Raw genomic sequence first — 288,358 nt, forward strand, 5'->3', positions numbered from 1 at the left:
GGTACTCAATTGGTTAACTATTTAACTAACTATTTAGCAGTCATTTACAGTGCCCTCAGAAAGTATTCATACCCCTTAACTTATTCCACATTTTGTTGTGTTACAGCCGGAATTAAAAATTGATTACATCTTTTTTTTTTAAATCTCACCAATCTAAACACAATACCCCATAATGACAAAGTAAAAACATGTTCCGGGCTCCGGGCAGCCGAGCGGAAATGGAGGAAAACTCGCCTCCCTGCGGACCTGGCATCCTTTCACTCCCTCCTCTCTACATTTTCCTCTTCTGTCTCTGCTGCTAAAGCCACTTTCTACCACTCTAAATTCCAAGCATCTGCCTCTAACCCTAGGAAGCTCTTTGCCACCTTCTCCTCCCTCCTGAATCCTCCTCCCCCTCCCCCCCCCTCCTCCCTCTCTGCAGACGACTTCGTCAACCATTTTGAAAAGAAGGTCGACGACATCCGATCCTCGTTTGCTAAGTCAAACGACACCGCTGGTTCTGCTCACACTGCCCAACCCTGTGCTTTGACCTCTTTCTCCCCTCTCTCTCCAGATGAAATCTCGCGTCTTGTGACGGCCGGCCGCCCAACAACCTGCCCGCTTGACCCTATCCCCTCCTCTCTTCTCCAGACCATTTCCGGAGACCTTCTACCTTACCTCACCTCGCTCATCAACTCATCCTTGACCGCTGGCTACGTCCCTTCCGTCTTCAAGAGAGCGAGAGTTGCACCCCTTCTGAAAAAACCTACACTCGATCCCTCCGATGTCAACAACTACAGACCAGTATCCCTTCTTTCTTTTCTCTCCAAAACTCTTGAACGTGCCGTCCTTGGCCAGCTCTCCTGCTATCTCTCTCAGAATGACCTTCTTGATCCAAATCAGTCAGGTTTCAAGACTAGTCACTCAACTGAGACTGCTCTTCTCTGTATCACGGAGGCGCTCCGCACTGCTAAAGCTAACTCTCTCTCCTCTGCTCTCATCCTTCTAGACCTATCGGCTGCCTTCGATACTGTGAACCATCAGATCCTCCTCAACACCCTCTCCGAGTTGGGCATCTCCGGCGCGGCCCACGCTTGGATTGCGTCCTACCTGACAGGTCGCTCCTACCAGGTGGCGTGGCGAGAATCTGTCTCCTCACCACGCGCTCTCACCACTGGTGTCCCCCAGGGCTCTGTTCTAGGCCCTCTCCTATTCTCGCTATACACCAAGTCACTTGGCTCTGTCATAACCTCACATGGTCTCTCCTATCATTGCTATGCAGACGACACACAATTAATCTTCTCCTTTCCCCCTTCTGATGACCAGGTGGCGAATCGCATCTCTGCATGTCTGGCAGACATATCAGTGTGGATGACGGATCACCACCTCAAGCTGAACCTCGGCAAGACGGAGCTGCTCTTCCTCCCGGGGAAGGACTGTCCGTTCCATGATCTCGCCATCACGGTTGACAACTCCATTGTGTCCTCCTCCCAGAGCGCTAAGAACCTTGGCGTGATCCTGGACAACACCCTGTCGTTCTCCACCAACATCAAGGCGGTGGCCCGTTCCTGTAGGTTCATGCTCTACAACATCCGCAGAGTACGACCCTGCCTCACACAGGAAGCGGCGCAGGTCCTAATCCAGGCACTTGTCATCTCCCGTCTGGATTACTGCAACTCGCTGTTGGCTGGGCTCCCTGCCTGTGCCATTAAACCCCTACAACTCATCCAGAACGCCGCAGCCCGTCTGGTGTTCAACCTTCCCAAGTTCTCTCACGTCACCCCGCTCCTCCGCTCTCTCCACTGGCTTCCAGTTGAAGCTCGCATCCGCTACAAGACCATGGTGCTTGCCTACGGAGCTGTGGGGGAACGGCACCTCAGTACCTTCAGGCTCTGATCAGGCCCTACACCCAAACAAGGACACTGCGTTCATCCACCTCTGGCCTGCTCGCCTCCCTACCACTGAGGAAGTACAGTTCCCGCTCAGCCCAGTCAAAACTGTTCGCTGCTCTGGCACCCCAATGGTGGAACAAACTCCCTCACGATGCCAGGACAGCGGAGTCAATCACCACCTTCCGGAGACACCTGAAACCCCACCTCTTCAAGGAATACCTAGGATAAAGCAATCCTTCTGCCCCCCCCCCCCCCCCCCCCCCCCCCCCCTTAAAAGATCTAGATGCACTATTGTAAAGTGGCTGTTCCACTGGATGTCATAAGGTGAATGCACCAATTTGTAAGTCGCTCTGGATAAGAGCGTCTGCTAAATGACTTAAATGTAATGTAAATGTATGTTTTTAGAAATTTTTGCCAACTTATTGAAAATGAAATATAGAAATATCTTATTTACATAAGTATTCATACCCCTGAGTAAATACTTTGAAGAAGCACCTTTGGCAGCGATTAAAGCTGTGTCTTTCTGGGTAAGATAATTGTATGTGTGGAGTACAGAGATGAGGCAGTCATTAAAAAAATCATGTTAAAAACTATTATTGCACACAGAATGAATGCATGCAAATTATGTAACTTGTCAAGCAAATTTTTACTCCTGAACTTGTTTAGGCTTGCCATAACAAAGAGGTTGAATACTTATTGACTCAAGACATTTCAGCTTTTCGTTTTTTATTAATTGGTAAAAATGTTGAAAAAAACCACTTATTCCAATTTGACATTATGGGGTATTGTGTGTAGGCCAGTGACAAAAAAAAATCTTAATTTAATCGATTTTAGATTCAGGCTGTAACATAACAAAATGTGGAAAAAGTCAAGGGGTGTGAATACTTTCTGAAGGCACTGTAGCTTGGGGGTTGAAGCTGTTCAGGTTCCTGTTAGTTCCGGACTTGCCGTGCGGTAGCTGAGAGAACAGTCCATGACTTGGGTGGCTGGAGTCTTTGACAATTTTTAGGGCCTTCCTCTGACACCGCCTGGGTATAGAGGTCCTGGATGGCAGGGAGCTCGGGCCCCAGTGATGGATGTAGAAATCTACGAATGCACTTTGTTCCATGGTCATTTTTGTGGTAGGCGTAGGCGATTTGTTTGTAGGTGGGAAAAGACTACCGGAGCATTCATTGATTAATGAACCTCAACTAAACTTTATAAGAAATACTCAGACACATTTTTAAACTTTCCAAACATAAATTTGTTGTAAATCATTGAAATCCGAATTGTTTGTTGTCGCCATTCATCTCACCTGTCCGAGCGAGTTGGTAGGAGCCAGGGACTCCAGATTTGAGAGATTCCAAGGACAGTATCAGAGATGTTCCTCGTTGGATTTTTTGGGGGGCCAAATAGGCCACTTCTTTTTTGCAGGGAAAAAGATACCATTAGATGTCCCGATAGTTCAGGCTACTGCCATCGTCCCACTGTAATTGGACACATACGTTAAGTCAAGTTTAAACGTTATTTACAGTAGGCTACCTGAGCCTACTGTAAATAATATAGCAATGAGGAGTTAGTGAGGTAACGTTGGTCAATTCTGAGTTCAACTTGGGATAACTGGTACCACCTAAGTGGCTCACCTTTTAGCCAGGTACTGAAAATTTATATGGCAATGAATCCTTCAGATCTAAACTGAAGGCGCCTGCCTACTAGGCTCGGTTTGCTCCTAGTAGAACTCGGCTAGGTGAAGCGAACGTCTGTGCCTCGCATACTCTCCTAAAAGACTGCTTGAAAAAGGAGAAAAAAACATCAATATTACTGTTTGTTCTTCTTGAGAAGCTGTAGCAACAACATAGCCAGTATACACTTCCTCAAAATAGTCAGAATGAATCTAAGATAAATCTAGAAATCTTTAATTCGTTTAGATGTTTTTGCCGAGGAGGTCTTAGTCTCGCAATTTTACATCTAACTAAGATGTTTGGTACAGTATTTCTCAAGTGAAAACATTTGCGTGAAAACTAGTAATCTCTAGTTGAATGACAACAGACTGCTTTCAACCAGTTAGCAAGTTGGAAGTTTCCGAGTTCCAACTAGCACGTGAACGCGACAATAGTTCCCACACTTACTAGGAGCAGTACTGTTGACCAATCACCAACGAAGGGGCGTAGACTTCGGCTACCAAACTTCACATTGCCACAAGAAAGAATTATGTGTGCAGGAACAGCTGGAAAAACACCAAAACAAACAAAAACATCAGAAAAATGTGTCATAAAATAAGCTAACCGTTTCCACTGGGAAGCATGTGACATGCTAAACTACGGGCTAATTAACACATTCAAATGCTAGTCAGAACTAGGAGATTCAAATTTCCGACATGCTGATTCATTGAACGTGGCACGTGTATAACTACAACAAGTTATCAAGAGTTTCCTAGTTCCAACTAACACCTGAATGTGGCATAACTACACTGAACAAAAATATAAACGCAACATGTAAAGTGTTGGTCCCATGTTTCATGAGCTGAAATAAAAGATCCCAGAAATGTTCCATATGCACTAAAAGCTTCTCTCAAATGTTGTGCACAAATTAGTCTACATCCCTCTTAGTGAGCATTTCTCCTTTGGCAAGATAATCCATCCACCTGACAGGTGTGGCATATCAAGAAGCTGATTGTCCCCCTTGTGCTGGGGACAATAAAAGGCAACTCTAAAATGTGAAGTTGTGTTTCACACAACACAATGCCACAGGTGTCTAAAGTGTTGAGGGAGCGTGCAATTGGCATGCTGATTGCAGGAATGTCCACCAAAGTTGTTGACAGAGAATTGAATGTTATTTTCTCTACCATATCCAACATCATTTTAGAGAATTTGGCAGTACTTCCAAACGACCTCACAACTGCAGACCATGTGTATGGCGTTGTGTGGATGAGCGGATTTCGGATGTCAACGTTGTTAACAGAATGCCCCATGGTGGTGGGGTTATGGTATGGACAGGCACAAGTTCCGGACAACGAACACAATTGCGTTTCATCGATGGCAATTTGAATCCACAGAAGTACCGTGTCGAGATCCTGAGGCTCATTGTCGTCCCATTGATCCACCGCCACCACCTCATGCTTCAGCATTATAATGCACGTCCCCATCTCGCAAGGATCTGTACGCAATTCCTGGAAGCTGAAAATGGCCCAGTTCTTCCATAGCCTGCATACTCAATAGACATGTCACCCATTGAGCATGTGTACCCACAGCAACTATTAAAACCTTCCCCAACCAGAAACCGTGGATTGATGGCAGCATTCGTGCAAAACTGAAAGCCCGAACCACTGCTTTTAATCAGGGAAAGGCGACCAGAAACATGACCGAATACAAAAAGTGTAGCTATTCCCTCCGAAAGGCAATCAAACAAGCTAAGCGCCAGTATAAAGACAAAGTAGATTCAACGGCTCAGACATGAGAAGTATGTGGCAGGGTCTACAGTCAATCACGGACTACAAAAAGAAAACCAGCCCCGTCGCGGACCAGGATGTCTTGCTCCCAGACAGACTAAATAACTTTTTTGCTCACTTTGAGGACAATACAGTGCCACTGACACGGCCCGCTACCAAAACCTGCGGGCTCTCCTTCACTGCAGCCGAGGTGAGTAAAACATTTAAACGTGTTAACCCTCGCAAGGCTGCAGGCCCAGATGGCATTTCCAGCCGCGTCCTCAGAGCATGCGCAGACCAGCTGGCTGGTGTGTTTAATGACATATTCAATCAATCCTTATCCCAGTCTGCTGTTCCCACATCCTTCAAGAGGGCCACCATTGTTCCTGTTCCCAAGAAAGCTAAGGTAACTGAGCTAAACGACTACCGCCCCGTAGCACTCACTTACGTCATCATGAAGTGCTTTGAGAGAATAGTTAAGGACCATATCACCTCCACCCTACCTAACACCCTAGACCCACTCCAATCTGCTTACCTCCCCAATAGGTCCACAGACGACGCAATCGCAATCACACTGAACACTGCCCTAACCCATCTGGACAAGAGTAATACCTATGTGAGAATGCTGTTCATCGACTACAGCTCAGCATTTAACACCATAGTACCCTCTAAACTCGTCATGAAGCTCGAGACACTGGGTCTTGACCCCGCCCTGTTCAACTGGGTCCTGGACTTCCTGACGGGCCGCCCCCAGGTGGTGATCATCTCCGCTGATCCTCAACACTGGGGCCCCACAAGGGTGCGTTCTCAGCCCTCTCCTGCACTCCCTGTTCACCCATGACTGCGTGGCCATGCACACATCCAACTCAATCATCAAGTTTGCAGACGACATTACAGTGGTAGGCTTGATTACCAACAACGACGAGACAGCCTACAGGGAGGAGGTGAGGGCCCTCGGAGTGTGGTGTCAGGAAAATAACCACACAGACAGCGTGGTGAAGAAGGCGCAGGAGCGCCTCTTCAACCTCAGGAGGCTGAATGAATTCGGCTTGTCACCAAAAACACTCACAAACTTTTACGGATGCACAATCGAGAGCATCCTGTCGGGCTGTATCACCGCCTGGTACGGCAACTGCTCCGCCCACAACCGTAAGGCTCTCCAGAGGGTAGTGAGGTCTGCACAGTGCGTCACCGGGGGCAAACTACCTGCTCTCCAGGACACCTACACCACCCGATGTCATAGGAAGGCCAAAAAGATCATCAAGGACAACAACCACCCGAGCCACTGCCTGTTCCCCACGCTATCATCCAGAAGGCGAGGTCAGTACAGGTGCATCAAATCTGGGATCGAAAGACTGAAATACAGCTTCTATCTCAAGGCAATCAGGCTGTTAAACAGCCATCACTAACATTGAGTGGCTGCTGCCAACATACTCACTCAATCTCTAGCCACTTTAATAATGGAAAACTTGGATGTAATAAATGTATCACTAGTCACTTTAAACTATGCCACTTTATATAATGTTTACATACCTTACACTACTCATCTCTTATGTATATACTGTACTCTATACCATCTACTGCATCTTGCCTATGCCGTTCGGCCATCGCTCATCCATATATATTTTTATGTACATATTCTTATTCATTCCTTTACAATTGTGTGTATAAGGTAGTTGTTGTGAAATTGTTAGATTACTTGTTAGATATTACTGCATGGTCGGAACTAGAAGCACGAGCATTTCGCTACACTCGCATTAACATCTGCTAACCATGTGTATGTGACAAATACAATTTGATTTGATTTGATTTGTGGGATGCTCTGGATCAACATGTAGGACAGCGTGATCCAGTTCTAGCCAATATCCAGTAACTTCGCACAGCCATTGAAGAGGAGCGTGACAACATTCCACAGGCCACAATCAACAGCCGGATCAACTCTATGTGAAGGAGATGTGCATGGGGCAAGTGGTTTTCTGATCCACGCCCCAACCTTTTTTTAAGGTTCTGTGACCAACAGATGCTTATCTGTATTCCCAGTTATGTGAAATCTATAGATTAAAGGCCTAATGATTTTATTTCAATTGACTGATTTCATTATATGAACTGTAACTCAGTAAAAGTCTTGGAAATTGTTGCATGTTGCGTTTAGATTTTTGTTCAGTATACATTTATCCTGAATAAAGTTTCTGAGCGAGTTGAGGATCAATGTAATTAGATTCTCTCCCTCTCACATATTGCATTATTGTCCACTTAATTTGAGGAAGACAATTTAGTAAATATTTTATTAATGAAGCCAGTTTGGTCTCCTTTCACAATTAGTGGCAGTGAGTCCTCTAATCTTGTGGCTAGAATTTTAGAAAGCAATTTTCTATCCACATTCAGAAGGGAAATTGGTCTGTACGAGGAACAAGACTCTGGACATTTTCCCTTTTTGAGAATAAGTGATATGTCGGCTTCTCTCAGCATTTGAGGGAGCTGGTCATTTGAAAATGAGTGGTTAAACATATCACGCAATGGCTCAAGGATCAGGCCATGGAACTCTTTATAGAACTCACTACAAAACCCGTCTGGTCCTGGGGCCTTGGGGCCCATTTTGGGGCCCATTTTGCAGATTCTGGGGCCCATTTTGCAGATTCTTAATTGCGAACATTATCTCTTCCTCGGTAATAGGGGCATTAATTAATCGAATGTGTTTGTGTGTTAACAAAAGAGTAATGCTAAAATACCTAACACATTACACATTTAGGCAAATCAAAGTTTATTTGTGACGTGCGCCGAATACAACAGTGAAATGCTTACTTACAGGCTCTAACCAATAATGCAAAAAAGGTGTTAGGTGAACAATAGGTAAGTAAAGAAATAAAACAACAGTAAAAAGACAGGCTAAATACAGTAGCGAGGCTATAAAGTAGCGAGGCTACATACAGACACCGGTTAGTCAGGCTGATTGAAGTAGTATGTACATGTAGATATGGTTAAAGTGACTATGCATATATGATGAACAGAGAGTAGCAGTAGCGTAAAAGACGGGTTGGCGGGTGGTGGGTGGCGGGACACAATGCAGATAGCCAGGTTAGCCAATGTGCGGGAGCACCGGTTGGTCGGCCCAATTTATGTATTATGTACATGAATGTATAGTTAAAGTGACTATGCATATATGATAGGGGGGGGGGGGGGGGGGGGGGGGGGGGGGGGGGGGGGGGTTGGGGAGGGCACACAATGCAAATAGTCCAGGTAGCCATTTGATTACCTGTTCAGGAGTCTTATGGCTTGGGGGTAAAAACTGTTGAGAAGCCTATTTGTCCTAGACTTGGCACTCCGGTACCGCTTGCCATGCGGTAGTAGAAAGAACAGTCTATGACTAGGGTGGCTGGGGTCTTTGACAATTGGATGGCAGGCAGATTAGCCCCAGTGATGTCCTGGGCCGTAAGCACTACCCTCTGTAGTGCCTTGCGGTCAGAGGCCGAGCAATTGCCGTACCAGGCAGTAATGCAACCAGTCAGGATGCTCTCGATGTTGCCGTTGTAGAACCTTTTGAGGATCTCAGGACCCATGCCAAATCTTTTTAGTTTCCTGAGGGGGAATAGGTTTGGTCGTGCCCTCTTCATGACTGTCTTGGTGTGTTTGGACCATTCTAGTTTGTTGTTGATGTGGACACCAAGGAACTTGAAGCTCTCAACCTGCTCCACCACAGCACTGTCGATGATAATGGGGGCATGCTCGGTGCTCCTTTTCCTATAGTCCACAATCATCTCCTTAGTCTTGGTTACATTGAGGGATAGGTTGTTATTCTGGCACCACCCGGCCAGGTCTCTGACCTGCTCCCTATAGGCTGTCTCGTCGTTGTCGGTGATCAGTCCTACCACTGTTGTGTCGTCTGCAAACTTAATGATGGTGTTGGAGTCGTGCCTGGCCATGCAGTCGTGGGTGAACAGGGAGTACAGGAGGGGACTGAGCATGCACCCCTGTGGAGCTCCAGTGTTGAGGATTAGCGTGGCAGATGTGTTGCTACCTACCCTCACCACCTGGGGGCGGTCAATCAGGAAGTCCAGGATCCAGTTGCAGAGTGAGTTGTTTAGTCCCAGGATACTTAGCTTAGTGATGAGCTTTGAGGGTTCTATGGTGTTGAACGCTGAGCTGTAGTCAATGAATAGCATTCTCACATAAGTTTTCCTTTTTTCTGTCTGGCCCCGCAGCCTTGTGTATGTTGACCTGTTTAAAGGTCTTACTAACGTCAGCTACGGAGAGCGTGGTCACACAGTCGTCCCGAGCAGTTGATGCTCTCATGCATGCCTCAGTGTTGCTTGCCTCGAAGCAAGCATAGAAGTGATTTAGCTCATCTGGTAGGCTCGTGTCACTGGGCAGCTCGCAGCTGTGCTTCCCTTTGTAGTCTGTAATAGTTTGCAAGCCCTGCCATATAAGACGAGCGTCGGAGCCGGTGTAGTATGATTCAATCTTAGCCCTGTATTGACGCTTTGCCTGTTTGATGGTTCGTCGCAGGGCATAGCGGGATTTCATGTAAGCTTCTGGGTTAGAGTCCCGCACCTTGAAAGCGGCAGCTCTACCCTTTAGCTCAGTGCGAATGTTGCCTGTAATCCATGGCTTCTGGTTGGGTTATGTACGTACAGTCACTGTGGGGACGACGTCCTCGATGCACTTCTTGATAAAGCCAGTGACTGATGTGGTGTACTCCTCAATGTCATCGGAAGAATCCCGGAACATGTTCCAGTCTGTGATAGCAAAACAGTCCTGTAGTTTAGCATCCACTTCATCTGACCACTTTTTTATAGACCGAGTCACTGGTGCTTCCTGCTTTAATTTTTGCTTGTTAGCAGGAATCAGGAGGATACAGTTGTGGTCGGATTTAATAAGTGGAGGGTGAGGGCGAGCTTTGTACACGTCTCTGTGTGTGGATTTTTTTCCTCTCTGGTTGCACATTTAACATGTTGATAGAAATTTGGTAGAACTGATTTAAGTTTCCCTGCATTAAAGTCTGCGGGACACTAGGAGCGCCACCCCTGGGTGAGTGGTTTCCTGTTTGCTTATTTCCTTATACAGCTGACTGAGTGCGGTCTTAGTGCCAGCATCTGTCTGTGGTGGTAAATAAACAGCCACGAAAAGTATAGCTGAAAACTCTCTAGGCAAGTAGTGTGACCTGCAATTTATCACAATATACTCTACTTCAGGCGAGCAAAATCACAGACCCCCCCCCCCCCCCCCCCCCCCTACCCGTGTGCTGTTCTATCTTGCCGGCGCAGCGTATATCCCGCTAGCTGAATGTCCTGGTCGTCATTCAGCCACGATTCCGTGAAACATAGGATAATACAGTTTTTACTGTCCCGTTGGTAGGATATTCGTGATCGTACCTCGTCTAATTTATTGTCCAATGATTGCACGTTGGCGAGTAGTATTGACAGTAATGGCAGCTTTCCCAGTCGCCTTCTCCGGGTCCTGACCAGGTATCCAGCTCTTTTGTCTTCTGTACCTGCATCGCTTCCTCTTGCAAATAACGAGCGGCCCTGTGGGGTGTCAGCCGTGTGGGGTGTTTGGAGAATGTCTTGTGCGTCGTCCTTGTTGTAGAAAAAATCCTAGTCTAATCCGAGGTGAGTGATCTCTGTCCTGATATCCAGAAGCTCTTTTTTTCCGTAAGATACGGTTGCAGAAACATTATGTACAAAATAAATTACAAATAACATGAAAAAAAACACATAATAGCACAATTAGTTGGGCGCCCATAAAACTCCTGCCATTTCTTCCAGCCCCATTTTGTAGAGAATGCATTTTGCATTTTGTCATTACAAAACTTCAAGTAAAACTTTTGTATGACTTACTACAATTATATTATGAATACAATTATATTATCGGTAGGAGTGGGGGAAAAAAGGTGCTTGTGCATTGATAATGATAACCACATCAAAGCGCACCAAAGTAATCAAATAAATACAGCACTAAAAGTCTTTCACATGATAGCCTGCTGAATTTGCAAGGTAACTTTTGTTTAATTTTGATTTCGGCACAAATAAAAATGTGGCACTGCTTGTCCATGGATCAAGGGGTAGACGTAACATAGTAAACGTAAATCCGGGACACCTTAAATAGTATGGTATGTGTTCATTTGTGGATATTGTCATGACTCTCTCTCTCTTGGGTGAGGATTATAGGCGCCAGATCAGCTCGGCACAGGGCTGACAGATAACCAGACCCCCCCCCTCCTCCCACCAGAGTTTTATGACTTAACAACCGGATCGTAAATACCTGGCAGAAACCCTCCCTTCTGCTCTGTAGTATTGAGTTAAAAATCTTTTGTGTGTAGAGAGAGACTCTGGCCTAAATACTTTAACATCAAAAGATTGGCCATTAAAACAATATTTCTAACATAAATAATGTGAGAAATTGTCAGGAGGGAACAATCATGTCAGATCAGTTATTGTTTTGTGGTACCATTGAAGACATTATAACGGAAACATTGTAACTTTAAGAGCTTTCACAATGTATATGTCAGAGTTACATCTAAATGTTGTAAAAATGATATATGATTAAATATAAAACTATTTGTGAGAAGATGAACTGTGATTTTAGCCTTCTAAATTAGATAATTGTTTTCATGTAAAGTAACCACGCCCACGTTAGCACAGACATTATGCCAAAAGGTTGGAAAGCCCCTTTTTCCAGAGTGCTTATAAAAGGACTCCTAACAAAATGTACATTAGACCAGTATACGGACAGTAAGCTGGACGTCACAAATGGTTTAAAACTACTAGACCAGAAAGTGTGGAGCTGTGGCTACATGTGTAAAATGGTTAGACTCTACCAGACCAGAAAATGGTAAGCGTAAATATGTACATTGCATTTCTAAATCTGAATGAGCGGTTGTTAGGGTGTTAAATATACATATTTACGATAAACATATTATTCAACTGTATGTAAGATAGTTGAATTCCTTTGTCTCTCCTTCTTCCGCTCTTTCTTTCCCCACCCCTTTCATTGCCGTCATATCGGGTTACTCCACTAGGGACTTTCATTGTATTTTGTTAGTAATCAATGTCTAATCTATCCTGTGTGTGTGTTTTATGTAATTCTGTGTGATTATTTAGTTAGTTAGTAAATAAATAAATAAATAAGCCAATTTGTGTATCGCTGAGTCATCATGCAGACCAGGGTTCGTGCAGACTTGAAGTCAATGACGTTCATATTGAGACTGATATGAGGTAATAATAATTAATGGATGACTAATATGATAACGGTATATTCTGATATTCTTGAGTTAATTTGAGAAACGGTAGTTCATTAAACAAACTTTTCCCGTGGTGCCCCAAGATTGCTAATAAGTTAATTATTACGTGGTTAATTTAATCACGTAAACATTTAACTTCTCTAGGGTAGGGGGCAGCATTCGGAATTTTGGATGAAATGCATGCCCAAATTAAACTGTCGGCTTCTCGGGCCCAGAAGATATGATATGCATATAATTGGTAGATTTGGATAGAAAACACTCTAAAGTTTCCAACACTGTTAAAATAGTGTCTGTGAGTATAATAGAACTGATTTGGCAGGCGAAAACCTGAGAAAAATCCATTCAGGAAGTAGTTTTTTGTTTTGTTTTGTAGTTTTCTATTCAATCCCATTACAGTATCCATTGATTTAGGACTCAAATTGCAGTTTCTATGCCTTCCACTAGATGTCAACAGTCTTTAGAAATTGTTTCAGTCTTGTATTCTGAAAAATGAGTAAGTAAGCAGTCTGAACGAGTGGACCCTAAAGGGTCACGGAGCTTTTTCATGCGCACAACCGAGAGAGTGCCTTTCTTGTTTACATTTTATATTGACGACGTTATTGTCCGGTTGAAATATTATCGATTATTTAGGCTAAAAACAACCTGAGGATTGAATATAAACATCGTTTGACATGTTTCTATGAACGTTCCAGATACAATTTGGATTTTTTTTTGTCTGCCTGTTTTGATTGCGTTTGAGACTGGATTACTGAAGAAAACGTGCGAACAAAACTGAGTTTTTTGGATATAAAGAGACTTTATCGAACAAAAGGAACATTTATTGAGTAAATGAATGTCTGCGGAGTGCAACCATGTGAAGATCATCAAAGGTAAGGGATTAATTTTATCTGTATTTCTGACTTATGTAACTGTTCTACTTGGCTGGTTACTTTTTGTAATGATTTGTCTACTGGGCTATGTTCTCAAATAATCGTAAGGTATGCTTTCGCCGTAAAGCATTTTAAAATCTGACACCGTGGTTGGATTCACAAGAAGTTCATCTTTAAACCTATGTAAAATATGTTTTGTTTTCTGAATTTTTATAATGAGTATTTCTGTATTTGAATTTGGCGCCCAGCAGTTTCACTGGCTGTTGAAGAGGTGGGACGCTAACGTCTCACGTACCCAAGAGAGGTTAAACGTATTTAATTGATTTTATAAAATAATTGTCATTGCCCTAAAAGGTATTCATGTCACAACAATATCCATCATCCATTTCATATGCTATGTTACGTATTACAATTCACATGACATGTTAAGAATTGCAATTTATATAATATGTTAGTAATTGCAATTCGTACAATATGTTTTGAATTTGCAAAACATATATGTTACGAATTCCAATATATTGTGGCTAACATTAGCTAGGTGGGTAAAGCTAACGTTCACTAGGTGGCTAACGCTAGCCATAAAAATAATGCCAGTTGATTCATGATTTCGACTGGATGAGAAACGCTGCCTGCCTGTCTATCTCGTCTCGACACGTTCATTACTATGGGACAGCTGGATATCAAATGTGAATATTAAAACAATGTTGCAAATGTCAGAGAGGCGGACAGCAAGGTTTATACAAATCTTTCCGCTGTTGAAAACTAAATGTTAGTCTAAAAGAAATGTGAGATATTGTCTAGCGGTGCTTTGTATAGTGGAGATTAAGTTTATAAATTGCTTGGCTGGGCTGATGAGACAGTGGATTGCCGCAGTCAGATGGAACAGAGTAAATAGGCATTTTAATGTCATAGATTTAGCCGGTGGTAACTTGTGGAATAGACAGCGGCTGGAATGCGGTTTTATATACAACCCACCTGTTGTATAATACACTATTATATGTTCCCGGATTCAGTTTACTATGCTACGTTTAGTCTATGAGACCAGGCTGCATGGTTCAGCGTCGTATTCATTGAAGAGTTCGGCATTCAACTAAACACGTGCAACATATGCGCAGTTATAAACCTGCTAGAGTTAGCAGCAGGCAAACGAGCAATAGCTACGGTTGTAGTACAGATGAAGACTGATCTGCAATGTGAAGCTAACTAGCTTTAGAAACGCCTGAGTAGATATAACGTTAGCTTGCTTCGTAGTATACCACTCCGGTGAATGAGGGTTCAAAGACGAACAATAAGTGTTAAGGTGAGCGTGGATTTTGTGACAGTGTCGCCGCAGTAGACTACGTTACAGCTTCTAAAAGCGTGATCTCTTTATCGCACAGTAGTTCCACAATATTTTAGAGGATTATTTAATCCCCTAGGGTAAAGACAATTTTGGGTGCGCTGGTAAATTAGCTGGCTATCTACTCCGTTTTCAGAACACTCGTCTGTGTGCCAGAGCGCATAATAACTGATGAATTTAAGAATGCTCAACACCCATTGACTATTTTCAGCGTCAGTAAACATCGGCAAAATCGTAAATCAATTGTTGCCAGCAGCACAGTTAGTCACCAACGCTTTAGATAACATGAAAACAGGCTAACCAGCTCTGCTAGTAGGGCAAATAAAATAGTCAGAGGGAGGTGTTCTCTCATTTGTGTCTGGAAGTAGCTAACCAACGTTAGCCAGTTATCTTGGGTGCGTGACCTTGGCCAGAGCGTTCAGTGTGCGGTCTGAACGCGTTTTGCTTTTCCCCAACGCAGTTAAGCAAAAACCACGCCCAATAACGGGGCACTCTCCAAGTCCGGAAGTGGATACCAAGTAGCGCGAAATTTCAGTCACTGATTAACAACATTTGCCCTTGTATTTCAAGATTGAAAAATATAATAACATAATGTCGTGGACCGAGCTAGCCATTAACGTCCCTTAATGCTCAAAGACCGATTCAATGGCTGTAGCATAGCGTATTCGACTGAATAATTAGCTAATAAATATTTGAGAAATTATGAATAATAAGCAACCTTCAATTGAGGGAATTCAGCAGAATTCTGAGAAATTGACAACTCATTGAAACTCTGAAAATAAATACATGGGCAATTGTTACCAAACGTGATGATAATAATAGGCCTGCATTAAGGTAGGTAGCTAATTGTTATATTACATTTTCCATCCTTACCTTGGAAGGTCACGGTCTCTGCGCTGATCGCCTGTGAGTGAGACGTCCCTCTGAATAACGGGGTGCGATTTTGGGTTAACTGCGTTGGGGAAAAGAAAGACGACAACGCTTTGAGCCACTCTGACACTGTAGATTGAATTTAAGAACACACCCTTTGATTTCTCTGTGAGCGCTGATCTTGTAGTTGGAGTTGTGCTGTGAACAGTTGGAGTCCTACATCTTGTGCTCGAATAGCTACTTATTGAAAACCCTTCTCCTTATGTACTGTAGGGTTTTTAGCCATTAGTCTCCCACAAACTACTATTCCAACACTGTTTTAACGTTTGGAAACGTCTCATTGTTTTCGAAACATATCTTTCATGCCAGTTGACTAACTACATTTTTTCCACAGTTAGCTTACACAGGTGTTCGGAGCATGCTAGATGGCTAATTGGCACAGGTGGGGGCTGCCTCTTATCAGAGTGAAATATTTACACGCTCGCGAGCATCTACGTGGCCAGACTTGGAGAGTGGCCTGCTGGAGGTCATTTTGCAGGGCGCTGGCAGTGCACCTCCATGCACAAAGGCGGAGGTAGCGGTCGTGCTGCTGGGTTGTTGCCCTCCTACGGCCTCCTCCACGTCTCCTGATGTACTGGCCTGTCTCCTGGTAGCGCCTGCATGCTCTGGACACTACGCTGACAGACACAGCAAACCTTTTTGCCACAGTTTGCATTGATGTGCCATCCTGGATGAACTGCACTACCTGAGCCACTTGTGTGGGTTGTAGACTCCGTCTCATGCTACCACTAGAGTGAGAGCACCGCCAGCATTCAAAAGTGACCAAAACGTCAGCCAGGAAGCATAGGAACTGAGAAGTGGTCTGTGGTCACCACCTGCAGAATCACTCCTGTTTTGGGGGGTGTCTTGCTAGTTGCCTATAATTTCCACCTTTTGTCTATTCCATTTGCACAACAGCATGTGAAATTTATTGTCAATCAGTGTTGCTTCCTAAGTGGACAGTTTGATTTCACAGAAGTGTGATTGACTTGGAGTTACATTGTGTTGTTTAAGTGTTCCCTTTATTTTTTTGAGCAGTGTATAATTGGTTCAGAGTTTGTTTTGGTATTTCAACCTGCGTGTCCTGATCGCAAATGCGCGAGCGGTTTGGTCAGCATGTAAGGCTCAGCATTCCCGAACAGTCCCATTACAAGTCACAATGTTGAACAAACTTCATTTCAACTTAATTTACCTGCCGATTTTTGTTATCAACCCGACCTTCAGTAAACTGGTCTCAGTGGAGGCTGCTGAGGGAAGGTTGGCTCATAATAATGGCTGAAATGGAGTCAATGGAATGATTCCAGCCATTATTATGAGCCGTCCTTCCCTCAGCAGCCTCCACTGGCTTGTCTGTATATCAGTTTCAGTGACGAGTCGTCATTCAGGGCAGAACCCCACCTGATTTGAGCCCCACATTTTTGTCATCATCTCACCTTCAAAGTCTTAGCTAGCAGTCCTCATCGTGGATCAAGTCGACAATCTACTGGAAAATCCTTTTAATCCTTGTCATATGAAGAGAAATAATGAAGAGAAATTATAGATACAATTTATCAGTGCTCATTGGCCATTGGACATAAAGATTACACAAGTTGGAAAAATTTCAACAATAATTATGTCTGGAAGGAATCAGTGGCTAACTGCAAACATTGCAAAGCAACCGCTAACGATTCAAAGGAGTGGCTGTGTTTCCCCCCCCCCCCCCCCCCCCAGAGTTCCCACCATAAATCCAGAGAATGCCAGACTTTGATGACCGTTTGATGACAAAATTTGCCACAAAGGACCGGCTGCGCCACCTTCATAAGGTGAGTCCAAAAATTGTATGCTTGTATGCTGCTGCATAAATGATCTAATATGCAAGGGAGATATGTATATTGTAGCTTAGAAAGTAATGCTGTATGTTGTGTAGTAAGCTGTTAGTAGCCCATGTGCCTCACCCTAATAATTTGGTCTATTTTCACCAACGATGTATTGTAAACACATCGTTCGTGGCCGGTGTGTGCTTGTTTGCTAACTTGTTTTGTACAGCTTTGATAGTAGTGGTGGTGCTTGGCTTGCACGTGCAATTTTTATTTTTTTATTTTATTTTTTTTTCACCTTTATTTAACCAGGTAGGCTAGTTGAGAACAAGTTCTCATTTGCAACTGCGACCTGGCCAAGATAAAGCATAGCAGTGTGAACAGACAACAACACAGAGTTACACATGGAGTAAACAATAGACAAGTCAATAACATGGTAGAAAAAAGAGAATCTATATACAATGTGTGCAAAAGGCATGAGGTAGGCAATAAATCGAATAATTACAATTTAGCAGATTAACACTGGAGTGATAAATCATCAGATGATCATGTGCAAGAACAGATACTGGTGTGCAAAAGAGCAGAAAAGTAAATAAATAAAAGCAGTATGGGGGTGAGGTAGGTAAATTGGGTGGGTAGTTTACAGATGGACTATGTACAGCTGCAGCGATCGGTTAGCTGTTCGGATAGCAGATTTTTAAAGTTGTTGAGGGAGATAAAAGTCTCCAACTTCAGAGATTTTTGCAATTCGTTCCAGTCGCAGGCAGCAGAGAACTGGAAGGAAAGGCGTCCAAATGAGGTTTTGGCTTTAGGGATGATCAGTGAGATACACCTGCTGGAGCGCGTGCTATGGGTGGGTGTAGCCATCGTGACCAGTGAACTGAGATAAGGCGGCACTTTACCTAGCATAGCCTTGTAGATGACCTGGAGCCAGTGGGTCTGACGACGAACATGTAGCGAGGGCCAGCCGACTAGGGCATACAGGTCGCAGTGGTGGGTCGTATAAGGTGCTTTAGTAACAAAACGGATGGCACTGTGATAAACTGCATCCAGTTTGCTGAGTAGAGTATTGGAAGCTATTTTGTAGATGACATCGCCGAAGTCGAGGATCGGTAGGATAGTCAGTTTTACTAGGGTAAGTTTGGCGGCGTGAGTGAAGGAGGCTTTGTTCCGGAATAGAAAGCCGACTCTAGATTTGATTTTGGATTGGAGATGTTTGATATGAGTCTGGAAGGAGAGTTTGCAGTCTAGCCAGACACCTAGGTACTTATAGATGTCCACATATTCTAGGTCGGAACCGTCCAGGGTGGTGATGCTAGTCGGGCGTGCGTGTGCAGGCAGCGAACGGTTGAAAAGCATGCATTTGGTTTTACTAGCGTTTAAGAGCAGTTGGAGGCCACGGAAGGAGTGTTGTATGGCATTGAAGCTCGTTTGGAGGTTAGATAGCACAGTGTCCAGGGAAGGGCCGGAAGTATACAGAATGGTGTCGTCTGCGTAGAGGTGGATCAGGGAATCGCCCGCAGCAAGAGCAACATCATTGATGTATACAGAGAAAAGAGTCGGCCCGAGAATTGAACCCTGTGGTACCCCCATAGAGACTGCCAGAGGACCGGACAACATGCCCTCCGATTTGACACACTGAACTCTGTCTGCAAAGTAGTTGGTGAACCAGGCAAGGCAGTCATTAGAAAAACTGAGGCTATTGAGTCTGCCGATAAGAATATGGTGATTGACAGAGTCGAAAGCCTTGGCCAGGTCGATGAAGACGGCTGCACAGTAATGTCTTTTATCGATGGCGGTTATGATATCAGCACACAAAACATTCTATAATATAATTGTTATTTGACGTGTCAAATTAAAACCTTTTTTAACGAATCTTTTTTGACACTCAAAGACCCAAACGGCATTCAATGTGCCTCACCCTAATAATTTGGTCTATTTTCACCTCTTAATTTCACCTACTGTTCTAACTTGGTGGTGCACATGTAGCCTTTAACCTGTTTTTAGTGAAATGTGATCATCGAATATTGTAAGAGCTTTCATTTTCTGTTTATATGCCCCCTTTATTTATCCTACGGTTCTGACTTGTTGTACAGGGAGTACACTGTAAGAACGGCCCATGTTCTGAACTCTGTCGCTGTACATTTCAAAAGTGCTGAACAAATAGTTATATTGACTACGTCCGTCGTCGCTCGCTCATTAATGTCTTAATCGAAATTACAGATTGCCTCTAATCCGCTTGTCATCCCCTTATTCCACAGTTTGTACATCTCCATAGTCAGTGAAAACCACATTAGTTTAAGCAAGTCAGTCATGTCAGCTATGTTTTTTTAAAGGCAGTAAATAAGGCTGAATGAACAGTTTTGCTGCCAGATAAGGCTCCGCTGAAAGCCAGGTGTAGCAGTGGTAAGATGTTGGGTCTCTGCTGTTGGGACAGCTTTATTTAGGCCCTAACAGTTTGTGGGCAATGTTTGTCACCGTTATAGTGCAATTAATGTGTTGTTGTGTAGTGGCTTTGCTGGCATGCATCCCACTTTTTTTTTTCTCTACCAAGATTTACATGCTAAAATCGCAATGATCAGTTTGTATTTCCGGATTTTATTTTCAATATTGATGAAATTCGCATGTGACAAACACTTGCACAATATGGCAGAGCTGAACCGCAGACCAAACAGCAAACACTTTCAGGTAATTGCGAGGAAATATGCTTCGGTAGACCAGGTTTGGTTACATTTGACTATGGTTTACATATTGTGCATGACATGCAATGTGTCAAGAGAAAATACAAACGACAGAACCTACCGGCGCCGCAAAAAGTTGGGTAGGAAACACTCTCCTGCGGATACTCTATCTCTACCTTTTGCTGCCAAAAGAACCAACAGCATGTAGATCCGGTAAAGTAAGTGTAAAAATAATTTTATTCAACATTCTGGCTTGCAGAGACTATTGCGTCTTTTTTAGTCAGACTGAAAATCCATGGAGTAGCCATGGTAACAGTATGATGTTTAGATAAAGGTGGCGGCCTGTGTGTTCCATCTGTCTAAACCAGCACTGTAACATGGAGATATGGCCGTGCGGGAACACTAACCCTATAAAGGTGTGTAGTAATTTACCTTTAAAAAAATATACACTACCGTTGAATATACACTACTCATTAAAATAACAGCAAATTCATCAGAAATACAGTGTAGACCTTGTTAATGTTGTAAATGACTATTGTAGTTGGAAACGGCAGATTTTATTTTTAAATGGAATATCTACATATGCGTACAGAGGCCCATTATCAGCAAACATCACACCTGTGTTCCACTGGCACGTTGTGTTAGCTCATCCAAGTTTATAATTTTAAAAGGCCCATTCATCATTAGAAAACCCTTTTTAAAATTATGTTAGCACAGCCGAAAACTGTTGTTCTTTTTTAAATAAGCAATAAAACTGGCCTTTAGACTAGTTGAGTATCTGGAGCATCAGCATTTGTGGGTTAGAGTATAGGCTCAAAATGACCAGAAACAAAGAACTTTCTTCTGAAACTCGTCAGTCTATTTCTTGTTCTGAGAAATTAAGGCTATTTCATGTGAGAAACTGAAGATCTTGTATAACGCTGTGTACTACTTCCTTCACAGAACAGCGCAAACTGGCTCTAACCAGAATAGAAAGAGGAGTGGGAGGCCCCGGTGCACAACTGAGCAAGAGGACAAGTACATTAGTGTCTAGTTTGAGAAACAGACGCCTCAAGTCCTCAACTGGCAGCTTCATTAAATAGTACCAGCAAAACACCAGTCTCAATGTCAACAGTGAAGAGGCGACTCAGGGATGCTGGGCTTCTAGACAGAGTCCCCCTGTCCAGTGTCTGTGTTCTTTTGCCCATTGTGTTTATTGGCCAGTCTGAGATATGGGTTTTTCTTTGCAACTCTGTGACTGGATTCGGATTCGGTCTTATGTAGCAAAATTTGAAATGGTGATTTTTACATTGGATAAAAGTAGAGACTCAGAGCTACAAAATGGTATATCATACACTGCATTTGAGGAACAATGGGAAAATAATTCTTCTTTGAAAGTTGATCAACTTGTAAACTCACTTTTGAGAAAATGGCCTTTGAATGTTTTGGTATCTAGTGAAGAGCTCTTTGTCTACACCCATTCAGCATCGTTCACACCCTCTTAAGCTTAAGCCCCACCCATCTCGTTTTGCCCTCGGAGTGCACACATGGCGCTCTGGCTGACAATTTGTTTACATCTGGATAACATGAAAACAGCCTAACCAGCTCAGCTGGCAACAATTTGATTATGCTTTTTTTTGCAGACGTTAACTGACACCGGCCATATTCAACAGGTGGTGTACACACGTAACGTTAGGTAAGGAGACAGCCAGCTAACGTTCGCTAGTTAAACAACAATGAACAGTGCCAACAATGCCACAGTGCTGGGAGCTAACCAACCAGGTTCAATGTTAGCTAGCTAACATTAGGCTCCAACTAGAAAAGCAAACGACTCTGGGAAACAAATAGTAACGTCAGCTAGGGAGCCAGCAGCTAATGTCAGCTAGCTAGCTAACAGTACACTTTAGCTTGAAATTAAACAACTTTCTGTCAAAATTAGAAACGTGTAATATCTGAAAATGAAGCTAGCTAACTGACCTGTATACATCATCATGCATGATGGACGCATCTCCCTGTCAGGAATGCCATACCACGGTTGCCCTTAGTTTGAAGATATAATCCGGAGACATGGAGAAAACACCTCTATCTAGCTATTATACTCTAATTCCACCAATTTCATAACTTGATCCTCCAGAAAGTGGAGAGCAAAACTTATGCAGCTCCACTACACACTACATTTAAAAAAAATCAGTGTTCGACAGGATTAACAACACAGACTGACAAGCTCAAATAGACAGAAGCCTTCTATATGGCAGACCAATGCGAACTCCTCTCTCGGCATGTCCAGCCCACTCATTATCTCAGCCAATCATGGCTAGTTGGAAGGTTGCTGGCTTTGTCTGTGGCTTAAACAACATGGCTCGTAATTAAATAATTCTATTTGTATTTACAGATGGCATACAAGTTTGTTATTAAGCTTTGCTGCAGGAAGGACAGGTGCACTTCACAAAATAGATGGCATCATGAGGCAGGAATTTTTTTGGGGTATATTGAAACAACATCTCAAGACATCAGTCAGGAAGTTAAAGCTTGGTCGCAAATGGGTCTTCCAAATGGACAATGACCCCAAGCATACTTCCAAAGTTGTGGCAAAATGGCTTTAAGGACAACAAAGTCAAGGTATTGGAGTGGCTATAACAAAGCCCTGACCTCAATTCTATAGACAATTTGTGAGCAGAACTGAAAAAGTGTATGCGAGCAAGGAGGCCTAAAAACCTAACTCAGTTACACCAGCTCTGTCAGGAGGAATGTGCCAAAATTCACCCAACTTATTGTGGGAAGCTTGTAGAAGGCTACCCAAAACGTTTGACCCAAGTTAAACAATTTAAAGGCAATGCCACCAAATACTAATTGAGTGTATGTAAACTTCTGACTCACTGGGAATGTGATGAAAGAAATAAAAGCTGAAATAAATCATTCTCTCTACTGTTATTCTGACATTTTACATTCTTAAAATAAATTGGTGATCCTAACTGACCTAGACAGGGAATGTTTACTAGGATTAAATGTCAGGAATTGTGTCAACCTGAGTTTACATTTATTTGGCTAAGGTGTATGTAAACGTCCGACTTCAACTGTATACTAGTACTACAATCTACTGCTGTAGAAGTAGTAGGCCTACTGTGATTCTTCTACAATCTGCTATACTGTACATTTGAAATGGGCCATGACCTAAGTAAAAAGGAAGATAATTGTGATGAGTGGAGGATATTTAGTCTGAAACATATTTTTATCCTTTGGTCATTAGGACCGACCCATCAGCCATTCAGTATCCTGCTATCCCTGGAATCCAAGTTTCCTCCCTGGTCAATTTACATTTTAACACATGGGTAAGTTTATTGTTGTTTCCTGTTGAAAAATTAGCAATGAGTTATCATCACCTGTACTTGTTTAACAACTACAAGTCATCACAATGATGACTGAACTATTAGTTAATCAATTTACGCAGCATTCCTTGGCCCAGTTCCAATATTATCAACTCGGATCCATTTTCTTTCAATGCTTGTGAGTTCTTTGTTGGGCCTGAAATGTTTGTTAGTTGAATTGATTCTCTGTAAATAACTGACACATTTCATCACCCTCAAGATAAACATTTACTGTGAACTCCATATGAGTTTGTCTTATACTCAGACATCCACATATTTCTCAATTCTTACAGGTGCAAAATCTTTGCAATTACTTGGGTGGCAATTGGCATTGAATTCCCTTTGAGCTTTTGTTTCCTGTGAGAAAACATCAATCGGCATGGTGCTGTCTCTCTACTGGCGGGCCAGCCTTTCTTCTTGAATGGGTGCCAGCCAATGAGCTTCTTCCTGAGCAGGCGTCACTTCCTTTTTACCGGCTGCTGCAGTCAATCAGCTTATTCAGCACAGAGAGAATATGTGCTGTGTGCGCTCAGGGCTTTCCACACTGCTAAAAGCCTACAACCTCCCTATCTGCCTCCCACTTTATCCCAACAAACATCCCATGTCGCTGACCCTCCCATCCCCCATTCCCCCACAAGCCTCCACTCACACACCCATGCCACATGAGGCACAGCTCTGTTAGTGAGTGAGTCAGTGGAGAAAGTTACACCAGTCTCTATATGTTGGTGTGTTTGCCAGGCACTCGACTGCAACAATCGCAGCACAATCCTTTGGCCCGCGAGCCCTGCTGCGTCTGATCCCAGGCCTCTTCTCAAGGTAATATGCTTTAATGGTTGTTTTCTGCTGTCACTGAGAACCTGATATTTTCAGCCTGAGGTGAGGTTGTTGTTGTTGATGTTGGATTATTAAACTAGTAATCCGGAGACCTGTTTTGTTATGGTGGTGTGTCTATTTGTGTAATGTCTGTATTTCTATCCACCTTATTAATTAACAGTATGACTCATTAGGTAGATCACTTTGTTTTGGTAACTTTTGTTCAGTGGTGAATCACGGCTAAGTCAACATTTTTCAAGTCATTTTGCTGCTGAATCCACAAGCACTTGACTGTCCCTCCACACATTTCTAGTCAGTATTCCCATAACATGAATGAGTCAAAGACAGTGCCTGCGTTTTTAAAAGGCTATAGTGCCTTCAGAAAGTATTCACACCCCTTCATCCACATTTTGTTGTGTTACAGCCTGAGTTTATATAGATTAAATTGAGATTTTTTGTCACTTGTTTACACACAATACACCATCATTTATGGCAAACCTAAATAATAATAATTATAAAAATGTGCTTAAGTTGCATGGACTCACTCTGTGGGCAATAATGGTGTTTAACATGATTTTTGGATGACTACCTCATCTCTACCCCACACATACAATTATCTGTAAGGTACCTCAGTCGAGCAGTGAATTTCAACCACAGACCAGGTAGGTTTTTCCAATGCCTCGCAAAAAAGGACACCTATTGGTACAGTAGATGTGTTAAAAAAAAGAAAAAAAAAGCAGACATTGAATATCCCTTTTGAGCATGGTGAAGTTATTAATTACACTTTGGATGGTGTATCAATACACCCAGCCACTTCAAAGATACAGGCGTCCTTCCTAACTCAGTTGCCGGAGAGGAAGGTAACCACTCTGGGATTTCACCATGAGCCCAATGGTGACTAAAACGGTTACGAAGTTTAATGGCTGTGATTAGAGAACTGAGGATGGATCAACAACGTTGTAGTTACTCCACAATACCAACCTAATTGACTGAGTGAAAAGGAAGCCCGTACAGAATAAAAAATTATCCAAAACATGCACCCTGTTTGCAAAATGGCACTAAAGTAATACTGCTAAAAATATGGCTAAGCAATTTACTTTTTGTTCTAAATACAAAGTGTTATGTTTGGGACAAATCCAAATACAACACATTACTGAGTACTGCTCTCCATATTTTTCAAGCATAGTGGTGGCTGGATCATGTTATGGGTATGCTTGTAATCTTTAAAGGAAATGTAATCTCCATCACCACCCCAACATCAACAAATTATGTGAAAATGTCACGTCTATGTTTTTTGTAGTAAAAAAGAGCGTACGAAAGCTGTTTACAATGACATCCACCAATTAATAGACATTTTGAAAAGAATAATGGGCAAATGTTGCACAATCCAGGTGTGGAAAGCTCTTAGAGACCTACCCAGAAAGACTCACAGCAGTAATCACTGCTAAAGGTGGTTCTACAAAGTATTGACTCTGGGTTGAGTACCTACATTTGATATTTCTGTATTTCTTTTTTCATACATTTTCAAACACTTCTAAAAAACATGTTTTCACTTTCTCATTATGTGGTATTGTGTGTAGATGGGTGATAAAGAATTAATTGAATACATTTTGAATTCAGGCTTTAACACAACAATGTGGAACAAGTCAAGGGGTTTGAATACTTTCTCAAGGCACTGTAAACCTTATTACATTGATTGATTGAAATCTGCTCAAAATGGAAGTTGCTTTAGGAGCAACAGCTTTGTAAAAGCAGGACCATGTTGTGCGAACACGTGGTGTTCCAGCTCAAAGGACAGGAAACAATGCAGAGTATAAGCCATTCAGACCCACTATAATAGCCCTGCCACTGGCTGCTACTACTGGGTGGGATATAGACCTCAGGCCCCACATGGAGCTAACCCCCTATTTCTCTGACCGACAGCCTCAGCATGGAAAGCCCAGTGAGGGCTGAGCCAGCTACCCCAACCCTGGCTCCCCGACACCATACTCCTTCTCTAAGTCCCAGAGCTGAGGCCAAAGAGAAGAGGTCGGAGGAGAGCGAGGGAACAGCGGATGAGTGTGAGGCAGTGGACACAGAGGAGGACCCTATATGTCTCTCGCTGTTATCAAAGATGACCGTGTTTGTGGAGGCGCCAGCAGAGGATGCGTCAGAGAAGGCTGCGGCTGAGGAGGCTGCAGCCAAGGAGAGGGCTGAGAGAGAGGCTCAGAGGCAGCTCCTGGCCACAGAGGAGCTGGTCTACACCGAGAGGAACTACCTGAGACTCCTCCAGGTCTGCACCTGCACCATCAGGAGCAACCTGCAGAAACTACAGGTACTTCTACTGCACTGCTGCACAGGGCTAGGAGTTTCCTGACCATGTGACTTGACCGGGGGAAACTATGGACCCTAGTGGGTCTAAAGTCAACAGACAAATGTCTAAGGAATGGTTATCTTGAAGCACCACACTTTATTTCCTTTCCTGCCTCTGAAGGTATTTAAATGACCATATCATCGAATGTATTTGAATAGAAGGCTGTGCTTAAAATGGGAGTCTCGTAAAAACAGGATGAAATCACATTTTATGGGCTGGAAGGCAAGCCTGTCTATGCGTCAGCCAGTGGTAATGATGAGGAGGGCTAATGTTGGTGGACGGACGGAAAGAGGGAGGAGAGTGAGAGACAGGGAGGAGAATGGAGAGAGAAGGGATAGAAAGGCGGATAGGAGGAGGGGGTAGTGTAGTGGTGGGTGAATGATGCCCTTTGTGGAGAAGTAAAGTCGTTATGATAAATGGTGTACCTTCCTCCCCACCACAGCCTCAGCTGCCTAACCTGGACAGCATGTTCCTGTACATAGAGGAGGTGATTGATGTGTCGGGACGCCTCCTCAGCCTCCTGGACCAGAAGCAGGTCACGCCCCATGATCCTCTCTTTCTGGAGACCCTGTGTAAGCAGATTCTTAGAATTTTTTTATCAAAATCATTTACTAATGGGTGGCCGTGGGAATTGAATTCCTGGCATTGCAAGTGCCATGCTCTACCAACTGAGCCATACAGGAGCAGTACTGCAGGACCGTCACCGTGGCGGGCTACCTTCACACCTCAAACATACACTATCACACCTAGTGATTCTTACTCACAGGTACTTAGTAATATATTCACACCTGCACCACCCCACCTACTAATTCTATGGGGCTATTCAAGAATAGGCTCACGTCAACCACCTCTGTTTCACAGGACTATTGATACCAGCTGCTTCTCATTATGTGTACTACATACCTGCGTGTATTAAAAGCCTACTAGCACATTTCCCACCGTGGTGTTGCAAATCAAACACTTCATACAGTACACCTTGCAGTCAAGCCGCTTGGAGAGGTCAGCTAAATAATGGGAAAAACAAACTCCCTCTCTGTTGCGACCTTGTTTGCCCTGCTATATTTCAATGTCGAGCAAACAAGAGTGCCGGTGTGTCAGAGTTCCTTTTTTCCCATTATTTAGTTGACCTCGCTCAGCAGCTGGACTGCGAGGTGTTCAAACATTCCTCTTTTCTGCAGAGATCTAAGCTGCAAGAATGGCTAGAGAGACAAACATACACTGAGTGTAGAAAACATTTCGATCCCAGACTGATCAGGTGAATCCAGGTGAAAGCTATGATCCCTTATTGATATCACGTGTTAAATCTCTGCATTTTTGAGAAAGGGCTCGTAAGTAAGCATTTCACGGGAAAGTCTGCACCTGTTGTATTCGGAGCATGTGACAAATCACCTTAGCAACGCTCCATGGGGACGGATAAAGGACCCGCACGGGAGGCATACATGTACATTTATGTCACGTCATAAATACTTGATTCCTATTCCCTTCAGGCGACGCCTTCCTCAGTCTATCAACAGACATAGAGTCGGCTTACAAGGAGTACCTGTCCAACTACAGCAACGTCACAGCGTTAGAGAACAGCTACAAACAGAAAGAACCCCTGTGGACTGAGATGGTGAAAGTCATCAAGTCCTCAGCGTACGTTTATCTCTTTCTCTCTCTCTGCATTGCTGTTCCAACCGTACTTGCTACCATACTGCATTTCTGTTCCTATCCTGGCCCCAAATCTATGGTCGTTTTCATGCCAAACACCCAATAGGGTATACAGCACAAACCGATCTGGGACCAGGCTAACTTTGACCCTATTGTCAGATTGAAATACAATGTCCATCCTTCAGTATTGTCACAGTATATGTGTTGATACAGGCCAGAGGTGAATGGACGTACCTTTTGTCTCACTTTCTGCATTCCTGTTCGTACCATACATTGTCTCTATTGTCCAATTGAAATACAATACTGAAATTGCCCTTAATATCACACCCCATTTAAAAAATAAATAAAAAAGTTTTACGGATGTCAAAATACAGCTTTCTCACATTACAAATCTAGAAAAAGACACGTTTATACTATGTTGTGTACAGGCCAGAGGTGAATGCTACCTCTCTGAGCTTCTTCCTGGTGATGCCAGTCCAAAGGATCGCTCGCTACCCTCTTCTCCTCCAGACCATCATGAAACATACAGACCCTGGGCACCCGGCCTACTCTCTCCTGGAGCAGACTGCCCACGCCGCCGTAGCCATCAACTGCAGGATCAATGAGTACAAACGCTTCCGAGAAGTTGGTGAGGACGCATGCTAGCTATCACGTTCTTGTAATCAAATCCTATGATTGGTTTTAACTATTCAGACCAAGGATATTGATAGATTGTGGGCATTGCCTTCACTTCTTTTTTTTTCTGAACACCCATATTAGAGTTTCTTGTCTTCTCATCACAGCTGACAAATACAAGAAGACAGAAACCCTGACCATAAGAGATAAGATAAACCGTCTGAACAGCCACAGCATCGCAAAGAAGACTGCCAGACTGAGTCAGTTCATCAAGCATGAGACGGGGATTGCACCAAAGGTAAGGCACTTTCCATACCTGTTCCTGATGTTAGGTTCACTCAGCCATAAAATGCAGCTACACGCCCTTCTTCAGCGCCTTTGGGTTAATAATTAAACATAGGGAATGGAAAAAGCTGTGAGATAACATATGACATGACCAGTGTTTACTTCTTAAAAGGTCTCGCTGTATTCAAACCTTGATTCACACCTCCGGGGAGCATTTATTACAAAAAGTATGTAGAGAGTAGTTGAATACAATGACACGTACTATGCTGGTGGCATGTCACATGGTTATGAGTATTCCCTTGCGGACATTTTTAGACATATTATTCATCAAGTCACAAACTGAACCTCTGGGTCTCTTTTTAGCGATGGATGGTAGAACATTCTTATTGAAATCTCTGTAAAAAAAATGTATTGAATTTTCTGTTAATAACTTCCCTCGGTTCAATTCCAGTTGGTTGATGAGGAGTTTGATGCCTTGGAGGGCTTTTTCTATCTCCTCGAAAATGGTATCGCCGTGCTACATGAAAATGTGGAGACGTATCTCAGCCATCTGCAGGTGAGCTTTTGTAGACCTGATCCCTTTGCCCGTGGAGACCAGAGTAAGATCACCATGACAGCATTGGAATCACTTTGTTTACACCTGGCTTTCCACTCAACATACAATTAGTGCCCAATCCCTTTAGATTCACCTCTAGCTTGGCATCCTCTTCTCACTAAATAATGAGCACTGTTGGATCAGTAATCCTCCTCACCAGGTGTCAACTACAACTACTTGGCTAATGTTTCAGTGGTGAGCATTTGAAAATGTAAAGGTGTTGTAAGAAGATCTAAGGTTTCAGCCTCCTTCACATTGCCGCACCTATTTGAATGCAGACCTTCCCTACTGTCACAGCCACCGCCTGTCATAAACCATGCATTTCTGTCAACTACCTCAGTTTTCTGTTTGCGTTTTTTCCGCGTCTCAATATAGTTTGCGTGGCATCTTTTCTTCCATCGTTCTATTACAGAGATTCCTTAGCTGTCGACCGGAGGAGTTTGACCTTGAGATGGACGGTGAGAAGCCTGCTATATGCTACAAGGAAATCACAGCAGCATTGAGACAATGGATACTTCCTACATTTGTGAGTCAAGCCAAAGTACCCCTTTGTTATGCATGCTACAACAATGGGCATCAGAAAATAAGTTGGGTGGGCGGACAGACCATCTTTATTGAATTACGCCCATGGCCATGTTTCACTTTCCCACATGTCCTTCAGGCTTCAGATTGCACTGCCTGGACCTCACGCCTCTATCCATCGCCCTCCCCCCACTCTCTATTCCCTAATATTTCCCTCTTTCTCTCCCCATCCCCCACTCCATTTCCAGGAGAAGAGGATAAGGACCTTGGTCCACAAGCCCCTCTGTGCCCTTCGAGAACTGCTGGTGGGGCCTCGTAACCTGATCCGTAAGCGCCTGGACAAGCTGCTTGACTACGAGCTGATCGAAGAGAAGCCCAGTCTGAGCTACGATGAGCAGGCGGTGGCAAACACCTATAAGACCATCAACACGTTGCTCCTCAACGAGCTGCCCCAGTTTAACGGCCTGGCCCTCACCCTGCTCTGGGGCATGCTGGGGGCCTTCAGCTGCCTGCACAAGGATCTGGCTGCAGACATGGAGCAACTCTTCCAGGGCTTTGCCCAACAGGTGGGTTAGTGGGTACACCACAGTCACTGTAGAAGGGTTTAGAGGGGGAAACAAGATAGACTTTAGTATAGGGTATCTGCGGACGACCAATGCTGACCATTGCAATTGACCATTATACACTGAACAAAAATATAAACACAAAATGTGAAGTGTTGGTTTCATGAGCTGAAATGAAAGATCCCAGAAATGTTCTAGACGCACAAAAAGCGTATTTCTCTCAAATTGCGTGCACAAATTAGTTTACATCTCTGTTAGTGAGCATATTTCCTTTTCCAAGGTAATCCATCCACCTGACAGGTGTGGCATATCAAGAAGCTGATTAAACAGCATGATCATTACACAGGTGCTCCTTGTGCACTCTAAAATGTGCAGTTTTGTCACACAACATAATGCCACAGATGTCTCAAGTTGAGGGAGTGTGAAATTGGCATGCTGACTGCAGGGATGTCCACCAGAGCTGTGGTCAGAGAATTGAATGTCCATTTCTCTACCATAAGCCGCCTCCAATGTTTTAGATATTTTTGTAGTACATCCAACCGGCCTCACAACCGCAGACCACGTGTAACCATGCCAGCCCAGGACCTCCACATCCAGCTTCTTCACCTGCGGGATTGTCTGAGACCAGCCTCCCGGACAGCTGATGAAACTGTGGGTTTGCACAATTGAAGAATTTCTCCACAAACTGTCAGAAACCGTCTCAGGGAAGCTCATCTGCGTGCTCGTCGTCCTCACCAGGGTCTTAACCTGACTACACTTAGGCATCGTAACCAACTTCAGTGGGCAAATGCTCACCTTCAATGGCCACTGGCAAGTTGAAGTGTGCTCTTCACGGATGAATCCCAGTTTCAACTGTACCAGGCAGATGGCGTGTATGGCGTTGTGTGGACGAGCGGTTTGCTGATGTCAACGTTGTCAACAGAGTGCACCATGGTGGCGGTGAGGTTATGGTTTTGGAAGGGATAAGCTACAACGTTGGACAACAAACACAATTGCATTTTTCGATGGCAATTTAAATGCACAGAGATACCGTGATGAGGCCCATTGCCGTGCCATTCTAACGCCGCCATCACCTCATGTTTCAGCATTATAATGCAAGGCCCCATGTCGTACGGAACTGTATATATTTGCTGGAAGCTGAAAATGTTGCAGTTCTTCCATGGCCTGCATACTCACCAGACTTGTCACCCATTGAGCATGTTTGGTATGCTCTGGATCGACATGTACGACAGCGTGTTCCAGTTTCCGCCAATACCTAGCCACTTTGCACAGCCATTGAAGAGGAGTGGGACAATATTCCACAGGCCACAATCAACAGCCTGATCAACTCTATGCGAAGGAGATGTGTCGCTCTGCATGAGGCAAGTGGTGGTCACACCAGATATTGACTGGTTTTCTGATCCACGGCACTACTTTTTTTAAAGGTATCTGTGATGCATATCTGTATTCCCAGTCGTGGAATCCATAGATTAGGGCCCAATTTATTTAAATTGACTGATTTCCTTATATGAACTGTAACTCGGTAAAATCTTTGAAATTGTTGCATGTTGCATTTACATTTTTATTCACTGGATATTGTTAAGCATGTTGTGTTGCAGTTTTCTTGTGTCACTTTCAGTGATTGATTAGTGAGAACTATACCTAAGGCCAGAGATGCAGCTGAAGTTGAACTTGACTATCTTTCTAAACTTGTTTTGTCTGACCTCTCTTTGCAGCTCCCTCACAGTTCCCTGGAGCCTAATGCATTCTGGGAGTGGGCAGAGTGTTCGGTGCTGGAGGGTGCAAGGATGCTGGAGAGTCTGTGTCGGAATGTGGAGGACCAACTCAATGCTCCCATTGTCCAGGTCAGTCCCAACAGAAGCTGCACTATAATCTGTTGTTTGGTTGGTGGTGATGTGACCGGGGAACATGTTGCCGGGGAACATCGCCAGGGACAGTGCGTGTATACATCCACAGCCTCACAGGACTTGTCAAATAGCAGCAGGACGATTCATACTAGACCCATTCACTGTAAATGTTCTTATTATCTAAATCCATCATGTGTTTGGAATAACCTTTATTGGATCGGGATGGTTATTTAGATTAGCCTTAGAGTTGTTGAGTAATCTTTCGTGGGCAGACGGGCGACTAATCAAATTGCGCAGTATTTTAGTTCTGAGTTAACCGAGATGACCTGTTTACCTGTTGAAGGTTCTGAGGAAGGTGTGCTGCCTGAGGGGACAGTACTGTAACTAAGCCATTTGTCAAAACTAACACACTAGGACATGTCACATTCACAACTCACAAACTATATTTTCTGTTCAACATGCATAAATAGCAAACTGGAAATTCCATTATCCTTCCTCCGCAGTTAGAACAGAAAGCGCCATTCATTTTGCTTAGTCATAATAGTAATAACTTAACTCCAGCTAACGCGTGGCTCGTATCATCACCACACCACTACGCATTACTTTAAATGATGAGAATGTGAAGAAGCCAAGAGAAGAGGAGAGAGAAAGGGTCTGGTTTCATGTCTCAGACTAATCTAGACCTCTCACACAGCCCACATTAAAATCTGTGTTTTATGTCTTTCTGTCTGCAGTGTGAGCAGCCCTCAGAACAGATGGGCCCTGGCCAAAAGTAGTGCACTACATCGGAAATAGGGGTGCCATTTGCGATGGATCCTATATGATAGTAATGAGCCTCCGCCTGTCAGATCTACAGGAATACATGACAGCAGTAGTGAGGATGGGTAGCTCGTTTGTGGCTGGCGATGGCTCTCACTTACAGGCACCATTTCTACAGCACTAGAAGGCAACGGGATCACTTCATTAGCTGCTCCTAGATGAGATGGTAAAGACATAAACCTTACAAGTCACCCCGGGGGAAGCTAAGCAGGTGAACAAACACCATTGTTAATGAGTGCTCACTCTTAATACACACTGGGTGTACAAAACATAGACCAGAGGGTTGGCAAACGTCTTCCTGGAGTGCTACAGGAACTGCAGGATTTTGCTCCAACTAGTCACAACACCTGACCAGCTAATTGATCAGTTCAATGATTGCCTAAATTCCACACACCTGGTCTTCCAGGTCGGTTAAATCAAAAACATCAAGTGCCTGCGCCGCTCCAGGACCAGGGTTGCCTACCCCTGACATAGACTGACCAGGTGAAAGCGATAATCCCTAATTGATGCCACTTTTTAAATCCACTTCAATCAGTGTAGATGGAGGGAAGGAGACAGGTTAAAGAAGGATGTTTAAGCCTCGACAATTGAGACATGAATTGTGTTTGTGCCTTTCAGAAGGTGAATGGGCAAGAAAATATATTTAAGTGCCTTTGAATGGCGTATGGTAGTAGGTGCCAGGCGCACCAGTTTGAGTGAGTCAAGAACTGCAATGCTGCTGTGCTTTGCCGTTGCTTTTTACCGTGTGTATCAAGAATGGTCCCACCACCCAAAAGACATCCAGCCAACTTGACACAACTGTGGGAAGGATTGGAGACAAAATGGGCCAGCATCCCTGTGGAACACTTTCGAGGACCTTATATAGTCCATTCACCGACGAATTGAGACTGTTCTGAGGGCAAAAGGGGGTGCAACTGAATATTAGGAAGGTGTTCCTAATGTTTTGTACACTAGATATATTGTTAGTATCTTCATCAGGTGTATATAGATTGCATTCGGATTACAGTGCTATTGGATTTGTTACCACATTTCTTGATTTCTTTGTGTGTGATTATTTGTGACATTTTACTGCATTGTTAGGAGCTAGTAACGAAAGCATTTCACTGCACCCGCTATAACATCTTCTTTTTTTTTTTTTTTTTTTTTTCCCCCTTTTCTCCCCAATTTTCGTGGTATCCAATCGCTAGTAATTACTATCATGTCTCATCGCTACAACTCCCGTACGGGCTCGGGAGAGACGAAGGTCGAAAGCCATGCGTCCTCCGAAGCACAACCCAACCAAGCCGCACTGCTTCTTTAACACAGCGCGCCTCCAACCCGGAAGCCAGCCGCACCAATGTGTCGGAGGAAACACCGTGCACCTGGCCCCCTTGGTTAGCGCGCACTGCGCCCGGCCCGCCACAGGAGTCGCTGGAGCGCGATGAGACAAGGATATCCCTACCGGCCAAACCCAGACGACGCTAGCCCAATTGTGCGTCGCCCCACGGACCTCCCGGTCGCGGCCGGCTGCGACAGAGCCTGGGCGCGAACCCAGAGACTCTGGTGGCGCAGTTAGCACTGCGATGCAGTGCCCTAGACCACTGCGCCACCCGGGAGGCCCGCTATAACATCTTCTAAACTGTGTACACGACCAATACACTTTTATTTGATGCCGCTAATTAGTTAAACTACTGTATGTTGCTTAATTATGTGCCTGATTGCTGCATAACTATGTTCCTGATCGTACAGTATGGGTTCATTAGGGCATACCGTATCAAAACGTTTCAACTTTTTGCAACGGAAAGTGAAAACACAGCATTTTATTATTGGATAAATCCAGGTAGTCTCCCTGTTTCAGTCAGTTCCCTTCTGTTTGGTGCGTAATGAGCACACCCCTGTTCTGTTCATTTGTGTCCTCCCAGCCTCTCAGCCCTGGGTCTCAGAAGTGTCTGAAGGTCCTGACAGACAAGCACGGCTCAGGCAAGATCTACCAGCTGACGGGTCATGTGGTGGGGACTAGAGACCTGGACCTGAGCCTGAACAGAGGAGAGCTGGTGGCCATCATCAGTGAGATGGACACACGGGGGGACAGACGCCGCTGGCTGGTCGACGCAGGGGGTAAGATCTCCAGGATATCTCACATTTTCACTTGAGGGGATGATCTTTTAAAAAAAAAACACACTGCTTCACATTCTAAAGGAAAGTCAGTCCCTTTAGTTAGTCAATGTATTGAGTTGTGTTTCAATGTAGCAGTGAATACCAAACTAGAATTCTGGTTCAGCCACCACCAGTTAGTGGAGACATCTAATGGTTGTTTACTGTTACTGCTGACTGTGTACTCATAGTAAGTGTTTAATTCTATCTATCCAAATAGATTAGATCAGTTATTGGATAATATGTGGTTTATAATGTATCTTATTACTGTATAAAATTGATAAATGCATTTTTTATGATCATCTATTACACAATCTGTGTCCAGGTCCAAGAGGATACGTCCCCGCCTCCAAACTGGTGCGTTACCACCAGGTAACCATGGCCCCTCCCCCGTCCCCTCATCTGACAGTCACTACCATGGATTGTGCTGGAGGAGTCAGGCGACACTCCTACACCCCTGACATCAGGCGACACTCCTTCTCCCCTGATACACCCCAGCCCGTGAGGACTCTGTCGATGACCATGCCCTGCTTCCAGGTAAGTGATACTCCCTGGTAAAGTTTCCCCTAGGTACAGATCTAGGATCAGTGTCCCCCTCCCCAATCCTAATCTTAAAGGGATAGTTCACCCAAATTACAAAATGACTTATTGGTTTCCTTACCCTGTAAGCAAGCCCGTGTGGCTCAGTTGGTAGAGCATGGCGCTTGCAACGCCAGGGTTGTGGGTTCAATTCCCACGGGGGGACCAGGGTTCAATTCTCATGGGGGGACCAGGATGAATATGTATGAACTTTCCAATTTGTAAGTCGCTCTGGATAAGAGCGTCTGCTAAATGACTTAAATGTAAGCAGTCTATAGACTAGATGACAGCAATCCATGCTTTGTTTTTTTCCCCCTGGCACTGTTTCCACATGCTAACGTTTTAGCATTTGTGGCACAAATCCCATTCAAGTCATTGGACCGATATTGGCATGTTCAAAACATCTAAGTGTTTCACCGAGACGTGGCTGAATGACGATACGGACAATATAGAGCAAGCGGGATTTTCCATGCACTGGCAGAACAGAGACGCTACCTCTGGTAAGACGAGGGGTGGGGGTTTATGTATTTATTTGTCAACAGCTGGTGCGCGATGTCTAATATTAAAGAAGTCTCGAGGTATTGCTCGCCTGAGGTAGAGTACCTTATGATAAGCTGTACACCACACTATCTACCAAGAGTTCTCATCTATATGATTCGCAGCCATCTATTTACCACCACAGAACGAAGCTGGCACTAAGACTGCTCTCAACCAACTCTATAAGGCCATAAGCAAAGAAGAAAATGCTCACCCAGAAGCAGCGCTCCTAGTGGCAGGATCTTTAGCCTGTCTAGGATCAGCGTGGCGCTAGCGGCACACCCCCCCCCCCCCCACTGAAAAACCAGTGCCGCGAAATTCAAAAAAAATATTTTTTTAAAATATTTAACTTTCACACATTAAAGTCCAATACAGCTAATGAAAGACACAGATCTTGTGAATCCAGTCAACATTTCCGATTTTTAAAATGTTTTACAGGGAAGACACAATATGTAAAGATGTACATCTATTACCTAAAAACACATTAGCATAATCCACCATCTTTTATTTGTCCACCAACACCAGTAGCCATCACCAATTCGGCTAAACTAAGATATTTATAGCCCCTAACCAACAAAAAAACTCATTAGATGACAGTCTGATAACATATTTATGGTATGGGATAGGTTTTGTTAGAAAAAAGTGCATATTTCAGGTAGATGGCATAGTTTACAATTGCACCCACCATCACAAATGGACTAGAATAATTACAATGAGCAACGTGTTTACCTAACTACTAATCATCAAACATTTCGTAAAAATACACAGCATACACTAATCGAAAGACACAGATCCTGTGAATACAGACAATATTTCAGATTTTCTAAGTGTCTTACAGCGAAAACACAATAAATCGTTATATTAGCATAGCACATAGCAGCCCAGCATTGATTCTAGCCAAAGTGGGCGATAACGTCAACATCGCCAAAAATATATTAATTTTTTCACTAACCTTCTCAGAATTCTTCAGATGACACTCCTGTAACATCATATTACACAATCCATATAGAGTTTGATCGAAAATGTTTATATTTAGCCACCAAAATCATGGTTAGAATCATGGAAAAAAATCATGGAAATGTAGCTCAGCTGGTCAGAAAATGTCCTTGCGCCACTTAGACAGTGATCTACTCTTATACATAAATACTCATAAACGTGACTAAAAAATATAGGGTGGACAGGGATTGATAGACAATTTAATTCTTAATACAATTGCGTTATTACATTTTTTTATTTATCCTTACTTTTCAATACAGTTTGCGCCAAGCGAAGCTACGTCAAAAAACATGGCGTCCTAAGCCACTAAAATGTTTCGACAGAAACACGATTTATCATAATAAAAATGTCCTACCTTGAGCTGTTCTTCCATCAGTATCTTGGGCAAAGGATCCTTTCTTGGGAGAAATCGTCTTTTGGTGGAAAGCTGTCCTCTTGCCATGTGGAAATGTCAACTGCGTTCGGGATGAACTGAAAAGCGTGCCCAACTTTTCACATCGTTGCAAAAATAAATGTCCCAAAATCGCACTAAACGGATATAAATTGCTATAAAACGCCTTAAATTAACTACCTTATGATGTTTTTAACTCCTAAAACGAGTGAAAAGATGACCGGAGAAATATAACAGGTTAAACTAACGCTTGGAACAGGTGCGCGCCGGTGTCCTCTAGGCTCATGACGCAGCTCCCAAAGAATGACTAGCTTCAGGGTTTTTTCATTTGTAGGGCCTGTGAACGCGCAATCGACCCCGTTGGAATCGTCATCACGTAAAGGCATCCAGGGGAAGACGTAAGAAGTGTCCGTATAGTCATAGCAACGACAGTGCCCTTTTAAATGACTTCAGAAGAGTGGCCAACATTTCTCAAATCTGACTCCATGTCAGGGAAATTGCTGTAGAATGGGCTCTGTTCCACTTAGAGACAAAATTTCAACTCCTATAGAAACTATAGACTGTTTTCTATCCAATAATAATAATAATATGCATATTGTACGATCAAGGATTTTGTGGGAAGCCGTTTAAAAAATTAGCCAAATTAGCATAAATAGTCTAAACAGCGCCCCCATCCCCAACAGGTTAATGCAGGAAAATTTAAATCCGTGTAACCTCATTTTTACCAGCATGTCACATGTGCAACCAGAGAAAAATAAAAATCCTAGACCACCTTTACTCCACACACAGAAATGCATACAAAGCTCTCCCCCGCCCTCCATTTGCTAAATCTGACCATAATTCTATCCTCCTGATTCCTGTTTACAAGCAAAAACTAAAGCAGGAAGTACCAGTGACTCGCTCAATATGGAAGAGGTCAGATGACGTGGATGCTACACTACAGGACTGTTTCGCTAGCACAGACTGGAATATGTTCTGGGATTCATCCAATGGCATTGAGGAGTACACCACCTCAGTCATCGGCTTCATCAATAAGTGCATCGACAACGTCGTCCCCACAGTGACTGTACATACATATTCCAACCAGAAGCCATGGATTACAGGCAACATCCGCATCTAGCTAATGGCTAGAGCTGCCGCTTTCATGGAGCGGGAGACTAATATAGATGCTTATAAGAAATCCCGCTATGCCCTCAGACGAACCATCAAATAAGCAAAGCGTCAATACAGGATTAAGATTGAATACTACTACACCGGCTCTGACGCTCGTCGGATGTGGCAGGGCTTGAAAACTATTACGGACTACAAAGGGAAATCCAGACGCGAGCTGCCCAGTGACGCGAGTCTACCAGATGAGCTAAATGCCTTTTTTATGCTCGCTTCAAGGCAAGCAACACTGAAGCATAAACGAGAGCACCAGCTGTTCTGGTTGACTGAGATAACACTCTCGGTAGCCGACGTGAACAAAACCTTTAAACAGGTCAACATTCACAAAGCCGCTGGGCCAGACGGATTACCAGGATGTATACTCAAAGCATACGCAGACCAACTGTCAAGTGAACCCACCAGGTACAACCCTAAATCTGTAAACATGGGCACCCTCATAGATATTATCCTGACCAACTTGCCCTCCATATACACTTCTGCTGTTTTCAATCAGGATCTCAGCTATCACTGCCTCATTGCCTGCATCCATTATGGGTCCGCGGTCAAATGACCACCCCTCATCACTGTCAAACGTTCCCTAAAACACTTCTGCGAGCAGGCCTTTCTAATCAACCTGGCCCAGGTATCCTGGAAGGATATTGACCTCATCCCGTCAGTTGAGGATGCCTGGTTGTTCTTTAAGTAATTTCCTCACCATCTTAAATAAGCATGCCCCTTTCAAAAAATGTAGAACTAAGAACAGATATAGTCCTTGGTTCACTCCAGACCTGACTGCCCTCGACCAGCACAAAAACATCCTGTGGCGTACTGCACTAGCATCGAATAGTCCCAGGGATATGCAACTTTTCAGGGAAGTCAGGAACCAATACACACTAGCATCGAATAGTCCCAGGGATATGCAACTTTTCAGGGAAGTCAGGAAACAATACACACAGTCAGTTAGGAAAGCAAAGGATAGCTTTTTCAAACAGAAATTTGCATCCTGTAGCTATAACTCCAAAAAGTTCTGGGACACTGTAAAGTTCATGGAGATTAAGAGCACCTCCTCCCAGCTGCCCACTGAACTGAGGCTAGGAAACACTGTCACCACCGATTTTAAATCCACGATAATCGAGAATTTCAATAAGCATTTCTCTAACGGCTGGCCATGTTTTCCTCCTGGCTCCCCCAACCCAGGCCAACAGGTCCGCACCCCCAACAGCTACTTGCCCAAGCCTCCCAAGCTTCTCCTTCACCCAAATCCAGATAGCAGATGTTCTGAAAGAGCTGCAAAACCTGGAACCGTACTAATCAGCTGGGCTAGACAATCTGGACCCTCTCTTTCTAAAATTATCCGCCGCCATTGTTGCAACCCCTATTACTAGTCTGTTCAACCTCTCTTTCGTATCTTCCGAGATTCCAAAATATTGGAAAGCTGCCGCGGTCATCCCCCCTCTACAAAGGGGTGACACTCTAGACCCAAACTGTTACAGACCTATATCCATCCTGCCCTGCCTTTCTAAAGTCTTCAAAAGCCAATTTAACAAACAGATCACTGACCATTTCGAATCCCACCGTACCTTCTCCGCTGTGCAATCCGGTTTCCGAGCTGGTCACAGGTGCACCTCAGCCACCCTCAAGGTACTAAACGATATCATAACCGCCATCGCTAAAAGACAGTACTGTGCAGCCGTCTTCATCGACCTGGCCAAGGCTTTCGACTCTGTCAATCACCGTATTCTTATCGGCAGAATCAACAGCCTTGGTTTCTCAAATGATTGCCTCGCCTGGTTCACCAACTACTTCTCAGAGTTCAGTGTGTCAAATTGGAGGGCCTGTTGTCCCGACCTCTGGCAGTCTCTATTGGGGTACCACAGGGTTCAATTCTCAGGCCGACTTTTTTCTCTGTATATATCAATGATGTCGCTCTTGCTGAGGGTGATTCCTTGATTCACCTGTACGCAGACAACACCATTCTGTATACATCTGGACCTTCTTTGGACACTGTTAAAAAAAATCTAAACGAGCTTCAATGCCATACAACACTCCTTCTGTGGCCTCCAACTGCTCTTATACACTAGTAAAACTAAATGCATGCTCTTCAACCGATCGTTGCCCGCCCGACTAGCATCACTATTCTGGACGGTTCTGACTTAGAATATGTGGACGACTATAAATACCTAGGTGTATGGCTAGACTGTACACTCTCCACAAGACTCATATTAAGCATCTCCAATCCAAAATGTAAATCTAGAATCGGCTTCCTAATTTGCAACAAAGCCTCTTTCCCTCATGCTGCCAAACATACCCTCGTAATACTGACTATCCTACAGATCCTTGACTTTGGCGATGTCATTTACAAAATAGCCTCCAACACTCTACTCAGCAAATTGGATGCAGTCTATCACAGTGCCATCCGTTTTGTAACCAAAGCCCCATATACCACCCACCACTGCAACCTGTATGCTCTCGTCGCCTGGCCCTCGCTACATATTCGTCGCCATACCCAAGTCTTTGCTAGGTAAAGCTCCGCCTTATCTCAGCTCACTGGTCACCGTAACTACACCCAGCTGTAGCATGCGCTCCAGCAGGTATATCTCACTGGTCATCCCCAAAACTAACACCCACTTTGGCCGCCTTTCCTTCCAGTTCTCTGCTGCCAATGACTGGAACGAATTGTAAAAATTGCTGAAGTTGGAGACTTATATCTCCCTCACTAACTTTAAGCATCAGCTATCTGAACAGCTTACCGATGGCTGCAGCTGTAAATATCCCACCCAACTACCTACCTCATCCCCATATTGTTTTTTTGCTCTTTTGCACATCAGTATTTCTACTTGCACATCCTCATCTGCACATCTATCACTCCAGTGTCAATTGTTAAATTGTAATTACTTTGCATCTATGGCCTATTTATTGCCTTACCTCCTTACTCCATTTGCACACACTGTATATCGATTTTTCTATTGTGTTATTGACTGTACTTTTGTTTATCCTATGTGTATCTCTGTGTAATTTTGTCGCTTTGCTTTATCTTGGCCAGGTCGCAGTTGTAAATGAGAACTTGTTCTCAACTGGCCTACCTGGTTAAATAAAGGTGTTATTAAAAAATAAGTACTGTCTTCACTGACATTTTCAACCTCTCCCTGACTGAGTCCCTAACCTACATGTTTCAAGCAGACCACCATAGTCCCTGTGCCCAAGAACACTAAGGTAACCTGCCTAAATGACTACCGACCCGTAGCACTCACGTCTGTAGCTATGAAGTGCTTTGAAAGGCTGGTCATGGCTCACATCAACAGCATCCTCCCGGACACCCTTGACCCACTCCAATTCGCATACCGCCCCAACAGATCCACAGCTGATGCAATCTCAATTACACTCCACACTGCCCTTTCTCACCTGGACAAAAGGAACACCTATTTGAGAATGCTGTTCATTGACTACAGCTCGGCGTTCAACACCATAGTGCCCACAAAGCTCATCACTAAGCTAAGGACTCTGGGACTAGACCTCTCCCTCTGCAACTAGATCCTGTACTTCCTGACGGGCCACCCCCAGGTTGTAAGAGTAGGCAACAACACTTCTGCCACGCTGATCCTTAGCACTGGGGCCCCTCAGGGGTGAGTACTTAGTCCCCTCCCCAGAGAACTGGCAGTGTGGTTCCAGGACAACAACCTCTCCCTCAATGTGGGCAAGTCAAAGGAGCTGATCGTTGACTACAGGAAAAGGCGGGCCGAGCAGGCCCCCATTGACATCGATGGGGCTGTAGTGGAGCGGGTCTAGCGTTTCAAGTTCCTTGGTGTCCACATCACCAACAAACAGTCATGAAGAGGGCACGACTAAACCTTTTCCCCCCTCAGGAGACTGAAAAGATTTGGCATGGGTCCCCTGAACCTCAAAAGGTTTTACAGCTCCACCATATATAGCATCCTGACTGGTTGCAACACTGCCTGGTATGGCAACTGCTCGGCATCTGACCGTAAGGCACTACAGAGGGTAGTGTGTGCAACCCAGTACATCACTGGGGCCAAGCTTCCTGCCATCCAGGACTTATATAATAGGCGGTGTCAGAGGAAAGCCCATAAAATTGTCAGAGACTCCAGTCACCCAAGATATAGACGGTTTTCTCTGCTACCGCACGGCAAGCGGTACCAGAGCGCCAAGTCTAGGACCAAAAGGCTCCTCAACAGCTTCTACCCCCAAGCCATAAGACTGTTGAACAATTAATAAAATCGCGACCAGACAATTTACATTAACCCTCCCTTTTGTACACTGCTGCTACTCGCTGTTTATCTATCCATAGTCACTTCACCTCCACCTACATGTACAAATTACCTCAACTAACCTGTACCCCTGCACACTTACTCGGTACCGGTGCCCCCTGTATATAGCCTCGTTATTCTTATTGTGTTACTTTTTATCGTTACTTTTTATTTTAGTCTACTTGGTAAATATTTTCTTAACTCTTTTTGAACTGCACTGTTTGTTAAGGGCTTGTAAGTAAGCATTTCACGGTAAAGTCTACACTTGTATTCGGGGCACGTGACAAAGTTTTGATTTTAAGTGATTTTGTTGAGCTTCACAATCAACGTGAGATACTTTCGGATGATTTGGACATGATATGTGAACAATTTGCTGGCATGACTTGAACGGCATTTGTGGCACAAACAAATGCTAAAATTGTGTTGGCATGTGGAAACATTACAAAAGAAACGAAGCATGGATTGATGTCATACCTTGTCCAGAGACTTCTTACAGGCTAAGGAAACCAATGTAATTGTGTAATTTGGGTGAACTATCCCTTAACCATTAGTGGGGGGAAAAATGCTAATCTGAGCCAGGATTAGCGTCTAGGGGCGAGTTCACACGGGTGAGTGACAAGAGGGCCAGAGCAGCGTGAGGGGTGGGTGGTTTCTGAGTGGCAGGTTGTTAAAGCACATCTGATTTACCTGCTCTGCTTTGTGTGTCAGGGAAATGGACGATGGGTGTATGCAATTGGGGGGAACAGCATCCCATCAATCAAACCCTATCAGATGTGTGTGTGAGGGTTTTGGTGGAAAATTCCAAATTGTCTGCTTACCCTTGTCAGCAGTGTTGATACGCAGAGTGCCCTCAAACCCTCTTCTGAGTGTTTTTATTAATTGATTTGTTTTAGCTCTTCAAACATCAGTATACATTGCTGTATACATGGTTACTTGAACTCTGTGTAGCATTTATTTGTGCTGCAATTTCTGAGGCTGGTAACTCTAATGAACTTGTCCTCTGCAGCATAGGTAACTCGGGGTCTTCCTTTCCTGTGGCGATCCTCATGAGAGCCAGTTTCATCATAGCACTTGATGGTTTTTGCGACTGAACTTGAAGAAACTTTCAAAGTTCTTGAAATGATTCCGGATTGACTGACCTTCATGTCTTAAAGTAATGACGGACTGTCGTTTTTCTTTGCTTATTTGAGCTGTTCCTGCCATAATATGGACTTGGTCTTTTACCAAATAGAGCTGTCTTCTGTATACCACCCCTACCTTGTCATAACACAACTGGCTCAAATGCATTAAGAAGAAAGAAATGTCACAAGTTGTAAAAGTGAGTGATTCTCCTCATGACCTTTGGGAGGCATTTATCATACCCTTATAGCCAGCCATCATCATGTACCGCTGGAAGTATGATCACTAATCATAGGCAGGTGACAATCCCCTGGGGCTTGAATTCTTCAACTCGGGTCGTCCATTTTGAGTCTGTAATTTCTGTGCCTTTGTGAGCAGAGGAGACTGCTGGTGATTATAAGTCCACTACATTCACAGGCCTCACAGCGAAGCCCTAAACTGCACTTACATGCCCTGCTGATGGCCAACTTTCTAAAGTCATGTTGTCCAGAGAAGAGCTGTGTTTACTAATGGCGTTGGCCAGACCACCAAGCTTAAAAACAGCAATTAGCCCTAGGCTAGGCTGCTAGGACCTCAATCTCTGTTAGATCACCATACTCGATAATAAAGCCTTGTTTGCTCTGTCTGTCCACCGCGGTATCGTTGCAGGTGTTTGCAGGCTATGACTTCACGGCGAGGAGCAGTCACGAGGTCTCTCTGAGGGCGGGGGAACCAATCAGAGTCCTGGAACCCCACGACAAGAGGGGTAGCCGTGACTGGAGCCTGGTGGAGGTGCGGGAACAGAGGGGGTATGTGCCCTCCAACTACCTGGCAGCGGTGCCTACATCTATGTCACCCACCACCCCCTACCACTAGGGTTGCCCCGGGCAACCAGCCAGTCCGTGCTAGACGCCACTCGACCACCGCTGCCCACGCACCTCTGCTCAGCAGGAGAAGCGCTCTCACTGAAGCCTACATCAACAGGGGGGAGAGAAAGAGATGGGTGTGTGTGTGTGATGGATTGGATGACAGGTGTGTGTGAAGTGGCGCACCAGCCATTTGCATGTAGAGTGCTCCAAGCCCTCGACTGCAGCACCTATTAGAAGCATGTAAGTGGGAGGCCGCTTCCATCACCAGGAACCAGGGGTGAAATGCTGCGTTCTCCTACAGAGAATGACTGACTGGCAGGCAGGTAGCAATGCCTCAGCACAGTATGAGGATGAAGGAGAGCAGGCAGTCTGTGGCAAGGGAATTGGTTCTTGTGAATATTTTACCTACCTGACAAAGCTTCTCCACTGAGCGGATCTTCCTCTCTCTCTCTCTCTCTCTCTCTCTCTCTCTCTCTCTCTCTCTCTCACAACTGGCGCTGGCAGTTAAACTGATGGACATATGTACAAACCCCTGACTCTGTGAATCTGCCACTGGCATTGACAGCAATGCAATTTATGCTCAGGCAAATAGTTTTATGATTTCTAAGAAGAAATGAGGTCGGCATACTAAAACATTAATGCTAGAGTGCATGATCAAATAAGAATGAGGGGGAGAGTGGATGAGAGAAGTCCTGTTCAAATGGATGACGCGTAGCTTGTTTGATTCCAGATATCAAATGGCAGCAAACATCTGTTATTAAAGCAATTGCATCATTCGGTTGTCATGGCTTTAATAGCAAAGTACTTGTAGTGTTAGCGGCGCCTTCTCATTGGTCCAAATGTCAGAGCAGAGTGAGAAGACAAGACGTTACATGATGCTGCTGCTGCTGCTGCTGCTGTATCTGGGCTGTCTAGACGGAGGCAGAACTCTGTCTTCTCTGAGCTGGCCACAAGGTGGCGCACCTCACCAATTCTCACCTAACAGATGGCTTTTGTAGGCTTTAGCTTTATCATCTTTATTATTACCTCAGTCAGTATTGATGTTAAGCTTCTGGTGGATGTTGCACAATCGAAACATGTTCATATCTTAACAGTGTTGTCATATATAATTAATTTGACTGTCACTATCTGCGTCATAATATTATCTAATGAGAATGTGTTTGCTCAGTAAGTCTACTGTCAGGGATAATCCTATGCCGTGTTTTTTTTTTATTTATTCTATTTATTTACCCCTAGCGGGGTTTCGTGTGTTCTGATGAAATGAGCTATGGAGGATGAAATGACTCAGTATAGCCAAAAACAGTTTGAAAGGGAGCACAGCTCTGCTCTGTTGGTGCAGCAGTGTCATTGTTATGCTGATTGCTGCAGAATAGTAGTCTGTGTGGCCTGGATAATACAACATTCAAGCTGGGTATACAGCCTTCCAGATATTCACCTCCATTTTACCATGTTGGCTCAGAACAGGATTTGTATGTGGCTCTAAGATGGTGCAGTTTCTGAATTTGAGATGTATTTTAAGGAAAGGCCACGTAAATGGGTCACCGTCTTTTGAGAGCGCTATTATAACATAGCTTTCACTAAGAGAGCACCAGAATGGAGGGTAATCAAGTGTAAACGGACGTCAGGCCTTTTAGGGTTGCACTTAACGGAACCAAACAATGCTGCTGTGTGGCGCGTGTTCTCCTCCATATGACATCTAAACATATGTGTGGCTTTTTCCCCGCATTTGTGGTTGTCACCTTGATGCTAAGGACGGGTTGTCAACGGGGATTTGATGCAGTGACTCCCTGCAGCTACCGCTATCCCTAGCATGACAGAGCCCTACGCAGCTCTAAAAATACACTTTCTCTCATTCATTGGTTCTATAAATAGACTACTGTCGTTATAGCATCCCTTGTTGGACCCTTGGCCTCCCCCTGCTGGCTACTGTGGAAACAAGTTGTTTTTTCCCTTCCTTCCTCCTCTGGGTGGTAAATCCCATAACAGCGGCTGTTATACTACCTCCCTACATGGCTCCAGGGCCGCTCTTGGCTTAAAATCCATAGGGGAGTATACAGACAACAATTAGGTTGGTTGTTGTTTCTGTCTTTGAGAATTGGGCTCCTGACTATGAGGGTAATCCGGTGCTTTGCAGGCAGGGCAGAGACGAGGCGTCCATGTTTCTGTCAGCCTCAGGCTCCAGTCAGAGTGTGGATCAGCTGCTCCACTGTAACACTGTCTGCTTATCTGGCTGCAGCCTCAGATTTACGTGCTGCGCTGAAATTATTGTCCATTTTTAGGGGGTCACTGTGGCTGTCAAGGGAAAGAGCATCTGGGTGCCGGGGGGGTATTTTTCCTGAGAGTCTCTCCCTCCACCACCTCCCCTGACTTGTGAGGAAGTGTTAAAGCGCAGTGTAACGGGGGCTGATCCGTCAAAGCCGCACTGGGCTGGCCACAGAAATAGCAGCAGTGGGCTTGTCCTGGTTGTTTTAAGCCAGGGCTGTATTTGGTAACCATTTGGCACCGCCCCTGATGCCTTAGCTTGGCTTCTTTAAGACCCTGTCAGCTGGCTCTTTAAGGCCTTGTCTCTGGCAAAGCCAATTTAGTTTTAACAATGGTTCATCCCCTCTGCTGCTGGACTAGAATGGGACATTTTCCTTTGGCTTGTAGCTAATGACTGGGGGTTTAGAAGATAGTGGTGAGACTGAAGCGTGGACGGTGCAGGGTACGGCAAGGCAGGGATGCATGTGACACTCTGCAGCCATGCAGCAAAATTCTCCTGAGGCTCCCCTTGGGGAGAGAGCCACTGACATGGCCCAATCGCCATGTGTGTCAGTGAGAGCGTGTGAGTGATCCACGGCAGTCAAGCTTAACAGATCTCCTTGTCGTCAGGAGGATTGACTTGGCTGTTCCTAATTCTAGGACATCGGCTGTTTTCTGCTTTCTCCTTCATGCTTCCAGCCCTTCTTTGAATAAGACATACAGAAGACAGATGTACAGTGCATTCGGAAAGTATTCAGACCCCTTGACTTTTTCCACATTTTATTACATTACAGCCTTATTCTAAAATGGATTGCATTTTTGTGTGTAGGTTGATGAGGGGAGAAAAAAAAAACTTTTAGAATAAGGCTATGTGGAAACAAAATGTGACAAAATGTGGAACAAGTCAAGGAGTCTGAATACTTTCCCGACTGCACTGTACACTGACATAAGAGATACAATTTACATTTCCCTTCAACTGGATATCATTCCATTCATAATTTTCCCACACACTGACTTGAAACTGAATTCTATATACCCTTTCCATTTGAAGGAAGTTATGTGGCCTGCAATAGACTAGCGTCTCGAACAGGGCTACTTATGTGGCCTTCATAAAGGAATTGCTTTGATGTTCTATAACTGGATACTTTTAATTGGCCAAACATTATTTGTAACCAAAGAGTATTACAGGATTGTTTACATGTTGATCTCAACTGTGCTGTATAGGGCAGTGCCCTTTCCCTTGGTGTAAATCACATTGGCCCCTTAGTACAAAATAGACTGGACGATCCTTTGGGGCCCATTCCTTTTGGGTCCTGGGGCCCATTCAGACTGAGGGAGGCGCATGGGTGGGGGTGAGGGCAAGGGATGATTGGGGTAGAGCGAGAGGCTGCGTTCGGGCCTCTGTGAGGATTCTAACTGGAGGGGGACTGCGTTGATCATAGACTGTTCTAACCCAGAGTTCGTAGACACTCCGCTGGAACCTACAGTCTCGGGACAATCCCCCTCCCTTCTTACTTTTCCTGAAATGATGCCGTTGCTTTGTCTTTTCCTCTCATTCACTACGCTGCGAAATGTGGCATCGAGACGCTCTGTTTTTCTTTTGTTTCTGTTTGAACCCTTTGACGTACAGTCATGGGCTGGCTACTGGCTCGCAATGCGGGCAGGCGGCCGCTCAAGGGCCGTTTTTTGTTTTTCAGCAGAGAGGACAGGGCACCACCTCTCCCAGCCCAATTATGTGACGACCCTAACTGTGTTTTGAAACAGGTAACCGTGTGGTCCATACGTAAGCCCAGCCCTCTCTCTTGTAAACAGCGCTGGCCTAGAATGTCAGGGATGTCAACCGCCATCACGAGGGCGCAGGACTTAGAGCTTGCTATAGTGTAGTGGGCGTGAAACGCAGAGCCATGCGGAGAGGGAGGGAAGGGGGTGTTTATGTTTGATGTGAAAGAGGAGCTCATCCCCACTATTCGACACCGGGACAGACTATGTGCCATGCCCCCTTCTGGCAACCCGATAATGCACTTTATAACACTTACATGACAGTTAGCTTATAGGGTGTCACATATTATAACACGTGGAGTGCAAATTTCTTTCAGCTGGACTGAATTTCTAAGTTTAGGCGCTGCTGTGTCAAGCTATTGAATGTTTTATTATTTTTATTTTTTTTAAAGATGTGGTACTAATATTTTCATCTCGCTCTTAAAACTGTCAATCATTTCATGTTCCCTTGTTGCTGTATTGTACAGTATGGACTGCAGCTACCGCCAAATGAAGTGCTATGTTGCTAGTGGTGGAACTAACTGTTTAGTTTTGCAGTTGTATATGTATTGTACATATTTAGCAAATATGTTTAACATTAAACATATAATAAACCCCCCCCCCCCCCCCCCCCCTGTGAGATGTGTGATTCTGTGTCTTGCCCTGTTTTTAGTTGATTGCGTTATTCTGCCCGTGTACGGTAACATGTTTCTTGAGGTGGGAATGACGAGGAACTTGTGCATTTCTTTGTAGGGCGGGGACATACAGGGAAGATGAGACACAGGGAATGGATTTTCTTGTATGACACATTGGATTCTTCGAACATACAGCTGGAAAGCCTGAGCTCAGCCAATAGGGTGTGCTCTGAATACCAATGTGATATCTGTAGTAGTAGATATCCGATAAGTAGGGAGGGCCCTGTGTTTTGGACTATCATGTCACATGACCTAGATTTAAACCTTTTTATTTGAAGCCTTGTTCCAGAAATGAGAATTACACCAAAAATGAAAGCAAATGCCTGAGGATTGTGCAGGACCATCTGACATAAAAAGAAAAGTGGACAGTTTGATGAAAAAGCTTTTAACTATATGTTAAAAACGAGGTCATGTGACATGATTCTCCTTAACACAGGGCCCTACCAATAGACCTATAGCATGTCCACACTGTGGAAACCAGCCTCTGTATTTGGCACCTGCGATCAAGGCCACGTGAAGCTGGCTCGTGTTCTCGCTCATGCGCCAGCCCTGGGTCTGATCCCGTGTCAATAATGCAGTAGGAGACACCCCTTCGCTCACGCCTCACGTGGCAGGTGAATCTTTGACCTTCCTCTGCTCGATTCACCCCAATCCAACAGTTCCTTAAAGCTGTCATTGACGGATCTTCTCTCCGCCTCTGTGGCCGTAAAATGAATGTGGTAATATGTCTTTGGGGAGAGGGCACTGTTATGGCCATTCAATAAAGATTCTGTCATTAGTGTTCACATAGGGCGCTGCCCTCTACTCACTGTTGCACTAGCTAGCTACTTCTCCTCAATCTCATCACCGTCATGTCACAACACATGCAATGACCCTTAAATTCTCCCTTTTTAATTGGTTTGCAACCTTTAAATGCAGCTTGTGTGAATAACTGTGGCACTGTACACAATCTCTATGAAAACGTACTGCACATTAGCGTGTCTGAATAGGATTTGGAGGCGGACTTCAAAGTTAAACCATTGTAGATATGAAGTTGGTAGTGTGGCTTATTGACTAAATTCATTTTGAGGTAATGGTGATTTGTTGGGAGCTTTGGAAGAAAGTTTGGGTTGGTGGCCTCTACATTGCTTTGCAAAAATCATTCACCCCCTTGGTGTTTTTCCTATTTTGTTGCATTACAACCTGTAATTTAAATGGATTTTTATTTGGATTTCATGTAATGGACAAACACAAAATAGTCCAAATTGGTGAAGTGAAATGAAAATGTAACTGGTTTAAAAAAATTATAAAATGTAAATGTAAAACTGATAAGTGATGGTTGCATATGGATTCACCCCCTTTGCTATGAAGCCCCTAAATAAGATCTGGTGCAACCAATTACCTTCAGAAGTCACATAATTAGTTAGATTGCACACAAGTGGACTTTATTTAAGTGTCACGTGATCTGCCCCATGATCTCACTATATATACACCTGTTATGAAAGGCCCCAGAGTCCGCAACACCACTAAGCAAGGGCCACCATGAAGACAAAGGAGCTCTCCAAACAGGTCAGGAACAAAGTTGTGGAGAAGTACAGATCAGGGTTGGGTTATAAAAGAATATCTGAAACTTTGACCATCCCATGGAGCACCATTAAATCCATTATTTAAAAAATGGAAAGAATATGGCACCACAACAAACCTTGCCAAGATAGGGCCGCCCACCAAAACTCACAGACCAGACAAGGAGGGCATTAATCAGAGAGGAAACAAAGAGACCAAAGATAACCCTGAAGGAGCTGCAAAGCGCCACAGTGGAGATTGGAGTATCTGTCCATAGGACCACTTTAAGCCGTACACTCCACAGAGCTGGGCTTTACGGAAGAGTGGCCAGAAAAAAGCCATTGCTTAAAGAAAAAAATAAACAAACACGTTTGGTGTTCGCCAAAAGGCATGTGGGAGACTCCCTAAACATATGGAAGAAGGTACTCTGGTCAGATGAGACTAAAATGTAGCTTTTTGTCCATCAAGGAAAATGCTATGTCTGGCGCAAACCCAACACCTCTCATCTCCCCGAGAACATCATCCTCACCGTGAAGCATGGGGGTGGCAGCATCATGCTGTGGGGATGTTTTTCATCAGCAGAGACTGGGAAACTGGTCAGAATTGAAGGAATGATGGATGGCGCTAAATACAGGGAAATTCTTGAGGGAAACCTGTTTCAGTCCCAGATCTGAGACTGGGACGGTGGTTCACCTTTCAGCAGGACAATGACTGTAAGCATACTGTCAAAGCAACACTCGAGTGGTTTAAGGGGAAACATGTAAATGTCTTGGAATGGCCTAGTCAAAGCCCAGTCCTCAATCCAATTGAGAATCTGTGGTATAACTTAAAGATTGCTGTACAACAGCGGAACCCATCCGACTTGAAGGAGCTGGAGCAGTTGTGCCCTGAAGAATGGGCAAAAATCCCAATGGCTAGATGTGCCAAGCTTAGAGACATACCCCAAGAGACTTGCAGCTGTAATTGCTGCGAAAGGTGGCTCTACAAAGTATTGACTTTGGGTGGCGTGAATAGTTATGCACGTTCAAGTTTTCAGTTTTTTGTCTTATTTCTTGTTTGTTTCGCAATAAAAAATATTTTGCATCTTTGCATGTTATGTAATTTAAATGATACAAACCCCCCAAAAATCCATTTTAATTCCAGGTTGTAAGACAACAAAATCGGAAAAATGCCAAAGGGGATGAAAACTTTCGCAAGCCACTGTATACGGCGTCATCTTTACGAGCTTGATTTTCCCGTCTCTCCCTGCCAGCTGAAGGTTGTTATTGCTACGCTGCAGTCCGGCGTTTCAGAAACCATCACTATCTGTCTGTTGTGAAAATTCCATTCCAATCTTTGCATCTCCTCGTCCCACAGGCCTGGCCAATGAGAAGCTGCTAACACCCCATGTCTTCACGTCGCAACATAACCCTACACACACACAGGTTGTGTGGAGACCCTTTCCTCATGTATCCACCCAGCTCCAGCCCCTGCATGGATCCCTCCCTGCGATTAAATTAACAGCTCAGTCACCACACACCATCCCCCTTCCACAGAGCCCTCTGAAAGACTGCTGGTTTAGATTAATAAGCATGGCTTAATCATTGAGGAGTAATTGTGTGTGTGTGTTTAGCTAGAGTAAAGACTACAGAGCGGAATGATTTGGCTGCTTGGTGTTGGACTTCCTGCCTTGTGTTTCCCTGCTGAAAAAAACCATCATAAACCAGCCACGGCTGGTCACCTTGGTCAGTGGTCACCAGCCTTCGCTGTGTTTTTGCGGGTGACCATCCTTCGCTGTGTTTTGCTGGTGCCTTCACCGGTTGACAGAGAGCGACCCGGCTCTACATATTTGACTGGTTTGTGACCCACTGACACCGCCCCGGTTAGAGGGGAATAAAGCAGCCCAAGAGTTAACACACACAGGAACTTTATTTAAACACACTGGGGAAGATGAACATGGGGATGGTTCTGTAATGCAGAGTGCACTGAATAGAACAAAGTATGGAATGGATGATATAAATGAGCTATAACCATGTAATGGCATAGAACGTCAATAGCACAATAGGAAGGACTGTATGATAATTCACTGCCGCAATAAACAGTCGGCTATTACACTCGAGAACAAGGACTGTATCTAATAATGACCTAATAACCATGTATTACATAGTAACACCATATTAATGACTAAGATGGCAGTAGCACATTAAGAATAATGGCAAAGAGTATATGTAAATAAAGCAGGAAGTAGTAAACAGTGACTAATCAATGCAGACAATATCAGTAGTAACAGAATAACAGGAATGAGAAACTACATAGAATACTGTTTATGCATCCCATGCCCACCCATGTTCTCGGACTGGAAAAGCACAGTTTGGGCCCGGCTCATATTTATACGCTTGAGAGAGGATGCAAAGGACCCGACTGGCCAGTGCGGGGCTAGCTAGGAGCAGCTGACCAATCATGATCAGTGCATGGGAAGAGGGTGGGGTGCATGGGGACAGTCTAATTGGCTGGAGACATGAGCTGGAGGTGAGGAGTGATGAGATCTAGACTGCGCGGCTCTTTGACAGACATAAACAACAACACACACACTGGAAATTAGTCCCACAGGGCCCTGCTTTCGCTGAGTTTTTGCTGGTGACCAGCCTTCGCTGTGTTTTTTGCTGGTGACCAGCCTCCGTTGTGTTTTGGACACTGGTCACCAGCATAAAGATGTAGGATCTTAATTTGAGCCAGTTTGCTACTGTAGGAAAATAATGCTGCATCAACAGGAAATGTAAATTATTATGTGGAGTATAATTAACAGACATTTTTGTAGGGCTTGTTACATTTTTTGTAAGGGAAAAGTTCAAAGTGTAAATTACAAACTTCAGAAGCCTTTTTTAAACCTCAAATACACTAAAAGGTAAAAATGTCCTTGCAGGAAAGTTCTTGCCTGGCTACCCAGACTCCTTGCTCTTGCCAAATGCTGCGCCACGCCCAAGGACGTTAGTTTCTTATCCGCGATGAGTCCGGATCTGAGTACCTCCCCGACCCTTCACCGAACGTGAACACAATCGGGGCCATCTGATTGGTCTAAAAACCGATGGGTTGGGCCAGAACACACGTGGGTACAGCGACGGATTGTAAATTCGTCATTGGCTTTGATACTCTGGTTGGTCGGAGACGATCCAATCACTGATGACTTTGTTTTGTACAGCGCCCCTCATCACCACAAACAATTTCAATGATGGCCGTCTCAGACTAATTTATGCAGCGAACGACAGAGCAGCTGAAGAATTTAGCATGAGACATCAGGCTTGGAAAGTTCTGCAACATAGTGATCCAATTAAGATCCTACATCTGTATGCTGGTCACCAGTAAAACCAGCATTAAGTCACATTATGCTGGCTTGTAAAGTGATGTTTAATTCCTATTGGAATACAGCCAGAGTGGGGATATCCAGCATCTGGAAGTTGTATTCACCTACGATCTGCATTCAGAATGACTGCCAGGGTTGGAAAGATGATAAATGAGACTACCTAAATCATATAAACTGGAACAACCATTACAGTTAAGTCCAACAAACAGATTGAATTAGTGTAGAAACATTTATTTTATTGATCTGTGTGCACATAAGATACATTAATTGAGACATTAATCAATCATTGTAAATGCAAAACACGGATATTGAAACAAACAATAAAAAAAATATAACTGCAATAGAGCATACTGGGAAATATGATAATGATCGGCGAGGTTTTGCAGACCAGCTTGACTGCTAGACCATGCTGGACTAGCATAGACCAGCTTGGTCACCAGCATACCAGCATCACCAGCATAAACTCATCACCAGCATCACCAGTATGCCAGCATGAGATGGTCACATGCATCACCAACGTACCAGTCACCAGCATCAACATCTAGACCAGTGGTTCTTAAATATGTTATAGTCCCGTACCCCTTCAAACATTCAATCTCCATCATTGTAAGCCTGCCACACACACACTATGATACATTTTTCTAACAAATAATATTGAATTTTATTGGTCACATGCACATGGTTAGCAGATGTTATTGCAAGTGTAGCAAAATGCCTATGCTTCTAGATCCGACAGTGCAGCAGTATCTAACAGGTAATATCTAACAAATTCCACAACAAAATCTAATACACACAATCTAGTAAAGGAATGGGCTGAGAATATATAAGTATAAAATATATGGACGAGCAGTGACAGAGCAGCTGAGATGCAATAGATAGTAAAGAATAGATAGTGAAGGATACAGCGTTGGGCCAGTACCCGAAAGGTTGCTAGATTGAATCCCCGAGCTGACATGGTACAAATCTGTCGTTCTGCCCCTGAACAAGGCAGTTAACCCACTGTTCCTAGGCCATCATTGTAAATAAGAATTTGAGCTTAACTGACTTGCCTAGTTAAATAAAGGTTAAATAAAAATAAATACAGTACATACATATGACATGAGATATGTAAACATTCTTAAAGTGGCATTATTAAAGTGTCTAGTGTTCAATTTATTCAAAAGTGGCAAATTATATCAAGTCTGTAGGTAGGCAGCCGCCTCTCTGTGCTAGTGGTGGCTGTTTAACAATCTGATGGCCTTGAGATATAAGCTGTTTTTCAATCTCTCTGTCCCAGCTCTGATGCACCTGTACTGACCTCACCTTCTGGATGGAAGCGGGGTGAACAGGCAGTGGCTCAGGTGGTTATTGTCCTTGATTATCTTTTTTGCCTTCCTGTGACATCGGGTGTTGTAGGTATCCTGGAGGGCAGGTAGTTTGCCCCCCAGTGATGCGTTGTGCAGACCGCACCACCCTCTGGAGAGCCCTGTGGTTGTGGGCGGTGCAGTTGCCGTACCAGGCGGTGATACAGCCCAACAGGATGCTCTCAATCGTGCACCTGTAAAAGTTAGTGAGGGTTTTCGGTGACAAGCCACATTTTTTTTCAGCCTCCTGAGGTTGAAGAGGCGCAGTTGCGCCTTCTTCACCAAATGTCTGTATGCGTGGACCATTTCAGTTTGTCACAGAGGACCTTAAAACTTTCCACCTTCTCCACTGCTGCCCCGTCGATGTGGATAGGGGGGTGCACCCTTTGCTGTTTCCTGAAGTCCACGATCATCTCTTTTCTTTTGCTGACATTGATTGAGAGGTTATTTTCCTGACACCACACTCCGAGGGTGTAAGGGCTGTTGTCCTCCTCTTCCTCAGATGAGGAGAGGAGAGAAGGATCAGTGGACCAATACGCAGCATTAGGGAAATAAGCCATCTCTTTATTTGAAACGACGGCACACGAAAACAAAACACTTACAAAATTACAAAACAAGAAAACGACGTAGACGAAACCTGAACATGAACTTAACTAACTAAACGTAGAACTCACGGACAGGAAACAGACTACATCAAAACGAACGAACAGCCAAACAGTCCCGTATGGAACATACATCGACGACACAGGAGACAATCACCCACAAACAAACAGTGAGAACACCCTACCTAAATATGACTCTCAATTAGAGGAAAACGCAAAACACCTGCCTCTAATTAAGAGCCATACCAGGCAACCCAAAACCAACATAGAAACAGAAAACATAGACTGCCCACCCAAAACTCACGCCCTGACCATAAACACATACAAAAACAACAGAAAACAGGTCAGGAACGTTACAGAACCCCCCCCCCTCAAGGTGCGAACGCCGGGCGCACCAGCACAAAGTCCAGGGGAGGGTCTGGGTGGGCAGTTGACCACGGTGGTGGCTCAGGCTCCGGACGCTGTCCCCACACCACCATAGTCACTCCCCGCTTCTGTCTACCCCTCCCAATGACCACCCTCCAACTAAACCCCCCTAAATGAACGGCCAGCACCGGGAGAAGGGGCAGCACCGGGACAAGGGGCAGCACCGGGACAAGGGGCAGCACCGGGACAAGGGGCAGCACCGGGACAAGGGGCAGCACCGGGACAAGGGGCAGCACCGGGACAAGGGGCAGCACCGGGACAAGGGGCAGCACCGGGATAAGGGGCAGCACCGGGATAAGGACCAGCACCGGGACAAGGGGCAGCACCGGGACAAGGGGCAGCACCGGGACAAGGGGCAGCACCGGGACAAGGGGCAGCACCGGGACAAGGGGCAGCACCGGGACAAGGGGCAGCACCGGGACAAGGGGCAGGTCCCGGCTGAGCTACTCTGGCAGATCCTGACTGAACGGCTCTCGACGCTCATGGCTGGCTGACGGCTCTCGACGCTCATGGCTGGCTGACGGCTCTCGACGCTCATGGCAGGCTGACGGCTCTCGACGCTCATGGCAGGCTGACGGCTCTCGACGCTCATGGCAGGCTGACGGCTCTCGACGCTCATGGCAGGCTGACGGCTCTCGACGCTCATGGCAGGCTGACGGCTCTCGACGCTCATGGCAGGCTGACGGCTCTCGACGCTCATGGCAGGCTGACGGCTCTCGACGCTCATGGCAGGCTGACGGCTCTCGACGCTCATGGCAGGCTGACGGCTCTCGACGCTCATGGCAGGCTGACGGCTCTCGACGCTCATGGCAGGCTGACGGCTCTCGACGCTCATGGCTCTCTGACGGCTCTGGCTGCTCATGGCTCGCTGGCGGCTCTGGCAGATCCTGTCTGGTTGGCGGCTCTGGCAGATCCTGTCTGGTTGGCGGCTCTGGCAGATCCTGTCTGGCGGGCGGCTCTAGCGGCTCCTGTCTGGCGGGCGGCTCTAGCGGCTCCTGTCTGGCGGGCGGCTCTAGCGGCTCCTGTCTGGCGGGCGGCTCTAGCGGCTCCTGTCTGGCGGACGGCTCTAGCGGCTCCTGTCTGGCGGACGGCTCTGTAGGCTCATGGCAGACGGGCGGCTTTGCAGGCTCATGGCAGACGGGCGGCTTTGCAGGCTCATGGCAGACGGATGGCTCAGACGGTGCTGGGGAGACGGATGGCTCAGATGGCGCTGGGGAGACGGATGGCTCAGATGGCGCTGGGGAGACGGATGGCTCTGGCCGGATAAGGCGCACTGTAGACCTTGTGCGTGGTGCCGGAACTGGAGGCACCGGGCTAAGGATAAGCACCTTCCTACTAGTGCGGGGAGCAGGGACAGGGCACACTGTACTCTCAAAGCCCACTCTATACCTGATGCGAGGTACCGGCACTGGTGACACCGGGCTGAGGACAAGCACATCAGGATTAGTAGGGGGAGAAGATACAGTGTGTACAGGGCTCTGGAGACGCACAGGAGGCTTAGTGCGTGGTGCCGGAACTGGAGGCACCGAACTGGATACACGCACTACAGAGAGAGTGCGTGGAGGAGGAACAGGGCTCAGGAGACGCACTGTTAGCCTAGTGCGTAGTGTAGGCACTTTAGGTACTAGGCTGGGGCGGGGAGGTAGCGCCGGAAATACCGGACCGTGGAGGCGTACTGGCACTCTTGAGCATTGAGCCTGCCCAACCTTACCTGGTTCAATGCTCCCGGTCGCCCAACCAGTGCGGGGAGGTGGAATAACCCGCACCGGCCTATGTAGGCGAACCGGGGAAACCATGCGTAAGGCAGGTGCCATGTATGCCGGCCCGAGGAGACGCACTGGAGACCAGACGCGTTGAGCCGGCCTCATGACACCTGGCCCAATACCCAATCTAGCCCTGCCAGTGCGGGGAGGTGGAATAACCCGCACTGGGCTATGCACTCGTACAGGAGACACCGTGCGCTCTACTGCGTAACACGGCGCCTGCCCGTACTACCGCTCTCCACGGTATGCCTGGGAAGTGGGCGCAGGTCTCCTACCTGCCCTTGGCCCACTACCTCTTAGCCCCCCCCCAAGAAATTTTTGGGTGTTACTCACGGGCTTTTTGGGCTTCCGTGCCAGACGCGTTCCCTCATAACTCCGGTTCCTCTCTCCGGTAGCCTCTGCTCTCCTCAGTGCCTCCAGCTGTTCCCATGGGAGGCGATCCCTACCAGCCAGGATCTCCTCCCATGTGTAGCAACCTTTTCCGTCCAATATATCGTCCCAAGTCCAGGAGTCCTTGTTGCTCTGTTGAGCTTTCCCTTGCCGCTTGGTCCTAGCGTGGTGGGTGATTCTGTAAGGGCTGTTGTCCTCCTCTTCCTCAGATGAGGAGAGGAGAGAAGGATCAGTGGACCAATACGCAGCATTAGGGAAATAAGCCATCTCTTTATTTGAAACGACGGCACACGAAAACAAAACACTTACAAAATTACAAAACAAGAAAACGACGTAGACGAAACCTGAACATGAACTTAACTAACTAAACGTAGAACTCACGGACAGGAAACAGACTACATCAAAACGAACGAACAGCCAAACAGTCCTGTATGGAACATACATCGACGACACAGGAGACAATCACCCACAAACAAACAGTGAGAACACCCTACCTAAATATGACTCTCAATTAGAGGAAAACGCAAAACACCTGCCTCTAATTAAGAGCCATACCAGGCAACCCAAAACCAACATAGAAACAGAAAACATAGACTGCCCACCCAAAACTCACGCCCTGACCATAAACACATACAAAAACAACAGAAAACAGGTCAGGAACGTTACAGAGGGCCCTCACCTCCTCCCTGTAGGCTGTCTCGTCGCTGTTGGTAATCAAGCCTACCACATAAGAATGAGTGTGAGTTTTTGTTACAACCCGGCCCGTGGGAAGTGACAAAGAGCTCTTGGGCACGAATAATAATTAATAATTTAACCATCTTACATATAAAACATTATTTGTTCATCGAAAATGGTGAATAACTCACCACAGGTTAATGAGAAGGGTGTGCTTGAAAGGATGCACATAACTCTGCAATGTTGGGTTGTATTGGAGAGAGTCTCAGTCTTAAATCATTTTCCACACACAGTCTGTGCCTGTATTTAGTTTTCATGCTAGTGAGGGCCGAGAATCCACTCTCACATAGGTACGTAGTTGCAAAGGGAATCAGTGTCTTAACAGCACGATTTGCCAAGGCAGGATATTCTGAGCACATCCCAATCCAGAAGTCTGGCAGTGGCTTCTGATTAAATAAAATTTTCACAGAACCGCTTGTTGCAATTTCGATGAGGCTCTCTTGTTCAGATATTGGTGAGTGGACTGGAGGCAGGGCATGAAAGGGATAAGGAATCCAGTTGGTTGTGTCAAGCATTTCGGGAAAGTAAATGCGGAATTGCGCACACAACTCACTCAGATGCTTCGCTAAATCCCATTTGACATTGTCCGTAAGCTTGAGTTCATTTGCACACAAAAAATCATACAATGATGGAAAGACCTGTGTGTTGTCCTTGTTAATGCAGACAGAGAAGAGCTCCAACTTCTTAATCATAGCCTCTATTTTGTCCCGCACATTGGATATAGTTGCGTAGAGTCCCTGTAATCCTAGATTCAGATCATTCAGGGGAGAAAAGACATCACCCAGATATGCGAAGCAGTAATTGTTTCAAAACATCTCCTGCCATGTCACTGATGCATAGTGAAACAGTGTTGTTTGATGAAGACATTGTCTGTATAGTTTTTTGGGCCTTTTCCCCCAGCATTGTCCCAGCCATATCCGCGGCAGCAGGAAGCATTAAATCCTCCACAATAGTATGGGGCTTGCCTGTCTTAGTCCCTCGGTAGCTCACCATATAAGACGCTTCTAGCCCCTTCTTATTAATGGTATCTGTTGCTTTTATACATGTCTTTCTACTCGAAAGTCGTCTTAATCATCGCTCAAACTCCTGTGGCATATTTTTCAAATTGGCATGTTTTGTTTCTAAATGTCTGCGCAAGAGTGAAGATTTCATCGAGTTGTGAGATAGTACTTTTGCACATATAACACACTGTGGCTGAGGAAAGGCACTACTTCCAGTATAAGTGAACCCCAGATCAATGTAGTCCTCATCATATTGTGCCTTTTCGATGGTCCAACGTCCCTGTCTGTTGTTCGGTGGTTTCCCGGGTAAGGGGGCAGTAGCTCTTCGCCTGCATTAGATTCACAACAGTCAGTGTCCATTCTAGCTGGGCTAACAACAAATGTAGAATTACTGATGCTAGCATCGGATGTGCTCGTGGAAGCAGAACAACTTGTGTCGTTGATAGGTGGTAGCAGTACTACCAGTAGAGCTGGTATGTGCCTCTATTTAACCATTTATTAATTTTCGGGGCAAACGGAATGAGCAGCAGCTACCTTTGGGAAGAGACTAGTGGTATATCCAATTTGTAAGTCGCTCTGGATAAGAGCGTCTGCTAAATGACGTAAATGTAATGTAAATGTTATTGTGATTGGATGTTAATTATTTGACGAGGCTATCTGTATTTGACATTGCTGAACACTAGATGGTTTCATTTTATTTTTGGCAGTGAAACAAGGCTACTCAGGCGAGAAAAAAACTTCACCGAAATATATAGCCCCGTTGGAAAATGTAAACGGTTTTAAAATGTGAATCACAATTTTATTTGGTCGTAAACCCCGACGGCATTGCGCATACCCCAGTTTGAGAATACCTGATCTAGACCATGCTGGTCAGACCAGCTTGACCAGCACAGCTTGAAATGTTGGCAAATTTAGGCTTGTGAATCAGCCTGTGAGGAAGCCCAGAGCAGAGACTGGAGTGGATTGGAGACGGTGGGTTGATATTAACAGAGAGCAAAGCAGACGAAAGAGACCGAGGTGACTGACTGCCACAGCCCACAGCCTGCTACGCCGACGCCAATTAGGAAAACAGACGACACACAAAATGCCGTAGATAATGTTTTGAGGGCTGTGGCAGGTGAAACAGATTTTTAAATGCACTTAGTTCATCAATAGTAGAGTGCACAGATGCAATATGGTGGATTAATGCTCTTTAGCGTAGAACATGTCATAGTGTATCCATGTGATCATGTAATGCATCCCTCTGCTACATGAGTAACTGCCTGTATCTTAAAAGCCCTGTGCCTTTCCCTGTTCATGTACCTCTCTCTCTCTCTCTTTACCCCCACCCCATCTTTCGCCCTATTTCTCCATCTGTCTCCTCCTTTCGCTCCCACCTTTTCGCCCCCCCCCCTCTCTCCCTCCCTTTTTATCCCCCTATATCCAGTGTGACTGCCGAGGCAGCTGCCCCTCTCTCTGCCTCCCAGCCCCAGCCAGCCACTCAATCAAGGTTGCCTTGAAACTCAAGGTCATGTCTATAATAGCACTGACATACAAGAAATGCTACTGTGATAAAAACGACATAAGTCAGAGCAGCTAGGACAGGACGCAGAGCACTCAGGAGCCAAGGGAGGGGGGTCACACCAGAGGTCAGGAATCGTCAGGCACGCACAAGGCCCTGACTGACTTTGACTTTTTAGGATTTCCTTTCTTACAGCCACACATGTCCCAGTCACGTCCCAGCCAGCACTGCCTATTTGTGTCCCCAGTCACCCTAGCTCTAGCCCGGCTATCACTACAAGTGATACTCTGGTGAGTTGGGATGCTTGTTTATTGACTTGCTGAATGATATGTCATAAACACCTGTTTCACTTGCACCGTAATCCCTGTGCAGATGAAGGGATTTCAGGCCCTAATCCTGGTATTTAGAGGCATTTGGTGGGACAGGTTCTCTGGATGCTGCCGGCCTGTTCTCTCCCCTATCTGTACTCACACACGCACACGCACGCACGCACGCACGCACGCACGCACGCACGCACGCACACACACACACACACACACACACACACACACACACACACACACACACACACACACACACACACACACACACCGAACAGAGAGAGAGAGATCACAGAGGGTTATGTTATGAGTCCTCTTTAATATGCTTTACATGTAAACACTGCCCTCGGTGAATCATGCCGGCTGATTGGAGTAAACAATGTTGTCACTGTAAACAGTCAACACGGTGGATCATTGGCACCCAAAACAACATGGTTTGATATTCCTGATAACAACGGATGCCTTGTACATCTTTGCTATGATGCAACGGTTTTTAGAATGTCCATGACTGCAGTTTACGTATGACGTGAACCCTACAATAATGATGTTTTAACAATGAACAGTTGTGAAAGAGCATGAAAAAAATGTGTTTTAAGATGGAATTGTTTTGAAATGGTCATACTATGGATCATTTAGCTATTTGATTTAAAATTTAAGGCCCCCATTTAGTTATAAAAATATACACAAAAATGATTTGATAAAATATAGATTTTGGCCTTTACTACCATAGCCTAGAGAAACGTATTGAATAACACAAAAAATTGGGTAGGCATAAAACTACCTTCATATTTACATTTATTTTTTATAGTCCCGTGACACTTAGGGGGGTCATAGAGCAAAACGGAGAACCATCGAGTTCGTGAGAATTTCCACAGTGGGGTCACATTAGTTTGTAGTCCAAACGGTTCAGACGCTACGGACATTTTTGTGAGAAGTGCGACATCTCTCTAGCTTAAACTGACGCATTTCGATGGGGATTTTTTAAATTCTGTTTCTTATATTGACGCGCCGGTGCATCAATCGACTCTAGGCGGTTAACAAGAGCACTACTGCTCAGCATACCGCATTCAATAAATATTTGGAAATCCTGACTCTCTTTCTGACTCTCTTTCCATACCTCTCCATGATTTGGTGGAACCCAAACATTTCCTTGCTTGGCTTGTGTGTGTGTGTGTGTGTGTGTGTGTGTGTGTGTGTGTGTGTGTGTGTGTGTGTGTGTGTGTGTGTGTGTGTGTGTGTGTGTGTGTGTGTGTGTGTGTGTGCGCGCCTCACTGCAGACCAACCAAGGAGGAGGTGCAGAGTCTGAGGAGACAACACTGATGCTGTATAGTGCATCATCTGCTGTTTCACTCCCTGGCCTGATGGCCTGCTGTGAATTAAGGTTAGTGTTACTGTCACAATCTTTCATCTGGATTCCAAACAGATCTCTGCCATCTGCCGCCACTAGGGGCAGCATCAGCTTGTTCCCCCCCCCCCCCCCCCTCGCCCTCTCTTCCTGGCGAGATTATCAATAAACAATTTTGTGTCATGCAGCCCATCAGTCTCCATATGATATGGCCCCCACATCTTGACCAGACTTTACCTTTATTTTCTCAGGATTGCATCAATAGATGCCTTACTATAATGGTAACAGTACACACAGCCTACGGTGTAACCTCTGGCTGGTTCATTTTAGATAGCCTACTGTCTCATAACATTAGAGAGCGAGAACAGTTATGAAATTACAAAAACAAACAGGATTTCATGTCCCTATCCTCGTCCACTGCAAAACGATTGTGTGTGTATCAGAGTGCCATTCACGATTGCTCTGTAACTGATTGAAACATCAAACGACACTCATATCTCGCCTCTTTTATTGCTGTCATTTTCCAAAGGATGGAGAGAAACAAAAAATAAAGAGGGCAAGCTATCAACCAGATGTCCAAGTCAAGATAGTGACGCAGCAGCACAATCACAACCCAATTCTGATGGACTGAGAGCTGTGCGTAAGTAATCTCAATGACAGTTTAAAGTTGACCTGGCTGTCTTCCCTGTGGACCGACCATCCACTCTGGGCCGGGGGTTTGTGCAGATTACCCCCCCCCCCCCCCCCAGCCCCCATACACACAGATCAGGCTGGCTCTAGTCTATACTGTCAGTCAGGTAGGCTGTCCTGTCAGTCAATGAGAGTGAAGGGAAGGGAGGAGAGTACCACACACACAACAAATCCTCCATTAAGCCTGATTTGATTACATCATGATCGCCAGCAATCAAGGCCGACTAGCTGCAGGGACTTTGTCCCCCCCCCCCCCCCCCCCTCCGTTCTCTACCGTCCACCCTGTACTCCTATACTCTCGTGGACATAACAATGTGAAAGTAGCACTCTCTGAGACGCTGCAGAAATGCTACGATAAGTGTGTCCAATTACTCCGAGTGACCGTTAAGGGTTAAACCTTTTGGTGATATCCCCATCTTGAACATCGGAATGCGGTGTTCATTCATGATGTTATGTCGTGAAGTTGGTCCTCGATGAACTCTGTGGACGTCATCCATCTTGTTGAGAGAGCCACAGGCTCCGTCGGTGCTGTCGGGAGGCAGGCAGGAAGGAGGGGTGGGGCGTAGTGCTTTCAAACTAAATTTAGGCTGCTTGTCTCCTTCATAAACAGTAGCCTGTGTCTGTCTTGGGCTGTGAACTGTGAAAGCCCACTGTAGTAAGGCTTGTTCTCTCTCTCTCTCTGTCTCTCCCTGTCAGGGCTGGGCAACATAGTATGGTACTGGTCTGGGCTCATATTAGTCTGGGAATGACTAAAAACACACCAGTTATCTAAAGAAGGAGGAACCCTCCTTTAGAACAGCAAACTGTACTGTATTATATTGTACTACTAAACTGTACTGTATTACATTGTACTACTAAACTGTACTGTATTACATTGTACTGTATTACATTGCACTGTACTGTATTACATTGTACTGTACTGTATTACATTGTACTGTACTGTATTACATTGTATTGTCTATATAACCCAGCCCAAAGCAGGATTGGCCACAAATGTAAACAAATAGTAGATGGCGTCCTCCCGGCTCAAACTATGCCTAGCCTAGTGGCTGTCCCAGATTTCTACTGGATCAATCTTGAATTACACACACTGGTATAAAGGATATTCCCATCTGTGCTTCAATGCTATGGGACGTGATCAGGGTCTAATACCTTGAGCTGATGCTGACCTAAAGTAATAACGTCTAGTTCAACTGCGGTTGTGTTATTGCTGCAGTGTTGCTGGCTCCTGGTACAGTGGTGGCGAGTGAATGCTCTGAGCACTTCTGATTGAGGTGACATCTCCTCTCTAGGGTCCCCTCCCTTACTCTGTTCTGTGTGAGAGCAGAAACTGGCTCTGAGCTCTTAATCCCGGTAGATGGATGGATGGCCGGCCGCACTACGCCCCCACTCACTGCCTGCGAGGCCCATCACAGGTCCCCTCCACAGAGACATTAGCCACAACCTATTCCACAGAGACACACGGCTCCCCTACAACCTAACGCTACGCACCATGGCCCCCTCCCTCCTCACAATGAAAGGGGGGGGGAAAAAACAAGTTGCACATAAGCAAGGGACACGAAGACTTGTCTTGCTTACTCATCACACCTACACCGAGGAATGACTTGGTAGGGGTTAAAAGGTCACACCATGGCATTTACTAAACCAGAACATACTGCATGCTACAAAACAATGATCAACTAACCTCTCATACCCACCACCGTTATTATGTCTTTCAACCAGTGGTAAACACTAATCTGATAAGCAAGCATGCAGATGTTTATCCTTCCTGCCTGCCTGGCTGGCTCGTATGCCTGTATGCCTGTCCTGTCCAGTTGATGACCCGTATAATCCCACATGGACGCAGTCTATTCTGTCATGAAACCAGATAGCCTCTCATGTCTCATGCTATAAAACATTTGGCACGTTCCAGAGGGCCAGTGTGATTTATATTGCTGTAAGCCCCAACTGCACACAGCAGGCCTGACATTATCACCGCTGTAGGATTTCAGAGAAGAGACAATTTCCCTGGAAATGAGCAACCCGGAAAGATGAGAGTTCATTTTATAAGCCCGGTACTGCTTTGCGTTGACTCTCTCGCTCGCTGTGACCTGTTTTGACTCTTGCACGCCCTTCCTGCCAACGATTGTCAATGTAAGCTTTTCATTTGCTTATGGCTGCACTCTGGTGAAAAGCAAACTCTTAACATGTTCAGAGGCGTATGTAATCCTTACGACAGAATTTGTCCAAAATGATATCCTTGAGGTAAGACTGACCCCTATGGATCAAGGTCAGACAAGGAGAGCAATTTACTATTAGCCACTCAATGGTGCTTTACTAACTCTATCCCATGCTTAAGCACTGGAGTTTAGTCCTCTGGCTGAAGCTCAAGTTAGCATACAAACTGAGTTTGGGGAGCCTCGTCTCTCAAAGCTTGGAGAATTCTTAGTGCTCCTGTATTTTGACCAAAGGGCTGTTTTCTACCAGAGCTATTGATGTGACGACCCCAGTCCCCTGAGCTGGGAGCCCATCTGTTCAATAATACATCTGTTTGCTCTTATGAGGAACACCACAGTAGACTTTGGGCTGTGGGAGGTAGGTGGAAAGTTGGTGCTGGATGCATTTTTCAAAGCAGTCCTTTTTAAAAAAGGAGGAAGGCTCCTCAGCGGCCCCATTAGTCATACAGATTCGGGGCTGGAGCGGTTCTGTGACTCAGTCTGTACGGCTTAGCCCTGCCTGACGCCCACTCTAAACACTCCAAGAACTCATTGTTTTAGAAAACAGAGATATATAAAGAAAGAGTGAGGGAAAGAGGTGGGGGGGGGGCAGATAGATAGATAAAGAGAGAGTAGAGGGAGAGAGAGCAGAGAGAGAAAGAAGGTGAGCAGCCTAGGGATAGATGTGTGAGCACTCTGAGGGTAGAGGGTGGGGGGGGAGGGCTGAAGTATGAATTGCAACTAAATGCTTCAGATATCTGCCATGTCTGAGTTATTAGTAACACACACACACGCAGTTTAAGCCAGCCTGGAAATCATGGAGGGACAAAGTAAAGTCATTTGACTTGTGTGTCCGCGTGCATGCCTGTGTCTGCAGGCCATGACTGAAATAGGAGGAGAGGAGAGAGAGGCAGAGAGGGTGTTTGAGTGTGTGCATGAGCTTGTGAGCACTGTAGGTATGCACTGGATACGTCTCTTACTATGTACATGTGGATGATTGTCTGTCAGTTCCAGGCAATGCAACTATTACTGAACACAAATATAAATGTAACATACAACGATTTGAATGATTTTTACAGTTACAGTTCATATAAGGACATCAGTCAATTGGAATGAATGAATTAAGCACTTCACATGAGTGGGAAGTGGCACAGCCATGGGTTGGCCTGGGAGGACATATGCCCACCCACTGGGGAGCTAGGCCCAGCCAATCAGAATTTGTTTTTCCCCCACATTAGGGCTTTATTACAGACAGAAATACTCCGGTTGGCTGGACTCAGACGATCCCGTAGGTGAAGAAGCCGGAAGTAAAGGTCCTGGGCTGGCTTGTTTGACGTGGTCTGCGATTGTGAGGACAGTCGGACGTACTGCGAAATTCTCAAAAATAATGTTGGATGCGGCTTATGGTAGAGAAATGAACATTCAATTCTCTGGCAACAGCTCTGGTGGAATTTCCTGCCGTCAGCATGCCAATTTCACGCTCCCTCAAAACCTGATACATCTGTGGATTTGTGTTGTGTGACAAAACTGCACATTTTAGAGTGGCCTTTTATTGTCCCCAGCACAAGGTGCACCTGTGTAATGATCATGCCGTTTAATCAGCTTTTTGATATGCCACACCGTTCAGGTGGATGGATTATCTTGGCAAGGGAGAAATGCTCACAAACAGGGATGTAAACACATTTGTGTTGCACAACATTTGAGAGGAATAAGCTTTTAGTGCATATGGAACATTTCTGTGATCTTTTATTTCAGCTCATGAAACATGGGACCAACACTTTACATGTTGCGTTTATATTTTTGTTCTGTATAAATATATTCACACGCTTGTTGTTAGGACTGAAAGTGTTACATAAATGTGCAGTCTCTGTACCCTACTTTCCCCTGCTAAGTTATTACTGTAGCTAGCTTTGAAGCTTTGAACTGCCAGTATATGTACTGTCAATAAGGTGGCAAGAAGATTGCTAATGCTGTTTGATCTGAGCTGTGCACATCTGTGTCAGGATTATGGATCTGGATTGGACATTGCTGCTAGGGACCCTCACAGTGGCCCCTCGGACTGACAGGTGCACGCCCTGTACCCAATAAGACCCAAGGTCAAATGCCAGAGGTGGGCGGGGTCACAACATTTTCTGCCTGGCTGGCTGTGACTTCCTTATTGTAAGCTGATGCGGTGACATTGGCCTTTTCTCATTTGGTAGATGTTAATTCATTAGTAGGCAAACAGAAGATTGTCCTCCCATCCTTGAAAGCCATCTTTCATCAAGGAGAGTCATGTATATCCTACCTGAGTCATTCGCTGAAGGGTTTTGAAATCTGCCACACGCCCTTTTTTTTGTTTTTTTCAGAGGAAAAAAATCATCCACACCTTTAAAAACAATATGCAACTTATCTTTTTATCTATGAAATGCATTGCACAACTAACTGAACTAGTTAGCACTATCTCGGGATCCACCCATGTAAGCGTCTTTTGCCTGAGTCTCATTTTATACTACCACAGAAGTTGATCAAATGAAATTGAGAAAAGGCCATTGTGTTCTACCTAGGATTCCTGGAACTGTTCGCCTGTGCTGTCAAAACAAGGGAGGGAAGGAGGGAAAGAAGGGAGGGGGAAGGGTTGTGTCACCTGCACTGTTCCACCTTGATGGTTATGCTTCTGAATATCATTTTTAGCCCCCTACTCTATCATGCGGTATGAGCAGATGCTGCTAGTGTAACTGTGGAACTTCTAACTGCTGTTATGTGTAACAACATCACATGCTGTTCTCAGGTCTCAGGGACTCTGGCAGGGCTCAAGTTAGTTCAGCTGTCTGTGGTGTGAATCGCTCTCTCTCTTTCTCTCTTTTTACATGTGTTTCATGTGTGTGTTGTAAAAATGTGACATGCGTGCTGAGCAGGAGTTGTGAGTGTGTGTGTGTGTCTTCTTCTGGACTAATATGCTGGAGCGCACAGGGCTAATAAATCATTCAGAGCCCAAGTCTATTCTTATCTATAACCTTGCACCAACCGCTAGACTCTATAGCTGGACCCCCTTCTCTCTCTCTCGCTCTCGCTCTCGCTCTCGCTCTCGCTCTCGCTCTGTGTCTCTCTCTCTCTCTGTGTCTCTATCTGTGTCTCTCTCTCTCTCTCTCTCTCTCTCTCTCTCTGTGTCTGACTGTCCCTCTCTCTCTTTGTCTCACTCTTTCTCTTCCGACCTATCTCTCTCTCCCGCTCACTCACTCACTCACTCTCTGTCTTTCGCACTCTCTCTCTGAGTAAAGGGAGATGGTCAGGGCGATATATTCTAGAGCCAGGAATGATGCTGATTAAAAGGGGGTTGAGGTTCACCTTTAAGAGTTGTATTTCCACCATACCACAGAGTGCACTGGTACACATTCCCCTTTGTGAGTCACACACACAGCTATATCAGGTTGGGATGGATCACATGACGACAATGTGCCATGGTGTTCCCCCCCGTTTGGTTGCTGTAGGTCAGCATGTCGGTGTGTTTAAGTGCTGCCTGCCTGTGTGCAGGCAGCACTTCGCACAGACTATTTCTGTGGAGTTTAATATACTATCTACACTGAGTGTACAAAACATAAGGGAACACCTGCTCTTTCCATGACAGACTGACCAGGTGAATCCAGGTGAAAGCTATGATCCCTTATTAATGTCACTTGTTAAATCCACTTCAATCAGTGTAGATGAAGTGGAGGAGACAGGTTAAAGAATCATGTAGAAAAGAAGGATTTTTTAAGCCTTGAGACAATTGAGACATGGATTGAGTTTGTGTGCCATTCGCACCTACTACCAGAAGTGTGTCGAGAACTGCAGTTTCCTATGTGTCAAGAATGGTCCACCACCCAAAGGACATCCAGTCAACTTGACATGGGCCAGCATCCCTGTGGAACACTTTTGGCACCTTGTAGTCCACGCCCCGACGAATTGAGGCTATTCTGAGGGTAAAAGGGCGTGCCGTGCAACTCGATATTAGAAGCTGTTCCTAATGTTTTGTACACTCAGTGTACTGTGTGTCTGATGCTGCCCACTTTCCGCGTGTTAACGATTAAACTACGGACCCCCTACGGACCCTCACTTTTACTTAAGTAGGGCTTGTACATTGTGCCAATGTTGTGTTGTGCTCCTCATGTTACCGAAGAGCATGCTTTAGCTGTCACAGACACCTGCTGTGTGTATGTGTGTGTGTGTGTGTGTGTGTGTGTGTGTGTGTGTGTGTGTGTGTGTGTGTGTGTGTGTGTGTGTGTGTGTGTGTGTGTGTGTGTGTGTGTGTGTGTGTGTGTGTGTTTGTGGGGAGTCGGATCATTGAGTTCTGGGAGCAGAGAGGATGGCAAAGGTAAATAGTGGAGAGTCCTAGCACATGCCAGGCGTGCTGAGTTCCTGCTAGATAAAGGTCCGTCCACACTGCCAGGGTCATGCCCCAGGGCCCCGGGCCCTCACAGAAGTCACTGTCCTCCTAGAGTCCAGCCTGCAGAGAGGGTCAGCACACTGACCCAACACAAGCACAGCTGGCTGGCCCCAACGGGCCCCCTGGTCCCCTTGCAGCCCCCTCAGACCAGGGCCCCAGCCCTCCACACCTAGAAAGGGTTAAAAGCCTTTTGTTTTTCTCCCTACCATCCTTGTGTGTACGTTAAACAAGCAAAGCTGGACTTAACCTTCACACTGCATTATGAAAACAAGAGCCTGGTGGCGGCGGGGAGGCTGAGGTGGAGTGGTGCTCGGGGAGGCGTGGCCGACTGTTCACTCAGTGAGAAGGCAATGGTCTTGTTTTGAATTCCTCTGATCCAACTGTCAAAATATACCAGGAAGTAAGGCCTAGAGTCCTAGACAGAGGGGTGTTTGATAGAAAAAACACTGCCAGCTAGGAGGAGTTGGATAAGGCTCTGTTAGGAGCAGTGGGACAGTATTGACTGAAATTGAAGTGACGTTTCACATTCCCTGACAAATTCCCTAGTGCTAAATGTGTCAAATTCACATTCTCAGGAGGACTATCAGTGTGACCAGTGAAGCATTCCCCAGCTCCTTTCTCATTGCACAATATACCATTAACATTTTTCTACCCATGTTTTTCTACCAGTTCTCCATTTCCACAATGTTTCCTTATTCTAACCACAGGGTTGCTCCTTGGGAATATATATTGATCTCAGTGGGGAGGTTTCATGTAGAACTGGGGAAGTGGCCTTGAAATGGCTTTGCCATGTAATTAAATGGGAGCTTATCACCACCACCAGTATCCATGCTATAGTGGCCATCGATTGATTCTACTGTTAACAGTATCAAGGGGCTTGGGCAGGGGCTAGGGAGCTTCCCATATTGACTGTAAAGAGGAAACCCAAACCCCCCTGTCAACTCTGACACCAGCCCACATGGGAGGTAGTAGTAATCATGGATCTGTTTTGGGGAAGGTTAGAGAGCAAAGCAGGGAGATCCAGACAGCACCCTGCCAGAATTCACTTACTACTCAGGCATGTAAGTTCAGCAGTGTTGTGAGCATACCCCGCCTAGACGAGGAACTTGCTCCAGTTGCTGACCTGGGTGGAGACGAAACAGCGGAGGAACTTCTTTAGCTCCTGTCTGGCCCTCTCTGTTTGCACATTCGACTGTGGGTGGAATCCAGAGGAGAGATTCACCGACGCCCCCAACGGGGAACAGAAGGCTTTCCAATACCGTGCGACGAACTGGGGCCCACGATCCGAGACGATGTCCTGGGGAAGTCCGTGAGGTCGAAAGACATGGGCAATCATGAGATCAGCGGTCTCTTTCGCTGAAGGCAACTTGGGTAAGGCAATGAAATGAGCTGCCTTGGAGAACCGATCAACGACCACCAGGATAGTGGTAAGCCCTTGGGATGGAGGTAACCCTGTGATAAAGTCTATGGACATGTGGGACCAAGGCCAGCTGGGGATGGACAGAGGTTGGAGCAACCCAGCTGGTCGCTTCGTGAGGACTTGCTTTGGGCACAGGTGGAACAGGCCGCAACAAAGGATCTCACATCCTCAATCATGTTGGGCCACCAGAATTTCCGCCTCAGGAACTCCAGTGTCCGATTAACCCCTGGATACCCAGTTAATTTAGAGGAGTGTCCCAATTGTAGTTCTCGGGAACGGGCTGATCGCGGAACGGGCTTGTCGGACCGTGGTCTCAATACTCCACATCTCAGGGGCCAGAATGCCGGAGCTGGGGATGATGGGCTCGGAGTCCCTCTCCTCGTTAGAGACATCGTGTTGACCGGACAGGGCGACTGCTTTCTGATTATTGGATCCCGGGCGATAGGCTAGTGTGAAATCGAACCTGTTAAAAAACAGAGCCCACCTAGCCTGGCAAGTGTTCAACCTCTTGGCTTCTTGAATGGAGCCCAAGTTCTTATGGTCCGTCCAGATCATGAAAGGATGAGGGCCCCCCCTCCAACCAGTGTCCACCCCTCAAGGGCCCACCTGACTGCCAAGAGCTCCCAGGTTGCCTACATCATAGTTGCGTTCCGCTGGCGAGAACCGCTTGGAGAGAAAGGCACATGGGTGCAGTTTCTTGTCCTCCTTGTTTTGCTGTGACAGGACCGCCCCTGCTCTGGTGTCCGAGGTGTCCACCTCTACCACAAAGGGACGAGTAGGATCAGGATGAACGAGGATGGGTCCAGAGGTGAAATGTCCCTTGAGCTCCATGAATGCCCTATCAGCCTTAGGAGTCCAGCAAAAATGAGTCTGGGACTTGTGGGTTAGGACCGTGAGAGGCGCTGCCATCACACCAAAATTGCGTATTAAACGCCTGTAAAAACTGGCAAACCCGAGGAACCGCTGGACCTGCTTGAGTGAAGTGGGACGGGGCCAGTCGGTGACCGCTTCAACCTTTACAGGATCCATTTGGATGCCTGCGGTAGAGATAATGGGGATTTGGGATACGGGGAACTCACACTTTTCTATCTTGACATATAGTTGGTTCTGCAGGTGGCATCTCAGGACATGGCGGACGTGCTCCGGATGTGTTCCGGAAGGGCTTTGGAGAAGCCATATCCCTAAGAGTGTCATTGACCAATGCTTGAAAGACTGTCGGTGAGTTCGATAATCTGAAGGGCATGACTAAATACTCATAGTGACCACTAGGGGTGTTAAAGGGAGTTTTCCACTCATGTCCGTCCCTGATTTTCACCAGATTGTAAGTGTTGCGGAGGTCCAGTTTGGTGAAGAATTGGGCCTCTTGGGCCAACTCCAAGACGGTGGACATCAGCGGTAGGGGATGACGATTCTTGATTGTAATCTGGTTCAGCCCTCTTTTATCGATGCAAGGACACAGGCCTCCATCCTTCTTACCCACGAAGAAGAAGCCTGCACCAGCTGGGGATATAGAGGGGCGGATGAAACCTGCCTCCAGCGACTCCCGGATGTAATTGTCCATGACTGCTGCTTCAGGGGTCGAGAGGGAGTACAGACAGCCCCGGGGAGATGTGGAGCCGTGTAGGAGTTCTATGGCACAGTTGCATGGACGATGGGGGGGAAGGTAGGCGGCTTGCCTCTTTCTGAAGGCCTCCCGGAAGTTGAAGTATTCGGGAGGGAGAGCGGAGAAGTCTTGGTCTCAATGGATGCAGGAGAACACGGCGAGGCTCTTGGTTGGGGTCTTAGACATTTAGTCTGGCAGTCCTTACCCCAGTCTAGTAGGTGTCCCATGGACCAGGAGAATAGTGGGTTATGTAGCGCTAGCCAGGGATACCCTAGGATATGGGGGTTCTCGGGAGCAGTGATCAAAAGAAAACTAAGAGTCTTTGAGTGGTTCACCCCAACCTGCAGTAAAATGGGCTTGGTCTGATATTCCACCTGACCGGAGCCAAATGTCCATCCATCGAGGGCTTGAATCTGCAGAGGGATGGGACACTTCACACAGGAGATTTGTAATTCTCTGGCAAAGTCCTGATCAATTAAATGATCTGCTGCCCCGGAGTCCACGAAGGCTTTAATCTGGTGCTGACGGTTGTCCCAGTGGAGGGTTGCGGGTAGTGACAGATGGTGACTGGGTAGCCGGGAGGTAACTGCACAGCTCATCAGGGTCTCCCCTTGTCCTGGCGAGCCATAGCATTTCCCGTCAGCTCTGGGCATGTAGCACGGAGATGACCAAGACATCCGCAGTAGAGGTAGCACCCTTCGATCATGCACCTGTCACACACCTGTGGGCTCAGACGTGTGTGTCCCAGCTGCATGGGTCCTCAATGCTGTGTTCGAGGGGCTTAGGTGCTCAGGAAACCGGGATACTGGGGTGGTGTCAAAAAGGCACTGTCTCGCTTAGCAGATGTTGAACAGTCGGCTGGCCACTCCTCGTCCACTGACTGGGTGGTTGAAGACTCGTCTCAGCTCGGCAATGAAGGCTAATATGGAGCTGCAGGATGGTGGCTGCTGTTCCCACACCGCCATTGCCCACGCCAGGGCCTTGCCCGAGAGTAGAGAGAATTTAGGCGATCATGGCCCAATCGGTGTGGAAGGTGGAGGACTGTAGCTCGAACACTGCTTGAGGAACCCCTTACATCCTCCTGGGTGGCCGTCATACCGCTTGGGGGCTGGGATCTTGGTTTCCCGATGAGACTCCTCCTGGGTTGAGGTTGGACTGTGGTTGGAGTGATTCGGTAAGTGCCCAGAGAGTCTCTGATATTTGGGAGAGTTGTTCTTGCTGCCGCCCCAGCAGTGCTTCTTGGTGGGTTACAACCTTCTTGATCTGGGTCATCTCTGCTGGTTCCATGTTTTGGCAGAACCTTGCTGTGACGTGGTAAGGTTGGACCCAGGTGCAGAAAAGAGAGCAGATGGGGAATCAGTGGTTAAGGATAAACATAATACTTTACTGCGAAACAGTAGCCACAGGATCACAGTACACTTGAAAAAACAACAAACACTAACTCTCGAAAACTCACTCAGGAAACGAACACACATGGTAAACAATTCAATCTTCTGCAAAGGACAACAGAAAACACACATCTTTTAACAGGGAAATCATAATGAGTAAATTGGACACACCTGAGTGTCATTAATGTATCAAGGTGACAGGTGGAACAATGACAGACACACTTGCAATGCATTCCAGGTGACTACCTCATGAAGCTAGTTGAGAGAATGCCAAGAGTGTGCAAAGGGTGGCTACTTTGAAGAATCTCCAATATAAAATATATTTATTTGGTTACTACATGATTCCATACACAGTTAAAGTCGGAAGTTTACATACACTTAGGTTGGAGTCATTAAAACTCGTTTTTCAACCACTCCACAAATTTCTTGTTAACAAACTATAGTTTTGGCAAGTCGGTTAGGACATCTACTTTGTGCATGACACAAGTCATTTTTCCAACAATTGTTTACAGACAGATTATTTCACTTATAATTCACTGTATCACTGTATCAGGTACAAAAGTATCTATATCCACAGTAGAACAAGTCCTATGTCAACATACCCTGAAAGGCCGCTCTGCAAGGAAGAAGCCACTGCTCCAAAACCGCCATAAAAAAAGCCAGACTACGGTTTGCAACTGCACATGGGGATGAAGATCATACTTTTTGGAGAAATATCCTCTGGTCTGATGAAACAAAAATAGAACTGTTTGGTCATAATGACCATCGTTATGTTTGGAGCAAAAAGGGGGAAGCTTGCAAGCCGAAGAACACCATCCCAACCGTGAAGCACGAAGGTGGCAGCATCATGTTGTGGGGTGCTTTGCTTCAGGAGGGATTGGGGCACTTCACGAAATAGATGGCATGATGAGATAGGAAAATGATGTGGTTATATTGAAGCGACATCTCAAGACATCAGTCAGGAAGTTAATGCTTGGTCACAAATGGGTCTTCCAAATGGACATTGACCCCAAGCATACTTCCAAAGTTGTGGCAAAATGGCTTAAGGACAACAAAGTCAAGGTATTGGAGTGGCCATCATAAAGCCCTGACCTCAATCCTATAGAAAATTTGTGAGCAGAACTCAAAAAGTGCGTGCGAGCAAGGAGGCCTACAAACCTGACTCAGTTGCACCTGCTCTGTCAGTAGCTGTACTATTATTCTGACATTTCACATTCTTAAAATAAAGTGGTGATCCTAAGACAGGGAATTGTTACTAGGATTAAATGTCAGGAATTGTGAAAAACTGAATTTAAATGTATTTGGCTAAGGTGTGTGTAAACTTCCGACTTCAACTGTATGTTATTTCATAGTTTTGGACAGATTGGAGTGGCAGCAAGTCTTAACCTTAAATTGTTGAGCATTTAGCCATGTCATCTTGATCGTTTTTCCCCCTGTAGTCGCTGCCACCGAGCTGCCTGTAAGCTACAGTGTAGTAGAGCCATGCAGCATGCACCCTCTATGCTGCCGTGTTAAAATGTCAATGGTGCCTGGAGGTCACCCTTCACCCTCCTCTACCAGGCAGCTGACTCTTAGATGTGAAGCGACACCCCTGGAATGTTGGAACTAGCTGCTCATTTGGAACTAACCTTTCTCCAGCGGGGAGGGAGTTAGAGAGAGAGAGAGAGAGAGAGTATATATACACACACACACTGGGGCTAGGCTGCTGACATATGCTTTTCTCGGCTGTAGGAACCTGTAGCTGACCCCTGACCTCCTATAGCCCTGGAGGATTACTCTGTCCGTCTCTACCAAGCTTGGATTAAGGAAACTCTGCATGCTACACATTGCACTTTAAAAAGCTTAATAAAACAGTGTTCCTTATTTAGGGCATATCAGATCATTTTTAAGGTCTCCGGATTGGTACACTACATCAGTTAAATGGAGCTCATTAAGGAAATTATTATCATTTTTTTAATGAAGCTAAGCATAGTCATAAATCATCACATTTGTGTATTGGGTTAGAACAAAGACGTACAGTACATAAGGTTCAGCCTTCAATTCGATACTATTTTATAAATATGATATAAAATAGATCATATGGATATAAATCATGTACCACAGGGACAGAGCACCAGCTGGACTGTGTATTGTTTTATTAGAACCAAACAGCTGGACAGTTGAATTTATTTATATTTTTTACAATGACACCAAATGACAGATCGTCTCAGGAATGGTAACTGTTTAAGGCCCAAGGTTTTACCGGTCTTATTTCTGGACTGATTAAACTAATGCTCAGATAAGATTATTAATGCAAACATTCACAGTCACCGTTGGCCAGACGGCACACCGTTGGAGCTAGGGCAGGGCCGGAGGGGTTGGCACAGAGGTCGGGCTGGTTCATGATTTCCCACATACACACACACACACACACACACACACACACACACACACACACACACACACACACACACACACACACACACACACACACGCACACGCACACACACTGCCACCCCCAGGACCTGTGGGTTCACACACACACCCTCAGTGACACCAGCCTGGCCAGTGACCGTCCACCCACAGGGCATGCCAAGCTCTTGTTGACTCTAAGGAAGGAGAGGCTTGATAAGTTATAGCCACAAAGTTGTGAAATTAAGGTGATCTGACAGAAAACCTTGAAATTATGATATTTTCGGTGAATGCTGCTTATGCAATAGTTGGCTACACAGTGAACTATGCACTTTGCAGACTTGGTAATAAACAGTATTAATCATGTTATAACATATTAATAACCTTACACCCACGTCCCCTACATTTCTTGCAGCAATCACTTTGTACTTGCACTTCAGTCTAGCAGACACCAATCTGACTGATCGAGAAACTGATAACTGTATGTATGTATGTAATTCTATTCAGATACAATCAGATGATCACATTTCTTGGGAAAGGGTGTGTGTTTGTGTCTCTTAGGTTCTAGATAACACTTTTTTTTTTAAATATCTAGAACCTAAAAGGGTTATTCACCTGTCCGCATAGGAGAACCCTTTTTTGTTCCATATAGAACCCTTTACACAGAGGGTTCTACATGGAACACAAAAGAGTTCTACCTGGAACCAAAAAGGGTTCTAACTGGAACCAAAACTGGCTTTTCCTGTGGTGGACAACCAAAGACCCATTTGGAACCCTTTTTGTATAAGAGTGTAATGAAGTGAACTGTATCTGTATAAAAAGCTAACAGGGAATGATGACAAGGAGTTTTATGGTGGCTGGCAGGCTGCCTAAGGTGAGCAGAGGTACTGCTGTGCCAGCCTCCAGACTCTAGCCTGGTATGTATCTGATCTGTGGCAAATTGATACACATCACATGGGAGGGGAAGTGTCATGATGGCGTCATGGTAGCTCTTATCCTAGCAGGGTTTTTGTCAGGTCCCTGTCCCCGTCACACTGTCTGTATACATATTGCAGCTTAGAAATGGCCTTGGGGGCCTCCCGGGTGGCGCAGTGGTCTAGAGCACTGCATCGCAGTGCTAACTGCGCCACCAGAGTCTCTGGGTTCGCCCCCAGGCTCTGTCGCAGCCGGCCGCGACCGGGAGGTCCGTGGGGCGACGCACAATTGGGCTAGCGTCGTCCGGGTAAGGGAGGGTTTGGCCGGTAGGGATTTCCTTGTCTCATCGCGCTCCAGCGACTCCTGTGGCGGGCTGGGCGCAGTGCGTGCTAACCAAGGGGGCCAGGTGCACGGTGTTTCCTCCGACACATTGGTGCGGCTGGCTTCCGGGTTGGAGGCGCGCTGTGTTAAAGAAGCAGTGCGGCTTGGTTGGGTTGTGCTTCGGAGGACGCATGACTTTCGACCTTCGTCTCTCCCGAGCCCGTACGGGAGTTGTAGCGATGAGACAAGATAGTAATTACTAGCGATTGGATACCACGAAAATTGGGGAGAAAAGGGGGGTAAAATAAAAAAAAAGAAAAGAAAAAAAAGAAATGGCCTTGGTCTCAAAAAGGTGCGTCCCAAATGGCACCATATTGCCTATGTCGTGCCCTACATAGTGCACTATGTAGGGAATGGGGTGCCATTTGGGACACAACCACAGTCTCACATTGCACTCAGAGAGAACAGAGAGTTCAGATTATTACATGTTATTACTGTGGGCCCAGAGTTTTTCCTGAGCATGTGACCTGACTAGGAAAAACCCAGGTCCCTAATTATGACTACATATGATTGAGCAACAACTGCAGGTATTTGCTGCACATCTGGCTCGTCATTTTCACTCATTGGTACAGAGAAGGAAACAGTAGCTTTACCGAAAGCATACGAGACAATACAGAAGTATTTCAAAAAGCCCAGATGGAGGTGTGGATTGCAGACCCCCCCAGCCCACTGTGTTAGTCAGTATCAGTGAGACAGATGATGAGGAGGAGGACGGTGAAGGTATTGGGATTTGCTTTCACAAGTGGTGTGTTGCATTGCAGACACAGTGACTGCCTGAGAGTGAGTTGGATGGTGAACTGAATGCACCCCCAACCCACACAGATGAATCAGAAAGATTTCCTCTTTTCAGGCGTTGCGTGGTTCAGACTCCTTCTTTAAAAGGGCTGTACTCTTCCTGACTCAGTTGACGCCTGTGTATAAGGCCTGAGGGGAAATTCCTAGGCTGCGTCTGAAATGGCACCCTATTCCATATATAGTGCACTACTTTTGACCAGGGAACACAGGGCTCGCAGTGCACTATATAGGAAAAAGTGGGCTATTATGGACATAACTCTAGATTCTGTACATAACTGTGGAGGTATGTAGATCAAATTGTTTTGACTCCCTCCCCTCTTAGTATTCTGGTGGTGTTTCCGAAAGCTTGCAGAATTGGAGGATTTGAATTGGAGGAGGTTATTTGGGGATTTTACTGTGGTCATGTGCTCTCTAATCTTGAGGTAATTATGGAAGATTTCCCCTTTTACCACATCAGGCCACCAGGGACAGTTGGCCCTAGCCATGTGTCGATGTGGCCACACTGAAAGATTGACACCAGCCAGCATTCTCTCTCCATCACATATCCCCCTCCTCATAATAGCACCTTCGTCTTCTCTTTCGATCCTCGCTAACCCTATTCTCACACTGTTTCCCAAGCAGCAGCGTTGGTCCATGAGTAGGCCTAGTGAGTGTGTCGCTATGACAACAGACAGTGAAAGGTTGACACCGGCACTCGCTCTTCCATCAAATATCCTCCCCCTCATTTCTTCCCTTTTCTTCTTTCTCTATCCTCTCTAACCTTATTCTCCCTCTTTATTTCCACCAGCAGCCTCGGCCCATGAGGAGTGAGTGTGTCGCTCTGACAACAGGTTGATGACAGCCCCCTGTCTTCCATCACATATCCACCACTTCATCCACGATTGTGTCAAAAGCATCCGCAGCCTGACTTAGAGGAAAAAACCTTCTTTAAAAGAAGTCCAGGACGTATAGATACAGGAACTCTTTAATACAGCTGTTTAATGGATACATTTACCAAAATACTCTTGATTGGTTAATAGGAGTGTACATGTGTATTGAACTTTCACTGTAAATACATTGCCTATTGCACTTTCCATATGAAATGTCTTTTGTATTTTTAAGCACATGACTAAACCAATTTCCCCCTGGTGGGATAATAAAGTGTTCCTAATCTAATCCTCCTTGAAATACTATCTTCTTGTTCTTCTCTTTCTATCATCCCTACTATTCTAATCTCCCTCCGTATTCCCCCCAGCAGTCGCTCCGGGGTATATTGACGACCAGCTTATTCTGGCCTTCTCACGGTAGGAATAAGAAAGGCCAGGGTCATGTATTGTAATAGCCAGCATCCTCGGTGCAGGGTGAACTGCTGCTGGTATGGGCTCCTTCCCCCTTCCCTCCCCGCCTCCCTCTCATTGTGCTCAAACTGAGAAGACCCAGTAAGCTGGTGTTCTGGTTCAACTCCAACAACAGCTGTTTCCAAGGGAGGGAGAGACAGTGGATGCGTTTGTGTTTGCGCGAAGGGAGGGGAATGGGTTCGTGGTCTATACACCACATCACAGATCCAACTCTGGCTATGTGGTCATGTAATGTCCTTATAGCAATGTAATCATACTGAGGTGAAGCCAGACAAGCCATAGTTGCAGATTGTCTGTTGTGGCCAAAGCCAGAGTCCCTTAACCTTACACGCCAGCATGATTGGTTCTGATTGAACATTTATTGGGTGACATATTATACAGTGGGGTGTAGTAGAGGCATTCACTTCGATCACCACCGGAGGAGTGAGCTTGGCAGGGAAAGGTCTCTGCCCTGTCAATATATCATGACACACACACACGCCAGCATAGTATGAGAGAATACGATGCGTATATAAAGTGTGCAAGCCAGGCTGGATGGTTTAGTATTAGATGAACAGCTTTGTTTGGGTTTGTAGAGATTACCCTGGGGCTAGTCACGTGGGAGAAGAAAAAAAATGTATGCATCTGATTGGTTCACAAGATGTCTTGAGTCATGCTGTATCTAAGCATTATTTCAAATCACTGATCTGTCCATGGGTCTCCCGGAATGGACCGTTGAAAGGGCTGAAAGCCAGCATTAGGAAATGCATGATTACATAAAAAGCTCTTTAATGTGACACTTTGATGTATTGGAAAAATAGTTCCCATCTAGAAATGCTGCTACAGCATTCATAACGGTCCCTTATGGAATGTTACATTTACACCACAAAAACAATCTACTCCCCTCGTGGATCCATCCCGGCAGGGTAGAGTGTGATGATGTAGTGTCGTTCTGGGATCCTAACAGATCCCTGTGCGTAATGTTATATAATGCTCTTTTCTCTGTATGAACCAAGGTGAATCCAGTAGGATTATATTGTATAATCTGCATATGACTAGCACACCAGACACTGAACAGCAGAGAGGCTGGTGAGCATAAAGTCCGAGTCAAAGCAAGCCAAGGAGCCAGAAGACAGAGTCTGTTCAACTGTCCGTGATGCTTTCTGAATTCTTCCCCTATTCATGCAAATAGCCTCATGCACAATTCAATTACTGCCCGTATCACCGGTAAAGAGGTGTGCTGCACTGAGATAAGAAGGCTCTGTTCTAGAAGCTTTTATGTCTCTGTGTTTTTGGTGTGCGTGCATGCGCGTGAGCACGCGTGAGTGAATCTTTGTGTGTGGTTGTGTGTATGTTAAATGACGTGTGTGTGTATGATGAGATTATGACCAATCATTCTCCTACACCCATTTCAGACTCCCAAAATGAGACGCTAGCCTCAAACTGGATGTAACTTTTGGTCCGAATGATTATAGAGGGAAGTGACTCTAAAGCTTGATCATTTCCTACCACCTGCTGGGAGTGAGTCATTACTCGTTCATATCATTAATCGCTACACTCCTAGGGAAAAAAAGGTGCTATCTAGAACATAAAAGGGTTCTTCAAAGGGTTGTCCTATGGGGACAGCCGAAGAACCCTTTTAGGGTTCCGTATAGAACCCTTTCCACAGAGAGGTTCTACATGGAACCCAAAATGGTTTTACCTAGAACCAAAAAGGTTCCAAAGGAGTGTATCTGAAGAGTTTCTTTTCTAAAACACTATATGGAACCCAAAAGGGTTCTTCAAAGGGTTGTCCTATGGGGACAGCCGAAGAACCCTTTTGGGTTCCATATAGAACTCTTTCCACAGAGAGGTTCTACATGGAACCCAAAATGGTTTTACCTAGAACCAAAAAGGTTCCAAAGGAGTGTATCTGAAGAGTTTCTTTTCTAAAACACTACTGTATATCCACAAATTGTTCACATTTGTGTTTATTCATCAGAATGATTGTTTATGAGTACTTTCATGTGTGTGTTAGATATTACTGTTCTCAGATGTTTTTTTTATTTTAGAGTCAGAAAAAAAATCATCAAATGTTAGCCTTTTCTCTTGCAAAACGCTATATATCCATTGTTTTGCTGGAATGGGATGTTTGTATTCTGTATATTGGACTGTGATATGTGGTTTTCTCACCTAGCTGTAAGTCGCTCTGGATAAGAGCATCTGTTAAATGACTAAAATGTCAAATATACATGTTTTACATACTGATCTCAAATAACTGCATTTAATTATTGAAATAAAAAAATATGTCATAAATGTATAATTTGTAGTTATTTAAAAAAACATATTTGTTACATTTGACCGTATAAAAATGTCAAACTTACTTCTCTGAGAGTAAGGCAGATATATAGCATTTAGCAAAAATAAATAAATCATTATTTGTTTCTCTAAAATGAAACCATCAAGTGGTAGATTTTAAACAAATACATTTCTGTCATTGAACAAACCTATGCCATGATTAGATAGTGAAAACAACACACCAAGCTCTTTAATAATGTCTTTAAACAATAAAATATATAATTTACTCACATTTCTGAAAATGGATGTAGCGTTTTGGAATGACACTTTCCATCTATCTCTTGCATGTTGTGTTTTAACTGTGCCATGAGGGATTCCTATGTTTGTCTGTATGGTCCAGAGCAGTGTGAAACTCACATAAGGAGGATAGAGAGGAGTTTCCCTTGGTACTTGCATATCCAGATCGCTTAAATGCCAAACATCTGGGATGCTTACCAGATATGCCTCTGTCTTTCCACGGAATGGACCAAAATATAACAAACGCCAATCTCTTTATCGGCTGCTCCCTGTGTTGCTGTGTTCCCAGAGGCAACACAGCCCCCCTACCCCCTACCCCCTTCCCCCTCCTCTACCCCACCCAACGGCACAACCCCCCAGGAGTGCTTGGCACTGGCAACCGTGGCTAGACTATATTCACCAAAGTATGCTACACCCACTGCATGCCCCTAATGTCCTTCAATCCTCAATAAATACCTCCGCTCCTATTGGTTACACTGCTTATTCTGACATGTGCCTGTCATTTTGTATGTGTGTGTGTGTGTGTGTGTGTGTGTGTGTGTGTGTGTGTGTGTGTGTGTGTGTGTGTGTGTGTGTGTGTGTGTGTGTGTGTGTGTGTGTGTGCGTGTGTGTGTGTGTGCACTGTGTATTAATCGGTATTTACGTCTGTGTTTGTCTGTGCGCGTGCTTGTGTGTGTGTATGTGTGTGCATATGTTTGTGTGTGGGGGGGGGGGGGGTGTATTTGAGGTCTTAAAAATCCAACTGAATGGGATCAATGTTTATTATACCCAACGCTAAGCATTACTTCATTATTGCTAAACCTAGGAGGGTTGTGAAACAAGATTGTCGTGGGTCCCCTCCGGTGCTCTCCTCGATAAATCAGTCTCTCCCTGTGGAGGGAGAGGCAGGGTGGGAGGCAAGGAGGAGGGAGGGAAGTGAGGTAGATGGGGAGGCAAGAGGGAGGGAGGGGGAGGCATGAGGGAAGGGGAGGTGAGGGGGAGAGACTTGGGAGGTAGCATCAGGGCACCCAGAAGGCAATGCTCTGGCTCAGCCTCCAATATTAATCTGGCCTAGTTTGCCTGCCTGGACTACATCTTGCAACGGTGCACTCACACAGCATTATAGCAGGTGGGCTGTCAACATCACAGGCTGACTCCAGCAGTCTAACCTCTCCCATTTCCCAGAAAACACACAGACATCCAGCTGAGACCAAATCAGACAATTCAGCATTATCCTAGATTCTCTATTCATCACTTCAAATCAATGTACACATGCAGCTAGTCAATCTTAACTTCTCTGCGCTACGGATCCCTTTTACGGGATCATTTTCCTAAACAACCGCTGAATTGCAGGGTGCAAAATATTACTAAAAATATTTATCATACAATCACAAGTGAAATATACCAAAACACAGCTTAGCTTGTTGTTAATCCACCTATCGTGTCAGATTTTGAAAATGTGCTTTACAGAGAAAGAAATCAAAGCTTTTGTGAGTGTATCAATCAATGCTAGAACAGCTAGCCCCAAATTAGCATGGTAACGAAAGTCAGAAAAGCAATAAAATGAATCGCTTACCTTTGATAATCTTTGGATGTTTGCACTCACGAGACTCCCAGTTACACAATAAATGTTCTTTTTGTTCGATAAATATTACTTTAATAACAAAAAAACACCATCTGGTTTGCGCGTTATGTTCAGAAAACTACAGCCTCGTTCCGGTGCTGAAAGGCAGAAGAAAATTCCCAAACGTATCAGATTCAAAAATATTACTAAAAATATTTATAATCATGCAATCACAAGTGAAATATACCAAAACACAACTTAGCTTGTTGTTAATCTACCTATCGTGTCAGATTTTTTAAATATGCTTTGCAACGAAAGCAATCTAAGCTTTTGTGAGTGTATCAATCAATGCTAGAACAGTTAGCCTTATATTAGCTTGGTTAGCTTGGTCACGAAAGTCAGAAAATCAATAAAATGAATCGCTTACCTTTGATAATCTTCGGATGTTTGCACTCACGAGACTCCCGGTTACACAACAAATGTTCTTTTTGTTCAATAAATATTACTTTTATAACAAAAAAGCGCCATTTGGGTTGCGCGTTATGCTCAGAAAACCAAAGCCTCGTTCCGTTTGACGAAAATTCAAAAAAGTATCCGTAATGGTCGTAGAAACATGTCAAATGTTTTTTATAATCAATCCTCTGGTTGTTTTTAACAAACATAATCGATAATATTTCAACCGGACCGTAACCTATTCAATAAGAGAGAAAAAGAAAATGGAGAGCTCCCTTCTCGCGCGCAGGAACTATTCAGAGTACACCTGACTACTTTTGAAAAATCTCGCTCATTTTTCAAATTAAAAGCCTGAAACTATGTATAAAGCCTGGTCACAGCCTGAGGAAGCCATTGGAAAATGAATCTGGTTGATACCCCTTTAAATGGAAGAAGGACGGGCCAGGAAACACAGATTAAAAATAAAAAAAATCACTTCCGGGTTAGATTTTCTCAGGTTTTCGCCTGCAGAATCAGTTTTGTTATACACACAGACAATATTTTGACAGTTTTGGAAACTTTGGAGTGTTTTCTATCCTAATCTGTAAATTATATGCATATTCTACGATCTGGACCCGAGAAATAGTTTGTTTACCTTGGGAACGTTATTTAAAAAAAATATAATAATAATCTGACCCCTAGTGTCAAGAGGTTTTTAAGAAGGTAGCCAACATCCAGTCACCCAGTAGTCAGGGAATATCATTATAGACTAATAGACTACTTTAGTCTTAACACATTCACACTTCTTTCCCCATTTACCAGTGCTTTGATTGCACCGCTTTGGTGTCCTGAAGGATAATAATTTAGTAGATAGGATAGAGACTCAGATCTCTCATTTCCCCAGTACGGGGTTCCACACCCTCGAATGTGAGCTTATCTTAATTACAGTCTGTCTCGCTGCCTGTCTGTCCAGCAGGAACACAGAGGAAGGGCTTGGCTGGTGGTGGTGAGAAGGCGGAATGAAGCTTACTGGAACTATGAGAGAGAGCGAGTGTGTGAGAGAGAGAGAGACTGCCAGGTCTGCAGACAGTGACAGATATCTTCCCCAGGCTCTAGGCCAGATGACCTGCCCCCTGACAGCCACCCATCAAGTGGTCACACGCACGCATGCACACACACACACATTCTCTCTCTGAGGAGAGGATGTCGGATCCTTACAGATTCACACACCTTTGTCACTCTGGTCCCAAGCAGTAGAAGCCTAACAGCTTTCTGTTGTGTGAGAATGCGAGCACATAGTGTGTGCATGTGTGTATGTATGTGCATGAGTAGGGGGAGTGTGTGGTGTGTGAATCTTTTACGTCAAGGCGTGGAAAATCGTGCCTTTGGAATCACTTTGCTGGCTTAGCGTGTCTGAAAATACAAATTGTTCTATTCCCGACACCCCTCTATTCACAAAACAATGGCAGGAATGCTACATATCCCACAATGTACACACACGCTGTACTGACTCAGCCACTCTCAATGCAGTGCACACGTTCTCACAGGTCAAGGAACAGACAGCCCCAAAGAAAATGCCACTGTCCATTGTCTAGACAGTTTGTTTTAGATTTGTCAGAGTAATTAACCATTTTCGTCAGGACTTGTTTCTGCGGTCCTGTCATCGACAGTGCAGTAATGAGACTGAAGAGGGGCCAACATCAGCTGGGTGGGTTTGATATGTAACCTACCTGTAGCAACTCCGTGCATCACACTTCCTGGAAGAAAAAGGGTCAATGGTGTAACAAACTGCTGGGTTTCTCCATTCTGCTTCATCCTATGACTAATCATCGTTTTTTTTTTTTTGCTTTTAGTGTTAACACATTCCTACCCATCCAGGAACATATAGTAAATACGGTGTGTGTTTGCTCTTGATCAATATTCTGGGATGGTCCAAGAGACTTCTGAATTTGACATTCAGATCCATGTCGGGACAAAAGGAGGCAAACAACAGAATATGGATCTCTATTCATTTACACCTGTCGTTGTTCAAACAAGTCCAAACGCAGAAGCACTCCAAATGTGGAGAGGCTTTCCAAACGCAAGCGCTTTCCAAGCACAGTTTGCAGTTTGGTCTGTTGGTGATCATCATGGCTCTGTCCTCATTCCTCAATCTAGAAATTTTCAAATTTACAGGGGATATGATATGACCAAATACTATGATGGTTAGGTCAACTGTAAATAGGGCCTTTGGCGTCCCTCTATCCCCTAGCCCCTAAATATAACCCTACTCCTCTTTGTCCTCGGGCGATGTCTGGGGGTAGTGGCCCTGGGAGAAAGGGGAGGGAGGACTGGACGAGGTCTATGCAGAGAAATGTCTGGCATGTGACCGCTCGGCCGGAGCAAACTTTTCACCCCCACTGCTTGTTTGTGTTAGATCAGACGACTTTGAAACCCTTTATCACCTGAGTGACTGGTTGTGGCAGTTTGTTTAGCCAGCACGACAATAAAGTAGTGAGAAAGAGAGTGGTGAGCAGCGGAGGGAGCTGAGCTTGCCTGCCTGCCAGCATTGTGCTGGAAGAAAAAGGGAGTCGTGATGGAAAGGCACGTGTTGGCCGGGGGTATCGGGTCTCCAGCTCTCTCGCTCTAGCGCACTACAGACTCACTCTCCTTCCTCCTCCACTCAGAGACAAGAGCCTGGCCAGCCAATCACAGAGCGCCGAGCACGGAATCTTTTGCATCTTTGTCGAGTCCTCTGACTTGCCTCCGAAATGAAAGCAGTTAAGCTGGAGGAGCGCTCAACGGGTTCAGTGTGCTGTGCTCTGCTGTATGCATATAGGACGCTACATGCACCACGTCACCGTGCCACATAGGTCATACTGCGGGTTAAGCTTCCCCCCTCAATACATTGCATTTTATACATGCCTCAGTGGAGAGACATTTAGGTTGCTGAACATCTGGCTGTTTTTTCTACAGATCTGTGATTGTAGGTGATGCTCAGTCGTAAGAAGCACACGCACACCATTCATTCACACTCTTTCCCGCTCTTGTTGTGAATTGTATATTGACTTATTCAGAGCATGTCAGTGATTTTACATGTATTGTAGATTTATCACTCAGGAGGGATTATCCATGTTACATGAATGAGGGTGACCTAGGATTCGGATGAAATTGGATGCTATGAAGAGATGTCAGAATCAATCATTGTTTTGTTTGTATACATTACCAGAGATAAACGTGTGTAAGCTAAACTCTCAATGAAATCAATCAACCACAAGAATAGCCACTAATATCCAAATAGTGTCAAACAACCGCATCAAAAGTTGGCATGAAAATATAGAATAGGGCATTTTCGTTCTTCTCTCTATAGCACTCTCCCAACCATACATTATTGACTGATAACGGACATGGTATCGATGAGGCCAATTATTGACTTACGAGCTGACCTGACCTCTTAACCCCCAATGGATCACAACAAAATTGTCAGTGATCAGTCACAGGTATGATGAGGACCCAGACTCGAGCTTACCACTTACGGTGCATCAACCTCTAAAATAATCAGCTCCGTTAGATCAGACATGTGACTGGGGCTATGCCAGGCCGCGTCACATTGGGAAATGTTGTCGACGTGCGGCGAAAGCTTGGCCTACCAAATACACAGTGTCTATGGGGTGAAGTTGCACTTCCTAAGGCTTCTCCTTTCCTTCCCATTGATCACGACTGAGCAAAATACCCCTGTTACCAATCAACAACAGTGGCGTGCTAGCCCCCCCTCACGGAAAAGATTGTGTGAATCCTATTGATTGGCGTCCTTGAACAACTGGGGTAGGCTGGGCTGAACGTGCAGCAGGCAGCCCCGCTGTATTGACCTCCCACATCGCATCAGGCCTTTCCTCCTGACAGATCAATGAGATGATATAACTGATGAAATGGGCCACTCTACTGATTGATGACCATAGACAGCCTAGTTCTAGTAGTAGCCCACGACAACAATGTTTCCTTGTAGTCTACAGCAACATTTCCACTAGCCTGGTCCCGGTTCTGTTTGTGCAATTCCTATGGTCATTGTCATTGTAAAATCAAGTGTTTAGGATCTGAACACATAACTAAAAACTTTTACTAAAAATACGTTAGTGTTTTTGTAAACATGTTTATTTGCTGTAACAATTTTTAAACACATGAACACGTTTATTCAGTATAAGGCGTTTAGGTTTTAAACATTGGGGTGTTGTTTTAACACTAGAAGGTATAAAGCTGTATTTGCATATTTCCCAGCATGCCTTTTGAGTGAATGTGAGAGATACCCACCCATGACTGTCTTTGTTAGTGACAGAGACTTCACTGTTGCATTCATTAACTTCTATTCCTGAAGCCTTCACCAGGTAACTGCCTGAGTAAATGTGTTTCAATTAAAAGTGAACACTTTATGACCCCATATTATATGTTTAATAAGGTCTTTAGTTATGGCTTTGTTATCCTCAACATTATGGTCTGAAAATCCTGGCTCATGGGCCACACCAGACCTGCAAGTCACATTATGTTGGTTTGTGAAGTGATTAGTAATTCCTATCGGAATCCTGCCAGAGGGAAGAAATTTAATATTTGAACACCCAGGACCTGAATGACTGCTAAGGTGAAGGTCTCAATAAAAAAGACTACCCAAACCATCTAAACTGGAACAACCATCTCAGTAACGGGTGCAGTAAGTCCAACCCCTTGGAATAGTTTAGAAAAATGTTATTTATTTATCTTTGTATAGTATAAGATAAATGAATCAATGTGCATGAGGAAACAGATATTAAAACAAACTACTCTAAACATAAACCTGCAACAAAGCATACCAGGAAAAATGATAATGAATTCCCCCTCCCACGTCTTTTTCACGCTGAGAGAGTTAACTGAAATGAACTCAATACAGTTGAGTAACAACAACACCACGCATTTAAAAAGATGACAGGAATCAAATTACCTGTTCAGTGCTGAAATATAGGTAAGGTGACAAACATTCCTAACACTAACCAGGTTTCCATACAATTGGCGACAAATTTTTATGGTAATATTCTAGAATCGGCATTAAGAAATATGCGCATTTTTCCACCAGTGGTGTGTTTCCACCAAATTGACTTGTTGTGGATAAAAATCTGTGCTTAAGTTTTCATGTACCTGATAACTCTACCGATAACTTTGTCACAAAAACTGTTGCATTAAATAGCAAATGTGACTATTCTAGTTTTAGCATGTGCGCTTTAGCGAGCCAACAGCTCGCAGATACAGTGCAGGTAGGCTGTGCGGGTAGGCTAGTCTACCTGGTGAGATTATTATGGTCGTCAAGCATTGTTCATGTCACCAGAATAAGACCCTCAATAATTATTGGAAAGGACTATCAAGATCACCATGCACTTTCACCACCCTGTGAAGTTTATCAGAATTTATAACATCTGTAGCCTAATTAACTGCATGGTTTCAAAATGAAATCAAATTTTATTGGTCACATACACATGGTTCGCAGATGTTACTGGGGTGGCAGGGTAGTAGTGGTTAGAGCGTTGGACTAGTAACCGAAAGGTTGCAAGTTCAAATCCCCGAGGCTGTCATTGAAAATAAGAATTTGTTCTTAAAACCTGTTTGGGATAGGGGGCAGCATTTTCACTTTTGGATGAAATGCGTGCCCAGAGTAAACTGCCTGCTACTCTGTCCCAGATACGAATATATGCATATTATTAGTAGTATTGGATAGAAAACACTCTGAAGTTTCTAAAACTGTTTGAATGATGTCTGTGAGTATAACAGAACTCACATGGCAGGCGAAAGCCTGAGAAAAATCCAACCAGGAAGTGGGAAATCTGAGGTTTGTAGTTTTTCAAAGCTTGGCCTACCAAATACACAGTGTCTATGGGGTGAAGTTGCACTTCCTAAGGCTTCCACTAGATGTCAACCGTCTTTAGAAACTTGTTTCAGGCCTCTGCTATAAAGGACGGGGGAATGGGAGCTGAATGAGTCAGGTGTCTGGCAGAGTGTCTCAGGCTCGTGACGCGAGGTCCCGACAGAGTTAGCTCTCGTTCCAGTGCTTTTCTACAGACAATGGAATTCTCCGGTTGGAACATTATTGAAGTTTTATGTTAAAAACATCCTCAAGATTGATTCCATACATCGTTTGACATGTTTCAACGACCTGTAACAGAACTTTTCGAGTTTTTGTCTGGACGTAGTGCTTGCGCCTCATGAAGATGGATTACTGGGCTGAAAAAGCTATTTGGACATAAATAATGGACTTTATGGAACTTTATGGAACAAATCAGTCATTTATTGTCGAACTGGGATTCCTGGGAGTGCATTCTGATGAAGATCATCAAAGGTAAGTGAATATTTATAATGTTATTTCTAACTTCTGTTGACTCCAACATGGCGAATATTTCTTTGGCTGGATTGGGCTCTGAGTGCCGTACTCAGATTATGCTTTTTCCGTAAAGTTTTTTTGAAATCTGACACACTGGTTGAATTAAGGAGAAGTCTATCTTTAATTCTGTGAATAACACTTGTATCTTTTATCAATGTTTATTATGAGTATTTCTGGGATTTGATGTGGCTATCTGCAAAATCACCGGATGTTTTGGAATCAAAACATTACTGCACGTAACGCGCCAATGTAAACGGAGATTTTTGGATATAAATATGCACATTATCGAACAAAACATACATGTATTGTGTAACATGATGTCCTATGAGTGTCATCTGATGAAGATCATCAAAGTTTAGTGATTAATTTGATCTATATTTCTGCTTTTTGTGACTCCTATCTTTGGCTGGAAAAATGGCTGTGTGTTTTTTTGACTTGGCTCTGACCTAACATAATCATATGTTGTGCTTTCGCTGTAAAGCCTTTTTGAAATCGGACACGATGGGTAGATTAACAAGAAGTTTATCTTTCATTAGCTGTATAGGACTTGTTAATGTGTGAAAGTTACATATTTCAAAAAAATATTTTTGAATTTCTCGCGCTCCCTTTTCAGCGGAATGTTGTCGAGGGGTTCCGCTAGCGGAACGCCTGCGCTAGAAAGGTTAACCTAGTCAAATCAAGGTTATAAAAAATAAATAATTGCGAGTGTAGCGAAATGCTTGTGCTTCTAGTTCCGACAGGGCAGCAATATCAACAAGTAATTTAACAATTCCACAACAACTACCTAACACACACAAATCTAAGTAAAGGGATGGAATATGTACATATAAATATATGGATGAGCAATGACCGAGTGGCATAGGCAAGATCCAAAAGATGGTTTTCAAACCCTTTGCGATGAGACTCAAAATTGAGCTCAGGTGCATCCCGTTACCATTTATCACACTTGAGATGTTTCTACAACTTGATTGGAGTCCACCTGTGGTAAATTCAATTAATTGGACATGATTTGGAAAGGCACACACCTGTCTATAAGTCCCACAGTTGACCGTGCATGTCAGATCAAAAACCAAACCATTAGGTCAAAGGAAATGTCCGTAGAGCTTTGAGACAGGATTGTGTTGAGGCACCGCTCACGCTGATCCTCGACACGGGGGCCCCTCAGGGGTGCGTGCTCAGTGATGGTGTTGGAATCGTGCCTGGCCATGCAGTCATGAGTGAACAGGGAGTACAGGAGGGGACTGAGCACGCACCCCTGAGGGGCTTCCGTGTTGAGGATCAGCGTGGCGGATGTGTTGTTACCTACCCTTACCACCTGGGTGCGGCCCGTCAGGAAGTCCAGGATCCAGTTGCAGAGGGAGGTGTTTAGTCCCAGGATACTTAGCTTAGTGATGAGCTTTGAGGGCACTATGTTGTTGAACGCTGAGCTGTAGTGAATGAATAGCATTCTCACATGTGTTCCTTTTGTCCAGGTGGGAAAGGGCAGTGTGCAGTGCAATAGAGATTGCATCAGCTGTGGATCTTTTGGTACAGTAAGCAAATTGGAGTGGGTCTAGGGTTTCTGGGATAATGGTGTTGATGTAAGCCATGACCAGCCTTTCTAAGCATTTCATGGCTACAGATGTGAGTGCTACAGGTTGGTAGTCATTTAGCCAGATTACCTTAGTGTTCTTGGGCACAGGGACGATGGTGGTCTGCTTAAAACATGTTGGTATTACAGACTCAGACAGGGAGAGGTTGAAAATGTCAGTGAAGACACTTGCCAGTTGGTCAGCGCATGCTCGAAGTACACGTCCTGGTAATCTGTCTGCCCCAGCGGCCTTGTGAATGTTGACCTGTTTTAAAGGTCTTACTCACAATCGGCTGTGGAGAGCGTGATCACACAGTCACCCGGAACAGCTGATGCTCTCATGCATGTTTCAGTGATACTTGCCTTGAAGCGAGCATAGAAGTAATTTAGCTCGTCTGGTAGGCTCGTGTCACTGGGCAGCTCTCGGCTGTGCTTCCCTTTGTAGTCTGTAATAGTTTGCAAGTCCTGCCACATCCGACGAGCGTCGGCGCCGGTGTAGTACGATTCGATCTTAGTCCTGCATTGACCCTTTGCCAGTTTGATGGTTCGTCGGAGGGCATAGCGGGATTTCTTATAAGCTTGCGGGTTAGAGTCCCGCTCCTTGAAAGCGGCAGCTCTGCCCTTTAGCTCAGTGCGAATGTTGCATGTAATCCATGGCTTCTGGTTGGGGTATGTACATACAGTCACTGTGGGGACGACGTCCCCGATGCACTTCTTGATAAAGCCAGTGACTGATGTGGTGTACTACTCAATGCCATCGGAAGAATCCCGGAACATATTCCAGTCTGTGCTAGCAAAACAGTCCTGTAGTTTAGCATCTGCTTCATCTGACCACTTTTTTATAGACCGAGTCACTGGTGCTTCCTGCTATAATTTTTCCTTGTAAGCAGGAATCAGGAGGATAGAGTCATGGTCAGATTTGCCAAATGGAGGGCGAGGGAGAGCTTTGTACGTGTCTTTGTGTGTGGAGTAAAGGTGGTCTAGAGTTTTTTTTCTCCCTCTGGTTGCACATTTAACATGCTGATAGAAATGAGGTAAACCTGATTTCAGTTTCCTTGCATTAAAGTCCCCGGACACTAGGAGTGCCGCCTCTGGATGAGCGTTTTCCTGTTTTCTTATTGTAGGAATACAGCTCATTGAGTGCGGTTTTAGTGCCAGCTTCGGTCTGTTGTGGTATGTAGACAGCTACGAAAATACAGATGAAATCTCTCTAGGTAGATAGTGTGGTCTACAGCTTATCATGAGAAACTCTACCACAGGTGAGCAAAATCCTGAAACTTCCTTAGATATCACCCCAATCTGAGTGATATTGTCTCCATTGAGGTGTAGTCTTTGTGAATTACTTATCAGTTAGGATCAAGGGCTAGGAATTAGGGAATTGACCAACCAAGAAATTACATTCCAAAGATATATTTAAATTAATTATTTGCCTTAAAATCAGATCCAAGAGCTGATTATTTATTTTCCAAGGACTTCTTTTAGGTCAGCACAGGGATACATTCAACTTCGAGTTCAAGACACACAACCAACCACCAGACATTCATCTCAAGAACCTAAAATGTACATACAATCATTCTGCACATCAAAAAGAGCATATTAGAACAAATCAAATTCTAGTGAAATGACAAATGCATTATGCTTCTTTGATATACTGGGCAACATGCTTGGCCCACATTCACCTGTATTGCTGGAAGACTTGGCCAAGATTACAGGAAGATTACAGGCGAACATTAATGCCAGCCTATGTGGGTTCTTTTTGGAACATCCTTAGATTAATTCATTTAAACCAAATGTCCAACACAACATGATGAAGACATGTCATAGAAAGGGTTAAGGGACCTAAAAATACAAATGAGAGTACCGGTATATGATTTCTTAGACAGTGGCATAACAGAGTGAAGACGTACCAGCAATTGTCCCTGGCCTTGTCAAGTTCAAAGCCCTACTGTCCAGTGGTGTGACATGCTGGCATCAGCTGCATACAAACGCATAAAGGACTGTGTATGTGTGTGTGTTTGTGTGTGGTGAGCAAACCAATTAGTTAGCTAATCAGGTGCAAACCTTGCTAGGGCAATTGTACAATCCATAACCTTCATAAGATAGCTAAGCCAACAATAAGCATCACTAGCTGCCTGTGTTGAGTTGTGAATGGTAAATAAATGAAGTGGGGCATTGGGGAGTAGATGAAGGAACCATAATGTAGTTGCCTAGCTTAAACTTGTCCCTGATACATGTTACAACTGATATGCAATCAGGAGGGGCAAAGGTGGGCCAAATGAGCAAACCATATATCCTTACCTGCTGTCAATAGGGATTTTGTAGGCATAATAGCAAGGAATGACAAATGTCCATTTATTATATTTAGATTTTGACCCCATTTATTTTTTGGGTTGCCAAACCTAACCAGGCAACAGACCTCAACATGGGTGTTAGAAAAGGCCTACTGTTGGAGTGGTGGCAAATGCCCTGAATTCTGTGCACTTGTGGATTACAGGAGTGTGTCAAAATAGAACTAAATGAAAATGTAATAGTATGTTCAATTATGAGATATAGATATGCAGCACTTTAAATTGTTAGGCTTGTTGTGTAAACAGATTAGTTGCGTTGCGTGTTTTACTTGTAAATGAGTCATCATCGTAGTCACCATAGCATTTTGAGTCCATTCTAGCCTGGCAGAAATTCATATTTAGCTCATATCAATGTTGTTTTTCCAAGCATTACTTATGTCAAGGACAATAAGCCTACACATCGATTGATTTGCACCTTTCGTAGGTAAATGTATCTAATTTGCTTATTCAAACAGTGTTATGACATCATTACTTACTAGGCTAGGTAATAGTATATTTGTATTCAGTCTATGCAGTCTATAACAACGCCCTCAACCGGCGATTAACTGCAACTGCATGTGAACAGACCTGTATCACACTGTACTACATTCAGTCTTTGCCTGTATACTCCGCTGTCTGACTTCTCCGCTCTCATTCTCTAGAAGATGGCGGACTGCGCTTCACTGTTAGATGAGGAGCTCTCTTCCTTTGTCTTCAATTACCTGACAGAAAACTCCGGGAGCCAGGTAAGGGATGCTCATATTCTATATGTGCAGGGTCAGGACTACATGGCCGGGGGTTCATGTTTGCATGTTATTTGCAGAAGCATGCGTAATTTCATCTTCATGTGTGCTCTGGCTATAAGCATCTCCGCTCTCTTTAGCTAACCGGCGTCTTCAAACCTTGACGTCTGGGCTTCACGTGGAGTTTTAAGGAAATGTCATTAGCGCATACAACGTGGTGATAGGAAGTCATAAAACATGTAGTTTAATAGTTTTGTTTGTGCAAAATGATTTTGTCTTAACAGCGATATAACAATGTATATGTTGCTTTTAAAACGTTCACTCTACTTTTACCCCTTCTTACAATTGTTTTATTAACGTCAGTCGTGCCAAATCAGAGACATCAGCAAGTAGCTAACGTTAGTACTAATGGCATGAATGTGACTTGTGGCTCTTTAAACATTTGATATTGAAATAACTGTAAAATACGGATATGTTGGCAATATTTAATTATACAAAGGTTTGACTAACGTTATCTAGAAATATTGATGCATTTGTTATGTTGGTTCTACAACGCTATTTTTACCATCCTATCTACGTTAATAGCCAACAATCTATAAACAATGAGTCGTTACGGGACGAAGCAAGGTTATGTTTTGATTAATGTTTCTGTTATTGCAAAACAATGCAATTTGCTTGTGTTGACTAGCCTACTGTTTTACCATCACCAGCCATCTGAAAACGAAAGATATTTCAACTAGACCGGTCGGCTGCTGTTTCTGTATAGTGCGCCTCTCACGGTTCAAAGTTTAGCAACTTCAATGCAACGATATTGATAGTCGACGTCCTTGGGAGTTTCAGGTGCTGCAAGAATGACGATGAGATTGAGAAATGCGTAATATTGTGCCCATCTGTGAAAAATTAATGCGATTATGTATTCGTAGCCAATCGTTTGCGGAAGCACCGAGCTATCGTTACAAAACCTTGTTACCGGTAGTTCCCAAAAGTGTCTGTTCTAGTGAAACATTCAGGGTCTGATCGCATTCGTGATATTAGCATTGTATAATTAGATTCGTTGCGGTGTTACATGCTGTTGCATGTTCATTTAGTCGGGTTGTTGGGTTGACAGTGCTATATGGTCATTGTAATAGTACTCGATTCTCGTGACCAGAATTATAGAACACGTAGTTGCTGCAGTCATGTGCTTTCTGCAGTTATGCATAGTAGTACGGAGGCGGTTCCAGTGACGTGCATGAGCGACAGCTACACTCCCTTCTTTTGGTTGCATCATGTGACTGCTACTGCCGCCACTGCTGCTGCTTCTAAGCAGCCTAGATCACGACTAATGCTGCGTTCACAACGACTTGGGAAGGTGGTATTTACCACATACGACTGGGAAAAATATCTTAAACGCCCCTCCAACTGGTAATAAGTGGGAAACTCGTTTATCATCAGTGAGTTCTGATTTATCCCACATGATGACCTCTGCCGTCACCTACTGAGGAAATTACCTCGATAACATAATTCTCTGCAGTTAAATAGAACAACAAAACATTATTTATTAGAAGCAATCTATTAATATGTTTTTTAAACAATATAATTTGTTTACAAGCATGTTAGCTGTACTTTTAGTTTATGGTGGAAGCAGCTTGTTGGCCATTAGCCAATCAGCCTTACTCAACACGTTCAAAGCACGTGAATGCATCCAACTGGTTTTACGACTTTACAACGGGTAATTACCACCTTCCCACTTCACCTGGTCTACTCAAGTCTTGTCCAGTCAAGGGATCTAAAGATCAGTCCTACTTACACACAACCCTGCCTGAACCACATAGTTCTAGTTTTAGAAATTGATCATGCTGGATCGTAATGTCCTTTAGTATTTGCAGATCCATCTCAATCCATTTTTATTGGGCCAACTTTTTAGAGGTATTACATTTTTTTGAAATGCTTCATTAAAATGTAATTATCCATTTTGACCTAAATATTTAAACGCCTGTGCTATTATGTAGCCCAGTTATGTTCTTCCCCTAATATTAATGAGATACGTACATAGCAAATTAATTTGTGTAGTTTGCTTCATCATAGCCTACATCATACAGAATGTGGTTTTACCGGCTGCCAGTCAGTGGTTCATTTGATTCTGGTTGCTGAGAGAGTTGTTGTCCAAAAGGACTCCTGCCTCAGTCGTCAAATGTATTATGGTCATATCAGCTTGGAAACGGAAGTCTTATGTTCCCAGATTTAGTCAGACAGAGAAACAATATAGCCCACTGCACCAGGCAGAGTCCTCACTTTGCTCAGCAGTCTCTCTCTCTGCAATGAAATGCTGTGTATTATTACACAGACACAGAGCTGTCCTGTCGTGATGGAATACTGCAGTGCTATGTGTTCAGCTTCCGTGATATGGGCTGAGTCACCTGTCAGCCCCAAAGTGCAGACCTATTCTGTAACTAGAGCAAATGCGTTAGGCTATGTCTATGAAATGTGGACTTCCTACCTGTACACCTCCCTGTCTCTCAGATGGAATACATGCAATTAGCTTTGGCTATGCTGTGTAGTGATTGATTGACTGAAGATGATGGATAAGACTGGCCTTTGTTTTTGCCCAGGGGGGTTCGATGCTGATTTAAACTGGGCACGATCCGCAGGACACTTTGAAGAGAAGTGTCAGAGAGTGGCTTATGTGTTTGGATGTTCACTGTGACAATACTGTATCTTTTAGCCCTGTTTCAAATGGTGCCAATCTGGAAAATCAATCAATGAGACCGTTACAGAAATGATTCTTATCACTGATAAGGATGTTTCTTTCTTTACCTCTTATGTTTTCAAATGGATTTGAGTGGATTATCATAATATACAGCCCACTGGGCACAGAGATCATTTCGATGTCTAGTTTTCATTGACATTTGTTTGAGTTGTCAACTAATGTGAACTCAACGTGAAATCAAAAAAAAAAATGCACCATGTCATTGGATTTAGGTTCAAAGTTGAGTGAGAAAGAGATGGAAGTTCCTTACCTTGACGAGATTCTGCAAATCCAATCAGTTTTTCACGGTGATTTAACGTCATCGAATATACATTTTTTTGTTTGTTAAAATGACGTGGAAACAACGTTGATTCAACCAGTTTTGACCAATTGGTGGAGCTAAAGTTAACATAATGTTCATCTAGGAGTAGCATTTCCCCTATATTTTCAAATTCGCTCACATTATCATATGAGGGTCATCCTGAAAGATACCACCCACCCTTTTAATGTTCATTACCCATATCCAGTTGGAACATTTTCAATATTTTCATGTTTCAATTTGTTCATCACTCAAAATGATCAAATCAAATGAGGATTAAGGAGTCTAATCTCCCAGAAGTGTTACTGGGAGGTTTTGCGTGTGTCACTGCCTGGCTGTGTGGTTTGTCACTGAGGATGTGAATGGCTGCTTCCTCTCCCAAAGCCCCAGAGATCCATCATCCGGCTGAGGCTTTAAAGCTCTGAGGCTTCTCCTCAGGGAGGCCTGAGGATGCACTGTCACGGATCACTGTACCGCTCCCCTCCCCTTCGCTCTGAGCCTCTATGTGCTTCCCAAAGGGCACCCTATTCCCTTTCATAGTGCACTACCTTTGACAGTAGCCCTGATGAGCTCTGCTCAAAAGTACAGACGTAGGATCTTAATTTGAGCCAATTTGCTGCAGCAACTATGAAACAGGTGATTAGATATCAATAATTGATGCAGACTAATCCGTCTTCGGCTGATTGCACAACTGGCATCAAAGGTTAGCCTTTGCATGGACACCTGAGGCACACACTGACTACATCACGCAGTTGGTTGTCTACATATTCAGGCTGTGTAGTTCTAAGTCAATAAGGTGAAAATGTTTTTGCTTTTTATTGTGTTTTTATTATCTCTTGTCTTATGACTCATCTTTTGCTGTGCGAACATGCAAATGTCGAATCTTTTTGCATTTTCTTTTTGAAATTAGCCTTGGTTTTTAAACTCGTCTGGAAATATGATATTATGAAAGAATGGGTTATGTATAGTCAAGCCATGCTGTTTTGCCTTTAAGATTAAGTTAGGTCCTTAATTAATTCATATCCAACTGTTTTGTATTCATCACAACAACTCTAATGATATTGACAACACCATCATGAGGCTGTTTCATATTCTGTACCTTGCTTGGGGAAATACATCAAGGGCGTTAACATTATGCCTATGGGAGTAAATGACACGTTAGAGCTGAGAAAGGTCGAAACGCAGATTCAGCACCCATAGGCTCTGGTCAAAAGTAGTGCACTATATAGGGAATAGGGGGCCATTTGGGGTGCACACATTTACTGTGGAAACTTTAGGAGCACAGGCAGCTGCTTCACTTTGTAGTCTGCGGTGTGTGTTTGCTTTTCCTGGCCACTAAAGCAGATGACTGTTGAGACAGGTCATCATATGCTGCAGAGGCCAGGACAGCAGCAGACTGTCTGATGAGGCTGACTTATGCAAAGAGAAGTTGGAACTGGGTTGCCAGGTGTGCCCGTCCCCTGATGATATTCACCACCACCTGCTTTACCATTTAAATGTGCAATCAGGCATTTGGCCGTAGTCAGCATCCTCCAGGTCATTGTACTGTACCACAGCTACAGGCAAACAATGGATCTGCAGGTAGCCTATTGTTGATGGATTAGGAGACAGATTGTGTGAATGTAGGGTCAACAGGCTCGCAAGTTAGTTTTTGAAGTTGATGGTTTTTATGGTGTGTATAAAACGTTAGGAACACCTGAACAGACTGACCAGGTGAATCTAGGTGAAAGCTATGATCCCTTATTGAAGTGGATTGAAAGGGTGACATCAGTCATTGTAGACGAAGGGGAGGAGACAGGTCAAAGAATACTTTTTAAGCCTTGAGACAGTTGAGACATGGATTGTGTATGTGTGCCATACAGAGGGTGATTGGGCAAGACGAAAGATTGAAGTGCCTTTGAACAGGGTATGGTAGTAGGTGCTAGGCGCACGGTTTGAGTGTGTCAAGAACTGCAACGCTGCTGGGATTTTCACACTCAACAGTTTCCCTTGTGTATCAAGAATGGTCCACCACCCAAAGAACATCCAGCCAACTGAACATAACAGTAGGAAGCATTGGGCCAGCGTCCCAGTGGAACGCGTGTTCCACACCTTGTTTTGTCCACGGCCCGATGAATTGAGGCTGTTCTGAGGGCAAAAGGGGTTGCAACTCAATATTAGGAAGTTGTTCCTAGTATTTTGTACACTCAGTGTATTGTGTTAAGTTGAAATGGGCTGCCTTCTTTCTGAAGATTTCTTTCCGGAAAAATACAAGATGAACGTTCATAATCATTTAGATGATTTAAAGCTGGAATCCTTAATGGTCAAACTGCCACTGTCGTCTGTTTGCGACAGCACAACAAGAAAGGAGTTACTGCAAAAAACAAACATGTTTTTTTTTTCTCATTGTACACGCGATAGAACAGAGTAATATATACTTTTTACCATGTTAGGCGATGCTCTTTACCTCCGCTTCATCAACAAACAATAACAATAATAATAATAACGTCCGTGAGGCGGATTCCCCTACAGTGGCACTGTTTCCCCTACCATCTTTTCTGGACAGTTTGTAGTAGAAGTTTGTAAAACGGCGATTAATGAGAGAGCGAGAGGGTTGCAGTTGGTTCAGTTGTAAATTAAAGTCTGGTCAGGTTGAGTGGGCAACGGTCCAAGTCTTCATCAGCCCTGAGCCATGGTAAATGAACACATTCTCTGGCAGATAACACTTCACAGCCCAAAGAGTGGTCTTGCATGATCAAATACAGTGCGCGCTAGGGTAACAGAGTACAGACTCCTCTTCTGTCAAAGTGTGGAGAGTGTGTGTATGCGCCAGTGAGTGCGTGTGGAATATGGATTGAGATACTTAAACCCTGAGGTTTAAGCCAGTCTGATCGGTATTGCTCACTAATTCAGAGTGTGTCAGGAGAACCATTCGATGTAGATATGAATAGATTCATTGAATAGAATTAAGCAATAAGGCACAAGGGGGTGTGGTATATGGCCAATATGCCACGGCTAGGGGCTGTTCTTATGGATGACACAACGCAGAGTGCCTGGATACAGCCCTTACCACAAACATCCAAGGTGCCTTATTGCTATTATAAACTTGTTACCAACGTAATTAAAGCAGTACAAATAAATGTTTGGGTCATACAGCTTTCAGCCGATCATCATTCAGGGCTTGAACCACCCAGTTAATGATATCCAAGATGGCACTTACATGTGATTCTGTTGTTAATATTTTGTTATTTATTTATCCCTAAAGCCCATCCATCTGGTGATCTGGGTGATAATTGCATGACTCCTTCATAATAAACCCTCACTGTTGGCGGACCAACCGGTTGAGGCGGAAGCCTGCCTCATACCAAATGACCTCCACTATTTGTAGTAAAGTCATGTGCACTGTAAATAGTGGCTTGAGTAGCCAGAGGACGTGGCCAGGGTCAGAAAGCGTTCAGAGACGACATCACTGAGATGTGGGCTCCTCTCTCTCTCTCTCTCTCGCTCTCGCTCTCGCTCTCTCTCTCTGTGTGTCTCTCTCTCTGTGTCTCTCTCTCTGTGTCTCTCTCTCTGTCTCTCTCTGTCTCTCTGTCTCTCTCTCTCTCTCTCTCTCTCTCTCTCTCTCTCTCTCTCTCTCTCTCTCTCTCTCTCTCTCTCTCGCTCTCTCTCTCTCTCTCGGGTGTGATTGTAAACCACGGAAAGGTTAAAGGAAAATTCCAAGGTCCTGATAGGGCAGTACTGTACGGTTTCGCCGTGTACTAGCCCTGCCATGGTAACTGAGCACATGGGACTGGGGACTGGGGAGGGCAAGCTCAGACTGGCAAGGGCTTACCTCCTAACACCGGCTGGGTTATGGATGGCAGCTCAACTCAATTTCATAACCTGCTCATTAAGTAGTGGTGTGTATTGTTCAGAGCAGGAATGGATGTTGACTTCCTGTTCTTTAGTTTAACAAGTTTAGAACTCACCGGGTGACAGTAAATGCCTAATCTGTTATTATGTCAAATGTGTGGCCATGCACAGGCGGTATGTAGTTCTTGACCTGCAGCTATAGCCTACTCTGTTATTTATTATACAGGCTGGATATTAGTTATGTATATCACATGCCCAATCAGAACCCAATAACCTTGTGTCAGACATCTCCCATGTACTGTTCCTCTGTTGGCAGTTGAAAACATAGCTCATGGCTTTAACACTGTTCTTAAAAAAAACTGGTCACTAATGACTAGGGCAGATTTGATGTTCCAAACCTATTGCTCACTATATGACTGCTGCAGAGAGACAAGAGAAGGCAGAAGTAGTTTTTGTCAGTCATGGAATAAAAGTGCTGAAAACATGACGGCTCACTATTTAAAAGATGGAGAACAAGCTATAGGTTGAAAAACAGGTGCAGGTACAGCCGACTAGCGCAAGCTAACACACATTTAAAAAATAATAAAAATAAAAGTTCTTACACAATCGATACTTGGAGTCAAAGTATCGCTATAATATCGGCCAAAATAATATTGCGATATGTAGCTGCATCAATCATTACTAATGACACAGCCAGGCATACAGAGTCTAGGACCAGCTGACAGTAAGTGAAGTGAACAGAAATCCTGCATTTCTTTAAGGCTAGGGTATTACTATTCTTATCAGCACGATTCCTTGTATTTCCTCTGCTCAAATGAAGGGGCAGTTTATAAATAGCTGCCATGGCAGTGGCACAGTTCTGCATCTGCGTGATGTGTTGTCAGCATGTCAGGTTAGATGACCTGACCGTGTGAAGTCATGATGCCGTCTAATCATCATCAAGCTCTCTGGGGGATTACGACTCCTTACAACTACTTTCCTCCCTGCAACCTGAACACAAGATAGAGTAAGAGTTACTCCCTGGTTGTCTTTCTATATGATCTCCCATCTGCACTATCCAGAGTGCCCTATCTGTTCCTCACTGCTCTGTGATTTAGTATCCAGTTATGAAAGGGTAAACACGAACCTGCCCTGTGGAAATGGACCAGACAATTGATCTGACCCTTGTAACGTTATGAGTGCAGGCCATCACTATCATCATGATCTGACTGTTAACTTAACCTCGGAGTTATGAGTATAACACTTTAACCATGATGGTGACCTTTTCATGGACGCCTGGCACACACTTTTAATACTTCACCTGTGTTGTGTTGTGGTGCCACACCTTGGGGAATGGTGCTGGTGCGGGGCCTGAGGACCTGACGGCAGCAGGTATATAGGTTGCAGGGTTGTTTCCGCCGGCAACAGTTTTATTTATTAGCTTTTGCTTTTTTTTATTGGCCAAAACCCAGTTATTTATTAATGGAAATACCAGTCGATGGAAATACATTTGACCATCATGCGTATAGGTTAATTAGCATAATTTTGGGGAATTCAATTGGCCTTTGTGTATTTTCGTTAGTCATCATGTATCTTATTTATCCAACACCACTATCATACACGCACAGCACACGGAGCATATTTGAGCAGGATTTCTCCTGCAGCTCCTCAGTTGGTTGCTGCTGGAGTAATACATGCTTTTATAAGCCCATGCATTGCGCAACAATTCTAAATGCAATTGCGTGTTAAACAGTTTTGTTGCACCATTAAAAAGAGCTACTATTTTTATTTCTCAATTGGTAATTGAAGTGCGCCTCCCATTCCCCATTCAAGTGCTATCAGTGCGTCACCCACCACTTTGCAATGTGAGCTGGAGGCATTATGCATTTTGAAAACATACTTAATTGTTTGAAACCTGAATGTTTTAATTCCTATTATGAGACACGGCTTACCTTGCTTCATAGTAGCCTATAGGCAAAATCCGACCATGGAAACATGGAGGTAATTATTTTATAAAGACTTCATAGGCAGCTCGTGAATTTCAAGTTTGGGGAAGCTTACAATTTATCCTACAATTTCGACCATTCTGTGTGCCAGTTATGATTTTCAAATGCGCATTTTCGTGGAACAATTTCAATAATAAAGTTTTAATTTCTCAAAATCATTGTCGCATGGTTAATTGTAAGTCTGAATTAAAATGATAAAAATCTAAAAGTTAAAAGTCAACTAATGCTACATCACCAGCCTCTGCCATATGGACATATTGATACACAGTGATCCATTGGCGGCTACAAAACTTGAAATTAAATAAACCAAAACTGTATAACAGTTTGTGAACTTTGCAAACAACGGTAAATTACTGTAATTAATACATGCATTAACAGAAATATGTAACCAAATGACGTGAATTAACGGTACATATACTACTGGTGACATATGTAATAGGGAATTGATTGAAAAAAAGATCAAAGGGAACATTTAAAGAAACATGTAACTAGGGAAGTTGGTTAAGAACAAATTCTTATTTTCAATGACGACCTAGGAACAGTGGGTTAACTGCCTTGTTCAGGGGCAGAACGACCGATTTTCACCTTGTCAGCTCGGGTTTCGATCTTGCAACCTTTCAGTTACAAGTCCAACGCTCTAACCACTAGGCTACATGCCGCCCCAAAATAATCAATGCATGAGCAAGAATTGGTCGGAGACAACTGAGCCATTCTGGAAAGAGACCCTATATCTTTGCCACACATCCCTCCCCTTTTCTTGCCTCAACATTTTAAATTTCACTCAAGACACATTATCTTCACACATATTTCAGATGCTTTTCACTGACAGCCGCAACTCAATAATCAGCTAGGCTTATTCCCAAATTGCAAATAGGCCTACGAGCTTATGATTTGAAACAATCCACAGCTATTTTTCTTATAGAAGCTAATGATCCTTGATTCCTCTGTGCTTTCTGGTAAAGTATTTTTAATGATTTAATTTTTTTCTGTTTAGGCAGGTGTAATTATATAATTTTGGCAAATGTATTTCCATTTACTTCCCTATTGGACTTATCGCCATGCCATTTCTCGCCTGTTTTATTGGTTTTCATATTAACTTTCTTTCGTTGTCCAGAAGCCAAAGGCACAATCCTAGTCATGTTAGCAACCCATCCTAGTTGTTGCATCTTTAGATTCCCCGTCTTTCTAAGTTTCTAACAGAGATTTTCCTGTCACGTGTGGAACCGCTATCAGTTGCGCTGTTTAGAATGGTGTTTTCCCAGTTGCGCTGTTTAGAATGGTGTTTTCCCAGTTGCGCTGTTTAGAATGGTGTTTTCCTAGTTGCGCTGTTTAGAATTGTCTTTTCCTAGTTGCGCTGTTTAGAATGGTGTTTTCCCAGTTGCGCTGTTTAGAATGGTGTTTTCCTAGGTGCGCTGTTTAGAATGGTGTTTTCCCAGGTGCGCTGTTTAGAATGGTGTTTTCCCAGTTGCGCTGTTTAGAATGGTGTTTTCCCAGGTGCGCTGTTTAGAATGGTGTTTTCCCAGGTGCGCTGTTTAGAATGGTGTTTTCCCAGTTGCGCTGTTTAGAATGGTGTTTTCCCAGTTGCGCTGTTTAGAATGGTGTTTTCCTAGTTGCGCTGTTTAGAATGGTGTTTTCCCAGGTGCGCTGTTTAGAATGGTGTTTTCCCAGTTGCGCTGTTTAGAATGGTGTTTTCCCAGGTGCGCTGTTTAAAATGGTGTTTTCCTGCAAATTACATTTTGGCAAATGTTTGAAAATGACTTTTTATTGGCTGCTTCATTACATTAGTTGCATGTTCTGTTAAGATGTATTACCATAATCAAAATGTGATTTGTGTCATTCTGAGCACGGTGGGTGGATGCCCTAATGGGTTATGCACCCAATGCATTAAAATTAAAATCTTCCCGGTCACATTTTCCTTATGGAAACCCTGGTAGGTAGGTAGTAAACATGTTGCTGAGGGCTGCTACTGCCGGGGAGGGTGTAAATGTTACACAGTATGAAACTATTTAGGTGAGTGAGTGATGGGGTGCACTGCAAGCCACTACCCGCACACGTGTAAAAAAAAAACATTCCACTCACGGAGAAGAAAAGGGCTCAGCTCAACAGTACAGGGATGCGAGAAGCTAGCAGTCTACTGGTAACGGTGTTCAGGGACCAGCGCAGTGCCCTCCCACGACAACCATGCAACACAGTGTTCCACCACACGGTGTGTTGGCTAGGGAAACTACAGGAGCAGGGGAGGGATCTGATTGGTGGCCTGGCTCTCTAGTGCCTCCCTAAACTCTCTGATTACCTGGCAGTGGCCTCCCGCCAGCCAGGCTGCTCAAAACCTGTACATTTCCATTATCTCTGTCCAGGCCGTTTGCAACAACAATGGCTGGTTCACCATTATGGCACCTAGCGTCGCAGGTGAACAGTAGGTAGAATCACCCCTTCTATCTCCCTCCCTCCCTTCTCCCCCCCCCCCCCGCCACTGACCTAGTTCAACAGTGAACCTTTTGCTTGGCAGGCTTAGGGGTTGGTTGCGTGACTGGAGCTTGGGAGCCGAATCTGGTTTTTGACTTGGGAGCTTGACTGGCTTTACTCACAGCAACCCTCTGACCCCTGCTGCCGCCCTGCGCCATAAATGTCCTTCTCACACCCCGCCCTGTCCCTCCCCACCACCCCGCCCTGTCCCTCCCCACCACCCCCTATACTGCTCCCCCACCCTCAGGCTTTCTTGCTGTTCTAATAAGAGACCGTTTCTCCGCTGACTGTCTAATGCACAGGTGGCGAAGGGCCTGGAGACACAATGCTTTATTACTTTGTTCTGTAAGCGTGAGCTAACGTTGTATTGGCTAGATGGTGTCTTCAGCTGGGATTTGTACAATTTTGTTCAAACTAGTGTTGGCTTGTTCTCTGTCTGCACATGATTACAACTAAGAATACCAACCCATCTCATAGTATTTCCTCCCACGCAAAACATACCAGATTCACTCTGTTGAAATACGGTGTGCCATGATGCAATACAGGTAACTCTTACAATCCTCAGTGAAGGCTGTTACCTTTAAAACCGGTTTATCCACACGTTGAGTTCCCTCCAACATGCGTATTAGAATGGTAGGCTACATCTCCCAAATAGGATCATAAAAATACTAAGAGAAAATATTGGTATAATTGTGGATTCCCAACCTTGACTAACACAGAGAGAAATCAAATTGAAGATGACTCTCTCTCTCTCTCTCTCCTTTTGCTGAACATATCTTGGGATGATATTGTAGCTCTATGTCTTAGGTTTGACTGCGTTTGCCCCACTAGAAACTAGGTATAAGTAGCCTAAGTTAAACCTTTCTAACTTCATGGAAGAAAGTGGTGTGTTCCTGCGATAAAGGACTGACTGTCTCGGTCCTCGAAAGCCCTAGTCTTCAACCACCGAGGGACGAGTGAGTTAAGTCCTTTAGACAAGGTCTACTCTGGGCCCTCGTTGTTGTTCAATGCCAATGGGCACATTTTTTGCAATCACCAAAGAATGTTCCGGAGTCAGTTCTATTCCTTGTCAAAGCCTTGAATTCTGCCCACTCCACAAAATGCTTTTTCTTTCTCGTTCTCTCTCTCCCCCTGCATTAGTCCTTTCATGTACTCTCTCGGCACTCTTTGTGCTTTTCACTGCTTCACTGCTGCCTAGCCTGACCTTATTTTCAGCCTTTCTCCGTATTCGTCAACACAAGGAGGCAAGAGCCAACTCATTGGGACGACTGCAGATTCATTTGCATGTTATTCTTTGAATAAATTATTCGAACCTGATGATATCAGTGCATCATCAGGTTCGATACAGAATGGATTGTGTGACGCAGACAGGCAAGCACACACACACACACACACACACACACACACACACACACACACACACACACACACACACACACACACACACACACACACACACACACACACACACACACACACACACACACACACACACACACACACACACACACACACACACACACACACACACACACACAGGAACACCTATTAGCAGAGGCTGTAGGCGTTATCCCCGTTTTATTTATCATGTGTCTAGTAAAAGTGTCAGTCACCTGGGGCAGATGCCTGGAAGAGAAAGGCAAATAGTGAAGAGAGTTGAGATGGGGATGCTCTCTGGCCCTGATGACTCATTGATTTCTCTGCAGGTATTTGTCTTGAGGTGATTTTAGGAAAGATATGGAAAACGATTTGCACAGATTCCCACTCTGCCCACTTTACAGACGCTTTCTCAAGGGACTGTTTCTGCTTTTCTCTACACTCTATTTAGATAATGTGGCCAAGGGGGAAGGTCTGTGGTTGGCTGCGAGTCTAGAAATGCGGAAGATATGTCCGCCTGGGAAGATTTGTACTCGTGCTAAGCCATTTCAGTTTTCCTTTGTCTGTAACTAGATCCAATGTTTCGCTGCTGTCTCTCTCTCTCTCTCTGCCGAAGGTGCTATGCTGAAGTCACAAGACTGTGCTGGATCTCCCCAGCAGCCTGATGATTTTTCTTCAAATTCCACTCAAAAACAATCTTTTGGGATCTGTTTCATTAGAACGTTGTCCCAAAATGTTCTGTGTGGCTCAGTTGGTAGGGCATGGTGCTTGCAATGCCAGAGTTGTGGGTTCAATTCCCATGGGGGACCAGTATGAAAAATGTATGCACTCACTCCTATAAATCGCTCTGGATAAGACGGTCTGCTAAACAACAACAAAAAAGCCCCACTCTGTTTGGAGAGAGTATGGCACTGTGCAGTGGAAAGGGAATGCATCATCCTCTGGTCTCAGACAGCTCATCAGGGACTCTAAAGGCCAAGCACATGTTTTAGAGGCTTCTGCCAAGCCGCGGTATCACTGACAATACAATCCTGCCTAATTAGGAGTCGGGTCATGTGGAGGCTGCTGGAGTTGTCCTTTTATGTTGGGGTACATGGCAGTGTTTGGGTGTTGTCACCATGATTGTCTGTTGGTTGTGGTGGGCCATAGTGAGGACTGAATGCTTTCAGAGGGGGTCTCTCTGTCTCTATCTGAAGGGTCATTAGAATGCAAGAGGCACGCTGGGCCATTTGTTTCATGCTATTTAACCTCAAGGTTGGTACAAAACAAGGCTGAATAGAGCTGGAATTGTTAAGAACCTGTGGAGTAAGTTTTTCTAGAATGTTCTAGCACCATGTTCTTAGCAATGCAGCCGAGCTGAAGGAATGAGACATACCAGCAACACAGATTTAATTACGTTACAACTAGGGATGCACGATATATCAGAATCGGCCGATATTAGCTAAAAATGCCGACATCGGTATCAGCCCGATGTCTAGTTTAACGGCGATGTTAAAAACCGATGTCAAAGCTGCTGTGCATACCTATATAACGTAGGTACATGACGTAATGACGCAAAGCACCCTCCCACCTCCTCCTCCAAGCTTCACGGTGGGAACCACACATGCGGAGATCATCCGTTCACCTACTCTGTGTCTCAAAGGCACGGCGGTTGGAACCAAAAATCTCAAATTTGGACTCATCAGACCAAAGGATAGATTTACGCCGGTCTAATGTCTATTGCTCAGGTTTCTTGGCCCAAGCAAGTCTCTTATTCTTATTGGTGTCTTTTAGTAGTGGTTTCTTTGAAGCAATTCGACCATGAAGGCCTGATTCACACAGTCTCCTCTGAACAGTTGATGTTGAGATTTCGGTTACTTGAACTCTGTGAAGCATTTATTTGGGCTGCAATTTCTGAGGCTGGTAACTCTAATGATCTTATCCTCTGCAGCAGAGGTAACTCTGGGTCTTCCTTTCCTTCCTTTCCTCCTCATGAGAGCCATGGTTGAGAGCCATGGTTTCTTCAAGTGCAAAGTACTTGAAGAAAAGTTCTTAAAATGTTCTGGATTGACTGACCTCATGAAGCTGGTTGAGAGAATGCCAAGAGTGTGCAAAGCTGTCATCAAGGCAAAGGGTGGCTACTGTCTGTATGCTATGTTTTGCTTGTCCTATGTTGCTCTGTGTGTGCTCACTACTCAATGATTGTCTATATTGTAATTGTTTTTAATAACCTGCCCAGGGACTGCGGTTGAAAATTAGCCGGCTGGCTAAAACCGGCACTTTTACTGAAACGTTGATTAATGTACACTGTCCCTGTAAAAAATAAAATAAACTCAAACTTTGAAGAATCACAAATATAAAATATATTTTCATTTGTTTTACACTTTTTTGGTTACTAGATGATTCCATATGTGTTATTTCATAGTTTTGATGTCATCACTATTATTCTACAATGTAGAAAATAGTAAAAAATAAAGATAAACCCTTGAATAAGTAGATGTTCTAAAACTTTTCACTGGTACTGTAGGTGAAGGGGCAAGTTACTACATCTGCATGCCAGAGTAGTAACTTTTCACGTTTCACAATCCGTTACCATGAATGTGAGGCCAGTCGTGTTACGTTTCTGTAGGATTAGCAAACGACTCCAGTTATGTGAGGGAAATGTGAGTGTTGGTGAAATGAGTAAGTCATTCTGTCCTCTCGTCTCGCAGTGAACCTTGTATAAGTACATCCTTCACCTCCCGACAAACACCCACAAATTCACCCTGTGTTGTGCTGCCGACTGACACCGACACCTGTCCTGAAATATTCTACGGCAGCACTTACAAAACACCAGGGAATTTTCAGCAAACCGTACCTCAGGTATTTGCCCGGCAGGTCCAGAGGGCTATTTTCTCTCTATATCACTGGCATTAATAAGTAAACCACTAGCCTTGATGTTGTGGACTGTTCAGGGCTAGCAAACGATCTCTTGCGACACTAGTTGGAAACGTACTGGGGCACTTTCATCAAAGGCGCACATCCGTCACTGGTGAATCCTGTGTGTGCCACTGCCAGGGGCTTCCATTAGTGGATTAGCGTGGCTGTGAATGACAGCGGAGCGTCAGCAGCACAGAGCACCTGACCCCCCCTCGGTCTTCTGTTGTCCCGCAGGGGTACTGAGCTGTGAAGGGGACATTCCTCTCTTTTGCCCCAATCCCTCCCTTCCTACACCAAAGGCCAGCCCTCTCTCCTCTGTGGACTGTCACGGGGGACATCTAGTCAGTGGGTGGACACTTCCCGATGACATGAGGTGGGATGGGAGGAGGTGGGACTGGACAGAGGAGGGGAGAGGGGCCTGGAGATGGATCACCTGGTGTCTCTTTCCATGGATCATCGCGTATGGCACAAAGTCCTAAGAGGACCTCTTTCACAATCCCTCTTTCACTGTTTCCCTCCTCTACCTCTCCTATCTTCTTATCACTGCCACAGGGACATTGGAGAGGACACAGTGTCACACAGTCAGTCGACAGCAGAAACATGATGCAGTGATTAACAGTACCAGGGGTTAGGGTCCTGCTCTGCCTCAGAACAATCCCTAAAACAATTGCAACACGCTTCACACGCCTGCACTTGTTTGCGCTTCTTTAGTTTAGCTCCTAAACCCATGGCCCTTATCGATACATTTCAAACACTTATATAGTGTATCGCAATTAGCGAGAGTGGTTACACAGTTAGGAAGAAGAATCTAAATAAAGCCAAGCCTAACCAATCACAGGGTGTTCTGTGGGACTCCTGGCGTGAAGGTCACCATGGTGCCGTAAACACCTCCACTGCCTGAGGTCACCCGCTCCATCCTGAGGGTGACACCAGTGTAGCGTGTCCACATCCCTCCCCTCTGCAGGGAAGAAACATGGGGCCGGGATAGGCCTTCCGAGTCTGGAATCACAAGGTCACTCGTGAGTCGTGAGATGAAGTGAACTGGCCGGGAGAACGAGCTTCACAGCCATGTATTATTTACTACTAGTACTGCCTCAGCAAACAAGCGTATAGTGCTGCCTGCCTGGATACAGTGGCCCCATACGAGGTGGTCTGAGACAGTTTGAACCTGCATGGCTTAAGGTTTACAGTACAGCTGGGGGAAATGAAGCAGCCCCATGGTGGCCTATAGGCCTAGCTCTGAGAAAGAGAGAGATTGATGGAGAGTGGAGCCATTTGGTCCACATTACTCCTCCACTGGGTCTGTTTGTTTGAATTCATGTATAATCACCTTTTTGTGAAATGTAATAAGAGAGATGAATAGAATAGTCTTGATTGTTACCTTTGTGAAGCGGGTGATTTTTTACATGTGTTTGGGCTGGGGTCTTCGCTTTTGGGGACGTAGTCTTGTGTTGTGTGATTGCCACGGATGTGTGCGATAGCGGGACTGGCAGAGACAAGGCTGTTTGTGGAAATCTCAAAGGAAGATGCTCTTTGATCGGACAGCTGTGAAGTTCAAAGGACTAGCGCCTTGTCTGATGAGAGAACGCGTGTCCTTTTGTAGTCGCCCATGTCCTTTTTTAACTGCAGCTGCTGTTCTCTCTGATAAGATACGCTGCACCGATGACACACACACACACACACACCATTTTATAAAAAGAAATGGCCAATAACGAAAGCCAGATTTGTGTAACTATTATTTTTAGTCAGCCAGTGGGCTTGTCTTGAGTTGACTGTATTTGGTGATTGATTGAGGAAGTCAAGCAGCCTAGCAGGGTTTAGTGCAGAATCTGCAGACGCTTTTCTCTGTCCCTGTTCTACTCAGATGAGGTTTTTCTACCAAATATGGCAGTGGTGCTCCGTGAGCTGGGGAGTCACATGCTGCTAGAGCCTCACAGTTCACTGACGTGGTTCTCATAGTCCTGGTTGTTTCAACAGTGTTTCAACAGTGTTTCAACGGGGTTATTCCACTGGGTAAACAAGTGTGCACATCTAATCTCTTCCAATAATTTTCTTGGGAAAAAATGTACCGCTAACCAACACGACACCAATGTCAGATTTGCTCATGATGATTTACTCACACTATAAATGTTGTAACTGTATCATGGTGAAATAATGTTAGAGTTCACCGATTTCTCCACTAAAGTCTCGTCTCCAAAGGGAAAAATAGCCAACTCTGTAAGCTTTAAAGCTTTTTTTTATTTATTTAGTCAAGCTAGGAGGATCTTTTTTAGGGTTGTTGTGTCAAGGCAGAGCTGAGACTGTCTGCCATCTGTCAACTAAATGTTAAATGTGAACGTTCATTTCTGTGTGATGTTTTTCTCTATAACTCAATTAGACAGAAGCAAGCCTATAAGACTCTGCAAATACAGGGAAACAGCAGTTTACTTAAGAATCATTACAGTAGTGTAATTCCTAACATTCTTTTAACCCGTAGAACAGTAATAGCTTAACCACTAAGCCCAGTTATCTCCTCACATTCAGTTAAGCTCCCTCCCACAACAGCTATTCTGATTGACAGCACCTGCCCTTTTGCCCACTTCACCCAGGCACCCAAAATGGTAATGGAGGAAAGATAGCAGCCAGCGAGTCTCACGGGCTGGACAGTCCAACGATGCTGCCTGGTCTCTAGTACTATTCTGTCTTTCTGTGTGAATGTGTGGAATTTAAGAGGCTAATTTGGCAAGACGTGTTACAGTTAGGCAGGCTGTCAGTCAGTGCTGCTAAGGCTAAAGCCAATTGATGTTTCTCAATATGCATACTACCATGCTCCACACTCTCATGCTCCAAGTTCATTCTCCGACCACGTTCTCTTGGGTACTTTCTTGTGAGGACGAGAGTGTGGAGAATGCATAAAACAATACATTTGAGAAGCACTCACTCTCCCCCTACTGTATTAACTCACGCTTCACCTCCCCATTCACTGAACCTTCTTCCAGCCAGGACAATGGGAACAAAGCATATGTTTTACATCATAATTATCAGCTAGATATGTGAATCTTAATAATCTAGCTAGACAGCTATTTAAACAGGCAATAATTACCTTTAGCTAATGTTATGCAAGGTAGATATCATTTTGTTTTGTAGGTAATTACCAATTCTTCGTAGCTAGCTAGCCATTTAGCCCTATTGACTTTCTATGGACTAACCCATTCACTGAACCGTCTTCCAAGCAGGACAACAATGGCAATAGAGACAAAACAAGATATACACAAAGCAACTGTTTTACTTCATAACTATCAGCTAGCTATATGTGAATCGTAATAATGTAGTTAACCATATAGTTTAACATGCAAAAAATACTAATATTATGCAAGATATATGTCGGTTCTTCGTGGGTAGCGAGCTAACATTTCTTTGTGGCTATCTGGCTAGCTAACAGTACTAGTAGCTAGCCAGTGAGCCCTATTGACTTATTATGGGCTTGTGATCTACGGTACATAGGCAGGTAAACATGCCAAAATGAACACAGCATGTATTTATTAACGTATCAAAATAAAAGATTGGAGTCAGGCAACATTTGAGATGTGAATAGGCAACATTTCATTCCGAAGTTGGAGTCTATTTTCTCTTGCTTCAGCTCAAATAATGGCCGCCATTGATTTTAATACCTTTTGCGCCATTTTTTACATGGTTGCGTCATATTTCTTTGTATACTTTCCGTTGAAGCTTGCATCGACGCATGCTTCAAAATATGTACAAACGGGGTACGCATTCAAGAAGTGCCCGCTGTGTCCATTTCGCATACTATGATTTGGACTCATACTCCGACCCTCGCGTGCTCCGGTTTGGTAGTATGCATTTTGAGGAACACCCAATGTGTCCAGAGTGAGTCGTGATGATGAGCGCAGAAGGAAATCCTTTCTCAGTTGTCTGAGGTGAGGTGAACAGGAGGAAATGGCTGCCTTGTGGCTGCCTTCCCCATCCCCCTTCAGGCATCCGTGGTGCTCTGAATCTCTGAGAGAGAGGGAGCATTACTCCAAGTCTCGCGCCGTGAAGTGAAAAGTGCCCCAAATGTCAGCCATTTGCGGAGATAATAAAGGGATGCACACAGCAGCACGTGGCGCTCTGTGGTACAGATGGCGTCACGACGGCGTCCTGAGGCAGACACACACACAGTTAAACTGTCATGCACCTCGCCACCATCCCTTATCACAGCACGCCACGCACGTGGCTTACACAGACGCACAGACTCACACACACACACACTCTAAAACGGCAACATTTTCTCTCAACTCCATAAAGTTAATTTCCTAAAATTCTATGCATATTGCCATGGCTAATGCTATGTTATTTTACTCAAACATAATAACAAAATCAATACTGCTAAATTAATTGTTTGGAATCTTCCATTCCCTCTGGCTGTCTAGCTTTTATTTTGGTGATTGTTAGTTCTCAAAGATGATAAAAATATATATATATATAGGTCCATTATCTTTCCTACATACTTTATATCTGCTTTTAGTCGTTTAAAAGTTTACACTGAAAGCCTTTTTCGTCCCGATTATTTGGGGTAATTATTTCATTTCCCCCCCATTAAAAAAAAATAAAAATAAATAAATGGTCTTAGGCGACCCGAAAAAACACTTAGGCGACCCACCCAAGGATTTCAATGGCAAAAAAAAACATTACATACACACACACACACACGTGCTCACACACAGACACTGTCCTGGAATCGTGCCTGGGACAGGGATCGGTGATCTTCAGGCAGTAACCCAGATGGGGCTGCGTGGTGTAAATCTGCCCTGATTTATTCACATTGACCATGTCCCTGTCAATATCAGATTGAGGAAGTCTTGGGGAGGGAGCGGGGTGGCTGGGTTCATTGTTGACTGTCGTCGTGTGGGGTATGGGGCAGTGGGGGTGATTCAGCAGGGGGCTAGTTGATGAGAGCAGAGTGGAGAGAGGTGAGTAATGGGGTGGAAGTGCGGTGATGATGTGTCACCGAGACATCCCTCACCCTGTGTTTGGCGCTCAAGGACAGCAATGCTGATTATATTGGCAGTGGGCCAGCAAAGGCACAGGGGTGGGGTTTGGAGGAGGAGGGGAGGTAGGGGCACAGCAGTCGTTGTGAGGTCGCCGGGGTTGTGACCGATATCTGAACACTCATCTGAAACATCGCTTAGTGTGCAACCTTAATCCGCCAGGGGCAGTTCTTGGAATATGCCAGAGTGTGGTTCAGGTTAGCATGGACTTACATTCATGACATGTACCCATTGATTCTTAAAGAATATAACTTATACATTAAGTGCCTCGTGAGCTTAGTTCAACTGTTGTACCCAATAGGAACCCAAAATATAAGCTTGTTTTACTCCAGTGTTTGTAAACAAAGTAAATGTAAACAAACTCTTTATAGCCTCAAAACATGGTTAAAACTATAGTTTCGATATCAAGAATGGTCAATCCTTGCATCCATAGCTCTGTCTATTCATTTGAGAGTGGTTACATTTCCCCAGCCCCATTCCTCAGATATTTACCGAAACAGTGGCGTGGAGAACGCTTTTCGATTGTTTCAACTGCTGATTGCCACTTTAAGCATGCATGACTATAACCAGAGTATGTTACCTGTAAAATAATAACCCTTTATTATGTCTCTCTCTCTCTCTCTGCACACAAACACACTAGCAGCCTTGTAATTGAGTAGCAGAATCTCGTCAACATCAGGCCAAAAGTCACCTTTAATGCACTAGCAGCTCTGATAATTACCTACCGCATAATAGCTAATGGTCACTGACTTGAGACAAACTCGCGCGAGTCCCTGAATTAAATTGTCATTTTCAGGGTTTGCAGAAAGGCTTAGTGATTGAGGCTGGTTGTACTCTGAGTGACACTAGTGATTGTTCACAGCAGGGGGGCTGTGAGAGGGGCTAGGGTGGTGTTGGTTGGTCGGGGGCTAGGGAGCATGGAGACGGTCCAGCTCCAGCCCCCTGTTCTGCCGGACCTTGTCAGTGAGCCGGACCTTGACAGTGATAGATTGGACAGACTGCGAAAGAGAGAATGACATCTGCTGTGACCTCACAGCTCCCTCCAACATCCCTCCCTCTGGATTTATTACACCCCAGGCACACACATGCTCCCTCCGTATCTGTGTGTGCGTGTGTTTGTGAGGGAGAGAGAGAGTGCCTAAAATCCCTGTAATGCCGTCATGCTTTGCATCATCCTGGACCTTGTCTTTTGTTTATGGAACTAGCCAACATAGTAAAAGTCCCTATGTGAGGTCACTGATCATAGAGCGGTGGCAGTTAGCATAGTGGTTTAGAGTGTTGGGCCAGTAACCGAAAGGTCCCTTGTTCAAATCCAAGAGCCGTCTAGGTGAAAAATCTGCCGGTGTGCCCTTGAGCAAGGCACTTAAGTCTAATTGCTCTGGATGAGATTGCCTGCTAAATGACTAAAATGTAATGTGAAATGTAGAACCAAGTCCTCGTCTGTCTGGTAAACCTGAACACAGGTAAGAAAGTAAAAGCTTCCCAAATGGCCCCTCGTCTAATTAATTGAATCAATAAGCAAAATGATAACTGCGAGAAACGTAGGAGCTCAAGGTGCTTAACGTGTTCCCCACGTTGAGTGGTTAAAGCCATGAAAAATAGAAACCGTCACCAGCAACACACTTTTTAGCATATTACGGCCACCACCACAATGAATTGACTTTTTTCTTGTTTAAGATGTTAAGTGGAATTAGGCCCCCTCTTTAGCAGGGCTCTACGCTAATATTTCTTTACAAGGAGCACGTGTGCGCCTATGTTAAAAAATGTAGGCGCACACAGAGAAATTTAGGAGCACAATAAAAAATATTTGAGATATTAAAGCTAGAATCCTTAATTCTTCTAGGCGAATTGGTGCTCCTAAATTAGAATTCCAGGTCGCGCAGCAAAATATTTAGGCGCATATGCAAGTAAAATGGTCGCACTGTAGAGCCCTGTTTAGTGTCTGCCTAGGCTCTTCTCTTCATGATGCAGCTGTCAGAAGGCCAATGACACATTTCAAAGGGCTTCATAATCATTAGGGGAGATGGTAGGAGATTGTAAAGTACTGTAAAGGGGCCATCCTGACCATACCACGGCAGGGACTAAAGCTGGAGTCTGTTTCTACTCAGAGATCTGCACATTAGTACCCTGTAAAGGTGCTACAGATCTGGTCACCAACGTAACAGCATACAGATGTAGGATCTTAATTCAACCAGTTTCTTTCAGCAGGAAAATTATCCTACAGCAAATGGAAATGTGAATTATTGTGTGGATTATAATTATTGGAGATTTTTGTAGGGGTTGATACATTTTTTGTTATTGCAAATCAAGTCTGAAATGTTTGAAGTGGAAAGTACAACTTTAGAAGCCTTTTTATACCTTGAATATGCTATGAAATTTCCTGCAAGAACTGGGTGATCAAATTAAGATCCTACATCTGTATGTCCACCCAGCAGCGAATGTGAATCTGGGCCAGGCAAGTGTAATAGGCCTTAGGGGACAAGGACCACTTTCTTAGCATTTCAATTAGCTCCCTCAGGAGGGCTCCTACTGTAGCCAGTAGCCTAGTCTCGGTGTAGGAGGAGGAAAGGGAGACATAGGATCTGCCTACTGCACCGCACGACTCCACTCTGCCATAGTGTCCTTGATGCCGGGTAGGGACGGACCGGTGTGCTGCGCTGTCAATGTGCCCTTCATGGCTTGTGTTGTGCGTATCAGCAGATTTGGGCAGACAGGCAGGAGGAAAGGTGTGGCCGTCCGTGGGGGTTTAACACCGCGTCGGTCGCTTAGCGCCAATCCCTGTACCTATGGCAGCCAGAGAAGTGGCTGCCCGTCTGTCTGTTTTTTTTCCTACAGCACACCTCCCTTGATACCGGCAGACACACTGGCAGTGACACAGAAACAGACACAGCACCCTGCTACCAGAGCTGAGGGAGAGGGATAGATGAAGAGACAGAGGGAGAGCAGGGAGTTGTGAAAAGCACCAAACGTGATGTATTTTACAATGCTGCCGGGCTTGGAGGGAGAGGGAAAGAGGGGCTGCTAAAGGAGTGGAGACATTTTTTTTTTGCTTAGAAACCACACGTCTTTCTCTCTCCCTCCGACCTCTTTCTGTGTCCTGCTCTCTCTTGCTCACTCACGCCTGCCCCTTCCCCTCTTTCCCTCTACCTCTTTCTGTCTCCTGCTATCTCTGACTCACTCACTCACGCCTGCCCCTTCCCCTCTTTCCCTCTACCTCTTTCTGTCTCCTGCTATCTCTGACTCACTCGCGCCTGCCCCTTCCCCTCTCCGGTTCTCTCCCTCTCACTCTCTCACACTTTGAGTTCTCACTGCAGTCACGTGTGTGTGTGTGTGTTTTTGCGGTGCGCGTGCGTGGGTCGGCTAAGGATAGCAGCGTCTGCTAGGCTCCTTTTTCTCTGCTGCTGAAATGAAAGCAGCTGAATAGACCAGCTCGGTTAGCGACAGTGAAAAGATGTTAAGTCATGCGGGGGAGTGACGGACCAACCAGCAAACCAACCACTGTTTCACCACTACAGTTCCTATCCTCCTCTGACAGACAGACACAGCTCATTCGGCTAATGAGAGGAGCGGCGATGGAGAACGTGTGTGATCTATCAGTCAGCAGGCAGACGGGCACTTTCTCCATCTGGCTCAAAGGGAGGGGCAGGGGGCTAAAGAGAAAGGTGTGACTGCACTGAGCATGCCTGTACTGACTTCAAGTTTAATCTATTCTACCTCTATTCTTTCTCATTACTCAATGTGTATTTGAACTAGGCTCCTATTTAGTGCAACAAGGCTTAACCTGTAAAAACAGTTTGGTAGATGGTAGATAAGAAAATGTGTATAATAAGTTACATATTCTCTTCATGTGTAATACGTTACATATTCTCTTCATGTGTAATAAGTTACATATTCTCTTCATGTGTCACACAGGTGCTCTTCGGGGGGTTATTACTGTATTTGTCTCCTAGCAATGCTTTTGTTTAGGCATCCCTAGGCTAGGGTTGATTTCACCATGGAATTAATGCCTGAGTGAAAGTCCGTCAGAGGAAGAATGGGTCAAGGTGTAGCCTAGTCTCAGCAGCTTATCTGGACGTGTCTGACAGACGTCTTTAGTGGCACTACTACCACCGCCCTCCCTCACGTCTGGCTGCCAAGCAAGTTCAAGCTTCACAATCAAAGCAAATTAGAACATTTTTGCGGAAGGCAAGGCGCCCTTTACGTCGCACCCTGATTTCCATAGAAGTCGTTGGCTGTGAAAGGGCGTCCATTCCTTGTGTATTTTTTTAAACTTTTCTTATCATCAACCCAGGTCCACGATAAATGATTAAGGGAGAAGGTGCCTGATGTTTTCTCTGCTTACACCCACTGCGGTGAATACGAGGTTTTTGTAGTATTCTTCTCTCCGTTTGAAAGGACCAAGTCTATCCATCAAACTTCAGCACCTGTGAAAGGTGCTTTTATTGGACTGGCCGTGCAGGGAACAACACGGCAAACATGGATTGTGCCAGGGCTCGGTACTCTTTGAGCTTTGTCTCGGTCTGCATGCTCTCTAGACGGATCGAGGTATATTCACTGTTCTCAGTTCAGTGAATATGGCCTAATGTGGACAGGCTCATAAGAGAGAGAGAGAGGGTGCAGGCTACTACCGGGTAGCTTAGCTCTTAGTGTAGGTTTACTGTGTTCACTAGGGAAAGGGGATCCTCTCCATTTAGAAATGAGTCAGGCCAAGGTGAGGCGGTGCACTGTGTGGAATACGACACGGCGGCCGACTCCCCCGCCGCCCGGCGTCTCCTCATGAGTTTCAGATGCTCAAATATCTCTGGTGGTGGGGGGGGTCTCTGTTTCCACCCATCTGTGCTAGAGTCCAGATATTTAGCACCCCAAAGGTCTGACCTTTTGGAGTGGCAAGGTGCTGAGAGACACCACAGGGATGAGATGGGACTGGCACATTGTATTCCCACCACCCCATGCCTCTGAGGTGAAATAGCAGGTACAGAAGCAAGCAGCAGGTTGACCATCGTCACATGAGTTCAGAATGACTTCCATGGGTGCTCCAATCACATTCAGAATTACATTTGCTCAGTTGTCACAGGTTTCCAGGGAGTAAACCAGTTTTTTATTGTTAAATTGTGTTGAAAATACATCTGCATTGTTGTCCTCTAGGAGAATACTATCATATTCCACACATAGTACTCTAAATGCACTGAATTATAAAAAGAGAAGGATTTGTCTTGGTCACCTGCCAAGAAGAGAATTCATCACAATTTCTCAGAAAATGCAATTAATTTGGTTGGAACGCATGTGCCTTTGAAATGGCATGTCTAAGAGTACACACATAATCTACACTACAAGACTATCAGATCAGACCCCTTGCCTCACAAAGCTCATTAGTCTGTTAGCTTTATGACACACGTGCGGTTCACAGGAGCTACTTTTTGGGGGGCATCCAACTGTGCTCTAATAGGCCTACATACAGCCGGTTGATTGATGAATGGATTAGTCCATAGACCAATCAGATATGATCCTATTCCTACACTCTGGAAAGTAATGCCAGACGACTGGAACAGGGTCTCCCATTCACGGCTTAGCTTACCTTGGTGAGGCATTTGTGTGCAGTACATTTCATACAGGAGATGTATCCTGCTGTTTAAAAGAAATGGAATGTGTACATGGATTTTAGATGGCTGGAAGGACCTGATTAGCCCTTTCCCTCCGTTAAGGGGGTCCCTGATGGGGAATGTGCCATTTCACCCAGAGGGACCTGGTCGTTAGCGGGGTACATTGTCGGGGTACAGCCAGGTCAACTCTCCCGCCCACTAATCCCCCTGCCTCAACCCCCCTGCTCTGCCGGTCCGCAGTCACGACCTTCTGTCCCTTCCTCTGTCTAGGTGCAGTGCTCAGCACGTGTTAAGCTGGTGCAACGTCTTTAACATGACAGCCCGCTCTACCATAGACAGGAAGAAAACTGAAGTGGAAAAGAAATCTTGCCCTGCAGTAATTACCGCTAAAGACCTTAACTGTTGGGCTTAGCCTGGAAGATTCATTAGGGGCCAAAAACAGGTTGCCTGATAACCTCCTCTGAGTTGAGTGCTAGGCTAAATCGTAGCCATGCCTAGCTAGCCTAGCAGTGTTTCTGCTGCGCCGCGTCACAGAAAAATCATTGCCACCACGCCAAAAAAAGATGGTACATGAGGCGCCCTTTTAAGATGCTGAAACAGTCCACATTTACTTATCCTCTGCAAACAAAACGAGTGATGAATAGAAAAAGCTGATAAACTCATAGTAGAATAATCTATTTACCTAGGCGACTTGTTGTTGTGTGTTCTATGCGAGAGAATTATTCCTCTCGAGGCGCATTCAAGTTACAAGTGCCATAGGGAGGGGATTCCCAGAATCTAGTATAGGCTTCAAAAATAGGCTACATTTATTTAGAAGGCTACTCAAACTTTTACCAGCCGCACCGGTTTACACTTTATATGTCCTGTGTGTGGTCTAATGAACGAAAGCCTGAATTAATATGATAGTTAACTGAGTTATTGAAAACGACGCACAAGCCCACCGCGGCAACAAGCCCCCCCCCCCCCCCCCCCCCCCCACTTCTACAATGCTTCCAGAGGAAAACAATATTAAGTTTAGGCTATAGCTGAGTTCAGTTAGTACAGTGTCTTCCTGTCTACCATTTCCCGAGGCCAACGGCTCTGTGCTTTAAATAATACATACCTGTCAGTATCTCTCTGTTATTTCAGACCTAGTCATAATTTTAAAAAGAAGACAGTTCAACAGCCTTAGGCATAGGAGGGAGGCAGTGATAATAGGCGGATCCGCAGTAAACAAAGCCAGTTGTTGTTAAGAAGCATTATGAAGGTACTTACTACTGGATATCAGCCCCCTACTGGCTGCAGTAAGAAGGAAGGCTAGCAGATGGCAGAGCCTTCTGTTTGACCATTAGATGGGATGAGTCACCCCCAACTTCCAAAGCTCACCTGGCCAAGAATCCATGTGCAGCAGTGTCCTATAGACCTCTTTCTCACCCAACGACCGCTTCTTCCTCAAGGGCTGCGTGGAAAAATGCTGAATCATAGGAAACACCTCACGTTGATGCAGGTTCATTCTGAAGACTATAGGCTATGCTAGGCAGGCTGAGGAGGAACTGAGAGAGTAGATTTCAGGGCAGATATCTGAGGGGTTATGATGTTTGCCTTCTTATTGTGTCTCGTTTATGTAGAACCGATTACCATACCGTCTGCATCTGTTTGAAAAGCAGATTTACAGAGTGTGAAGCTTGTCCTATGCGTCTGTGAAGGGGCAAACTGCCGGTTTGGGAGGTTGGAACCTACTGTCACTGAAATAACACGTATGGAGCAGCTGGCAGCAAATCAAAATACAATTTTATTGGTCACATATACATATTTTGCAGGATGTTATCACAGGTGCAGCGAAATGCTTATGTTTCAGTGCAGTTATACCAAACAGTGCAAAACAATACACACAAATACAAAAAAAAATCTAATGAAGGAATATCAGAACGAGCAATGTCATGGCCAAGCAGCAGTGTGAATTTTGAGGTTCTCGGTGACCACTTTAGCACTGCCAGGCATTTTATTATCTACAGTCAGTCGGATTTCCTTTATTAGGTTGTATTTAATGCCAGAGAGCATTTTTGGTCATGAGGATGTTGGATCAAAATGTGTTTGCGTCAGTCCAACTCTATTTATGTCATGGGGTCAAGTATTTTGGAGCGTCAAAGTCATTTCTTAAGAGGTTAAAAAATGAGGGCCATACTTACTGTGTTGTCAGTGAACATGGTTAGCTTGGTCACCTTACATAATTGTGGAACTGATACTGTAGGGTCATACTGTTTAGCCCTATTGGTCATACAGGGTCATATAGCCCTAGGGCTTAAACAAAGAAAGGTCTTCGGACATCTCCTGACAAGGTTGGAGGTTTTAGCTGACAGCTGTTGGAGGTTTTTACAGTGTCTCCGTGTTTCTACAGCCAAACGGTCTGCTCGGAGTAGACCGCCGACCGCCAGCGATGTGTACGAGACTAGAACAGCTGTGTCTCTGCGCTGTCCTTTCAACCTTTGAATTCCAGCGGCAAAGATCAGCGCGGCTCTTCAGTCCGTTCTTGGGTTTCAAAACAAACCCCGTTCGTTCTCACAGGGCACCCCAAAATAGAGGAGCAGATATTTTCTACCTCGATTTCTTGGCCGCTATCAAACAGTAGACGGGGAAACCTGAGAAGATTTATGCCGGTGGCCGTGACACTCTGCACGACTTTGGTTTTAGTGCCATACCTCCCACCCTCTCACCCTTCTTCCCTTCCTCCCCCTAGTCTAACTGTTCCCATACCCATAATGCAACGCTTTGGATGACTGCATTTGGGAAGCGCGGGTCAAGTGAAGCCATTCATAATTTTTCCCCCCATTCTGGTGCATCAGTACATTTTCCTGACGGACATCCCGAAAGCAAGAGGGCAAAAAAATATTTCCATATTTAAACTGAGAGACATATGCAGCAGGCCAGGGTTGCTATGGGACAGTCCAGAGGAGAAGAATGTTCACTCCCATTAAAAGCGAGACACAGACGACAGGGCCCCTGAAAAAGCGTGACTCGCTTTGATCTGTGTGCCATGCGCTCTGCACCATTACATGGTTATGTAGATGTTGTGAAACAGACATCTCGCCTCTATGTTTAAGTGGATATGAATTACAATTCATATTCCTATTCCTTCCCATGCTCTTCATGCCCTGATTGCAGATTGCTGCTGCCTGTACATCACTCCTCAACAGCCTGAGACATGGCTCACAGAGCATAGCTCAAGGACACAGCAGTCTGGCTGGCCCCATCACCCTGAAGATGAATTGCCCTCGCAGCTCATTGGGGAATGGTCACCTGAGAAAGCCTAGTAATATCCCTAACAGTGTCTGCTGCTGCCCTGTTGCGCAGGCGAGACTGGAGAACTCAGCCGAGGAAAAAGCATTTTTTGATTTGATTACAGAACAAGCCGTCTTCACTGATCAGCTATCAGGCAGTCGCTGACTGCTGCATTTGAATTAGATGGAGCTGGACACCAGCCAGATTTCCCCCTGTGTCGTGATACGTCTGCTCCGCAGTCTCCGATATGTGAGGGGACCAGGGCCAAGCTCGTTTCCTGTCTTTTTCCTTTCCCTCCCTCTCTCTTCCTCCCGCCCTCTCAGGCTGGCCTCTCCCTCATCCTCCCCTCTGTTTGTTATGCTGCATTATGTTAATCCAGTCAGTGGAAGGAATTTGCTACCTGCCCAACTGGCCGTCACTGATGAAGCGCCCTAATAAAACTAGTATGCTCCTGATTTGTCACACACCATACTCCGTCATCATAATTGAATGGCTGCTTTGCCCATAAATCAGGGTTAGAGTAGAGATGTGTATGATGAAGGATGTAGCGACCAAGTCATTAAGATTCCCTACTGTGATAGCTAGCCTAGCGGCATGATATCTGCCTGGTTACGCTGAGCCCAGTGCTGGCTTGGTCCAACATAAACCCCCCCCTCCATCGCCTCTTCAGGTAATAATTGTGCTGTGTTAGGTTGTGTTAAGAACATAACATGTGACACGGAGTAGCCTGCCAGCAAACTTACACAAGGTGTTGAAATTTGAGAAGCGTGCGTCTCATTCTTCCACTGCAATGGGATATGGCCTCGGAAGTTCAGAATTGCTGACTACCCCTCTATATCTCTTGCAGATCCTTCATCTCTTCCAACATTTGGTAACCAGCTCTATCTCTCACCCCATACCATCTCTTCACCCCACCTAGTCTTCCCCCACTCAGGCAGTCAGTTAATGGCAGGCATGCATGACCTTTTGGGTAATTGAAGTCTGGGTTGTCGTTTTAGCATCATATCACTAACAAACATTCAGCTGATTAGCAGCAGGGATTCAGACATGAACACGTGTCTGTGGTAAGCAAAGCAATAGACTAGCTAGCTGTTTGTGTTTCTATCTGGGAATACAAATAAGAATACATTTTGGGTGATCATTAGCTCTCATTGCTAATGCTGCAATGCCCATTTGTCTCAGCCAGCCTGTCTCTCTCTACTCCCCTGGTCGCTCCAGTCTCCATCTCATTACCCTGTTGGATGGGCTGGCTGCTCCCAGGCTGGCGCTGCAGACAGCCCCGACAGCACTTGACAAAGCTCCGCTCTCATAGGATGGGAATGGAGTCCTCCAGTAGAAAGCAATCAAAAATGTATATCAAGACAGGATGGCACGCTTTCCCTTCTCTCATCCCTCTCGCAGTATTTCTTTTAAACGCCGTCAGTCTTATTTTGACCACATCTGAGCGCTGCTTCAAGGGTTGACATGCAGATGATAGTGGAAGAAGATTTTGGCTTGCCTGGCTACCCAGCTCCAGCCAAACGCTACGCCCCGCCCACAGACGTTAGTTTCTTCTCCGCAACGAGTCTGGATCTGAGTACCTTCTTGATCCTTCACCGAATGTGAACACGTTCGGGGCCGTCTGATTGGTCCAGAAACCAATGGGTTTGGCCAGAGCCAGAACACACATGGTAACGCGGTGGTTTGAAAACTCGTCATTGGCTTTGATACTCTGATTGGTTAGAGACGATGCAACCGCTGATTACTTTATTTTATACAGCGTGCCTTGTGCCCCTCGTCACCACAAACAAATTCAATGATGGCAGTGTCAGACTAAAGTATTTAGCAAACGATGTCTAGATTTTGGCATGTTTAAAAAAGGTAAATGTACGATTTCACATCCTATATGACATACAGTACATATAACATTGTGGCATCTATCTGTATTTTGCCATCTTAAGTTTAGATACTCATGATGGCGTCACTTAATTTGCCTTTTAATAATTGATGATCAGATTTGAATAACATGTTCTCCCAGTGTTACTGAATCATGTTACCTCCCCAGCAGGACCTCAGGCTCCAAGTTGCACTTCACCAAGTCGGTCATTGCAGTTATTCTCCCTGTATCCTCACATACTGCTTATTAGAATAGGAGGGTGAGTGTCCGCAGCAACGGTATCTCTTTCTGCAGTGGTCGGCCTTTGTGCCTCTACAGGCAGTGTAATTAATCAGGACGCATCACCGTCGCCAGAGAGGAGAGGAGTAGAGAGGCGGGGGGGGGGGGGGGATTCAGGGTCAATGCCGGGGGATTGGTGGTGGAGTTCTGCGGTTCTGAAGGAGTGTAAGCTGGTCCAGTATAGTAGTCAGTGTAGGATCAGAGTCAGAACAGGTGAGTGTAGGAAGGTTTCTCAGAATGAGCTGTCTCTAAAACCAACGCGAGGAAAGATGCCAGTTATGATGTAAGAAGGGAAGTTGTCAGTCATCTGATTCCACGCAAAATGGAGATTTAGCCTAGGCTATGATATTTGCATAGTCTGTACCTAATGTAAATTACAAGGGCTTGACATACAGACAGTGTAGTTGCACAATGTAAATATAAACACATTCCTGTCCAGTCGTCACATACGAACTGCAATTTTCAGACGGACGAAGAGACTTGTCAACCCTTGTGATCTCTTGCCCTGCCCTTACTGATAAGGTCCTTCGCCATTCTCTCCAATCTCGTTAAGGATTTACAAACAGGGCCTCAAGGGCCCTAGATTACCAAGTGATGTCAGTTAAAAATAATGTGACCGAAATAATTGCTGTCACGCCTCGGATGACACGTGACAGGAAAGTCTCAGCGACCAGAGGTTTGTGTAGTAGAGAGAGGCGTGGTGAACGTGTCAATCTGTTACTACAGTGGAGCTCGTTTTCAATAAGCCTATACTACACCTGTACACCATCCTATTCTGTCTGGCATGGTTGGTTCCTATCGCGCCCACACAATGTGATTGACACATTACCTGTAGTAACAAAGTAGTGTTTTTTTGAGTAGGGGTTGGTTTAATCAGCAGGCGCTAATTGATAATGACGTTATTGAAAAGAACATCAGATACACTGATTTACAGGTGATGAATCACTAGTGTTGCAACTAGCCTGTAGTACGAACTGTCCCTGGAAACAACTTGATCTGCAAGCATCAGATATTTGACTCTGTTAGGAAGAGTTACTATAGTAACTGTATTCGAGTTACTATAGTAACTGTATTCTTGTTCCTCTTCAACCCCCGTCTTAAACTGGTAACCTATTGTCCATTCCTTTCTAATGCAAAGATCTCCCCCTGAGTGAACTGGTAGACTATCAAAGCCCTTATTCTAAGCACTGAATCCGCTTTCCAATCAGATCCCATTACTGTCCTACCTAGGGGAGAGAGATTGTGTGCCTGAGAGCCAAGTGCTTTTCTCCCTCCATCCCTCCTCCATCTCAGCATCGCCCACCTCTTCCCCCGCACCGTGGACGTCCTTGACGCGCACTTGATACGCGCCTCATCCAGGACCACTCAGATTTAGTTTGACTACTAATCTGACAACAGTTAAATGGGATTCAAAAGGGGTGTGGCTACTGCACTGTTTGGTGACTGCTGAGGGCACCCAAGGAACACAAGGGTCTCGTAATAACTTCTCTAGGTCAGAGCACAGCTAATATTGGGGTCATCTGTCAGAATCGGCCTTCGATCGTCATCAGCCCTTCTTCACACCAGCCGGTGGCTGATTTAGTCCAGATTTAGTGTCGTCGTGGGCGTGTGTTCCTGTCTGGATAGAGAACAGATTACAGTATGTTACTGTCAGAGTGTGACTGTCAGTGAGGGGCTGGATAGAGGTTAGGTGAGCGTAAAGGATCTATTCTACAAGAGTAAGCAGTGGCCAGAGGAAGGGCCCCCAATCCAAACACTGCAATTGTTCTAATTCACGTTAAATCTCGACAATCCCTAGAAAATAAACAGGGGTTAGGAATGTTTCCAAGACAATAACCCCCAGTTCTGCATCGTGAACAAACACAACAAAACACAAAACAATAGACAGTTTGGAGTGGCACCACCACAATGGATATATTAGCCAACTATACTGCCAACTGTATTGTTTAGCAAGAACTCAATACATGCTCACCTCCCAAATACAATAGCCCTTTCTTATTTTTCCTGGATGCTTCTCCTTGGGTCGTCAAACAGGAGCTCAGTAAGATGCATATCTAATTACAGCAACCGTCCTGTTGCTTCATGGGAGATAAAAGGTGCGCTGAAAGTGAGCCAATGTCTGATGGGACCGAGAGGGGCACTCAGGCACTCCATTTTAAGCCATAAGGACACTGTACCCAGGCTAAACAAAGTAATAAACTGCTTACTGGACCTGTAAGGAAGACATACGTATCAATCCCACTGAATGATGGCCATGACAGGAACAATCAGTAATTGAGTGTATAGTACAAGGCTCTCCCAGATTCCACTTTAACTGACCTACTTCTTCTACTAACCGACTGTTTGCAGTTAATGAAAATGGTTAGAGAGGAGACATCCTTCTTTCAGAGAGGCTTCTCATGAGGAACAAATCTAATAGCCCCCACTCACAAGTCACAACTCAAGCAGGACAAGTGCTTGCCAATTTGGAGTTTCATTCATCAAAAGCCTCTCTCTCTCTCTCGTCAATATTCAGTTAGTCCGTTTGTTTCTAGAGATGGGTCATATTAGTCACGTTAGGCTAGCTGTCGTGTGGTCGAGGGTCAGGGGAAACTAACAGGACGCACATTGACCTTTGACCTCACAGCTAGACTTTACTAGTCATCACTACTCCTCATAGTGAAAGACGATGCGTCTGTGCTTCTACACCTGCATTGCTTGCTTTTTGGGGTTTTAGGCTGGGTTTCTGTACAGCACTTCGAGATATTAGCTGATGTACGAAGGGCTATATAAAATAAACTTGATTGATTGACAGGGACTCCTAGAGGAGTGTTATAGACATGGCGGCTATTTGTTTGTTGTGGATTTGTTAAATGAGACGATTGAAGACGACGTTGGATTGAACCCATCTAGTCCATTCATTTGCATTTACAGTTACAGCTTGAGTGTCGTGTTTGTGGGTATGCATGTCTGTCTGGCTTCCTAGCTGTTTAGCCGTCTAGCCGTCTGTGTGTCTGTTTCCTGGAGAGGCTGAATAGAGCAGAGCCCATCTGCATTTGGCATGGCCAGAATGTAAAGCCTGGCTGGCCCGTCACAAGCAGCTTGTGTAAGAGCCAGTCATAAGACTGAGGATAACAGCTATATATAACATACCTTAGATAGCAAGGGGCTCACAGGGAACAGGGCACCTAGATAAGAGCCTATTAGCTAGCAAGTGCTGGAGATGAATGAGCAACCTGTTTGCTTATTAAATCACAGGACTTGGTAGGTATTGCTGAATCTCAAGGGTTGGTCCTTTTTTCCTCTCTCTCTCTCTCTCTCTCGCTCTCTCGCTCTCTCTCGCTCTCGCTCTCGCTCTCTCTCTCTGAGTTGAGCCCTTTGGATGGGCATAGCAAGATACCTCAAAGCAAAGGGATTACTATTTCTCTTTTGAAGGCCTTAAAGTGAAGGACAGTTGTCTGTCAGTTCAGTCGGATTTGCACTGTATTGTATTGCACTGTAGTTGTCCGTTCATTCACAATCCAGACACCACAGTGATCTTAGTAACAGTAGTTGTAACAGTAGTCAATGCTCCCTGTCCTCACTAGCCTACAGGTTGTCCTTGTATGGTTGCGCTTTGGGAGAGAGAGAGAGAGAGCAGCAGTGACCCGCACTGTGCGACTCGTTCCACTGACTTTGTAGCACATGACTGCACTTGTGACTGTGTGAGTTTTATATAACACAACACACGCTATAGAGATCCTTCATATGCCGTCTGTAATTAGTTTTGTGGGGAGTCGATATAGATGTCATTGCCGTTTTTGAATGAACGGAGAGGAAAGTGTCGCCTAAGCGAACACAAATGGAAATTCAACAAAGCATCGATTCTATTCTCTCATTTTTTTCACCCCTCCCTCCCTAATTTGAATGCAGCATATTAAGGCTGTTTGTTGTAAGCAGACAGGGACATCTAAAAGAGTTCATAGTTGACATGCCATACCCCCCCCCCCCCCAAGTGTTCTGGTCACCTTAGGCCTTCCGTTGATGTCACATATTTGAGAGGTGGTGCTATTCGTGTCCCCCATAGCAGCTGAGAGGGAGCGAGAGAACAAGGTATGAGGCGGAAGACAGAAGAAGAAAGAACACAGAGATGAGAACAGAAGAGCTGAAAGGAGGGCGCTGGTGTTCTTGATAGTAGGTTATGGCTGGATTAACAATGATGCGGCAGCCTACCCACAGTAGCATAATTATCTCTGTATGTAGTTCCATACAATGCAGGGCCTGCTATGCCTCTTGGCCACGTCGTTATTCTAAATAAGAATTGGTTCTCAATTGACTTATTTGCTTCGATAAAGGTGAAATAAATGAACAGGGCTGAGCTAACACTGCTTTCATGTCTTAATTGGAAGTTGCTATTGCCACTAGAACACTGAAGTGTCTAGCTTAGTTTGTCAGATGACACATGTTTCCTTTTAGAGGCACTCAGGACAATATCTACTCTGCATTTGATTCGTTGATTATTGTTTTGACTTAGCAACAATCCGCATCACGGCATATAGACGTGGCTTTAGACTTTAGATTCCTGCAGTTTTGATTCCTGAACTGGGGCACATTTAGCAGGACACAACGTTTTGGGAACGTTCAGATAGAAATATGCCAAGTAGAACAAACACCCCTTTCTGACGTGTAGAAGAAGGAATCACGTCGGCTCTATTTGTGCCATTTCTATCTGCAACGTTTGGCTACTGAACGTGGCCTTGGTGTTCAGTTCAGTTGATTGGCCACCAGTGTGGATTGGTGGGTGGAGTGTCAGAGGAGAAGACCCTTGAGTTGAATGGAGTGGCTTCTAATGCTCACTCCCATTATCCCCACAGTCAGTGTGTGAGCAGCATGTGATATGACTAAATGATGCCGGAGGCCAGATCCACTTCAAATAAGGCAATGGTGTGGTTCTGGTATGTGATTCAATCTGCCACTCTTATGTCCTCTGCTACATAGAGCATGGCTGCTGTGTGACTGCTCCTGATAATGGGTCATTATGCATGTCCATGTCACATCCTTCAAGTAACTGCAAATGCGTTAGCAGTCAGTGTGTGTGTGTGTGTGTGTGTGTGTGTGTGTGTGTGTGTATTTGTGTGTGTGTGTGTGTGTGTGTGTGTGTGTGTGTGTGTGTGTGTGTGTGTGTGTGTGTGTGTGTGTGTGTGTGTGTGTGTGTGTGTGCAAGCACATGTGTGTGTATTTGTGTGTGTGCCTGAACGTTCTGCTTGTGACCTTAAACCTTCAGAGCCCAAGGATGTTTTTATTGATTGATATCCAGGCAGTCTGCAAAGGAGACTGGAGCGAAGGGAGGGGAGAAAACAGGTAAAAAAGACAAAGCCTGCCTGGAAATAAAGAACGGTTGGACTTTGTTGAAATTGATTAGCTTGGCCTCTTATTTTCCTGAGAGGGACTAAAGGGGGAGAGAAGGAGGATGGAGGGGTAAATTTAGCTAGGGGGAGGGGATGAGTCAACTTCTGAGATATCACACCAGCCAGGCTGCCACCACAGCTCGCTCTCTCTCTCTCTCTCTCTCTCTCTCTCTCTCATATAGAACATCTTAATTCAGTTTGCTTGAGTAACCAGTCATTTGATCAGTACAATGGCACACACACTACAACTGTGTTGCTTTACATCTGCAATTTATGAACTTATAAATGGTATCAATTCATTAGGCCCTAATCTTTGATCCAACAACCAGTTGCTAAAATGTCACTGAGGGTTGACGTTTTTTCAAAGAGAACACATCCTTCCTGTGATAAGATTTGGGTACATCTCACTAACTAGACAAGGAGGCACCGATAGTTTGTGGCACATCCATGTCCTAAAAATGGAATATGTGTTAGAAAGGACAAAATTACACTTGTTCTACTTGTTTTCTATGCGACTGCCCATCTCATTGTCCCCATAAAGCGTCTTTGGAAGTGATGGCTGGTGATTGGTTGAAACCGGGCTGACCCCAAGCCAGTTTAATGAAATGAGTGGAATTGGATTGGATTGGTTAGCGGAGACGGTTGCGACGTGAAACGGAGCTGGAGTATTTAGTGTTAGTCACTCATCAAAGATGCATAGCTAGGGCTCTGAATATTCAGGTTGTGGTTAGGCTAGGCTAGGCTAGGGACCTCCTGCAAACTGCATTGTCAAAGTCAGGCACACCCTGTATACAAGTGTCCCCTCTTCAGGCATGCCAAAGACAACAGGTGGAGAAGGCTATCAGCAACACACACACACACACACACACACACACACACACACACACACACACACACACACACACACACACACACACACACACACACACACACACACACACACACAGTACAAGTCTCCTCCATGTCCTCCTCTCCAGCTCCACTCTCCACAGGCATAGCCTATTTCCTGTTCTGTCCCTGTCTCCATGAAATGTGGTTTCCATCTCTCCCCTGATGTGACTAGAGTCACTTCCCTTCACACTGGCTTATACCCCAAAATAATTTTACTATCCGTGGACCGCCAAGTCAACTGTGTTATATTATATCACACTTTCACTGGGGCTCATTAGGAGACGGTGGTCTCAGTCTTTCACTAGGGCTCATTAGGAGACGGTGGTCTCGGTCTTTTACTAGGGCTCATTAGGAGACGGTGGTCTCGGTCTTTCACTAGGGCTCATTAGGAGACGGTGGTCTCGGTCTTTCACTAGGGCTCATTAGGAGACGGTGGTCTCGGTCTTTTACTAGGGCTCATTAGGAGACGGTGGTCTCGGTCTTTCACTAGGGCTCATTAGGAGACGGTGGTCTCGGTCTTTCACTAGGGCTCATTAGGAGACGGTGGTCTCGGTCTTTCACTTGGGCTCATTAGGAGACGGTGGTCTCTGTCTTTCACTAGGGCTCATTAGGAGACGGTGGTCTCGGTCTTTCACTAGGGCTCATTAGGAGACGGTGGTCTCGGTCTTTCACTAGGGCTCATTAGGAGACGGTGGTCTCAGGTCTTTCACTAGGGCTCATTAGGAGACGGTGGTCTCAAGTCTTTCACTAGGGCTCATTAGGAGACGGTGGTCTCAAGTCTTTCACTAGGGATCATTAGGAGACGGTGGTCTCGGTCTTTCACTAGGGCTCATTAGGAGACGGTGGTCTCAGGTCTTTCACTAGGGCTCATTAGGAGACGGTGGTCTCAAGTCTTTCACTAGGGCTCATTAGGAGACGGTGGTCTCAAGTCTTTCACTAGGGATCATTAGGAGACGGTGGTCTCAAGTCTTTCAATAGGGCTCATTAGGAGACGGTCGTCTCGGTCTTTCACTAGGGCTCATTAGGAGACGGTGGTCTCGGACTTTCACTAGGGCTCATTAGGAGACGGTGGTCTCAAGTCTTTCACTAGGGCTCATTAGGAGACGGTGGTCTCAAGTCTTTCACTAGGACTCATTACGAGACGGTGGTCTCAGTCTTTCACTAGGGCTCATTAGGAGACGGTGGTCTCAAGTCTTTCACTAGGGCTCATTAGGAGACGGTGGTCTCAGTCTTTCAGTAGGGCTCATTAGGAGACGGTGGTCTCGGTCTTTCACTAGGGCTCATTAGGAGACGGTGGTCTCAGTCTTTCACTAGGGCTCATTAGGAGACGGTGGTCTCAGTCTTTCACTAGGGCTCATTAGGAGACGGTGGTCTCGGTCTTTCACTAGGGCTCATTAGGAGACGGTCTCAGTCTTTCACTGGGGCTCATTAGGAGACGGTGGTCTCAGTCTTTCACTAGGGCTCATTAGGAGACGGTCTCAGTCTTTCACTAGGGCTCATTAGGAGACGGTGGTCTCGGTCTTTCACTAGGGCTCATTAGGAGACGGTGGTCTCGGTCTTTCACTAGGGCTCATTAGGAGACGGTGGTCTCAAGTCTTTCACTAGGGCTCATTAGGTGACGGTAGTCTCGGTCTTTCACTAGGGCTCATTAGGAGACGGTGGTCTCGGTCTTTCACTAGGGCTCATTAGGAGACGGTGGTCTCAGTCTTTCACTAGGGCTCATTAGGAGACGGTGGTCTCGGTCTTTCGTTAGGGCTCATTAGGAGACGGTGGTGCCAGTCTCGTGACTTTGTGTGGCACATGTTTCATTACTATGTCCATTAGTTATAATGAGCGTGTGCAGAGCGATTAGGGGGACTGTCTCTTCCAGAGGTCTCTGTGTCATTGACAACCACACTGTACAGTACTGTAGTAGTTTACTCACTGTGTCATTGACAACCACACTGTACTGTACTGTAGTAGTTTACTCACTGTGTCATTAACATGAGCGTAGTAATGCTGATGATTATTCCCATGAACTTTCCAAACTATTTGATATTTTATAAGATATCTTCAATGTATTGTATTTCTTAATGAGGTGCCCTTTGATATAACAAGAGTCTAAACTGACCTTTCCTCCCTCTTCTTCCTCCACTCCCTCCTTCCCTCTCTCTCTTTCTACAGTATGGGGAGGAGGAGGTCTGCTCGGACCGCCTGGACACTGACTTCCCTGACATTGACCTCTCTCAGCTGGACGCCAGCGACTTTGACTCAGTCAACTGCCTCAGCGAGCTCCACTGGTGCAACGACCAATCAGACATCTCTGCTGCCTCCATCCAGTACAGCACCGGAGACCCTGAGTTCTTTGAGGTGAGACACTCGCCCCCCCACCCCACCTCAGGATTCCACTAGCCTGGTCCCAGATCTGTTTGTGCTGTCTTGGAAACTGATCTGGCTACCAGGCTAGGATTCCACCAGGACCACCCCCTCCCACACCTATGTAATGGAACTCCAACATAGGGACTAGGACTAGAATAGCCCTGAGATATGGCTGTAGACTCCTATGGCGTAGGACTAGACTACACAGTGGACTACATTAGTGGTAAACTGTTAAGGCTCCAGTCTATGATAGTCTATGATAAGGTTTTAGACTCCCATCTTAGAATTCCCCTCAGTGGTCGTTATCAATCTCTCTAATGCACAGATCTCGTATAATGTGTTCATAAACATCATCCACTAACACAACACTGTTGTTCCTGGGTCTATTTTACCTTACCATCAACTTGATCATAATCCCTTGTTCAGATTGATTTTGGAGACGTAGAGTAGAAGTTGGATTGGGACGATTCCCTCCGGTCCTCGTTTTGGATGCCTGTGTGGAATCCATTGATCTCCCAGCTTCGTTCATTTAACCTTCAGCTGGGAGGGTGGGGGGTGTAAAATGAAACCGCGCTCACTTCCCGTAGGCAGTCTCCGCTCCGCTATCATCCCACCACCAGACTCGATGCTTCTTAGCAAGATGGCTGCTGTTGAAACGAACAACACAGTGTGTGGATGGTTGGCGCCCCTCAGACTACAGGGAAAGAGTGGAATTCAAAAGCAGAATACTCTGTGTTGTAAGGAACTATAAGTGAGTGGTATCCTAACTTACACCCCCCCCCCGCCCCCCCTCCTCCTCCTGCCCCCTAGAAGAGGGGAATGAACTGTGTTGTAAGTGGGTAGTGCGTTCACTGATGCCCTCTCTCTCTCCTGCCCCCTCCAGATAGAAGATGAGAATGCGGCGCTGCTGGCTGCTCTCACAGACAGCCTGGACGGCATGGTGGAGGACGAGGTGGGGGGGCTGTCTGTGTTTCCCTCGCTGGGGGAGGGGTCCGAGGAGGACCTTCCCTTCCCTTCAGGCTGCCTGAGTGACGGCTCCCTGAGTGACGGCTCCCTGAGCTCAGAGACAGAAGCCCCGTCTCTAGTAAGAACCCTTCCTCACTGTTTAAGGTGGATTTGGATGGGCCTCTGCTCTGACTACCCCACAGCATGGGTATAATAGGCAACAAAGGTCTGAATTTTTCTCATTTTGGGCTTTTCCATTCTTTTTAGCAACCACTACTTCTAATGAGAATGCTTTTTACCGGCAGGCAACCTGGCTGGCCCACAACTATGGTCTCTTAAAGAAACTGTGGCTCTCTCACCTATCTTCCCTAACTCTCATTAAATCTTCCTTTTTTCCCCTTCCCCCCCATTTTTCTACTTCTCTCTCACTCCTTTGCCATCTTAAAGGGGTAATATACTACTCTCGTGCCCATGTCTGCCTCCTAGGACCTAGCCCAGCCTCCTATAGCTCCAGCAGTTAAACTGTAGAGCCAATCCTGATGCAGAGTACCCTGTGACCCAGTCCCTCCCTTTTCCACTATTCCCCCCTTATCCCCATTTTCCCCCCTCTACACCCCCCCCCCCCCATCTCCTCTTTTCACACTGTCCTGCGGGATGCCTCCACCCCTCTCACCCCTGCAACCCTCTCCTCTCAGAACCACACTTCCAGGAAAAACATGTTTTTCTTTTCAACTGTTGTCCCTATCTACTCATGCTTGTTCTGGATTGCAACAGAAAACGGGTGTCTTTTACAGAGAATACGATAGGATTTCATTACATTAGGAAACATTTGGCTGGCTGCTATTCGGTGTGATTGGATGAGCATGCACGTAAACTAGGAAGTCTGGTGTAATATACTGTATGTCCTCTTATTGTTCTGTAATACATCCTTATTGTTCTTGTCCACAATAAAGCCAACATACTTCCTTAAGTTCCAAACGGACACACACTTTGGACTGGGTTTAAAGAGACACAGAGATCTCACATTATCACAGCAAGGGTTACAAAGGTCCTGTTGTGTTACAGCTCTGAGTGAAACGAGCTATGTACATACCTACATGTTCACTGACTTCCCCTACTCACTCTGTCTCTCAAAGGGACATTCTTCCCAATTTGATTACATGTTCCTAATGATGTCCTTAGATGGCTTAAGAATCTTAATGGGAGTTGGTATCAGTTGGCACTGATAACAGCAATAAGACAAAATGAGCAAAAACTGGTATTATGCAACTGTTGTTGTGCATGTTAAGTCATGAACAACTATGCATACCGTAGATCCTATGGGCTAGAAGAGTGGAATGATGGCCAATGAGATGCCACCATTTCATTATAATGTTCATAACTTTCTGCACTGTTTTTAGACAAAAAAAAGGGCCCATCCATATGGTGAAATGTGGTTTAACATGGTGACATGTACCAGTCCACCTCCCTCCCTCCCTGCCTGTCAGTCCCTTTCCATCCCAGAGACAGCCTAGAGGATTTGTTGCATGTGACCCTGGTGTTGTCATCACTGGTGTGTGAGTGGAGGATTACGCCCTCTGCTGGCAGAAGCTGTAACTGCAGCTGATCTCAGTGTGTGTGTGGGGTGTTTTTGCCATTGCAATCCTTGGTTTTTTTTCAGGCCGCCTAAGACCAAGCAGTGTAAAAAATGTTTGGGGAAATTAATGAATTACCCCAAATTAATCAGGATGGAAAAAGGCTTTCAGTGTAAACTTTTAAACGACTAAAAGCAGATATAAAGTATGTAGGAAAGATAATGGACCTATATATATTTTTATAATATAAAATTTGAGAACTAATAATCACCAAATAAAAGCTAGACAGTCAAGAGAGAATGGAAAATTCCAAAAGACTTTAATTTAGCAGTATTGATTTCGTTATTATGTTTGAGTAAAATAACATGGCATTAGCCATGGCAAAATGCATAGAATTGCAGGAATTAGCTTTAAAACTACAAAAATGTCTCTCAGCTCCATGGAGAAATGTGTAGAATTGCAGGAAATTGTCCAAAAAAATCACAATTTTCTCTACACCGCCAAGATAGCGGCCTCTAAAACGTTCTCTAAAATTGTGTGCGTGCCTGAGTGTGCAAGACAGTGTGTGTGTGCGTGTATGAGGTTGTAAGCAGGCAGAGAACAAGGGCTGCATTGAGCCAGGCTGGCCAGGAAGTGGGCCAGAGTAGAGTAGTCTTTCATGGCATGGATGGGCCTGGCGTGCCAACAGAATTTTGTACACAGAAACCTTCAGCGCCCCTTCACTTCCTCAATGAAACACTGAGAGGCACCATTGAAGCCCATGCCAAGTTGGCACATGCTGACAGGGATGGGCAACTCAATTAGCACTCTACTCATCTATTTCATCATCTGTTTCAACAAGCCTCTAAACATGACATATAGGACCAGACACTATTTAGCTATCAGCCAAACATAACCAGCCGCATCATTCCCTCACATCTACAGTAGGCGTGCTCCGGTGCTATCCTCAGTCTGTGCCAAAACCAGTGCAGCTTAGGGGATTGTTGTTGTAAGCAGATTTATATCATCTGATGATTTCACATGCGATGCTGCTGCCTCAAAGTGTAATGAAGGAAATGTGAGGAAGTAAAATCTCCATTTGAAATGCAATGGTACAGCATTACCGCCCCATTGCAAAGTGCGCAGGAGAGCTATAGAATCGCATTTCCGTTTGATCTTATATTCACACAGCTTCCTCCTGCCAGCTTCGGTTTGAGCGCTCTATTGTTCAAACGCTGGATGAAAGAGGAGAATAAAGAGGGGGAAATAGATTTGCGAGTGGATGAGTCATGTCAAGAGTGATAATACACGTTGATGCTACTGTATGTTCTGCTGATTGATTGATTGATTTATTGGCAGACATGTACATTACAGTTGTCCCAACCCATGTCCCCCTACAGCTGAAAAAGCTCCTGCTGTCCCCCCCCAACGTGCCCACGGGCCTGGAATCACACAAAGAGGGCAGCAGCAACAGCGGGCATCGCCATTGCAGCAGGAGCCTGCATCTAAAACCTGTCAGGCCTTTGGTTAAGGTGAGTGAATTGGATCTCTGTGTGTGGTGTTCTAGAATAGAGCTCAGCAGCTCAGAATAGAGCAGGGAAGGCAACACAAGAGACTTAAAGAGAGGGGGAGCGGATACATAGGCCCCACGACAGGAAAGGTTTTCTATAGCTATGATCCTTAGTCCTTTTCTAGTTCATTCACTGCTCTGACACCGGATCCAGGATATGGGTTGAATAGGGGTCCAAATCACCAAGGTAATGGTCAGAGACTAAAACATACAACAAGCTCTACGGAGAATAAACCTTACTGTCCCTCTCTCTGACATTTGCAACATTGTTTCAATATTCAAATTCCATCTCCAACTGTCAAATCCCATAGTAATGAACGTGTAGGAGTCAGGATGAGAGAGAGGCAGGCAGCGTTTCTCAACTAGTCGAAATCATGAATCAGCTAGCATCATTTTTATGGATATATATATATACAAAGAAATGTCAATTGAAAAAAGGTTAAATTAAAGTAAGTGCAGCTAGTTTGCTGTCTTTCCAGCTTCAGTTTGAAGTTATTGTGTTCGCTGTGTTGTTGGCTAGCTCCTCTGAACAAGTGTCCTAACCAGAGCACATGTTCTATGCCAGGCGAAATCGTGCCTCATTAGTTCATTGTTATGGATGTATCCAAATAAATGTCACTAGAAAACAGCTTAAACAAATGCAGCTACTGTTGTTATTCTGTCTGTACTGTTTGACGTGACTGTACTTTAGCCGTAGTTGGTTAGCTAGCAAGCATGAGATAAGAACGTTGCCAGCCAGTATGGCAATGGAACATTTAGAACGAACGACTGGGTCGCGTCCGTAGATACAGAACAAAAAGACTGAACTGTGTCGCGTCTCTGGCAACCGAACCAATAGAACGAACGACCAGACCGCTTGGGTAGCAAACCCTTCTTTGATGATTTATTGGCTATTGGCATCCAATAAATGTTGCATTACTGCCACCTACTAGACTGGAGTACAACTCCCTTATACATTGCTTGAAAAAAATACAAATAAACAAAACCCTACCATCCAACACAACACTCACAAAAACATTAATAAATAAACAAATCAATTAATAAAAGAGAACACCACCCTACTCCACTATTTAAATCTATTTAGTCCTATCTCAGGCCAACAACCTGAAAGGATGGAACACCACACCCTGTAACTCTTCTGATGTCAAGTCTCGCACACCCAAATGCCTCTGCAGCTGCCACCACAAGCTCAATTTTCTGCAACTCATGTTCCATCCCTGCAGTACAGTTGATAACCATTGCTATAAATTCAAAAAATCCAATCTTACTGAAACATGTATCACTTGTTGGCCTATGCATCTGTATTGGTACAGATCTACTACTCACACCACTCCTCTCAGGATCCCTCCCCCTTGACCCATCTTACTCTACTTTCTTCACTGTCTCAGCATATAACTTCTGCAATACTCTAACCCTGGAAACTTCAACCTGCCTCTCTCGCACGGGATATTTCTGATCCCCAGCCCCATGAGACCCCTATAATTAACAACTTTCCCCAATGCTATGCATTCCTTTGTTTCATGCCCTTCTGCACACTTCTCACACCTAGGAACCTTCCTCCTACACATTGCTGCCACATGCCCATAAGCTTGACACCTGTAACAACGTAATGTATTCGGCACAAAAGCTTGTACAGGATAGCTTATATATCCTAACACCACTTTGTGGGGCAAAGACTCAACATCAAAACTCAAAAGAACAGACAATGATTCTTATGTTTCACCACTCACGCCACCCTGTCTGCGTTGCACCAAACGATGAGCATTGCAAACACTGGGAATCTTCCCCTTCAGTTGGTCAACTTTTACATTTACTGCTACCCCAGTAATCACTCCTTTCAATGGTGCCCTTTTCTTGAGAGCAAAATAATTCACATTTCTTGCCCCAATTCGTTTAACATGGAGCGCCTTCTCCCTCTGACCAGCAGAAACACAAACTATTATCACAAGACCACCTCTGCTTACCCTCACTGATTCCGCAGCACCCAACTCTGTTTTCACCCACCCTGAAACCACAAATGGATCAGCCAAAAGGCAAGGGTCCACTTTTTCCAGACTCCTCTTCATCCCGACCCTCGGTGCAAGCCTTGGGCTTTGAGAACTTCACCACACCTACCACCTCTGATACCTCACCTACCACCTCTGATACCCACTTTTTCCAGACTCCTCTTCATCCTGACCCTCGGTGCAAGCCTTGGGCTTTGAGAACTTCACCACACCTACCACCTCTGATACGTCACCCACTTCCATTTCTCCTCCTGTCTTCAGCTCACTCTGCTTACACTTTCTACCATTCTTCTTTAACAAACCATCTGCCTTTTCCCCACCATTTTTAACCAACTCAAGCTCACTCTTTTCCTCCCTCTCTCGTAAACCTCCTCTGCCTCTCTTTTCCCCTCCATATTCCAAGTATACCTCTCCGTATGATAATACTGCACTTCTCCTGACATACATCTTGTTGTTGCCTTGTCAAGGGATGCCATTTAACCGGCTGTCACAGTGTCCGTACAATCAGCACAAACCCCTCGATATGTCGGGTAGCAACCCTAGATTTGTTTCGGGACTATATGTTGTGGAAGGATGAAATAGTATGAATAAATTCATCAAAATATTTGTTTTAATTAAAATATGTAAATTATTATTTAAACATGTTGGTAACCCGTTGTATAAAAGTGATAATGCCCTCGTAGCCGGTGTTTGGAGGATATATTGGCATGGTTCAACACCCGTGCCAACATATCCTCCAACCCCGGCTTCTTGGGCATTATCACTTAAATTGAGACACGCGGTATCATTCTTTCCGCAGAAGTGTTTGTTGTTTGGTTGCTTAATCTGATCTATAGGCTATTCATCAAAGTAGCCTATTTTGCATTGATAACCAAATATAATCTCAGCGACTGTTCAAACAGTAAACCAAACAACAAGAATCCACTCAAAAAGGTATTTTGTTTATAAATAATAACTAGTGATTCCAGGCTATTGTGAAATGGTGGAACCTGCTATAGACAACCAGCTAGCCATGTGCTTTTTTTTTTTCATGACCAAAACATGACGTTCTATTTTTAGCTGATATCGGAATCAATACACAAACAGCATATCAAATTGGGATAATGATTTATGCTACTCCGGCAAGTATACAAATATTTGCCAGGCCATATATTTTTTTTATTATAAATCTGATTATTTCACATGGAGATGTGGAAAGCTAAAAATGCTAGCTAGCTTGCTATGTTTTTAGCGAGGCTAAAGCTAGCTAGCCAGGCTGTCAGCTAGCTACTACTAACAAATTGAAATTATACAAATAAAAAACTTTGCTATCTCCCTCTTGTGAATGGGACTGGGACCGGTGTGGAGATCATGTTACCAAAAGGTGTCAGTTGCTCCAAAAATCCATCTCCACCCCCCATGCACGCAGGTCAACGGCGTGAGGCTTGTAGTAACCTTTAGCCTTTATTTTCTCATTTATTACCCCAGTCCTGCCTTGGCTTTTCCTCTACGGTGGTGGTGGCCGAGGCATGTGACATCTGTGGCATTAGAGTGAGTGATGCTGAGGTTTTGGAGTGACAGATGGATGTAGTATCTACCAGGAGAAAGGCTAGGGCAGCTCTGGCAATGAGCTGGTGGTTACATAAAGATAGAGTGCATCATAGAAGCTCTCTCTCTCTCTCTCTCTCTCATGATACTGGGAACGTTGGTATGATTATGAAGGAATGTTTTATAACTTTGGATCTTTGTGGCTCTCTGTGCTGGTTTTGGTTACTCATAAGTTGAAAATGTTCACTCGGCACTGTATGTTCTCATTGCCTAGACATTCCTTAATATTTTGGGCCATACAGTGCACAGAGGCTCACCAAGGTAATTTTATAGGTAACGTAAACTCGTACGTCGCCTTGGTCCGTACAATTGCTCTTATTTTAGCGCCCCAAAAACGTAATACTTCCAGATCAACTGTAATGTCAATACCATTGTAAAGCACAATTTCTCCCCTTTCCAAAATAATCAATTACATAACCTTAACGCTGCCCGTTTCTGCATAATTCAAGCAGGCAATGAGCCCCGTCGGGTGTTTTAAAAATTGGCAGGTGGGGAAGCGAAACTAATGCGTGATAGTGAGAAGGAGAGATTGCTTTTTTTCACTCGATCTGTCCAACTTATCACCTTATCGCCTCTAAAATGTAATTAAAACACTATAAAGAGTTTATATAATGTGTGATTACATACCTATTTAAAGGTTTGTGTCGAATTTGAATCGGGTTTTTAGGGCGGTGCTAAAGTGATCATGATCGCATGCAATGTCGAGGCAAAAAATGACTAGGTATTCCCCCTTACCCCCGACACTGTCCATTTCTTGTTTTTAAACGATGAGAGAAGTGCTACACCTGGTGGAGAGAGATTGTAGGACAGAAATAGTTGCTTTATGCATGCTGTACGTTACGACAGGACACGTCACGATGTAATGGAGGGTCTGTTTTTTTCAACTTTTCTCCAATACTATAGAGCCATTACCATGTTGATCAACGCTTGAATAGAAACCTAGTTCACACCCCCGATTTTGAAGTCAACACAGTCGCTATTTCTTTGTAGCCTCGTTTGAATGTTGCGGTTGCGCACATTTGTACGGAATGGGGTGAGTTTACGTCAGTAACTCTAACTCTTTCTTTCTGTAGCGTGAAAGCACACAAGAGCGTAAGCCCCGAGCGGTGCGACCAGCAGGACGTCTGTGCACAGAGCTCCACCGGCACCTGACCTCTGCACAGGAGGCGGAAGACACTCCTTCAGCCGACACAGAGGATGAGGAGGACGAGGAGGAAGATGATGACGATGAGGACAGTGAGTCCGAGGAGGAAGAAGAGGAGGAGTCTTCGAGCAGTGAGAGTGAACGCTCCACTCCCCTTGAGCCCACCAAGCCCCAGTTCTCCTCGGAGAAAGAACTCAAATCTGTTGTGGAGCTCATCAAGTATATGCACACATACTGCCTGCCCATGCGCAAGCAGGCCGGCTGGGAGCGCAAGGAGCGCGAGTGCCCAGGCCAGGTACGCAGGGCCAGGCCCGAGTGCCCCACAACCCTGATCCACCCGAACTGTCACAAGGCTGCCCCCCAGGCCCAGAGCAGCGCACCTCGGCCGCGCCTCGCCTTTACCCGCAGACGGGAGGTGAAAGCCAACTCTCTCCTGCGCGAACTGCTCAAAACGGTCAACTCCTTTGACGTGAGCAAGCCTTACAGACTCCACAGCCCCCCCTACACCCATAACAGAGATGCTATCACCAAGCCAGCGCATGACAGAAAGACTGAGACCCCTAGCCCGACTGCCAGCTCAATCAAACCAGAGCTTATGAAAGAGCGCGGCCTTGAGGCCCCTCTGAGCCCTGATCTGGAGGACGCCTCCTTCTCAGTCCGTCGCTCCCGCAGGCTCGCCTCTTTCCCCAGCCGCTTCGCCAAGAAGGTGCGTGCAGGCCGGGTGAGGGAGGAGCCTGCGTCCGGGGAGCGGCGCCCTAATGAGGAGGACAAGGCGGTCAAACACCCCCTGGTAGACGACCCGGAGAAAGACTCCGCCGCCAATAACAACAGTACTTCCCAAACCACGGCAGACGCAGCCGAACCCGATAACCTCTCCTGTCAAAACGGTAAGGCAAGATGGTGACGATGTCAGAAGCCCCAAGCTCTCAAGGCCTGTCCCGATTTTTCAGTCCACATGGCTCCAACGTGCAGTATCTTTCTTCAATTTGATGTGAATGAATAACACAAGTGCCACTGTTAAAAGGCTGGTAAAAAATGTTGTTTTTATACCTGCTGAATCTGCTGTTGTGTTCTCTGACCATGTATGTAACCATTGGTACCAACGACTCTTTCTGTCATTCTGATTGCAGAGAAACGGTCCTGCCTCTGTCTGCCGCTGACTCCCAAATCTACCGGGTTTGTTTTCCGTACTATAGTCCTATACACTACAATACATGTACTGCTAGCCCATAGCCCCACTGGACTCACAAAGCTATTTTTAATGTACACTTCTGGAACTCTTCCATGTGTGAAATGACTGTGCTGTTCTCTGGCCCCCAGATAGTTTTTTGCTGCTTTGTGGACTCTGTAATATCCCCAAAGCACTCCACACAAGCCTTTCATGGTAACACAGATCCAAAAATAGACCTCAATAGGAGAAGGAGCTTGTACTGTAATACCAATCATAGACGGCTGTAAAGGAAAGCTATTCTCATGTGGTTCACGTTCACAATGAAAATGTAATATAATCTCCAACAAAAGAAAAGAAGTCCTTTAAAAAAAAAAACAGAGCACCGAACAGTACATCCTTTTGTCGCCCCTCTACCCCGACCCCTGCACCGCCTTCCCCTGGCCCTGATGATGACTTTGCAATTGCTCTCTCTCTTTTCTCCATGATCAGAGATACACAGTATGCCAACAGGCCCTTTGAGCAGACTCTCAGCGTGGACCTGTGTGGCACAGCAGGTAATGTTGGGGCTTTGAGTTGGTGTTGATCATCTTGGCGTCTTTTACGCCTTGGCTTGACGAGACAACGTTTTGGAGCTATGTCCTGTAATCCTTGTGTCTGTCAGAAGTAGCTTGTCTAGAGGGAAGTAAAGTCTAGCTAGCAAATATACTGTGTTGTAGACTAGTTTATCTCTTTTAGATATACTATTGCTAACACAGCTCGGTAGCAAAGCAGTAGAGGAGAGGGGGAATGTGTTTGTATCGTGTTGTGAAGAGCATGACTGGAGTCTAAGGACGTGATCTGTCTCCTGGGTAAATGTCATCTTGACATGGCTAATTTGGTTGCGTAGCTACTTGGGAAGCGGAGAAGACCGATATAACAATGCTTTACAGTGTCTGCCGCTGATATCTTCCTCAAAAGCCATGATGTTAATAACAACTGAAAGTCAAATACGCACTTTGGTCAAAGTTAATATGAGATTGTGTGCTCGCCTTGTGCCGTATCAAGGTGCTGTGTTAACTGTAATGTTACAAAATAACAGCATCAAAGCAATTTGTTGTATTGGGAAAGCCATTGAGAGACAGATAGAAGTGAACAGAGTAACAGACAGTACACCCAGTAACAGTTAAACATGAGCAGTGTTTTAAAACGTGACCAGTGAAATTGTCTGAACTGTTGATGTTTCTCTAATGTTAACCCAACAGAGCTGTTTGAAACCACTGTGAGGTACATGTGACTTATTAGAGTGGCGTGTGTTTTCAGGCCTCACCCCTCCCACCACCCCCCCTCACAAGCAAGTGGAGGACGAGCTGTTCAAGCCAGAGGGGAAAGGAGAATCCACACCGAAGGGCTCGTGGCTGACCCGGGCCCACTCCCGCAAGCTCCCCGAGCAGACTGAACTCTACGCCCAGCTCCGCAAGATGGGCCAGGCCATCGATGCAGAACCCAAAGTCCACAGGACGTTCGGAGACCACGACTACTGCCTGCTGAGTCTGGGGGAGAGCCGGAAGAGAACCGCCGCCATGCTGGCCCACTCGCTGTTCGGACGCTCCTCTCCGGAGGGGCCAGAGCCTAAGGGGGACAAGGCTGAGCGCAGGGTCCAAGGGGACAAGAGGCTGGAACAGCAGCGTGAAGACAGGCTCTTTTCCAAGGTGCCAGAGTACCTGAGTAACGGTAACAGGGCTGACAGAAAGGGGGACGCTTTATCCCCCCACAACTCAGATGAAGCGGGGGAACGCTCCTCCCGTTCACCCTCCCCCATTCTCCACTCCAGCTGCTGCCAGCCCCACTCGCCTAGCAGCAAGCCCGACTTCAGGTGAGAATATAAACCACTGTTAGTCCGATTAGCAGTCACAGCCATGTGTACTGTCTTCTCTCATTGGCATGTGACTCAGGTTCTTCCATTAGCTCCCGTCTTATTCTCTCTGCTTTGTGTCTCTCTCCTCAGCTGTGAGAACTCTGAGACGTGCCACGGAGACAAGCAGAGAAACAAAATCTCCAAGTCTGTGTTTCAAATTGACGAGGTAAATACCAGTTCTGCTATTATGAGTTTTTTCCGTGTGTGTGAAGTCGGCATGATTTGCCACTGCGGCAAGTGTCCTGTTCTGACGGTTGCCATTGTGTCGTTGCCTAGGACAACTGCCAAGTGTTCTACATACACAACCTGCCAAGCAGCGTCACACAAACGATGCTGCGCAAACGCTTCGAGGCCTTTGGAGACCCGGAGGACTGCAAAGTCATCACCAAACACGAGTAGGTCCTTTTTTTTATCAGCCTGTCTGTGACCTTCCAGAGTACGGAATGCAGTGAACGTGAGGACCACGTGCCGAAACTCTCTGTCTTCTGTGTGTGTTGATGTGTGTGTGCGTGCGCATGTGTTTGTGTGTGTGCGCATAGGGAACGCTGTGGAGTCATCAAGTTCCGTCCGGCACCCAGCGGGCAGCAGATCCAGAGGCACAGACGAGAGCCGCTTTTCCAGAATGGAGCGGGTGGCATGCACAGGCTCAGCAGGAAGAGATACATAGATCTGGGTAAACAGAGATACAGTCAAACCATGTTGAACGTTGATAAAGGTGCCACACATTGGATTTCTTAGAATTTTTGCATTGTAATTTCAGAACATGTCCATGATATATCTGGCGCTAATAGTGGAATGATAGTGTTTCACAGTATTGCACAGTATTACCCACCAGTGTTGTGATTGTCTGTGATATTTTCATATTGATTTCTCCCGCCCAGTGGCAACTGTTGTCAAACTGGGAAAGCTGTTCAGACTTTGTGTCTGGGTTATCTTGTGGAAATGGCTCGTTTCCTGTTTGTTGAAATTCTACACTGTTCCCTCAGTTTCAATTTATGGGAGAAAACATGTACTGAATAGTGTAGGGAATCATTGTACCATCTCAATCGCTGTGAAATATAGTACCATCTAAATCGCTGTGAAATATATTTAGTATATTTCACAGCAATTTAGATGGTACAATGATTCCCTACACTATTCAATGCTTGTTTTCTCACATAAAAAGTAATACTGTGAAAATATCATTTCACTATTAGTGGCAGATATATTATGGACATATTTCTGAAATTACAATGCAAAGGAAATGTGTCGCACCTTTTACTTGTATTTATCCTTTATTTAACTAGGCAAGTCAGTTAAGAACACGTTCTTATTTACAATGACAGCTTACCGGGGAACAGTGGGTTAACTGCCTTGTTCAGGGGCAGAACAACAGATTTTTACCTTGTCAGCTCAGGGATTTGATCCAGCAACCTTTTGGTTACTGGCCCAATGCTCTAACCTGTAGGCTACCTGCCGCCCAAAGGAGTATGAACTGTTAGATGGCAGCAATGCTAAGATATTGTACAAGTTGTATCTCCATGTAATGTTGATGGCTATGATGACACTGTTCTTACAAAGCTGTGTGTTTCCCTCTCCAGACGAAGCTGGACCAGGGCCGGTGAAGAGCAAGTATGACGCCCTGGACTTTGACACCCTGCTGAAGGAGGCCCAGAAGAGCCTGCATCGCTGACGGTGACTCGGCTGGACTCGCCTTAGAACCCTCATACCACCCCCAGACTCGGCTCAGTACCTCAACCAAGGCACCTCGTCATGTTTACATTTTTAACATTGGATTAAGAAACGGACCTAGTCTCTTTCAGCTGAGGATACTACAGAGGAAGCTAGCGGGGGTTGGAGGGATGGAGAAAAAAAAAAGCAACGAAACAACATAAAATGTATCTGAACACAAAAAGCTGCTTCCTGTCTGTGTTCATGACTTTGTTGTGACTCGTCGTGGTCCCGTTGAGAGCCGATGGGCGTGTGGGCGGGCGAGACCTCTGTAGCAAACCTTGCTCCCTCCGTTGGTCGTTGTGGTGTGTGTGTCTGCGTGTGTGTGTCGTTTTTTTGTACCCCCTTGGTCACTACTGGTGGAACTGCAAGCTGTATTCGCCATTACGTTGTACGGTATATAACAAAACCTGCTTAATATTAGCAAAATTGTGGATGTTCAAACTGTGTGTGTTATGACATAAAATACAAAACCAAAAAAAATCTTTGGAACAGCTTAAAGTTTACAAATCGAAAAATGAAAAGAAAAAAAATCTTGTTTTTTGTCATTTTAGTGCTTCCTTGATTTAATCTATGCACTCTAATGAGGTAATCGTGTTTCCTCACTCGACTTCTTCCCCCTACTCTGCCACTCAACACTGCTATGCTGTTGGCTGCTTTACTCTATAGGTTTCCTATTCACTGCTGCTGAGCTAGCCACTCTCACAACCTGGTTACGCTGATCTTGGATGGCAGTCACTTCCTATCCTACCAACTCCACATAAATGGGGCTATGACAACTAACACTATTATGTCATGAAGTAAACGTCAAGGCATATTTACCATATGAAAACTCACTCACTCTCCAGAGCAAAATCACAATCTATCCCAGCCAATTCTCTGCACTGTTTGTACTATCTGAACATGTCTGATATCAATCAGTAAGCGCAACCCAGCCAAGGACAGAGCAGAATCAGACATTTACTCCAGGTTCTAGAATATACCTTATACTATAGTAATGGAATGTACACCTCACTGATCTGAATGTAGAGCCCTTACCCGAATCCAAGTCTCTGGAGTTGTGCTCCTTAATAGAGCTCCATTGCAGCCCGTCTCTTTGTGATGCACCCAGCAGCATAGCTGAGGGAGAGAGCGTCCAAGGCTCACCGTACCATTAACACCAGAGAGAGGGGTGGTAAATCAAAAGTCTGTTGAACTCTGTTGGATTTTCCCAGAGATATGGATGGTACCACATCAGACAAGCGTCTCCACCTAATTTAGATCCTTCCCTCTTCGTCTCGGGTGCTCTCTCCCTCGTTTTATTCTTGCTCTTCCACCTCTGAAACACTAATTTACTTCTCCCAATCTATCCTTTCTTATTGGTGGAGGAGTTCAGCTTGCTTTTCCTACTAAAACTCCCATAACTCGCCTCGTGGCTAAAAACTCAAAATAGTTTGCGTGTCAGTTTTCGGACCGTGTATCCAATGTGTACCTGAGTGTGTCGTCTGTCTGTCTCGTGTTCGGGTTGGCGCTGCCATCGCTGGGGATCCCAGGAGGACCAATGGCCCTCTGGTGTGCTGGGAGACTGAATACCAATTTTCTTCTCTCCCGCTCTCTTTCTTGTTTTCTTCAAAGACCAGGTCCCCCTGTCCCCCAGCCCCTCAATACTGTACAGCCTAGCTCTTCTGTGTGTGGGCATGGGGCCTCGTGCTGCCCCAGCCTTGGCAAACCTCCTTTTTTTCTAACAGATTATCCCTGTGTCTCTCTCTCTCTCTCTGTCTCTTCCCCATTTATCTAATCTTCTCCATTTATCTAATCTTCTCCTCTGTAACACACATGAAATTGAATGTTTACATCACTGAATTCTCGTTCGACTTTATTAGAGCGCACACTAAGTACAAAGACGCCTTATTCAGTGTTAGAGTATCCTATCAGGATGTGCCTTCGTGGCTTACCCTAGTAGGTTTACTAAAGAAAAGAAAAAAAGACAAATATTTAGTGCTATACATACTGATAAAAAAATATATTTAAAAAAACTTGCTAATCAAAAGAAGAAAAGCTGAATAACTATTTGTGCTTAGTATGTATACTACTAAAAAGTGAGAGAATGTGCTGGTTTACATGATAAAAAATTAAATATGATATATAATGTGTATATAGCACTATACGTAGTGTAAACATGAAATGTATCGTTGTGTCTATACAGCGATTTGTAGATGTGCATTATAAGGGTGGTGGGACACCATTGCAAATCAGACTGGCAAGGATAAACTGTTTAAAGATGCAAGGTTGAACAATACAGGGAGTAACTGAACTGAAGGGAATTTATTTTAAAATGACTTGACACAAGTCAAACACTGTTGTATAAAGTATCCCTTTAGATATGCTATAGAAAGTTGAATTTCTTTTTTTAATGATTTCAATATTTTTGATGATTTTTCTTTTTTTTACGCAATTGAGATGCAATACATATATCTATGAGACAGCCTTTCTCAAAGATTGGAAGTGGTTATTTCAGTGGTTGGTTGTTAAAATAAATCCTTGAAAACTGATCCTGTACTGTACGCTGTAAAACTGCTGTTAAAAAAAGATTAATATATATATATATATATATATATATATATATATATATATATATATATATATGAAATGACAAATAATAATGTGGTCAGTCATGCCATACATCAAAAAATCATGTATAACAATAATACCATTGCACATAAAGCCCCAAATAATGAAATATCTGTTCACAACTTTTCATGAAAGGAGCTAGGCCTATTACTGACACATGTTGTTGGTAGACAGGTTGCTAAACTTGTTGAAATTCAGTGGACACTCGTATAATGATTGGCAACTTGTGAACATGTATGACTGACTATTTTTGGAGAGAGGGAACGAAAACAGTCACTGAGCTTTTTAGCCCCCGTTGAATTTTCAGACTACTTGATGCCAGTGAAGTCCTTCCATCAGTAGAATTGAATGACAACAAAACGATTTCTCACGAGGAGAGCCTTAAAACAAATAGGGGGAAGCTAAAGCTATCACTATAGCTTTTAATATTACCGTTTTATCTCCTTTCAAATCCAATGTGTTTTATTATTACAACTTTTTTCAATACAGCCATATTATAAAAGGTATATAAATATATATACATATGAATATATATTTGTGTGTTTGTGTAGATATTAAGATGATTATATACTTTCTTATAGAAAACTTTGATGTTGACCATTTTCCTCAGTGTTTCAGAGCACTTCGGCACATTTCAACAACTACTGTCAACCTAGGATTTGTTAGGTTGAGAGATGATCCAAATTGAACCCCTTCCAAAGGTAACCCTCGTCAGAACAGAATGCAATTCTTCCCATTCTTCATTTCAGAAAATGGCAAGAAATGAACTTGAGGCAAGTTGACCAAAACAATATTTGATGTTGGCTTTAAATCGAATTCGGAGAGCCTTGTCAGATTGATTTTCTAACTGTCATTATCCAACTACATAGTCCACACAAATACATATTTAAGTTTTCCGATTTTATTTCATTGGGAAATGTCTCTTTAAACTCACCATGTTAATAAACTTGCCCTATAGAAAGAAAGTGCGTGCAATACTGGTCCTTGAATCACCACTGTTCACTGTACTCTGGATGTAAATGGCCATGTGTATTAAAGGTTATTTTGTATCCCAAACAGACAGAGCGCTTTCTGTCAACACACAGAAAACGTCTGATAACATAATGGTAATGTGATGTCAATGGCCACTTTGGAGGCTGCAAACTGTCAAAATCTAGCTAGCGGTGGGCAGGTCTTTGGTGGAAGACAAATTGACATAAAAGGGCATACATTGTTTTTCTTATTTAGATTTTTTCATTGCTATTGATCTAATAACTATCAAAATTCACAAAATGATTTCCTTTTTTAATGTAGTTTGGTAAACGGTAAATACTGCTAGTAAGATTTTATATTTTTACATCTGTTGGTTTATTTTACGTTTATTATTTTTTATTTATACGCCACTTAGTTTGGATGTCTTTTAATGGTGTTTTTCCCCCTGTTTTGTGTGATTTCAGATGTCTTCAGAATGTGGAGACAAAATGCATTTCAGTACTTTTGAATTGTTAAAATCTAGTTTCGTAGATACATTTATCTATAGACTGAAATGATCTGATGTTATAAATTATATTTTAATTCATGTAAATAGTTTCAAAATGAAGACTATGGCTTCATTTTAAACTGAATACATTTCTCTTCAGAGATTGTTTACATTATTAAACTGTAGAAATGTTCCTCATATACTGTAAAAAGTACATATTTTATTGATTTGCCTCCAAAAAATAAAACCCTAATGAACAACATGTGAAGGTTTGGACATTATACAATCAGTTAGGCATTAATTGATGTGTCAATGGTTGAGACTGTACACATGTACTAGAGCAAATAGAGTAGAGCAGGTCTTGAAGTATCCCTGTGCTACTATGATTTGGTGTTACACCACAAGGACAAGACAACACACAATCGCAGTAGTTAAAATAGTTGAAATCATATCTTTACGGTCCTTGTTTATGTGTTGCTGATTCAGAGCCAATACATAAAGTGCATTGACACTATGCATACTAGGCCACTGATTCTTGACCTGCGCCAACTAGTAATTACAACACAAGGAAGCAACAAAAGGGTATTTCTCTAGCTAAAGGCTTACACAGCAAATCAATTCAAATGAAATGTTATTGGTCGCATACACATATTTAGCGGATGTTATCCAACAGCACAGTAACATCTAACAATTCACAACAATACACACAAATCTAAAGTAAAAGAATAGACTTAAGAAATATATAAATATTAGGATGAGCAATGTCGGAGTAAATCAATTACCTACCATTCCCCCTGCTTTCTACAAAGAGTAACATCTCATCTGACACAAGCATATTTGGTATGATTCTATAATTCATTATTTTGATACAGTGGCTTGGGGAAGGGGAGTTGGGGTCCCTTGGAGTGTCTATGTCAGCACTGAGCAGTTATTCTTGCTAAGGGGACATATCTAGCTAGCCTAGTAGGCGGGCGGACACACTGACTGATTAAGGGCGGCAGGTAGCCCAGCAGTTAAGAGCGTTGGGCCAGCAACCGAAAGGTCGTTCATTCAAATCCCAGAGCTCACAAGGTGAAAAATCTACCAATGTGCCCTTGAGCAAGGCACTTTAACCTAGTCGCTCTGGATAAGGGCGTCTGCTAAATGACTAACATGTATCTTAAGGAGCCGCTGGCCAGTTTTCCGCTCTTCTTGCCTGTGATTCACAAATCAGTGTGATATTCTTTAACTGGATGTCTCTCATTCCTCTGCAGCCTCAGCCTCTATACGGCTACGCTGCCCTTGTGTCAGGACGAGACACTTACGAGCATCACTGAGCATCACAGCCCTATACGGGCAACCCTGACTGCAGCTCTCCCCTATTGGTGAAACACAGAGAGCGAGGCAGCAGCGTCACCATCGCGAGTGACGACACTACAATGCAGTGCTTAGCAAAGTGCTTGCGTGTGCTCACTACTGCGTGTGTAGCTGTGTGGTGTATAGTGGTGACGCACGGCTCTTCGCTACAGGAAAGGAAAATCCGCCTCCTGATCCCCTCTTCCAATCAGTTCTCATTATACGCGCTCAATTAGGTTGCCACCCTCACGGGCATCGTTCTGTGTGTTTGTAAGATTGTTATGTATGGCCCCAGTGGGACAGTTAACACACACACTATATCCTGAGGGAGGATGCTGCGTCGCAGAGTGTACGATGCTAATGCTGTGGACTTAATTCTGCAGTGAGGGACCAGTGCAGAGAGTTGAATTACAGGTTTATGTACATTATTAATAACCCTAGGATAACCACTGTTGAAATCAAAGATATATGTTTAGCCATTGGAAATGATACCCACCCACTTCATTCTAACTGAATTCCATATTTCTAAAGTCAATTTCATACTGCCTAATCAACGAGTACAATCAGTTCATTGTAAATTCCACTGAAATGCCTAAGTATTCACATTCATTGCACAGGAATAGGCTGTGTTTGACATTGTCCACACCCTGCTCCATCCTGTGGATCCTGATACAATTCCTTCCATATATAGGTCAGTGTACAGCACAGTGCCGTATACTGTAAAGCTATGCTAGGCTAATGTTAACCAGCTCTTGTAAATCGATATCGGGTACAGGGACTGAAAGATCCTGTCTTGGTGCTGAGAAGAATAGTCACTTTGGTCCAGGACTGGGAACTCCCTAATCTAGTTGACAACACAGGTCTTTGACTGGGGGGCTGCTTCGGCTGCACTTCCTGTGTGATAGATGGAACAACACAGGGTTAGAGTACAGGGTCCGTATTCACAAAGCGTCACAGACTAGAAGCGCTGATCTGAGATCAGGTCCTCCCTGTCCATATACTCGTATTCATTATGATCTAAAAGGGATCCTAGATCAGCACTCCTACTCTGAGAAGTTTTATGGATATGGGCCCTGATCTCACATTGATTAAATGTAATTAGCCCCAGAGCATAAGCTTTACATTGTTTCAAACAGAGATAGCCCAAGTTTTTGAGAGGTAGTCTGCCATGTTTGGATTCCCCAAAAATAGCTGCTCTTAGTAGTTTCCTCCATGTCTGAAGAGGACGTTTGGAGCATCTCTTAATGATATGGTCATTACTATGATTGAGGTTCTTCACCAATGTTATAAATTCCACTGTGTAATTAATATCAACAGTCTAAATCCCTGGTCTTTTCTGTGTCTGTCTCTGTGTCTCTTGGTGCTGTGTGTGTGTGTGTGTCCCTTTGTGTCTTGTGTCTTACCCTGCTTGGCTGCGGTGGTGACGACGGCTACCTCGTCTTTGGCCTCCTCCAGAGCGGCCACCTTGGTTTCGTGCATCTCCTTCAGAGCGTTCCACTCCCTTCTGTTGATCAGCAGGCGGTCCAGCATGCGGGTGATCGCCATGTGGAAACGAGAGAACTCCTAGAGGAGGTGGGAGGTGGGAGAAAAGGGGAAGGAGGGGAGGTGTGAGACAAGAGGGAGGTAGATGAGGAGGGAGGGAAAACATTCCGTTCAAAATACTAGTTAGATCTATTTTGCTTGGTCTTCAGTGCCATCTAGTAGTTATTGATTCATAATAGAGACGCAGGGACTCACCTTGATCACAAAAGCAGACAAAATCAACGAAACCACACTGCATCTTGGGAAGATCAGCTGATTTAGTCCTGTCCATCATTGGCTGGGGGGAAAGATATGAATCATGGGATTAGTAGTGCAAATGTACTGAAACAACACCTGGGCTCTACTTACTCCAGCTTAAGCAATCAAATAAACCTAAAACTAAAGTTTCCCATTCTGACACAAATGCTATTAAACTCCTAGGGAGCTGGCTGGGTAAAACGGTGTGAGTCAGGATATGGTCCAGTTGACTGGGCCGTGGTGACCGCTCTTTCTGACTCAGTGTACTACATAATAGGCAGTACATCACCACATGCCCAATGGGAATGCTCTCTCTCTCTCCCTCCCGCCATGCAGTTCTTACAATAGGCTGCTGCTCCAGCACAGTCCTCTCCAGGTCACCCTGCTCCCAGAACTCTGCAGCTACAGACAGCGCCACCTGTAGGCCCACACAGGAATGGTCACACACACACAACACTGAATATGAAACTTACAGTATGATGATGTCCATAGCAACAAGAGTGCATTTGTTTGTGCACTCTTGTTAGTACGGAAATATTCTTTTAAGATTTCATAGATACTGTAGTATGAAAGGCCTGCTCCTGATGCAATCCAGACCTCACGAGCAAAATGCCATTACAGAAAGGATATTCCACATTCCTCTCACATCCTCTGCTGAGCGCAACAGTGTACAGTGTTCTGCAGTTACTATGCTGCCATATGAGAAGAGCAGCAGGACTTCATTCTTCAAACATCTGTGTTAATCCCCCATGTCCACCAGACATATGTGTTTTGTTTTGCCGGATGTCTAGCCTGCATTTTCCATACTTGACGTGTAGGAAAGCTAAGGCAAGCTTTGTCAAAAAATAAATTTGCATCCTGTAGCACTAATTCCAAAAATGTTGGGACACTGTAAAGTCCATGGAGAATAAGAGCACCTCCTCCCAGCTGCCCACTGCACTGAGGATAGGAAACACTGTTACCACCGATAAATCTACGATAATCTATCATTTCAATAAGCATTTTTCTATGGCTGGCCGTGCTTTCCACCTGGCTACCCCGGCCAACATTTCAGCACCCCCTGCAGCAACTTGCCCAAGCCCCCCCGCTTCTCCTTCATCCAAATCCAGACAGCTGATGTTCTGAAAGAGCTGCAAAATCTGGATCCCTACAAATCAGCTGGGCTATACAGTCTGGACCCTCTCTTTCTAAAAAAAATCAGCCGAAATTGTTGCAACCCCTATTACTAGCCTATTCAAACTCTTTCGTATCGTCTGAGATCCCCAAAGATTGGAAAGCTGCCGCGGTCATCCCCCTCTTCAAAGGGGGAGACACTCTAGACCCAAACTGTTATAGACCTATATCCATCCTGCCCTGCATTTATAAAATCTTCGAAAGCCAAGTTAACAAACAGATCACCGACCATTCCGAATCCCACCGTACCTTCTCCACTACGCAGTCTGGTTTCCGAGCTGGTCATGGGTGCATCTCAGTCACGCTCAAGGTCCTAAACGATATCATAACCTCCATCGATAAAAGACAGTACTGTTCAGCCGTCTTCATCGACCTGGCCAAGGCTTTCGACTCTGTCAATCACCGCATTCTTATCGGCAGACTCAATTGCGTTGGCTTCTCAAATGACTGCCTTGCCTGGTTCACCAACTACTTCTCAGGTAGAGTTCAGTGTGTCAAATCGAAGGGCCTGTTGTCCTCTGGCTGTCTCTATGGGGGTGCAACAGGGTTCAATTCTCGGGCCGACTCTTTTCTCTGTGTATATCAATGATGTCGCTCTTGCTGCTGGTGATTCTCTGATCCACCTCTATGCAGACAACACCATTCTGTATACATCTGGCCCTTCTTTGGAGACTGTGCTAACTAACCTCCAACGAGCTTCAATGCCATACAACAGTCCTTCCGTGGCCTTCAACTGCTTTTAAATGCTAGTAAAACTAAGTACATGCTCTTCAACTGATTGCTGCCCGCACCTTCCCGCCCGACTAGCATCACTACTCTGGACGGTTCTGACTTAGAATATGTGGACAACTACAAATACCTAGGTGTCTGGTTAGACTGTAAACTCTCCTTCCAGACTCACATCAAGCATCTCCAATCCAAAGTTAAATCTAGAATCGGCTTCCTATTCCGCAACAAAGCATCCTTCACTCATGCTGCCAAACATACCCTTGTAAAACTGACCATCCTACCAATCCTCGACTTCGGTGATGTCATTTACAAAATAGCCTCCAAAACCCTACTCAATAAATTGGATGCAGTCTATCACAGTGCCATCCGTTTTGTCACCAAAGCCCCATATACTACCCACCACTGCGACCTGTACGCTCTCGTTGGCTGGCCCTCGCTTCACACTCGTCGCCAAACCCACTGGCTCCAGGTCATCTACAAGACCCTGCTAGGTAAAGTCCCCCCTTATCTCAGCTCGCTGGTCACCATAGCAACGCCCACCCGTAGCACGCGCTCCAGCAGGTATATCTCTCTGGTCACCCCCAAAACCAATTCTTCCTTTGGCCGCCTCTCCTTCCAGTTCTCTGCTGCCAATGACTGGAACGAACTACAAAAATCTCTGAAACTGGAAACACTTATCTCCCTCACTAGCTTTAAGCACGAGCTGTCAGAGCAGCTCATAGATTACTGCACCTGTACATAGCCCATCTATAATTTAGCCCAAACAACTACCTCTTTACCTACTGTATTTATTTATTTTGCTCCTTTGCACCCCATTATTTCTATCTCTACTTTGCACCTTCTTCCACTGCAAACCAACCATTCCAGTGTTTTTTTACTTGCTATATTGTATTTACTTCACCACCATGGCCTTTTTATATTTTTATTTATTTATATATATATTTTGTTTGCCTTCACCTCCCTTATCTCACCTCACTTGCTCATATTGTATATAGACCTATTTTTCACTGTACTATTGACTGTATGTTTGTTTTACTCCATGTGTAACTATGTGTTGTTGTATGTGTCGAACTGCTTTGCTTTATCTTGGCCAGGTCGCAATTGTAAATGAGAACGTGTTCTCAATTTGCCTACCTGGTTAAATAAAGGTGAAATAAATAAATAAATAAAAATATTATTACTTACCCTCTTGCTCTTTTGCACCCCAGTATCTGTATTTGCACATCATCATCTGCACATCTATCACTCCAGTGTTAATGCTAAATTGCTATTATTTTGCCTCTATGGCCTATTTATTGCCTTACCTCCCTACTCTTCTACATACTGTACATAGATTTTTCTATTGTGTTATTGACTGTACGTTTGTTTATGTGTAACTCTGTGTTGTTGTTTTTGTCGCACTGCTTTGCTTTATCTTGGCCAGGTCGCAGTTGTAAATGAGAACTTGTTCTCAACTGGCCTACTTGGTTAACTAAAGGTGAAATAAAATAAAAATATATATATGCTTAACTTTTCAACTAGATAAAAGCTAGCTAGTTGGAGTCTGTGTGTGTACTTTCGTTTGTACCACCGCAAGGTAAAGCAACGCACGAGTGGGAAATACTGAACGCATGAAGTACACAGAGCGCAACGCAGCGTTGGGGACGACTCCATTGACAATGAATGTCTTCTGCCGGAACACAAAGAGCTTGATGCATTTGGTGGACATGAGGCATTACCTTGCTCTGGATCTCCCATGGTTTGGCGACAGCAGACAAATCACAGGCCGTCATCATCATAGCCCTGAGTATGTAGAGGACAGATAGAGTGCGAGTAGTACTACAGTTCGAAGGTCTCTAGGAAAAGCAGTTGTACAATTATTTTCTCCACACCTTTGTGAAAACATAATTGATGACAGATTGTGTTTTAAGTCTAATATGGTCTTGGAACTGTAGCCAAAGACATCCATAGTTTATCTTTGTCTTAGATTCTGCCCCGTTTAGTCTTAGATTCTGCCCCGTTTTGTCTTAGATTCTGCCCCGTTTTGTCTTAGATTCTGCCCCGTTTTGTCTCAGATTCTGCCCCGTTTTGTCTCAGATTCTGCCCCGTTTTGTCTCAGATTCTGCCCCGTTTTGTCTCAGATTCTGCCCCGTTTTGTCTTAGATTCTGCCCCGTTTTGTCTTAGATTCTGCCCCGTTTTGTCTTAGTGTCTACCCTGTTTTGTTTGAAAAGTGAAATAATACAAAGACATCCATAGTTTCCTCCATAGGGCACAACTACCTTCATATGCCTAGGCCTACTACTCAGCTAGGAAATTCACCTACATGACTATCGCCTTGCGAGTGGTCACCTGTGTCATGTACTTGGTCCAAACATCCCAGCTCTCGTAGGTCTTCGATTGGTCCACGATCTTTTGGAACATGGTTATTTTCCTACAGACAGGAGAAAATCACCCCCAGTTACCATGACTCAGGATGCCTCCTAAATGGCACCCTATTCCCTGTACCTATTCCCTATATAGTGCATTACTTTTGATCATGGCCGATAGGGTTCTGGTCAACACAAGTGCACTATGTAGGGAATAGGGTGCCATTTGGGACGAACAGACAATCTCTATGCCCTCAGGTATGTACTGTATGTATTATGGGGCAATGCATTTAAAACATATTTGAAAAATACAATACACTCACTTGAAGTAGAGAGCGAGGTCGGTGGCGATGATGGCGATGTCCATCAGATGTATGACATGCTCGTGCTGAGCACGACTTAGATTCTGATGAATATTTAAGGCCTGAAACAGGTACCAAGATAAGTTTGAATGTGATAACATAAGTATTCAACATTTTTGTTGAATCCGGGAATACCAACACGTGTATAATATATCAAATGTATGAATAAGGAATAACAAACAAAGCCCTAGGATAATTGAAATATTCCAATTCCTAGGGGGAAGTATGAAGACGCTGCCTGCCACAGTTCATGGTCCGGCGATATTGTGAACACTGAAAGTTGCCTAATTATCTGATGGCCAGATTCTCCCAGGCACATTCTGTGCCATCAGAACTGCATCATTCACAGTCTAGCTTCTCCAAGGGAGAAACCAAACCCTCTCAGGTCAGAACCTAGAGAGGCTCAGGCTGCATCCCAAATAGAATCCTATTCATTATATAGCGCACTACTTTTGACTGGAGCCCTATGGGCTCTTGTCTAAACTAGTGCACTATGTACAGATAGGGCGCCATTTGGGAGGCAACCTCACTCACAAGATCTCTCAGCAGGGTCTTCCCAATCTCCAGATGGTGTCTCTCCAAGATGGAGGAGCCGTGGAGCTTGGCACGAGGGTTTCCAGACCTGACAAACACAGGAGGAGGGAGAGGAAGATTGAGATCGACCGCAAAGATAGATTAGCCATTGGTAAGAAACGAGTCATTGCTTTCTCAGTTGCTGTCTCTACACTTTTCCAGGTATTACTGTAGGCAGCAGACCTGCTTTCAAATAGTATTGGTTTTCCTTCAAATACTTAAGCTACGCTTGATTGAACTTGCTCTAGCTTTACTCTGGTACTCTAGACAGGCTCAAATCAAACATTCAAAGTAATTGAACGACAACAAACACTATTTGATCACATCATTCCATTACTTCATCTGGTAGAGGTTGTTTGTGCCTTTGTGGTCGATATTGTGGCATAAGCCAGCTGTTACCATGGCCATGGTCTCTAGGTCTGTGTAGTAACGCTTCAGGTCACCTGTCTAATGCAATGATACAGAAAGTTAGGTTAGGTCACATGTCTAATGATACAAGAAATTAGGTTAGGGCCAGGATTCATGGAGCTTCCCCCAGGGGCAGTACGGAGCCACACCTGCGCTTCTTATTAATGTCCTTGCAGTGACACCCTATCCACCCCCACGCCGCTCCCAGCCTGCTCCTATGGAGACGCCTGGCTCTGTAGGCCTCATTAGAACCAATGAAGCATGGACCCACCGAGCTACACAGCCACGCAGGGCTGCTGATAATGAGCTTGACGCTCCTCTCTGCTCCTCCTTCCTCTGCGAGTTATGAATATCTGAGGAATTTACTGTGATTATACATTATAGGGACACTGCAGAGAGAGGAAGGGTCACGCTTGGATGACTCGTTACATTACATGGAAGGAGGGTGTTGGTGTCAGGAGGTTCACAACGCAGTAAAGATAGACTCTTACACCTGGCCACTACAGCTTGAAGATGTATTACATGCATCAACTGTCATGGTATCATCACCCACGGTATGTGTACGATAATGTAGGTTATGTTTTTATCCATGAGGGTTTGTGTAATGTAAGGCTTAATACGTCCCAAAGGGCACCCTTTTCCCTATAGAGTGCACTACAAGTACTACAAGTACCTGGGGAATAGGGTGCCATTTGGGACTCCTCGTTTTGTAATAGAATGCTGGTTAGCTGTAGATGAGAGGAGGCACTCACCATGAGCCGAGTGAACACGGTCTGGCCCACGTTGAAGCCACGACTCCAGTTGTGGTAGGTGATCTGCCTGTAGCCCTTACTCAGAGAGTAACAGAACCTGGTGAGGGTCTGAGAGGAACATACATAGGGATAGTTATGGGTCAGCTAGTTATAGCAGAAACACATGTCATAAAGCCAATGCAACCAGGGTAGCTAACATCTTCTACATCGGGATCATATTACCTATAACCAGCATCAACTGTCATGATTTAGTTATTAAATGTTTGTCATGCAATTGTTACGATTGAATTGTATAGCGATGCTTTATTACACATTATTGAGCAGAACTATGCATCTATAATGGGAAAAACATGACTTGGTAACAGTAGGAACAAGAGACTCTTGCCAAGATGCTGCTTCATCAGAGATGTCTCACCTCGCGGGGGACGTGGAACTTGTCCACCACACCCAACTCGTGGTACATCTTAATGCCTAACATGACCAGGTCTAAATGACTGTGCTCAAAGTCACAGAAGTGAAACTCAAAGATCTCCGACTTGGTAGAGGGCGGTAGAACTTCAGACTGTATGGAAACAGTGAAACAAAGTGCATTCTGTAGACTTCCAAGGCAGCTAGCCAGCCAGTCAGCCAGCCAGCCAACACAAGAGACAAATAGAAAATAAATGGAAGTTGGAATAGTTGTTTACCAGGATTGCTTCCAGGTCAGCATCCTCACACTCATGTGGCTCCTTTCCATACCTCTCCCTGGTATCCTAAAAGCAAATAACACCGTAAGTGTTCACCTAGGATGACATAACGCTCTATCAATCCATTTCTGGATTCCTTGAAAACCTTGGTTATTTTTCTATAAAAATCTCTGTCCAAATCTCACAGATGGTAACTAACATTCCACCATTGATTGATTACTCCGTATCTAGTATGGCAGGCTATTTACCATGTTATGAATTTGTTTTTCACCACCTGTGTGTGAATAACTTGACTTTACCCACCAAGATGTCCTTCCTGTTCTCCGGGCTTGTTCCACTTGTCATAGGTGTCTGTGTTGAGCACAGACCAGCCAAGGAACTGGGTAAGAGCCTGCAATGACCAACGATAGAGTTAGACTATTGTATTTCAGACCTTGGTTCACAAAATCAGTATACACAGGCACTATCAAACGGGATTTGAGAGGGGGATGTGGTACAATAACGATTGGGAAGCTATATTTTCAAATGGATTACTGTAATTTACAATGTTATTGATAAATATTTCAAAGGCTCTATAAAGTTATAATATGCGTTAACTGGCACTATCCCTAATGTAAGAGTGGATGAGAGTAGAGTAGGAGGCTTGACTCCAACCAATAAATAATGCAGATACTGTCAATGGCCTGTGTTTATTTATACAGCGGCGACTCAGTATCTTCGCTCTACTTCCCCCTCAGTAACACTTGAGAGTAGCATACCTCCATTAGAGTTTCATCCTGCTAGTCAAAGGGTTTCCCCATCTTTCCTGTTGTAGAAGGTGGCTCCTGCAACTATTTCTTATTCACAATGGGGTGGGACAGCACGTTCTTAATGGTCAAGCCAGATGTATCTACATGTCACGATCGCTGGAATAATTATCAGATGTTGAGTTCCACATCATTTATTAGAAAGTGAAACTTAGCAACGCAAAACAAAACAACAAACAATAAACTAACACCGAACCTTGACTACAGAGGTGCTACGTGCTCTGACTCAAAACAATATCCCATAAACACCGGTGGGAAAAACAGCAACTTAAATATAATCCCCAATTAGAAACAACGATTACCAGCTGCCTCTAATTGGGAATCATACAAATCACCAACATAGAAAATAAACTAGAACACCACATAGAAATAAATAAACTAGATCACCCCCAGTCACACCCTGACCCACTTCACCATAGAGAAACAATGGCTCTCTATGGTCAGAGCGTGACACTACAGGCCCTTTCTGAACAGGACAATGAAACAGGAACCATCTGACGTCGTTGGCTTTGCGTTGGGTTCACAGCAGTACAAAAGCAATATTTGATGACTTGAACCTGACATCCTTGACATTGAATGTGTTAGTCCTCAGCGATGCATGACTTGAAACTAAAATGTAAAATACTTTGTATGGATAAGTCATTGCCAAGTGTTGGAAATAGCAGTATCAATTTATCTACTACAACGATACTCCACTTGGCCACAGGACTATAGCCCCTTCAGTAGCATAGATCATATTTGTTTTAATTGATGCATTCAAGCTCAGACTCTCTAAGATCTGATGTCGACCCTGTTTGCGACAGGTGTCGGCATGCTACTGCTTTATTGATAAATACGTTTTGGTCTTGCCCTTCACTACATAACTATGTGTCTGCCATCTTTAATACCATATCTGAAGTATTACAGGTACCTTTTGCTCCTACTGCCAAAACATCATTATTTGTTGGCAATTAGGTTGATTTTACTTCGGGGGAAATCACCCTCTCCTCCTCATTTTGTGTCGATTAAAAAGGTCTTACACTTTAGTAAATTGGAGAAGATATACCCTACGGGGTTCTACCGAAGGTGACAGCCTTTCTTTAACTATGTAGAGACAATGCAATTTCCCTCTACTCCACAGCAAACTGCCTAGCCTAGTTTTGTATTGAATTGCTTTACCTTTGTTAGGGTTTAATATTAGACTGACTTATTATTATAATTGTTCTATTGATTTTGAAGACTAGCCGGGTTTTTTTTTTTTTACTTTGTTGTTTATTACGTGTTTTGTTATGAAAGTGTTACTTAAGAATTTAATATTTTTGTATGGGCATATACATTCAAAAAGCATTTTTTCATGGTATATTTGAATGTATAAAATCACATGTGCAATATTCTGTATTTCAATCATTGTTTACACTGTAACTGTGAAAGAATACCAATACAAGTAGTTACAAAAAAAACAACAACAATTATTTGTGCATTTGGCAGCACTGAGCTAATCAAGACAGAGATCTGATCTTACTTGGAAGCTGAAGATGTCATCTTGGGCTACGTTCATAATGTTACAGATCTGGAGGGGAGAAGAGGAAATATGGAAGAGAGGAGAGGATGATCATGGTCACTCAGATGAAAAGCACTGCACGATTAATTACAATGTCCACAAAATTGCAATTATCCATCATTTCATTGCAAGAGTACATTTCATTTCCAGGCTGTGTGCGTTTGACAGCTGCGTAATTAACTATAATGGCTTTCTGGTTGTCTGGTGCCCATGGATACCATGTACAGGGAAGAGAAGACATGGGCTGCATCCGGGAATGACACACTACCATCCCTATGCACCCTGGTCATGAGTAGTGCACTACATATTGAACAGGGTGCCATTTTGGATGCATTCATTCTTCAGTAAGTAAGGGAAGGCTTCTCAGCTCACCAGTCCCTCCTTAGCCACGTAGGTGGGGCAGGCCACTGGCAAGAGCCCAGTGGTCCGGAGCAGGGTTCCTGACAAGAACGGGGGAGATGGAGATAATAATATGATACTATTACATCAAAGTTCCAAGGAAAGAAGTTTATAGATGTGTAATTTCAAAAAGCACCAAATCAAATTCAGTAATACATGCACCCAAATGTAATTGTGGGTGTAAAAGCTGCACATAAATATTATAAGATAATGTACTGGTATATAATTTGATTTTCTACATCACTGATGAAATTACTCACGGTATAACTTTGATCTCCTCTTTTCCATGTAAAATGTAGTCAATCAATTCGTAGAAGTTTACTTCCTGGAGATAAATGAGTTGCATGTCATTAGAATCAGATTGTATGAGTTGATGTATGAATACATAATTGGACACAGCAGTGTATGGACTCAGATCTGTACAGGTGATTTGTCTACTGTACTGTTTAGTCACTAGTCACTCACTCTGCCATCAGGAGTCTTGCGTCCATCGTACTGAGGCACCTCTCCCATTTAATCACGCTTAAATACAAGGGGAACATATTAACCCTCATTAAGTCAACATATTGAAGTAAACATAAAAGGTCAAATTAACATGACAAGATAACGGTTAGTGGTTTCTGAACATTGGCATGCTAGTAGGTAGTAGGTTGAATTTCCGGTCCAACCTCACCTTAGTTTTGGTCATGTCCAAGAGGCTAACAGAGCAGCGTTCACAGTTGAGGAAATTCCTGATGGTATAGAGGGCCTTGTGGAACTGTCTCTCAATATCTGTGATCTCCTCAAACACTTTACTGGCAGACCAGAGCAGGACCTATAAGGATGGGAGGAGGTGTAGTTAAGGAGTCAAGCAGGAAAAGCATATCATTTAGTAATAAAGAAATATAAGCAGGCCTCATCATCAATATAATCTGGAGAGGTCTTGCCTGTCCCCTTCTGGTCTCACAATTGTGATGGTAGCTCAGATGGAACACTCTTAGGATCAAGTTCACATAGTTGAGGTACTTCAACAGAGTCTGTAAAGTGCCAAAAAATCTAAATTCAGTTTTACTTAGGCAGTGATGTATTTCTGAGCTTAATCTGTCAACATAAGGAGGCTGAGGGGCAGCGGCAGACTGGCCGGTCCATTTTTTGCCCAGTGGGCCTGTCTAACTTGGGTTTATGCACATTATAATTATTTGGCTAATAATGTGGGCCGCAAGGGGGGGGAAAAAGGTACAATGTGGGGGCCTCGTGAAAAAAAATGGGCTGGTGTGGGGGCCTCAAGGAAAATAATGGGCTGGGTGTGTTAGAAATGCCAGGGCCGATTTTTGGTCCCAGTCCGCAGCTGCCGAGGGGAGTGGGTAGGGCTAGAGAGGTAAACTATTCATCCTGCTTAGTGAAGTGGGGAGCTCCAATCTTGTTCACAGCTAGCATAACAGCCACCACATCCTTGCCACTCATGATGTGTTAGCCAGGACACTTTTGTTCTGGTATTCTTGGATCTGGTCCACAAAGTCACTGTAGTAGCTGCTCTGAGGGGTAACCCCGAGAAAAGTTTTTAGAACTACTAAACAAGCATCTGTCAATGTGCTCCATCTTGTTACATGTGTTACTTTTGACCATAAATCCATTGTTGAGATCATTTAACTTGCATGTCACAGTGAATCCCTAGAGCCAAAGTCAAATGAAAAGTCAAATTATTCTATGATTATGTAAAAACTCACTTCGATAACACTACTGACACATTGCTAAAAACATAATATGCTTTTATTTATACTCATATTAATCCAGGAATACATTAATTCGCTGTCATATCATCTAACGATAAGAATGGTTTGTTCTCTCAGTGTCATTGTGAGCTATTCTTGACTAGAGAATATGTATCATGATGAAAAACATCTGGATTAAAGGAAAGGACATTACAGGTGACTTTGAATAGAATGAAGGTGAGATCTCTTGCAATTACGATAACTTGGGGAAAATGGCTTTGGGCTATGACCTTTAGAAATAATCCAGGATCGCTCTAATTCAGCTGAGATTAAAGGGCTTTATCCCCTGCAGGCCCAGTAACACCCAGCAGCCATGCCTCCCTGCACAACCGATTGGTGGGGGAGGGGACTGCCTTGCCGTGGCAATCCCACACCACACTTACATATCGCAGAAATGGTGGCTCTGCCTTTCACTAGGGAAAAGGAAGACACAGAGCTCGAACCATCCTCTCCCTAATTACCATAAATAATTCTGCCAACTATACCAGAGTGAACTGAGCAGTCTCTCTCAGTGGTTGGACACTCTGTAATCCTTGATATCAGTTGAGTAATCATATGTCTCCATTTCACAAACAATGCTACCGTTGAGAAGGTCTATGACAGGAAAACATGTCTAATCTTGATGATACTTTGGCTGTATTACTTTGTTATTATTTGATAAAGGATATATTATCTGTGATTGTTTGTGAATAACAAAGTTCCAGATGTGGATATTAAGAATGTATCTGTAATCAAAGGCACTGCACGGTTTAATATGAAAACAGCAAACACATAAATCATTTTAATACAGGTATGGACAATGATGGCCATCCACTGAGGACAAGTAGTAACGTGACAAGCATGTCAAGTATGAAAATAAGCTTGGCAATCATTTTCAAATGTTAAATGTATTGGCTCTAATAAAAATTGACTGAGGGAATTGAGGGAATTAGTATTACAAATATGATGGCCTTATGCTGCCATCTAGGGGCAGTAGACAAGTAGGACTCTGAATCTGTCAGTACTAATGCTCTCATCTATATAGCGGGATGGAATACTTATGTTTACTAAATTTCATAGAAATAAACATGTCCAATTGTTTAAGATAACACAAACTGTGAGATCAACTGTAAAGTGTCCATTAGGTTCTTACCTGTATTGGGAATGTGATTTTTTAATTGCAAGGTTTCTCCACAATTGATCTATCGCTTTATATGTTGACCTGTCAGACATCTGGAATGTTAACAGTCTTCTTGGTGGTGATCACATGGCCCACGATGCCAATGTCCATGGGAAAGACTATCTCGCTATCCGGCTGGACCAGGCACTCCTCCAGGGTGGCGTCCTTGTGCACGTTGAAGAGTCTCGTGGCCAGCCGTGCCGTTACGCATCCGGTACATGAACAGGCTCATCTTCTCTGACCGAAAACACGAAGCTGAGATGTTTCATGAAATTGAAGCCTTCTCCATCTGGAGGTTGTCCTGCAGGTCTCTGACCATGTCAAATATGATCTCACTCTCTTCCACCATGTTCAGCTCATGGAAGCTGCTGATATTCACCTGGGAAGTCATGTTGTCTTAAGAAAAAGGTTAGAGACGACCTTCAGGCGGAACTTGGCGTCATAGTATTGCTTGGCGAAGTCGGGGTTGCTGTCGAGAAACGTCTCCGCCACATCTTTGTCCACGGCTGCCATTTCTCAGTTGCTGTGTGTGTATCCTCCTTCTCCTCAGAGAGTACCTAAACTGTCTGCAGGTAGTCGAGAAGAACTTAGCAGGATGGTTTTAAATGATCATGTGTGTTGATAAGCCTGCATCCAATTACACATTGAGATTATAATGCTATGTTCACATGTTGCCAGACCTATAGGCCCACCTGGAATTTGTCTCCTCAATGAATAACCTTTTGTAGGCCTACAGTACTCCTGCGTGTACAGAACGTCCTACGGTAAATATCTTGAAGTGTCGTGAAAATAATTCGTAGCCTACTGTGCTTTCCAATAACTATTTTACTCACAGACTGAGCAGAAAAATTATCATCATGGCACTAAAAGCAATAAACAGAGGAGTGGTAGAATGATTTTAACTGGTTTAGTGTATCACCCTCCTGCAGCTGAGTTGATAAATAATGTTATTAAATGTTGAAATGAGATGGAGTGTGACCTACCAAGCTCTTAAGTTCAAATATTTCCCAGAGTGTGAGTTTACAGCCTGTGTGACATGCTTGCCTAATGAAAACCTCAACTTACCTTGAGTTTTGGCAATGACAAATATGACAATATTTGTATCAAATACTCATGACCTATATTTTCTGTCAGCCTGCATGTCCTGTGCTGTAGTGCAGGGGTTTTCAAACTGGAGTCAGTGGCCCTCAGAGGGTCAGCGGATGTAGTGCAGGTGGTCCGCAATGTTTTATTTTAGAATTACACTTTTTTTTGGTGGGGGGTGGAATGTGAAAATATATTTTTTATGAATATCACTAGCTGTAAGAGATTACCATTGTGGATACCATTGTTGTGTTCCTGCGTCCAGTATGAAGGAAGTATTAGTGCAATGACTGGAAGTCGACAGGAACAATTAGCATTCTAGCTGTTCCTGTTCAGCCGACTCTGGAGAAGTAGATAAAGGGCTTCATTGTCAAAACTATCTCTTTAATATGAAGGAAATTACAGTAATTGGACATAATTACAGGGTTTTTTCCTGTATTCAAAAAATTAGGCAGGACATGTACAGTAAGTGGTCCTTTTCGGAATGGAAAAACAGTAGTTTCAGTGAGTGTCAACTTAAATGACCTAAACCAGTGTCACGGCCGTCAAATGAAGTAGACCAAGGCACAGCGTGGTGAGCGTACATTTTCTTTTTTATTAGAAAAGACGCCGAACAAAACAATAAACACTACAAAACAAACCGTGAAGCTAAACGCTATGTGCCAAAAACAAAGTCAACTTCCCACAAAGACAGGTGGGAAAAAGGGCTACCTAAGTAGGTTCTCAATCAGAGACAACGATAGACAGCTGTCCCTGATTGAGAACCCTACACGGCCAAAACATAGAAATATAAATAATAGAACATAGAATACCCACCCCAACTCACACCCTGACCAAACCAAAATAGAGACATAAAACGGATCTAAGGTCAGGTCATGACAACCAGATAGAAAGCATGCAGAAAATATATTGATCAAATAAAATAAAAGCTAGACAGTCAGGTAGAATCAAAGTTCCAAAAAACAGGTATTCATGGCACATTGATTTTCTTATAATGTTTGAGCTGAGGAACACAGCATTAGCCATGGCAAAATGCATAGAATTGCAGAACATTTGCTTGTCTGACAACTCTATACCAAACTGTGTAGAATTGATGGAAATTTGCTTAAAAAGGGCAACATTTCCTCACAGCTTCATGGAAGAATTTCGCTGGTTTGCCTGGGCAAGAAAAGTTTGAAAACCCCTGCTGTAGTGTATAGCCTTTGATCTATGTTTGTCCATGTATCTGCACCCAGATTTGACTACCCTATCAGGGGGAGCTGGAAATAGAAGCCAATGCATCCATGGGTTGGGTTTAGGGCAGGTGTCCCCAATTACATTCAGCCGCGGGCCGATTTTTTTGTTGAGCGGATGGTCAGGGTTCCGGAACATAGTTGTAAATTATTTGTACACTGCAAATTGACCACAGTAACCTCAAACAGATATCGAATTTGACAAAAATAGAATAATTTCAAACCTTGATTACACTGGGATGACCATTTTGGGGGGCCAAATATAATCGGTCTACCTATTGGGGGTCCCTGGTTTAGGTTGTCTAGCATGTCAAAGTTACACAGCATGCCATTTGGGGGCAGTAAAGAATATGCGTCTGCAGCACTGTATAGTTTCTCAAGCAGACATTAAATTGTCATAACACTGATATACTACATTCATGTTGTGATGTTCTTAAGGATGATTCTTCAGACTGTTTTACTCCCTTGAAAAATATAGGGTAAGAATGAAATGCAACCCTTTTACTGATCGAATGTGTGTGTCACGTGATGGGAGCGTTTGCGTTTGGCTTCATATGTCATGACGTACGCCATACAAGCCGAGTGCTATGATGAATCCCTCGCAGAACGATACATAAAGTATCCAATGGTTTTGTTACTAATAACTCTATAAATGAAGAGTTGTAACAGGCTCAGGTGAGTAACGTACTAAAATGTGCATGTAGTCTAAACTGCTGTCAACAAAGTACAGGATGTAACCTGGTGGTGCACACGTTGGCAATATGTTTACAATGGTCCCCATTCATAACATAATGTAATCTGTACCGTTGTAAACGTTATCAACAAATATTTTAAGCTATTATATAGATATTGATAGCCTAACAACTTTATTTCAAAGACTTTATTGAATGTGTTCTTAAAACGAGGTTAAAGTTGTTAGAACCATTATGCAGTGGTTCCCAATATTTTTAGTCCCGTAACGTTACCCCTTCAAACATTCAACCTCCAGCTGCGTGCCCCCTCTATCACCAGGGTCTGCGCACTCTCAAATGTTTCTTTTGTTTTGACATCATTGTAAGCCTGCCACACACACACTACACGATGCATTTATTAAACATACATTTACATTTTTACATTTAAGTCATTTAGCAGACGCTCTTATCCAGAGCGACTTACAAATTGGTGCATTCACCTTATGATATCCAGTGGAACAACCACTTTACAATAGTGCATCTAACTCTTTTAAGGGGGGGGGGTTAGAAGGATTACTTTATCCTATCCTAGGTATTCCTTAAAGAGGTGGGGTTTCAGGTGACTCCGGAAGGTGGTGATTGACTCCGCTGACCTGGCGTCGTGAGGGAGTTTGTTCCACCATTGGGGTACCAGAGCAGCGAACAGTTTTGACTGGGCTGAGTGGGAACTGTACTTCCTCAGAGGTAGGGAGGCGAGCAGGCCAGAGGTGGATGAACGCAGTGCCCTTGTTTGGGTGTAGGGCCTGATCAGAGCCTGAAGGTACGGAGGTGCCGTTCCCCTCACAGCTCCGTAGGCAAGCACCATGGTCTTGTAGCGGATGCGAGCTTCAACTGGAAGCCAGTGGAGAGAGCGGAGGAGCGGGGTGACGTGAGAGAACTTGGGAAAGTTGAACACCAGAAGGGCTGCGGCGTTCTGGATGAGTTGTAGGGGTTTAATGGCACAGGCAGGGAGCCCAGCCAACAGCGAGTTGCAGTAATCCAGACGGGAGATGACAAGTGCCTGGATTAGGACCTGCGCCGCTTCCTGCGTGAGGCAGGGTCGTACTCTGCGAATGTTGTAGAGCATGAACCTACAGGAACGGGTCACCGCTCATAAGAATAAGAATGATAACATAAGAATGACTATGAGTTTGTGTCACTACTCGGCTCGTGGGAAGTGACAAAGAGCTCTTATAGGACCACATTATTTAGCCATCTTACATATAAAACTTTTTGTATATCGAAAATTGTGAATAACTCACCACAGGTTAATGAGAAGAGTGTGCTTGAAAGGATGCATACAACTCTGAAATGTTGGGTTGTATTGGAGAGAGTGCCTGTATTTAGTTTCATGCTAGTGAGGGCCGAGAATCCACTCTCACATAGGTACGCGGTTGCAAAGGGCATCAGTGTTTTAACAGTGTGATTTGCTAAGGCAGGATACTCTGAGCGTAGCCCAATCCAGAAATCTGGCAGTGGCTTCTGATTAAATTACATTTTCACAGAACCGCTTGTTGCAATTTTGATGAGTCTCTCTTGTTCAGATATCAGTAAGTGGACTGGAAACAGGGCATGAAAGGGATAAGGAACTCAGTTGTTTGTGTAATCAGTTTCTGGAAAGTACCTGCGTAATTGCACACCCAACTCACTCGGGTGCTTCGCTATTTAACATTGTCCTTAAGCTTGAGATCATTTGGCATGTTTTGGGTACAAAAGTATCAGACCAAAGGACATTTCTCCAAAAAGTACAATCTTTGTCCTCATGTGCAGTTGCAAACCGTAGTCTGGCTTTTTTATGGCAGTTTTGGAGCAGTGGCTTCTTCCTTGCTGAGCGGCCTTTCAGGTTATGCCGATATAGGACTCATTTTACTGAGGATATGGATACTTTTGTACCGGTCGCCTCCAGCATCTTCACAAGGTCCTTTGCTGTTGTTCTGGGATTGATTTGTACTTTTCGCACCTAAGTACGTTCATCTCTAAGAGACACAACGCGTCTCCTTCCTGAGCGGTATGACGGCTGCATGGTCCCATGGTGTTTTTACTTGCGTACTATTGTTTGTACAGATGAACGTGGTACCTTCAGGCATTTGGAAATTACTCCCAAGGATGAACCGGACTTTTCTGAGGTCTTGGCTGATTTCTTTTGATTTTCCCATGAGCAAAGAGGCACAGAGTTTGAAGGTAGGCTTTGAGGTAGAAATACATCCACAGGTACACCTCCAATTGACTCAAATGATGTCAATTAGCCTATCAGAAGCTTCTAAAGCCTAAATCATTTTCTGGAACGTTCCAAGCTGTTTAAAGGGACAGTCAACTTAGTGTATGTTAACTGACCCACTGGAATTGTGATACAGTGAATTTTAAATGAAATAATCTTTCTGTAAACAATTGTTGGAAAAAGGACTTGTGTCATGCAGAAAGTAGATGTCCTAACCGTCTTGCCAAAACTATAGTTTGTTAACAAGAAATTTGTGGAGTGGTTGAAAAACAAGTTGTAATGACTCCAACCTAAGTGTATGTTATCTTCCGACTTCAATTGTATGTCATTCAATATTCCCTTTTGTTGTTCGATGAAAAAAACATCTATAATTAAATGGTGTTAATATTAATCTGCATATATTCCCACGGAATGTTTCCACCTTCCATATTCCCCAAAATGTGCAACCCTAATACAAACGATTTTCATCACTTTGCTACAGTAAATTATTTTTCCAGAATAAGTTTTCATCAATTAGAACTCAGAGGAATCTAGTGGATGTGACTTGTTCCATTTAATTCCCACCAATTGATATATATATATTCACTACTAAGAATAAGAAATATAAAAAAATATATATAAATATATATATTTTTTAAATATTTCTTATTCTTAGTAGTGAATTCAATAAAAAAAACTTTTAAAGATAAACAAATGATCTGGAACCATTCAGAAATTAGTGAATCAAAATTGTGTGATTAAAATCAAATTGGTATTATCAGCAAAGAGCATGTGAAGTATGGTAGAAGACACAGCGGCAAGGTCATTGATATAGATTAGGAATAACAAAGGTCAGATTATGCAACCCTGTGACACACCACAGGATAGCTTGGCCCTGGTAGATGCACAGCCATTTGCATAAGCACATTGTTCTCTATCATAAACATAACCAATTACATGTAAAATCATGAAAACCGTAATAATGCAATTTAGAAAGTAATATTCCATGATCAACCATGTCAAACACTTTGGATAAATCTAAAAAGATGCCAAGAGCATATTCATTGTTAAGGGCTGTAAATATCTTATCCCCAAGTTGCAAAAGAGCCATATCTGTGGAGTAGTTTTAAAATATGAAAAGATTCTAGGTTCAAAAGATCATAGGTTCAACTCACTGACGCCATGCCACAATAAGGAAATTGTCACGTTCCTGACCTATTTCTGTTAGTTTGTTATGTGTGTTAGTTGGTCAGGACGTGAGGTTGGGTGGGCATTCTATGTTTTCTGTTTCTGTGTTGGTTTTGGGTTGCCTGGTATGGCTCTTAATTAGAGGCAGGTGTTTGGCGTTCCTCTAATTAAGAGTCATATTTAGGTAGGCGTTGTCACAGTGTTCGTTGTGGGTGATTGTCTTCCGTGTCTGTGTCTGTACACCACGCGGGACTGTTTACGGTTTGTTCGGTTTGTGTAGCCTATGTTCCTATTTGTGCGTTTTTCTTGTTTTATGTAAGTATGACCAAGCAGCGGAATTTCGAGCAACGGGAGAGTATACAGGACGTGGAGTTGGGAGCAAGTATTTAACGGAGAAGGACCATGGGCTAAAGTTAATCACCATCCATGGGAACAGCTGGAGGCAGTTCGGAGAGCGGAGGAAAAGGGAGAGAGGAACCGGAGTTATGAGGGGACGCTTCTTGCACGGAAGCCCAAAAAGCCCGTGAGTAACACCCAAAAATTTCTTGGGAGGGGGCTAAGAGGTATTGGGCCAAGGGCAGGTAGGAGACCTGCGTCCACTTCCCAGGCTTACCGTGGAGAGCGGGAGTACGGGCAGGCGCCGTGTTACGCAGTAGAGCGCACGGTGTCTCCTGTACGAGTGCATAGCCCAGTGCGGGTTATTCCACCTCCCCGCACTGGTAGGGCTAGATTGGGCATTGAGCCAGGTGTCATGAGGCCGGCTCAACGCGTCTGGTCTCCAGTGCGTCTCCTCGGGCCGGCATACATGGCACCTGCCTTACGCATGGTTTCCCCGGTTCGCCTACATAGCCCGGTGCGGGTTATTCCACCTCCCAGCACTGGTCGGGCGACCGGGAGCATTCAACCAGGTAAGGTAACAGTGCCTACACTACGCACTAGGCTACCAGTGCGCTTCCAGAGCCCTGTTCCTCCTCCATGCACTCTCCCTGAGGTGCGTGTATCCAGTTCGGTGCCTCCAGTTCCCGCACCACGCACTAAGCCTCCTGTGCGTCTCCAGAGCCCTGTACACACTGTTTCTTCTCCGCCTACTAATCCTGATGTGCTTGCCCTCAGCCCGGTGCCACCAGTGCCGGTACCACGCACCAGGTATAGAGTGGGCTTGGAGAGTCCAGTGTGCCCTGTCCCTGCTCCCCGCACTAGTATGAAGGTGCGTGTCCTTAGCCCGGTGCCTCCAGTTCCGGCACTACGCACCAGGTCTACAGTGCGCCTTATCCGGCCACAGCCATCCGTCTCCCCAGCGCCATCTGAGCCATCCGTCTCCCCAGCGCCATCTGAGCCATCCGTCTCCCCAGCGCCATCTGAGCCATCCGTCTCCCCAGCGCCGTCTGAGCCATCCGTCTGCAATGAGCCTGCTAAGCCGCCCGTCTGCCATGAGCCTGCTAAGCCGCCCGTCTGCCATGAGCCTACAGAGCCGTCCGCCAGACAGGAGCCGCTAGAGCCGCCCGCCAGACAGGAGCCGCTAGAGCCGCCCGCCAGACAGGAGCCGCTAGAGCCGCCAACCAGACAGGAGCCGCCAGAGCCGCCAACCAGACAGGATCCGCCAGAGCCGCCAACCAGACAGGATCCGCCAGAGCCGCCAACCAGACAGGATCCGCCAGAGCCGCCAACCAGACAGGATCCGCCAGAGCCGCCAGCCAGCCATGAGCGTCGAGAGCCGCCAGCCAGCCATGAGCGTCGAGAGCCGCCAGCCTGCCATGAGCGTCGAGAGCCGTCAGCCTGCCATGAGCGTCGAGAGCCGTCAGCCTGCCATGAGCGTCGAGAGCCGTCAGCCTGCCATGAGCGTCGAGAGCCGTCAGCCTGCCATGAGCGTCGAGAGCCGTCAGCCAGCCATGAGCGTCGAGAGCCGTCAGCCAGCCATGAGCGTCGAGAGCCGTCAGCCAGCCATGAGCGTCGAGAGCCGTCAGCCAGCCATGAGCGTCGAGAGCCGTCAGCCTGCCATGAGCGTCCAGATTCGTCAGTCAGCCATGAGCTGCCATTCAGCCAGAAACGGCTATATACCCAGAACTGCCCCTCAGTCCAGAGCTGTCTCTCTGTCCGGAGCTGCCTTTCAGTCCGGAGTTGCCCCTCTATCATGATCTCCCTCTCTATCTTGATCTACCTCTTTATTCTGATCTATCCCTCTGTCTTGTGCTATCCCTCTGTCTTGATCTATCTCTCTGTCCCGGTGCTGTCCCTGTCATTGATGTTACTAAGGGGATTTTGTGGGGGTAAAATGAGGTTGGACATTCTTAGGGGGAGATGGAGGCTAGGATGGATTATGGTGGGGTGGGGACCTCGCCCGGAGCCTGAGCCACCACCGTGGTCAGATGCCCACCCAGACCCTCCCCTAGACTTTGTGCTGGTGCGCCCGGAGTTCGCACCTTATGGGGGGGGGTTATGTCACGTTCCTGACCTATTTCTGTTAGTTTGTTATGTGTGTTAGTTGGTCAGGACGTGAGGTTTGGTGGGCATTCTATGTTTTCTGTTTCTGTGTTGGTTTTGGGTTGCCTGGTATGGCTCTTAATTAGAGGCAGGTGTTTGGCGTTCCTCTAATTAAGAGTCATATTTAGGTAGGCGTTGTCACAGTGTTCGTTGTGGGTGATTGTCTTCCGTGTCTGTGTCTGTACACCACGCGGGACTGTTTACGGTTTGTTCGGTTTGTGTAGCCTATGTTCCTATTCGTGCGTTTTTCTTGTTTTATGTAAGTACGTCGTCTAGGTCTGTCTACACCGTTTGTTGTTTTTGTTAGTTTAATCAAGTTCGTGTTTCGTTAATAAAATGTCTTTTCACTACGCTGCGCCTTGGTTCCCTCAATACTCCTCCTCTTCAGATGAAGAGGAGGAGGACTGCCGTTACAGAAATAAATGTGTTTGCATGATTCATTCCTAAGCAAATGTCCTATCTATGTTTTGGAGTTCAAAAGAGATAAAACAAGGTAGCAGTCTTATTGAAACGTTCAGTGAAAAACTCCAAGAAACCTATAATTTATGTTCTCATTAACGCTAATAAAACCTCCCAGGAAAACTTTCAGGGAACCATAGTTAAACGTTCTCAGTATCTCCCTCAAACCAAAAAAAATGAAGGTGAATTGTTCACTTCCGTTCTCAGAACGTTTTAAAAACGTTTTGTTTTACAGGTCAGGAAATGTATGGCTTCGTTCACAGAACCAATAGGAAACCAAAAACGTGTTCCCACAACTTCTAAGGAACCAAATGTGCTAGCTGGGTCTTGACTTTAACTGACTTGCTCTATCAAAAGGGGACAAGGTGGGCCTGGTATGATGGCTGAAGAAGACTGCTGTCCCTCAGCAGATGAGGGAGCGAAGAGTGGACCACACGTCCCTTTAGTGCTGGAGAGAAGGGAGAAGAAGCAGGAAAACTGGAAGGCAGCTGTTTCACACCAACTAAAAAAGCAGTGCACATGCAGCTCAGATCGAGCCAAAGCCCAGGTTCTGGGGTTCATCCCCATCCTAATTGGCTACCACGCTACCAAATCAGAGACTGGATCCTGGTTGACGTCATGTCAGGGTTGATAGTGGGCATCCTGCTGGTGCCCCAGTCCATCGCCTACTCTCTGCTGGCGGGCCAGGGCCCTATCTACGGCCTCTACACCTCCTTTTACTCCAGCATCATCTATACCCTGCTTGGCACCTCACCCCACATCTCTGTTGGCATCTTCAGGGTGCTGTGCCTGCTGGTGGGCCAGGTGGTGGACAGGGAGCTGGCCCTGGCAGGGTACCTCACAGAGAGTAGCGGTAACAACACTAAACTAGTCCTGGGGAACGCTACCACAGGGCCAGTCTGTGATAGGAGCTGCTTTGCCATCATGGTGAGGGCCACAGTCACCTTTACTACTTCTCTGTTTTTTAATCTGTGGTTGTAGGTATTGATGGGCTTCCTGCAGTTGGGCTTTGTATCTGTTTACCTGTCAGACTCCCTCCTGAGTGGTCTCACCATCCTTACCTCCCAGGTCAAGTACCTCCTGGGACTGAAGCATCCTTGCGCCCAGGGCTGGGGCTCCCTCGGGCCAGACTAACCTGTGTGACCTGGTCACCAGCCTGGTGTGCTTGACAGTGTTGGTTCCCACCAAGCAGATCAACGACCGCTTCAAGGCCAAGCTCAAAGCCCCCATCCCCTTTGAGCAGTTTGTTGTCATCGCCGCCACTCTGGCCTCCATCGTGGGCTTTGCCATCACCGTCTCCCTGTCTGAGATGTTTGCCAACAAACATGGCTATGTGGTGGATCCCAACCAGGAGATGTATGCCATAGGCTTCTGTAACATCCTGCCCTCCTTCTTTTGCTGTTGCACCACCAGTGAAAGGAGTCCACAGGCTGCCAGACTCTGCTGTCTGGCCTGGTCACAGCCCTGGTGCTATTACTAGTGCTGCTGGTCATCGTTCCCCTCTTCTACTCTCTACAGAAGTAAATCAAATCAAAGTTTATTTGTCACATACGCCGAATACAACAGGTTCACCTTACAGTGAAAAGCTTACTTACAGGCTCTAACCAACAGTGCAAAAAATGTATTATGTGGACAATAGGTAAGTAAAGAAATAAAAACAACAGTAAAAAGATAGTGAAAAACAGTCTATGACTGGGGTGGCTGGGGTCTTTGACCATTTTTAGGGCCTTCCTCTGACACCGCCTGGTGTAGAGGTCCTGGATGGCAGGCAGCTTAGCCCCAGTGATGTATTAGGCCGTACGCACTACCCTCTGTAGTGCCTTGCTGTCGGAGGCTGAGCAATTGCCGTACCAGGCAGTGATGCAACCAGTCAGGATGCTCTCGATGTTGCAGCTGTAGAACCTTTTGAGGATCTGAGGACCCATGCCAAATCTTTTTAGTTTCCTGAGGGGGAATAGGCTTTGTCGTGCCCTCTTCATGACTGTCTTGGTGTGTTTGGACCATTCTAGTTTGTTGTTGATTTGGACACCAAGGAACTTGAAGCTCTCAACCTGCTCCACTACAGCCCCGTCGATGAGAATGGGGGCGTGCTCGGTCCTCCTTTTCCTGTAGTCCACAATCATCTCCTTAGTCTTGGTTACATTGAGGGATAGGTTGTTATTCTGGCACCACCCGGCCAGGTCTCTGACCTCCTCCCTATAGGCTGTCTCGTCATTGTCGGTGATCAGGCCTACCACTGTTGTGTCGTCTGAAAACTTAATGATGGTGTTGGAGTCGTGCCTGGCCATGCAGTTGTGGGTGAACAGGGAGTACAGGAGGGGACTGAGCACGCACTCCAGGGGAGCTCCAGTGTTGAGGATCAGCATGGCAGATGTGTTGCTACCTACCCTCACCACCTGGGGGCGGCCCATCAGGAAGTCCAGGATCCAGTTGCAGAGGGAGGTGTTTAGTCCCAGGTTCCTTAGCTTAGTGATGAGCTTTGAGGCTATAGGTGTGTGCTGGCAATGATCATTGTGGTGAATCTCCGGGGAGAGCTGCGCAAGTTTACAGACATGTGGTGTGTGAACCGTGTGGATGCCGCCAGCTGGCTGGTGACCATGGCAACCTCAGCGTTGATACACACAGAGCTAGGCCTGCTGGTTGGGGTGATGGTCTCAGCCTTCTGTGTGTTGGGGCGCACTTAGAGAGCCCAGGCCTTAGAGCTGGGCTGGCCGGCCAACGGGAGCTTTACGTAGACCTGGCATCCTACAAGGGCCTGCAGACCCAGCCTGGGGTGGCCATCTTCCACTATGAGGCGCCCATCTACTACGTCAACCAGAGCCTGTTCAAGACGGCCCTGTACCGCCGCCTGGGCCTGAACCCCATCAAGGAGAAGGTCAAGCGGAGGAAGCTGGAGAAACAGAGGACGAAACAGGAAGAAGTAGCCATGACAGCAGGAGAGGAGGGCAGGACTAACATTAATAAAGAGACAGAGTTGACCAACGCCACCAAAATCTTCCTACCAAATCAAGTCAACTTTCACTCTGTGGTTATAGACTGCAGCCCCGTGCTGTTTCTGGACACAGCAGGGGTGAATGCATTGAAGGAGGTCTGTAAGGATTATAAGGAGTTGGGGGACCAGGTGTTCCTGGCCCAGTGTAATACCTCCGTACTGGAGTCACTGGACAGAGGTGGCTACTACCCTAAGGAAGAGAAGGAAAACATGTTTTGTTTTTCACCATTAGCAATGCCGTCCACTACTCACAGAGCCTCTCATCTCAAAATGGAGAATGTGACACGTCCTGCTAACAGCTTTAAAGATTGTATATCTACAGAAATAGATCTTAATACTAATGTAGGGTTGCACAATTCTGGGAAGTCCCTGGTTTTCCTGAAATCCCAGTTTGAGGATTCCCGGAATCAGAAGGGAACAGGCAGGAAATCCTGACTCCTCCAACCAGGATTTCTGGGGAAACCAGCTGGGATTTTGCAACCCTACATAATACACAACATATACACTGAGTGTACAAGACATTAGAAACACCCGCTCTTTACATGACATAGACTGTCCAGGTGAAGCTATGATCCCTTATTGATGTTACCTTCAATCAGTGTTAAAGAAGGATTTTTAAGCCATGAGACAATTGATACATGAGCTGTGTTCGAATACTCATACTAACCGCACTAACCATACTATTTGTGACGTGAATTGAGTAAATAGTATGCTTATTGGTCATAGTATGGATATAGTTAGTATGCCAAAAGTTCTCGAATGTTGTACTAAATTCGCCAAAATACGTAGTATACATGCAATGTACACTATTTCTGTGCATTTAGGGCCCATAATGCAATTCTTCAGAAAAAGGGTGTGGCTTCACAGCGTTTTCAGATTTGAGAAAATGACTAATAACTAATTATGACAAATGTTGAGAAAATGTTGATCAATGTAATAAAGTAAAGACTTTTCAAATAAGTTACGTTATTGTTGGCTGACAATTTATTAGCTACGCTATCCTTTCAAACTGCATAGCATTACAGCATGCAGCATGTACCGGTATTTTAGCTAGTTACCTAACGTTAGTTGGCTACTAATACATCGAACATGTCAGGCATAATATTAACTATCTAACTACCAAACGTTTATTGACTTTAATATTCACATAAGTCTTACCTAATTGGTATAGTCGTTGAGCGTTTCAACGGACATTGTTAATTCTGTCTATCTACTCCTATTTCAGAGCACTCTCGTGCAGAATAACTGATGAATTTACGAATGCTCAACACTTGTAGAATATGATCGGTGTCAGTAAACGTAAAAAAAAAATGTAATTAAATTGTTGCTAGCAGCAGAGTTAGTCACCAACGCCCTGGATGACATAAACAGCCTAACCAGCTCTGCTAGGGTGAGTAAAATGGTCAGTGAGGTGTGCTCTCATTTGTATGAGGAAGTAACGTTAGCTAGCCAACGTTAGCCAGTTAGCTTGGGTGCTTGACTGCCGTTGAACGCTCGGATCAACCCTACTCCTCGGCCAGAGCGTCCAGGGTGCGCTCTGAATTTGAGAAAGAACAATCTGACAACGCTCTGGATTTATGAACACCCAGAGAATGTCTAGCTAGTCATTTGTTACGCTAGACGTTGCATAGCAACAGCATCAACTTCATGTAGACAGGCGAATCTCTAGTATGCTCAACTGGAACGATACTGTTGGTTTACAGTATACTAAAATGAAGTAATAGTATGTAGTATATAGTACGTTAGTATGGGTATTCGAACACAGCTATGGAATGTGTATGTGTGCCATTCAGAGGGTGAATGGGGAAGACAAAAGGTTTGAGTGCCTTTGAACATGGTATGTGTCTAGAACAGCGACGCGGTTGGGTTTTTCATTCAACAGTTTCTGTGTGTATCAAGAATGGTCCACCACCCAAAGGGCATCCAGCCAACTTGACACAACTGTGAGAAGCGTTGGAGTCAACATGGGCCAGTATCCCTGTGGAATGCATTCGACACCTTGTAGAGTGTTCTGAGGGGAAAATAGAAGTACAACTCAATATTAGGGAGCTGTTCCTAATGTTTTGTCTTATTCAGTGTACAAATACAGTATCTATCTCAAACAACATAAAAAAACAACCAATATTGTTGTTGTGCCATACAGGAACGTGTGTAAATGTATCCAAGATGCGGTGCCTTTTTCTAGACACTTTTTGCAAGACTACAGATTCTTTAATTTGAAAGTTGAATGTCATGTTTACAGTACAGCTACACAGTGTAACATTTTGAGCAAATATTGTCAGACTGTGGACCAAAAATGAATTTTCTGTTACAATCTCATCGAAGATATAATCCACTGTCATGCAATAGGAATGTTCTGAGATGGTTTTGGTCAACAATTTAACACCTCATTTATTCCTCCATGTTCAGTTCTTGTGCAAACAGTGGGAATGTTACTGTTGTAGAATTTGTTTATTTTAATTAGGCAAGTCCGTTAAGAACAAATTCTTATTTACAATGACAGCCTACCCCAGCCAAACCCTATCCCAGACAATGCTAGGCCAATTGTGCACCGCCCTATGGGACTCCAAATCATGTGCCGGTTTTGATACAGTCTGGAATCGAACTAGGGTCTGTAGTGACAGCCTTAGACCGCTGCGCCACTAGGGAGCCTTTGTTACTCTGGCAAAAATAGAGCTGCCGTCAATAAGATGAATGGTCATAGAGTCACTGAAGATGTCTGTTTTGAATACCATATAAGATTGTCAGTCTTATGTAGCTTTTGAAATGATACATGATTGTTTTTTGACCTGCAACATGTTGAAGTAGTGATTGATATTGTAGTGATTGATATTTCTGGAACCAAACTATTTACATTCAAGGTGAATGAGATTGTAAGAAGTTCATTGACATAGATCATAACATATATCTTTTTTTACAGGTGATGACTATGTTGATCGTACTCTTGAACACATTAACGAACCAAAAAATGCTGTGTCGTTATAATGCTATTACTATAGATCAATGTCATTGTTTTTCTTTTCAGATACGCTATTATGATTGCATTCCATTTCCTATTTTCTTTGAATGCTTTAATTCCTGGAATACATGAATAGGTGCAATGGTGAATGTATTGAAGCCAGTCAGGAATAACATTGCAATGAGTTGCGATGTTCTCTCACCTAGATGACTATGCAAAATCCAATGTTTACTGAAGCCGTTACAGGGGAGTGTGTATTCTCGCAACGTCCATATTATTGTGTTGAATTTGAAGGATGGTGTGGGGATGAATTACAAAAAGCCCTGCCATGCCCTCCTCTAGTTACAAGCATGATTCAGGGATTTAGCTTATTAAAATGTACTTTTTACACACTACACTTCTCATACCCCTTTACTTTAAAGAAAACTAACACACTTGTTTCTGTGTAGATGATGAGTTTATAGTGTACAGACAGATTGGCAGGCGTCCTGGGGGGAGTGTACTGCAAGAGGAGGAGTTTGGCCGGTAGGACTAGTCAATGTGACCCCTGCCCTAAATGGTAGTAGTAGTGAAAGGCAGTCAGGTAGACAAGGTGAAAAATGCCTCCATTGACCAATTACAGCCTTCCGGACTGCTGCTCAGTGACACTCCCCTCCAGCCAGCTTAGGCCATGCCAGAAGTTTTAATTTACTGAGAACGTTTCAGTTTATATCAGAAAGATTTGGTGATACCAGTTCAAAAACAAAGCTTTATTTGTTTTTTGATTTTCTGTAGCCTTTGTGCTTTCAGCGGTTTTGATGCCTTAATGCTTTATTCTTTTTTATTTTCTATGTATGTTTTTACTGTTGTTTAGCGTTAGACATTATATACCGTATTAATGGTTGCATTTGACTGAACTTGTAATCAGTGCTGGTAGAGTGTAACCTTTTGTTTTGTTGTAGTTGCAAAACAGTTTTTTGCATTTAGAATATAGAGACATTCAATGTTGAGATAATTATAAGGGAAACATCTATTACTAAAAATTGTAATGTCCTCTTGTACTTTGAAGTGCCTCTGAGATTGTTAAATCATGTTTTATGAAGTGCCTTTCTGACTGTCCCTGTATTTATATACACCAGTCTTTTGCTCTTTGATTTTCCAGTAAGCAAAATGAGTTGAAAATACTTAAAATAAGTATTTTCCAGATGTTGAAGTTAGGTTCTGAATGAGGTGAAAAGACGTATTTTCCGGACGTTGACTTATTATTCAACTCTGTCTGACCCGAGAATTAATCTGATGGACATTGGAAATGTGTTTTTTGGTCATTAAATGGTCATACATTTCAACTGCACATACATTCTCAATGAAGTTTGGATTATATCACGATAACTTTTAAATCCATGTAATATAGAACGAGGAGCCAACTGAAGATTGCAACATAGATGGGCGCAATAAATATTCTGTCTCATGCACTTGTTAGCTTTTTCAAAAGCTTTAAAGCCCCCCATGCTGTCTTTTTAATTAGTTTTTAAAATCATCACGGTCTAATAAAACGCAGTTTTATTTCATGAAATTAACTCCATGTATATTTTGTATCATTTATTTAGCTGAGCCTCCTTTTGCCATTGAAATGCTCAGTGATTATGTGGGCGTGTTGTTACCAATTTAAATATATTTACATACAAAGCCCACATTGGCAGATTGGATCGTCTAGACCAGGGGTGTCAAACATACGGCCCGCGGGCCGGAACCGGCCCCCAAGGAGGTTCGATCAGGCCCGCAGGATAATTTGAAAGTGGAAAAAATGCATAAAAGACATGGAATTAATATTTTTAATTCGCTGCAATTCATGGATTATCCGCTAAGGGGCGCACTCTTTCCATCAGAGTAGAAGACAAGCCGCATCACTGAGACAGACTGAAAACAGCAGACGGTATCAATGCGCCATCTGCTGCTTGTTACGACGTTGTTAATACCTTGGTCTCTACCTCTCCGCTACACCCTCATTAGCCAAAATGTCGTTATCCAAACGGAGAAATGTAGATAAGGAGTGTAGAATTTTCAAAGAAAAATGGACCACGTCCTATTTATTTACAGAGATGCACGGAAAACCTTCGTGCTTGGTGTGTTTGCAACAAGTTTCGGTATTGAAGGAATATAATATTCGACGCCACTACGAGACTCATCACAGCGAAAAATATGACGGCTTGCAAGGACAACTGAGAAGAGATAAGATTAACGAATTGCTGGCGGGTCTGAGGAAACAGCAGTCAACTTTCATCCAGAGCCGAGAAGTCAGTGAAGCAGCGGTAAAAGCCAGCTACCTAATTGCTAGCGAAATAGCATTAGCATCGAAGCCGTATTCCGATGGTGACTTTGTTAAACGATGCATGATGAAGGCGGCTGAACTTGTATGTCCCGAGAAGCGACAAGCTTTTGCCAATATTAGCCTGACGAGGAATACTATAGCAGAGAGGATTTCGGAACTATCGGCAGATTTAGACAGTCAATTGAAACAGAGAGTCAAGTCATTTATTGCATTTTCCGTGGCAATTGACGAGAGCACTGACATCACAGACGTGGCCCAACTGGCCATATTTATTCGAGGAGTTGATGAGACATTGACTGTTACTGAAGAGTTTCTTGAGTTGGTGCCAATGATGGACACCACAACAGCCGAGGACATTTTCGGCTCTGTCGCTGCTGCATTGGACAGAGTTGGAGTGGACTGGTCCCGCGCTGTCAGCCTGGCTACAGACGGCGCGCCATCCATGGTCGGAAAGAAAGCAGGTGTCGCGACAAAGTTCAAAGACAAAGTACAAGCCTTTAATGGAGGAGATCGTTTCTGGACATTTCACTGTATTTTGCACCAGGAGGCATTGTGTTGCAAGTCGCTGAAAATGGACCACGTCATGGAGGTGGTTGTTCGCACTGTAAATTTCATCCGGTCCAGAGGTCTGAACCATCGTCAGTTTGACAAACTTCTCAGCGACAGCAACATTACCCACAGCCTGCCATACCACACTGAAGTGAGATGGTTAAGCCGAGGCGCTGTGCTGAGGCATTTCTTTGATCTACGAGAGGAAATCGGACAGTTCATGGAGAAAAAAGGAAAACCGGTGTTGGAATTACAATCTCAGGAATGGCTACGGGACCTTGCATTCTTGGTTGATATTACTGAACACTTGAACAATCTGAACAAAATGTTGCAAGGCCGCAAAAAAGTTGTCACACAGTTTTCTGACAACATACATGCATTTAAGTTGAAGCTGACTTTGTGGGAGATGCAACTGGCAAATGGCAACCCTGCTCATTTCCCCTGTCTGAGAGATGTGTGTGTGACCAGACCTGATGCGGACATGAAACGGTACAAAGACAAAATTGCAGGACTACTGCGGGAGTTTGAGAAACGTTTTCAGGTATTTGGTGAACTTGAGACAGAATTTTCAGTTTTTCGCTCACCTTTCACAGTTAAAGCTTCTGATCTGCCGGTCGAAATTCAGCTAGAGATAATTGATTTGCAGTGTGATGCCGATTTGAAGGGCAAATTTGCCTCTGTAGGTCTGGACAGATTTTATCAGTATCTACTACCAGGGTACCCCAAATTAACAGCCCTGGCTGCTAAAATTTTGTGCATGTTTGGGACAACCTACCTTTGTGAACAAATTTTCTCAGTGATGAATATCAATAAAACAAAAATGCGTTCAAGGCTCACAAACAAGCACTTAAATGACATTCTGAAAGTGACAGCTAGTCAGGACATGACACCTGGTGTTGATGCACTTGTACAGGCCAAAAGATGCCAAGTTTCAGGAACAAATACAAGTCCAGACTAGACTAACACCTTTAAAATGCTGCCTTAGATACTGTTTGCATTGAAAGAATACAGCTCTGTGAAGATGAATCCTTACTGTGGTGATTTAAAAAATGTGCACTTTAATGTTAGTCAGCAGCTTCAAAACAAAAGTTGTGTGATGGAATTCTACTGTTCATACAACTCCATAAATTTTCAGTATGTATTGTATGTGTATGTATGTTTCATGTATGAAGTTTACAGATTTACAGGACAGGCGAACACTTTCTTCATTACACATTTAAAATCACTCTCCTTAGTTTGTAAGGTGTACGCAGGGATTACATTTAGATTTTATATGCGTATGTGTAAGTGGTTTAAAAATTCCTTTCTTTAAAAGTCTCATTTAATCTTAAAGTGCATTACTATATTTTTCAGTACCAATTAAAGTTTTGTGCCTTTGTACAATCAGTGGGATCAGTTGCAATGCATATTTGTGAATGGTAAAAGTAAATTGCACATTTGTCTAAGGAAATATGAGGTGTTTCATGAAATGTTTTGTAAAAGGATAGTTCATTAAATTTCAATATTTTCCTAATGTTCTTGTGCTTCTTTACACCAAAACAAAGGAAAGACATGATATTTTGGTTATTTATAGCAGAGTATGGTATAATTTTAATGGTCCGGCCCACTTGACATCTCCCTAGGCCGTATGTGGCCCACGATGCGAAATGAGTTTGACACCCCTGGTCTAGACTCTAGAGCAGGGCTCTCCAACCCTATTCTGGGAGAGCTAACCTCCTGTAGGTTTTCACTCCAACCCCAGTTGTAACTCATTCAGTTTTTCAACCAGCTGATTATTAAAATCAGGTGTGCTAGATTAGTGTTGGAGTGAATCTAAAGGAGGGTAGCTCTGCAGGAACAGTGTCGGAGATCCCTGCTCTAGAGCCTACCCCGCCTACCCCTTCAAAGTAGGAGGAGACATATGCAAATAAAAGATGACCGGTCATTGGTCAGAATAATCAGATAAAATTGCGATGTCATGCTGTGGGCTTAAACTCCATCCCACCTGAACAGGCTGAAATTACAGGCATGTTTTTTTCACTTAAAGGACATTATCTTCATTTTCACAATTTGAGTGTTATTTTGACCTCGTAGTGTGGAAATATCATTAAAGGTAGCCTGGCGGGTAGGAGTGTTGGGCTAGTAACCGAATGGTTGCTGAATCGAATCCCTGAGCTGACCAGGTAAAAATCAGTCGTTCTGTCCCTGAACAAAGCAGTTAACTCATTGTTCCCCAGGCGCCGATGACGTGGATGTTGATTTAAGGTAGCCCCCCCGCACCTCTCTGATGCAGAGGGGTTGGGTTAAATGCGGAAGACACATTTCAGTTGAATGCGTTCAGTTGTACAACTATGCATCCCCCTTTCCCTTTTTTTTTGACTGCCCTCCCCTTGTAAAATTGGCAGTGATATTGTTCAAACCCTCTTCGGTATCATGCCGCCACCTACTGTGCAGGAGTGTTACATTTTGTGACACAAAAGGAAAGGAAAACATTGCACCACCAACTAACCCTACACCTACATGTATATAACACTATTTCATTTAAAAAAAAGTAATCACCACCCCATTCCACTATTTGACCGTAACTGATTATTTCTTTCAACACACCTGAACTCTTCTGCAGTAAAACCTCGTACACCCGAGCATCTATTCTGTGTGATTTACATTCCATTTCTGCGGTACAGTTGACATCCATGCGAATGAACGCTAAGAAGCCAACATTACTGAAGCACAAATTCGTATCACTCTGTATTGGCCTAGGCCTATTACTCAACCTTCGCCCATCATCCTTTTCTCTCTCAGCATACGACACCTGTTTTACACCACTGCTGCAACATGACCATATGCCTGGCATCTAAAACACCTTTGAGGGTTTGGCACAAAACTCTCACGGGATAACTGACTTTGTCAGGTAAAGACTCAGCTTAAAAACTCAAAAGGACAGGCAGTGTCTTCTCAGTTTCACCACACTTGCCAAACGACGGGAGTCACAGACACAGGGAAACATCCATTTCAGTTGCTCAGCACTTAACGCCACCCGGGAAGAAACACAGAAAATAATCAGAAGTCCACTTCGAGCTAGCTTCACTAATTTAACAGTACTCAATTTAATTTCTACCCAGCCTGAGCCTACATATGGGTCAGCCAAAAGGCAGGGATCCACTTTCTCCAAAAATGTCACTTCCACTGGGCCAGAATCATCCTTTGCATTACCATCAGGCTGAGGTTCAGAGGACCTCACCACACCTGCAACAGCAGGTAATTTATCCTCACTCACATCTAGCAAAATGGCGTAGACATACATGGCAGCTCTGCTTCTAGCTACTAAGAAACTTTGCAGCATTAGTTTTTTTGTGTTTTATTTCTTACACTATTAGCCCAGAATGTTTTTGTGTTACTACATACAGCTGGAAATAACTTTTGGATATCAGAGCGGCAGTAACTCACCAGCACTACAAACAGGAATACGACTTTCCCAAATTGGATCCTTTGTTCCCCCCAGGGCAATTGAACAATTGAACTTATCCCAGAGGCTGCTCCAAGACGCTGCCGGCAGAGAAGAGATATTCAGAGTGGACTTCTAGTTCGACTCAGGAGGTGGGCACACCGTCCACCGCTTCCGAGTATATTACTCGCTAATGTTCAGTCTCTGGACAATGAAGTAGACGAGCTCAGGGTGAGGATCTCCTTCCAAAGAGACATCAGAGACTGTAACGTTCTCTGTATCACAGAATCATTGCTGTCTCCAGATATACTGTCCCCGTCCATACAGCCAGCTGGGTTCTCCGTACATCGCGCAGACAGGAATAAAGAACTCTCCGGGAAGAAGAGTGGCGGTGGTGTATGTTTCATGATTAACCACTCATGGTGTGATTGCATTAATGTACAGAAACTCAAGTCCTTTTGTTCACCCAACTTAGAATACCTCACAAACAAATGCAGACAATTTCCCCTCCCAAGAGAATTCTCTTTAGTTATAGTCCCAGCCGTGTATATTCCCCCCCAAGCCGAAACCACGACGGCCCTCAAGGAACTACACTGGGCTTTATGCAAACTGGAAACCACATATCCTGAGGCTGCATTTATTGTAGCTGGGGATTTTAACATAGCAAATTTGAGGTAAACACTACCAAAGTTCTACTAACACATTGACTGTAGTACTCGCACTGGGAAAACACTCGACCACTGCTATTCTCTCTTCCGGGATGCCTACAAGGCCCTCCCCCGACCTCCCTTCGGCAAATCAGTACACGACTCCATTTTTCTCCTCCCTTCCTATAGATAGAAACTCAAACAGGAAGTACCCGTGCTAAGGTCTATTCAACACTGGTCTGACCAATCGGAATCCATGCTTCAAGATTGTTTTGATCATGCGTACTGGGATATGTTCCAGGTAGCCTCGGATAATAACATTGATATATACACAGACACAGTGACTGAGTTCATCAGGAAGTGTATAGGGGATGTTGTTCCCACTGTGACTATTAAAACCTACCCAAACCAGAAACCGTGGATAGATTGCAGCATTTGCGCTAAACTGAAAGTGCGAACCACAGCATTTAACCATCAATTGAGACTCCACTTTGTCGCCATTTTGCCTGTTTGATTGCCTTACGGAGGGAATAACTACACTGTTTGTATTCAACCATATTCCCAGTCACTTTGCCAACAGCTCAGACACGAGACGTATGTGGCAAGGTCTATAGACAATCACGGATTACAAAGGGAAAACCATCCACGTCGCAGACACCGACATCTTGCTCCAAGACAAGCTAAACACCTTCGCCCGCTTTGAGGTTAACACAGTGCCATCGACGCGGCCCGCTCCCAAGAACTGTGGGCTCTCCTTCTCCGTGGCCGACGTAAGACATTTAAGCGTGTTAACCCTCGCGAGGCTGCCGGCCCAGACGGCATCCCTAGCCGTGTCCTCAGAGCATGCGCAGACCAGCTGGCTGGAGTGTTTACGGACATATTCAATTTCTCCCTATCTCAGTCTGCTGTCCCCACTTACTTGAAGATGTCCACCATTGTTCCTGTACCCAAGAAAGCAAAGATGACTGAACTAAATGACTATTTAGTAGCACACTTCTGTAATCATGAAGTGCTTTGAGAGGCTAGTTAACCTGTCTAGGACTTGTTCCGCTAGCGGAACCCCTCGCCAATAGCCAATGAAATTGCAGGGTGCCAAATTCAATCAACAGAAATCTCATAATTCAATTTTCTCAAACATACAAGTATTAGACACCATTTTAAAGATACAATTCTTGTTAATCCAACCACAGTTTCCGATTTCAGAAAAGCTTTTCGGCGAAAGCAGAACATATCATTATGTTAGGTCAGCAACTAGTCACAGAAAGCATACAGCAATTTTTCAACCAAAGAGAGGAATCACAAAAAGCTGAAATATTGATAAAATGAATCACTAACCTTTGATTTTCTTCATCAGATGACACTCCCGGGACAACATGTTACACAATACATGTATGTTTTGGTCGATCAAGTTCATATTTATATCCAAAAACCTCAGTTTACATTTGGTTTTGCCTCCAAAACATCTCGTGAATTTGCACAGACCCACATCAAATCACAGAAATACTCATAATAAACATTGATAAAAGATACAAGTATTATTCACCGATTTAAAGATATACTTCTCCTTAATGCAACCACTGTGTCAGATTTCCCAAAAACTTTACGGAAAAAGCAAACCGTGCAATAATCTGAGTACGGCGCTCAGAGACCAACAAAACCCAAGAAGATATCCGCCATGTTGGAGTCAACATAAGTCAGAAATAGCATTATAAATATTCACTTACCTTTGATGATCTTCATCAGAATGCACTCCCAGGAATCCCGGTTCCACAATAAGTGTTTGATTTGTTCCATAAAGTCCATAATTTATGTCCAAATTACTCCTTTTGGTTCGCTCGTTCAGTACACAATCTAAACTCACGACGCGGGGCAGGTCCAGGCAAAAGTTCAGACGAAAAGTCATATTACAGTCCGTAGAAACATGTCAAACGAAGTATAGAATCAATCTTTAGGATGTTTTTAACGTAAATCTTCAATAATATTCCAACTGGAGAATTCCTTTATCTTCAGAAATGCGATGGAACAGAGCTCGCTCTCACGTGAACGCGCATGGTCAGTGCATGTTCAGCTCATGGCAGACCTTACTCAATCCCCTCTCATTCGGCCCCACTTCACAGTAGAAGCATCAAACAAGGTTCTAAAGACTGGTGACATCTAGTGGAAGCCTTAGGAAGTGCAAAATGACCCCATAGACACTGTGTATTTGATAAGCCAAGAGTTGAAAACCTACAAACCTCAGATTTCCCACTTCCTGGTTGGATTTTTCTCAGGTTTTTGCCTGCCATATGAGTTCTGTTATGCTCACAGACATCATTCAAACAGTTTTAGAAACTTCGGAGTGTTTTCTATCCAAATGTACTAATAATATGCATATATTAGCAACTGGGACTGAGTAGGGAGGAAGTTTACTCTGGGCACGCTTTTCATCCCAACGTGAAAATGCTGCCCCCTATCCATAGGCTATGAGGGAGTCTAGGTCCAAGGGTAACTCCCAAGATGCGAGCTCATCTTTAAATCTCCTCCTATAATCCATGAAGGAAGGTGTCGAACAGGGACTCTGTGCTCCAGGTACTCACGGAGGCCAACGTGCAAGAGTACTGCGTAGTCTGCCACACTACAGGAGTTTTGACATAGTAGAAGTAGCTTTTGGGCTGCCGCTCTCCCGGACACCGGAGAATCGAACACCTTCCTCACCTCTGCCACGAAATCCTCCAGACGAAGGCAAATAGCGGATTGTTGCTCCCAAACCGCTGTAGCACAGGTCAGCGCCCTTCCAGACATCAGCGTTATGAGATACGCTATCTTCGAACGATCCGGAAGGAAACGAAAAATGCTGCAGCTCAAAGATGAGGGAGCACTGGGAAAGAAATGCCCGGCAGGTTCCAGGGAAGCCAGGGTAGGCTGGACAAAATCACCACTGGAACGGGGATTACTGAGCATCTGGGTGGTCTCCGTTGTGGCATGCTGCCTGATAGATAGTCTACGAAATTGCTCCAGTAATGATTTGAAGCACTGGTCATGGCGTCCTGCCAAAGTATGGAGTCCTTCCATAAGGTTCTGGAGTAGCTTTTCATGTCTTCCAATGGTGACTCCATGCAGGGAGACAGACTCGGAGCTGGTCCGAGTCTGCTCGGTCAGTCAGGGCCAGTTTGTACTATAACGACACAGGACGAGACCCAAATGCAGACACAAGAGGCAGATGGTTTGAGTCTCTGATATAGATTAATAGACATGGGGCAGGCAAGAGGCAGGTCGAGGACAGGCAGGAGTTCATAAACCAGGTTAGAGTCAGTTGTGTACAGGACGGCAGACAGACTCGAGGTCAGGGCAGGCAGAATGGTATGGCAGGCGGGTTCAGGGTCAGGGCAGGCAGAAAAGTTCAGAACCGGGAGGACTAGAAGACAGGGACTAGAAAAACAGGAGTACGGGGAAAAAACACGCTGGTAGGCTTGACGAGACAAGACGAACTGGCAACAGGCAAACAGAAACCACCGGTATAAATAAACAGGGGATAATGGGAACAAATGGGAGACACCTGGTGGGGGGTGGATAAACACACAAGAAGACAGGTGAAACAGATCATGGTGTGACAGACAGCACTGTTGGAGCTAGGAACACAAGCATTTTGCTACACCCGCAATAACATCTGCTAAATATGTGTGTGACCAATAAAATATGATCTGATGTGATTTGACTTGTCCGGTTCAATTTCTGAGCCACCGGAGATAGCAGAGTACAGTTTGTAGTACTTGGTGCTAGTGCTGGGCGATATGACGATATATATCGTGTGACGAGGAAAACGTCTATCATTTCATATTATGCTCTATTGTTTATTTCGTTGTGTCACAAAGCACACTCTTTACGGCAATATTTTTTTGTCAATTGGATGGCGCTTTCGACACGTGTGGAAGGAAAATTGCAACACAAACAAACATGGGGGAGAGTGAACGTGACACAGAGCACGGAGACACGGAGCTAGTACCTAAAAGACGGGCTACTTCGGTCGCATGGACGTGGTTTGGGTAAGAAAAGTCTGACACGGACCAGAAAACCATCCTATGCAAATTCTGAGTGCGATAACGAATAAATTGATCAGAAACAGCACGCTCAAGTGTCTTGGAAAGAAAAGAAAGAAGGGATACAGGTCTATAGTTTTTGACATCAGATGAGATGAGTGTTGGTTTCTTAAGGAGGGGAGCGACTCGGGCCATTTTGAAGTCAGAGGGGACACAGCCAGTGGTCAGGGATGAGTTGATGAGGAATGGGAGGTCTCCAGAAACGGTCTGGAGGATGGGATGGGGTTGACCGGGCAAGTTGTTGGGCGGCCAGACCTCACTAGTCACAGGATTTCATCTGGAGAGAGAGGGGAGAAAGAGGTCAAGGCGTAGATTACTTCTGTGTGAGTGAGACCAGTGGACTCAACAGCGTTCTTTTCGAAGTGGTTGACAAAGTTGTCCGCAGAGAAGTAGGGGGGAGGGGGAGAGGGTGGAGGATTAAGGAGGGAGGAGATGGCGGAAAAGAGTTTCCTAGGGTTAGAGGCAGAAGCTTGGAATTTAGAGTGGTAGAAAGTGGCTTTAGCACCAGATGCAGAGTGAGAGGGAGTGAAATGATAATAGGTCTTCCTCTATTTTCACTCAGCTGCCCGCAGCCCTGTTCTGTAAGCTCACAATGAGTCACTCAACCACAGAGAAGGAGGGGAGAGCCGAGCCTGCCGGGAGGAAAGGGGACAGTGCGAGTCATTGGATGCGGAAAGGGATGAGAGTAGGGTCGAAGAGGCAGAATCAGGAGACAAGAGGGAGAAGGATTTAGCAGAAGGGAGAGATGATAGGATAGAAGAGGAGAGAGTAGTGGGAGAGAGAGAGCGAAGATTGCGACGGCACATGACCATCTGGTAACTATGTGTATGTGACCATAACATTTGATTTGATTTGATCTGGGTAGGGGGCTGAGTGGTTAGGGAGAGACAGAAAAGGAAACAAAGTAATGATCAGAGACCTGGAGGGGGTGGTAGTGAGATTAGTGGGCGAACAGCCTCTAGTAACGATGAAGTCAAGTCTATTGCCTGCCTTGTGAGTTGGAGGGGATTGGGAAAGGAGGAGGTCAAACGAGGCAAGTAGGGGAAAGAGAGAGTTGGAAAGAAATTAGTCGAAGGCAGACGTTGGGAGGTTGAAGCCGCCAAGAACGAAGAGCGGTGAGCCATCGTCAGGAAATTATCTTATCAAGGTGTCAAGCTCAACTGTCCAAGGGCACCTGATGGGTGATAGATGACAATAACGTTAAGCTTGAGTAAACAAGTGGGAGTGACAGCATGGAATTCAAAATAAGGAGATGGACAGGTTTCTAAAAATGTCTGCTGTCAATTTCATTGTTGGGAATTGAATGTAGATTGATGAGGGAAAAAAACAAGTTAATCAATTTTATAAGGCTGTAACGTAACAAATAAGGCTGTAACGTAACAAAATGTGGAAAAATCCAGTGGTCTGAATACTTTCCGAATGCCCTGTATAGCCAAACTTTTGTATCACAACTAAAGTTACAAAAATAACTTTAAATTAAGCATTTTTTTTTTTTCACCTTTATTTAACCAGGTAGGCTAGTTGAGAACAAGTTCTCATTTGCAACTGCGACCTGGCCAAGATAAAGCATAGCAGTGTGAACAGACAACAACACAGAGTTACACATGGAGTAAACAATAAACAAGTCAATAACATGGTAGAAAAAAAGAGAATCTATATACAATGTGTGCAAAAGGCATGAGGTAGGCAATAAATCGAGTAATTACAATTTAGCAGATTAACACTGGAGTGATAAATCATCAGATGATCATGTGCAAGAAGAGATACTGGTGTGCAAAAGAGCAGAAAAGTAAATAAATAAAAGCAGTATGGGGGGTGAGGTAGGTAAATTGGGTGGGTAGTTTACAGATGGACTATGTACAGCTGCAGCGATCGGTTAGCTGCTCGGATAGCAGATTTTTAAAGTTGTTGAGGGAGATAAAAGTCTCCAACTTCAGAGATTTTTGCAATTCGTTCCAGTCGCAGGCAGCAGAGAACTGGAAGGAAAGGCGTCCAAATTAGGTTTTGGCTTTAGGGATGATCAGTGAGATACACCTGCTGGAGCGCGTGCTACGGGTGGGTGTAGCCATCGTGACCAGTGAACTGAGATAAGGCGGCACTTTACCTAGCATAGCCTTGTAGATGACCTGGAGCCAGTGGGTCTGACGACGAACATGTAGCGAGGGCCAGCCGACTAGGGCATACAGGTCGCAGTGGTGGGTCGTATAAGGTGCTTTAGTAACAAAACGGATGGCACTGTGATAAACTGCATCCAGTTTGCTGAGTAAAGTATTGGAAGCTATTTTGTAGATGACATCGCCGAAGTCGAGGATCGGTAGGATAGTCAGTTTTACTAGGGTAAGTTTGGCGGCGTGAGTGAAGGAGGCTTTGTTGCGGAATAGAAAGCCGACTCTAGATTTGATTTTGGATTGGAGATGTTTGATATGAGTCTGGAAGGAGAGTTTGCAGTCTAGCCAGACACCTAGGTACTTATAGATGTCCACATATTCTAGGTCGGAACCGTCCAGGGTGGTGATGCTAGTCGGGCGTGTGGGTGCAGGCAGCGAACGGTTGAAAAGCATGCATTTGGTTTTACTAGCGTTTAAGAGCAGTTGGAGGCCACGGAAGGAGTGTTGTATGGCAATGAAGCTCGTTTGGAGGTTAGATAGCACAGTGTCCAAGGAAGGGCCGTAAGTATACAGAATGGTGTCGTCTGCATAGAGGTGGATCAGGGAATCGCCCGCAGCAAGAGCAACATCATTGATGTATACAGAGAAAAGAGTCGGCCCGAGAATTGAACCCTGTGGTACCCCCATAGAAACTGCTAGAGGACCGGACAACATGCCCTCCGATTTGACACACTGAACTCTGTCTGCAAAGTAGTTGGTGAACCAGGCAAGGCAGTCATTAGAGAAACCGAGGCTACTGAGTCTGCCGATAAGAATATGGTGATTGACAGAGTCGAAAGCCTTGGCCAGGTCAATGAAGACGGCTGCACAGTAATGTCTTTTATCGATGGCGGTTATGACATCTTTTAGTACCTTGAGCGTGGCTGAGGTGCACCCGTGACCGGCTCGGAAACCGGATTGCACAGCGGAGAAGGTACGGTGGGATTCGAGATGGTCAGTGATCTGTTTGTTGACTTGGCTTTCGAAGACCTTAGATAGGCAGGGCAGGATGGATATAGGTCTGTAACAGTTTGGGTCCAGGGTGTCTCCCCCTTTGAAGAGGGGGATGACAGCGGCAGCTTTCCAATCCTTGGGGATCTCAGATGATACGAAGGAGAGGTTGAACAGGCTGGTAATAGGGGGTGCAACAATGGCGGCGGACAGTTTCAGAAATAGGGGGTCCAGATTGTCAAGGCCAGCTGATTTGTATGGGTCCAGGTTTTCCAGCTCTTTCAGAACATCTGCTATCTGGATATGGGTAAAGGAGAAGCTGGGGAGGCTTGGGCGAGTAGCAGCGGGGGGGGGGGGGGGGGCGGGGCTGTTGGCCAAGGTTGGAGTCGCCAGGAGGAAGGCATGGCCAGCCATTGAGAAATGTTTGTTGAAGTTTTCGATTATCACGGACTTATCAGTGGTGACCGTGTTACCTAGCCTCAGTGAAGTGGGCAGCTGGGAGGAGGTGCTCTTGTTTTCCATGGACTTTACAGTATCCCAGAACTTTTTGGAGTTAGAGCTACAGGATGCAAATTTCTGCTTGAAAAAGCTGGCCTTTGCTTTCCTGACTGACTGCTTGTATTGGTTCCTGACTTCCCTGAACAGTTGCATATCGCGGGGGCTCTTCGATGCTATTGCAGTTCGCCACAGGATGTTTTTGTGCTGGTCGAGGGCAGTCAGGTCTGGAGTGAACCAAGGGCTATATCTGTTCTTGGTTCTGCATTTTTTGAACGGAGCATGCTTGTCTAATATGGTGAGGAAGTAACTTTTAAAGAATGACCAGGCATCCTCAACTGACGGGATGAGGTCAATATCCTTCCAGGGTACCCGGGCCAGGTCGATTAGAAAGGCCTGCTCGCAGAAGTGTTTTAGGGAGCGTTTGACAGTGATGAGGGGTGGTCGTTTGGCCGCGGACCCGTGCACTCGCTGTGCACTCTTATAAAACATTTTTTAAATGGGGCCAAAGAGCCAGGGGAAAGACCGAATTTAAAACCGGACCCGTGGCGGATACAGGCAATGAGGCAGTGATCGCTGAGATCTTGATTGAAGACAGCAGAGGTGTATTTGGAGGGCGAGTTGGTCAGGATAATGTCTATTAGGGTGCCCATGTTTACGGATTTAGGGTTGTACCTGGTGGGTTCCTTGATGATTTGAGTGAGATTGAGGGCATCAAGCTTAGATTGTAGGACTGCCGGGGTGTTAAGCATATCCCAGTTTATGTCACCTAACAGAACAAACTCTGAAGCTAGATGGGGAGCGATCAATTCACAGATGGTGTCCAGGGCACAGCTGGGAGCTGAGGGGGGTCGGTAGCAGGCGGCAACAGTGAGAGACTTATTTCTGGAGAGATTAATTTTTAAAATTAGAAGTTCGAACTGTTTGGGCATAGACCTGGAAAGTATGACAGAACTTTGCAGGCTATCTCTGCAGTAGATTGCAACTCCTCCCCCTTTGGCAGTTCTATCTTGACGGAAAGTGTTATAGTTGGGTATGGAAATCTCAGAATTTTTGGTGGCCTTCCTAAGCCAGGATTCGGACACGGCAAGGACATCAGGGTTGGCAGAGTGTGCTAAAGCGCTGAGTAAGGCAAACTTAGGGAGGAGGTTTCTGATGTTGACATGCATGAGGCCAAGGCTTTTTCGATCACAGAAGTCAACAAATGAGGGTGACTGTGGACATGCAGGGCCTGGGTTTACCTCCACATCACCCGAGGAACAGAGGAGTAGTAGGATGAGGGTGCGGCTAAAGGCTATCAAAACTGGTCGCCTAGAGCGTTGGGGACAAGGAATAAAAGGAGCAGATTTATGGGCGTGGTAGAATAGATTCTGGGCATAATGTGCAGACCAGGGTATGGTGGGGCACGGGTACAGCGGAGGCAAGCCCAGGCACTGGGTGATGATAAGAGAGGTTGTATCTCTGGACATGCTGGTCTCAATGGGTGAGGTCACCGCATGTGTGGGGGGTGGGACAAAGGAGGTATCAGAGGTACGGAGAGTGGAACTACGGGGTCCATTGCAAACCAAAACAATGATAACTAGCCTGAACAACAGTATGCAAGGCATATTGATATTTGAGAGAGACATACAAGAAGGCATAAAGTGATTGCAGGTCTTGATTGGGAGAGCTAGCTAAAACAACAGGTGAGATAACAGCAGCTAGTCAGCTAACACAGCAACAGCAGGTAAAAATGGCGACGACTAGGCAGAGAGGGTCGGATTAACTACACACAGATCCTGAGTTAAAGCACAGAGCCGACAGATAAAACACAAATAAACGGAATGGAGTACCGTGAATTAATGGACAGTCAAGCAGGCATCAGCTATGTAGCCAAGTGATCATAGTGTCCAGGGGGCAGCCGTAGATGGAGCAGTGAGGCCTCCACTAAGCTAGCCCGCGGCGTTTAAAGTTAGTAGCCCGGGGGGTGGTCTGCTCAGACGGAGGGGGTCTGCTCAGACGGAGGCCGGTTGAGGGCACAGCGGATGGGGTATTCGTCTGCAGATCAGACGTGGTCGCGTCGACAGAGAATCCAAGCCGGATGGCGATGGCGAAAGAGAGGTTGTGAATTGTAGAATTGTGTTTGCTAACTGGTGCTAGCTTTGTGATTCAGACAGCTAGTCATGGGTAGCAAGCTAGCAGAAGATGGAGGTCTGTTTTTAGCCACGCCGTGCATTTCCGTCGGTAGATTAGTGGGGTTCCGTGTGGTAGAGGGGACCAATCCAATTGTCAAAATAGTTATAGTGGCCTAAGAAGATTGTTCGATAGATCTGTTCAGATAGCAGCCGATATGCTCAAGACAGCTAACGATTAGCGGGCCGCAGTTAGCATATGGGCGTTCAGGTTACGTCGCGATGGAGGGGCCAGTTGAATAACTCCCTCGGGCAGATAACGTCGGTATCCCAGTCGTGAAGGCCCGGTGGGGCTCCGCATCGGCAGTAAAACGGGTCCGGATAGGTGATTGTAGCCCAGGAGTGGCTGATGGAACTCTTCAGCTGGCTAGCTCCGGGATAATTGGTGTTTGCTCCGGAATTGATGTTAGCCAATAGTCACTCGGATAGCAGCTAGTTAGCTGCAAGGTCCAGGTGTAAATGTCCAGAGCTTGCGGTAAAAATCCGGGGATATGGAGAGAAAATAGGTCTGGTATGCTCTGGTCTGAGTCGCGTTGTACAAAACTGGCAATAGTTTTCCGAGCTAAAGGATAGCTGATGAGCGCTAGCTGTGGTTAGCTGAACTACTAACGTTGGCTTGTGAGCTGGCTAACTTCTGGCTAGCTTCTGTTGTAGATTTCGGATACGAGGTGAATAATACTTTTGAGGAAAAAAAACAGATCCGCACCACATTTGGTGAGGTGGGTTGCAGGAGAGTGTTTTGAAGTTGAGTTTTTAAGAAGAAAAAAAATATATATATAAAAAGATATGCGAAGAAAAATATATAAAATATATATACACGGGACAAGACGAGGACAAAGGACGTCTGACTGCTACGCCATCTTGGATTGCATCAAGATGGCGGAGGACCTGTCGGAGGACCTTCTTTGTTAACCGCTCAATACAGAATAGCTGCTTGTGCACACTCCCTCAGAAATCGTGTGGAGAAAATATCCTTTCTATTTTATTCAGCTATGTTCAATTTTACTTTTCATACTGTAATGTAATGTCACTGAATTCTAAGTAAATCTTGTCTGCAAAATTGAACTAGTGTAGCCCACAGCCGTATGGCATAGCCATATCAGGGCCTAACATAAGGACAACTGTATGCTATTATTTTCTTCTGAAATAGACTACATTTTATTTATATCATGTTTCTTTAGACCTGTTTAATAATTAATGGATTTATTGTGATGGTGTAGGCTATATTAAATGGATTTATTAGACTTTTTAAAATATAGATATTCCAAATATCTGTATCAGTGGCTTGTAGGCTATGCGTGGAAGCCAGGATATGCTAAATGTTAATTAATGGGAATTACCATGAGACCGGCAGTTGTTTTTGCGTGACAATCACCGGCTGACAAAATTTCATGACCACCACAGCCCTGCTCAGGAGTCCTCTAGCTATAGAATGAAGCCACTACAATAATATTCTCAGTAACAGTTTATTATTTTTATTCAACTTTATCTTACTAAGCAAGTTTGAACAAATTCTTATTTGCAATAATGGCCTGCTGGGGAGCAGTGGGTTAACTGCCTTGTTCAGTGTCAGAAAAACAGATTTTTACTTGGTCAGCTCGGGAATTCCATCCAGCAACCTTTCAGTTACTGGCCCTACGTTCTAACTACTAGGCTACCTGCCACCCCTGTTACATAAATATTTTTTTCTTGATATGGCTGTGATATGTTGTTGTTTATCTAACTTAGTTGAATGCACTGACTGTAAATCACTGTATAAATGTAAAAAAACAAACACTTGCAAAGCATGCTGGGCATTATTCTAATGAGCTCTGCCTCCAAACCAGTACAAATTTGGTCGATCCGGACCAGACCAAATCCGAAGGAATCATAGACGTCTAGGCTATGTTTAACAACTACAGCACAGTTCAGTAAGGTACAGGACAGTCATTTTTTATTTAATAAAGTAGAGTTCAGTAGAGTACAGTGCGGTACATTACAGTTTGGTTCATTAGAGCATAGTAGGGTATATTATACTGTACTATACTCTACTGTACTCTAGTGTACTGAACTAAACTTTACTTTTCTTTCTGTACTGTTCTCTACTGTACTCTACTGTACTATATCCAACTTTTCTTTACTCTACTGTAATGTACTGTACTCTGCTGTACTCTACTGTACTGTGTTGTACTGTGATGTCCAAACTTGATTGACGTTTATGTTTGGGCCAAATCAAGGCCGGACCATACCAAATCTGAATCAATTATAGACGTCTATGTTTGGGGCAAATCAAGGCCGGACCGGACCAAATCTGAACCAAAAATAGACATCTACGATTGGTTTAGATTTGGTCAGGTCCAAACCGGACCAAATATCAGCGTCCGTGGACGTTGAAATTAAGGCCGGTCCAGACCACACCAAAATAGTTTATAAAAAAAAGACGTCCAGACAGGACCAAAAACATACATTGCCGTCGCTCTGCCATAGTGGGTCAGTGCAGCTGATTTGGTCTTTCCCTCGTCAACAGTTTGAGTCAAGTCATTTTTTGCATTACTATTCAACAAACTACTCTGACTTAGGTTCGGTTCTTTTTCAGTGGACAATGAGGTGCAAATTTGGAACGTAAATGTTCCACATTTATCCACACCCAATGTAAATGATTGGAGATACGTAGAGATTCATTTTGGTTTCCACATAAGTCTGTAAGAGTTTCAAGGCGAGTGGAAATCCTTACATACACTCTCAGTAAAATGATGTAGTTGTGTCTAACACCCTATGTACCTCAACAAGATCACGACCAAGTGATTATGAGAAGACCTTGCCCCAGACTTAATCTTGCCCTACGCTCATTCTTGAATGCCACTCTCACTCCACCCACTACAAACTAGCTCTGCCATGCCTTATGTCGTGGAATGGGTCTAGAATGCCAAACAGGTTCTTCACTACAAAGCCCAAGGTCCTGCCGAGACATGTAATTATATAGGACATTCTGGAGAGTCTTCTCATGCTTTATGCATGACACAGTGTGTTTTTGTACACTGATACATTGTTACCTGGTCATTGTGAACACATGCAGTATCTTCACAGGTTCTGTTTTATTTGTAATCTGATGAGTTGCTGTCTCCTGTTGTCCTTTCATTCAATTGAGTAGAGTTGTGGGGTTGGCCCTGCAGCAGTAGGAGGCCTGAAAGCATTGGAATTGAGGCTGCGGGACATAGTTATCATTGGTTTATTTTACACACAAAAATAAATCATAAACTTGAGAAAACATGAGGCTAGACTTAAAAGAGGGCTGAACTGACTGATTTAGCATCGGTTTCAATCCTCATTAGGAAATGCGACTGAGAATGAGATATGGGTCTTGGAGGCGTGCTTTGATGTGGGTGTTTCTTGTGTGTGTTTTCGCACGTGGGAAGCGTTTGTAGATTGTCTGCCAAAACAGTACACATCTACAGTCACTCACTCTTCTAGATAACTTGAAACAGTCTAACCAGGTCTTGTGTCTGGAAGTAACCTAGGATAGCTAGCAAGCTAGCCAACTTCTTTCACCAATTTGCTTCAGCCGGCCAGTGTGCGGCTATGGAAAAATGTATTTGAATAGCTTACCTGTGGGGCTAGGTAGGGACCGTCAATATATTACACAATGTAAATAGGAGAATATTTTCACGTTGCACACCTTTACATTTTCTCATTAAATACGTTCAGTACTTGTATATGAATTTCTACAATTTCTACAATAGTTGGTTTGAGGATTTTAAGTCATTGAAATGTTGTCCCATGTACATTGTGTAATTTACTGATGGTCCCTAATAATTTACTGACGGTCCCTAACCAGCCCCAAATGGTTATCAAAGTCAAACCAAATTTACCATGGGCTTATGATCGGGTTTTGTCAAAGACTATCTATGATATTGACAAGATGGTCGAGTGACCACTCTAACAATGGAAATACAATGGAAGGCAGGACAGATCAGGTGGGACCATTCTAGCAAATGAGAGGGCAGATACGCGTGTGAACAACAGGCACAACTCCGATATAAAGTCATTAAACCAGTGCTTTCGTAACAACCTAACCATTTCAAAACTTCTATTTGATCAAATAAGCCTCACATAGCAAATGAGCAATTACATTTTTCGACCTCCATACTCCTAACTTCATCGTCTTATTTTTGTGGACAGATTGCTTCGCCTCTTCCTCTCTGGTAGCGTGCCGCTGCGCTCCGAATTGATGATTACTTGGGTGCTGCCAGCTGTGGGCATATTGGCAGTATTGAAATAAACCCACCCCAAGGAAAACTGTTACTATCCTCATTCTGTGACATACCCTTTTTTCCTAATTATTTAGCAAGGCACAATTTTGGACAAGACTGACTTTATGACCAAAATGATCCTATTTACACTTTGTAATCAATTTTGACATTAGAATAACTTTTTGGGGCTCATATCGATGCCACAGAGGCTGTTTTCAACCACAGATTTCTTTTTCTTGTTCGATTAGATTAATTATTTGAACTTGGTTTTGGGCAATGGCTATTTGGCCCTAAAAAGTTACACGCTCCCCAAATGTTTGATGCTACACCATAGAGATAAATAGAGGACTCTTGTGCCCAAAAGTCATTTTTAGCGTGGGCAGCGCCATTAACTCCCGACTCACTGCTTATAACTGTAATTTATCTATACTGAACAAAAATATAAATGTAGCAATTTTTTTTTTATTGAGTTACAGTTCATATAAGGAAATCAGTCAATTGAAAGAAATTCATTAGGCCCTAGTCTATGGATTTCACATGACTTGGAATAGAGATATGCATCTGTTGGTCACAGATACCTTTAAAGAAAAGGTTGCGGCGTGGATCAGAAAACCAGTCAGTATCTGGTGTGACCGCCATTTGCCTCATGCAGCACGACACATCTCCTTCACAGAGAGTTGATCAGACTGTTGATTGTGACCTGTGGAATATTGTCCCACTCCTCTTCAATGGCTGTGCTAACTTACTCAATATTGTCGGGAACTGGAACACACTGTCATAAACGTCAATCCAGAGCATCCCAAACATGCTCAATGGGTGACATGTCTAGTGAGTATGCAGGTCAATGAAAAACGGGGACATTTTCAGCTTCCAGGAATTGTGTACATATCCTTGTGTCATGGGGCCTTGCATTATAACGCTGAAACATGAGGTGATGGCGGCGTTTGAATGGAACGACAATAGGCCTCAGGATCTCGTCACGTTATCTCTGTGCATTCAAACTGCCATCGATAAAATGCAATTGTGTTCATTGTCCGTAGCTTATGTCTGCCCATACCATAACCCCACCGCCACCATGCGGCACTCTGTTCACAACGTTGACATTAGCAAACTGCTCGCCCAGACAACGCCATACACATGGTCTGCGGTTGTGAGGCTGGTTGGACGTATTATCAAATTCTCTAAAACAACATTCAGTAATCTGGCAGCAGCTCTGGTGGACATTCATGCAGTTAGCATGCTAATTGCACACTCCCTCTGTGGCATTGTGTTGTGTGACAAGACTGAACATTTTAGAGTGGCCTTTTATTGTCCCCAACACAAAGTTCACCAGTGTAATGATCATGCTGTTTAAATGGCTTCTTGATATGCCACACTTGTCAGGTGGATGGATTATCTTGATAAAGGATAAATGCTCAGTAACAGGGATCTAAAGAAAAAATATTTTTGAGAAATAAGCTTTTTGTGCATATTTTTGAACATTTCTGGGATCTTTTATTTCAGGACCAACACTTTACATGTTGCGTTTATATTTTTTTCAGTGTATAAGAAATCTAAGATGTGTATTATATTCAGCTCAGGGCTCCAGCTATGCATTTGGTTTGCTAACTTGCTGGCTAAGTGGCCAGATGTCAAGATCAAGTTTCTTGGTTACAGCAGAGAGATTTAATCTCCTCCTGGATCAAGATCCCTGTTGCCCAAATAGTTTTGTGCATCAAAATAAAATATTTTCGGAAATAACTTCTTAGTGTGCACTTCCGGTAATACCGTATAACCTGGATCAGAAACGATATGATGGTTTGAAAATCTGGATACCGCCCAATCCATTTTTTTTAGCCAACTCAGAAATAATAGAAATAAATGGACTACTTCAAAATGGAGAAGGCCTCAATGGTGCAGCCTGATTTCTCACAGACGCCATAATGGGACAGATACAATCATGCGATGTCTATGTGCTACACGCATCAGAGTTTCCCATGGTCTGCCGTGAAGGACTCTACTCAAGCTTTTATGTAGCCATAGCTCCTCGTACGGAGACCAACCAAACATACTGTAGTTAATCCAATAAAACAACAAAAGACTAAACATGACAAAAATAATATTCAAAACATAATTTAAGGTACCATAAATGAATCAAATGTGTCTGAGTATTTCTCAGAAATAGTTATGTAATAAAAAAATACTACAATAATATATAACATTGAAATTGGTGGTTACAATATCTTCAGGTGTGATAGATTGTAAAAAGTAGGAGGAGTTGCTATTTATGTACAAACAATATTCATGGTATCATGTTCTCTAAATATTACTGTTCCAAGAAATGTGAGATGCTGGTTGTAGATGTGGCCATAAGCCAAAATATGCATTAATTTGTTGCTGGGATTTACCACACAGATTAATGTAAACTCCTCGCTGATTGACCTAATTCTGACATAAAGCCACCACAAGAACTTGTCCAGTGGTGTCTTTGCTAATGATCTCAGTGATCACTGTCCTATTGCAGATACCAAACAGAAAAACACTGATCCACATATAATCAAGACGTTACTTTTTAAAAATTCTACCCAAGGGTTGCTTCATTATATGTATCATTCTGAGCTTTCTATCAGCAGGATGCCTGACCCTGAATTGGCTCTAGAATTTGTCTCATCTATTTGTATCTCTCTGGCAGACGAATACCCCGTGAGTTCTATCTCAGACTCTGTTGGTGATCCCTCTAAATGTTGGAAAACAGTTAATGCACTGAAGTGTGGAAATTCCTCTCCTTCCCTGCCTAAGCAAGCTGTTTCAGACTCTGGCATCATTACTGAGAAAAATAAGATAAGACATGATGTTAATCAGCATTTTGTCTTGGCAGGGTCTTTATTTGGAATAAATGGTGGTTTATTAATTTGCCCTGGTCATTCAGCCGACTGTAGGGCATTCAGAGACTTGTCCCAAAGCCACTCCTGCGTTGTTGTGGCTGTGTGCTTAGGGTCGTTGTTGGAAGGTGAACTTTTGACCCAGTCTGAGGTCCTGAGCGCTCTGGTGTAGGTTTTCATCAAGGATCTCTCTGTACTTTGCTCTGTTCATCTTTCCCTCTATCCTGACTAGTCTCCCAGTCCCTGCCACTGAAAAACATCCCCACACCATGATGCTGCCACCACCATGCTTCACCATAGGGATGGGGCCATATTTCCTCCAGACGTGACACTTGGCATTCAGGCCAAAGAGTTCAATCTTGGTTTCATCCGACCAGAGAATCTTGCTTCTCATGGTCTGAGAGTCCTTTAGGTACCTTTTGGCAAATTCCAAGCGAGCTGTCATGTGCCTTTTACTGAGGAGTGGCTTCCATCTGGCCACTCTACCATAAAGGCCTGATTGGTGGAGTGCGGCAGAGATGGTTGTCCTTCTGGAAGGTTCTTCCATCTCCACAGAGGAACTCTGGAGCTACTGGCTATATGTCTAAAGTGACCATCACCTCCGTGACCAAGGCCATTCTCCCCCGATTGCTCAGTTTGGCCGGGCGGCCAGCTCTAGGAAGAGCCTTTTGGTAGTTCCAAACTTCTTCCATTTAAGAATGATGGAGGCCACTGTGCTCTTGGGGACCTTCAATGCTGCAGACATGTTTCCGTATCTTTCCCCAGATCTGTGCCTCGACACAATCTGGTCTCAGAGCTCTACGGACATGCACTTTCAAATGTGGGACCTTCTATAGATAGGTTTGTGCCTTTCTAAATCATGTCCAATCAATTGAATTGACCACAGGTGGACTCAAATCAAATTGTAGAAACATCTCAAGGATTATCAATAGAAACAGGATGCACCTGAGCTCAATTTCGAGTCTCATAGCATAGGGTCTGAATACTTATGTAAATAAGGCATTTTTGTTTTTTTATTTGTAATACATTTGCAAAACTGTCTAAAAAAACAGTTTTTTCTTTGTCATTATGGTGTATTGTGTGTAGATTGATGAAGGGAAAAAAAACTTTATCCATTTCAGAGTAAGGCTGTAACGTAACAAAATATGGAAAAAGTCAAGGGGTCTGAATACTTTCCGAATGCCCTGTATATCGTAATTAATTCGCCAGACTATATTATATCTTCATCCCATATGTATTGAAGGCAGTGCGATGTTACAGCTATCTTTAGACATATAGCCAGTAGGCCTACCGACCACTGAGGTAGCCTATATAATTAACACCAACCAAACTAGGCCTATCTGAAATACGAAAATTATCAACGAAATCACCAGGTAGCTTTTGTTCAGGCAAAGATGCGTCCATAGCATATTGCTAAACTTTATTTATATGGAAAAAAATTGCCAGGCGAAACCATAGAAAATTATACTTGTGCTTTCTGATTACTAATCTGGATATGTGCACCCGCCTTTGGTCATTGGTCAATAGAAAAAAACACACATGTTTTTGGTTCTGAAACACAGATTAGATGTTTGTTTTTTTAATAATTTGGTGCAATGTCGTAGGTCTATGTTAGTGACCAGATCGATTAAGCAAATATATACATATAAAATACAAATGGTAGGGTATATGTAGCTTATTAAAATAAGTATTACATTTTTTTCTTCGATTCAGTTTCACCTGGGGAAACCTTCTTGTGACCCCCATTTTGAGAACCACGGCGTTAGCTCACCTGACCAGCACAGGCGAACATTTCTCTTCTGTTCTTAGTACGTTTAAAAAATGTTTACCGGGCAGGAAATGTATGGCTTCGTACCCAGAACCATTGGGGAAACCTAAACTTACGTTCCCACAACTCCCAAGGAAACAATGTTGTCGCTGGTTTTGGTCTCAGCATGACTTCCTATCAAAATAAAGGTAAAATAAAATAAAAACCTTACAGGACGCCCTGGCACAATGAATGCATAGGAAGGCCTTTCCCGAACCCAAATAAATGTTACAACAGTGATACATTGTTTATGTGAGCAGCGCCAACTCTACACAGATAAATATTACAAACATGTTTGCTGTTAAATGTTAATATGTGCTGGCATGATGTAACCGAGACAGGAATGAATGACTTGGCGTGTGGGTGTAGGTTCTTCCTACTCTTTACTCAAGGGCACGGCACTACCTTGATACTTCTTATGGTAACACCACTCTTGTGGTGAATGAGCTACCAATTTTCACCACGAGAGGGCAGCATATCCATGAGGATCTTTAATAAATATCAGTGACCACCTTTACATGCACACAGTCATCAGAATAGTGGCTCACTTATACTCACAGACATTATTTTAACAGTTTTAGAAACTTCAGAGTGTTTTCTATACAATGCTACCAAGTATATGCATATCCTAGCTTCTGGGCCTGAGTAACAGGCAGTTTACTTTGGGCACGTCACCCCCGAAATTCTGAACAATAACCAGTCTCCAAAACAGGTTAAGGCCTTATTTAGGGATAAGCTGTTTACATGCACATTTGATATCCTACTCATGAGTATCCCTGTATCCATGAATAAACTGCATATTCCTCATTTAAGTATATGGGTTAAATGGAATAGTAACTGAAATATGGATGCTGACCTCTCACATGTAGCTTAACATAATATTAACTCCTGCAGAATGATGCATTTCTTGCAATGAAATTATACAACAAATGTTAACTTTGTTTAGGGAACAGGAGTGGAGAAATACCATTTCCTTCTGTCAGCATCTTTTGAGAAAATGGGAATGAGCGTGTAATGTGTTATCTTTGACACTGTTATACAAGCAAACAGTATTTAAACCACATAAAACATGCAGCCAAGACGAACTGAAGTCTTCTCATAAACGTGTTTCGTCGTTTTCTCAGCTTTTAATTTCCTTAAAACCCGGTCAAACTGATGACATTTGGACATTTTGCACAGGACCGAGCTTTCCACTGTTTTCTCCGCGTAACTAAACGAAACAGACAACTTTTCCGGTGTTATTACTCGATTACTAATGCATTAATTATATCGAGGTAAGACATTATTCTGGTGACCAGTTCTTTATTTAGTCTTCTGGGGCAAAATGTTATGACAGAAGAGAGAGAAGCTGCACGTATCAAACTATAGTTAAACAAATGGCCTACCAAATGTCTGAAATTATAAGCAGAAACGTGTCTAAATTAGAGGTGCAAGTAGCCAGTAGTAAATGATCAAAAAACATTATTATCGTGGATGGAGCTGCGCAGGTAGCCTACTTTTTGAAGTGATTTGTTTGACAAGCAGATGAAAGCATCCTCACACAACGCTCATGGTATGTGAAACTGAACCCGTGCAGACCACAAGAAGAACGGTAAACGGGATAAGATGTTTATATGCCACAGTATCCCATTTTAGAACAGCGCATCCCAGGCATCTTATCAGGCTTTCTCTTAACCCGGAGACAAGCTTTTTCGGGTTATTGTAAACTGGATATGTGTACAGATATATGCGTCAACTCAAAAACAGAATACTCCCAAATAATAACTGGATATTGGTGTATATGTAAATGAGGTCAATAAGTACATAGAAATGTGGACTCCAATGTTTAAGAAAAAGTTATGTGAAGATGGAAAGAGAGGCCCACAAGAACCAGTGAAGACTTTTCTGAGTGCATTTGTTTACTTCATTTCACAGAATGTTTTTTTCTGCCAAACAACAAAATTAAATTACATGCATAGAATCGGCCAAGTCCTGAAATGAACACTATTGGTATAGAACAGTTTATTGCATTCTATTGAGAAATAAAGCTGAAACTTTATGTGGGTATCCTTTTCCTAAGGCACAAATAGCACAAATAGAGGCTTTCATCACATTCTTATCACATACATTTATTTTCTTGTACTTCACGCTGTCAGCCATTCTTCCACCAAATAGATGTGTTTCATCTGAAGAATGATAGTGGACCTGGGTTCATTGAGGGAAGAAGGAATGACTGTCTCCACATCGTTACAAAACAGGTATGTCGTCCCGTTCTTTACTGCAGATGTTGGCATGGACACCCAGACGAAAATATTACGCAATTGAACCCGGCAATTCTATAATTCACTGTCTTATGTCTTGGTTTTCCATTGGGATAATTGATGGATGAAGCAAAGCAATATCTTCCAAAAGGGCATTGGATTTTAAGATCCTAAAACTGTGACGGAACATTTCTATATTCCACCATGTCAGTTCAGATAGAGAAACCAGAACCTTATGTTTGCTGTCAAGGAGCATTGTATTCCCCTCTCATCTTTTGTCACTGCCAACCACTATTTATGTCTTCCAGGCATTTAACTTCTCAATGACAGCAGCAGCAGCAGCAGCGAGTGCATGCAGGCATGACAGTGGACAGGCTAATGTCCCTCTCCCCCTCTCCTCCCTGTGATGGTGTCTGGAACATCAGTCTCATCTGACTCCTGGCACACAACGACTCCCCCACACCTCCCCCCTCTCCTCTCTTTGAGGAGGACGCAGAGGAAGGTTCTTTGTGCCGATTAGGGAGCCTGGACTAATGTGTCAGTGCCAGCAGAGTGGCTAGGACTGAGGACTCAGCATTGATTTTCCCCTACAGGTGCTGTGGGACTGAGCCCTATAATGATGTGTAATTGGAATTGATTAGTGGTCATGAGCTGCTCTGTCCACAGAGCTCTGTTCTGGGTCGTATTATTTAGGCACCAAATAGAAGAGACGGACTGAAACAGGAAGGGATCACCTGAACTTGTCAAATAAGAAACGTTTCGCTACGGTGTGCTGTAATGAATGTGACCGTGACCTGACCTTTCCTCTCCTGGGTCTGTCTGTGACTGTGTGAAAAGAAGCTGTGACGTCCATCCTTGAGGTGAGACCGAGGCGAAACTCAGTCTTTAGTCTGACAACACAATATCTGGTTCCTTTTCCCTTATTACGATGACAAAATCGATGGACAAGAGAAATCAGCAATTCTGTTTAACTGAACACCGCTGTGTGATTGGGCATGGCACAGATGACTGCAAAATTCAAATCAAAGCACTGTTATTCACAATGACGGTCAAACCACCAATTTTGTAGTGAGTCATGGTTCCAAGAAACTCAGGTCAGAAGATAAGGTAGGATTTTATTGGAGTATTCTCCATGAAATGTTAAGAGAATATCTGTTAAAATGCCTTCGCTTGGTCCTTATCTTAGCCATGGGCGACAATGTATATTCTCAGCATACTTAGATCATGCATCTCCATAAAGTATGCTGTAATGATACTATGTGTGGTCCAAAAAAATCAGTTTCACCGGGCCCACCACTCAGCGCAGCTCTACCGTGGACTCAGTGATTTCTTTCACAGCAGGGGCAGCATTAACAGAGTAGCCATTTGCCGTAATAGCTTACAGATGGTTCTTATTTGACTTGTCTGCCGAGTCTACCGAGCCTAGATGTGCTGCTATTGACTACGGCACCAAATGAACCCCAATGTTGTCCTGTGGCCCTCCATGTTGCCTCTGTAATAATCTCATCAAAGGAGAAAGTCTACTTGGCACTTTATTACCGTTACTTCTTTAGCCTTTATTGGCAGTACACACCCTCATTATCAACAGTTGCTATTACTAAACTAAACCCACCCCTGTCAACCCTGAAGTAGAGCATTTGATTGCTGGGACCACCCATACGTAAACAACGTATGCACGCATGACCGTAAGTCACCTTGGATAAAAGTTTGCATGTACAGTATTATATTATTATGAATTAGCTGAAGTTGCTTGCATCTTTCTGTGCTACATTATTTCTCCGTCCTGTTAAGTCTTTGAGGGGTATTCCGACCAGATGCCTTGGTTGGTATATCTGTGACTGATGCCGATGCTGTTGCTGTGGGTTGTTCATCCCTTCATTCTCAGTCAACAGATGAACCAGTGTTCATGTCCCAGTGTGGGGTCACTGTGTGGCTGCCCTCTCCTGCTGTCCCCTTCTGTCTGCTGGGGAGAGGCAGTGTTCGCTCCCTGGCCCTCTAGACTCTTCTACAGGGCACATCTGAGGCACTTCAGCCCAAACCTCCCTCCAGCAACACTCCCCATAGCCCAGCTCTCCATCCAGCCCTGCCTCCAGAGGAGAAATATGGCCAACAGTAGCCGGGCCAGGCGCTGCCTGCTCTCTGGGACCGGAAGGCTATCCAGCTGGCATGCTGTTGGCTAGGGTAGGAATGCAACAGCTGCAGAGGAGGGAAGAGATAGAAAGATGGAGGAGAGGGAAGAGATGATGGCCTAGTAGTGGGGCATGGCTAGAAGGGATCCAGCTTTTGTCAAATTAAATGCAAAAGTATTTTTTTTTTTTGCATTTTCCCTAACCATAACTCTTTTCATAACCTTAACCTAATTCTCCTAACCTGCTATGTTAATTATCCTTAGCTGCTGCGTAAATTCTCCTAACCAGCTACGAAAAGTCTCCGTTCTAGCCATGACCCTAGTGGTGGTGCTAAAAAGGACAGAAGCTCCCTCCCTACCAGTACCTAGAAGTACCCAGTAGCTCCTCAGATCAGATGTCCTAATTCAGTCATGTCCTCCTTTTCCATAAGATCAGCTCCTCTGCTTGGTCAGCTCCAGCAAGTTGGAGAAGCAGAGTGGCAGACATCCCAATCTCGAATCAGAATAAAAAAATAGATTTTATGAGCACGGCCTTGTTCCAACTTTCTAGTGCTCATCACATTTCTTCCCGGAAAAGTCATCGACATTCATCCAACACGGGCAAGTCTTCAGTGGGGTCTGGTCAGTGACTCAGGAGCTTTCAATGTTTTTTACCCATTATCAGCACTGTAACAAACGATGATTGACAGCTGTGCTTTACAATGCATACTTGCCTAGTCGTCAACCATTTACTGGTACTCGTATATTATACCTATCCGGAAAGTACAAAAGACAACTGTTGAACATGAAGTGGCTGATACAAAGATTTCAATGTGAAAAAGGAACATCAAATCAAATCAAAGTGTATTTGTCACGCGCGCCAAATACAACAGGTGTAGACCTTACAGTGAAATGCTTACTTACAGGCTCTAACCAATAGTGAAAAAAAGGTATTAGGTGAACAATAGGTAAGTAAAGAAATAAAACAACAGTAAAAAGACAGGCTATATACAGTAGCGAGGCTATAAAAGTATCGAGGTTACATACAGACACCGGTTAGTCAGGCTGATTAAGGTAGTATGTACATATAGATATGGTTTAAGTGACTATGCATATATGATGAACAGAGAGTAGCAGTAGCGTAACAGAGGGATTGGCGGGTGGTGGGTGGAGGGACACAATGCAGATAGCCCGGTTAGCCAATGTGCGGGAGCACTGGTTGGTCGGCCCAATTGAGGTAGTATGTACATGAATGTATAGTTAAAGTGACTATGCATATATGATGAACAGAGAGTAGCAGCAGCGTAAAAGAAGGGTTGGGGGGGAACACAATGCAAATAGTCCAGGTAGCCATTTGATTACCTGTTCAGGAGTCTTATGGCTTGGGGGTAAAAACTGTTGAGAAGCCTTTTTGTCCTAGACTTGGCAATCCGGTACCGCTTGCCATGCGGTAGTAGAGAGAACAGTCTATGACTGGGGTGGCTGGGGTCTTTGACAATTTTTAGGGCCTTCCTCTGACACCGCCTGGTGTAGAGGTCCTGGATGGCAGGCAGCTTAGCCCCAGTGATGTACTGGGCCGTATGCAGTAGTGCCTTGCGGTCAGAGACCGAGCAATTGCCGTACCAGGCAGTGATGCAACCTTTCAGGATGCTCTCGATGTTGCAGCTGTAGAACCTTTTGAGGATCTGAGGACCCATGCCAAATCTTTTTAGTTTCCTGAGGGGGAATAGGCTTTGTCGTGCCCTCTTCCCGACTGTCTTGGTGTGTTTGGACCATTCTAGTTTGTTGTTGATGTGGACACCAAGGAACTTGAAGCTCTCAACCTGCTCCACTACAGCCCCGTCGATGAGAATGGGGGCGTGCTCGGTCTTCCTTTTCCTGTAGTCCACAATCATCTTGTCTTGGCTACATTGAGGGATAGGTTGCTATTCTTGCACCACCCGGACAGGTCTCTGACCTCCTCCCTATAGGCTGTCTCGTCATTGTCGGTGATCGTCTGAAAACGTAATGATGGTGTTGGAGTTGTGCCTGGCCATGCAGTCGTGGGTGAACAGGGAGTACAGGAGGGGACTGAGCACGCACCCCTGGGGAGCTCCAGTGTTGAGGATCAGCGTGGCAGATGTGTTGCTACCTACCCTCACCACCTGGGGGCGGCCCATCAGGAAGTCCAGGATCCAGTTGCAGAGGGAGGTGTTTAGTCCCAGGATCCTTAGCTTAGTAAAATACCTGTTTAAGTCTGTTTTACAAGGACATTCTGTTCAGGATTTATTTGTGTATTTGTTCAGTTCAATCGTTATCAAACATTGTAAAGTGTGTATTTGTTCAATTCATTTTTATTTTTTTACTGAACCTTTATTTAACTAGTCCAGACAGTTAAGAACAAATTCTTATTTACAATGACGGCCTACCCCGGTCAAACCCTCCCCTAACCGGGACGACGCTGGGCCAATTGTCCGATCACGGCCGGTTGTAATACAGCCCGGTATCAAACCAGGGTCTGTAGTGATGCCTCTAACACTGCGATGCAGTGCCTTAGACCCCTGCGCCACTTGTCTATCAAACATTGTGAAGTAAGGTGCGGAAGGGGATGAACCGAGACCAGATGCTTCTAATGAACTACTGCCAAATGTAATCTGAGGTGAGCGCACTGTATGTAGATCCATCAGTCTGCAGGGGCCTTAGTCTGCATACTAACATCCCTATTACTGGATCAATTAGAAGTCAAGAACCTTTGTACCCATGTGCTCCTATTAGAAAAACACAATAGTTAAATAACCCTCCAACTAACTGTCTGTGGACTTGTCAAGACTATAGTTGGTGTGGAGATCTATGTGAGGTGCCCATGTGCAAAGCTTTGGCTTTGATCCAAAAATAACCAAATGATACAGTATATTTTGTGAACTCGGTGAAGCAGAGATAATAGGATGCCAACTCACATTCCAACCCCCAATAATACATCTGTTTTGGATCCAGAGAAATCAGGCTTTCGCTGTCAAAACAGTCACCAAACACTTTGAGAATTTAAAGACAAGGCTATTCAATTTTATACCACAAAACAACTGGTTTTAACGAGATAATTTGTCCTTATATGATGTTTTCACTGTAAGCCTGCTGTGTGACTCAGAATGGACCACCCACTCCAAGGTAAATTAGACCATTAATCGTTTCTAACACAGAGGATCCAAATCTTATTTGCAAATAATCTCTGTAAAAATGCTTAAAAGCTGTGGTGGTTAATTTCTTTACTATCAAATGAGGAGAGACAAACGTATCACAAGTCAGAGTTATACTTAAATGAAATCTTTATTAGTGAGAGCTTTGCAATAGCGATGGCTGGTCGATGAATCACCCTCAGATAATTAGCTAAGAGCGCTGACACAAAAGTACAAAGGTCTTTTATAGCTAAGATACGCCCCTTTCAACCTACATGACAAACAACAGATACAGTATATAGAATGGGTCACAAGGTTAAGATCTGTATTAAAGATACCTATAATTCATAGCAGACAGTATCTGCTGTAACAACAGTCATCTTTGTGTACAGACCAGGGTCTGGCTTTGGGGTCATCTCACCCTGGTACCATATAGAAACATTAACTCATGCTCTGGAATGCAGTCTCTTTAGGTTTTATCACCCAAAAGACATTGTAAATCTCCTGTCAGTGTTATCTCCCAGAGGCCCATCCTCAGTAGAACACACACACAATAGTTATAAGAATACTTTATTCTGTTGCATAAAACAACTATTTGATACAATAAAAGTATTAGAACAATCTTGCAATTTTCCACCATAAAGCATTCTCTGAAATGTTAATCACCAACCAGGTTTGGGATCTCTATTTATTTCTGTTTCATATCTGCAATTCCTTTTCAGGTAATGATCCCATCATGCGACCAGCTCAAGGTCATGAATCATCCTTCTACAAGCCACACACAGAATTGCATTTTTTATACTCTAAGGGTGGTCAGATAAAGCGCCATTACGTTACATTTCACAGTTCTGACATTTGATTAATGCTGTTTGACTTTATCTGCGTCTAACAGAGTCAAATAGTTAATTCTGAACTCTGCAAGTATTTTTCATTCTGAGCTGCACATACGTGAGAATAACTTTGATTGCACGTTTGATGTCAGTGTCATTTCACTTGTCAGCGTGGGTCTTGGGTAAACGGATCTGATTTCAGACAGGTAATTGCTGTGTGCTTTGCTATTGTTGTTTTGATCACATCAGGAGGGTGGTAAGGTAGCATACTGTTCCTTTTTTTTCTCAACTGTCATGTCGCCTCCATCAATTTCAGAGGTAGAGCGCCCTGCTAGTGTATGTAAATGCTTGGTAAGTATGTCCATTTGTGACACAATCAGTCCTATGTGACATTCAGAGTGACTTTAAGGAGTGACATGAAGGTTAATGTCCTCTGACTATCTTTCTGAAGGATGTGACTCACAGTAGCAACATTATCAAGTGCATGGACACCTGGCCCAAACCCTGTCTTAATTATCCTGTCCTCCACCCATGTCTATCTAGTGACAATGTGAAATTAGCAGTATCCTTCCTCAGCCACGTCTCTGACTAGTGAGTCATCTTTCTATCATTTGAGAAAATTTGTTTTTTAGTTTAGTTCAGTTAAATCAATTGTCTGTTTTTCGAGAAAAAAAAAATCCTTTTGCTTTTCTGTTTCTCGCTCTCTCACTTCCTCTCTCACCTCTCGCTCCCCTCATTTTAACTGACATGACATCAGTTCCCCAGAAAGAAATACCTGACCTTAGAAGATCTGAATATAGAAACGGACTGAATTCTCAGAGGTGATTGAAATCAACTGCTTGACGTCAGCTCGCCTCTGCTGTTCATCCCTCCCATTCTGTAGAGACTCTGTAAACTCACTCCCCCCATATCTCCCCTCTCACATAGCATGGTCGTCAGCACAACACAGCTAACTCCCTCACACTGGACCGGACAACAACCTCCTATTTTGGTGAGGTTTGGACCTGTTGACCAATATTCGTCCAACGGTTTCCATTCCTCCCAACTCTAGACTGAGATAGAGATTATCCTCTGTCACGCCTCAGTGGAAGTTATTGGTCAAGAGCTAACGACTTGGCTATAATCAATGAATGTAGTAAATGTTGTGCAACTTTTCACGCTTACAACCACGTCTGTCTTTGCCATTACAGTATCCGGGATGATCTCATGAGAGTGTTAAAACTTCTTAGGGCTAGGCCCCTTTTTTCTCAATTTACGCCTGAATGACGTGCCCAAAGTAAACTGCCTGTTGCTCAGGCCCTGAAGCTAGGATATGCATATAATTGGTATCATTGGAAATAAAATACTTTGAAGTTTGTATAAATGTTAAAATAATGTAGTACAATATACCACAAGAGATATGATAGGTGAAAATCCAAAGAAAAACCAACCTGATTCTTTTTTTTTGAGAGACCATCTACTTAGAAAGGAAAGTAAAAGGTTATATTGAAAATTAGCTCCCTGGATGTATATCCTATTGTTTCCACAGGGTGTCAGCAGTCTATGTTCAAGGTTTCAGGCTTTTAACTTCAAAAGCGAATAAGAAATATCGTTTTAGTTTTAGTACAGGGACACAGTCTTGAAAATTTGTATTCGCGCTCGCCATGAAGACAGGACGCACCTGCTAAAATCGGTTTCCTATTGAACATACCTCTTTCCGTAAGAAATATTATAGTTTGATTACATTTTAAGGTATCCGAGGAGTAAATTTAAACTTATTTTGACTTGTTGAAACAAAGTTTAGGAGTAGATTTTTGGATTCCTTTCTCTGCATGTTGAACGAGTGGATTACTCAAATCGATGGCGCCAACTAAACTGACTTTTTGGGATATAAAGAAGGATTTTATCTAACAAAACGGCACTACATGTTAGAGCTGGGACCCTTTGGATGACAAATCAGAGGCAGATTTTAAAAAAGTAAGTGAATATTTAATCGTTATTTGTGAATGTATAAAACCTGTGTGGTGTGAAATATTTTGATGTGGGGCGGCGTCCTCAAACAATCTCATGGCATGTTTTTTGCTGTAATAGCTACTGTAAATCGGACAGTGCAGTTAGATTAAAAAGAATTTAAGCTTTCAGACGATTTACGACATTTATATGTACCTAAATATTTAATATCCATAATTTTTATGATTATTTATTTGATTTGCACGCCCTCCAGTTTCACCGGAAGTTGTCCATTGACATTTTAGACAAAATAACAGATGTTTGTCAAATAGTAATAACTTTGTTTTGAAAGAATGAGAATAATATTCCCTCAAATAAATTATTTTTGGAGATGGATGATCCCACATACTGAAATCTACACCTTCTTCTTCCCACAGGATGAACGGAAAAGTGATATAACCTATTTCATGCTGGTGAGGCAAATCTGAGTCATCCGTCTTCAAACTCTCAAAGGTTGGTTTCATTCCTCACCTTTAGTACATCAGAGAAAAACACAATGGCCTGCTCCCCCTGAAAAAAATGGAATGTGAATATGTTTTACCGTTTCAGCGGGAGGCCAAAGGAAACCAAGTTATATTATGAAAGTGCAGTTAGTGAGAATGAATTGTGACCAACCTCTTCGCCTCATGGGCCTTTTAGTATATCAAATTTAAATAGCTAGCTAGAGTAGACATAAAAGCATCCTAAATCCAAAGACAATAAGTGGCCTATGAATCACCAGGTTCCATGATTTGTTTATTTCTATTTTCTTTCTGATCTCCCATTGCCTTTATAGAGATATATGTTTATCATCACTACAAGACCCATTTTTTTTCTAGCACAAGAACTCAGAGATAACCCTGAATTGGAGAAATTAGGGTTATCTCACATCATACTGTTTTCGCTGGTGACGGTTTGAGCTGTTGCCATGACTATGAGAGCTTGACTCAGGAGGGGGGGGGGGGGGGGGGGGGGTAGAACCTGCCCTTAAACTGAGAGATAAGATTTTCTGAGGTGTTTATGAGACATAGCGAGAAGGCAAATTCTTCACAATGAAGGGCTGTGAACGATCTGGGGAAAGCAACAGGTCTATAAACGTCCACCTTTTGGTAATATGCCTCTCAATCAAGCACACCTAACACCCACTGCCCTGGTAATTATCTCGACATGAATAAGGCATACATGGGCTTTGGCTGGGGAAATTAGCCTTGGCATTTGGCAAACCTCAGTCATTTGATTGTGATTTATTGCCTTGCCCAAGGAGCTGCTGGTATCAGGGTTCTGCAGAAGCAGAAATCTAATCAAATTGTATTCATCACATGCTTCATAAACAACAGGTGTGGACTAACAGTGAAATGCTTACAACAAAAATAATAGATAGTGAAACACAACGAGTAACGACAACTCAGCTATACACAAGGGGTCCCAGTACCGAGTCGATGTGCAGGAGGTAATTGAGGTAGATGTGTGCAAAGTGACAGATAATCAACAGTAGCAGCAGCATACGTGAAGAGTCAAAAAAGTTTGTGAAAAAAGGGTCATGGCAGATAGTTAAATAGTTAACCAAATAGCTACCCTGACTAACTGTTAATCAATCTTATGGCTTGTGGGTAATAGCTGTCCAGGGACCTGTTGGTTCCAGACTTGGTGCATCGGTACTGTCAGATGGACTTAGCTTCCGGACCACATTGCTGTTTCCTACCCAGTTCAACTTTTTAAACCAAATCCCCCCTATCAGACTATTTAGGGGTGGAAGTAATTGATCAGCCTAATTTATTTGTTATCAGCCAATTAAATGTACAATATGCAGGAAATCGCCCGGCATTTCCTGGTTGCTAAAATTGTAATAGTATCTTCATTAACCAAAAATATTGTATTTTCAGCTGTTTGAAGCATAGACATAGTACACACACAACAGATATACGAATTCTTAGACTTGCTTTCAATGAGAATGACAGATCTATAACTTACATTTCTATGTGAATTTGGTCGGTTAGCCCAAAAAGTTACATATTGTTGCTTTTAATATAGATTTAACAATTTGGCTAACAAACCAAGAAATGGAACACATTCACAAACTATTCTCCTATGTATTGAGATAATGAACAAGGCACATTATGCCGGTGGACAGTCTCACGTCCCTCTGAAAGAGCCTGAGGGAGATAAATAATCTCTGGTCGGCTACCAGGTCTGCTCCAGCAGATGCAAATGAGTAGATTTCAGCTTTGTGACTCATGGTGATAGTGAGCATATGGGTGACGCACCTTCGGTTATTCCTGCCTGCCACAACTCACACAGCAAGGGTTCCTCTGGGGCAAGAGGCAAGGTCCTTTACTTACACAGAACTGGCTGTTAGTTTGCCTGCAATGAGGGCCAGGAGATTGGCCTGGCTGTGTGTGTGCGTGCGTGTGTAGCTTCACAAACAGACTTCTAGGGAGAGGCCCTATAGAAGGGTGACAAATGCATCCCAGGTGGTAAAACCAAGTTAATGTACATTTCCCTGGGGTTCACAGTAATTAATCTTATGGTACAGCATTATTAAGCGGTTGAGAAAGGTAGCAGAATATACAGTACATATAGAAAAGCCAACTCATTGAATTCACCACGTAGTATTAGTGTATCATATAAACATGTTGCATATTATTTGTTTTTTTTAACGATACATGATTTATGTGATGACGTACAGCAAGAATAGCCAGCAGGCTGTAGGAGAGCCCATTTAAGTCAAGGCTCAGGCTGCGTTGTTAAAAGCCCCTGCCATAGAGTGTCAGCTCAATCATCTCAGTCCTTTGTGAGCCCCGAGGATGTATCCGGAGTGCCTTTATCAGCCGCTTCTTATTGTTCCCTACCACCCACTGGGCACAAACCGGGTGAATCAAATCAAATCAAATGCATTTGTCACACACACATGGTTAGCAGATGTTAATGCAAGTGTAGCGAAATGCTTGTGCTTCTTGTTCCAACCATGCAGTAATATCTAACAAGAAATATAACCTAACAATTCCACAACTACTACCTTATACACACAAGTGTAACGGAATGAATACGAATATGTACATAAAAATATCTAAATGAGTGATGGCCGAACGGCATAGGCAAGATGCAGTAGATGGTATAGAGTACAGAATATACATATGAGATGAGTAATGTAGGGTATGAAAACATATAAAGCGGCATTGTTTAAAGTGGCTAGTAATACATTACATCAAGATGCAGTAGATGGTATAGAGTACAGTATATACATATGAGATGAGTAATGTAGGGTATGAGAACATTATATAAAGTGGCATTGTTTAAAGTGGCTAGTGATACATTTAATTACATCAAGATGGCAAGATGCAGTAGATGGTATAGAGTACAGTATATACATATGAGATGAGTAATGTAGGGTATATATAAAGTGGCTAGTGATAAGTTGATTACATACATTTTTCCATTATTAAAGTGGCTGGAGTTGAGGCAGTATGTTGGCAGCAGCCACTAAATGTTAGTGGTGGCTGTTTAACAGTCTGATGGCCTTGAGATAGAAGCTGTTTTTCAGTCTCTCGGTCCTCGCTTTAATGCACCTGTACTGACCTCGCCTTCTGGATGATAGCGTGGTGAACAGGCAGTGGCTCGGGTGGTTGTTGTCCTTGATGATCTTTTTGGCCTTCCTGTGACATCGGGTGGTGTAGGTGTCCTGGAGGGCAGGCAGTTTGCACCCGGTGATGCATTGTGCAGAACTCACTACCCTCTGGAGAGCCTTACGGTTATGGGCGGAGCAGCTGCCGTACCAGGCGGTGATACAGCCCGACAGGATGCTCTCGATTGTGCATCTGTAAAAGTTTGTGAGTGTTTTTGGTGACAAGCCAAATTTCTTCAGCCTCGTGACGTTGAAGAGGCGCTGCTGCGCCTTCTTCACCACGCTGTCTGTGTGGGTGGACCATTTCAGTTTGTCCGTGATGTGTACGCCGAGGAACTTAAAACTCTCGACCCTCTCCACTACTGTCCCGTCAATGTAGATAGGGGGCAGCTCCCTCTGCTGTTTCCTGAAGTTCACGATCATCTCCTTTGTTTTGTTGACATTGAGTGTGAGGTTATTTTCCTGACACCACACTCCGAGGGCCCTCACCTCCTCCCTGTAGGCCGTCTCGTTGTTGTTGGTAATCAAGCCTACCACTGTAGTGTCGTCTGCAAACTTAATGATTGAGTTGGAGGCGTGCATAGCCACGCAGTCGTGGGTGAACAGGGAGTACAGGAGAGGGCTGAGAACACACCCTTGTGGGGCCCCAGTGTTGAGGATCATGTTGTTACCTACCCTCACCACCTGGGGGCGGCCCGTCAGGAAGTCCAGGACCCAGCTGCACAGGGCGGAGTCAAAACCCAGGGTCTCAAGCTTAATGACAAGTTTGGAGGGTACTATGGTGTTAAATGCTGAGCTGTAATCGATGAACAGCATTCTTACATAGGTATTCCTCTTGTACAGATGGGTTAGGGCTGTGTGCAGTGTGATGGCGATTGCGTCGTCTGTGGACCTATTGGGGCGGTAAGCAAATTGGAGTGGGTCTAGGGTGTCAGGTAGGGTGGAGGTGATATGGTCCTTGACTAGTCCTTGACAAAGCACTTCATGATGACGGAAGTGAGTGCTACAGGGCGGTAGTCATTTAGCTGAGTTACCTTAGCTTTCTTGGGAACAGGAACAATGGTGGCCCTCTTGAAGCATGTGGGGACAGCAGACTGGGATGAGGAGGATTGAATATGTCTGTAAACACACCAGCCAGCTGGTCTGCACATGCTCTGAGGACGCGGCCGGGGATGCCGTCTGGGCCTGCAGCCTTGCGAGGGTTAACACGTTTAAATGTTTTACTCTCGTTGGCTTCAGTGAAGGAGAGCCCACAGGTTTTGTTAGCGGGCCGTGTCAGTGACACTGTATTGTCCTCAAAGCAAGCAAAAAAAGTTGTTTAGTCTGTCTGGGAGCAAGGCATCGTGATCCACGACGGGGCTGGTTTTTCTTTTGTAGTCCGTGATTGACTGTAGACCCTGCCACATACCTCTCGTGTCTGAGCTGTTGAATTGCGACTACTTTGTCTCTATACTGACGCTTAGCTTGTTTGATTGCCTTGCGGAGGGAATAGCTACACTGTTTGTATTCGGTCATGTTTCCGGTCACCTTGCCCTGACTAAAAGCAGTGGTTCGCAAGTTCAGTTTTGCGTGAATGCTGCCATCAATACACGGTTTCTGGTTGGGGAATGTTTTAATAGACGCTGTGGGTACAACATCACTGATGCACTTGTTAATAAACTCGCACACCGAATCAGCGTATTCATCAATGTTATTGTTCGCCTCAATGCGGAACATATCCCAGTCCACGTGATCGAAGCAATCTTGAAGCGTGGAATCCGATTGGTCGGACCAGCGTTGAACAGACCTGAGCGCGGGAGCTTCCTGTTTTAGTTTCTGTCTATAGGCAGGGAGCAACAAAATGGAGTCATGGTCAGCTTTTCCGAAGGGAGTGCGGGGGAGGGCCTTATATGCGTCGCGGAAGTTAGAATAACAGTGGTCTAGGGTTTTGCCAGCCCTGGTAGCACAATCGATATGCTAATAGAATTTTGGGAGCCTTGTTTTCAGATTAGCCTTGTTAAAATCCCCGGCTACAATAAATTCAGCCTCAGGATATGTGGTTTCCAGTTTACATAGAGTCCAATGAAGTTCTTTCAGGGCCGTCGATGTGTCTGCTTGGGGGGGAATATACACGACTGTGATTATGATCGAAGAGAATTCTCTTGGTAGATAATGCGGTCGGCATTTGATTGTGAGGAATTCTAAGTCAGGTGAACAAAAGGACTTGAGTTCCTGTATGTTGTTATGATCACACCACGTCTCGTTAATCATAAGGCATACTCCCCCGCCCTTCTTCTTACCAGAGAGATGCTTGTTTCTGTCGGCGCGATACGTGAAGAAATCAGGTGGTTGTACCGACTCAGATAGCGTGTCTCGAGTGAGCCATGTTTCCGTGAAACAAAGAACGTTACAGTCTCGGATGTCTCTCTGGAATGCTACCCTTGCTCGGATTTCGTCTATCTTGTTGTCAAGAGACTGAACATTGGCGAGTAGTATACTCGGGAGTGGTGCGCGATGTGCCCGTCTACGGAGCCTGACCAGAAGACCGCTCCATCTGCCCCTTCTACGGCGCCGTTGTTTTGGGTCGCTGGCTGGGATCTAATCCATTGTCCTGGGTGGTAGGCCAAACAGAGGATCCGCTTCGGGAAAGTCGTATTCTTGGTCGTAATGTTGGTGAGTTGACGTTGCTCTTATATCCAATAGTTCCTCCCGACTGTATGTAATAAAACCTAAGATTATCTGCTGTAATAATGTAAGAAATTACATTGTGACACGAAATAATGCATTGTGACATGGAATCTACGTGGAAAATATGTTGGATTTTAAAATACAGTAATCAACGTGAACTGTTGTTTTGAGGGTGAAATTTCAACTGCAGGATTATGTCACCATGGTAACCAATTTTCAACATAGACAAAGCTTGTATAAAAAATATGTTGAGTTTGTACCTTTGAAACAACATCAGATCTTCAATGTTATATTTACTATCAGAAAAAAAAAACGGGCAGGGCAGTGCCTCCTACTGAAGAGCTCATCTATCTACAGCTATGCTTTTGGTCTCCTATTCAGGTTTTTAACCAAGCCTGCTTAGCTTTGATATTTGTCACTGGCTACTACCAACGTGCTAACGTGAGAATGATTATTGAGAGCTCTCTTAGTAACTTAATAGATTCACTGTTGCTATTGAAGCTTAGGTAAAACAAAGCAAATGAAATGTAACCACACTCTAAAGTCATATCAACAAATATACTTTAAAACCTATATAGCATTTGCAAAGTTTTAAATTCAACTCAGGGTTCAACTAAAAATAGACAATACATATATGTCTCGGAGTTCAAGCTTTGATTTCACATGCACTTTAAATGCACTTTAAATAAAGTTGAATTTGATTTAGTCCTATTCCTTATCTTAGATTTTTGGCTGAGGCGGAGACCTGCATCCAATATATCAGTTGTAATTTGTAGTTAAACTGGAATTAAAACCAGACTAAGTCAGTGGCTCAAAAGATACATCTTCAAATGGTGATATGTGGTTGCTTTGACAACCAAACACAATTCAATTTCACTTTTGCAATACAGTAAATAGCCTATTAACTTGTCGACAAGTTACATTATATGTTGGATTCACATCTCAAACTAAACCAAAATGAACAGTTAAAGAATAGGATTAATCCAGTGGCTCAGATGTATCTAATGCTTTGATAGTTGTATCTCTTTCAAACGTTGATATTTGGTTGCGTGGGCAACCAAACACAATTCAATATTACTTTTGTAATATTAAAGTTGAAGCTAGCTTACAAACTAATGTAACACTATTTATTCAACCTTAAAATGAGCAAGACATTCATGGCCACATGTCGAGGTGACTGCAACTATAAATGTCTTATGTAATCATAGAAAGTGTGCATGTTCAGCATAGCATGCAAAGGTCGCAGGTCTGTGGAAATCTTTAAAATGTCTAGAATAATCTGTGCAGAATCTGATCACTTGCACTATGCATGGGACCTAGACTTCCTGACGTGCCGACCTCATCGGGGGCGACCGCCCCCACCTGCCTCCCCCAGTGTCCTGTCCCAGGAACACTACCTTTCCCTGCTCCTGGGGTACAGCTTGATCCGCCACTGGACTTACTACCACTACCTGCACTGGACTTACTACCTCGTGATCTGTGCCAACCTCCGGGTCCTGTGCTGGGAGACCTGCCTGCCTCAGTTGGCGAGCCACGTGGGCGGATATGTGCATAGGATGCGTGACGACAAAGTAAGTTGTTGTGGTTGCTGTTGAGCTTGGCTTTGCATATCTCATGGCTATTGCTATGTTATACGCTGTTGACATTAGTATTGGCTATTATTACCACTAGTGTCATTTCTTTGTATAATACTTGCTATTTATGTTGCCCATTTGTATAGCCTCATTGTATGGTATTAGGTAGCTTGTTTTCACTTACTCTGCCATTGTTATTATTGTTAGCAATCATGCTAGTCGTTATTCCTGTATTACTATGTAATGCCTGGTTATTAGATACTGTTCTTCCTGTTATGCTCTTGTAGTTCTATACCATTACACAGTATAGCTCATTCATATCCATTCATTACTTTGTTCTGTTCATTGCATCTTAGATGTGTAAGTGTAACGGATGTGAAATGGCTAGCTAGTTAGCGGGTATGCGCTAGTAGCGTTTCAATCAGTTACGTCACTTGCTCTGAAACCTATTAGTAGTGTTGCCCCTTGCTCTGCAAGGGCCGCGGCTTTTGTGGAGCGATGGGTAACCACGCTTCGTGGGTGACTGTTGTTGATGTGTGCAGAGGGTCCCTGGTTCGCGCACGTGTCGGGGCGAGGGGACGGTTTAAAGTTATACTGTTACATTGATGCTGTTGACCCGGATCACTGGTTGCTGCGGAAAAGGAGGAGGTTGAAAGGGGGGTGAGTGTAACGGATGTGAATTGGCTAGCTAGTTAGCGGGTACGCGCTAGTAGCGTTTCAATCAGTTACGTCACTTGCTCTGAAACCTATTAGTAGTGTTGCCCCTTGCTATGCAAGGGCCGCGGCTTTTGTGGAGCGATGGGTAACGATGCTTCGTGGGCGACCGTTGTTGATGTGTGCAGAGGGTCCCTGGTTCGCGCCCTTGTCGGGGCGAGGGGACGTACTAAAGTTATACTGTTACATATATTCATTGCTGCCATTGTAGGCCGTCATTGTAAATAAGAATTTGTTCTTAACTGGCTAGCCTAGTTAAATAAAGGTTGAATTAAAAAAAATATTGCAATTTAATTTCTGTATTACAGAACCCTTCCCATGTTCCTTCCCATGTTAACTCTTGGGCTGCTTTATTCCCCTCTAACTGGGGAGGTGTCAGTGGGTCACAAACCAGTCAAATACGTAGAGCCGGGTCGCTCTTTTTCACATGGTATCCGTGGGGTCATGAGGTCCAATACCAACAGGCTCAGAGAAAGTTTCTGTCTACAAGCCATCAGACTGCTGAACACTTTAACTGGACTGACCACCTGCACTGACTCTCCGCACTTTAACACACACACACACACACACACACACACACACACACACACACACACACACACACACACACACACACACACACACACACACACACACACACACACACACACACACACACACACACACATCACAATTGCTGCTAACTGACTCTATTTACTATTTCTAATACTGCACAATCTAAACACTTGCCCCCTTCCCTGATACACGTGTAAATATTGTACTATAAATTGTGCATTCCATTTTAGCTTGCTAAAATGTCTTCTATTCTACTGCTCCATTTACTTTATATTATTATTATTATTATTATCTATTCTTCTCTTTTATGATTTCTTATTGTTATTGCATTGTCGAGAGGGAACCTGCAAGTAAGCATTTCGTTGGACATCATGTACCAGGTGTTTACTCAATATACGACTAATAGAATTTGAAACGTCCAGTCAGTGTACTGTACAGCCAGGGAACACAGCTACATCACTGTATGTAGGTCCCTTTACACAATGTGACTGGGAAGCATGAGGATAATCAATGGTAATGCTTCAATGCCGCCCGACGTCAGGTGTCCAATTGGTGTCATCGTGATGTATAGGACAGTGAGGCGAGCATGTCATCCTCGGAAATGATGTTGGTTTTGCAGACGTTTTACCAATGTCAAAAGTTAATAGCCTGGATGTGCCACAACTGCAACGAATATTTTCTCACAATTTTCCACCAGAAAGAGAATTTACACTTGAATAGCCACATTATTTGTATGACGGGCATTCACAACATCTGCGTGAATGGCTCACACTAGAATCTCTTAGAGCTACCGTATGTGCTATCAAGCTGGGTTATTCAGCTTGTATTTCAATTACAGAGCCAAATGCAGTATATTTCCTCTCATACTGCATGCAGCCCAAGGATGGGGAATTCTTGGCAATCCCAATCAATGTCGAGTTATAACAATGGGGGGAACCTTAAAGAACCGTCGATTAACAACCGTGACAATGTGAAAGGCAAAGTTAACTTCTATACAGATATGTCTCTTTATCCGTTTTTTTCTTACTATCATCACACGGTCAAGTTGTGTAATCACACAACTCACAAAAAAGTTGTTGACGCTTATTTAGTGATGCCTAAATGAGCATTATGATTAAGTGTTATAGTTTACATGAAGACATTTGCCTGTCACCTGTAGAGGCTTAAATTCTTTCGGGGTTCGTGATGCTTTGGAGTAGATCTTTGCGCTGTGAGATAGGATCACCAAGGGACATAATCAGCGATCTGCTCTGAAGAAGCTGGGGAACTTAAATATTACACTGCCTTCATCTCTCATCATGCTGAATTAAACTTGCTCAGTTTATTATGCTGAAGGTCCTAAAATAAAGTGCAGTTTACCAACTGGGATGAATTATGAGTTACATACATTTTCTGACCTTTCGAACGCTTGTCAACACATCACCTTAAAATAACCTAGAGTGATGTGTTTTTTTTCTTCAAGTCAAATATCACACATGATTAGTTTAAAAGTGGATCTGAGAAAATGTATTAAAAAAAGTTTTTTTTTTGATGGATGTCAAATTTCACTTTTTCTCAAAACCAATTCTGTTTTCTGAGCATGGATAACGATAGAACATTGTAGCCAAAATAATGAATGTTACCCAATGGTAAAGAGAGACAAGATATTGCTCCTCACAGAGACCGTTCCATTTTATATAATGGTGCTGGGAAACTTCGTCCCTGCCATAAAGCTGCCAAATAAGGATTATGAATAATAATAATAATCCAAATAAGGATTATTAGAGAGATGAATACTCTGAATTTAATCCTGCATCCTCAGATGAATCTTTGTCAGGTTAAGCTTGTACTTGGAAATACTTAAAATCAAACAAGCCATTTGAACTGCTTACAAGGTAAGAGGATTCCTTTTCATACAAACAAAATATAATACCTTCCCCAAAAACTAAGAATTCATTTCTCAAATCAGCCATTTTCTATAGCTCAGGAGCACAAACAGTTAAAACACGAGATTCACCCAACTGCACTCTCATTCTCATTATCCCCCAACCAGTGTCCTTTTCCATACCATGTGCTGTAGAGCCAAAGAGCATAAGGAATCTGAGTCAGATTGAGCGTGAAGTAGTTACCCAATGGATGGTCAAGTCATGGCTAAGCTCCTGCTGAAAAGCCTCAGTAGGGGTTCAGGGACCAGTTCTCGCAGTTCTGTTTAATTAGAACCAGTTTGTGTGTGTGTGTGTGTGTGTGTGCGTGTGCATGTGTGTGTGTGTGCGCATGCGTGTGTGTCTGTGTGTGTGCATGGACCGCTCCATGCTCCATGATGACACACCAAACAGCCACAGAACACCAAACAGCCACAAGCCAGAGACAGAGGGTGGCCACTGACCTTTCCCTGTCTCTGTGGAGGTTTAAAGCTGACCCTGACCAGTCCCTGCTGTCAGCCTGCTCACAGAACAACATGTCTCTGGCCTCACAACAGCAGGAGAGGGTGGTTCTCTCTTTTGCTAGCTCACTAGTTTTGCTTATAATCCCCTCTCTCTCTCTTGCTCTCTCTCTCTCTCTCTCTCTCTCTCTCCCCTCTCTCTCTTGCTGTCTGTTTCCCTATCTCTTTTGCTGTCTCTATATCTATTTTGCTGTGTCGCACTCTCCATTTCTTTCTATGTTGTATTTTTTGCATTGAGTATAACTATCTACACTACATGACCAAAAGTATGTGGACACCCGCTCGTCAAACATCTCAATCCAATATCATGGGCATTAATATGTAGTTGGTCCCCCCTTTTCTGCTATAACGGCCTCCACTCTTCTGGGAAGGCTTTCCACCACATGTTGGAACACTGCTGCGGGGATTTGCTTCTATTCAGCCACAAGAGCATTAGTGAGGTCGGGCACTGATGTTGGGCGATTAGGCCTGGCTCTCAGTCGACGCTCCAATTCATCCCAAAGGTGGTGGATGGGGCTGAGGTCAGGGCTCTGTGCAGGCCAGTCAAGTTCTTCCACACCGATCATGACAAACCATTTGTGTATGGACCTTGCTTTGTGCACGGGGGCATTGTCATGCTGAAACAGGAAAGGGCCTTCCCCAAACTGTTACATTGTACATTTGGATGTACAGAATCGTCTAGAATGTCATTGCATGCTGTAGCGTTAAGATTTCCCTTCACTGGAACTAAGGGCCCTAGCCCGAACCATGAAAAACAGCCACAGACCATTATTCCTCCTCCACCAAACTTTACAGTTTGCACTATGCATTCAGGTAGGCAGCGTTCTCCTGGCCAAACCCAGATTCGTCTGTCGGACTGCCAGATGGTGAAACGTGATTCATCACTCCAGAGAAAGCGTTTCCACTGCTCAATAGTCCAATGGCGGCGAGCTTTACACCACTCAAGCCAACGCTTGGCATTGCACATGGGGATCTTAGGCCTGTGTGCGTCTGCTCGGCCATGGAAACACATTTCATGAAGTTCCCGACACACAGTTCTTGTGCTGACGTTGCTTCCAGGGGCAGTTTGGAACTTGGTAGTGAATGTTGCAACCGAGGCCAGACGACTTTTACTCACAACGCACTTCAGCACTCGGCGGTCTCGTTCTCTGAGCTTATTTGGCCTACCGTTTCGCGGCTGAGCCGTTGTTGCTCCTAGACGTTTCGACTTCACAATAACAGCACTTACTTTTGACCGGGGCAGCTCTATCAGGCCAGAAATTTGACAAACTGGCTTGTTGGAAAGGTGGCATCCTATGACAGTACCACGTTGAAAGTCACTGAGCTCTTCAGTAAGAACATTCTAATGCCAATGTTTGTCTACAGAGATTGCATGGCTGTGTGCTCGATTTTATACACCTGTCAGCAACGGGCGTGGCCGAATCCACTAATTTGAAGGGGTGTCCACATACTTTTGTATATATAGTGTATAAATACATTGAGAACCCCACAGTTTTCAGCTGCCACACTATGGAGACATAGCTACGTATCTGAGAGGAGAGGTTTTGCAAGCATCAAACCACCCATTTATCAGCAGCGTGCGCTCAAGTCTTATCTACCACAGTTAATAATCAGTCTAATTACCCATCTCTCAGAAAAATCCCTTCTGGCCATCAGTACAAAGAGATAAAGGCTTAGTGGATGGATCCATTGTTTGCTCTCAAAATGGCCTATATACACTCATTGAAAATCTGCCACTTCAAGTAATGTGTCACTTTTAAACCTTTCTGTTTGGGTGTGTGGGTGGGCATCACATTCTACAACCATACACAGTTAATTTGATCTCATCTGCTGTCAGCTACGCTGTGTTACATTCAGCATCCAAGGCTGAGATGAATGACATCTGACAATGAATAGGCTTTTGAACACAATTCAAAGCTGATCTGAATAAAAAGATGATTGAACGTTTTATATCTGATACAAAAAATGATACAGGCATATTCATGCACATTCTTTCCACTGCCCACCTGTCTGTATCTGTGTCTGTCTGTATGTCAGTGAGTTCATTGAAACTTTCCCACACAGCTGTTGTGGAACTTTCACTGCCAAAAAAGGCTTCCAGCCCTGGTATTATTACATTCTCAATGTGGTTGTGTATGTTAAGAGGCAGGACACAATGAATGACTCGAAGAGAACAGGACAGGGCAGTGTGGTCTATGAATTAACCAGCCTTTGAGTCCAATACCACCCCAGCCACAGCTCAGCCCCAGTCCCAGACCCAGTCCCAGACCCAGTCCCAGACCCAGACCCAGACCCAGTCCCAGACCCAGACCCAGCCTCTCCAATAAGTAATGGATCTGCTGTTTGACTGACCGTTCCATCCTCTGACCTCAGGGTGGATACCGCAGGCACTGAGGGTCATACAGTGGCCAGTCTCTACACCGAGGGTAGGAGGAACGCACTGTCGATTTCTGCCTCCTATCGGGCCCAGGGTTGACCGATCTGCTGCGTCAGACAGACAGGAGACGAGCGCCCAAGGCTTCTCAGAGTGAAATGTGGATCTCTCTACGTCATCCTCAGACAGCCGTCAGTCTGCCATCAGTCCATGTTGGGGCAGCTGAGAGGATGTGATGTGCTGATTGAAGTGGACGTGGTGAGATTGGACGTGGCGGGGTAGGTAAGGACAGCCGGACGTGGTGACCGTGCAGCAGCAGTCTACACTGTGATGTTAACCAAGCCTGATGTAGCATTCTCATCGATAGTGCAAACTCAAGGACTCATCCTCCTCTGACAATCAGGCGTTTCGCTCTGAAGCAGACAATGAGCTGGGTGCCATATAAGTGAAAGGGTAGTTTTGAAATATTAATATTAACATTTTTATGTTGATTAAATGAATGTGAAATAGTGTATTTCACAATCTATACACACTCCATGTTTGAGAGAACTCTATAAGGAGTATATTGACACCAAGATGTTGTCTGTATCATGTACGGTTCACAGATTATAGGGTCTTACGGGAGACATGTATAGGTCTTAAAAGGGCTTAAAATTGCCAATTTCATTATGATTTTCAGAAACATTGTTTGTGATTTAAAAAGGCATGTTAAACATCAATTAAGTTCCTATGTGTGAATTGCCAGAACAATCTGGGATACCGAAAATATTTTCCGCTCCAGTAGTTGAATGTGTAGGGTCGAACTGACAGGTATTTTTTGTCCATGACAGTTTGCTCTCCTCCATTGCCCTTTACTATGTTTGCTCCACACTAAGACCACTTTGTATACAGTAGGTGCACCCCTCCTGGGCTAAGAACAACAACTAAATATGAGAGCTCCTGCATGGTCCATGGTTCAGCAAGGAGCTGGGACAAACAAACACAAGGTGGTTCTCTGAAGGTTTACATACAGTACATTTGGCTTTACTGGAATACAGTGACGTGATGCATGAACTTGTTTGCGTCCTGACTCCACCAGATTTGACTCATTAACTTCTAAACATGTAATGGGCCCTCCCAGGTCCCTGCAGGTCTTTCCTCTTGGTCTGTCACAGATCTTCACAAATAATGGCTTAAGTTGGATAACTTTATATTTTGGTTAAAAAAAATCATTTTTGAGTGCTTCACAAGTTGCTGGGGGTTTTGTTTTGTACCCCGGCTGATGCACCTTTTGTTCCATCAATGCATAATAAAAGTTTCTCCCCCGTTGGCAATGGCCACATTGCTGCATATCAGAGCTGCATGCCTCCAGTGCCAGACAAAATATTCATGTGGGCAGTTAATTGCTAACACCAAAGTGTGCAATGTTGTTAAATAAATCTAGAATCCCCTACATTAAGAATTCATCTCAGGATGAATTCCACCATACTCTGCCTGCTAGGTGGGGAGTGCGTTGTGACAACACAGATATACATCATTTGGTTGTCTTTAGAACACAGTAGAGTGTGTACTGTACACCTTCATGGTTATTGAAAATATAGCCTCTTTATCTAGTGGAGAAATGACCAAAGAGCAGTGGGGTCAAACATTGAAACACAGTAAAGGGAATTCAAGATATACATTGATAAAGTGTGAGAAAATCATATTCATGAATACATGTTGTTGAAGAGTACATTGGGATTAATTTAAACCAAGCTCAGAGGGGACAAGGAGGAGTGCAGCTAATGCTTTGGAGGCTAAACAGCAATGAAAAGCCAGAGAAATGCTTTTTAGCCGCTGGCATATTAACCGTCTCTTTCATCCCATTAGCACTGTTGCTATTTCATTGAACGGCCCTGCCAAGTTCCCTCCAACCAACCGGCACTGCCATATTGTTCTCAGAGCAATCAAATCATGTTTTTCTTTCGATCACTCTGCATGATGCCATGTTCATTCATGAGAGTTCCTATTCAAAGTCACAGTGCATCACAGACAGTATTGTGTCTGTCTTTTTCTGTTCTAGGATAACAAAATACATGTAATTTTAAACTGTGTGTGTGTGTGTGTGTGTGTGTGTGTGTGTGTGTGTGTGTGTGTGTGTGTGTGTGTGTGTGTGTGTGTGTGTGTGTGTGTGTGTGTTCATGCACACCCAATGCATGCAAGACTGAGACTCCCTAAATTTGAGCTTGTCTGAATTGCAATCCTATCTGAAAGACTAAAAGTCCTCCATCTTGTCCAACAAGAATCAGTCCTAAGAACAGACAGTCAGAAGTCAGTCTAGAACAGGACTTTGATGTTAGACCTTTGGCATGTCTGCTGTCTCATCTCTCCAGACTCCCCTGCAATCTCCTCTGATGGAGAGTGTCCTGGGAATCTCTCTCTGGTGAATGTCACATCTAAGGACCAGGCTGCCTGACAGAGCTCATCTCGCCTGGAGGAAGGAGGTGGATCCACACTCTCAAGCCGAAAGGCCGTGAAAGAATTGAGTCAGTGCTGGAGAGCGAGAGAGAATACTTTAACTTCCCCACTTCTAAGATCTCTACTGTCGTGTCCCTGTCATGTTGAGTAACCAAGTAACCAATGACTGTTCACAGTAGTATAAATCAAATTGAATGTGGTTGACATTGTGACATTGTTGTTGACATTGACATGGATTGGCATCATATCAGGCTCTTTGGAGAAAGAAAGCATTTGCCACCCTGCTCTTTTCACATTGACTCAACTACAACATGCAGACATTTGCGGCTGACTGGCATGTACATATAGTACCTTTGGTACCTTTGACCTTTGGCTGAATGAACTTGGAATAGAAATGCCTTGTCGGCTCATAATACATTAGGGTTTCCAATTGGGCCAGGTAGGTAGCGATGGAAGCTGTGGTTTAAGGGTTGTACTGATGGGGATATGGCCAGTGCTTGGGGGCTGTGCGCCTGAGCTGTAAACTAAACTTACCTTGTTGTTCGGCCTGGAGCAAGGTGCTGTACCTATTATGCTTTAGTGAAACTGAATATGCATTTGCAAGGGAGTTGAATATGGGAAAATAAAAATAAACACAAGCAGGAGAAATGGCTGTGAGTTTTCTCCATGGTCCCTCATGCTGGCAAGAAAACTGGTTATTTCCCATATATGTAGCGTTAATGTTCAATTGATAAACACATTTTTACTTGTAACAAAGTGCCGAAACATTATGTTGCCAAGCTAAAATGGAAAGTGAGGGAGGAGAAACGAGGAGGGATTGATGTGGAAGCAACACTGTTCTGAGTCACCAATGTTCTCAATCATCTTTCTTAACATGGCAAAGTTATAAATGTCACGTTTCAAATGCAATCATTCAACCACCTACAATGCACAGATGGAGTTTACAAAGAATTCAAGAGTAAAAAATAAGTTATATTTTTGTGGGGGGGGGGGGGGGGTTGGGGTGAGAACTTCGGCAGTGCAGCAAGCGAAACCAGATTTGAGAGACTACTATAACAATACATTGAAGTGAACAGAAAACTCTTTCGCCAATTATCAATCAACTTGAAGGTGAATATTCGATGCATCTGAACTTCTGGTCCTTGTCAAACTCCAATATTTTTCTCATGCAGTTCATATAGCTCATCAATGTTTGTATAACTGGGAAAAACAAAAGAAAGTAAAAGTGAGGGGTGTAATGGTTGAAACCCCATCACCTTGAAATGGTGGCAGGGAATGTGGTCGAAATTGCATGGAGTTCTTTAAAAAAGTCAAAGCGGAGTAAGAAAAGGAGCCTTTGTACAGTGAAGTTAATGGAAAAGGTTTGTTGGCCATTTGGTGAGCAGCATCCATCCACATTCCATACAAGGTAAGGACTGATGGGTTCTTACATTATGGCACAGAGCATTAGGATAAGTGTAGGTGGAGAGAGTTGAGAGGTGAATTACTGAATGAATAACGGGGATAATACACTATTGGGTTAGATACAGTATGTCTGGGAGTCATGTATCTGTTCGCTCTTCACTCCAAGGCACGGAGTGGAATCTATTATCAGAAGAAGACAAATTGGGTTGTTTTCAGACCCTATGATGCACTATACCTGAGCTGAAATCAATCATCGGACACTGTTGACATAGCAGCCCGCAGTCCTTTAAAACCCTTCTCCCACCATCGTCGGCACTTTGTCAATACAAATAAATAGATACATTCCTGTAGGTTTTCAGTAACTATCAGTCCTTTCTCATTTTCCGCATGGTTGCGGTGGGTCAACAGGATCCTGGGCTTAGGCCTGGTGTCTGGGCTGCCCGCCCGCCCTCCCTCCCTACCCTTCCTGACGGGCTGCCTCTCCTCCCCTGCAGTTTGAGGTCGGTAGGGCCTGATCACTCCTGTCAGCCTGTTTACAGTTAGCCTGCAGAACCCCGCTTTGCACTAGAGACTCCACACATTATAACAACACATCTGTTGATACTGGTACCCTACACACATACATTATAATACATTAAGTAAGTACTCATTAAGAGGCTATGGCACAAAGGCCAATGCACATCATTGATTGAACAACTGTTCACATTTACCAATAGTTAATTTATTCATTTTGGACTCTAAATATAGTAACCTTTAATCACCCCCTAAAGCAACTTTGTAACCTCCTCTGACGTAATCAGTTTGGAGTTAATTATGCTATTAACTGTGTGGCAGTGAGCCGTAGTATAATTCAATATACAAACCGGGCATACGATGGGTGGAATATACAAGCAAATGACTACAGAGCTGGACATTGTTCATACAAGGGGAACAGGTTAAACAAGAGGCATACATTCCCTTTTACAGATAATCCTCCATTAAATAAAGGTTATATGTAAATAGGAACCTGTTTAGCTCCAGGAACAGGAGTGGTAGAGAGGTTACAAAGCGGAAACAACAACGATGACATTATTCACTGTTATAAGCAATCTCATAGATAATCCACTTTATTACATGACTATATCCTCTCCAACAACAAAGGAAGCATCTTTTTATTTTTCACCATTGTGAGTGAAACACAGCGTGTAAATAGACTATAGACCACAGCTGTCAAACTCATTCCATGGAGGGCCCGAATGTCTGCGGGTTTTCACTTCTCCCTTATACTTGATTGATCAATTCAAGTTGATGATTAGTTGGGAACTCCCCTCACCTGGTTGTCGAGGTCTTAATTGGACACAAATTTAAAGGAAAAAACGAAAACCAGCCTTCCGTGGAATGAGTTTGACACCTGCGGACTAGATGTTATGAGGGATGTGCAGTGGCAAGAAAAAGTATGTGAACCCTTTGGAATTACCTGCATTTCTGCAGAAATTGGTCATCAAATTTGATCTGATCATCATCTAAGTCACAACAATGGACAAACATAGTGTGCTTAAACTAATTACACACAAATTATTGTTTTTTTCTTGTTTATATTGAATACATCATTTAAACATTCCCAGTGTAGGTTGGAAAACGTATGTGAACCCATGGGCTAATGACTTCTCCAAAAGCTAATTGGAGTCAGCTAACCTGGAGTCCAATCAATGAGATGAGATTGGAGATGTTGGTTAGAGCTGCCTTGCCCTATAAAAAACACTCACAAAATGTAAGTTTGTTATTCACAAGAAGCATTGCCTGATGTGAACCATGCCTCGAACAAAAGAGATCTCAGAAGACCTAAGATTAAGAATTGTTGACTTGCATAAAGCTGGAAAGGGTTACAAAAGTATCTCTAAAAGCCTTGGTGTTCATAAGTCCACAGTAAGACAAATTGTCTATAAATGGAGAAATTTCAGCACTGTTGCTACTCTCCCTAGGAGTGGCCGTCCTGCAAAGATGACTGCAAGGACTGAGGACTTCTTTGGGATCGTTGTCCCTTCCACGGGACGGTTGAGCTAACGTAGGCTAATGAGATTAGCATGAGGTTGTAAGTAACAATAACATTTCCCGGGACATAGACATATCTGATATTGGCAGAAAGCTTACATTCTTGTTAATCTAACTGCACTTTCCAGTTTACAGTAGCTATTACAGTGAAAGAATACCATGCTATTGTTTGAGGAGAGTGCACAATTTTGATCATGAAAAGTTATTAATAAACAAATTAGGCACATTTGGGCAGTCTTGATATTTTAACAGCAATGCAATGGTTCGTTGGATTAGTCTAAAACTTTGCACATCCACTGATGCCATCTAGTGGCCAAACTCTAAATTGCACCTGGGCTGGAATAATACATTATGGCCTTCTCTTGCATTTCAAAGATGATGGTACAAAAAAATACAAAAGAACAGTTAGTTTTTTTCTTTGTACTATCTTTTACCAGATCTATTGTGTTCTAATACATTACTTTCACATTTCCATAAACTAGAAAGTGTTTCCTTTCAAATGGTACCAAGAATATGCATATCCTTGCTTCATGGCCTGAGCTACAGGCAGTTCGATTTGGGTATGTCATTTTAGGCGAAAATTGAAAAAAAGGGGCTAATCCTTAAGATTAAGAAGAATCCTAGAGTGTCAGCTAAAGACTTACAGAAATCTCTGGAACATGCTAACATATCTGTTGACGAGTCTATGATATGTAAAACCCTAAACAAAATGATGTTCACGGGAGAACACCACGGAAGAAGCCACTGCTGTCCAAAAAAAACATTGCTGCACGTCTGAAGTTTGAAAAAGTGTACCTGGATGTTCCACAGCGCTACTGGTGAAATGTTCTGTGGACAGATGAAACTACAGTTGAGTTGTTAGGAAGGAACACACAACACTATGTGTGGAGAAAAAAAGGCACAGCACACCAATATCAAAACCTAATCCCAGCTTTAAAGTATGGTGGAGGGAGCATCATGGTTTGGGGCCGCTTTGCTGCCTCAGGGCCTGGACAGCTTTTCCCATCGACCGAAAAATGAATTCCCAAGTTTATCAAGACATTTTGCAGGAGAATGTTAGGCTTTCTGTCTGCCAATTGAAGCTCAACAGAAGTTGGGTGATGCAACAGGACAATGACCCAAAATACAGAAGTAAATCAACAACAGAATGGCTTCAGCAGAAGAAAATACGCCTTGTGGAGTGGCCCAGTCAGAGTCCTGACCTCAACCCGATTGAGATGCTGTGGCATGACCTCAAGAGAGCAGTTCACACTCGAAATCACAAGGATATTGTTGAACTGAAACAGTTTTGTGAAGAGGAATGGTCCAAAATTCCTCCTGACCGTTGTGCAGGTCAGATCCGCAACTACAGAAAACGTTTGGTTAAGGTCATTGCTGCCAAAGGAGGGTCAACCAGTTATTAAATCCAAGGGTTCACATACTTTTCCCACCATGCACTGTGAAAATTTACACGGTGTGTTCAGGAATGACATGAAAACGTATAATTGTTTGTGTGTTATTAGTTTATGCACTGTTGGTCCATTGTTGTGACCTAGATGAAGATCAGATCAAATTTTCTGACCAATTTATGCAGAAGTCCAGGTAATTCCAAAGGGTTCACAAGCTGTGTTCTTGTATAGTGCGTTTCGGTTAAACAAACGGAGTAGAAAAATCTCCATCCTATCTTGCTCCTTTTTTCTCTCAAACATTCTACGATCGCGACTTCTTAGCACATTGCCATTACCAAGAAGTCTCAATTCTCAAACATTAATTTCAGTATTTACCAAGGTCAATAATAAGAACTCCAACAAGCATTTGTGCTGCATAAATAGGTAGACCCAATGGTGCATTTTGCTCATCGATGTGGAGACGAACATCCTTTAGAGACGCACATAGACACAGAGCCCATTGGCTAGCTGGTATTGTCCCTCATTCACGCATCCATCAGTTTGTTTCAGGTGATGAATCCGTGTAATACAGTGATGTCACTCCACTAAATCAATGGTGACTGTGACAGAGGAGCTGTGAGAGAGCATATTCCTCTGGCATCACTTCCTTGTTTGACTACAGAGGTCTAACATGGCCCTATACAGTGTTCTCAAAAACCCTCCTGTAATCTTGATGTCTATCCACTACCTTGTCTTGTATGTTTTCTCTGCGGCGACCATTTTTCTTCATCCAAAAGCACATGAAGTCCTCTGGTACAGTGGGTGTAGTAATGTATTGAAGTTGAGAGTGTGCCAGACCCGCAGTCAGGACCCAGTGCGTCACCTGCTTTTGTTGCGTCAGCATTGTTATTTATCACTACCCACGGCTGAGCAATGGCATTATGTTACTGTTAGCCCTCCTGCAAGGTTAGCCCTGCCGTGGCGTTAGAATTGATTCATCTAGGTTAGGCTACAGGCTTCTTCTCTTATTAATCCCAAACTGAATAATGCAGTACACTCCGCTTGAATGCAGTTATAATAATTGACCACTCACAGAGAGTCAATTGCCCTGCACAGATGCGCTCACTATAGGAAGACTGCTCGGTTGTACACGTAACTATACTCATACAAGGTGATGCATAGATTTTAGAATGATTGTTCTGCATGACAATTAGCAGAACAGAACATTTTACAATATTTTGTGTCTGCGTGGTTGGGCAGTGTGTGTTTTTTTTCTTCTTGCCATTCCCTTTATGTTTTTCTGGTAGTTTTAATGTGTGTGGGTTGACTTGGTGTACCAGTTTGTGAGGTGCAGCACCATGGCCATCATGCCAGACAGAGAGAGAATGCTGGTTGGCCTCAGAACAGAAGATCAATGCTAACTGGCTCGTCTTCGAGCACACACACAGACAGTCGCTATCACTGTTATTACCATACCACCTCCACAGTATGTCTACTGCCTACAGTATGTCTGCTAGCCCTAGTTAGATAAGCCTAATCAGACAGCTATAATTATATTTATAGAAATGCTTTATGTGTCACTCAATCTTCAGAGATCTTCAGAGAATTAGAAATTCCATTTCTGTTTTTTTGTTGTTTAAGACCAGGCACCACACCTTAATAAGGATTTTTTTTAAAAGTTATAATCATATCACAGTCAACTTGTAACAGTTGAATGTAGACAGAACTAGAATACTTTTTTGCATATTTCTTGTTGTTTAAATATTGTTTAAAATATGCAAGTGATGTAATATATCATTACACTTTTTTTTTTTTTTTACAATTACTAACAGGCGTTTACCTATACTTATGATACTTTTTCTAAACTCTTAACACAGCAACACACCTACATCACACAAATAGCCAAATAGTTAATATTCTGCTCAAAACCACATTTTGTTCATTAAATACCAACTCTACATTTCAAAATGCAAAAAAAAAACTTTCTCCACATTCACTAACTCGATCAAAACACGGCAAACCCGACTCAATATCTAATCGTTCTGTCAAAATACTAGCACGTGTTTTCTATCCAAGAGGAACATATAGTCAATCATAGCACAACGACTTTCAAGATGCCAACAGTTGATGGCATTAAAAAACTGCTTTACTTTTCATGTTTCAGTTCTACATGCGTACAATAGACAATACGAAATCCATTGTCTTTTACTTTAAACCACTCGACATTTTTTGGTTGAGTGTCGAATGTGTGCATTTTTGGTAACATACTATCTTAAAGTGAATGAGTCATCTTTACTTTATAGAATGTAGAGTAGAAGAAAATTGTAAGTGACAGAATTGCTGCAGTAAAAGCTTTATTAGCAACATGAAATTGCTGCCAGTGATCAACAAAAAATACACCATACATGGCCTTTGGTAAAATGAAACACAATTACTGTAAAAAAAAAAGGCACAGAAGGGAAAATGCACAGTCCTGTGATAATCTATACGATCTTCAGCATTTGGCCACGTGTTCTCGTCCCCATCACATCTTATGTCGTCTCTCGCTATGCACCTTGGATAGAAACGCCTGGCATGCCTTATCCACCCCTGGCAGTCTTCAGCTGAGATGTCTCTGCAGCCGGCATCCATTGCATCCAGGAGGGACATTTGGCCGTGTGGCTGATGTTCGTACACTTTCTACCTTCAGGTTGAGGAAAGGCGAGTAGGGGCGGGAGGGAAAGTGAAACCATTTTTGGATGGGCTGCAAATCAGTTTGTGATTGCATGTGAATGGTGGAATGCTACATTTTCCCATGCAATCACAAATGTCCTCCTGTTTCCTCCCACCTGTTCCCTTTCTGCTTCTGGCACCAGTTGTTGGTGGAGGTCATCTAAACAAAGAAGAAGGAACTCAGTGTTGTTGGGATCAATCTGGCATTTCTGCAGGACCAAACCAGCACTCGAGATTGCAGTGCATATTGTGATATTTGCTCCTCTCTGACTCTGCACATCAACGGTGGCCCTTTTCCTGATGACGTTTCTTCCCCGGAGACGTGTTTTTGCCAGGTTAAACCCTGCCTCGTCTACGTTAATGATTCCATGTGGGGTCTGATTAGCCTCCAACTCCATGACTCTCTGAAAGAAATCAAACACAGTATGTGTAAATGCTTTTCAGTATGTCCTACTGTATGTACTGTAACCCATGTTTACATGTAGAGTAGCATAGTGTAAAACTCACTATAGAACAAGACATATTGGATAGACACCATACCTGGACGTATTGGTGCCGGAGTTCCTCGACCCGCTCACTGTTCCTATCAAAAGGAAGTGTGTACAACTGTTTCATTCAAACTCTGTGTTTGGTCAGAGTCCGTGCAATGGTAGTCAGGCTGATGCTTTCCACATTGTGAAATGCCAGGTTGTCCTCTACAATTCTGGTCTGAATTTCTCTGTTTTATTGCATTATCAGCAATGACCAATCCCACAATGGCATGCTCCCACAAAGGGAGGAAGACGTTGTGTCCTTTAGAGGAAGAAAAATACAACATATGTATTTGCATTAGGACTGGTGGCCTACATTTACTGTGGGACATAGCAACAGTAATGATAGTAGCCCTTGTGAAATGCATTACTTACCTGTTGCTTTGATGAAAATTCTGGATAATGGAAGCCACGGTTGACCGTCTGAGATTAGGCTGGACTCTTTAACCAGCCTCTCTCAGTAATAGACCATGGTTTATCACATGGTCTATGATGGTGGCTCTTATTTCATCAGTGACAACAGCTCTTACTCTCCTTTGAACACCACCACACATTCTTACTACTCTCCCCTGCCTCTCCTTCTCCCTTGTCCTGGTCCAACTACTCCTCTGCCTGGTCCAGCTACTCCTCTCCCTGGTCCAGCTACTCCTCTCCCTGGTCCAGCTACTCCTCTGCCTGGTCCAGCTACTCCTCTGCCTGGTCCAGCTACTCCTCTGCCTGGTCCAGCTACACCTCTCCCTGGTCCAACTACTCCTCTCCCTGGTCCAACTACTCCTCTCCCTGGTCCAACTACTCCTCTGCCTGGTCCGACTATTCCTCTCCCTTGTCCAGACATCATTTTTTCTCTATCTGCTCCTCTGTGTTGTTCAGTATCCACATTGAACAAAATCCATCCAAAGAGACCCCTGTGTATGTCCATGTAATTTAAAGAAGTTCACCACCTGGCTATGTCTCTGATTGAGATTGGAATCAGCTGTGATTGGTCTATTTTACACAATTTACAGTAAATCAGCTATTTCTCAATGTTTCAATGTTCATAAAAAAATGCTTATCAGCTGTTACAATGTAGCTTTTGAGCTGCTGTTGTTGCAGAAGTAGGGTATTTATACTATATATAAGGTTTTGAACATTAGGTCTTCATTTTTGGCATGTTGTGTGCAAGCATGTCACGTTCCTGACCTGTTTTCTGTTATTTTTGTATGTGTTTAGTTGGTCAGGACGTGAGTTGGGGTGGGCATTCTATGTTATGTGTTTCTATGTTTAGGTCGTTTGTAATTAGCCTTATATGGTTCTCAATCAGGGACAGGTGTTTGACGTTTTCCTCTGATTGAGAACCATATAAAGGTAGGCTGTTCACACTGTTTGTTTGTGGGTGGTTGTCTTCTGTGTCTGTGTATGTTGCACCACACGGGACTGTTTCGGTTTGTTCGTTTGATGTAGTCTGTTCCTGTTCGTGAGTTCTTCGTGTATTTATTTAAGTTCCATGTTCAGGTCTGTCTACGTCGTTTTGTTATTTTGTAGTTTGTTGAAGTGTTTTCGGTTTTTGTCTTTACTTTAATAAACTTAATTATGTCTACATTCCACGCTGCGCTTTGGTCCAATCCCTACTCCTCCTCTTCGTCCGAAGTTCGTCCGAAGTGTTCATGGTATGGTCCACAACAGAGGGATGTTGTGCTAATTGTGTTTAGAGTTTTGAAAATGTGACTACAGATTGGACAAAAGGATGTTAGCGAATGTAAAAAAAAAAAAAAAAAAAAAATGTAAATATGCACATATTTACATATATTGCAAATACATTTTTCTGAACATTGGATGAAGTCAGCCTCAATATTTTGAAAAAAAATTGTTAAAACACCGGACTTAATCCCACCAGATTATGGATAATTACTTTTTCATATTTCCATCTGTAAAATACTAATATGCACGTAAAATGTCTTTTTTGCAAATTCTTTCAAGGTAATGTTATCTAGAATAAAAAGTTTACAGCATATGAACATTTCCCTCTGATTAAGTCTGGAGAATATATCTAAGGATAACCTCACAAACTTTGGTGAATGTAAATGCTTCTGAAGCTGAGAATTTTTGGGGGGCATGTGGGAAGAGTCTGACTATCTGGAAATGGCAGTTAAAAACAAGTACAGTACACTGAATTTGTCCGGTCTGGAGCATGAAATCGTGAGCTAGGCTGGTCGGCTACTGCGTAGCAACCTAGTGGTGCCAAAAGCCTCGGTCTGCCCTAGAAAGCCTATATAAATTACAATCAGCAGAATGGCCAAATAAATGTGTTTTTGACGGCCGTTTTGGTCTTTAAAATGTGTTTATCATGATCAAGTTCGAAACACCAATGTGAATAATTATAAAGTTTGCTACAAATAGAGATATATAATTAAATTATACAGTGCTTCAAATTCAAATACTTTATGCATCTGCAGTTTTCCATAGGAATTACGTGGATGGCGGCGGTGCTATCACTATCTACTGGTTTTAATGTCTATGATTTTGATCTATTCACCAAAGTAAGTTACTACATACACTGAGTTTACAAAACATTAAAAACACTGGCTCTTTCCATGACATAGACTGACCAAGTGAATCCAGGTGAACGCTATGATCCCTTATTGATGTCACTTGTTCTGAGGGTGAAAGGGTGGGGATGCAGCTCAATATTAGGAAGGTGTTCCTAATGTTTGGTATACTCAGTGTACAGTCCAGTTTGTACCATTCTCTATGAGATGGGCTTTACAATTACTGTATGTGTGATTCCCTTTAGTGAGCTTTGAAATTACGGATGTATGTTAACATTTTTAAATTCATGAAATATTGATGTTGCCAGAGAGTAGCATGATAAAATGAAGAAAATATACATTTAAGTTATGTTTTTGACATTTTTATGTTTACTTCTAGAACATTCTCATATTAAAGGACCAAAATACCAACAAAAATATAAACACAATATGTAAAGTGTTGGTCCCATTTTCCATGAGCTGAAATAAAAGATCACAGAAATGTTCCATATGCACAAAAATATTATTTATCCTAAATGTTGTAATAAACATTCCTGTTAATGAGCATTTGTCCTTTGCCAAGATAATCCATCCACCTGACAGGTGTGGCATTCCAAAAAGCGGATTAAACAGTAGGATCATTACACATGTGCACCTTGTGCTGGGGACAATAAAATGACACTCTAAAATGTGCAGTTTTGTCACACAACACAATGCCACAGATGTCTCAAGTTTTGAGGGAGCTTGCAATTGGCATGCTGACTGCAGGAATGTCCAACAGAGCTGTTGTCAGAGAATTGAATGTTCATTTCACGACCATAAGCTGCCTCCAACGCCGTTTTAGATAATACGGCAGTACGTCCAACCGGCCTCACAACCGCAGATCACATGTAACCACGCCAGCCCAGGACCTCCATATCTGGCTTCTTCACCTGAGAGATCATCTGAGGAGGGGGAGGGGGGGGTATTTCTGTCTGTAAAAAAGCCCTACAGTGGAGAAAAACGAATTCTGATTGGCTGGGCGTGGCTCCCTTGCGGGTGGACCTGGCTCCCAAGTGGGTGAGCCTATGCCCTTCCAGGCCAATCCATGGCTGCGCCCCTGCCCTGTCATTTGCAATCCATAGATTAGGAACTGATACATTTATTTCAATTTACAGATTTTTTTTCTATGAACTGTAACTCAGTCAAATCTTTGAAATTGTTTGATGATGTATTTATATTTTGGTTTAGTATTAGATGTAAAAATGGCATTTCAGCCTGTGGTGCCTGACATAAAGCTGCAGTATGCAACTTTTTAGGCAACCTGACCAAATTCACATAGAAATGTGAGTAATAGATCTGTCATTCTCAATGAAAGCAAACACAATTGGCCCAGCATCTTCCGGGTTAGGAGAGGGTTTGGCTGGGGTAGGCCGTCATTGTAAATAAGAATTTGTTCTTAACTGACCTGCCTAGTTAAATAAAAAATAAAAAAAGCAGGTCCATGCGCTATTTCTATGCTTCCCATTCTTAAGTTTAGTTTACTTTCAGTTTTGTACACAAGCTTCAAACAGCTCAAAATACAATATTTTGGGTTATGTATAAAATATTTCACAGCGGTTTAGATGGTACAATGATTTTCTACACTATACTTTATTGTTTTGTCACTTAAACAACAATTAGGAGAACTATTTGAAACCAGGAAATGGCACCGCGAAATGTAGAATCAATGCAGTCAGTGCACATACTGTATATCTAAAAAGTGTTCAGCAATATGGCAGAAGCAAAATTGAGGCTTTCCGTTTAGTATAGCTAAATGTTTGCTGCTCAGCTGCCAAAACGACATCTCTATGTAAATTAATTGTTGCATAATTAATGTGTTACATTTGATTTGGCAGTGGTAGAATAGGACCTGTGTAGAATTACTGTACTCCTCCGAATGTGGTGATGCACATTTCAATCCTCCTCTGTTGTATTGTATTAAGTTACAAAGAGGAAGAAGGAAGTCTCCTCACAATTCTCCTCTCCTTAGGTTTGCATACGGTAGAATAGGCTGCTTCTTTGAACCGTACCATTGAATCGTATGGGTTTATGAGTTATGATTATAAAATGCAAGATAACATTCTATATTGTACACTATTACCATTATTTATACGGACTTGAATAATGCACATTTTTTATAATTAGTATAATATTTATTACCAATTGTGGTACAATCGAATACATTTGATGCTTCCTTTTCTTTTCCTTTTCTAATGTATTTTATGTTCATTCCTATCATTTGCTCCATTAAGCGCATTTAGTCGGGCTAACAATCAATCAGAGGTCAGAAAAGTCCAAGTTGGTATCGGTTACTAATGGTCCATTGTTTAGCAACAGCACATTCATGTTGTGGCATGTTTCTGCTTGACTTTGTAGATAATATTTGTTACTTCCTTCGGTTAACTATTAATAGGGCTATAAATATGAGTGGCAACCTCTTGAACACAGCTCTGAGGAAGGCAGATACCAGTGTATACCGTTTCCATGATGTTTATTGGGCCCTTACTAAACCATTGTGCAACAACGCCGATTAAGCAAAACAAGCACAAAAAGTAAACTTAGCTCTGTTGGCAAACTCATTACAGCCTACAATATATCATCAATATACTGCAGCTAGGTTATCCTTAGCTGAAACCTCTCACTGCAATAAACCCCTACGGTTCAGCAAGAATCACATGGCACTCTCACTGCTGCCATTCTTGTATTTTTCACATTGAGTGCACTTCTGCCAGGTGTGGATAATAAAGGGGCTCTCGCTCCACTCGATGGCCTGGAAAGAATGGAGGGAAGTGTGTGTTCCAGCCAGCCAGGTCTGGAGAAGTGGTTCTGAGTCTGTTGGGGGATGTATGGAGGATATACAGTACAGTCTAGCCAGGCAGCCACACAGGCTGAAACAGATGGATTTACTACTACTGTACATGAAATCCACTCGAAATGAGGGTCAAGTGGAAACCACATATTCAGACCAAATCTATTTGATATTAATGCCATTTTATTTTATTTATTCAAAAAGCCAGGATAGTCGACAAAGTAACAATTGCCATTGCTTTCCAGAGATTTCCTTTCTTTACATACAACAAAAGTTGCAAAGATGAGAGTGCATAGAGTATTCCAAACAGTGGTTATGTGCTTGTACTGTCCTGATGTGACAATTTATATTGCGTATCTTCCTTGTTTTATTCAGCTAACACATTTCGCAAAACACAGGGGAACTCAATCGTGGTGATAGAAATGGAATAAGAACCGTTGAAGCATTTAGATTGTACCTGTCATAGCCCAACACTAAAGGTAAAGTACGGACTGGTAATCTAAGAATCCTGAGGGGGATCATTCTCTCTTGACTGTCACCATCGCTGCTGGAGTGAGAATGAGAATGCACAGGGACAGAAGATTGTCTGACTGACTGTGAGCAACTCTCTGCATACTCTCGAGGTAGAAAACCAGACAAATAACTTCTCGCTGGCGTTGTGTAAATGAGCAAGTGTTCCCCTGTGTGGGGGACGGAAAGGAGGTGAGAAAGGGGACAGAGAGAGAAAAAGAGGAACGCGCGAAAGAGAGCTATTTGGAGATGTAGGAAAGGTGTGAGAGAGAGACATAACAGTCATGCCACCAAATCATGAGAAGCATCTCACTGGACCACCAAGACCCAGGAAAACGAGCAATACGGTGACTTGAAGAAAAAGTTCAGACTGTTCTAATCTTCCTGTTTGGTTTATTTAAGAAGCCCCTTCAAATTTCCACAGAGGCTGGAGATGGTGGTGGGATGCTGGAAACAGCCTTGCCACGAACTGTGCTGGCACCTGAACAGTGACAGACTTCTCAGACTGATTGGCAGTTATGAGACAAACCTCTCTGAGACTGCTACTGAGTTCACCTCCATGTCAATGCATTCTCAGCGGAGAGGGAGGACAAATTGAGGGCATCATGCAAGATGATTAGTCGGGGAATGAGAAACACCATATTGCTGCTTGATGGCCTCCACAGCCTTTTTCGGTTGCAGTACCTCCAACTGAATTTTGCTCTGCCTGGACTGCTCCTGAAGTACCCCCTCATGTGCATTCTACCAGTAGGCCTATAGTCTCATGAGTCTTCTCAAACACCACCTGTGGATAGGCAAAGTACCCCTGGTTGGCAGCCACCGCCTTAGTGGGCCCTAGTTAAAAGAAGTGAACAATAAAGGGAATCAGGTGCCATTTAATTGGGATGCAACCTGTGTTTGTCATCCTGAAACAGATGCAGGGATAACTTCCTGTGATCGGATTTCTCCTTAATGGCCACGTCAGGAGGGACCTCTTCATTTTTACACCATTCTAAATATTTACACTAATCGTGGAATCACGAACTGTATCTGTATTATAATTGCCTGTAAGAGACATATAGAGATATGCTTTCAACACTTCAAGATGTGTACATGATGTGCATGTGTGCATGATGTGTGCATGATTTCATAATGACTAAAGTAGTAATTAGGCTATTGTACCAAGATGTGTATGATTTCAATAAGGACACACGCTACCATGTACAAACGATCTTCCTTTGTGTGCAATCAGTGAAAGCATTACCATGTTTATCTCTCAACGGCACAAGGATGACGCAAGTGAAGTTTAGTCTAGTGCTTGAGGTTGGTAGCGTGGCCAACTTTGAATGCAGCAACTAAGCATTCTTCTTATAAGCGAATTAATTGAGTCTATACCAAATATGCAGTAAATCTGATTTATGGTTCATGAGAAGAAGCATTATTGCTAATGTGCATCTACAGGTAATGTGAAGCCATATTTGAATTAAACAATTTTTTAAAATCAAAACCAAGACTGATGTAATGAGTAAATACTAAATCTGGATTGAATCTGATATGTGGTTCATAAGGAGCAGATGATTGCAGATGATTTTTAACATTAGCGTTACATATGCAAATAATGAGTTGTTAATAGTTTCATTGTTTTTTTATATTAAAAACAAATTCAGTGTGGGTCATCTTAGGGATGACAATCATAGTGATGGCAAATTTCAAGTTGATGGGCCACTGTGGAGTAGATTTACAGTGGTTCAAATTGAAATTTAAAATCAGATTTTTTATTTGTCAATAACTCAACCATCTGTAACGTTCGTCTAAGTCGTTCTCCTCCTCAGACGAGGAGGAGCAAGGATCGGACCAACATGCCGCGAGGTATGTAGACATAATGATTTAACTAAATTGACAAGACGAACACTGACACGTAATACACTTGAATAAGCTACAAAACAAGAAACGATGTGAACAAACCTGAACGAGATAACATAACGCACGAACAGGAACGAACACATACACGAACACAAACGAAACAGTCCCGTGTGGTGCGAAATACACAGACACAGGAACCATCACCCACAAACAAACAGTGAGAACAGCCTACCTTAATATGGTTCTCAATCAGAGGAAACGTCAAACACCTGCCTCTAATTGAGAACCATATCAGGAAACACATTTAACCCAACATAGAAACACATAACATAGAATGCCCACCCCAACTCACGCCCTGACCAACTAAACACATACAAAAACAACAGAAAACAGGTCAGGAACGTGACACCATCTTTTGACCAATCTTTTGACCAAGCTTTTCTCAAACTATGTTAAGACATGTACCCTGGGCCATTTGGTGACATGTGCCATATACCAATTAGCGTCATTTGGTCCTATGGTTCATGAGAAGAAGCGTTTTGAAGTATTTTTAGCGTATGCATCTACTGGTATAGTGTTCTCAAACTCTTTAGGGACTATTTTGATGAGCCTAGACACCTAATTTGGAGTAAATCTGACCTTTATTCCATGAGAAGAAGATTTTTTATGATTATTTTAAGCATTAGCATTACATACAGTTGAAGTCGGAAGTTTACATAAACCTTAGCCAAATACATTTAAACTCAGTTTTTCACAATTCCTGACAATTAATCCTGGTAAAGATTCCCTTACTTGGGTTAGTTAGGATCACCACTTTATTTTAAGAATGGGAAATGTCAGAATAATAGTAGAGAGAATGATTTCTTTCAGCTTTTATTTCTTTCATCACAATCCCAATGGGTCGGAAGTTTACATACACTCAATTAGTATTTGGTAGCATTGCCTTTCAATTGTTTAACTTGGGTCAAACGTTTTGTGTAGCCTTCCACAAGGTTCCCACAATAAGTTGGGTGAATTCTGGCCCATTCCTCCTGACAGAGCTAGTGTAACTGAGTCAGGGTTGTAGGCCTCCTTGCTCGCACACACTTTTTTAGTTCTGCCTACACATTTTCTATAGGATTGAGGCCAGGGGTTTGTGATGGCCACTCCAATACCTTGACTTTGTTGTCCTTAACTTCTTATGGCTGAAGGGGCAGTATTGAGTAGCTTGGATGAAAGGTGCACAGAGGTGCCCAGAGTAAACGGCCTGCTCCTGTCATAGTTACTAATATATGCATATTATTATTAGTATTGGATAGAAAACACTCTGAAGTTTCTAAAACTGTTTGAATTATGTCTGTGAGTATAGCAGAACTCATATGGCAGGCAAAAACCTGAGAAGTTCCACTTCCTTTTTGGATATTTTCTGGGGGTGCCAGATTTTCAACCAACCTCTCATTGAAAATAGAGAGAGATATGGATGGGTTTTCACTTCCTACGGCTTCCACTAGATGTCAACAGTCAATAGAACTTTGTCTGATGACTCTAGTGTGAAGGGTGGACCGAAGGAGACCGGAATGAGTAATCACTTCCATGAGGTGCCCTCGCATTGAACTGGCGCATTCATGTGAGAGGGAGCTCCGTTCCACAGGTCAATTGAAGTCGATGTAATTCTCCGGTTGGAACGTTATTCAAGATGTATGTTAACAACATTCTAAAGATTGATTCAGTACATCGTTTGACATGTTTCTAGTGACTATAATGGAACTTTTGGACATTTCGTCACGTTATAGTGGACGCGCTTTGAGACTTTGGTTAGGGAGTTTGGTAAACAATTCGAAAGTAGCTAATTGGACATAAATAACGCACATTATCGAACAAATCAAGCATTTATTGTGGACCTGGGATTCCTAGGACTGCATTCTGATGAAGTTCATCAAAGGTAAGGAAACATTTATCATGTATTTTCTGGTTTCTGTTGAGTCCAACATGGCGGCTAATTTGGCTATTGTTCTGAGCTCCGTCTCAGATTATTGCATGGTTTATTTTTCTTTCAAGTTTTTTTGAAATCTGACACAGCGGTTGCATTAAGGAGAGGTATATCTATAATTGCATGTGTATACCTTGTATTATCATCTACATTTATGATGAGTATTTCTGTTGAAACGATGTGGCTATGCAAAATCACTTGATGTTTTTGCAACTAGTGAATCTAACGCGCAAATGTAAACTTAGATTTTTTTATATAAATACGAACTTTATCAAACAAAACATGCATGTATTGTGTAACATGAAGTCCTATGAGTGTCATCTGATGAAGATAATCAAAGGTTAGTGATTAATTTTATCTCTATTTCTGTTTTTTGTGAAAGCTATCTTTCGCTGGAAAAATGGCTGTGCTTATTGTGGTTTTGTGGTGACCTAACATAATCGTTTGTAGTGTTTTCGCTGAAAAGCATATTTGAAATCGGACACTTTGGTGGGATTAACAACAAGATTACCTTTAAAATGATATAAGACACATGAATTTCTGAGGAATTTTAATTATGAGATTTCTGTTGTTTGAATTTGGCACCCTGCACTATCACTGGCTGTTGTCATATCGATCCCGGTAGCGGGATTGCAGCCATAAGAAGTTTTAAGCCATTTTGCCACAACTTTGGAAGTATGTTTGGGGTCATTGTCCATTTGGAAGACCTATTTGTGACCAAGCTTTAACTTCCTGACTGATGTCTTGAGATGTTCCTTCAATATATCCACATAATTTTCCTGCCTCATGATGCCATTTATTTTGTGAAGTGCACCAGTCACTCCTGCAGCAAAGCACCCCCACAGCATGATGCTGCCACCCCTGTGCTTCACGGTTGGGATGGTGGTCTTTGGTTTGCAAGCCTCCCCCTTTTCCCTCCAAACATAACGATGGTCACTATGGCCAAACAGTTCTATTTTTGCTTCATCAGACCAGAGGACATTTCTCCAAAAAGTACAATCTTTGTTCCCCATGTGCAGTGGCAAACCATATTCTGGCTTTTTTATGGCGGTTTTGGAGCAGTGGCTTCTTCCTTGCTGAGCAGCCTTTCAGGTTATGTCGATATAGGACTTGTTTACTGTGGATATAGATACTTTTGTACCTGTTTCCTCCAGCATCTTCACAAGGTCCTTTACTGTTGTTCTGGGATTGATTTGCACTTTTTGCACCAAAGTACGTTCATATCTATGAGACAGAACGCGTCTCCTTTCTGAGCGGTGTGATGGCTGCGTGGTCCCATGTTGTTTATACTTGCGTACTATTGTTTGTACAGATGAACGTGGTACCTTCAGGCGTTTGGAAATTGCTCACAAGGATGAACCAGACTTGTGGAGTTCTACAATAATTTTTCTGAGGTCTTGACTGATTTATTTTGATTTTCCCATGATGTCAAGCAAAGAGGCACTGAGTTTGGAGGTAGGCCTTGAAATACATCCACAGGTAAACCTCCAATTGACTCAAATGATGTCAATTAGCCAGATCAGAAGCTTCTAAAGCCATGACATAATTTTCTGGAATTTACCACGCTGTTTAAAGGCACAGTCAACTTAGTGTATGTAAACGTCTGACCCACAGGAATTGTGATACAGTGAATTATAAGTGAAATAATCTGTCAGTAAACAATTGTTGGAAAAACTACTTGTATCATGCACAAAGTAGATGTCTTAGCCGACTTGCCAAAACTATAGTTTTTTAGCAAGAAATTTGTGGAGTGGTTGAAAAACGAGTTGTAATGACTCAAACCTAAGTGTATGTAAACTTCCGACTTCAACTGTAGTCAAAAAAGTGAATTGTTAATAATTTCCTTATTTTGTTAAAGATATCATTGCCAAACGTAACATGGTTCATCATGGTAATGTCTTTGATGATTCTAAAAAGGTGAAAGTTAATAAGCCATTGTTTAGTGGATTTTAAAAATATTTAAATGGACACATAAAATATGATTTCCTGATTTATCAATATTTCAGCCATCTCTTAACCAATTCCTTAACCAATCCCCTCTTAACCAATCTATTTTTGTTGGTGTTATTTGTACTGATGGTACATTTTTCAAAGGTTTACCAATATTTCCAAGATTGAGGAAATTCTATCCTCCTCCTATAAATTGTCTATTGCAGTCCTTGAGCTGTTCTTGTCTTTTGAAGTTCTGTATTATGTAATGTGTTGTGTTTTGTGTGGACCCCAGGAAGAGTAGCTGCTGCTTCAGAAACAGCTAATGGGAATCCTAATAAAGTACTAAATACTATCCTGACAGACCTTATGGGTCCTTAAAATCATTTTGTTCAGCATGAGTAAAGGCACCTACATACTCTAGGTCAAACGGGGTGGCGGATATGAGGGTTTAAGTGAGACTGCTTATAACAGCGCCACCTATAGGCCAATCTCTGCCATTATTTTTGACCAATTTACTCACGGCCTCTAGTTTCTTTGTGCCAAAGTAGAAAAAATGTGATCAATCTAAGCTGGAGTTATTTGACCATAATAATATAAGAATAACAATAGGTTTCACAGCTTGGCTGCAAACCCTTAATAATATTTTGCCCAGAGCTCTTCTATTTTGAGAATACATCTTGTCAAATTTTACATAAGGGCTTCTTTGCCAACAGTCCATATCACAGTGATTTGTAGTAGACTATATGGTAAGATATTTTAACCGAAAAAATACTCGATAACGAATTATCAGAAAAAAATGGCATAACAGAGCAATTTACACTCGTGGAATCTGTCTTGCAAGTCCACATGTTCAAGCAATTCAATTCACAATGAATTTCACTTACCACCAAGCCTACGTGTATCAAACAATTTTGAAGCGACAATGAAAGAGGATAATTGCAACCGATTTTAAACGGAGCTTATTTTACCATGAAATAGGCACCAAGCGAAAGAGGAGGGACTTGAAGGTACAATTTGCTGGGAATACCGAGGGTGTGCTTTCCAAGCACTTCAATCACAGAACAGCGCGCGGTGGTGACCCACGCGTATGATTCCGTCCAGACTTTTACATTTGCGCTCATACTTCCGACTGCGCTCAGCATACATGGAAAACGATTTCGCTTTGTGAATGTCCGCCGGGAACAGCTCATAAATTGCACACAGTTCACTTAATAACTGTGTTTTGATACAAGTCGAAAATATGATTTTTCTCAAGGGGGATATAGAGTCGTAAAATGTTTTTGGGACCCAGCGTCTCCACAAGGAAATGGTAAGTGTGCTGAATGATTATTATTGTACATCGTAATTGAGCCCTTATGTGGAATTAGTTTTATTTGTATTGTATAACGTGTTTATAATTGACACTTATATATATTATTATTATGGAAGTTAATCGTAGGAGGGAGGACAGGACACTGACAGCCACTATATGTGCTGTTGTCCCGAACTTTTACACTAATGATGAAAAGTAGTTGTAAGTCCACTTTGTTTGGGAATCATGCTGTTCTGTTGCCCCAGTTCTTCATACACGTGTTGTGCCAACTACTGTATATTGGAGATGGCATCCAGCACTGACACAATGTGTTAGTGCGTACCAAAAAAAATATCAATGGATTATGGATTGTTGTTTACAGTAGACCATCACTTGTATCATAGTTATTACAACCCCAGACCAAATGTATACTAGGAATATTGGAAACTATCTACATTAAAAAAAGACTACAACAGCACTGCATGCCCATAGCTAGCCGACTTAAAATCAATCATTAGAATAGTCACATTTCACATGGTTTCAAAGTGTGAAAGTTAATATCAAAATAACTACACACATTTTGCCTACAGTACTATGTAATGACCAATTGGTATGAGTGTGGTTGTCTACTTATGCATATGAACACTGCATTGAAGTTACATCTGACATTTACACTGACAAATGTACACTGGCACATTATGTACGCTAGTCGTACAGGCTATTTGATGGAGCAATCACGGTTAACCAATGCATCTTGATCAAAGGCACTCCAGCCGTGCCTTACCTCACCTGTCTCTAATAAAGTCCTGATTACAATATAATTAAACCTTCTTTTAATATACAAATCAATTCCAAAAGCTTTAACAAGAGCAATGTATTTTGTTTCATTTGAAAACAGCAAAACATTTTGTAGAATCAAAAAATTGAATGCAGTAAAAGATGGTGTTACAGTTTTTTTCAATCACTTTGGTGCAATTGTCACATTTATGTAGTATATTTGTAGTATGTAGTATATATGTATATATATATGAAGTATATTTTCATAACTCTAAGCACAGAAATCTAAACAGATCATGAAAATTACTCATGTTTTCAAAATTACAACAAACACATTCACAATGTCACTTGTTCACACCACAAGGTCACACTATCTATTTGGATGCATATTTAATCTAAGTCTACACACCCCTTTCACAGTTTTCACATTTTGCGGCCTTAAAATGAAATCTAAAAAAGGATTACGTTCGATTTTTTTTTACCGACCGATCTACCCAACCTACTCCATATTTTCAAAGTGAAATGACAAAGTATTCAACATTTAAAGGTGCACTATGCAGAAATCACTCTGACATTTCCTGGTTGATAAAATTCTAGTTTATGTGAGAAAATAATCAATTATAGAGTAAAGAATCATTCTACCATCTAAACCGCTGTGAATGCATTTATTGCATATATTGTATTTTCAGCTGTTTGAAGCTGGTGTACAAAACCAAAAGTAAAAGATGCAAAAATGGAACTTAAGAACGAGAAGCATAGAAATAGTGCACATAGAACAGATCTACCGCTTCTTAGACTTGCTTTCGATGAGAAGGACAGATTTATAACTTACATTTCTATGTGAATTTGGTTGGGTCGCGCAAAAATAATACTTGGATGAAGCACCTTTGGTATCCATTACAGCTGTGAATCATTTTGAATAAGATTCTACTTACTTTGCACAACATTTCGGGCAACATATTTTGGTAAAAATTGCTCAAGCTCAGCCAGTTTGGTTGGGAACCATTGATGGACAGCAAGTCAAACCTTGTCATTGATTTTTTAAGTAGATTTAAGTCCAGACTGAGACAAAACCACTCAGGAACACTCAACACCTCTTGGATAGCCATTTTGGTTTGTCTATGGCATAACAACATTTGTAATTGTCTCGCTTAAGACTACAACTCTATCCCAGGGTTAGGTTTGCAGAAGACTATGGCAGGTTTTCCTTGAACCTTTTACCTGGGTTTTGCCCCTTTCATATTTCTTTTGATCTTTTGATTATTTTGATCATTTTCTTTTGATCCTGCCGGTGACAAGCATACCCATAACATGATGCTGCCACCACAATACTTGAAAATACAGAAGATCAACAATATCACATTCATTACACATTACTGGCCTGTATAATAAAGTTAAATGAAGTATGCCTGTGTTAAATACACTCCGAATCATACATTCTGTTTGCAACAAGGACGTTAAGTAACACTGGGTGAAAATTGTCAATATTTATTTCCAGATATCTGACATTTTATTTAATATAAGGAGTAGACATGCTCCAGATACGAATGTCCTTAGTTTCTATTCGCATCCAATCCAGACCTCCGAAGTCTCTCAGCTGTCGTATGAGTCCAGGTAAATATCTTGAGATACGTTTAAAACATGCACCTGATGCGTGTGCACTCACTTACATACTTGTAGAATATTCTAACTCCGGAAATGGTAAGACTTTATACTCATTCATATCTTCAGAAATGTATCATATCTGTAGTCATTACCTCATCATTTATGTATCCGTATTTCTCAAAAAATGCATTATTTCAATAGATATTCTTACATGATATGTGAATCATAGACATTTGAATGTTTCATCCTCGTCTGATCGAAAATGGGCTAAATCCGACTCATGAAATGTCCAGCACCCAAATCATTTTATCTGTTCAGGTGCTGAAAATCATTGTGCTTCTTCGCATGAACATACATTTGCACCATACACAGTAATAGGCTATACAAGGTACGGAAAGGCAAACATCGTCATATTTAATCCAAGTTGCTATTTCCAAAGCAGACCTCTGTTATTTCTGTTTTTAAAAATGCAGCATAGCAAATCCAGAGCTCCAATCACAACACATGTTTTCTGGAAAGATGGAAATGTAGGCCAATCGTTGCGGGACAATATTGTACTTATTTATCAGAAAATGAATACCCCTGCCTGCCCTGTTTGTTATCATTGACGATGCGATGCGTGCTGATTGGGTCATCAGTGGCGGTCCCTCACAGTCAAAACCAAATGTGGTGGTAGAGTGTTGGTCTGTGATCCTCTCCAAACTGTCAATGCATAAATCATGAATCAAAATTGTATCGATATTGCAAGAAAATATTGTCATTACTCATAACCAAAATTTACTGGCTGGAACTAGCTATAGTTAGCTAATGCACTTTTGTACATTGCGCTGTAACGTACAATTTACCTTATTCTAGTGCCCAAAAAACATAATACTTCCAGGTCAACTGTAATATGAATACTATTGTAAAGCACAATTTCTCCCCTTTCCAGCAAAATCAGTGATGACCTTCATGGTGCCCGTCTCTGCATGATTGAAGAAGGCAATGCGCTCTGTCGGGTCTTTTTAAAAATGACGGATGGGGAAGCGAAACCTACGGTACTGCGTGATAGGGAAAAGGGGAGATAAGCTGTGTGGGGAAACGCTTTTTTTCACCGGATTTGTCCAATTTATCACCTCTAAAATGAAAATATCACACTATAAAGAGTTTATATAATGTGTCATTACATAACTATTTGAAGGTTTGTGTCGAATTTGAATCCGTATTTTAGAGCGGCGCTAAAATTATCTTCAGAAGTAAACAGCAGCTGTCGTGGCTTTTGAGAGTCATGTTGGCTTGCAGTGATGACGCAAAAAATGCATACATTCAGTTGTATAATTGACTAGGTATCCCCCACTTACCCTGTCCCTTTCTTGTTTTTAATCTGCGAGAGAAGCGCTACACCTGGAGGTGAGAGGCTGTACGACACAGAATGAGTTGCATTGTGTGTGCTGTACGTTACATCATGACACGTCACAATTTAACGTACAGCGTCAGAGTGGTCAGTTTTTTTCAACTTTTCTCCAATACTATCGGGCCATTACCATGTCAATCAACGCTTGAATAGAAACGTAGTTCACACCCCAGATTTTGATGCCAACACAGTCGCTACAGTCCCATTAGTTTTCATTGCAGCCTCGTTTGAATGTCACGGTTGCCAAATTTGTACGGAATGGGGTTAGTCAACAGTAGCTAGCCAAGTTGCTAGTTAGTTAGCTAGCTAGCTAGTTAGCTTATTATTAACCAGTAATACAAAATACACCTAAACATTTTAAAATGTTAGCGGACACCTTGAGGCTTGATTGCTTTTTTGTTTTTTTATCCTGAAGGGAAGGCAATTTTTGTTATTTGTAACATTACAAGTTAGCTTTTAACCCCCCCCCCCCCCCCCCTCTATCAAGCCTAGCTACATAATCCTACTGGCTACCGGCCAAGTTAGCCAGCTAACAGTCTTGATTCAAGTTACTAAGGTAAATAAAACATATGTCAAATTAGCTGCTCACTTTAGCGTTAACTTCTTTGAGGTATTTTCTGAACAGCTTCTCATTTCTTTGTTTCTCCAGTTGTCAGTTTGAATGATAGGGATTTAATATTTGTCAAATTATTGAGCATGTCCTCAAAACTCAAATATGCATCAGCAATTACCCTTATTTAGCATATCAAAATGCATATCACGATCCTGCTATGGACCTTAGCCAAGAGTATACGATGAGAAAATATACTTTGAAGGCCTACTGTCAGTATTTGTCAACATATAGAAAAAATAGTATATCCACATAGGGCTATCTCAGGACATCTTATGAGTCCAAATCCGGCCATACTACGTATGATATCCGGAGGGAATCCCTAAATGATATGTGCATGAAAGAAAAATATATACGCTGACATGGTCGCCAGGTGTATGGTGTTTCCTCTGCCACATTGGTGTGGCTGGCTTCTGGGTTAAGCAGTGTGTCAAGAAGCAGTGCGGCTTGGCTGGGTTGTGTTTCGGAGGATGCATGGCTCTCAACCTTCGCCTCTCCCGAGTCAGCCAAGAGATGGATATCTGAACTCAATATAGCTTCCTATCTTCAATGTGCTAAGAAAACACAGATATGCTATGTAGAGTAAACAGTCAGTATTTGTCAACTTGAAGAGAGAAAATGAGAGTCACATATCTCAAGATATTGAATGAGTCCTTATCCGGCCATCGGAAAAGTCCTTGTGTGATATTCGGAGTAATCCCAATATCATATATGTCTAAAAGACATATCTGGATTCCAAATTTGTCAGGATATGGTGCCTATCCACAAAACTTCAAATATACATTGGAAATGGTCTGTATTCTCTAGAATATCAAAATCGTGTCATGTAAAGGTATCCCCTGACAATTATCATTTTTGCCCAGCGTAAAACTGCAAGACAACATGGCAAATAATGTAATTCTTTGGTGTGAGTTAAAAACTACAGATTTGGGTCAAATCCAATACATACCCTCTGTATTGTCAAGTATTGTGATGGCAGCATCATGTTATGGGTATGATTTTCACTGGCAGGGACTGGGGTGTTTATCAGGATCAAAATAAATATGTAAAGAGCAAAGCCCATGTAAAGAATTTGAGGAAAACCCACCTCAGATTTCAGTTTTATTTTTCAGCGGGACAATTACACACATTTTAATGCCAGCATGGCTTTCCAAGAGGCGTTGAGTGTTCCTGAGTGGTCCAGTCTCAGTCCTGACTTAAATTTGCTTGAAAGTCAGATACAAGGTTTGAATATTGCTGTCCCTCAATCATTCCCAACAAATATCTACTGAGCTTGAGCAATTTTTACAAAAACAATGGATATAATGTATGTTGCCCTAAGAGTTGTGCAAAGTTGATAGAATCTTATAAAAAAATATTCACAGCTGTAATGGCTGCCAAAGGTGCTTCCACCAAGTATTAACTCAGGGGTATGAAGACATAGGAAATCAACACTTATTATTATTATAAAAAATATATATATTTGGAAAATATAAAGGAAAAAAATCCAGTTGAATCTAATCAAATCAAACTTTATTTGTCACATGCGCCGAATACAACAAGTGTAGACCTTACCGTGAAATGCTTACTTACATGCCCTTAACAGTGCAGTTCAAGAAGAGTTAAATGACTATTGTAGCTGGAAACAGCAGATTTTTAATGGAATATCTACGTAGGCGCACAGACGCCAATTATCAGTGGCCCGAGTGCAACCAGGAGTGCAACCGTCACTCCTGTGTGCCAATGGCCTGCCACTCCTCTTTCTATTCCGGTTAGAGCCAGCTTGCTGTTCTGTGAAGGGAGTAGTACACAGCGTTGCACGAGATCTTCAGTTTCTTGGCAATTTCTCGCATTGCCTTCATTTCCCAGAACAAGTATAGACTGATGAATTTCAGAAGAAAGTTCTTTGTTTCTGGCCATTTTGAGCATGTAATCGAACCCACAAATGCTAATGCTCCAGATACTCAACTAGTCTAAAGAAGGCCAGTTTTATTGTATCTTCAGGATTGGTGGGTCCCCTGCGGCACGGTTGAGCTAACATAGGCTAATGCGATTAGCATGAGGTTGTAAGTAACAAGAACATTTTCCAGGACATAGACATTAGAGGTCGACCGATTATGATTTTTCAACGCCGATACCGATTATTGGAGGACCAAAAAAGCCGATACCGATTAATCGGCCGATTTTTATATATATATTTGTAATAATGACAATTACAACAATACTGAATGAACACTTAATATAATACAAAAATAAAATTAATTTAGTTTCAAATAAATAATGAAACATGTTCAATTTGGTTTAAATAATGCAAAAACACAGTGTTGGAGAAGAAAGTAAAAGTGCAATATGTGCCATGTAAAAAAGCTAACCTTTAAGTTCCTTGCTCAGAACATGAGAACATATGAAAGCTGGTGGTTCGTTTTAACATGAGTCTTCAATATTCCCAGTTAAGAAGTGTTAGGTTGTAGTTATTATAGGAATTATAGGACTATTTCTCTCTATACCATTTGTATTTCATATACCTTTGACTATTGGATGTTCTTATAGGCACGATTGTATTGACAGCCTAATCTCGGGAGTTGATAGGCTTGAAGTCATAAATAGCGCTGTGCTTCAAGCATTTCTAAGACCTGCTGGCAAACGCAGGAAAGTGCTATTTGAATGAATGCTTACGAGTCTGCTGCTGCCTACCACTGCTCAGTCAGACTGCTCTATAATATATCAAATCATCGACTTAATTATAATATAATAAACACACAGAAATACGAGCCATAGCTCATTAAAATGGTCAAATCTGTAAACTATCATTTCGAAAACAAAATGTTTATTCTTTCAGTGAAATACGGAACCGTTCAGGTGGCATCCCAAAGTCTAAATATTGCTGTTACTGTAACGACCTGGGTGTAGGGGGGTGCGAAGTCAGACGCAGGAACAGCAGAGCTTCAATATGTTGAGTCTTTAATGCCCAACTGGCAAACAAAATGTCCAACACGGACGTACTGGGTGTCATACACAACGGTCCAACGACACGAGAAACAAACCCAGTCCACAATAACAATACTCACTCTCGAAATCCCAAAAGCTACAATATAACAATCCCGCAGAAAGAAGCCTACGGGCTGGCTGGCTAATAAAGCCACACTAATTAACAACTAACTGACCCCAGGTGATACAAATAAACAATTAAGGAGGGGGAGGAAAAAGAGTCAGTGGCAGCTAGTAGGCCGGTGACGACGACCGCCGAACGCCACCCGAACGGGAAGGAGAGCCTGCCTCGGTTAAGGTCGTGACAGTTACATTGCACAACCTTCAATGTTATGTCATAATTATGTAAAATTCTGGCAAATTAATTACGGTCTTTGTTAGGAAGAAATGGTCTTCACACAGGTCGCAACAAGTCACGCGGCCCAAAATGTTGCTTATACCCTGACTCTGCTTGCACAGAACGCAAGAGAAGTGACACAATTTCCAGAGTTAATATTTCCTGTTAACATTAATTTATTTTAACTAAATATGCAGGTTTAAAAAAAATATATACTTCTGTATTGATTTTAAGAAAGGCATTGATGTTTATGGTTAGGTACATTGGTGCAACGACAGTGCTATTTTCGCGAATGCGCTTGTTAAATCATTACCCATTTGGCAAAGTAGGCTGTCATTCGATGATAAATTAACAGGCACCGCATTGATTATATGCAACGCAGGACAAGCTAGTTAAACTAGTAATATCATCAACCATGTTTAGTTAACTTATGATTATGTTAATATAGATGGTTTAATGCTAGTTTAATGCTAGCTAGCAACTTATCTTGGCTCCTTGCTGCGCTCGCATAACAGGTGGTCAGCCTCCCACTCAGTATCCTCATCGAGTGCAATGTAATCGGCCATAACCAGCGTCCAAAAATTCCGATTACCGATTGTTATGAAAACTTGAAATCGGCCCTATTTAATCAGCCGTGCCGGTTAATCGGTCGACCTCTAATAGACATACAGTTGAAATTGGAAATTTACATACACTTAGGTTGGAGTCATTAAAACTAGTTTTTCAACCACTCCACAAATTTCTTGTTAACAAGCTATAGTTTTGGCAAGTCGGTTAGGATGTCTACTTTGTGCATGACACAAGTAATTTTTCCAACAATTGTTTTTCAGACAGATTATTTCTCTTATAATTAACTGTATCTCAATTCCAGTGGGTCAGAAGTTTACATACACGGAGTTAACTGTGCCTTTAAACAGCTTGGAAAATTCCAGAAAATGATGTCATGGCTTTAGAAGCTTCTGATAGGCTAATTGACATCATTTGAGTCAATTGGAGGTTTACCTGTGGATGTATGTCAAGGCCTACCTTCAAACTCAGTGCCTCTTTGCTTGACATCATGGGAAAATCAAAAGAAATCAGCCAAGACCTCAGAAAAATTATTGTATACCTCCACAATTCTGGTTCATCTTTGGGTGCAATTTCTATATGCCTGAAGGTACCACGTTCATCTGTACAAACAATAGTACGCAAGTATAAACACCATGGGACCATGCAGGCATCATACCGCTCAGGAAGGAGACGAGTTCTGTCTCCTAGAGATGAACGTATTTTGGTGCAAAAGGTGCAAATCAATCCCAGAACAACAGCAAAGGACCTTCTATATCCACAGTAAAACGAGTCCAACATCGACATAACCTTAGAGCCCGCTCAGCAAGGAAGAAGCCACTGCTCCAAAACCGCCATAAAAAAGCTAGACTACGGTTTGCAACTGCACATGGGAACAAATTTCATATGTTTTGGAGAAATGTCCTCTGGTCTGATGAAACAAAAATAGAACTGTTTGGCCATAATGACCATCATTATGTTTGGAGGAAAAAGGGGGAGGCTTGCAAGCTGTAGAACACCATCCCAACCGTGAAGCACAGAGGTGTCAGCCTCATGTTGTGGGGTTGTTTTTCTGCAGGAGGGACTGTTGCACCTCACAAAATAGATGGCATCGTGAGGTAGGAAAATTATGTGGATATATTGAAGCAACATCTCAAGACGTCAGTCAGGAAGTTAAAGCTTGGTCGCAAATGGGTCTTCCAAATGGACAATGACCCCAAGCATACTTCCAAAGTTGTGGCAAAATGGCTTAAGGACAACAAAGTCAAGGTATTGGAGTGGCCATCACAAAGCCCTGACCTCAATCCTATAGAAAATGTGTGGGCAGAACTGAAAAAGCTTGTGCGAGCAAGGAGGCCTTACAAACCTGACTCAGTTACACCAGCTCTGTCAGGAGGAATGGGCCAAGATTCACCCAACTTATTGTGGGAAGCTTGTGGAAGGCTACCCGAAACGTTTGACCCAAGTTAAATAATTGAAAGGCAATGCTCCCTAACCCGGACGGCCAAACCCTTCCTAACCCGGACGATGCTAGGCCAATTGTGCGTCGCCCCACGGACCTCCCGGTCGCGGCCGGCTGCGACAGAGCCTGGGCGCGAACCCAGAGTCTCTGGTTGCACAGCTAGCGCTGCGATGCAGTGCCCTAGACCACTTTGCCTCAATTGGCCTAGCGTCATCCGGGTTAGGGAGGGTTTGGCCGGTAGGGATATCCTTGTCTCATCGCGCACTAGCGACTCCTGTGGCGGGCCGGGCGCAGTGCACGCTAACCAGGTCGCCAGGCGCACGGTGTTTCCTTCGACACATTGGTGCGGCTGGCTTCCGGGTTGGATGCGCACTGTGTTAAGAAGCAGTGCGGCTTGGTTGGGTTGTGTTTCGGAGGACGCATGGCTTTCGACCTTCGTCTCTCCCGAGCCCGTACGGGAGTTGTAGCGATGCGACAAGATAGTAACCACTAACAATTGGATACCACGAAATTGTGGAGAAAAGGAGGTAAAATTAAAAAAAAATATGTATATATATTTTTAAATAAATAGAATACAAATAAATAAAAATAAAACAATAGCTCTGGTCCAACATTAAGCCAACTCTCGGACGTTAAAAGACATTCAAAGTTCCTCCATAGAAGCCGCTCCTCTGTAGGTAAAATTCTGTGGGCCTAACTCAGATAGTGCATTTCATAACAAGATAACCAGCACTTCATTCCAAGCCTCCTCCTCCACCCTTTCTCACACTCTCCCAACCCGCATCTCGCGCTCTAAACCTGTCTGTCCATAGGTACTGGCAGCACAGTGCACAGTGTGTGTGTTTGTCTTTCAAACACAACAATCCTTGGTCTCTGATGAAGCTGGTGTTATAAATTACATGTGGTGATTTCCCGTTCGCTGATTCTCCCAGCAAGACAGAGATAAGAAGTGTAAACAGCTGAGAGCCAAGAGTGCAGGAAAGGCAAAGCAAGTGTGTTCTGATGATTAGCTGTGACGACTAGAAATGTGTTCATCTCTGTTCCAATGTGAGCTGCCTGCCTGCCTGCCTGGCTGGTCAAAGTGAGCTTACGCAACAACTCAGCAGCCAGTCAATAAGGCAGTGGCGGTGCCAGGTTTGGTGTGTGGTAGATACTAGATAGAGGATGTGTTCTGATGAATGGCATGGCATGGAGAGGGCCTTGTTGGAGGATCAATAGACTCCACTTTCACATCGCATTAGAACTCTGTGGAGCTGAGCAAACCCAAGAGCTAAAGGTTAGATGTGAAAACAAACTTTCTGACAGCTTCCATTCCTATGTACACTTTACGCCCTTCCCTGAGAAGTTCTATATACTCTGAAAGCCCTCTATCTGTCTCACGGCCCAGCACGGCACAGACTCACACCGTCCCATCAGTTAAACAGAGGGGAATACCTCTCTGTTCAATTACAGGTCTCAGTGGAAACGTACAGTATCAAACTTTATCAAATGTATTTTTGATAGGTAGAGGACTTACTACTGCACATGTCCACTTTGTAGAAATTAGTACATGGATGTAATGAGGAAGTACAGTATGTGATTGCTGTCGTCATACACAGTTTGTCATAAGAATGCATTGTCATGACTTTCTGAATGGCCATTCTTTCCACAATGTATCTAGAACCTAAATAATGGTATTGGTGAAAAGAGTGGAACGTGAAAGCTGCATATAAAACTTTTTTTCATCCCAGTTGGTAATTATAGACAGTGTGCGCTCACCCCAGAAATGAACGGCAAGCGAAAAATTAACAGCAAGAGAACAATGAGAGATTTCCATGTCTCTGCAGTTTATCACCATTTCTCCTATTGATCAGACCTCAGTAGAGAGCTAGTGCTTTGCGTGGTCAAGGTGCTGCTGTGAATTGTTGACTTTATGTTCCTAATATTGCTTATAATTACTGAATTGAGCCTGCACTGACTGTGTTTATTTTTATTTTTGTAAACCTTTATTTAACTAGGCAAGCCAGTTAAGAAAAAAAGTATTATTTACAATGACAGCCTAATAAAAAATAAAAAATAATTTACAATGACGGCCAAACCCTCCTCTAACCCAGACGACGCTGGGCCAATTGTGCACCGCCCTATGGGACTCCCGATCACGGCTGGTTGTGATACAGCCCGAGATTGGACCAGTGTCTGTAGTGACGCCTCTAGCACTGAGATGCAGTGCCTTAGACCGTTGCGCCACTCGCCACTCTGCAGCCACTCGCCACTGTGTCACTGGAACATTGATTATAAGAGAACTGAAAAACAAAATGAAACGTTTTTTATAAATATTTCATACAGTCCATAAAGCTTGTTAAAACAGCTTTCAAATTATAAATGAGTTATGGCTCATTTATTAGAGAAGACAATGTCAGAAAGAGAAAGACCCAATTAAAGCTTTTAGGAAAGTCGTTCTTCACTGACACTCTGTAACGGTCCATTTTGTTGTTTTTAGTAATTGATTAAGTTATATCATGTCCATCCCTGTAGAGTAACCGTTTTTGTCAGGCACTGAGAAATAAATAGACAAAATTTTTTCAGTCTTTCATATCAGTCTTGTGTTAGTCCTGAGTGCTTTTCTGTTTGGAGAGAAAAATGTTTTCGGTTTCTGTGTTTTTTGGCAAGGATTTTTTTTTTAACTCAGACAAGCAAACATTGTCATTCACCTCAGGTACTGTCCTTATTACGAATATCACATTTTAAAAGATCCCAGCTAGCACAGTGGATCTGGGATGATTCCTGCTGAGAGATGAGAGGCACTCGGCCGACGTTATGTGAAGTCTGGGCCGCCTTAGGCTGTATTACTTATGGCTAGGATGCGGGGATTGAGCTCGGGCTGATTCCGGTGTTATCTGGCGCAAATGTAATACTTGGGTCTCGGGCCGATTGGGCTACTCTCTGGCAGATGATTACACAGGCTGCTTTACATAATGAACATTTCATTATTTATTTATTTTCCCATATTTTCTCATTGTTTCTGTGATCAAAAAATGCAATTAACATTTAAATTAAACAAGAGTCCTGTTTAAGTAGTATTTTAGTATTTTGATACTTTGTGCAAGGCAATTGATAAGCGTTAAAAACTTTGTGGATGGAGCCTCCCGAGTGGTGCAGCGGTCTAAGACACTGCATCGCAGTGCGAACTGCGTTGCTACAGATGCTAGGTTGATACCCGTGCCGGTCGCGACCGGGAGACCCATGAGGCGGCGCACAATTGGCCCAGCGTCCTCCGAGTTAGAGGAGGGTTTGGCCGGCCGGGATGTCCTTGTCCCATCGCGCTGTAGCGACTCCTGTGCACGGCCAGGTGCATGCACACCGACACGGTCACCTGGTGTACAGTGTTTCCTCCGACATAATTTGAATGCATAAAATGTATAATAGTAATATTTAAAATGACTAAATCGGGTAATTTTGTATACATTTATTTAAATTTGCATCGGGCCGCTTCTGGGGGGGTTCTGGTAAGATGTCTGCAAAGTCGGCTGAATTCCAGTAGAAAGAAACGGCCCGATGTACTTGGGACGATTCTTGGCAGTCATTCATTTTGATTCTGGGCCGAGTCCGACACTCGATTTCGGGCCGATTTCAATCAGTTCTGGACCCCCGGAAGAGGGCCGCTTCTGGGCCGGTTCCTGATTGCTAGCTGGGATGTTTGCACAAACACACACACACACACACACTGAATCAACATAATATTTACATTTACATAAAGAAATAATATGATATTGTATGCTAGAAAGTTGAGTTCTACTGTAAATGTTGGAAATAATTTTCCTCAAATAAAATAATGAATTCGGGTCCTTGTCGACATACAATATCCTGTCCTGTATGACACCTCTAATTAACGCTTGTCACACATGAATATCATTGTGTCAATTACAGTTTTTTTCTATCACTTTGGCAAATTTTTCAGATTTAAGTGGTATATTTTCAAAACTCTAAACTGATTACACTTTTAATGCCCCTTATATTATTATCACATTTTAGGGAAGACCAAGATGCAGACAGTGTCGAAGTAACAAAAGTTTATTACTAGAACAGGGGGCAGGCAAAACGAAAGGTCAAGGACAGGCAGAGGTCAGTAATCCAGATCAGTCCAAAAGGTACAGAACGGTAGGCAGTCTCAGGGTCAGGGCAGGGAGAGGTCAATATTCCAGTGTTGTGTGACAAGGTACGGAACGGCAGGCAGGAACTAGAAACAAAAAGGAGCAAGGGGAAAACCGCTGGTAGGCTTGACAAACAAAACGAACTGGCAACCGACAAACAGAGAACACAGGTATAAATACACTGGGGATAATGGGGAAGATGGGCGACACCTGGAGGGGGATGGAGACAAGCACAAAGACACGTGAAACAGATCAGGGTGTGACACTTATGTTCAGAAACTTTGATTTTGCATTCATTGTGGGGTTCACACACCCTTCACCCCTGAGTCATTCATGCAAAATAATATGATTTTTTTAAAAATACTGTACCATGAGCACATTTTGTTTAGGCCCCAATACATCAGATAATGATAGGCTCAGCATTTTTTAAAGTTATTTGGGGCGGCAGCGTAGCCTAGTGGTTAGAGCGTTGGACTAGTAACCGGAAGGTTGCAAGTTCAAATCCCCAAGCTGACAAGGTACAAATCTGTCATTCTGCCCCTGAACAGGCAGTTAACCCACTGTTCCTAGGCCGTCATTGAAAATAAGAATTTGTTCTTAACTGACTTGCCTAGTTAAATAAAGGTAAAAAAAAAAAAAAAAAAAATCCAATAGCAAACAATAAAAGATATACATTTAAAAACGTGTATTTTTTAAATGCTGAATAGAAAGAATAACAGATGCCTAATATGATTTTCTATACAGTTTTTTGACAATGCACAATTGTTTTATCATTTGTATCCGCTGGCAGGTTGTGAGCAGTGGTGGAAAAAGTATCCAATTGTCATACTTGAGTAAAAGTTAAGATCCCTTAATAGAAAATGACACAAGTAAAAGTAAAAGTCACCCAGTAAAATTCTTCTTGAGTAAAAGACTAAAAGTATTTTGTTTAAAATATACTTAAGTATCAAAAGTAAATGTAATTACTCAAATCTATTTAAGTATCAAAAGTAAAAGTGTAAATCATTTCAAATTCTTTATATTAAGCAAACCAGACGGCAACATTTTCTTATTTTTTACAATTACGGATAGCCAGAGGCACACTCCAACATTCAGACATCATTTACAAACGAAGCATGTGTGTTTTGTGAGTCCACCAGATCAGAGGCAGTAGGGATGACCAGGGATGTTCTGTGCGTGAATAGGTGCGTGAATTGGACCATGTTCCTGTCCTGTTAAGTATTTAAAAGGTATCGAGTACCTTTGGGTGTCAAAGAAAATGTATGGAGTAAAAAGTACAAGGCAGCCAAAAGCTGAATTGCAGCATACTGCACATACAAGTAATTTGAACAAAAACTATTTAAAATGAAATCAGCAAGTCAGTTAGGATGGGAGTTAAAGAATATATGGGAGTTGAAACAGATCAAATGGTATTGGGAGCGGAGCATTGATGATCTCGGAGGGAGCTGGTCAGTCAGAGTCGGAGAGACAGTCAGGTCCGCAGCCTCGGAGTCTCATTTCGCTGTCCCCTCACGTCCTCCTTTCTCTGGCTTTGTTGATGGTTAGCTGTCTAGCCACTCCTCTCAACAAACACCGTGTAGCACCAGGGCCCTAACTAGGGTTTGAATTTTAGTGAGGTCCGAAGAGTCATTTGCTATTTGGTGATCAGCAAAAGCATGCAAAAATAACCCCAGGACATTATCACCTTGGCTGCTGTAGGTTCATTCACCTCCGTCGATCTACAAAAAATACATAGCCTATTATCTATACAATTGCTATGTTATACCTCTGAAATGGAGGAAATATGAGAAAATATTCACACTGACATGTAGCAACAGCAAAAAAAAAAAAAAAAGATGACAATTTTAGAACTGTATTGTATGCATTTTGATTGGATTTTAATGTAGACCTCTAGGGAAGATAGGCCATGTGGATATGTTCATTTTTTTTTTTTAAGTTCCTGACTTGTTTGATGAGATTAGTACAGATTTTCTCAGGGGATCACAAATTGGGCCTGTGACCCCAAGTTTGGGAACCACTGTACTATCCTCTCTCTCCGCTTGCTTCCGCACTCTCTGTCACGGATCCCTCCGGAACTTTCATCACGCACACCTGTCCCCTATTCCCACTGATTAGTATTTGTATATACTGTATGTGCCCTTTGGCTTTCACTGGGTGTCGGTTATTGTTACAATGTCCGTTTGTGCGTGTGAGTACCTGTGCTGTGTGTTTTGGGCTTTTGTGCCCTTTCGTGCCCTTGCGTAGATAATTACGGGTCTCGTCCCGTGTGTTAATCATTGTGCACGTGTGTTATATAGTTGAGGTACTCCTCACTCTTTTGTTTGGGTTTCAACCCTGTGCGTTTTGTTTAGTGTTTGTTTGGTCTTCGTCCCCGTGCCTTTCCACCGCACGTCGTAATGTGGGTACAATTTTTTAAAAACTATTACGCATTCCTGCGTCTGTCTCCCGAATCATTCATACCGATGCGACACTCTCTCTCTGTCTCTTCTGCTTCCTCCTGCATGCATTGCAGCCTGTCTCAGCCTCCCCACTGAGTGCCACATCACTGTAAGTCTCAGTAGCCTACTCTCTGTAAAGCAAAGTTATTATGAGATTTTAGTAGCGTAATCTTTGCTCCTGCTGAGGTAGGCTCCGTTTAACTTTAGCTTCTTACTTCATCCTTCTAGCTGGCTAAGTCATACTAGCCAAAGCCCTTCAATGTTACAGCAATTTAAGTCTCTGCCGGCAGATAGTCACCTGACTGACATATCTATAAGCGACTATTTACCAGTTGTGCACTCATTCTCCGAGAGTCAGTATTTGTTTGTTTGGGGGGGGATGTCTGTAGACAAGGCAGGAGTTGCGGGACGGTTTTAAAATTGCCTTTTGTACGGCATCTCACAAACACGCTGTGAGCAGCAGCATCTCTAGACTAGTTGCCTATTGAGCTGACTGCGAGCTGGGGTAGTTCGTTTCACGTCGCCGCGAGAATTAGTTGTTTGACAGAGTGCTGAATGTGCTGCTAAAATGGGAAATGCGGGAGGCAAATCCGTGGGATACAGGCGAACATAGCACAACAAACCACTGTAAATTATTCCACTCGTTCCCAAAGAGGCAGGCGCAAATAGAATTCAGTCAGATCAAAAATATAAGCATTCTGAGCTTTGATCAATGCTGTGAGCAATATTTAGATGTTGACCCGCAATTGATTTTCTTTACTGTGTACAATATACTGTACATTATACAAATTAGAAAAAGGTCCGGTCCTCGGTGTCCTGATATGTAGTTACGGCCATGTGTAGCACCCACATAGGTAATGCTACTTGTGCCACCACAAAGGTGCTGGAAGCTCACCACACACATGTCTATGGTCAGAGTAACATATATTCACTAAAACATCTCCACTTGCAATCCTCTCGCTTGTATTTCTGTTTCACCGGTGTTCTGGCATCATTTAAATTCCAATCCAACAGTCCCCAACAGATGGGATTCTTCAAAGTAGCCACCCTTTGCCTTGATGACAGCTTTGCACACTCTTGGCATTCTCTCAACCAGCTTCATAAGGTAGCCACCTGGAATGCATTTCAATTAACAGCTGTGCCTTGTTAAAAATTAATTTGTGGATTTGTTTTCCTTTTTAATGCATTTGAGCCAATCCGTTGTGTTGTGACAAAGTAGGGGTGGTATACAGAAGATAGCCCTATTTGGTAAAAGACCAAGTCCATATTATGGCAAGAACAGCTCAAATAAGCAAAGAGAAACGACAGTCCATCATTACTTTAAGACTTGAAGGTCACTCAAGCCGGAAAATTTAAATAACTTTCAAAGTTTCTTCAAGTGCAGTTGCAAAAACCATCAATTGCTATAATGAAACTGGCTCTCATGAGGACCACCACAGGAAAGATTGAATAAGTATAGAAATTGAAAGAGTTATTTGGTACAGTTAACAAGTGACTTTGTGAATTGTTCGTTGTACTCAGTCAAGGAAAAAACATGAGCCATTTTGAGGATCCGTTTTGACATTTGTGCTGAGAGTTGTGAAAATGTACCACATACTTCTGAAAATTGCACCAAAGTGATTGTAAAAAAACTGTAACCATCATAGAAACCCAAGTGAGCAGGTGTCAGTTGGCATTTGAATTACAGTAGCCACAGAATAGAGTGTGATGAGGAAAATACTGCTTTGTTTTCTTGGTACTTTGTTTTCTAAGAACTTGCTCCACACTTTTTCTGATCTCCGGAAAATAATGTTTTTATTTTTTTTACATTTGGGATTGGAATGGTGGACATATTTGGTAGCGGCTAGACTGTTTATCTATCCCCTAGAGTTTAGTCCAAGAGAAATAGGAGTGTTTATTTTGCAACGTGTGACTAATGGAAATCAATGACAACAAACATGTAAAAAACTGATTATGATATTGATTTCTCTATGGAGGGGTAAGTGCTCTTGGGGTGGATTTGAATACGTCAGTGTAATGAACTCCGGAATGTAGTCAGTGAAACAAGAATCCCTGTTAAAAATCCACTCGGGATTGTTTATACCACAGAAACATTTGGGAACCTAAACTTTTAGTCTGCTGGCCCAATAACTTCCAGAAGTGAGAGAGGAGAAGACCAGAGCAGAGCAGCAGCAGTGGGTAATCAGTTCCTTGAACCGACTGGGAGAGAAGAAAAGAACAGGGCAAATACGCAGAAAGTCGTGCTGCGGTCTGCCTCAGACAACCAGTAGATAGAAAACAAACTCAAGAACCAAGTACTCGTGCTTCCGCATGTATTCCCCAGAGCCTGGCCCTGCATAAGCTTGGGTGACTCTCTCTCCCCTCTTGAGAGGGATTGTTCTCTGTCTGAGCTCGACTTGACTGAACAAATCTCCAGTTTATAGGTTCATCTGGAATGTTAAAGCGTTCCGTATGTTATACGGCAGATCAATTTGTCCGCCGTCCGAGATGAACATGTACATTTGGTGAAATTCTTAAAAGAGAGACACGTGCCAATGAGAGCACTAAAGTTAGTTCTAAATACTTTGCCACGGGGATAGGAGCATTTTAAGGAGAGCCTTGTCTGATTTTTATACACACCATTGCCTTTATTAATCGGCTCTGTTGCTACAGCACCTGCTCTTATATTGGATGGATGACGTCAAGTATGGGGCGCCAGGTAGCCTCGTGGTTAGAGCGTTGGACTAGTAACCGAAAGGTTGCAAGATCAAATCCCCAAGGTAAAAAATCCATCGTTCTGCCCCTGAACAAGGCAAGTTAACCCACTGTTCCTAGGTCGTCATTGAAAATAAGAACTTGTTCTTAACTGACTTGCCTAGTTAATTAAAGGTTAAAAGGAATGGCAGCAAACTTAGCCTCAGTGATGTATTCTCCCAAACCAATGGCTCTTATCGAGTTGCAGACCTTTTCCTCCTATCTTGAATGTTATTATTATTATTTTTTTTGTTAATGTTCCCCAGGCATAGATTATTTGAGTTGAAAAAAGTTGATCTACAATAAACAATTATTTATTCACTGTCGAACATCAGCAATTTAATAGTATTGTCAATCCTTTAAAGAAAAGTTGTATCTGAGTATGACTACAGTAGTATATCGTTATACAACAGACAGTTGTTAATAGGAATGCAGTCATTTGAATAGAAACGTTGAAACATGTCCAATGCATTCGCCCAGTAGTCAAGAATATAGATGAAGGGTTAGGCTCGTTTGACCACTTTGAAATCATTCTTAATCACCAAAGCTTTATTTAAAGATCAAGTTTGGCAACAGCAAAACAGTGAGTGGACATCCCCATTTTATCTATGTAGGCTATTAGACTAAGTTATTTAATCCAGCTCGTGTTATAATTTTGGATGTGCGTAAAAATCCCTCCTTGTAGGCCATATGCCCGTCATGAAATGAGACATGAGATAATCTGGTGACACTATTTAGAAACATTTCAGTTATTTTCCCTTAACAGTAGCTTTTTTTCCATTTCATTTGATAAAAAAACAAGTCGTTAGTAGGCTAACCTTACCCTACTGTAACGAAAGCTGGTTCAACAGCAATGCGTCTGGTGTCTTTCTTATCCTGGCCAAAAGCTTTCTAAATCGTCTACTTGTGTCTTTTGCCGACATGCTTTTGCATTATTCACAATTCACATATGACTACCTGCAGTGCATACTCCATTCGGCTTGTAACCATCTACATTTCCAAAGAGATCCTCTTGTCTGGTTACAAAAGGCGCGTTTCTCCAAACATAGGCTCATCCTTTTTTTCAGTCTTATAAATGCCATATCAACGGTAGTCCTCTGCTATATCTTGCTTATTGAGAACCTGCCTCTCACATACAATAAACTTTACGGGAGCCTATTGTTTTTTTAGAAGCGCGATGCATAAATTGCCTACACTCGTTGAACGCAGTTAAATCAAGTCAAATGTTATTTGTCACATGCACCGACTACAACAGGTGTGTCATTTACCGTGAAATGCTTACTTACGATGGATGACGTAAGTAAGCATTTCATGTAGGAATTCCTTGGCCTTACAAATTCTGAAAAAGCTCCGGCCTAACACTTAGACACGAGTCCATGAAACCCAGATAGCAAACTGTGAGCTGTGTTTACCCTTAATGCACTGCAAGTGAGAAATCATGGTAGTTTATACTGGCAGTGGTAGAGAAGCACTTTATTACCATAGGATGAGATGCCTGCCACTCTGTCCTCAACGCCATGACCTCTGAAAATACACAAAGCTATGTCCTCCCTGGACTGTTCAACTCAATTTCATTCTCCAGTGTGTTGCATTGAGTAATATCACAAATATGCACTGTAGCCTACTTTACAAAGATTTTGGGACTTTATTTTGAGAGAAAATTCAATCTAGTCTTATTCAGGATGACACATGACCAATGTCAACTCCCATAAAGTGTTCCATGGGGGTGAGTTATTTGCAGTTATTTATTTAACTATCGTAAAATGTAATCTTCAGATATGGTGTTGATAGATGTGTCTGGTGTAAAGCTATTGTTTAGTGTGCAGAGTTAAAATAAAGTAGTAATGAGCTTTATTTTTGGTGAGTTCCTTCGGGAAATACCTCCAATGTTAGTGTTTCTTGGGGGGGAAAAATTCGTAAAAGAAACATTGTTAACTCAGCTGGATACCGCGTGACATAAAAGTATGTGAATGTATAGTTCGCCAGCTTGTAGTCATAAAACCCGGAAGTGAGCTACCTCAGCCATCCCTATAGGGAAGATTAATGGGGATGGAATGGGGTTTATGAGATAACCTCGGACATTATTTTCAGCATTTAACACAGGCTTAGGAGATCTTATAAATGTTGTTCTATGAGATAATAGCAGCCAGTAAACACAACCTTTATGAAGTCATTATGTGCTTTGTGTTTTTTTTATATTACATAACAAATCACAAAAAGTGACGTTAGCTGAGGAAGATTATCTCATAGAACAAAACGTATAAGATCTCCTAAACCTGTGTTTAGCATAGACCTTATTTTCCTCCAAAAACGGCATTCATTGTCTCCATAGTCTTTGTCCAACGAACCGTGGCGAAGTTAGTGCCTACACAAAGATGCCATTACAATTTCTCTCTATTTGTATTATTTTTAACCCATTCATGTCCATAACAGAAATGAATCATTTCCTTTGGTACACTTGTTCTCTGAGCTTGCTGATGGACAAATCTGAAGAAGGTTTTACAATCGGCCAAATGCGTTTTTTCTACAATGTGAGTTTTTGCTAAACAAATCCAAATCTATTTCATAGCTTTGCACACTCTTGGCCTTCTCACAACCGGCTTCATGAGGTAGTCACCTGGAATGCATTTCAAATAACAGGCGTGCAAAAGCTGTCATCAAGGAAAAGGGCGGCTACTTTGACAAATCTAAAATTTAAAAGATATTTTGATTAGTTTAACACTTTTTTGGTTACTACATGATTCCATATGTGTTATTTCATAGTTTTGATATATTCACTATTATTCTACAATGTAGAAAATAGTACAAATAAAGAAAAACTATTGAATGAGTAGGTGTGTCCAAACTTTTGACTGGTACTGCGTATATACAGTATATATACTGAGTGTACAAAACATTAAGAACACCTGCTCTTTCCATGACAGACTGACCAGCTGAATCCAGGTGAAAGCTATGATTCCTTATTGATGTCACTTGTTAAATCCACTTCAGTCAGTGTAGATGAAGGGGAGGAGACAGGTTAAAGAAGGAATTTTAAGCCTTCAGACAATGGAAACATGGATTGTGTGAGGGTGAATGGGCAAGACAAAATATGTAAGTGCCTTTGAACGGGATATGGTAGTAGGTGTCAAGTGCACCGGTTTGTATGTCAAGAATTGCAACGCTGCTGGGTTTTTTCACACTCAACAGTTTCCTGTGTGTATCAAGAATGGTCCACCACCTAAAAGACATCCAGCCAACTTTACATAAATGTGGGAGGCATTGGAGTCAACATGGGACAGCATCCCTTTAGAATGCTTTCAACACCTTGTAGAGTTCAAGACCAACAAGTTGAGGCTGTTCTGAGGGCAAAAGGGGGTGCAACATAATATTAAGAAGGTGTTCCTAATGTTTTGTACAGTGAGTGTATGAACAATTTCTAAAGAAATACACATACTCTCTCTCACACACACTCATAGAGTATATTATATAGCATAAGCAAATCTAATACAAGTCAATGGAGAGTGAGGCATGATACAGCATTCTCCCTCTTTCTCTCCCTCTCTCACAAGCACACATGTTTACACACACACTCTCACACCCATGCGCGCGCACACACACACACACACACACCGATACAAACACACAAGCAACACCTGGTGGGAAAGCACAACCATTCTGAATTTATTTACAAATACATGTCTTTGACGCTAATCTTGTTTAGTCTGATGTCCTAACTGGTTTCTTTGATTGAATGTTAAGTTTGTAGGAACTGTAGAATTGTTATTTGTTTACCTTTTGCTGTGGTATGTGTGATTAAGTGTGGGTAGTTCATATAATGAATTTAATCCCTTTTTGAATGCATAAATTGTGACATGAACAAAACCTTTCTTATGCTGTATAATATACTCTAGGAGTATGTGTGTGTGGATTTCTTAAGATATTGTTTTTATATATATTGGTCGAGACAATTATTAAAATATGTGACCATGTTTAATATCTGAGAAAGAGAGAAACCACAGTTTCCAGTCTCTTATATTGAAAAAGAGCGACCCGGCTCTACGTATTCTACTGGTTTGTGACCCACTGACACCGCTTCGGTTAGAGGGGAATAAAGCAACCAAAGAGTTAACACACACAGGAATTTGTAATCACACATCCCATGCAAGTATGTCCACCCACGCTCTGACACTGGGAAAAATACAATTTAGGCCCGGCTAATACGTATACGCTTGAGAGAGTATGCAACGGACCCCACTGGCCAGTGCTGGGTTAGCTAAGAGCATCTAACCAATAACATGATGCATGATCAGCGCATGGGCAATGTGGGGTGCATGGGGACAGTCTGATTGGCTGAAACCACGAGCTGGAGGTGATCAATATCTCACATGATGGGGCTGGGGAGAGCTATACTATGCAACGCATATACTCTAGGGGTGTGTGTGTGAAAGTGAGTTTGTGTGGATTTCTTTAGATATTGTTTTTATATACATTATATATTGTTCCGGACAATCTATATACCACAAATTATTAACATCTAATCATTTGAACATGTATTCACATGACTTGATTCATGAAATGTGTAAAAAGCACTTCATGATGACAGAAGTGAGTGCTACGGGGCGATAGTCATTTAGTTCAGTTACCTTTGCCTTCTTGGGTACAGGAAAAATGGTGGCCATCTTGAAGCATGTGGGGACAGCAGACTGGGATAGGGCGATATTGAATATGGTCATAAACACACCAGCGAGCTGGTCTGCGCATGCTATGAAGACGCGGCTAGGGATTTATTTTTTAATTTCACCTTTATTTAACCAGGTAGGCCAGTTGAGAACAAGTTGTCATTTACAACTGCAACCTGGCCAAGATAAAACAAAGCAGTGCGACACAAACAACAACAGAGTTACACATGGGATAAATAAACGTACAGTCAATAACACAATAGAAAATTGGTATACAGTGTGTGCAAATGAAGTAAGGAGGTAAGGCAATTAATAGGCCATAGTGGTCGAAATAATTACAATTTAGGAATTAACACTGGAGTGATAGATGTGCATATGAGGATGTGCAAGTATAAATACTGGTGTGCAAAAGAGCAGAAAAGAAACAAAAGCAAATATGGGGATGAGGTAGGTAGTTGGTTGGATGGGCTATTTACAGATGGGCTGTGTACAGCTGCAGCGATCGGTAAGCTGCTCTGACAGCCGATGCTTGAAGTTAGTGAGGGAGATATTAGTCTCCAACTTCAGTGATTTTTGTAATTCGTTCCAGTCATTGGCAGCAGAGAACTGGAAGGAAAGGCGGCCAAAGGAGGTGATGGCTTTGGGGATGACCAGTGAAATATACCTGCTGGAGCGCGTGCTACAGGTGGGTGTTGCTATGGTGACCAGTGAGCTGAGATAAGGTGGAGCTTTACTTAGCAAAGGCTTATAAATGACCTGTAGCCAGTGGGTTTGGCGCTGAATATGTATCGAGGACCAGCCAATAAGAGCATACAGGTCACAATGGTGGGTAGTATATGGGGCTTTGGTAACAAAACAGATGGCACTGTGATAGACTTCATCCAATTTGCTGAGTAGAGTGTTGGAGGCTAATTTGTAAATGACATCGCCAAAGTCAAGGATTGGCAGGATAGTCAGTTTTACTAGGGTATGTTTGGCAGCATGAGTGAAGGAGGCTACCATCTGGGTCGGCAGCCTTGTGAGGATTAACACGTTTAAATGTCTTACTCACGTTGGCCACGGAGAAGGAGAGCCCACAGTCCGTGGTAGCGGGCCGTGTCGGTGGCACTGTATTATCCTCAAAGCGTGCAAACAAGGTGTTTAGTTTGTCTGGAAGCAAGACGACGATGTCCGTGACGTGGCTGATTTTCTTTGTGTAGTTTGTGATTGTCTGTAGACCCTGCCACATACGTCTCGTGTCTGAGCCGTTGAATTGCGACTCCACTTTGTCTCTATACTATACATGACCATATTCCTAGTCAACTTTCCATGGTTAAATGCGGTGGTTCGCGCTATCAATTTTACGTGAATTCCGCCATCTATCCACGGTTTCTGGTTAGGGAAGGTTTTAATAGTCACAGTGGGTACAACATCTCCCATGCACTTTCTTATGAACTCACTCACCGAATCAGCGTATAAATCAATATTATTCTCTGAGGCTTCCCGGAACATGTCCCAGTGATCAACCAATCTTGAAGCGTGGATTCCGATTGGTCAGACCAGCGTTGGATAGTCGTGGTCACGGGTACATCCTGTTTGAGTTTCTGCCTATAGGAAGGGAGGAGCAAAATGGAGTCGTGGTCAGATTTGCCAAAGGGAGGGTGGGGGAGGGCCTTGCATGCATCGTGGAAGTTAGAGTAGCAGTGATCCAGAGTTTTGCCAGCACGAGTGCTTCAATTAATATGCTGATAGAATTTAGGTAGCCTTGTTCTCAAATTTTCTTTGTTAAAATCCCCAGCTACAATAAATGTAGCCTCAGGATATATGGTTTCCAGTTTGCATAAATACCAGTGAAGTTCCTTGAGGGCCATCGTATCGGCTTGAGGGGGGATATACACGGCTGTGACAATAACCCACGAGGATTCTCTTGGGAGATAATACGTTCGGCATTTGATTGTGAGGAATTCTATGTCAGGTGAACAAAAGGACTTGAGTTCCTGTGTGTTGTTACAATTACACCATGAGTCGTTAATAATACACCTCTGCCCTTCTTCCCGGAGATATGTTTATTTCTGTCGTCGCGACGCACAAAGAATCCCGGTGGCTGTACCAACTCCAACAGTATATCCCAAGACAGCCATGTTTCCATGAAACATAGTATGTTACAATCCCTGATGTCTCTCTGGAAAGCAACCCTTTCCCTAATTTCGTCTACCTTGTTATCTAAGGACTGGACATTAGCGAGTAACATACTCGGAACCGGTCCAAGTTTCCATTCTGTGAAACTTCCGGCGCACATTCACTGCCCACTGGGCACACATTGGTTGAATCAACGTTGTTTCCACGTCATTTGAATTAAATTATATTGAACCAATGTGGAATAGACGTTAAATGTCTGTGCCCAGTGGGTGGGAACACCCTGAGGCTGTATCCGCTTTAAGTTAAAGTTTCAGACAGTGGCCAATAGGCTATCGTGGCTATTTGAACATAATGTAGGCCTATCAGAGTGGCCTACAAACAATACCAATGGAGCAAATGCCATAACATTTCCATATGGCTGTGGGTCTTGCGTGGCTCATTTGGTAGAGCATGGCATTTGCAAAGCCAGGGTTGTGGGTTCGATTGCCATGGGGGACCAGTACAAACAAGTATGAAAATTGATATGAGTCACTCTGGATAAGAGTGTCTGCTAAATTTAATGTAAATGGATATAGCTGTTGACTGTGAGGATATTGATGTAAATGGATATAGTTGTTGACTTCTATGATAATGCCTACTATACACAATATATGTGCTCTGTGATCTCAAATGTGCTTAGGTTACAGGTAGGTCAAGGCAGGCAAAGAGTCATAATCAAATCAGAGTCACACAAAACAGCAGGCAGGATCAGGGTCAGGACAGGCAGAAAGGTCAGAATTGGGACGACTAGGAAAAGCAAAAACTAGAGCACAGGGAAGAAGCTGGTAGGACTTGACGAGCTGGCAACAGACAGAAAACGCAGGTATCAATACATGAGGTAATGGGAGACATCTGGTGGGGGTTGGAGACAATCACAAGACAGGTGAAACAGATCAGGGTGTGACACCTGTTCCCAATAAAAAAACACACAACCCTCCCAAAGCAAAATAAAATTTGTTTTACAACCCTTCCTATTTTTGGACCAGCCCCCCCCCCTCCCCACCCCAGTAAATGTTGAACTGTCCTCAATTAAAAATGTTGTCTGTACAGGTTTACATACAACACCAGTAGAAACAGAATTTTAATTTTGTATTATTTTCATAAACTATTATTGTTCCAGTTCCTGCTATTCCATGTTAAACCAGCTGGCACAGACCAACGGGCTCAAGCGTTTTTCACTTTTCATTGGTTCATTGTTCCAAGTTTCCAACTCTTACCAAAGGAATTAGATCTAATCTTGGGATTTTAGGTAGTGAATATATAACTGCACACTACATGGCATTTGGACAGACAGCCACATGAATCTCCCGTTTTAGTCAGATGTCTTTAATCAGGTCTATAAGCCAGTCACATAGTCATGCCACACTTGCATTGCTTGCATAAGGGTACCAGGATTATGGCACCAATAAACTGACTCATTCATCTTTGCACCCTATTGCTTTATTATATTCCTTTGTGTTGTATATAGTTAGGTTTCATTATCGAGAGTTTTATTCATTGGGTTGTTAATGTAGGCTACATTACTGTATGTGTCACAGGATCAAGGAATTTCCCAAAACCTGACAACATAACTTAAGGACTAGTAAGGTCTGATCCTGAATATCAAATATGAATTCTATGAAGTTGTTGTTACCCGTTTCATTTTTATTTGTAATCCTTTAAATAAAGGACCATGTAATTGTTAAGTGTCTTAATGGACCCTAAAAGTCATATTTGTTACTTTTTCACAGTCGCTAATCAGCGGAATGGTGGGCATTATACTTGTGAATATGGCCCAGTAATATCATATCAGGCAGTGTAGGGGTACCTCTATGTCTGCCACTTTCAAATGGCTATACTGATGTAATGGTCCGTAAAGTATAATTGGATAAAGAAAGTATGCCAGGTTGGGGTTTTAGGACTCCAACTCACTCAATAAAGTATTTTTATACCTTTAATGTGCAGCCTCTTAAGATGCTCTGACAGCATACATCATTTATTAAAGATGCTTAACCCTTCTGGGATGTTTATTGTTTTTTTGTTGACTGTGCCTCAGATGGCTGCATTCAGAACTCAGTGCCGTCAGGGAGCACAATAGTGATTGGCATGCTTTGAAAGAATTGGAGCATGGCCACTCTATAGCGTATAGAACAGTCATACTGAATAGGAAATGCTAGAAATTCTGGGTGACCTTGGACTTTGCGCAGAGGTCTTGAATACAGACCAGAGAATCCAGACTGTTGTTAATGAATCGTAAAATTGTAGCAGGTGTTAGGTTGTAAAACTATGGCATCCATTCTAATCAGTGTGAGACAGGAGGTTGTATTGTGTTGAGGTGAAGGAGTCCGATTGTGGTTTAATGGAAGTTTCTTTACAAGGCATTCTACCTCCGCTTTATCTCAAGCAAGTCTGTGATGTCGCTACTGTGCTCGTGTTGACGTGTTACTGTAAGACCACCTCGATCAGCAGCACTTTATAGTGATATCGTAGGCCATATTAGTAGGATATCTGGGATTTACACCCTTTTATGGTTTTAGTGAGCGTGCAAGTCAACACCACTCAAACGGTTATAGGAATACCATCTACCGGGAACATGACTGAGCTTATTACTATTTGTGTCTGAAGAGGTATTCAAATGTAGACATAAGTAGGACCCACAGTATAGGGATTTTTTAATTACGCATAATGATACTGCATTCCAGATGGGAGGCCTC

The 288,358-nt window shown here is 43.6% G+C and overlaps 3 protein-coding genes and 2 pseudogenes across 9 annotated transcripts in view; 4 read left to right on the forward strand and 1 right to left on the reverse strand.

Annotated features, from left to right (window-relative positions):
• Positions 1–14,452: 14,452 nt before the first annotated feature.
• On the forward strand, positions 14,453–84,714 carry LOC129857880 (rho guanine nucleotide exchange factor 37-like). 7 transcript variants are annotated; one of them, XM_055926551.1, is made up of 17 exons: positions 14,453–14,683; positions 17,342–17,433; positions 21,731–21,783; positions 23,335–23,416; positions 23,746–24,268; positions 26,189–26,579; positions 27,061–27,190; positions 28,106–28,253; positions 28,697–28,896; positions 29,051–29,181; positions 29,620–29,724; positions 30,176–30,289; positions 30,534–30,851; positions 32,564–32,692; positions 35,416–35,611; positions 35,973–36,184; positions 45,329–50,149. In XM_055926551.1, exons 6-17 carry the CDS (start codon positions 26,196–26,198, stop codon positions 45,533–45,535), a joined length of 2,274 nt encoding a protein of 757 aa, XP_055782526.1. In that variant the 5' UTR covers positions 14,453–14,683; positions 17,342–17,433; positions 21,731–21,783; positions 23,335–23,416; positions 23,746–24,268; positions 26,189–26,195; the 3' UTR covers positions 45,536–50,149. The 7 variants fall into 7 exon arrangements, with proteins under 7 accessions (XP_055782526.1, XP_055782529.1, XP_055782530.1 ...); XM_055926554.1 differs by lacking the exon at positions 21,731–21,783; XM_055926555.1 differs by lacking the exons at positions 17,342–17,433; positions 21,731–21,783.
• A 12,740-nt stretch (positions 84,715–97,454) lies between these two features.
• Positions 97,455–155,764, forward strand: LOC129857881 (peroxisome proliferator-activated receptor gamma coactivator 1-beta-like). The gene is made up of 12 exons (XM_055926557.1): positions 97,455–97,597; positions 137,659–137,844; positions 138,737–138,937; positions 141,752–141,883; positions 146,588–147,545; positions 147,789–147,834; positions 148,319–148,383; positions 149,129–149,681; positions 149,814–149,889; positions 150,000–150,118; positions 150,263–150,396; positions 151,304–155,764. Exons 1-12 carry the CDS (start codon positions 97,517–97,519, stop codon positions 151,393–151,395), a joined length of 2,643 nt encoding a protein of 880 aa, XP_055782532.1. The 5' UTR covers positions 97,455–97,516; the 3' UTR covers positions 151,396–155,764.
• Positions 155,689–171,813, reverse strand: LOC129857882 (rod cGMP-specific 3',5'-cyclic phosphodiesterase subunit alpha-like; annotated as a pseudogene).
• A 9,216-nt stretch (positions 171,814–181,029) lies between these two features.
• Positions 181,030–184,077, forward strand: LOC129858618 (sulfate transporter-like; annotated as a pseudogene).
• Positions 184,078–259,628: 75,551 nt separating this feature from the next.
• Positions 259,629–288,358, forward strand: part of LOC129857883 (5-hydroxytryptamine receptor 4-like) — a 181,413-nt gene continuing 152,683 nt past the window's right edge. The window contains exon 1 of the mRNA XM_055926558.1: positions 259,629–259,867. The gene's annotated coding sequence lies outside the window, so the exon portion shown is untranslated. The remainder of the gene's footprint in view (positions 259,868–288,358) is intronic.

The sequence above is a fragment of the Salvelinus fontinalis genome, chromosome 6 (genome assembly GCF_029448725.1).
Source record: "Salvelinus fontinalis isolate EN_2023a chromosome 6, ASM2944872v1, whole genome shotgun sequence".
NCBI classification, from domain to species: Eukaryota; Metazoa; Chordata; class Actinopteri; order Salmoniformes; family Salmonidae; genus Salvelinus; species Salvelinus fontinalis.

Coding starts and splice junctions, on each gene's coding strand:
- LOC129857880 (XM_055926549.1), top strand. CDS start 23,247: ATGGGCCATGACCTAAGTAAAAAGGAAGATAATTGTGATGAGTGGAGG. Junction 28,254..28,696: donor AAAGTCATCAAGTCCTCAGC/GTACGTTTATCT, acceptor TGTTGTGTACAG/GCCAGAGGTGAATGCTACCT. Junction 30,852..32,563: donor TCCAGGGCTTTGCCCAACAG/GTGGGTTAGTGG, acceptor CTCTCTTTGCAG/CTCCCTCACAGTTCCCTGGA.
- LOC129857881 (XM_055926557.1), top strand. CDS start 97,517: ATGGCGGACTGCGCTTCACTGTTAGATGAGGAGCTCTCTTCCTTTGTC. Junction 147,546..147,788: donor TAACCTCTCCTGTCAAAACG/GTAAGGCAAGAT, acceptor TTCTGATTGCAG/AGAAACGGTCCTGCCTCTGT. Junction 150,119..150,262: donor AAAGTCATCACCAAACACGA/GTAGGTCCTTTT, acceptor GTGTGCGCATAG/GGAACGCTGTGGAGTCATCA.